Genomic DNA, 288358 nt, shown 5'->3' with positions numbered 1-288358 from the left:
ATTTTCAGGCGATGCTAACGCTGCTGGAAAAGCACTGGTCTAAGTACATGCTAGTGACCCCATGGCCCTCCTGAAGGAGGCCTGAATGAAGCCAGCTAGCCCATGGCATTCCCACTGTCATTGTTGGCATCTGGAGGATAAGACCTGTGTTCCCTGGCTAGCAAAGGCTGTTTTTTCCTCTCCTGCTCTACATGAATGAGGAAGCCAGTAGACCTAATTGCCCCTCGCAGACGTGTCATGAGAAGGACATAAGCTATAAGAAGAACCCAATCCGTGGACAGCAGAGTAGAGATAAAAAACCTGGATCCTTGATGAAATCGTTGAACCATGAAATCAATCAACCTGGGAGCTTGACCCACCTCTGAACTTTAAGTTAAATAATTCATTTTCTTGTTGTTTAAGCTAGTTTGAGAGAGGTTTTCTGCTACTTGCAATCAAAAAAGACCCTAGCAGACGCACCTAGGAGAAATCAAACCCTGGTCTAACCCAACCGTTCCTTGACTCTGCACCTACACCCTAAACAGCTGAATGCTTTTTTTAATTGCACAAACCAAGTTGACTTGATTTACTTCAAAATTATGACCGCAGTTAGGATCTCACGTGGCACCTAGGAGTGCCTGGCAATCCTCCTACAATTGTCTTAAACATTCCCTTTCTTACTGTCTGTGAAGGTTATTTCACACTTTCTCCTCCCTCCTCAAATCACCCTCGCTCCCCCGCCCCCTCAGTCAGCGGTACTTGCCTAGTGCTTCATAGGAAGGTGGAGGCAGTTAGAAAAAGCTGCTTCATTTCTTCCTCCCAGTCTATCCCCTCACATGGGATTATACTTGCATATTCCACCTTCCCTCCTGTTAGAGAGGAGGGAGGGTCCCCCCTCTTACCAAGGCCAGCCCTTCCACTGTGCTTTGGGTTTCAATACCTTTCTGCTCCCGAGAACTCTGGTCCTGCAATTAACCCCTTCTCTTAACCACATTGGCTTGCTTCTCCACCAGATCCTTCCCATCGGCAAATAAACATGGTGGGATAACATACGTCTTTCAAAAAATGTTCTCTCTTGATTCCAAGTCCCACTCCGGCTCCTCCCTCTCTTGCCTGCCCCCTTTCCCACCTTCTGTTAACTTTTGAACCTGCCCCATTGGGCTTGCTTGCTGTCTGCCATTCTAGGGAAATGGACCTTCTCAAGGTCATCATCATGCCACATGGTGACCTGTGTCAAAGGCAATGGTTCTCAATCTTCACCCAACTACATCTTTCAGCAGCAGTTTATGCAGTTGACGTCTCCTTCCTTCTCAAAACACTTTCAGGCTCTGTGCTTCTCCTCCCACTGCCCTGGCCTCTCCTTCTTTACTGATTCCTCCTCAGCTCCCCAACCTCTAAGTCTTGATGTTCTTAAGGACTTTTGTCTTTATCTCTACTTCTCTATATCCGTACTCTCTCTCTACATGGTCTCTTCTGGTCCCAGGGCTTTATATAGACAAATACATAACTTAAATGGATTGTTGTCCAACCCATAGCCTCCTGTCCCACAAGCACCAGACTCCCATCCAACTGTCTACCTGATATCGCCACTTGGATGTCTAACCGTCTTCCATACTTGAAGGTACACGTGAAGGAATTAAAAGACCCAAAACCACACTGAACAAGCCAGCAATCATTGCAAATAATATGTAGGAAGGACTTGCACTGTCTATAAAAACATAGAGTTATCACACTATTTACTTGGACAAGCTCTGTATACTGTGTGGTTGTTGAATAGAACTACTTACAATACTTGCCACTCTCTTATACACCCATTATGTCTAATTCTTTTATGCTGCAGGAAGCAGAAAGCCTTTCTCTGGCATTGGTGTGATGACATGTCCTCTGTGTCTCCTCTCACGGGAGACAGGGGGTACCCACTCTTCACCCTGGTGAGTGTCCAGCTCAGCTCCATGGTCCAGCTGGCAACCGCTACCATATTGATAAAACATACATAACATAAAATTTACCATTTCAACTGTTATTAAGTATACACTTCAGTGGAATGAAGTGTGTTCACATTTGTATTAGTCTGCTCTAGCAGGCATAACAAAACACCATAGACTGGGTGGCTTAAACAGCAGAAATCTATTTCTCTCACAGTTACGGAGGCTGCAAGTCCTAGAACAGGGTCTGGCAGGGTTCAGTTTCCAATGAGGGCTCTCCTCCTGGCTTACAGATGGCTGCTTTCTCCCTGTGTCCTCACATGGCCTCTTTTCTGTGTGTGTGTGTGTGTGTGTGTGTGTAGGTAGCCAGTAGCGGAGAGAGACACTTCATGATACTGGAATAGGATTCTGGGCCCCAGGCTCTTTCCTGTTCCTCCCTTAGTAATAGAAGGCTTTTTCTTCTATCTTTTCCCCAGAATCAATAGGTCCTTTTCTTGGTCTTGGAGTGGAGGTTTGTTGCTCCTTCCCCAGCAGGTAAAACTTTTGCTCTGTAAGCAACGAGTCCACACAGGGACGTGGAGATTTATGCTGTATGACAACAGTGGTCAGACCCCTCCCACAGGCCTACCCCACCGAGGGTGCCTCTCTCTGGTCTCCCACTGTGCCCCCAATGGTCTTGTGAGCACCCCATGGAAGCCTCTGGAAAAGAGCTGTAAATGAGTGCCAACTTCCCTTGTGTCTGGCTTTCTCCGGGGTGCTGTATTATCATACCCGTCCACACTCAGCCTTTAGCAAGTTGTTATAATTTTAGCTGATTTCTTCTTACCTGCTTACATGCTGGCTGGCGCCTCATCCTCCCACGGTCAGCCACTGGTGAAACAGTCCACGCATCCCACCTTAGGATGGGTCCTTTCCCTCCTAGGAATTCCAGCAACTTAGCTGCCTTGCAGCATCTGCAGTGTGAAATGTCCAAGAAAAGTTACGATGCTGTAGCTACCCAGCTTTCTCTTATTGTTAGGGTGGGATCAAAGCTCTTTTCAAGCCTTTAGCATCCTTGGCAGGAGAACCCTCAGACAGGTATTTTGAAGTCCAAATGACGAAATGTAAGTGCAGTCATTGGACAGATTCTATAGTCTTGATAAAAGTTAAAGTGATTTCATTTACACGAAGGCAGCAGGTAAGATCTGTAGGGATACACCATGATTTGTTGTTTTTGTTTTTGTTTTTTTGGCCCCTCTGTGCGGCTTGCAGGATCCTAGTTCCCCGACCAGGGATCAAACCTGGGCCCCGGCAATGAAAGCAGCCTAACCACTGGACCGGCAGGGAATTCCCTGGACTACACCATGACGTGTAATAGCAACCAAACAAACAAACAACGGAGAAAATCAAAATTTCTGTTGACGTCAGAGTAGGTAAATAGTGATATAGCCACACGATGGAATGAACACCCTACTACACTCCTCAAACACCTAATGAATCTTAGAAGTATGTCAAGCTAAAGAAGCCAGCCACAAAAGAGGACACACAGTGTGATTCCATCTATAGAAAGTTTGAAAACATGCAGAAAACTAAAATATATATTTGGGGGTATATCGTATATAGTAAAGCCATAATGAAAAGCAAGAGAATAATTAGCACAAAATTCAGAATAGTGGTTACTATTTTTTAAAGTAATAACTTAATAAAAGGCCAGTGCAATTTAGAATTTCCGTTTCCCCATGACAGTTGTTCTCATTCCTTTGTGGTACTTTGGGGAAGGTCAGATGTAATAACCGGCAGTGTGCTGATTAAATATGAATTTTCTAGCTCAGGGGCGGAGCTTGAATTAGATCCTTTCCTCCATGGATGCGAGGACTTGACTCAGTGACACTGACTCACATAATATGTGAGCTTCATCGCCACCCCTTGTCATCGTGGGACCCGGAGGCTCTCTGGTAAAACAGGGCATCAAAGATTCAAGTTTCTCACGAGTCTAACAGGGTTTGCTACAGACTAACTGCAGAAAAGGGTGGGTACAATCTAATACAACAGCCTAGGTGTCTTCAGAGAAAACTGGGTCTCATCTTCTTGTCTCACCAGAGGAAGACCAGCTGCTTGGTCAGGGGGTCTCAGTGGCTGGGAGAGCAGTGGATGGTCTAGTGACCCAATAAAGAAAGTCACATTTAGGGCTTCCCTGGTGGCGCAGTGGTTGAGAGTCCGCCTGCTGATGCAGGGGACACGGGTTCGTGCCCTGGTCCGGGAGGATCCCACATGCTGCGGAGCAGCTAGGCCCGTGAGCCATGGCCGCTGAGCCTGCGCATCCGGAGCCTGTGCTCCGCAACGGGAGAGGCCCTCGTACGGCAAAAAAAAAAAAAAAAAAAAGTCACATTTCAAAGCACCATTCTTTTCTGTTTGTTTGTTTTTTGGTTTTGGGGGAGGGGGGTTGGCCACCCCATGTGGCTTGCAGGATCTTAGTTTCCCAACCAGGGATTGAACTTGGGCCTTTGGCAGTGAAAGTGTGGAGTCCTAACCACTGGACCTCCAGGGAATTCCCTGCGGCATGTGTTTTGGCAGGGTCTAATCCTCCACCTGTCGAAAAGGCACCAGGGACCCATTATCAAGACAGGTGGAGGGAATTGCCTGGTGGTCCAGTGGTTAAGACTCCAGGCTTCCACTGCAGAGGGCATGGGTTCGATCCCTGGTCAGGGAACTAAGATCCCGCATGCCACGTGGCGCAGCCAAAAAAAAAAAAAAAAGGAAAGAATAGACAGGTGGAAAGTGCTTTGAAAATCGTTTAGTAAAGCACTGACCCAGCATTTACCTAGTACTTCCTAATGCCAGGCACTGTTCCAGGCTCATTATAAATATTAGCCCACTTAATCCTCATCACAACCCTAAGAGGTGGGTAATATTATCATCCCCAGTTTACAGGGAAGGAAACTTGCCCAAGGAAGATGACTAAAGTTTCTCTTATGATCATCAGAGACATTTACAAAAAATAATCTTCTTAAAGTGCGCAGAGAGTAAGTGGGGGCTGGAACATGGCCTCAGCCATCTGGCCCCAAAGCCCAGGCGCTGAAGCCACCACCCTGGGCTGCCTCTGTGTCTCCAGCAGCTCTCCCTGCCCTGTGGCGGATCCACGGCTCCTGAGTTCTAAGGTCACCTGTTTGAATAGGCAGAGGGAGGGGCCTTGCCCAACTTCCTCTGCCAGTGAGTAGTTGTGAGCTTGTTTTCTCAGAATTTACCTACTGGCCTGCAGCCAGCAGCCGGATTTGCATAGCCCAGAGCCCAGCTCCGTAGAATGCCACCCCGGGCCTACCCTTGGTGCAGACTCTCAACCACAACCCTGGGGCCCGAATCACAAGAAAGTACAAGAGACAGAGTTAAAACGTGCATTAAAATGATAAATTGGATGAATGATCTAGTGAGGGTAGAAGACCAAAAGTCAACAAGAAACCGCTCTCAGCCTTGACCATCTGTGGACAACTCTTCCCAGGTCTCCACCTGTGCAATAAGAAGCTGGGTCAGGAGTTCCCAAACACGGCCATGCCTCTAAACCCCCTGGAAAGCTATGGAAAAATTAGAGGCTTCTCCTCCTGACCCCCAAGTTCTGACTCAACACAGAAAGCTAGGCACAGTTCGGTAGCAACTCATTCTCCCATGAATCAAGACAGTCAAATTTTTAGCATATGCCAGGCTAATAAGAGAGAGTTCTGCTTTACTGTGAGATTTGCATTAATCACAGAATTAAAAGGAATTCCTAGCAAAATGTCAACAACTCTAATATTTTACAAGTGAAAAGTGGGATTAGGGGAAAATGAGTATTATTGCCAATGACCACAAAGCTCATAAGGGTCTGCCAGACACTGGATAAATACATTTCCATAGAAGCTTTCCATTTATTTCCATAGATTCATTCATGCTTATTTTATGTGCACATTCCCTATATTCATTCATTCATTCATTCAACAAATATTTACCGAACGATTTTCCTTCCTTATTACTGAGAATATAAAAATATACAAAGTAATCTCATGAACAAGGTGTGTTCCTCCTTGATTACTCATCCATTTCAAAACATCCCCAGTTTTTTCAAAATTAGGAAGTCCTGAAGAGAACAGAAAAGATCTAAACCCTTCCTAAATGAACTGGGATAAGTCCTTGACTCTCTACTAACAAAAATCTCATCTATCTTCATCCTACAATCAATACAAATTTTCTTGACAGTTTTTAAAGAATAGGAATAGGAATATTAATATTAAAAGAAATCTTGGAAAAGGAGCCCCAGAAAAAGCAAAATTCAGTTTTGAAAAATTTGAGAAAATTGTAAAAGACCTCCATGTTTCAGGAAGCTTTTTTCTCCATCCACATTGACTACATTGGGCTCCAATCATAGTTAATGATTAACAGAAATGTACACTGCTCCTTCTCTCCCCTCAAACACTGCACATCTGCGAAAGGACTCCTGGCTCAGTGTGGGCCATCTGAACTACTATCATTTTAATTTGTTTAAATATTTATCATTAAAATCACTTGTAGAACAAGTTGAGTAATTTAAATTATTTTCACCCTCACTTTTATTGGTCAACACCAAAACTTTCCATAGCTCCAGGTACCTTTATCCTCTTGAATGGTAATACACAATTTGACTGTCATCAGTGTGTGTGCAACTTTGTGGTGTTTTAAATTTACTATACTTTTGCAAGTACTTTTCTAAGGTGTGGCAAAATACGCAAGCATTTTGTTTTTGATAGCTGCACGATATTACCAGACACCATCATTAAAACAAAAAACTGAAAAAACCTGACCCGTGGAGTTTAGCTCCAGAAGGTTTCTTAGAGAGCATTTGGGCCAGACGTCCTCTTGTACGCTTGAGGAACCTGAAGACCAGAACTTGCTCACTCCTCGCCAGGGGCTCCCTTCTCTTATGCTGCCTTTGAAGCTCCCCGAGAGAACTGTGTTAGTCTGACTTCCATAACTGGGGACTGAAAGCAGGGAAGGGAGATGGGGATTGTATAGTGAATGAAAGGCAATGTTGAACGGTCTGGGATCATGCATGCTGGGCCTATGCACCATGGTGGGTATCTTGTAGACGGGGGTGGGGGTAGGGAAGAGAGACCACAGGCACACACATACATACACATGCATGCACATGGCTGCAAGATCCCAGTTTATTTAGACAAGAAAACAAGGATTTAGGCAAGGTGAGATGTTTACACAAAGGCAGGATCTATAGCAGAGGCAGCATATCTTTGTATAGTTTTCCTGGGTTCCCTTCCGGGCATGTAACATTTGCTAGATGAGAGGAAAAGTTGTGAACTTCATTCTTTCACACCCTCAGCTGTATCTGATAAACCCATCATGTCATGGAATTATAGTTGGAAGCCCTGTTGGAATCATGGCTGGAGGAGCATGTAGCTCCATGGTTCCCAAAGCCACATGCAGGATCTCAGCAGGTAGGTCTGGGGTAGAGTCCCAGAATCTAGAGTCTAACTTTTAAAAGCCCTTTAAATGGTTCTGGTAGGGCTTCCCTGGTGGCGCAGTGGTTAAGAATCTGACTGCTAATGCAGGGGACACGGGTTCAAGCCCTGGTCCAGGAAGATCCCACATGCCACAGAGCAACTAATCCCATGCACCACAACTACTGAGCCTGCGAGCCACAACTACTGAGACCACGTGCCACAACTACTGAAGCCCGCATACCTAGAGTCCATGCTCCGAAACAAAGAGAAGCTACTGCAATGAGAAGCCCACGCATCGCAACAAAGAGTAGCCCCCAGTCACCGCAGCTGGAGAAAGCCTGAAGACCCAACGCAGCCAAAAATAAAATAAATAAAATAAATAAATTTATCCAAAAAAAAAAAAATGGTTTTGGTAGACAAGCTGGTTTGGGAAACACTGATGTGGATCACCTTCTACCTCGGGTCAGAGCCACTTTTCATGCAGTCAGGAGCTGTCAAAGATGGGGAAAGGGCCTAAATATTTCCAATGACAGGGAGCTTGAGAGCATCTGAAAACGATTCCCCCATTGAAAAAATATTTCTCTTTCATTCTAGTTTAGCCTTGGCCAATGGTTGTTTGGAGTCCATCTACACCTTTTCAAATAAATCATTAACAGGGGACTTCCCTGGCAATCCAGTGGTTAAGACTCTGTCCTTCCACTGTAGGGGTGGAAGAACAGTTCCCTGGTCAGGGAACTCCCGCATGCCGCGTGGCCAAAAAAAAAAAAAAAAAAAAAAAATCAAATAAGTCACTAACAGCCACCTTATAAATATTGAAATTTAGTCCTTCTGAAACAGGAGGGAGGGGGCAGGGCACAACTTTTGAAAGAATGACATAGCCAGAGGACACAACATAAACTGATTAGAACCAAATGGGTCCAAGATGGCAGACAAGTCAACTTCCACTATACCTCAGTAGACGCTCATTGTAACACATCAGCAAGCTAAATGACACACCCACAGGCGCCATGACAGTTCCAACACCATAAGGATCAAAAAGTGGGCGGTGGCCCTATTCCTGGAAATTCCCGCCCCTTCCTGAAATAGCTGGAATACTCCTCCCACTCATTAGCCTATGAAATTACCCACCCCTATAAAAACTGACAACCCCATACGCTGGTGCCTTTCTCACCTTCTGAGGTGGCCCAAACTCTGTCTGTGGAGTGTGTTTCTCTCTAAATGAATCCACTTCTTACCTATCACTTTGCCTCTCACTAAATTCTTTCTGCGATGAGACATAGAGAAGCTGAGCTTCATTAAGTCCTGCAACCAGGCGTGTGATCTCAGTTGGAAGACCATGGGTTTTGGCCGGGTTCGAGTCCCGGCCTCGTGGGTTCAAGTCCCAATCTGAGGTGCACGGTTTCACTTCTACTCCTTCAATGAAGCAATCTGGCAAAATGCCTTAGAAACGTCTGTATACTTTGACCCGATAATTCCATTTCTGGGAACCTATCCTAAGGAAATAATCTGAAATATTTCAAACACAGCCCAGAGGCTTATCACATCCTGATTAGCCTTGCACATAAAACCCATCAACAGCTACATTCTTTTGTGCAGCATAGTGGTGGGAATAACAATGGCTACAATTTCCTTTTTCTAATTAAGGAGTCTTGGGCTGACATCAAGCCCCCACTGGCTCATCAGCATCTTTCTCAGAATTGCTTCCTACGCATCAGCTCTACTGGGCCTCTTAAAGGAAGTAGAACGTAACTATGTAGAAAATATGCAATCTTTTGAATGTCAGATATTGGTTAAAACATTGAGGGAACTCTATCCCCTTAACCCTCTTATACACATTCATTCATTCATTCATTCACTCAACTAATATTCATTAAACCTTCCCATGGTCCAGAATTCGTGTTAGAAATGGGAATATAATGGGCAGACAAGGCACCTGCCCTCTTTGGTTCTCAGAGTATATGGAAGTGGTAGACCATTGCCTAAAAGTGACAAGTTCTATGAAGCAGAGACTGGAAGTGGGGATAGATTTTTGGGTGCAGGGGAGAGTATAGAACCTCCAGGAGAGAAACTAAGTAGAAAATGATGATTATGTCAAAAAGAGTAAGCATTAGCCAGGAGAAAAGACTTCCAGGTAGGTATAAAAGGATGTGCAGGTAATTCCCTGGAGGTCCAATGGTTAGGACTCCATGCTTTCACTGCCTAGGGCACGGGTTCAATCCCTGGTCAGGGAACTAAGATTCCGAGAGCTGCACTGCGTGCCCCCACCCCACCAAAAAAAAGAATGTGCAGAGACCTGAGTATGGGAGATAAGTGACAGAGTTCAGTATAGTGGAGTGTAGAAGACAGAGTGAGGGGCAGACTGGAGCAGTCAGTAGAGGCCAGGTCTCAAAGAGCCTCATGGCCATGTTGAATTGGGACATTATTCTGAGGAATCAAAGAGCCTCCAATGGTTTTTTTTTTAATTAATTAATTTATTTATTTATGGCCGCGTTGGGTTTTCATTGCTGCGCGCCGGCATTCTCTAGTTGCGGTGGCTTCTCTTGTTGTGGAGCATGGGCTGTAGGGCGCGCAGGCTTCAGTAGTTGTGGCACATGGGTTTAGTTGCTCCGCCGCATGTGGGACCTTCCCGGACCAGGGCTTGAACCGTGTCCCCTGCATTGGCAGGCGGATTCTTAACCACTGCACCACCAGGGAAGTCCAAGATTGCCCAATCTTGTGTGGTCCTTAGCTTCCAGGGTCCTGCCTTCTAGTGTTTTCAAGGATTTTGGGATCAGGTTTTCCATAGTTAGGTGGATTGGCATACGGGTCGTATCCAAGTTTCGCAAGCATGGGTGCAATCACTGCCATGTCTTGTAAGACATGTGGAGGTATCTTCCCAACCCATTCTGATAGAGCTCCCACATTGACTGGCTTGATGACTTGGGCTGTAGCTGTCTCCACTCTGCTAGTTTTGGAGGGTCTCCTGCAGAGGCGGGGGGTAGCTGTGGCTCACCGTGGGGACAAGGACACTGGCAGCACAAGTTCTGGGAAGTACCCTCCAAGGGGTTTGGGGGTTTTTTTGTGGTTTTTTTTTTTGCGGTACACGGGCCCCTCACTGTTGTGGCCTCTCCTGTTGCGTAGCACAGGCTCCGGACGCGCAGGCTCAGCGGCCATGGCTCACGGGCCCACCCGCTCCGTGGCATGTGGGATCTTCCCAGACCGGGGCACGAACCCGTGTCCCCTGCATCGGTAGGCGGACTCTCAACCACTGCGCCACCAGGGAAGCCCAACCCAAGGGGTTTTAAGCAGAGGAAATCTGCTATAAAATGATTATCTTTGGTTGGTGAGAAGAGGGCAACTTTCTGATTTTCAGATTTGTTGGGGTTTTTTTTCAGAGCCTGTAAAATGAAAGAACAAGAGGAAAGGGAGTTGAAGATATTGAAAAGAAAGTGGTTGAAATGATGGTCTGTAGAGTCTAAACTGGGTAAGGTAAGAAATCAAGAGTAGGGGGAGTTGACACATTGGAGAAATCAGAGGGGAGATGTATTAGTCTGCTAGGGCTGCTATAACAAAATACTACACAGCCTGGGGAGCTTAAGCAACAGAAATGAATTTCCTCACAGTTCTGGAGGTTGGAAGTCCAAGATCAAGGTGCTGGCGGGGTAGGTGTCTCCTGAGGCCTCTCTCCTTGGCTTGCAGATGGCCACCTTCTTGCTATGTCTCCACATGATCTTTCCTCTGTGTGTGCCCCTCCCCGGTGTCTCTTCTTTTTCTTACAAGGACAACAATATTATTGGATTAGAGCCCCATCCATACAACCTCCTTTAACCTTAATTATGTCCTTAAAAGTCCTATTTCCAAATACAGTCACATTGGGGGTTAGGAATTCAACATATGAATTTGGGGGTGGAGGACACAATTCAATCCATAACAGGAGGAAAGACTGAAGTCTTCATGAGGAGAAAATAAAACCCAAAACAAGTATGTTGAAGGGAACTGAGTGCAAGAATAATGTTCCAGGCAGAGGGGACAGTAAGTGCAAAGTCTCCCAAGCAAATGGCTTGCCTGTTGGAGTGAAGATCGGGAAGAAGCCAGGGTGACAGGCTGGATGAAGGGGTAGGTGTTGGGCTGGTAGGGGGTGCGGTTTGAGTTTGGTGAGGGCCAGACCATGTAGAGCCTTATAACCCATAATAAAGGACTCTAGATTGTATTTTATATGTGATTTAAAAAAATGAATAGAAAGTTTTTTACAGAAAATCAACATGATCTGATTTATGATTTCAGAAGTTCACCATGGCTGCTGTCAGCGTAATAAAATATTGAGGGGAATGTAAGCAGGGAGATAAGTAAGGAGGCTCTTGCAGAAGTCCAGGAGAAAGGTGATGGTGGTTCAGACCAGTGGTAAAGGTAGTGATAAATGGATAGAAATAAATACTTAAATTCTTGAATGGATGGGATTTTAATCTTGAGGGATTGAAAGCAGATTATGAGCAAGACAGCAATATAGAATTATTCCTAAGTTTTTGGCCAGAGTAACTGAATAAATGTTGGTTCCATTTATTAAGCTGGGAAACACTGGGGGAGGAATGGATTTGGGGGAGCAGAGTCAAGACAAAGTTCTAAACCTGTTAGATTTGAGCTGCCATTAGATATCCAAGAGGAGATGAGATAGCCAGTATTTGTTGGATACATGAGGCCAGCGTTCAGGGGAAGTTCAAGGTCTGAGATTTAAAGGAAAGAACTGTCAGTTTAGAGAATGTATGCAAAGTCGTGGGGCTAGACGGAAGCACAAAGGGAGTGAGTGCGGATAGAGAAGAGAAGAGGTCCACAGACTGAACCCTGGAGTGTGCCAACATTTGAAGGTCTGGAAGAAGAAGAAGAACAGTAAATGAAGTTGGGTTCTGTGAATACTGTGACTAGGATAAGTTTAACACATTAACTGTTTCCATTTCAGATTTTGGGTCTCATTCCTATGATGTCCAAGGCAATGTTTGTGTCTGGCTCTGTTCCATATGGTCACTCAGGGACCCAGGCTGACAGAAGCTTTGTCACCTGCAACAAGTGGTTTCCAAGGTCACCTGGGCATCCACACACAGTGAGATGGGAAAGAGCAGGATAAAGAAGGCACTACAGGGGCTGCCCTGGTGGCGCAGTGGTTGAGAGTCCGCCTGCCGATGCAGGGGACACGGGTTCGTGCCCCGGTCCGGGAAGATCCCACATGCCGCGGAGAGGCTGGGCCCGTGAGCCATGGCCACTGAGCCTGCGCGTCCAGAGCCTGTGCTCTGCAACGGGAGAGGCCACGACGGTGAGAGTCCCGCGTACCGCAAAAAAAAAAAAAAAAGAAGAACTAGGTTTGTGCCCCTAGCCAGGTGGGAAAAGGACCCGGGAAATGCGGTGACCAGCTGAGCAGCTGCATCCCAGAAACAGCTCTTAATGGAAAAGAAGGATGTGTCATCGGTGGACATCAATCTGACTCTGCAACAGCCATCATGATTGCCAAGTTCAGGAAGAAGGCAGTGATCAACCGATAAAAACACACCTGATTTGTCACTCAGGTGGGATAAGCACTGCCTCATGGATTTGATGAGAGCAATTTGAGGGGGCGAGTGGTGGAGTCAAACACCAGATTAGAGTGAACGCAGGAGAGAACAGAGGACAGTCAAGACGGGAAGTATGACAAGTCTTTGGAGAAGTTTTGATGTAAAGGAGAACAGGAAAATGAGACATAGCTGGAGTAGGATGTGGGGAAAAGGGAAAATTTTTAACCTAAGATCAAAGAAATCCAGTAAAAAGAAGGAATTAATGATTCAGGGAGAGAAAGAGGGAGATTTCAGGACAAAGCCTGGGTTTCAGGTCCTTTGTCCAGAAGAGGACCTCACAATTGCTTCTAGCTCTGTAATGTTCCCATGACACTTTGATTTCCCCCTTCCAGTTATTCCTTTTTAAAGGATTCCTTTTGATAGCGGGTTTAATCAATTTGTGTCATTAAATTAGTTTTAGCTATTTACCATCATGAATCAGGCGCCACTTCAGAATTACCCGTGAGATCCAAGTGCAAAAAAGGTGATTTTTATGTATCTTCCCTGGAAGATTGGTAGATTTTGTTAAATTTAGCCAGGATTTTTGGTGGCAGTGGTGGATGTGATTCTGCTCTCAATATACCATTAAATCAAGCAACAAGTAATCAGAAAGCTCCTTTCCAGGCTAATGTAGAGAGAGCTAGACAATTTTCTGCTTCTAACTATTTTCACAGCTCCCATCTTGCCTCAGATCCAAGGATTTAATTTTCCCAGCTTCCAGCCCTCTCTGTGAAAGCCATTATCTTTTGTCACCTTCTCCGGTCCCTCAGTAGGAAAATCCTCACTTGTCCAATATTCTGGCCATTAGCAATTTGAAATTTTACCTCTGAGAGTGATGCTGAAGGAGAAAGCAGCAATTTGCAGTCCATTTATTGTACCCTTTGTTATTTAAAAAAGTTTAGCTCATTTGCCTTGATTCTTATTGCTGAAAGAGAATTGACCGTTAGCAGGAGAATATTTGCTGCTAAATGGAGTCTGTTGTAGATGATTCTAGAAGACCATTAGCTTTTCACTGGGGGGCAATTAGTGTTTACTGTTTATTGTATCGTGCAATTGCAGGCATTTTCCCTCCTAGAGGTTGTAAAACCTTTAGAAGCATTGAGAATAGGCTTTTAAAGCCACTTGAAAATGTACAAGCAAGATGGGGTAGAAAGAAGAGCTGATAGCAAGGGCTTTATTTTGCTTGTGATCAGGCTGATTCATCTGCCTTCTAACTCAGTATATTATTCCCCTTCCCTGAGCTTGGAGTTAATCATACATAATGTGCATCAATTCGTTTCACCCTAAATGCAAATATCAGTCCTGGAACAAATATTTAAATAGCGCCAATCAGGGCCTTTTATGTTCTTTTATCAAACCCCAAAGTAAACAACAGCTTCTCAAAAGCCTTTCATTTCTGTGAATGCTATTCTGAAATCTGGCCTACAGGTTACAGGATTTGAACCTACCCTTTGGCTTCACCAGGGAAGAGAATGAGGACAGGGACGTGGCTGGGACCTGCTCTAGGAGATTGGGCGCTAGCGTGGGAATGAAACCCAGGTCTCTCCACTGCCAGCCGCGGGGCTCCCCTACCCCTCCTCTCCACACACACCCATTTGTTTCAGGGGTGGGGGATTTGCCCCTCTCCCGGCTTGATGCTCTTGCAGGGGAAGGGGGTATTACAGGAAAAAAGGACTCTTCTCTCATTGCCGGAATGGGGCAGACAGGAGTCTGTCTGTCCCTGGTTCAGGAGGGAAACACAAAGTCTTGCTTCCCAGGAGTGGGGCGGAGTTGGGAGCCTCTTTTTCACTTGAATGCTATGGGGGAGGAGGAATCCCTTCTTAGACAAGAGTGGGATGGGGGAGATCATTCCCTACTAGGGACTGAATATCTCTCCTGTCCCTCCCCTTCTCTATAGCACATCCACCGTACCAGTCCCAACTACCGTCACTTCTCACCTGGCTTGCAGCAAGTCTTCCAACTGGACTCAGTTGCTCTCTGCTTGTCTCCTCCCATGCAGTACCCAAGCAGCCCCAGTGAACTTTCTAAAATGCACTGACCACTCCGTGCAGGGGATCTCCAGTTTGGCAGGATAAAACCCCAACTTCACAACATGACTTACTTACTTAATGTTTGTCTCCTCCAATACACTGAAAGTCCTGTGAGGGCAGAGTTATGTCTATCTCAGTCGTCGTTGTGTTCCTAGCTTTAGCATAACGCTTTGGGCTTAAAAGGTCCTAGATAAACACATGAAAGTGAAATGAACAAATAACTGAACTTCTGCTTGTCTTTCAAAGCTCATAATAGAAGTTACTTCTCCCACGGAGCTTTTCCATGATTCTCAAAGTTTAGAAGTGCTGACCTTATAAGTGCACACCTTATACCACCAGGGCACTCCTCACACTAAGGTGTGACTGCCCATCCTCTCCATCTCCCCCGAGGTCAGATGCTGAGACCCAGGAGCACAGAGAATGAGTCCTGTTGGCTTATTCCCAGTATCTAGCCCAGGGTCCAGCACATAGATCCTACTCAGCATTTGTCAAATGAATGATATATGCCTAACTTTTCTGATTCCCAAGTTTTAACCAAAATATTTGCTTTCAAGGAGAGTAGAAAACAATAGTATCAGTGTCAGACTCATCCATTTATTGTTTATTTTGTGTTGGGCATTTTGACGAGGGCTTTACACATGTCATCAGGTACATCCAGGTTTCACTAGCTTATGAATACAACTGAGGACCCTTGTCCCATTATTACCCAGTTATCATGGTCTTGAACACCCAAATACCAATGTCTATATAACTATTGTTTTCTTTCTCTGATTGCCTGAATTCTTGCTTTTCCTGGTTTGTGAATCTTTTTCTCTCTCTCTCTCCATTTTGTGAATCTTCTCAATCAATCAGTCAATCAACCATTCCCTCTCTGTCATATTTTTCTCTGCTTCTTCATGTAAAGCTAACATTCAAACTGGATGACTTTGGGTAAATTATTCAACTTCTCTGTCTTTCCCTTCTATAACTATAAATTGGAGATGATAATAATAATACTTCATAGGGTTATTGTGAAAATTAAAGAAAATTACACATATAAAACAATAAGAGGGACTTCCCTGGAAGTCCAGTGGTTAAGACTCCATGCTTCCACTGTAGGGGTTCCATCCCTGGTTGGGAAACTAATCCTGCATGCTGCCCAGCACGGCCAAAAAAACAACAACAATGACAACAACAACAGAAAACTTAGGACAATGCTTGCCACGTGTTAAGTTATGCCAAGGCTGCTGCTGTTGCTGTTGAGGTGTAAACTTCCAGTCATGCCTGCCGCAATCCAGGTTTACATCCCTCCCAGGGAAGCAATCAGCAAAGATAGACAGCATCTCTGCCCAATTACAAACTCCCAGGAGACCCAGCACAGGCCAGATGTTTAATCAGCTATAAAGGGGACCTTAAAGGTAGAGATAAAGTGCAGGACTATACTGCCTGTTGTGGGCTGAATTGTGTCCCCACCCAAATTCATATGTGGAAGCCCTAACCCCCAAATGTGACTGTATTTGGAAGTAGGGCCCTTAAGGAGGTAATTAAGGTTAAATGAGGTCACATGGGTGAAGTTCTAATCCAGTAGAACTGGTGTCCTTATAAGAAGAGGAAGAGAAACAAGAGTGGGCACACATGGAGGAAAGGCCATAAGAGGACACAGGGAGAAGGTGGCCACCTACAAACCCAAGAGAAAGGCCTCAGGAGAAACCAAACCTGTGGACACCTTGATGTCAGACATGTAGCCTCCAGAATGGTGAGAGAGAAATTTCTGTTGTTTAAGCCCCTGGTTGGTGGTAGCTTCTATGGCAGCCCTAGCAAAGTAACTCATTACCGAGACAGTTGGTGGTTCTCACTTTTGCTTTGGGTGAGTGATTCTCACGACTTAGGCAGGCGGAAAAAAGTTTTCTTTTAAACCCGGTGCCTGGAACAGGGTAAGTGAGCTGTGAGTGGTCCTAGTTGTTTCTCTTATGGTCATCACTGCTGCTGTTGTTTTTGTTGCTGGTAGTCACGTTTCTGTTACATTCATCGTTGAGAGGGGGGATCTCAGACCGCTCTACAGCCCCAGAAGGTACAGAGACCCTCAGAAAAAGGCAAACTTAACTTCTGTGTTTTCTACACACAAGATTTTTTTTTAAGGTATAATTGACAAACATTATTAGTTTCAGGTGTAAAACATAATGATTTGACATTTATGTATTTTGTGAAATGATGACCCCAGTAAGTCTGGTTAATACTTGTCACCATACAGAGTTATAATTTTTTTTCTTGTGATGAGAACTTTTAAGATCTACTCTCTTAACAACTTTCAAATATGCAGCACAATATTGCTAGCTATAGTCACCATGTTGTACCTTACATCCCCAGGACTTACTTACCTTATAACTGGAAATGTGTACCTTTTGACCCCCTTCACGCGTTTTGCCCATCCCCCATCGTTCCCAGTCTCTGGCAACCACCAATCTGTTCTCTGCATCTATGAACTCGCTTTTTGTTGCTGTTGTCTTTTTTTTTTTTAAGATTCCACATATAAGTGAGATCATACAGCATTTCTCTTTCTCTGTTTTATTTCACTTAGCATAATGCCCTCGAGGTCCATCCATGTTGCCACAAATGGCAAGAGTTCATTCTTTTATATGGCTGAATAATATTCCATTGTAAATATATACACATTTTCTTTATCCATCCATCTGTTGATGGACATTTAGGTTGCTTCCATATCTTGGCTGTTGTAAATAGTGCTGCATAACGTGAGGGTGCATATATCTTTTCATATTAGTGTTTTTGTTTTCTTTGAGAAAATACCCAGCCGTGGAATTGCTGGATCATATGGTAGTTCTAGTTTTAATTTTTTGAGGAACCTCCATACTGTTTTCTATAGTGACTACACCAATTTACATTCCCACCAACAGTGCACAAGGATTCTCTTCTCCACATCCTAGCCAACATTTGTTATTTCTTGGTTTTTTGATGAAATCCTTTGTAACAGGTGATATCTCATTATGGTTTTGATTTGCATTTCCCTGATGATTAGTGATGTTGAGCACCTTTTCATGTGTCTGTTGGCCATCTTTATATCTTCTTTGGAAAAATGTTTATTCCTCTGCCCATTCTTTTTTTTTCCAGTTTTATTGAGATATAATTGACATACTGCACTGTATAAATTTAAGGTGTACGGCATAATGATTCGACTTACATACATCATGAAATGATTACCACAATAAGTTTAGTGAACATCCATCACCTCATAGACACAACATTGAAGAAATAGAAGAAGATATCTTTTCCTTATGATGAGGACTCTTAGAATTTCCTCTCTTACAACTTTCATGAATAACATACAGCAGTGTTCATTATACTTATCATGTTGTACATTACATCCCTCATACTTATAACTGGAAGTTTGTACCTTTTTTGACTGTTCTCAACCTATTCCCCCTTCCTCCACCCCTGCATCTAGTTACCACTGATCTGATCTTTTTCTATGAGTTTGTTTGGTTTTGAAGTATAATTGACCTACAATACTATATTAGTTCCTGGTACACAATACAGTGATTTGATATTTCTAGACATTTCAAAACGATCACCATGGTAAGTCTAGTTGTCATCTGTCACCATACAAAGATATTACATAATTGTTGACTATATTCCCCACACTGTACCCTTCATACCTGTGACTCACTTATTTTGCAACTGGAAGTTTGTACCTCTTATCTCCCTCACTTATTTCTCTCCTCCCCCAACCCCTCTAGCAACCACCAGTTTGTTCTCTGTATCTATGACTGTTTCTGTTTTGTTCTGTTTGTTCATTTGTTTTGTTGTTTAGATTCCACATATAAGTGAAATCAAACAGTATTTGTCTTTTTATGACTGAGTTATTTCACTTGGCATGATGCCCTCTAGGTCCATTCGTGATGTTGCAAATGGCAAGATTTCATTCTTTTCATGGCTGAGTGGTATTCCACTATATATATATATATATTTCACATCTTTTTTATCCATCCATCTATTGATGGGCACTTAGCTTGCTTCCATATCTTAGCTAATGTAAATACTGCTGCAATGAACATAGGGGTGAATGTATCTTTTTGAACTAGTATTTTTGTGTTCTTTGATTAAATACCTGGAAGTGGAATTGCTGGATCATACAGTAGTTGTATTTTTAATTTTTTAGTAATCTCCACACTGTTTTCCTTAGTGGCTGCATCAATTTACATTCCCACCAACACTGCACAAGTGTTCCGTTTTCTCCGTATCCTGGCCAAAACTTATTATCTTTTCAATAATAGCCATTCTGACAGGTGTGAGGTGGTATGTCATTATGGTTTTGACTTGCATTTCCCTGATGATTAGTGATATTGATCATCTTTTCATGTGCGTGTTGGCCATCTGTATGTCTTCTTTGGAAAAATGTCTATTTAGGTCCTTTGCACGTTTCCTAATCAGGTTGTTTGTTTTCTTGATGTTGAGTTGTGTGAGTTCTTTGTCTATTTGGGGTATTAACTCCTTGTCAGATATATCTTTTGCAAATATCTTCTCCCATTCAGCAGGTTGCCTTTTCAGTTTGTTGATAGTTTCTTTTGCTGTGAAAAAGCTTTTCAATTTAATATAGTCCCATTTGTTTATTTTTGCTTTTGTCTTCCTTGCTTGAGGAGACATGTTTCCTTCTAGATCACTGTATCATTTAAACATTTTGAAAATGACTTGAAATGTTTTCCTAAATGTCTTCAGAAAATCAGTTTATTTTGTAGTTTTAGCCAAAAAGTGCCCTTTTGGTCACTGAATTCATCTAGCATTCATCATTTTTTTCCATACAATGAAATGCCTTAAAGAAAAAAAAAAAAAAGTAATGGACTGGCTTTCTGGTTTGGATAAAATGTGCTTAAAGCCAGAGCTCTTCCTCAGTATTTGATTTTCCAACTTTTTTTTTTTTTAATACATATAGGTGCTACATTTATATCTGCCTGTTTAAATTCTGCCATATTTCACTTCTAGGCTTCTAATGTGGCAAATCATGTTTTACTTTCAATTAAGCATTGGTAAAGGAATATCTGGTAATGCTAGGAAATAATTCTGTTGTAACTGAGCTTTGTACTCACCACATATGGATCATTCCTCATCTGTAATGTGCCCCAAATGCAGCTTCATTTTCCAGATACTGTGATGCAGAATAGAGTATTTCATTATGAGGTGCAAAACAAAAACAAAAACACTTCCTTTTAGAAGTTTTATGGTTTCAGGTCTTATATCTAAGTCTTTAATCCATTTTGAGTTTATTTTTGAATATAGGGTTGAGAAGGTAGTCCAGCTTGATTTTTTTTTTTTTTTTTTGCATGTAGCTGTCCAGTTTCCCAACATTTATTGAAGAGGCTGTCTTTTCCTCATTGTATATCATTGCTTCCTTTGTCATAGATTAATTGCCCATATAAGTACGGGTTCATTTCTGGGCTCCCTATTCTGTTCCATTGATCTATGTATCTGTTTTTGTGCCAGTATCATACTGTTTTAATGACTGTAGCTTTCTAGTATGGTTTGAAATCAGGGCACATTCTCTGCCCATTTTTTAATCAGATTGTTTGTCTGCTTTTGAGTTGTATGAGTTCTTTATATATTTTGGATATTAGCCCCTTATCAGATATATGATTTGCATGAATGGAATATAAGCTGATTTGATTTGAATTCAACATCAGGGTTGACAATAATGAAAGTGGTAAAGATGGCGGAAAGCATTAAAAATGGTGAAGGCAAGATAGAAATTATGAAAAAAGGTGAGGGGGAAAGCCTATGAAACCAACAGTAATGGAGCAGATAAGAAATAAAATCACATTAGGTAAATAATTGATAAAAGTTTATTCTGCTGTTTATTTATCATATCAGTGTGACAAAATACTTTCTGTATAAACTTTTTTTTTTTGAGGCAAAGAAAAGGTCTATCCATTTTCCTTTCAGTGTAATAAAGCACTGTTGCCCTTTGAGTTGCTGTGAATTATGTGGACTCCTGTGTTCTGCCTCAGAATCTTGCTGCCATTTTTATATTGTTCAATGGGGAAATTGTTTGGCAAATAAAATTCCAAATGAATTTTCAGTTATGACATGCTTATAAATTGGACCAGATGATTTCTAGTTTTAAAAGGAGGCTGTGGTTCCCACCAACACTCAGACTGGTATATCACATCTGGTGTGAAAAGATAAACTATCCTATCATACCCTATCCAATGAGTTGAAATTCATTCCCTGCCTTGTATATGTGTTCCTGATATAAAAGGCTAACTTCAGCTCTTTGAAACTCTGACTTAGGTATTAGTGAATTTAAAAAGATTTTTAAAATATTTAATGTTTTGTGAATTCCAAAGTTTCTACAACAACATGTTTCATTTTTTAGCTATCAGAAAAACAATATAACAAATATTTTTTTCAAAAGGAAATAGACTCTGGAGCTTCCTTTCATGTGATTTTGAAAAATCAGAGTTGAAAACATTCCATTTGGCACTGAGAAGATTTCATTTGATTCCGCCTCTCTTGAACAATGCCACAAACTTCATTTGCAATGTATTACATTTACCTTTGGATAGAAAATTGCCGAACAGTGGCGAGGGCAGGTGTACTTTATATGCAGGTAGCCTCATAAACTTCAAATTATTCTTTGCCACCTGTTACCAGCAACACCTGCCTAATGGACTGGATGTAACAAAAGAAGCATTCAGGGGCAGAAAACTACAGTTATACAGTTGAAAGTCAAGCTTGCATCTTTGGTGAGCCAACCAGATAGCTGTGGATTTTTTTTCTTTTTCTCAATGGTAAATACACATGGTTCATGAACTTAAAATGGAACGCTTTACAGCAAAAACTTTTTCAGAAAATATTAAGAAATAAAATTAAAACCATTTGGGAAAATAAACCAACTTTTTTTGTGTCCCACATCTGTGCAGTTTTCATCCCCAAGCCCTTACAGGTCACTAATTACTTTGATCAGTTTCAGGTATATTCTTCCAGAATTTCTTCAGGCAAATACACGTACATATGACCTCATGTATATTTTAAGCTGTGGATCACTCAAAGAACATAAGATCTAGTGGGAATGATCTTCTTTCAGAATTTTTTCCTTTTTGGTATAAGAAAAAAATATTGTAGTGAATGTTTATACGGTTTTAGTTTCCTAACAATAGTAGGGATAGCCCAGCCTAGTAACCAGTGCTGGGCTAGGCATCAACAGATGTGCCATTAGTTTAAACTATAACTCTGAACTATAGTTCTTTCTGCTTCAGCTTAGATGGAGAATATGCATCTGTGACTGTGCAGGGAAAATGGAAACATGGAGGTATCAGTGCTTTGAAATGTACAAGCTCCTGAGCAAAAGGAAGGTACTGGTGATTACCTTCAAAAGGACTATGACATCTTCTAACCTTAAATTATAAGCCTTAAATTATACCTCTAAGCCTTAAATTATACCTCAGAACTATTAACTAGGTTTGCAAAGCAAGACACTGCTACCAGACATAATCTTTATAATGAACTCATCAACCCAAACTTCTATTATTACTTGTAAGTGTCACTACCATTAGCCAAAGTTTATTGAACTTCAGTAATGTGCTTTCTACCACCCAGAGTTGGACGACTTACTGGGAGAGCTCTCTGAACATCTAGAATATCTGAAAAGGCAGTCAGTAAGCAGCCACAAGAGATACCTATGGGAAATTGCTAAGGAAGCAATGGAGATCTGCCTTCTTTCTCTCAATATATCTAAGGAAACTAGTTTAACTGAACAGGATTTCACAGCATGGTTTTATACCAATCAATATTAATTTATAGATTACATTTTAAGAAACTTGTCTCGTACCTTTGATCAATCTAGTCTACGGAAAACATTTGCCTCATTTGTTTTATATATCTATTATATATAATTTATAATATATATATTATATGTTATACATATATAATATTTTTCTGAACATTTAAAAAGAAGTTGCAGACATCAGGCCCTTTAATCCCAAAAGAGTTATTTCCTAAGAATGAGGGCATTCATTTATGTAATCATAGTACAATCACAAAAATCAAAACTTTATCATTGAACCAATACCATTTTCATGTTTGTGGATCTTATTCAAATTTCACCAATTTGTATCAGAAATGTCCTCTACAGCAATTTTAATTTTTCTAGTATGGAGTCCAATCCAGGGTCACTCAATGAATTTAGTTTCCTTTAGAATAGAGTAGTTCCTCTGCTTTTGTCTTTCACAATATTGGCATTTTCAAAGAACACAGTTGTTTTATATGGTGTCTCCCATTTCATGTGCATCTAATGCTTCTTCATTATTAAGTTCAGATGTGCAAAAATGAGGGGCGCACTCTGGAACTGATACTGTGTTCTTTTTAATCATTTTAATTTTAGTCTTCCTGGTACACTTAGCATCATTTCACATTGTACTTTTCATGGGCAGTACTCTTATGACTAATGAGATTTACACATTCTCATGTTTCTTAGCTCTTTGGATACCACCTTTTGTAAAGTACATGTTCCAATCTCTTGCCCATTTTTCCCTTTTACTCTCTTTTTCTTATTGAATTGTAGACATCCTGTGTATATTCCAAATAGAAGCCCTTCTTGTTATGTGTATTACAAATATTTTCTTCCATTTTGCGGTTTGCATTTCACTCTCTTAAGGAAATTTATTAATCTTTTCCTTTATGTGTAATGAGTTATGTGTGCTGCTTAAGTAATCTTTCCCTGTTAATCTATGTTACTCCCTGTTATGGTTTTACTTTGTACTTTTAATCTATGATCAGTCTGTTATTAACTTTAGCATATGGTTTGAAGCAAGGGCAAGTTATGTTTCCTTTATATGAGTGTCCAGTTATCCAGCACTGTTTACTGAAAGGACCATTCCCTACTGCTCTGAAGTACCATCCTTGTTATAAGTCAATGTCTGTCTATGCATGGGTTTATTTCTGGAGTCCCCAATCTCTTCCATTAATCTGATTATTTCTTGTTGCACCATCATTCTATTACCTAATTTCTGTAGTTTCATAATAAGTCTTGATAGTAAAGTATGTCTTCTCACCTTATTCTTCAATAATACCTTGGCTATTCTTGGTCCCTTGCATTTCTATATAAAATTTAGAATTAGTTGGTGAAGTTCCAAAAAATAAAAGTAAGAAAAAAAACTTGTTGGAGTTTTGACCAGAATTGCACTGAATCCATAGATCATTGGAGAAAAGAGACATTTTTACAATATTTATTTTATGAATCTATTAACATGGTTTATCTCTCTGTATATTTAGATGTGTGCACATTTCTCTCAATAATGTATTACAGTTCTCTGCATAAAGCGAACATCATTTGTTAATTTGCACATCATTTGTTAATTGTATTTCTACATACTTGATTTCTATGTTATTGGAATGTTATATCAGGCCCTTTAATCCTGAAAGATTTATTTCAGGATTAAATTTTTAAGTAGACATTGTATGCAACAAACTTACTTCATTTATTCTAAATGTTTATTCATTTGGCATTTTATATGTATGTATTCATATAATCTTCAAATAATGTCAGTATTTTTTCTTTTTTTTTTTTTTTCATATTTTCCTATTCTTTATGCCCCACCTAGGACCTCCGATACAGTGTTGAATTGAATTGGCCGTAATAGATATCCTTGTGGCAGTCATGGAGGTGTGCCTCTCAGATCCCCCTTCCAAGTTAGCTCACAGCTTCTAACTGCAGGTGCCTTCAGGATGTCCTTCTGGCCCATGCACTTCCAGAGCAGCCTCCAGCCCCTGAATGATCATGGCAGTGGCGGAAGGACTCACCTCATTTGCCCTGCCTGGGGCTCCTCTGGGGGAACTCTTTGAGCCACAGCTCCCCATTGGGCTGTCAAGATATTCTCACATTCTTGCCTCCACTCTCCTTTCACAGGTGTCAGATCTACATTGAGACCTGTGTCTTTCTCTGCCCAGTCCTGCTCCCTGTCTTGATCTTTCACAAGTATTGCCTCCAATAACAACAGGTACATTTGCCTGACACGCAACAAGCCAAATGTTGAGATATTGAGGTTTACAGCCAAGAAAGGGTTTATTCACAAGGCAGCCAGGTGAGGAGACAGGAGAACAACTCTCAAATCTGCTTCCCCAAAGGGGTTTGGGATATTTATGGGATAAGTAAGGTGGCCTTAGGCATGGGGAAAGGTGATTGGAGGTAGGGAGAAAGATGAGGCAATCAGTGTTTTGCTCAGGTGCATCTGGGTTACATGCTCTTGCATATTCAAAATGGAGGCACTTCCTGCTAAATTCAGGAATAACACAATGATGCCCACTCTTGACACTTCTATTTAACATAGTACTTGGAGTCTTAGCCACAGCAATCAGATAAGAAAAAGAAATAAAAGGTATATAAATTGGAAGGGAAGAGGTAAAAGAGTCACTATTTGCAGATGACATGGTACTCTATATAGAGAACCCTAAAGAATCCACCAAAAAAATATTAGAACAAGTAAATGAATTCAACAGAGTTGCAGGATGCAAGATTAATATACATAAACCTGTTATTTCTATACACTAATAATGAAATATCAGAAAAAGAAAGTAAAAGAAAAATCCTGTTTAAAATCACATCAAAAAAATAAAATAGCTACAGATGGACTTAACCAAGGAGGTGAAAGACCTATACATTGAAAACTATAAAACAATGATAAAGGAAATTGGACATCTCCAATTCTTCAAAGAAATAGAAAGATATTCCATGCTCTTGGATTGGAAGAATTAACATTATTAAAATAGCCATACTACCCAAAGCAGTCTACAGATTCAATGCAATCCTTATCAAAATACTCAGGAAATTTTTCACAGAACTAGAACAAATAATTCTAAAATTTATACGGTACCACAAAAGATCCCGAATTGCCAAAGCAATCTTGAGAAAAAAGAAAAAAGCTGGAGGTATAATCCTCCCAGACTTCAGACTATAATACAAAGTTACAGTAATCAAAATAGCATCGTATTGGCACAAAAAACAGACACATACCTTAGTGGAACAGAATAGAGAGCCTAGAAATAAACCCATGCACATAAGGTCAATTAATCTATGATAAAGGAGGCAAGAATATACAACAGAGAAAAGACAGTCTCTTCAATAAGTGATGCTGGGAAAACTGTGCAGCTACATGTAAAGCAATGAAATTAGAGCATTCCCTCACACTATATTCGAAAATAAACTCAAAATAGTTTAAAGACCTAAATGTAAGACATGAAACCATAAAACTCCTAGAAGAGAACATATGTGAAACACGCTTTGACATAAATTGTAGCAATGTTTTTTTGGATTAGTCTCCTATGGCAAAAGAAATAAAAGCAAAAATAAACAAATGGGACCTAATTAAACTTAGAAGCTTTTGCACAGCAAAGGAAACCATCAACAAAATGAAATGACAACCTGGGAGAAAATATTTGCAAATGATGCAACCAGCAAGGGGTTAATATCCAAAATATATGAACAGCTCATATAACTCAATATGAAAAAATAAAATCCAAGCAAGAAATGAGCAGAAGACTTGAGTAGACTTTTTTTTCCAAAGAAGAAATACTAACAGGCACATGAAAAGATGCTCAACGTCTCTAATTATTAGAGAAATGCAAATCCAAACCACTATGAGGTATCTATCTCCTCACACCTGTCAGAATGGCTATCATCAAAAAATCCACAAATAACAAATGTTGGAGAGGATGTGGAGAAGAAGGAACCCTAATACACTGTTGATGGGAATGTAAATTGGTACAGCCACTATGGAGAACAGTATAGAGGTTCCTTAAAAACTAAGAACTACCATATGATTCAGGAATTCCACTCCTGGGTATATATCCGAAGAAAATGAAAACACTAATTTGAAAAGATACATGCACCTCAATGTTCATGGCAGCCATATTTACAATAGCCAAGACACTGAAGCAACCCAAGTGCCCATCAACAGACAACTGGATTAAGAATATGTCATATACATATGTATATGTATATACACACATACACAAACACAATGGAATATTACTCAGCCATAAGAAGTATGAAATACTGTCATTCGCAGCAACATGGATGGAACTAGAGAATATTATGCTTAGTTAAATAAGTCAGACAAAGAAAGACAAGTACTATATACTATATGTCATTTATATGTGGGATCTAAAAAATAATACAAATGAACGTATATACAAAACAGAAACAGACTCACAGGTGTAGAAAACAAACTTATAGTTCCAAAGGGGAGAGGGAAGGGGGGAGGGACAGGTTAGGAGTATGGGATTAACCGATAAATACTGCTATACATAAAATAGATAAGTGACAAGGATACACTATATAGCACAGGGAATTATAGCTATTATCTTGTAATAACCTATAATGGAATATAATCTGCAAAAATACTGAATTACTATGCTATATACTTGAAACTAACACAATATTGTAAATCAACTGTACTTCAATTTAAAAAAAAAAAAAAGAGGGACTTCCCTGGCAGTCCAGTGGTTAAGACTCTGCACTTCCGCTGCAGGGGGCATGGGTTCCATCCCTGGTTGGGGAACTAAGATCCCGAAGGCCATGCAATGCGGCCAAAAAAAAAAAAAAAGAGGCACTTAGCATGATCTGAAGGTGGAGTTTTCCAGTCCTCTGCTGTCAACAGGCCATCCCTGGGACATCTATACAGGCCTAGTTTTAGGGTCAGTGGATCACACTGGGCAGGACCTGACTCAAAGTTCCTGTAAAACAACTGGGCTGTGTGAAGCTGGGAAGATACACAATTAAAGAGAGGAAAAAAGAAACAAGAAAACAACTAACTCCAGTTAATCAGTGAAGGTAGTTTACAAGCAGAGGGGCTTTAACAAGCAGTTCCCTTATCTGTTGTTCTGTAAGATAAGTTCAAGAATTTCTATTAGTTAACAGCTTCTGTTAACTCTGTGGGGCATGATTTCACTGCAAAGTCAAAAATATTTACTATCTGGTGGCCCAGAAGAGTACATTAAACATAAATGTATGGTTTCAACCAGAGGTTGTTTTAAACCATACATATAAATCTTATGCACTTTCCTGTATTGATGGTATATTTCACTTTATTTTTAAAAGAGCAGAAAAGAAAAATGAATGGGATTAACTCCTAATATGGTTCATATTCACTGATTTTTATAATTTTTGTTTTGAAAATCCACTCTGAGAATCTGATCCAAGGATTATTTGGTGTAATTAAATAAAACCCACTCATTTCAGTTCATGTAAAGGGAGACTTATTATAAAGAAATGGGACCCCAGGAACACTGAGCTTCAGGATTTGGGTATAATAACTCCAGGCAGTTTCTCTCTGTCTCTGCTTCTCTCACTGTCTCCCCCTCACCACTACCTCCCTGGCATCTCTTCTTTGCTGCTGTCCCAAAATGGTAGTTTAACCCCAAAACTTGATGGCTTTCTTGTTTGGTCCTTCACAGATGATTTGCTCAGTCTCTATGTCCAAATTCTGAAGAGAGAATCTTCTTGTCCCAGCTCCAAATTCCTGGAAGAGATTAAATGTCCCAATTTAGGTAACATTCACTTGGGTCTGAAACAGGAGGGAAGGGGGCAGGGCACGACCTTTAAAAGAATGACATAGCCATAGGACATGACAAAAACTGATTAGAACCAACTAGGTACAAGATGGGGGAAGATTCAACTTCCAGTCGACCTTGAGCCTCATTATACACTCATTGTAAAACGTTAGGATGCTAAATGACAGACTCACCAGCGCCATGCAAGTTCTGAGGCCAACCATAAAAGGTCAAAAAGTGGGCGGTGGCCCAATTCCTGGAAATCTCCTCCCTTCCCCCCCTCCCCGCCCCCACATCCCACTCATTAGCCTATGAAATTGCGCAGCCCATAAACACTAACCATGCCATATTTCGAGGCCTCTGACCTTCTGAGATGGCCCACACTGTCTGTGGAGTGTGTTTCTCTCTAAATAAATCCACTTCTTACCTATCACTTCGTTTCTGAATTCCTTCATGATGAGGCAAGAACATTAAATTCACCGGGAACAGGTCCAGTTTGTAGTAACATGGCAGGTAGAGGTAGCTCTGTCAGCCTGTAGGAGGGGAGGCATTTCTAAGAAAAGACTGTGGATGGGGAGCAAAGATTCCATATATCTAACAAAATAAGAAAGGAACTAGGATGGGCATTGCTTAGGGGGCAATAAACACGTAGGGGGTGAGTGACATAGGTGTTGAAAGGTATTGCAGGATCCCTTTAAAGTGCATAGGAGGATTCATTTGCACCCTGTCCTGAAAGTATTTACAAATACTTTCAAGCCCTTGAAATAGAGAGCTAAACTGGGGGACAGGCGGGAGGAGAACGGTGAAATCACTGGGGGCAAAGGGTGGTGGATGAGAAGGAAAGGCAAACAACAATGGCTTTGAAGAACAGCCTTTGAATGAATTGATTTGCAAATGAGCATATGAGAATATGCACATTTAATAATTGTTTACGTCAAAATAGTAGTCCTGGAAGTTCTGCATTTATGATTAACATGCTGGAGATCAGAATATATTCAACTCTTCGTGCAGGATGTGTGCTGGGCTCTTTACACATGCAAAACAGAATTTAGCTAAATACCTTGTACTTTGAGATGCAAATGAAATTAACGGGGAACTCTATCGCACTTGCAGAGGGGTAGCTGTGGTGCGGTTTTCCTAACCACCTCTACCTACTGTTGGCAGCATGGCTTAATTGCTTCCTCTGCTGACCCCACCATGACTCCCCAGCTGAGGAGAAAAGTAGCATCTACAGTAAATTGGGGGTTGGAATATATTCTGTAGGCAATGGACTGGGTTATTTCCCTCCATCTGACATTTGCTGCAGTGGACATCACTTTGGATAAACTTTTAAATATATCATACATGCCCAGAAGTGAAATGCCTCATTAAAAGGCGTGAACATTTTATTAAAAATTTTTATTGGAGTATAGTTGATTTACAATCTTGTGTTAGTTTCAGGTGTGCAGTGAAGCGAATCAGTTATACGTATACGTACATCCACTCTTTTTTTGTTTTTTAGATTCTTTTCCCATATAGGCCATAATAGAGTAGTGAGTAGAGTTCCCTGTGCTATACAGCACGTTCTTATTTGTTATCTATTTTATATACAGTAGTGTGTATATGTCAATCCTAATCTCCCAGTTTATCCCTCCCTCCTTATGCCCTGGTAACCATGTTTGTTTTCTACATCCATGACTCTATTTCTGTTTTGTAAATAAGTTCATTTGTACCCCCCTTTTTTTAGATTCCACATATAAGCAATACCGTATGATATTTGTCTTTCTGTGTTTGTCTTACTTCACTCGGTATGACAATCTCTAGGTCCATCCATGTTGCTGCAAATGGCATTATTTTGTTCTTTTTATGGCTAATATTCCATTATATATATGTACCACATCTTCTTTATCCATTTCTCTGTTGATGGGCATTTAGGTTGCTTTCATGTCCTGGCTATTGTAAATAGTGCTGTAATGAATATTAGGGTGCGTGTATCTTTTCTTTTTTTTTTTAATTGGAGTATAGTTGCTTTATACTGCTGTGTCAGTTTCTACGGTACAACAACGTGAATCAGCCATATATGTACATATACCCCCTCTTTTTGGATTTCCTTCCCATTTAGGTCACCACAGAGCACTGAGTAGAGTTCCCTGTGCTATACAGTAGGTTTTCATTAGTTATCTATTTTATACATAGTAGTGTATATATGTCAATCCCAGTCTCCCAATTTGTCCCAACTCCTCCTTCCCCCTTGGTATCCATACATTTGTTCTCTACATCTGTGTCTCTATTTCTGCTTTGCAAATAAGATCATCTATCCCACTTTTCTAGATTCCACATATATGTGTTAATATACTATATTTGTTTTTCTCTTTCTGACTGACTTCATTCTGTATGACACTCTAGGTCCATCCATGTCTCTACAAATGACACAATTTCGTTCCTTTTTATGGCTGAGTAATATTCCATTGTATATATGTGCCACATCTTCTTTATCCATTCTTCTGTTGATGGACATTTAGGTTGCTTCCATGTCCTGGCTATTGTAAATAGTGCTGCAGTGAACATTGGGGTACACGTATCTTTTTGAATTATGGTTTTCTCTGGATATATGCCCAGTAGTGGGATTGCTGGGTCACATGGTAGTTCTACTTTCAGTTTTTTAAGGGACATCCATAGTAGCTGTACCAATTTACATTCCCACCAACAGCATAGGAGGGTTCCCTTTTCTCCACACCCTCTCCAGCATTTATTGTTTGTAGATTTTTGATGATGGCCATTCTGACCGGTTTTTGGTGATACCTCATTGTAGTTTTGATTTGCATTTCTCTAATAATTAGTGATATTGAGCATCTTTTCATCTGCTTTTTGGCCATCTGTATGTCTTCTTTGGAGAAATGTCTATTTAGATCTTCCACTCATTTTTTGATTGGTTTATATATATTTTTTTGATATTGAGTTGCATGCACTGCTTGCATATGTTGGACATTAAGCCTTTGTCCATTGCTTCATTTGCATATATTTTCTCCCATTCTGAGGGTTTCTTTTCATCTTGTTTATGGTTTCCTTTGCTGTGCAAAAGCATTGAAGTTTCATTAGGTCCCATTTGTTTATTTTTCTTATTATTTCCATTTCTCTAGGAGGTGGGTCAAAAAGGATCTTGCTGCGATTTATGTCAAAGAGTGTTCTGCCTGTGTTTTGCTCTAAGAGTTTGATGGTGTTCGGCCTTACATTTAGGTCTTTAATCCATTTTGAGTTTATTTTTGTGTATGGTGTTGGGAGTGTTCTAATTTCATTCTTTTACGTGTAGCTGTCCAGTATTCCCAGCACCACTTATTGAAGAGGCTGTCTTTTCTCCACTGTATGTTCTTGCCTCCTTTGTCATAGATTAGGTGACTGTAGGCGCATGGGTTTATCTCTGGGCTTTCTATACTGTTCCATTGATCTATACTTCTGTTTTTGTGCCTGTAAAAAAGGCATGAACATTTTTGAAAGCTTTGGACCTATATATTGCCAAGTTGATTTCCAAGCAGTTGTAGCAAATTACACCGTCCCCAGCAAGGCAGAGGTTTCCTGTTCCTCAGCATCCTTGATGGTACTAGGGATGAATTTCTCTAACTTGGCAAGTGAAAAATACTGCCTTGTTGTTTTAATTTGTGCAGAATTACTTTTGATGAGCGACAGATATGAATGGATAGATAGGTAGATAGACAAATTCTAAACTTTTAAAAGGTGAAAAATCTCTACAACTGAGATCAGTCAAAAATGCCACAGAGTCAGAAAATAAATAAAGATAAAGCCCCCGAAGGAGAGTTTCCACAGTGCTGTGAGCAATAACGGCGTGACTAGAATAACAGTGTTCAGGAAAGAAGAAAACATATATTTTCTCTGGATTAGTATGATTTGTAAATAATACATGCAAAACAACTGGCATCTAATAGGAGATCAGCATGGTATTGTGTGCTGTTTAAAAAGTCACATTATTTTAAAGACACACCCCAAGGGTATCAGATGTATTAGCAAATCTGGAGAGAACAATAAAGGTTGAGTTCAGGAAGTGATAGTCATGAAAAATACTCAGAACCCTCTGACCCGCCCCCCCCACCCCAGGGCGGAGGAAGCTTACTCCCGCCATGTGGAATCACAGAATCTGTTTGTGCTTCAAGATTTCCCATGAGGTGTTTACAAAAGTAACCACAGTGTTCAAACCAGTTGATCCAGTTGCCCACATATCATACCTAGACCCATCTAGCAAAAATCTAGAAAAGCATACAACAGTCCGCAATTATCATACCAAAGATGCTGTTTAAGGCTATATTTGGCATAATGAGTCACGGGAAGTGGAACGGCAGGATAGATTTACGAGTAGATGCAATCACCAAAGCAAATTAGTATGTATGTAAAATGTTAGTTCTATAAATGTGTATATCCTGAGGTAATTTTGAATCTTAAAAATTGTTCTCTGCCCAACGGCAGTTTTAACTTTTTATGTTGAAATAATGATAGATTCACAGGCAGTTACAGGAGAAAAACAAAGTACAGGGAAAGTCTGGTGTACCCTTTGCCCAGCCTCTCCCAGTGGCAAAATCGATAGTACAGTATCAAAGCCAGGAAATTGATGTTGATTGGATCCAGAGAGCTTATTCAGATTTCACTAATTTTACAAGCACTCATGTGTATGGTGTGTATGTGTCTGTGTGTGGGGGGGGATGGGTCTCATGCAGTTTTATTACATGTGTACCTTCACGTAACCACCAACATAATTAAGATACAGAACTGTTCCATCACCACGAGGCTGCCTCACGTTGCCTTTTCATATCCCCTCCAGCTCCCGTCCCCACCCGCCGAAATCACTAATCTGTTCTCCCTACCTATAATTTTGTTACGTTAAGAATGTTATATAAATGAAATCGTACAGTATGTTACCTTTGAGATTGGCTTTTTTCCCTTGAGATCCATCCAAGTTGTGGTGTGTGTCAGGAGTTCATTCTTTGTTATTGCTGTGTAGTGCTGCATGACATGGATGTACTGCAGGTTGTTTAACGAGTCACCTATTGAAAGACATCTGGGTTGTTTCCAGTTTGAGGTTATGGTGAATAAAGCTGCTGTCAACATTGGTGTACTGGTTTTGCATGAACATAAGTTTTTATTTCTTGGAATAAATGCCAAAGAGTGCAACTGCTGAGTCACATGGTAAGTGCTTGTTTTTTAAGAAACTGAAAAACGATTTTATAGAGAGGCTGCACGATTTTATATTACCACCAGCAATGTGTGAGAGATCCAATGATTCCATATCCTTCCAGCATTTTGTGTTATCACTACTTTTTATTTTAGCCATTCTGATAGGTGTGTTGTGATATCTCATTATTTTTTTTATAAAGCATTTTTTAAAATTTATTAATTTTATTTAATTATTTTTGGCTGCGTTGGGTCTTCATTTCTGTGCACAGGCTTTCTCTAGTTGCAGCGAACAGGGGCTACTCTTCATTGCGGTGCGCGGGCTTCTCACTACGGTGGCTTCTTTTGTTGTGGAGCACAGGCTTCAGTAGTTGTGGCACGCGGGCTCAGTAGTTGTGGCCTGTGGGCGCTAGAGTGCAGGCTCAGTAGTTGTGGTGCACGAGTTTAGTTGCTCCGTGGCATGTGGGATCTTCCCAGACCAGGGCTCAAACCCATGTGCCCTGCATTGGCAGGTGGATTCTTTAACCACTGTGCCACCAGGGAAGTCCTCTCACTGTGGTTTTAATTTGCATTTCCATAATGGCTAATGATGTTGAACATTCCTGTGTGTGCTTTGTCATTTGTATATGCTTTTCAATGAAATGTCTGTTAATTTTCTTTCTTTTCTTTTTTTTAAAAATTGAAGTGTAGTTCATTTACAATATTATATTAGTTTCAGGTATGCAACATAGTGATTCAATATTCTTATAGCTTGTACTCTGTTTAAAGTTATTATAAAATATTGACTATATCCCCTGCTCTATACAGTATATCCTTGTACCTTATTTTATACATAGTAGTTTGTACTTCTCTTTTTTTTTAATCCTCAAACTAGCCAGTTGCTTGGTTTGATTTTTTTTTTAATTTATTTATTTTTGGCCACAGAGCATGTGGGAATCTTAGCTCCCTGACCAGAGAACAAGCCCATGCCCCCTGCAGTAGAAGCACAAACTCTTAACCAGTGGACAACCAGGGAAGTCCCAGAATGTACCTCGTAGTCTCCTACCCCTATCTTGCCCCTCTCCTTTTCACTCCCCCACCACTAGTAACCACTAGTTTCTTCTTTATATCTGTGAGTCTGTTTCTGTTTTGTTATATTCATTTGTTTGTTTTTTAGATTCCACGTGTAAGTGATAACATACAGTATTTATCTGACTTATTTCACTAAGCATAATACTCTCAAGGTCCATCTATGTTGTTGCAAATGGCAACATTTCATTCTTTTTTGTGGCTAAGTAATATTCCATTGGATATATGTACCACATCTTCTTTATCCATTCATCTGTTGATGTACACTTAGGTTGATCCTTATCTTGGCCATTATCAATAATGCTTTAAAAAATGCTGCTATAAACATTGGGGTGCATGTATCTTTTTGAATTAGTGTTTTTGTTTTCTTTGGCTAAATACCTAGGAGTAGAATTTCTGGATCATACAGTAATTCTATTTTTAGTTTTTTGAGGAAACTCCATACTATTTTCCACAGTGGCTGCACCAGTTTACATTCCCACCAACAATGTACAAGTGTTCCCTTCTCTCCACATCCTCGCCATGATTTGTTATTTCTAGACTTTTTGATGACGGCCATTCTGACAGGTATGAAGTGATATCCCATTGCGGTTTTGATTTGCATTTCTCTGATGACTAGCAATGTTGATCATCTTTCCATGTGCCTGTTAGCCATCTGTATATCTTCTTTGGAAAAATGTCTAATTCAGGTCTTCTGCCCTTTTTTAGTTGGGTTTGTTATTTTAATACTGAGTTGTATGAGCTGCTTATATATTTTGGATATTAACCTCTTATCGATCGTACCATTTGCAAATATTTTCTCCCATTCAGTAGGTTTTCCTCTTGTTTTGCCAGTGGTTTCCTTTGCTTTGAGAAAGCTTGGTCCCACTTGTTTATTGCCTGTTTATTTTCTGATTGGATTATTTGGGAGGTTTTTTTTTTTTTCTGTTGAGTTTTGAAAGTTTAAAAAATACATTCTAGATACAAGTCCTTTATTAGATATGTGCTTTGCAAATATTTTCTCCCTATCTATCCCTTGTCTTTTCATCCTCTTTCACAGAGCAAAAGTTCCGAATTTTGATGAGGTCCAATTAATCAGCTTTTCGAGGGATTGTGCTTTTTGATGTCAAGTCTAAAACCTCTTCACTCAGTCTTGGGTTTCATAGATTTCCTCTTATGTTTTATTTTTCCTAAAAGTTTTTAGTTTTGCATTGTACATTTAGGTTCAAACCCTTTAGCACCATATGCAAAGCCCACCACTTTCCATCCAGCCACGTCTCTAGCCACACACCCTTTATCCATGGTACTGAGCCACTGCCATCTGTGGAACAGAGGGGCAGGTGTGCAGAGTACTGCTGGCTCCTGAGGCGGAGGATGTCTGTTTGCTTAAGGAGTTAAAAGTAGCTTGAGATGAATAGTCATTATTTCGAAGTTCTAAACATGAGAGAATCTGCCCAGTGTTCACTGATAGAGTTTTTAGTTTTGAATTTGCTCCTCTTGCAAGGGCATTTGTAGTGGTAGACCTTGCAAAATAAAAGAATGATAGAGAATGAGGCAAACATCTCCCCTATTATCAACCCAAAAAAATGAAATTCCAATCCCCCCCCAAAAAAATATAAGCCTCTTTGCTAGGTAATTGATATTAATACCCCAGGCTGTATAGCCATAGGATAAACATGAAGCATCTCTTTCTAGAGTAGTAAGTATTTAAAGTATAAGTAATTTAAAATAAGCGCAGCAATATTATAGAGTATAATGCCATATCCACAAGCGCTTAAAAACTAACATTTTAGACCTCAAAGAAATGTTATACCTGTGGCGTGGGGAAGCGAGGACGGGATACTTGAGCGTCAGTATCCAGACTCTGGGAGGGATCCTTACTCCGTTTCCTCTGCCTTTACGCATGTTATTCCTTATTTTATTTTTAAAAGTTTTTTTTTGTGGTACGCGGACCTCTCACTGTTGTGGCCTCTCCCGTTGCGGAGCACAGGCTCCGGACGCGCAGGCTCAGCGGCCATGGCTCACGGGCCCAGCCGCTCCGCGGCATGTGGGATCTTCCCGGACCGGGGCACGAACCCGTGTCCCCTGCATCGGCAGGTGGACTCTCAACCACTGTGCCACCAGGGAAGCCCTAGAAGTTTTTTATATAAATCTCTCTATCATCTTTTACTTAATCAGATCCAAAGAATGGGAAGCCTCCACTTTTTAGTTATCATTTATTGAATTATTTCTACATTTTGGGCATCCTACTAAGCATTCTCTCTGTATGAACTCATTGAATCTTCAGAATTCTATGAGATAATAAAAATAGCTACCACTGTAGTACTTATATCATATTGACTATGTGCCACGTACTCTCTGAGTTTCACACGTATACATTTGTTATACGTCTATAAGTTGTATATATATATCCTGCACCACCACCCTGAGATAAGTATATCATTATCATCCTCATTTCACAGATGAGAAATCTGAAGCCCAGAAATGAATATCTTACCCAAGTTCATTCAGCTGGGAAATGGCAAAGCTGGGCTTAGAAATTAATCACCACTGGCCAATGATTTAATCAAACATGCCAACATGGCCAGCCTGCAGGGCCCATGTTGGAAACCACTGCACTCTACTACCTCTGTGGGTACCATCCCCATCCTATTTTACAGACGAGGAAACCAAGGTGGTGGGGGACGCCATGTGATTTCACCAGTGTCACCCAGCGAGTCAATGGAGGAGGTCACATTCAAATCCAGGTGTCTTTGACCCCAAAGCCCCCACTGTTGACTATCACATTATACTACCTTTCTCAATATCTTCTAGAACCTTCTCCTCTCATGCACAGTATTACCTCCGCCATCACAGATACTTATACCTTCAATCATTATTAACATTACAAAGGCCTTTCATATGCTCTGCTTTAGTGTATATAAAATACTTTTGACCATGCCTGGAAATGAAATATTTATATTTATATGTGTGTGTGTGTGTGTGTGTGTGTGTGTGTGTGTGTGTATGGTGGGGGGTGGAGAGAATCTCTCTAGAATTGTTACTATAACTCTATAAAGTGGGAATTATTATCACCTAGATTGTGGATGAATTCAACGTGTGCTCTTAGTACTTGCCAGGCATTGTTCTGGGCCCTGCGGATGCAACAGGGAACAACCAGACAAAAATTCTTGCCTTCATGGGGTTTACATTTGAGTTAGTAGGCACAGATGGTGGACAGATTTTTAAAATATAGAATGGCAGATGGCGATAAGAGCTAAGGATTACAAATAAAATAGGAACTGGGGTAGGGAGCATGGGAAGGGGAGGCAACTGTTGTAGTGTCAAGCACGACGGTCAGGGGACCTGCACAGGGATGTAACATTTGAACCTGAAGGGAGAGGATGGGGTTTGAGAGAGGTGAAGTGACTCGCCCGTGACCCTCCCCATCGGCCACTAACTCCTAACCCTGTGCCTGCTCCCTGATTCCAGTGGTTGTTTTAGTTTCATAAAATCAGGAGATGTCAGAGATGGAGGTGGTTGTTGAGGGGTAGCCATAAGTTTCTCTTCATGTCTACGACAAAGAAGATCCTAAGCTTATTACACAAAAAATGGAATCTTTGTGTCAACTCAGTGACTATTGGTGGCTTCCTAGATCAGTGTTGAGCAGGATTCAGAGGTTAGGTCTGGGCTCAGAGCAGAGTGATGTTTGCCCAAGTTCAGGAGGAGGAGTGGTGACATGAGTGAACCAACCCCCCGTCCCTCAGCTAGTGTGACCCTCTCATTACATGGATGAGGAACCAGATGCAGCTGGAGTGGAACACAGTAAGTGGCTGGGTTTTTTTTTTTTTTTTGGCCATGCTGGTGGCTTGTGGGATCTTAGTCCCCCGACCAGGGGTTGAATCTGGGACCGTAGCAGTGAAAGCACCGAGTCCTAACCACTGGATCACCAGGGAACTCCCTGAAATTTTTTTTTTGCAGTACGCGGGCCTCTCACTGTTGTGGCCTCTCCCGTTGCGGAGCACAGGCTCCGGACGTGCAGGCTCAGCAGCCATGGCTCACGGGCCCAGCCGCTCCGCGGCACGTGGGATCTTCCCGGACCGGGGCACGGACCGGGACACGAACCCGTGTCCTCTGCATCGGCAGGCGGACTCTCAACCACTGCGCCACCAGGGAAGCCCCCTGAATTTTTTAAATGGTCATCAACATGAAACATTTTATGCCTTAAGTACTTTCATGATTGAGTTCATTGAAGTAAAAGAAATGGAGTAAAACACTGTTGGTCACCTTGAGAAATGTCCCTGCCTTTGAACCTGTGATTTTTCTCAGGGAGACATTTTTTCCTGGGTTTTGGGCAAGCCTCCAAAAATGTGGCTCCTCTCTTCTTCCTTGTGGATTCAGGGAGGAGGGGAAGGTACATCTGCTTCCTTTCCTATCCCATACCCACAAAGATGCTCCTTGGACTTAGATAAAAGAACACAAAAGATGCTCCTTGGACTTAGATAAAAGAACACAAAAGGTGCTCCTTGGACTTAGATAAAAGAACACAAGTCAACATGTTTCTTTATCACTTACCCTGGTAAAAGAAGCTACCCACATCATTCACCCTGTCAAACAGGGAGAGAGGTCCCCCTTATCCCATGCAGCCAAATGTCCCTGAAGAAATCTGAAGCAGCATTTAAAGTAGTGCAATCATGTTTAAAATGCCCAAGGAGTGTGCACTTCTTAAATTATGCATAAACTGAGTTGTATATAATAAAACAAAATCCCTTGATTTATTTGTTTGGTAACTTTTGTTTTTTTTTTGTCTACTGGGTTTCTCTAAAGTATACAGCTATGTTTAGGCATAAGCTGTTTTCATGGTTATCTTAGTGTCTACATTACCCTCCATGTTTTCAAGTGCTTATACCTTCAATCACACCACCTGTGGCTCAGGAACCCCATCTATACGTAATACACTGGAATTACGAGAGGGCAGCAGAAAGAACTGATCTTCTTGCCAATAGCTGCTTCAAATAAAGAGTGTGACTTTAGGCTAGGCAAAAGGAGGTTGATTATTTTAGACTGAAAAGTTCTCAAGAACAAAAATCATGATGCCAGAGTCCAGAGGATGGTCCTGTGTTGGTTTACTGGTTGGAAGAAGATCTCCCCATTCCCCACCCACCTCAAAACACACACACACACACACACACACACGCGCGCACACACACACACTATTGGGCTCAGTGACACCATATAACAACAGTGACAGGCTTGAGCACAGACACAGCTGCACTAGGCTGCTATGGCTGGTGGGCCTTCCCCAGGGACAAGGGTCAACCTCCACTCACCTGGGTGAGGGGAGGGTCTTATGTCCACCTGTGGTCAGCCTAGGAGTCAACAGACAAAATCAGGTTCAAGTGTAATTCATAAAAAAATTTCATTCTGAGACGACTTCGTGCAGCCTTCTTGAGGGTGAAGGGTTGAACTAAGTGGAATTATAAAATAATCATCTTCAATTATTCCTGTGGTCATGGATTCATCCATTTCAGTAGGTATATCCCATGCAGCTCTTTGTACCGTTGCTATTCTGAGCACTGGGTTTACAAAGATTAATAGGACAGACTGGGTCCCAGGCCACCAAAAACTTGCAGTCTAGAGGAGAGCTGACCAGTAGAAATACAATGTGAGCCACATGCGAAACACATATGGAATTTTGAATCTTCTAGTAGCCACAGTTTAAATAGCAAAAAGAAACAGGAGAAATTGATTATAATAATATATTTTATTTAACCCAATAGATCCAAGAGATTAGTAAGGAGATATTTTCCTTTCCTTCTCCTACACTAAGTCTTCAGTATCTGGTGCGTATATTCCAGCTATTGCATGCCTCAGTCTGGACCTGGCAGGTTTCAAGTGTTCAGTAGCTACACACGGCTCACAGCTACTGTCTGAGACTGTGCAGCGCTAGAAAACACAGTTCTATGTGCCACAATTTACAGGGTGTACAGAGACTTATTTTATTTTTGAAAGACACTTTATATACATATTCACAGGAGAATGGCTAAACAAATTGTAGTATATATGTAGTGTATAATATATAATACTCATATATTATATAGCAGTGAAAATTAAGGAACCAGAGTTATACATACCAAGCCAATGGGTTACTCAATGTTGAATAGGAAGGGCAGTTGCAGTAGAATGCAGGTAGTATTATTCTATTTATAAAATGTTTCAAAATATGCAAAATTAAATAATACATCGTTTAGAAATACATGCATATGCGTTAAAATATAATATAAAGAAATGCCTGGGAATGATAAATTCCAAATTAAGTATAAGCCTTAAATCCAAAGAGAAAGAAAGGAATACAGAGGGGGCTCCTATAGTGGTAATATAGAAGTAATATTTTATTCCTTCCGCTGGGTGGTGAGTGCATGGAGATGCGTTATGGTGCCCTTTACCTTTAAAATTGTCTTAATTAATTCATGGCCAAAATGTCCAGGGAATTAAAAACAACTACACCTTATCTTGATATTACTATTATCATTCTTATTAGTGTTATTATTTTGGTAATAGCTTACAACTCTGAGTAAGCTGACTCTACTTGAGAAGAAAATCTTTAGGAGATAAAAGAAGGGTAGAGATCGGATACCGTACATGAAAATAGTCAAACCTGTAGGTCCCTCAAGTGTTTAAAAGCCAGACGTGAACTTGCAGCTCTTTCTACCTATCAGCTAAGAAAGGGCGGACACTTTCAAGAATCCTTCACTTATGAGAGGTGGAGTAGAGAGTGTAGGAAACTGATGTCATCTTCTCCACCCCTGACAGCAGACAGCGGAGAAAGGGAGGCTAGATGGTTCCCTGAGATAAAAGACAGGTCATCAAACCACCTTGTCAAAAACCAGGTCTGATTACCCAGCCTCCGTTGTTCCCTAGCCTGCCATGTGGAACACAAACTCCAACCTGATTAGGTCTTGGGCATGACATTCACCTTCAACTCAGTCCTGACGTGAATGTTGAGGGATCCCTTATGGAAAAGTGTACTGTAACCACAAGGCTTATCTGCTTCATAAGATGGCCAAACATCACAGACTTGGATCATTCATTCTAAGATGAGAAGTAACTGTGGCCCTTGAGCCTGTGGAATATACTGGCCACGAGTCTATCCTTAGATAGAGACCAAAGGATAAGATTGCCGCTGTCTACCCTGACAGTTGAGGTCACTGACAGGAGCTGGATATCAATATGTGGATTTAAATTTTATTCTATCAGTTCACAAGAGAGGAAATGAGGGCAAAAGCATTTGTCACGTGTGGAAATTTTTTATTTTTCTGGATGAATTACAGTTATTTATTGCATTCTTCCACATACTCAAAATTGCTTTCAAGGGAATTCCCTGGTGGTCCAGTGGTTAGGACTCCATGCTCTCACTGCCGAGGGCCAGGATTCAATCCCTGGTTGGGGAACTAAGATCCCACAAGCTGCATCATGGGCAAAAAAAAAAAAAAAAAATGCTTTCGAACCAAAATATGAAGTGAGTAAAATTTGACTTTTGTTCCTTCATTCGTGGTTCCCTCCCCTTGCCTTATTATTTTTCTTTAGATGGTGAAATCAGTTAGGATACCAGGCCATCTGCTAGAACAGAGAGGGCCCAGAATAACACTGCCTTAGTATACTCTTAGGTTACAGGTTTACTTCTCTGACACATGAAAGTCCAAGCTAGGATGACAATACCAGCCATACCAGAGATTCTTTTAGGCCTCAACGCTTGCCTAGTTACTTTGCAGTCTTCAGCTTGTGGTTTTTTAAACTTCTCGTGATCCAGCCGGGCTGCTCCTTGCCCTGCTAACTCGATCAGTCAAGGGCGTGACCTGAAAATTAAACACAGCACTTCTGCTCAAGCCCCATTGGCCAGAATCTAGTCCTATGTCCACACTAAGTGGCAAGGGGGTGGGAGGGTTGATTTAAAGCACTGAACAGGGGGCTTCCCTGGTGGCGCAGTGGTTGAGAACCTGCCTGCCTGCCAATGCAGGGAACACAGGTTCGAGCCCTGGTCTGGGAGGATCCCACATGCCGCAGAGCGGCTGGGCCCGTGAGCCACAGCTACTGAGCCTGCGCGTCTGGAGCCTGTGCTCCGCAACAAGAGAGGCCGCGACAGTGAGAGGCCCACGCACCGCGATGAAGAGTGGCCCCCGCTTGCCACAACTAGAGAAAGCCCTCGCACAGAAACGAAGACCCAACACAGCCAAAAATAAATAAATTAATTTAAAAAAAAAAAGCACTGAGCAGTGATTTGGATTCAAAATGAAGGGCTGAGTAATTTAGAAAAGGTTACATCTGTTCACTATGTGATACGTTGGTGACTAATTCAAGGCTGTGCTATGGAGGAAAGCCAGAAGACCTGAGTGCACCAAGAAGATGCTGACAGACTCAGTGGTGACAGGAAGTGACCCTCTGGCCAGGAGAGGAGAAATCATAAGTAAAGGAGAGAAATTAGGGGATTTTTCCAAGAGGGGGCTTGTGGTGTTCCCTTTCTTCTATCAACCCAGAACTTCCTGACCATTTGCAAGATTTACCATGTGCAGGAGGATCCTGGGAGGCCCTGAGAAATTTACATTGGGAGTAAATTAATTATATCGTTTTGTCAAAACATGCCACTCGCCAGCTCAAATTCCACACTCTAAGCAAAGTCAAAAATTCTTACCTTGGTCACAAAGCCCGTTGTCATCTGGCCCCCACTCGCATCCTCCAACTCCATCTCCCATCGTCTCATCCGTTCTTTACTGCGTGACAACCGCACGGCTCTCCTGGCGATTCCTAAAGGACACAGAGCATGTTTCTGCCTCAGGGACTTTGCACTCGCTGTTCCCTCAGTCTGGATTGTTCTTCCCCCAAATATGTACAAAGCTGGCTCTCCCCCACCCCTTTCAAGTCTGTGCTCAAATGTCACCTCTTTCAAGAGGCAATCCCTGACTGCTCTCTTTAAAACGGTGCTACTCAAAGTAGGGTAACATACTGGAGTTAGTCTGTGAATTGTTACCAGTTTGCTATAAGTACAGAAGTTTTGAGGGTGTTTCCCCAGAATGGGGGTTTTAGAGGAGTTCATGTGTGGCTGAATTCAGGTGCTGAGTCACTTATGGTGTGAACTAAGTGCTAGTAGGACTTCGTGATACCGTGTGATATTTTAAGGTTAGTGTGTCAACTGTAACCCAAAATATTAAAAAATTTATAGAAAATGTAAGCATGCATTAATTTTTTAATAACATATTACATGATCTTTTTTTTTGGTGGGGGGGTGGATACGTGGGCCTCTCACTGCTGTGGCCTCTCCCGCTGCGGAGCACAGGCTCCGGACGCACAGTCTCAGTGGCCATGGCTCATGGGCCCAGCCGCTCCGCGGCATGTGGGATCTTCCCGGACCGGGGCACGAACCCGTGTCCCCTGCATCAGCAGGCAGACTCTCAACCACTGCGCCACCAGGGAAGTCCATATTTATTATTTTTTTCATGCTTAGGCATTTAAATTTTGTTCTTAAATAATCTCTGTGAGTTGTTACTAACTGACAAATTAAAAGAGGCCTTCACAGGATACTCTCTGTAAATAGTTCTCTTCTAATATGACACTGGAAGTGTGAATAATTCTTGTTCTAAACAGATGAAAAATCAAGTTTGGTATATTTTTACATTTTTAACATTCTAAAAGATTATTGAAACATCTTGATGTACTATATAAATTTGATAAAATATAGGCAAATCTGGTAAAGATCACCTTGAGTTAGATTTGCAAACCTCCTTCCATCTTTTCCTGCCTCGGGAACATGTTACATATCAATATCGACACGAGATAAAGAGGCATTTGGAAGAAAAATCCTCAAATTGTTGGAGGTCTCTGGTTCCCTAAACTCAACAATTTCTAATTGTTTCAACTCTAGGTCAGAAGTGCAGGGAAATTTCGTTTATGTGTGTTGACTGTTGTGTATGGAAATGATCATGTAGAGGCTGGTTTGTATTCATAGTTACACTGTGGTGGATAGAATCATGGTCCCCCGAAGATGTCCATTGTTCTAACCCCAGAATCTATGAAATGAACTTTGAAAATGTGGTTACGTATGCTGGTGGGGGAGGTATTACAGTCTATTTTCATATTGGTAGAGCCAGCCTTGGCTGCAATTAGAACTACCTGGTGAGTAGTTGCAAATCTTGGTGCCTGGCCACAGCCAACAATTAAATCAGTATTTTAAAAATTCCCCAGGTGACCCTAACGTGCGTTCAAGCTTGTGTGACACTAGTCTGGAGCAATGCTTCTCGAACTTTAACATGCATGTCATCACCTGGGGGTCTTGTTAAATGCAAATTCCCATTCAGTAGGTCTGGGGCAAGCCTGAGATTCTCTAGTTCTAGCAAGCTCCCAGGGGATGCTGCTGCTGCTGGCCCAGGGACCACACTTTGAGTAACAAGCCTCAAGATAATAAGTGGCAATGCTACAGGAAGGTGCAATTAATGAACAATTACAAGGACAATAGGCAAGACTTTAGAGAAAAATCTTCAGACACATTATTTTCATATTGTGATAAAATATATCGAATTTAAAATGTATCGTCTTAACCATTTTTAATGTTCAGTTCAGCGGCATCAAGTAGATTGTTTTGCAACTATCACTACCATCCATCTCCAGAACTTTTTCATCTTCCCGACCTGAAACTCTATACCCATGAAACACTAACTTCTCATCCCTCCTCCTCCCCTCGGCCTCTGGCAACCACCCTGCTACATTCTGTCTCTATGAATTTGACTCTGGGAACCTCTATGAGTGGAATCATATATTTGTCTTCTTGTGGCTGGCTTATTTCACTTGATATAATGTCCTCAAGGTTCATCCATGTTGAGTGTATCAGAATTTCCTTCCTTTTTAGGGCTGAATACTATTCTATAGTGCTCATAGAGACATCATGTTTCAGTAAATTTATCTCTGTAGGAAATGGATAGGATCATCCGTTTTGACTGCAGAAGAACATGGCCAGAGAGCTTCCGTGCATAAGGAATCTGTTAGGTAGGGCAAAAGTCACTGCCCTGAATAGGCTGTCCTTTGTAATATGAAAATGACCTGGTTTCATAGGGCCAGGGGCCCTGACTGACCATTCTTTTCCCATTTAACGTTAGTTGGGAAATTCCTGGTGTGAGAAGGAATTATTAATGACCTAACTATGGTAGCAAGAAGTCAGCCACCCACACGGTGATGACAAATCTTCTGGATCAGGAACAGCTGCTGGACCAGGTCCAGGAGGATGAGGTCACCCATGCGCCTTGGCTCCCAGGCGCTGAGGCTGCCTCAAAATGACGGAGAAGCTTTAGGTGGAAACGCCTCAGTGACAACTACACAAAAGCAGCTGACGTCTAGGGCCAGCTCTGGCAACCATTTTTTCCCCAGTAGATGTACTGCCTTTCTAAAGAAGGATGAAAGAAAGAAAAGAAAAGAAAAGAGAAAAAAAACGAAAGGAAATGAACAGTGACTTCTTTGCTGGACTGAAATGAAAGGTTGACACCCAAGAATAAAACAATGTAAAAAAATTCCAAAGGAAATACTCTGTCTCGGTTTAGAAATGGGAGACCTTACTTCCAGCAAACCAATAAGAACCAAACTGACAAACGGGGGGAGGGGGGAGGTTCTTTTCATGAGTCTCAAGTATCAGGAAGCTTTCCCCGAAGGCCCAATCCTGATATAATCTCGCTGTGATCTCTGCAGCCCTTGGTTTATGCCTTCCTTGGAGTATAAACTTTTGACCTATCGCTCTTTTTCTGTGCTTAATTCTCATTTGTGAAAAGGGGCTTATCTAATAACTCTTGAATGGAAGGGATTTGTGTTCTCGATTCCAGAAACAGCTCGGTATTAGTGGTGTGATCTTGGTGGGCTTAGGTTCAAGAGGCCTACACTATAATCCTCCTCTGCCACTTACCAGCTTTGGGCAAGTTATTTATTTATACTGTCTCAGCGTCACTGATCTCATTGGTAAGAGGAAGCTAACAATACCCGCCACATCGGATTATTATGAGGGTTACGTGAGACGGTGTTTGTAAAAGTGTCTGATTATAGGGGGCACTCTATGAATACTGGTACCCGCGTCCTCTCTGTATTTATAATCCAGGCACAGTTAGGTAGAAGGATCCAGGGGTGACCAAAACTAGACAACAACCCTCAAAGGACTTACAGTCTAGAGGGGAGACAGATCTCAATCAGTCGCAAATGTCCAGTTGATCTTGGGTCAAGCTCTGTGACAAAGGAAAGGTGCAGAACGCTATGAGGGTCATGAGAGGCGTGGATACGAATCTCAGGAAGGATTTCTCTTGGAAGGGATGACTGGCCCGGGATCTGAAGCATGAACAGGCGTTAGTCAGATAGAGATGGAAGACTGTTCCAGGCAGAAGCTTCCAGATGGGGGAGAAGGGTGGACCATGGCAAGTGAGAGGACTTAGAGAACAGTAGGACATCTGGAGGCAAAGGGATACCCTGAGACAGTGGTGGGGGAGACACCAGACTAGGGGGAGTGCTGTTGGCCACACCCAGGAGTTTTGTCTTTATTCTGAGGCCAACGGAAGCCTTGGTGTGTGTGTGGGAGGGTCACTTCTGAAGGCTAATATTTCATTTTTAGAAAGCTCCCTGGTCCAGGAGACAGATGATGATAGAATGGGATGGTGGTGATGGAGATGGAAACATGGAGATGAACTGGAAAGTTTGGGGGAACATAAAACCCTAGGCATCACATTTTCTACATGTTTATAGAACAATGAATCAGTGGCCTTTTTAATGTATAGGACTGGTGGTCGGCCTAGATGCCAACCTGAAGCACACGCAAAATGATATGTGTGTATAATTTGGCCAGAAAAAAGAACAAAGTACACGCTCCAACACAGACGTACCTTGAAAACATTACGCTAAGTGAAGAAGCCAGTCGCTAAGACCACATATTGTATGATTCCATTTATATGAAGTGTTAAGAATAGGCAGAAGCTATAGGGACAAAGTAAATTAGTGGCTGCTGGGGACTGGGGAAAATGGGGGAATTAGGGGTGACAGCTAAAAGGTATGGGGCTTACTTTTGATGCGATGAAAATGTAAAATCAAATGTGGAGGTGGTTGAACATCTCTATGAATGTACTAAAAAGCATCAAGTTGTACACTTTAAATGAGTGAATTATATAAAATTACATATATATAATTTTCAAATTGTATCTCAGTAAATCTGTTACCAAAACATATTTATGTTTATGTATGTTTATATTTATACTTACAGGGGCGAGAAGCCCACAGTCATAAACACTGCCACCCATGGCCAGAAGATTCCAGTGGGCATGACCTCCAAGGTGCCCAGGTTGGCACTTCCTGACCCAGCATCCTCAGGGGAGGAAAGCATCCTTAGCCCCACTCTTGACTCTGGCTTCTGACTCCTTCGAGAGCAAATGAAATACTGTCTGCCGACTTCAAGGGACGGAAGAGAGAGGGCATTTAATTTTTTTTAACCACCTTGTTGCCACCTTCTTCACTCTGTGGATCTGGAGTGAAGAACTGTCACATGACGGCAGCTGTCACTGGACAGCGAGTGGCTCCGAGAGGACAGAAACTCCTACTCATCCTCCAGGTCTCTATTTAGATGTCACCTTCACCGAGAAGCCTTCTGTGACTTCTAAGTATGAGTCAGGGCCGCCCCCCCCCCCCCCCCGTCTTCCTACCTGCCTTCTGCCTTGACGGCACTGACCCTCCTGAGTCAGAATTGCTTGTTTCCTTACCTATGATCCCACTGAACTGTCACCTCCTTCAGGACAAGCATGGACGCTGGGTCACTAGTTGTGTTCCCCAGCTCTACGGGCTTGTGCATAGGATGCGTTCAGTGAGTCTTTAGTGAATAAATGAGACAAACACAGCCCCGAATCTGTTCACAAGGTAGATATCCCAGCTTTCCAAAGATGGCTCATGAAGTCTTAGACAAGAAAAGAGTTTGCAGTAGCAGTGGCCAAAACAGAGATTGGTCTGAGGGCAGTGCTGGGGAGCCAGACCTTTCATAGAGCAAACAGAACAGGAATCAGCACATGCAAATGACTTCATGCTTCCCTAAAGCAAGGATGGCTTTCCAATTGCTCATGCTTTGGGAATGTCCCTTCGCAAACAACTTCAGGTTGTAACAGCCATGACGCTTGACCTACCACCTTCTTATCTTCTACCCTCTGGGGGAGAAACAATAATCCACCAATGCTGATACCAAGGTATTTCCTTGTTTTTTTCTTTTCCCTTTCTATACACCTGAATTTCTGGGACTTAGGGTTTAAACGAATGTCTCCTTGGGGGGGTCCCAATAAAACATTTTCTAGGAAAATGGACACATACTACCCTATTTTGGTTTCTTTCAAGCTACAAATGTTCAAAACCCCCAACATCTGCAACACAGTGTCATTTGGCTTTTTTTTTTTGACCGTGTGGCTCGCGGGGATCTTAGTTCCCTGACCAGGGATTGAACCCAGGCTCTAGGCAGTGAAGGTGCAGAGTCCTAATCACTAGACCACCAGGGAATTCCCTCATTCGGCATTATTAATAGCTAAAAAGTACTTGCATTTAATTGAAACACCTTGCACTCACCTCTACTTTGGAAAGGCCAAGCGGGCTGTGCTGGGGCCATTGAAACTGTCTATTTCGCTTGGGTCTGCCATACCCTCTGCTCGGGGCCTCCCTTTTCCTCTGCGTAAAATGGGGGGTTGGTTGAGTGTTTTAAGGTTGCTTCTCTTTCTCCAAGATCACATTCTATTTTTTGCTTGCTGACTCCTTTCTTAAAAAGGTGGAAATGTTAGTCGTACCATTTAGTCTCCCCTTACTACAGTGAGAAACTGTATTTAGCTATGAGCCGCAGTGAACTGAGTAACAGTGACTTAAATACACAAAGTCTGGGAGGCAGTCTGGGTTTGCGGTGTGGCACCGTGATGCCATCAGGGACCCAGGCTTTTCTTATCTTTCTGGTCCATCCTTCTCAACACATGGCTTCCATCTTCAGCATCCCCTGAGATCCAAGAAGGTGACCAGCTCAGCAGTCATCACAGCCACCTTGCCGATGGGAAGACTAAGAAAGAGGACATGTTTACTTCTAGAGCCTTGTTGGAAGTTCCATCTGTGAATGGAAAATGCTGCTGCCATATTAGTAAACAAGGGATGTTGTAGCCATCAAGCCACTACGGCTGCCCGGGACAGTGCACCCTGAGGGGATTAGGATGGAGAAAAGCAGGATACTGGTCCTAGATAGGTAAGGTGCATATCAAAGGAATGATTTCAGTGAGCCCAGACACTTGCATCTTACCATACATAGAAAGGTGCTAAATTCATTAACTTGAGATATCTGGTTTTCTTTAATTAATAGTAATCTTTTGAGGTTCCTACTACCTTTGTTGCAAAAACTCCTATATAGCCTGGCCCCCCTTACCTCTTTGGAGCAGTCCCTCAGAGCTATCTTAGAGGCTGCCTCCTGGGCTTAAGTCCTCAGTTTTGTCCACCAAATAAAACAGAATTCTCAACTTCTAGGTTGTACATTTTTTTCAGTCGACACATCCAATATTCTGCCTATACCTCACGGTCCAGAACTTAGTCCAGTGGCCGCCTATAGCTGGAGGGAGACTGGGACGTGTGGTCCTTTCACTGGGCACACTGCTGCCCCAAGTATTGTCAGTACCTCCTCTGTAGGGAGGAAGTAGAGAGTAGACGTCGGGCTGGGCACCTAAAGTCTCCACCACACTAGTCTTTAACCTAAACAGCTGTGAGTGTGAATGACAGTCCAAGTGAGATAAAGTTCCTCTTGTGCCCAGGGTGACAGGACTCTTGTGTCCTTCAACCTCGGTTGGTCTCTTGCTTCCGGAACACTGGGCAGTGGCCCCTGGGGATTTCAGGGTCTCTGAGAGAACACCTGCTCCAAGAATTCAGGAAGGATCTCTTCTCAAACTTGATTTCACCTAAAATTTCACCACTGAAGAGTTATGCCATTGAGATAAAACATTAACTTCTATTTAAAATGAAGATACCCTTGAAAGGGTTAACACATGTGGCTACAACCTGTCATTTCTCTCTTTCAGCTGACACCTAGCGGGAGAGGATGCATTGAATTGTGGGGAGAAGACAGAGCTGTCCCATCACAATCACCAAAGTCCTCTCTTGAAGCCGGTGGGCCATCAGAGGGGGGCCTGAAGTTTTCCAGCACCAAGAGAGGAAGAATAAGCCTGGGAGTGGGAGCTCCTGGGAGATAATATAGGAAGTAGCCCCAGTGGACTTCAGATCAAAGACTTTGAGGTGTTTTGGGGTTTTTTTGAGTTAATTCTTATTGATCCTGACCTCTGTCATTTGCTGTCCTTCACATTTTATTTTATTTTATTTTATTTTATTTTGCTGCACCACTTGGCATGCAGGATCTTAGTTCCCCAACCAGGGGTCGAACCCATGCCCCCTGCAGTGGAAGCGTGGAGTCCTAACCATTGGACCTCCAGGGAATTCCCAAGACTTTGAGTTTTGAAAGGGACCTTGGTGATCATCTAGTCACATACCCATTTTACAGACGATGAAACCAAGCCTGAGAAGGATCACATGGCATGAAGGAAGCACGCAGATGGCTAGTAGCAGGCACATCTCAGACCCTATCTCCTGATTCCTAGTCCAGGAATGGTACCACCTTACCAGTCGTTTATTTTGTTCCACAGGGGATTAAGGTCCCCTGGAGAAGGGCTGAAGAAGAGAGGGGAAGGGGTGAGGCTCTGGGGAGCTTTACTGGGGTGGAACCAGGTTTCATGGGGCCTGAAGTTTATACAACTGGTGGAAGGGTGAGCTCAAAAAAAACCCACAACTACAGGGGCTTCCCTGGTGGCGCAGTGGTTGGGAGTCCGCCTGCTGATGCAGGGGACGTGGGTTCGTGCCCCGGTCTGGGAAGATCCCACATGCCGCGGAGCGTCTGGGCCCGTGAGCCACGGCCACTGAGCCTGTGCGTCCGGAGCCTGTGCTCCGCAACAGGAGAGGCCGCAACATTGAGAGGCCCGCGTACCGCAAAAAAACCCACACAACTACAAAATTATAAATACAAAATCAGGCAAAAGGCCTTGGAGGGTGCCTGAAGTTTTAGTACCATTAGCTTCTTGGTGAGCCTGCCACTGGGGTCCCCCCATAGATTCAAGCATGTCAGTTCCTCCAACCTCTGTTTTACACCATACACCTGCTTTAAGGTGTTACAGTTAAAATTTAAATTAAAAAAAAAAAGTTTGTAAAAAAGTTTGAAAATCACTGCTCTGCACTGGCTGTCATTCAGCATTGCTTAGGACCAGACACAGTAGCAAACATCGTCACCTGCCAGCATTTCATTGTCAACGTTTTTGAGAAATTAAATTATTTTAAGTGAGTCATAGGACATATGCTTGTACAGGACATACAGGCTGGGACTCAGGGAAGCACAGTAACCTTTGACTCACAGGATGGAATTTGAGTAACCCTTGATCAGGTGCCCCACAATAAGATGTCTAGATTGTTTAGATTTTAATACCTGTAGGTTTAAAAATTACTTCCAAATGAAATGTACCTTAAAAAGCCAAAATTTTTTTTGGTGTGTGTTTTAAATAATGGCATTTATTTCCATTAGTGGATGGGTGAAGGCACATCTGCTAGAATTCTCAGTGCATGAAAATGTGAGGCACGTCTTGGAACCATCCTCATACTAAGGAAAGAGGGAGATTAGAGCAATGAGCTTTATGCACCTTCAAATCCTTGATACTCTAGAGGAGAGAGTTGTCCTGAGTGGAGTGTGGATTTTTCTGGGTTAGCTCCAGGGTCTGTGGGTTGTTCTTGGGTTCTAAAAATGCTGTAAGATATTGGGGTCCACCCATCAGTGCTCTGGACCCTACTGAGAGGGTAACAAGAAAAAGTGGGGAGAGGCATTGCCTCTGTAATGACATTTCTCTCCTTTCTCCCACAGACCCAGGGACAGGTTTCTTTGCTTTGAAGCTCCAGGGGACTGAGGTCGACAGTGCCTGATAGAAGACAGCGGTTCTTGGCCGCAGGAAAGGAGGAGATTGCTCCCAGTACTTAACCAGATCTGTCTGTGAGTTCTCCTGAGCTAGCCTCTGGGGACTGCCTGACGTACCTGAGGAATTTGTGGAACTCTCTGCTAGCAGGTGAGGGTCAGACTGCGAACCATAAGAGAGGTGATTTTTCTCTCATCTCAGATTCAAATTCCACAGTACTATTCAAACCCTGTTCCAGAGAGAAACATGAAAGGAAACACTGCGCCCAAACCACCCCCCCAAAAAAAACCCCACAAACACACACACAAACCCCCCCAAAAAAAACAAAACCAAAAACCAACCAATCCCCAAAAACAAACTACACCCCGCGCTACCAGCATTTGTCTTGTTCTAATCAGGAGACAGAGCCCCGCCAAAGTGCCTTCCAATAAGCAGGTCCTGGTAACTCCAATAGATCAGGTATTCTAGAGCTACAGGATCGTTACTGAACCAAAACTTGGGTCTGCTAGCCTGGGTGCAGTAAAGCCAATCTCCTGACACCAGGTTGTGGTGAAGGAAAGTGCAGCATTTATTGCAGATGCCAAGCAAGGAGTCCAGGGCAGCTATCACTGCAAAAAAACGCCAGCTCCCTGATGGGTTTTAGGAAAGCATTGTTAAAGGCCAGGTGAAAGGAGTTGCAGGGTGTGTGATCAGCTCGTGCACAGTTCTCTGATTGGTTGATGGTGAGGTAACAGGGCGGAGTCACAGGGTTTAACATTATAACCCTTAGGCTCCAGTAGCCCTGAGGGCTATGTGTTCATGGTCATTAAGTATTTAACATCTTCCATTTGGTGGAGGTTTTAGCATCTGTAGAACAACTCAGGAAATGTACATCAGATAGTGTTATCTAGGTACTTCAGAGAGAAGCTAAAGCAGAGGATATGGGAGAGGGGTCTGTCCCGGGAGGGCTCCATAGTGTCTTGCTATGTTACAGGATGAATTGGAGGTATCACGGTACAAATACGTGTTAAATGTACAGCAAAGACATCCTGGCAACTCTTTGTACAGTAAGAAAAAGAAGATGTGTTTTGTATTACTCCCATCTGTAGTATCTTTGAATAAAGGTATGTAATACATTTCAATCTTTGATACCCAATTCTAATTTATAAGAAAAAGGGGAAGGATGTGTTAAGTAACTTTATTGTGATAAACATTTCACAATATATATGTGTATCAAATCATCACATTGTATACCCAAAACTTACACAGTTATATGTCAATTACATCTTAATAAGGTTGGGAAAAAAAAAGAAAAGCTATGAGAAGGGATCAGCTCCAATAGGTATTAAATAAAATTAGAAAGCCCTTCTAGTTAACACAGTGTGGTACTGGTACACACAGAGGCAAACAGTCCAGTGGAATAGACACAGATGCAATTGTCTGATGAGTACATGATAAAAACGTCATCTCAAATCACTGAAGCAAATGTGGGCTTTTACATAAATGAATCTGGGACATTTTGTTAGCCATTTTGAAGAAATAAAATTAGATTAATACTCTACACCATACACAAGACATAAAATCCAAATGGATAAGGGATCTAAATGTAAAAAAAGAAAGAGAGAGAGAGAAAGGGAGAAAAGAAAGAAAGAAAGAAAGAAAGAAGGAAAGAAAGAGAAGTTAGAAGCTGATTAGGAAATATGATTTTTTTAAATTGAAGTATAGTTGCTGTATAATATTAATATAAGTTATAGGTGTACAATATAGTGATTCACAATTTTAAAGGTTATATTCAATTTGAAAGTTATATTCACAATTCTTTATCAACTCATCCATCAATGGGCACGAGTTGTTTCCGTATCTTGGCTATTGAAAACAATGCTGCAATGAACATGGGGGTGCCTGTATCTTTTCAAATTAGTGTTTCTGTTTTCTTTGGATAAATACTCAGACGTAGAATTGCTGGATCATATGATAGTTCTATTTTTAACTTTTTTGAGGAACCTCCATAGTGTTTTCCATAGTGGTTGCACCAACGTATATTCCTACCAACAGTGCACAAGGGTTCCCTATTCTCCACACCCCCACCAAAGTTTGTTATTTCTTGTCTTTTTGATAATAGCCATTCTGACACGTGTGAAGTGATATCTCATTGTGGTTTGTTTTTTGATATTTTTTTTCCTTTTGGCCACACGGCTAGGGATGTGGGATCTTAGTTCCCTGATCAGGGGTCGAACCTGTGGCCCCTGCAGTGGAAGTGTGGGTTCTTAACCACTGGACCGCCAGGGAATTCCTCATTGTGGTTTTGACTTGCATTTCCCCAATGATTAATGATGTTGAACATCTTTTTATGTACCTGTTGGCCATCTGTATGTCTTCTGTAGAAAAATGTCTATTCAGATCTTCTGCCATTTAAAAAATCAGACTGTTTGTTTGTTTTGCTATTGAGTTGTATGAGTTCTTTATGTATTTTGGATATTAGCCCCTTATCAGATATACGACTTGCAATTATTTTTTCCCATTCAGTAAGTTGGCTTTTCATTTTGTTGATGGTTTCCTTTCCTGTGCAGAAGCTTTTTAGTTTGATGTAGTCCCACTTGTTTATTTTTGCTTTTGTTGCTTTTGCCTCTGTTGTCAGAATCAAAAAATCATCACCAAGGCCTATGTTAAGGATCTTACTGCCTATGTTTTCTTCTAGGAGTTTTATGGTTTCAGGTCTTACGTTCAAGTCTTTAATCCACTTTGAGTTAATTTTTGTTTATGGTGTAAGATAGTGATCTGGTTTCATTCTCTCGCATGTGGCTGTCCAATTTTCCCAATACCATTTATGGAAGAGACTGTCCTTTCCCCATTGTATATTCTTGGCTCCTTTGTGGTATACGGGTGGGTTTATTTCTGGGCTGTCTATTTTGTTCTGTTGGTCTATGTGTCTGTTTTTATGCCAATGCTACACTGTTTTAATTACTATAGCTTTGATAACATAGTTTGAAATTAAGGAGCACACATATTTTTTATTTACACACACATACCCTTTTTTGTACTTTGCATTTTCATGTCACAATGTATCTTGGAGATGTTCCTAACAACAGCCCAACCAGATCTCCCTAATTTTAAAAACTGGCTGATAATTATCTCACTGTATGGATGCAACCTCTGTTAATGGACACTGAGGTCACCTCCCATCTTTGCAACATGGGGCAATAAATATCTACGTACATTTACCTTTGTGTAAATGCTCAAATACATCTCTAGGATAAATTCCTAGACATGAATTCTTAGGGCACAAGGCATGTATGTTTAAAATTTTGATATGTGTTTCTGAAGTTCCTTCCAAAGAAGTTGTATAATTTGCACACCCACCAACTGTGTGTGAAAGCCCATGTCCTTGTGAACACTGCCAATGCAGTGCAATACCACACTGTTTTTTGTTTATTTTTGCATTTAATTTGCTTTTCTTTAATTTGGAGGAATAATAACCACTCATGCTGGCTGGCAGTTTAGGAAAATAAAAAAGGAAGTACTCATACAAAGCATAGGTTGCTATAACTTTATGGAAATCTTGAATACCATTCTTTCTATTGTTCCAATAACAGCATCAAAGACTTGCTCATGTCCTATTTCTAACAGAACAAAAACTTTTCTTGTATGGGAGGCACACCATTTCTAGACTGAAGTAAAGAAAGACAAGTCACACTCACTAAAAAATAGGAACCAGAGAGAAATAAGACATTTAGAAGCCATTAAAATAGTTGGTGGGTTGTGATTGATCAGATATTTCTGGAAGCTAATCTGATAAATGCATAAATATTCAATGACAGCAAATGATTAGATAAATCATCAGCAGGAGAAAATACTATACAAATATTGAGAATATGACTCTGCAGACCATTCATTCATTCTACAAGAACAAACAGGCACTTGGGGTACTAGAACAATGTTCTAGACCAAGAGAGACCAAGTAGAATAAGACCCAGTTTTGGGGTCTCAAAGGGCTCACAGTACAGTGGGGAATGAGACAGATCAACGATTAAAATACAATGGAATAAAGGCTTCTCTAGACCTTAGGTGCAAAATGCTTTGGGTACTACTCTCTGGGGGAGATTGGGGCAAGGCTTTCCCAGAGGAAGTCACTTTGGAACTGGAGATCTGGCAGATGAGGACATTTCAAGCAGAGGGAACAAGTGCTATTCAGAATTCAGTGAATTGCAAGCAGCTTGGGATGGGGGGAGCTTAGGTCCCCAAGGATGGGGGATGAAGTTGGAAAGGTAAACGTGTTTTCATGTCACAATGGTAAATGATGAAAAGAGAGCATAAGGTAATACATACAAACTTCTTACAATCACATAAAAACATGGCTACGTATCCTAACAATGACCCCAAGGTATTTTCAAAAATTGTTGATTACACAACATTGTTAATTAACTACACTCCAATAAAAATTAATTTAAAATTTTTTTAAAATGCTTAAGCCACAAAAAAGCATTGATTAAATGTCTAAATTAATTATATGAATTAAATTTAATGTGTCATATTATTAATATATTATACTAAATATTAATAAATCATATTATCATTACATTCCATGTAGATAACAGGTTATTAAAATCTCTGCCTTGTAGAAAAGAAAGAATTGTAGCCTAATCCTAACCCTATACATTTACAAACTCATGAATATGGAAGAAAGACAAGTGAATTTTAATAATAGGGCCAGGAATAACATCTCTTGCATGTGAAGCACAGGTGATAACAAATTAACTGAGACACAATTTTGTTACCTGATGCTTAACATTCCTTTTGCAAATCTAATTTAAAATGTTGGTCAGAAAAAAATGTCACTTAGTAGTAAAGGAGGTGGAACGCATATAAGTCAGAAGGAATTTGGAAAATTTGTGCAGGAACAACAATATATCATCTGTATCTGTTGTTTTAAACACCATTTAAAACAGACTATTTGAAGCTTCTAGTGTCACTTATTACAAAGACAGGATCACATAAGACGTACCTTCTTATCATGTTTAAAATTCTGGAGCTGGTCCTGGCTGTGAAGAATGTGCCTTCCAGCTGAGTTCATCTCGACTGCCAAGCGCGGGTTACAACAGCACCTAGCGTGGCATGAATACCTTTCCATTGGCATTAAATGCTTTAGCTTAAATGACCACAGAGCTTAGCAAAGAACTGAATACAGGCAGTATCTCCTCCCTTTAAACGTATCTTTTATCCCTTAGCTCTTAGAAAAAAAAATTCTAGGAAAAGAATTTTTAGTAAAATTGAGCTAGTTCTCTTGGCAACCTCCCCGGCCTTCCTACCTACATCATGGAAATGCACAGGAATGTTGCCAAGGGAAAAAAAAAATGAAAGAAAGAAACAGAGGAAACTATGAGCTACAAAAGCTGAAAAGCATTGTCACCCTCTTATAGAAATGAGTGTTTAATAATTTCCCCCAGCGGCTTGCAAGGTAAAGGTGTTGGTTATTGATTGGCAGTGGCTTCTAAACAAAACCGGACCGCTTATTCAGTCCCATCTTGGAACGCTGAGCAAGTATGCCTGAGGCTCGTGGGAGCAGGGCTGCCGCCTGGACAACGAAGCCATCACTCAAATGACTCAAGAAAGACACATTTCAAAATCAATCCCTGTTGCATGCATGAGACACTTTCAGTCATTGCCCTGATGAGGCAGCCTGAAATATGGCACAGTTCTTTCAGAGATGTCAAGGGTCAGGGCTTCCAGGTGAATGACTTCCTTTAACAGCAACATCAGCTGACATGCACTGAGAGTCTCATTCCCCCAAACCAGGAAGATGCAAAAGACTTACATGTGGGAAACGCAACAGGACAAGGTTTGACCATGCCCGTTTCTTGTGGGTTCCAGGTAAGATAAGTTTTCAAAGAATTTCTCTCACCTAGGATGAAACTCCTTTACCTTCCTGCAAGGTTTCTTCAAATATAAGAAACCTTTCTTCAAATCCTACCCTGACCATATTATTTAAAATTGCACCTCATTTTCCCACTTCTAGTCTCTTAACCCTGCTCTTTTTTCCCCTAGGTGATGCCCTTTTTTTTTTTTTTAAATTGAAGTATAGTTGATTTACAATATTATATTAGTTTCAGGTATACATAGTGATTCAAAATTTTTATAGAGTAAACTTCATTTAAAGTTATTATAAAATGTTTGCTATATCCCTTGTGCTGTACAATATATCCTTATAGCTTATTTTATATGTACTAGTTTGTACCTATTAATCACCTTCTCTTATCTTGCCTCTCCCCCCTTCCTTCTCCACTAGTTTGTTTTCTGTATCTGTGAGTCAGTTTCTGTTTGTTGTATTAATTTCTTTGTTTTATTTTTTGGATTCCACATATAAGTGATAACATACAATATTTGTCTTTGTCTGACTTATTTAATTTAGTATAATACCTTCTAGGTCCATCCATGTTGTTGCAAATGGTAGGATTTCACTCTTTTTTATGGCTGAGTAGTATTCCATTGTGTGTGTGTGTGTGTGTGTGTATGTGTGTGTATGTGCGTGTGTGTGTATATATATATATATATACCATTTCTCCTTTAGTCATCTGTTGATAGACACTCAGGTTGCTTCCAAACCTTGGCTATTATAAATAATGCTGCTATGAACATTGGGGTGCATGTACCTTTTTAAATTAGTTTGTTTTTTTTTCAGGTAAATACCCAGGACTAGAGTTGCTGGGTCGTATGGTAGTTCTATTTTTAGTTTTTGAGGAACCTCCATACTGTTCTCCACAGGAGCTGCACCCATTTATATTCCCACCAACAGTGCACAAGTGTTCCCTTTTCTTCACATCCTTGCCAGCATTTGTTATCTGTGGTCTTTTGATGATAGCCCATCTGACAGGTGTGAGGTGATATCTCATTGCAGTTTTAATTTGCATTTCCCTGATGATTAGTGATGTTGAGTATCTTTTCTTGTGTCTGTTGGCCATCTGTATGTCTTCTTTGGAAAAATGTTTATTCAGGTCTTCTGCCCATTTTTTAATCACGTTGTTTGTTTTTCTGATGTTGAGTTGTATGAGCTCTTTATATATTTTGGATATTAACCCCTTTTTGGTCATATCATTTGCAAACGTTTTCTCCCATTCAGTGGGTTGTCTTTTCGTTTTGTCCATGGTTTCCTTTTGCTGTGCAAAAGTTTTTACATTTAATTAGGTCCCATTTGTTTATTTTTCCTTTTGTTTCCTTTGTCTTAGTAGACAGATCAAAAAAATATTGCCACAATTTATGTCAAAGAGTGTTCTATGTTTTCGTCAAGTTTTATGGTGTCTGGTTTTGCTCTTTTTTATTATTTAATTTTTTAGTGTGCAAATCTTAAGTGCACAGGTTGATTAACTTTTATGTATGTACACACCAGTATAACCACCACCCAGTTCGAGATATAGAACTTTTACGGTGCCCTAGAAGGCTTCCTCAGTGGCGCCCTCCCAGCCAGTCCTGTTCTATTTTTTCAAAGCATTTGTCGCCTTTTAAGATACAATTTGCCTGATTGGTTCATTGATGTATCCAAGTCACTAGAACAGTGCCTAGCACATAGCAGGGACTCAATAAACATTCGTTAAATGAATAAATCTCTCAAACAACACCCATCATGTCTCACTGTCCACACCTCCCCCTCCCCATCTACCCCTCCCCCACCCCTCCCCCTCTCCCTCATAGTCTGTAAGAGAAGCAACCTAGCTTGTAATCTTCAGTGTCTACACAGGGATGTTAAATTCAGCCGCGGGGATGGTATTTATCAGAACCGGGCATGGGCGTGGATTGGATGTGTTTGAATATAGTTTCTCTTCTATACAATGTTTTCTTGGACAGATTGAGCTCTTGCTGGGATGTCTGTGAGGAGGAAGGGATCCCTCCTTTAGTCTGGAGTCATCTCTTGATTCCTAGGTTTACTGGCATTTGCCCTTCTCAGCAGCCCCTCTCCCCTCCACCTCTCTTGTTCCTCCTAATACCGTCACCCAGTCTGGAGAACTTGGCTCATCTTCCACGCTTCCACCTGCCAGTCGGGGGCAGGTTCTGGCCACTCTGCACCCTGGCCATTTCTCCTCCGTGGTGTCCCTGGAAGCTCCTCTTCCTTTTCATTTCCACCGGCAACTCCTTCAGGCCCACCTTATGCTACTGTACCAAGTGGTATCCCAATCTTAGCCTTATCCTTTTCCAAACTCTCCCCTTTACTTTCCCCAAAACACAACCTGATCATGTCCCTGCTGTGGTCATGAACTTTGAATCGTTTGCAGGTGCTGCCAAAAGCAAGCCCCCCAACGCTGTAGCCTGCCTTCAGTTGGGACCTGTTCCCAGGCCCCAATTCCCTCACTAGTCTTGTTTACCGATGCACTGCCAGCCATCTGGTCTACCCCATTGTCACTAAACAGGCCCTGTGTTTTCTGGCTTCTGGACATTTGCTCTGTTGTTGGGCTCAGAAAATAAGCGCTGGAAGGAACTATTTGAGATCATCTGGTCCAGACTCATTTTATGGATGAGGAAACTGAGGCTCAGAGAGATTAAACGACTGACCAGCACCACCTGTGTTTAACAATATCGGTTGAATCTTTCATATACTGAAGATCAAATTGGTGGACCACTCTGAATATCCTCCTCATGCAACCCGGATCCCGGAAAGTGTGGATCTTTGAGTTTCACCTCAAGCATGGCCTCTGAAATGAAGTCTTCCTTAAGCCCCCAGTTTGGAGTCTGAACTCTTGGCCTCTCTGATCTGCAGATAACTTGCTATTTGTCTGTGAGTCCTATCTCCCCTAGTACATTTTCAGCAAACTCTTTGATTCATCTTTGACTTTCCTCCATTCTTATCGCAGAGACTTTTCCATAGCAAGTGAGCAGTAAAATTCTGCGGAAGAGTTTCTGGTGTAAGGGACGGTGCTTCAAAGCGCCCAGACACCAGCTAGCAACCAGGCACGTGAGTCCAAAAGTTCCAATTACACCGCACCATTCGCACGCCGCGCCCTGGCTCCTTTTGACTCCAAACCCGTAAAGGTGAGGGCGTTTGGTTTCAGCCGAAAGCCTGCTTGCTGCAATTACAGGATAAGTTTCTCGAAGTCTTTTGGCGCTGTCTCTTCCCCCGCCCTCCGTGCGGCGAACCGCGACGCGCATTCGGTGACCGGTCCCCGAACGTGACTTGGCATCGAGAGGGTACAGCTCCCCTTACCGAGGGAGCTCAGGTCCCGGGCGAGCCGCGGCCTCGCCAGCTTTCCGGGCTGGCGCGGTCACCGACCTCAAGCGGCGGTCAGACTGGCCGAGGGTGGCGGCGAAGTGACGCGGGGCTGGCGGGGCGGGGTGGCAATCGCGTCCCCAGGGAGGCGGGAGCGTCCGGGGAGCCGAGAGCGGGCCAGGCGAGGCGGGAGACGCGCTCGGGGCACGGCCTGGGTGACCCCCTAACGCCGGGGCGCACGAGGGCACGGGGCTCGACCTGGGTTGCGTCTGCCCGTGCCGGGGCTCGCCGTCCAGCTCTTCTCCGCCCAGGGGAGGAACAGAAGGAGGGCCGACGGCCGGGCCCGCCCCCAGCCCCAGCTGCGGCTGCCAGTAGGAGACTAGAGGCAACACCCGGGAGCGGAGAAACCAGTTTGGCTGGTCTCGCGGAGCGGAGGGAAAAGGGCGGCCGCAGAGGAAGGGGGCGCGTACGCGGGGCGGGGGCAGGCGGGGAGCCACTGGAGAGCTGCGAGAGCCGGAGGAGCCTCCGCCAACTGGACACGCTTCCCGGGGCCCCGGGCCAGCCCCGTGCGCCATGAAGCGCTAGCGCTGCGGCCAGCGCTGGGGCCGGGCTGGCGGGCGGCGGCTGCGGGCAGGTGCGCAAGTGAGCGCGCGGATAGGCGCGCACCCGGCGGATGCCCCAGTCGGGGCCCAGCGAGCGCCAGGTAAGGAGGGGCGCGGCGCCGGGACCCCTGATCTGCCGCACCCCGCGGGCCCCGCAGGTCCCCTGGCCGCCCGGGGGCGGCGGACTCCGGAGAACAGGGATGTAGTGGCAGCAGCTGTCCGCGCCCTCGGGCTCCTGAGCCCGTAAGGGTGGGATTTGGGTGGCGGTGCCGGGAGCCTTCGCTGCCTTGGGGATGGGGAGACGCAGCTGGTGGGGCAGGCAGCACTGTGGAGAAGGCCATGGGCTTTTCACCTGCGGGAGGAGAGGGAACTTGCGGGAGGTGTTTGGGTTCTTCTTTCGTTTGCTACGCTCAGGTCCGGGCTTAAGTTCCGAGGGGCAAGCCTGGCAGGGCCTGTGGGTACTTGAGGAGCGCCGCTGGTTTCCCTGCAATATCTGTCGCCCCTCTGGAAGTCCCTCTTGACAGGGTTCTGCTGGTGGCCCCTTTGGGAGCCGATGCAAACGCGTCCGAAAAAAGACCTTTGGGCCGAATGCACCGGCAGCACCTTCAGGGAGGGATGGAGGGTGAGGTCGCCCCCACCAAGCCTACTGCGGGACCAGGAACCCTCCAGACATCTTCCGAGGGCCTGAGTGCAGGTTGGGAGGTGATGCGGAAGAGGGGTACATTTTTCCCCGGTGATTGTAGGGTCGTATCCGCCAGCTCCCATGGCACTGCCAACAGGCCATCTCCTTCCCTCCCCAGTTTGATGCCTGGCGCTGTCACCTCGCTCTGGGCGTGCGGAGTGGCAGCTTGTTGGGGGAGGGGTGTTGCAGGGAATGGGGAGTGTTTTAACCCCCCCACTTCCCCACTCCTCCCCAGGTGAGGGAAGAGCTTGTAATTGTCCGCCCAGCTTCTCCGGGGAGTGTAAGCGCCTGGTCCCCGACGGGGGTGGGGAGGGGAGGCTTGGAACACTGATCAGTAACAGCTGTAGGGGAGGACGAGGGTGCTGAGGGGATGCAGAACGGCGGAGGAGGTTCGATACGCGCGGGGAAAGGGAACCCGAGCTCCATTTCTGCTTAGTGACCCCCTCAGCCCCGCCCGAACCCTTCGTCCTGCCCGCGAAGCCCCTGGCGCGCTCGAAGTCCTTGGGTAGCTCCGGACGCCGCCAGTTTCCCCTCCCGGAAACGGCCCGCCCTGTTGGCTTAAGAAAAGTTTCTCTCCCATCTTCCTGGTTGCATTGCCTTCACATCTCTGCCTTCATTCCTCGAGAATGAAATGAGACAACACAGGCGGAGTACTGAAAGACCACCCAGCACGCGGTAGGCTCCAGAGGAAGGTTAACTGCTTTTAAAAACAAAAGCCAAAAATGATGTGTGATAAAATCTCCAGTGATGGTCAACACAAGGGCAGATTAAAAGAGAAAACAGCACAAAATGTGAAGTAGAAGTTCTAATTTTCATGTCTGGGGAGTACTTTTGTATTGGACCTAAAATGCCATTCATTAATTCCAGGCCTGTTGTTGAAGCCCTTATTAAAACCTATTATAAATGCATATACTGTGCAAAAGGTGATGAACGGTCATTAGCTGTCGCTTGTTACTTTCTGGGGGAGAAATCTGCCTGCCTGCAGTTATTCCTCGGAATCCTCTTAATGGTATTCATTAGGTAGTGGAGGCTTCCGTGTTCTAATGTTAGGTGAGAAATCTTAACCTCTGTTCCTTTGCCATTTTATGGTGACCGTACATTCATAATTTTTAGGATTTCTTTGGTCTGTTATTGGGGGCCAAACAAGACTCAGACAGCTTAATACTAGTGAACGGAAATGCCATCTGCGTGAAAGCGGCCTTGGCCACTTTCAGGTTTTCTGTTTTTTATTTTAAGGAAAATGCATATCGGTATGCACTTATTACTTGTTAGTGATAGAAATAGGAGGGGTTTTTCTGTTTACATGTTTTTGTAATTGAGCCTTTAAAATAATGTGGTGAAAACGTGCATGTGTAAGTTGTCTGCAGGTGTAAAGCGAGTTGAGGACTGGCTCTGTTTCACCTGTATTTTTCTGTGGTCTTGGCAGTAACAGCACTGACCACATGCAGCTGTGGAATGTTTCTTGCCCTATCTGTTGCCCTTTCCCTCCTCCTTTTTTCTTTTTCCTTCCTTCTTTCTCTGTTTTCTAAAGCAAGGAGTTGTGGAAAACATATGGATTTAGATCCCCACAGGTTTCAGTTCTTTTACTTTAAATTGTATTTAATGTTTGCAATTTATGCTTATTTATTTACTTTAAAAATTGTATAACCTTAGATGAATTCCTAAATTTTCTGAATTTACTCATTTGCTGGAAAAAATATTTTTCAGCCTCCTTGGGTTGTTGAGGATTGAATGAGAGAACAGGCGAACCTTCCTTACACATAATAGGTGTTCGAATGTTGCTTTCTTATTTTCTTTGTTAAATGGATATTTTAAAAAAAATTAGTATGATGCCCAGATATTTGGTGTATTTTAAATATTTTATTGCCTTACTAAAGTTTGAATTCAATTTTAGTGTTTCCTAAACATTCATGGAATCCAGGTGATCCTTATAACTCACCTGAGAGAGATTTTAATCTACTCGTTACCTTTGCTCTTCAGTTTCAATCATTGTAAAAGAAGCCTGCGCTCTTACGAATGCAGAGGAACTTGCTTTTTAGATACCAGAACAAGTTTTATGGGGTCTGTTCATGTCCCATGTCTGTAAAGAGAGGTGCCTTTACAGTTTCTTAGGCACTTAATTTTAGAATTTGCTTCTATATCTGCTTCTAGATTAGTCTCCTGGGATGTGTTTTTTTTGGTGTCTTTAGATATCTTGTGAGTTTTCAGGTCTGTTTGTTGGCATTGTTCAATTAGATTAATTGCATTCATGCCTGTAGGTGTTGTTTTGTTACTTATTAAGATAAGTAAAAATTCATTTGCTACCAGAAGAGTTTTAATAACACGAAAAGAAGACAGGTTTATTCTGTTAAGCAGTTTACTCCCAGATCCCCATCCCTGGGCCCAGCTATAAATAATATCCAGTCTAAGAGCTTTTGAGGTCCTGTGTCACCGAAGAGCTGGCGTTATGGAAGAAGAGTCTAGAAGGTATACACACACACATGCACATCAGTGTGTGTGTGTGTGTGTGTGTGTATAAAACAGTCTTGTTTCTCATTTTTATTAGAAAACAAAGGATTTTTTATCATCTGATTATTTAGGAACATATTAATACTTTTCCTAATTCTTCTAAGTGTGTTGCATGTTAAAATAAATTGTCACCAAAACCATGCACAATGGGAGCTATGTTTGATAACTGGTCCCATGGAGACTGAACCCAGAGGCAGCAGAGAGGGGTTAGTAGCAGGTGCTTTGGAGTCCTGTGACCTGGCTTGGAATCTAGGCCTCACTGCTCCCTAGCTGTATAACCCAGGGCAAGTTATTAGTACTTAACTGATCTAGCTTTAGTTTCCTCATCTGTGAGATGGAATAGTAATAGTACTATCTCAGAGCGTTGTGTGCTGAGTTCCAAACGAGAGAATTTATCTAAAAGGGCTTAGCACAGAGCTCAATTAAAAGTAGTCAGTATTATTACTGTTGTGTTGTTGATATCTCTCAGCAAATATTTATGGCTCATGCAGCCATTGCCTTTCTCCTAGATATGCGGGAAACGGGAATCACTCTGTATGTTAGTATTCATTTAGCAAACATAGGTGTCTGTTTGCACCAGGCATTGGTAAGAAAGAGTCCCCTGGAGCAGGGGCGAGGTTCTGAACTTTCAGATCCAGGGCTTGGGTTCTGGAACCCAAGTGTCTGGGGAGTGGCACGAAGGACCAGGGCGCTCAGTGACCTAGGGATGTGCTCACTCAGTCACAGCCACGAGGGGTGGCTGCTCCCACCGGGGCATTCTATCCTCCTGCAGAGTGGAGGGAGGCCCTTGGGACGTACTGAGCACTGCTGGGTCTCCTTTTCCCCCACTTCCCGTCTGTCTTTCATCTTCCTCACCTCTGTACTCTTGTATTAAAAAAAAAAAATTAGGGCTTCCCTAGTGGCGCAGTGGTTGAGAGTCTGCCTGCCGATGCAGGGGACGCGGGTTCGTGCCCTGGTCTGGGAAGATCCCACATGCCGCGGAGCGGCTGGACCCGTGAGCCATGGCCGCTGAGCCTGCGCGTGCGGAGACTGTGCTCCGTAACGGGAGAGGCCACAACAGTGAGAGGCCTGCATACCGCAAAAAAAAAAAAAAAAAAAAATTACTCTCCCTGTTCAAAACTTGGGAGTTTCTGAACCTTGAGTCTTTTTAAAGGATCGGTACTTTCTGCATGGTTTCTGAGTTGTGGCACCTGGTAAGCATCGCTAATGACAGAGACCTTTGCTACAGTCCCATCCATCCACCCATCCATCCATCCATTCATTCATTTAAAACAATGGCTTGAACATCTTCTCCAGGCACTGTGCTGGGGATTACCCACTTGCTTCACGGAAGCCTGCGGGATTCACAGAGGGCCTGAGTCGTGTTTTTTTCTCTTTTCCTCTTTGGTAAGAAAGTAGATCTGGTGTTGTCTTTCTTCCTGATCTGGACTTTGTCCCTCTCTGCCTGGAGAGGTGGTTGTCTTAGACCATGGAGGGTGGCCCTGGACGCTCCCAGTTCTGAAGCTCTGTGTTCATTATCAGTCTTCAAGTCCAGTGAATTTGCATTTAATAAAGGAGAGCTGGGCCTGGAGGCTATGACAGATCAGTGGTAGGAAGCTGGCTCTCAGTCTTGGGGAAAGGACTCCTGGGGTTGGGGGATGTCAGGTCACCCCGGTTCTGGGGCCATCCTTCTGTGGTGATGACACCTCCCCCTAGCGTGACCGAGAAGCCTGGCACTTGTCACTGAGTACGTGTGTAGCCTGACCTTTGGCTAGCAGCTCTGGTCTTTATTTACAGGGCTGTCATTTATGGCTTTGTCTCTTTGCTGTGTGGCTTTTGTTCACCAGAGTTGAGGTTTGCTTGATTTAGAGCAAGGCAGCATTTGAAACCAGTTTTCTAACCTTTACTCAAATTGAGTTGAGCTGGAATAGCCTCATCGGAACAACTCGGGCACCAAGCATTATCCGCTTACAGTCTCTGATCGCCCGTTCTTGCTGTTTGGGGAAGTTCCCGTGAGTTGGATGCATTACTTATTTTATAAAGTGTGATATGATTTGTGGACAAATCTTTACTGTGTCTTCTTGGGACGCAGTGAACTATTGAGACTGTTCTCTGAGATCAGAGATCTGTGCATCCAGGAGAAACATTTAACACTCTCTATAAGAAAACAGCCATTTGACTTCGGTGGTTGAAATAGTCACTCGTGTGGGGAGGCAGGTCGGGGTTTATATATTTCACACTGGGAAAGAGTGGCCCTACCACCATATTGGAAACACATGTGTGGGCCTCTAAGCCAGGCACGGGCAGATGCTCGGTAAGCTCAGAAGTTTTGTTAAAACAATGAAACTAAGAGTGTAGCCTTCTTCAGCTGCTGAGATGGTGAGAATTAGATGAAAACCTGTGCTCTGTTTTTGGTACCAGAACAACACTGGGAGGTGAGGAGGTTCCTCATGATCTCGTTCTAGTGCAGAAGTTTATTTCATGGGCCTTTGGTTTTAATCATGGTAAAATATTTATAAAATCTGTCATTTTAGCCATTTTTAAGGTGAATTCAGTGGCGTTAAGCGTATTCACAGTATCTTGCAGCTCAGCCACTATCCACGTCCAGAACTTTTTCGTCGTCCCATTCGGAAACTCTGTACCCATTCAACTGTAACTCCCCATTTCTCCCTCCCTGTGGCCGCTCATAGCGTCTGTTTGTCGCCATGGATTTTGCTGTTCTGAGGTACCTCATGTACGTGGAATCATACAATATGTGTCTTTTTGTGATGCTGATTTCACTCGGCATAATGTCCTCAAGGTTCTTCCTTGTCACAGCATGAGTCAGAATTTCCTTCCACTTCCTTTTCAAGGCTGAATAATATTCCACCGTGGGTCTGTATCCCACATTTTGTTGATCCATTCATTGGTTGAGGGGCGTTTGGGTTGTGTCCATCTTTGGCTATTGTGAATAATGCTGTTGCAGGCATGGGCCTATGAGTATCTGTTTCTTCACGGGAGCTGTTGAGATCTGATTCAGTTTTGTGAGATTCATTGTTCATAGAACATGGTTAAGATGGGCAGGGTCATGTAGTATTTACTATCACACTTTCCTCCAAAACATCTTGGAGATAAGAACAGGAGGAACTGCAGGGAGGCTGGTTACCTGGAAGACACGTGAAGGGCAGCCTCATTTCTCATTTTCACCTGCAGCTGCTCTGACGAAGCTGGTGGTCCTTTAGCGTATCATCACGTGCTGGCCTGCAGTGTGGGTGACACTGTGCTGTGTGCTGGGGTGGGCATAAAAGCTCAGGAGACCTGGCCGTACCGTCTGGAGACCCATGCTGACCACAGCTGCCTCCCAGGGAGGATATTCTCTAGTGGAGGCAAAAATCCTTAACTTTCCCCCAGAACTGACTTGAATGAAAGATTAAAAAAAATTGTTTTTGGAGGAGGCAGGGTTAGAATGAGAGAAAAATTGATATTTAATGTCTGAAAAATGCAATACTTAAAAATCAGATTGTTTTCTACCTTAGGGTACAATCCATGGTTTTCAAGATAAGCTTTGAAAAAAGGCAAGAGATCACTAATAGACTGTAGGATGACAGAATCATCAGATGTTGCATCTGTGTACTAATGTGCTTCTTTGTGGAGCAGGATAAAACCAGAACCCTTTCGATCATGATTAGATGTCAGTCTATTAGGCTAAAGACATCTTAATCTGTATTTTCTAGAGAACAGTAGACTCTTTTGTTTGTTTGTTTGTTTGCGGTATGCAGCCCTCTCACTGTTGTGGCCTCTCCCGTTGCGGAGCACAGGCTCCGGATGCGCAGGCTCAGTGGCCATGGCTCACGGGCCCAGCCGCTCCGCGGCATGTGGGATCTTCCCGGATCGGGGCACGAACCCGTGTCCCCTGCATTGGCAGGCGGACTCTCAACCACTGCGCCACCAGGGAAACCCGAGAACAGTAGACTCTTTATGTGAGTTTTTGCTCATACGGTGCCCTGAAAATTAGCCAAGATAAGGATATTTAAAAAGCAAGGCTTTTTTTTTTAAGTAAACACACACACACACACACACACACACACACACACAGACTTCAAACTAACCCCAAATATCACCATTCTTGGGTATCATTCCATCTTCCTATCCTGTGCCAGTCCCAGCCACAAAAAGGGTATTAATCTCTTGGCGGTTTGATACTTTGTCTAGCTCAATTTGAGATTGTTTAGAATGTTTTTTTAAATCACTCTTAGCCTTTCCCCCTTACATAGAGAAGCATGGTGAAAATTCTCAAAGGTCAGTTTGAGAACCTCAGACTCTTGAGTGGTGACATAGTAGCATCCAATGTGTCCTGGATCCTTGAGATCACTCGGACCAACACTCTTTTTTAAAGCTGAAGAAGGTTTGCTCAGACCCTGTACTCTTAGTAACTGCTGGTCTCATTTCCTGAGTTCTAGCGTCTTGAGTGGCTAGAGAAGTAAACTCATGGCTTCTCCCAGGGAATTTCCTGTCTCCTTAGTCAATTCACAGAGTGGACCCTCCTCCTTAGCCTTTAAAGTCCAAAACAAACAGCTAGCTGGCCAACAGATACTTACGAAGCACATCCTGTGCGCCTGGCACTTGGCATCTGTTAGTCAATCAAGGAGCTAAAGAGCCTGCCCTCAACGAGCTCACGTTCTAGGGAGGGAAGGGAGACTGTGGATAATAAATAGGTAAATTACATGGTATTTTTGAAGATTGGTGCTGCAGAGGATAAAGAGAGAAAGCTGGACAGGGTAAAGGAATTGGGAGGGTGTGCAAGGGGGCAAGATGCAGTTGGAGAGTGGAGAAGGTGGTATCTGGGTGAAGGCTCAGCAGGGAGAGGGTGAATCACAAAGATCTGGGGGTGGGGAGAGTGTCCCAGGCAGAGGGGACAGATGACTCGGTGCCTGGCTGGTGTGATGCAGGCAGTAGTTGGCTATTCCTCCAACCTGTGAGTGGGGAGGGCGGGGCATGGGGAAGACAGAGCAGAGAGGTGGGGAGCCCCATCGTGCAGGGCTTCCTAGCAGCAGAAGGATTTTGGCTATGACTGTGCAAGATGGATAGAGGGGTGGGGGGGAGTCGGTGCAGGCTGTCGCCCATTGGAGGGTTGTGATCTTTCATTTGACTTTTATTTTAAATAGTCCTTCTGGTTGCTGTGTGGAGACCAGGCCAGGGAGGGCTCTTGGGTTGGGAGACTAGTTAGGAGGCTAAACCAGGTGAGCTATGTTGGAGCCTGGGACCAGCGTGAGACGTCTGAGAGAGAGAAGGTTGTGGATGTTTTTTTAAAGGTAGTGCCAACAGGATTTCCGGACAGATTGGATATGGGGTGTAAGAGAAAGAGGAGGCAAAGATAACTTTCTTTGCAGAGCTTGGGCTGCAAATGGAAATCTGAATTTCAAAACGCTGTCAATTCAGTGTGCTCTGATCACTCATACTAGGTTATAAAGAGACTCTTCAGAGGTACACATTTATATAAGGTGTTGGTTCAGAGAACTTCAACAGAGAACTTTGTTTATCATTAGAGCATGTTCTGCCTTGCTGGAGGGAGAGAGGAGGTGGTAGAAAATGATGATTTCCAGGAAGCAGAGACCTTTGCTTGTATTGGAAGGAAGATGGTCTGTAACCAACGGGGTACGCGGGGCCAGGAGGCCTCCTCTGTAAGAGAAAAACAGGCTGCCCCTGCAGGCCAGCGGCCAAATTGCAGGCAAGGCTGTGATCCCTGCCCCACTCCTCCCAACCTTGCCATGCATTGTCTAATTGGGAAGGCAAGCTTTTTCCAGCCTGCAGACTCAGGCAGGCCACCCCCATCTCCACACACACAGGTTATCTTTTTTCAAACAGTTTTATCGAGATATAATTCATGTACCGTACAGTTCATCCTTTTACAGTGTACAATTCCATGGTTTTTAGTATATTGACGGAGTTGTACCGCCATCACCACAGTCTATTTTAGAAGCTTTTCATCACCCCGAAAAAGAAGACCCGTACCCTTTAGCTGTCACTCATATTCCTTCTCCCCTTAGCTCCTGACAACCTCTACTCTCCTTTCTGACTCTCTGTATTTGCCTACCTGGACATTTTATATAAAAGGAAGCATACAACATATGTTCTTTTGTGATTGACTTATTTCACTTAGCATAATGTTTCCTTGGTGCTTTGCTTAGTGTAATTGTTTATCAGTATTTAAGTTCTTAATTGCTGAGTATACAAGTTACTTTTGCACATGAGGCATTCTTGAAAAGAATACAGGAGATGGAAATGTATGTTAGTTACAAATAGATTGACTAATGTTAGAAAGGGAATTGTTTGTGCCCAGAGGGCTAAATGTGTCTCTGTGAAGGGGTGTGTGTGTGTGTGTGCGCATGTGTGCGCGCACACGCGCATGTGCATTAATTTGTTATCTTTCATAGCTGAATACAAAGTACGTGGAATTTGTGAGTGAATCTGAAGACTAGTGGCTTTCTAGTGACCTAATGATTTTCTTTCATTTAAAACGTCAACATTTGCTTATTAAATGCCCACTACACTCCAGGTCCCGTGCTAGGTCCTGGTGGTTAATTCTAGGACGAACAAAACAGACAGGGGCTGCCCCCTTGTGACACTTACGGGCTTGTTGCGGGAGAGGTGGCAGGAGTCGATATTGAACAAAATATTGAACAAAAGAGATATGAAACAGACTGATATTAGAATTAGAATCTGTAATAAGCACTTAAAGGGAAATAAGACATGACTGAGAATAACGAGGGCTGACTCTAAAATGGCCCCAGAGGAGCCCAAATGGTCGGGGAAGGATGGATGGATAAACACAAAGTGGTCTATCCATACAACGGAATACTATTCAGTCTTAAAACAGAAGGAAATTCTGACACACACCACAACATGAATGAACCTTGAAGACGTTATGCTGCATGACATAAGGCAGACACAAAAGGACAACTACTTGTACGATTCCACTCATATGAGGTACACAGAATAGTCAAATTCATAGAGGCAAAAAGTAGAACAGTGGTTACCAGGGGCGGAGGGCGGGGGAATGGGAATTATTGCTTAATGAGTACAGAGTTTCAGTTTGGAAGGATGAAAGAGTTCCCGAGGTGGATGGTGATGGTGGCTGCACAACCGTGTGAACGTACTTGATATCACTGAACCGTACTCTTAAAAATGGCTAAGATGGTGAATTTTATGTTGTATATATTTTGCCACAATAAAAGATTTAGCCCAGGAAGATGTCTTGGAGGAGAACATTAAGTTGAGACCAGTTGAGGCTTTTCCTGGTCCAGCCCACAGGAGCAGCATGTGCAAAGGCCCTGTGGTGAGAGCTCAGTGCTGTGTTCTGGGAACTGTGAGAAGGCCAGGAGAGCTGGGGAGAAGTGACAGTGGGGCTAAGAAGCATGGCGTGAGGTAGGCAGAGACCAAGCTGATAGGAAGGCATTGATGTATTTGTACGCAGTGGAGTGCCATGATTTGATTTCTGATTTCAGCTGAAAACTCAGGCTGTGATGTGGAGAATGGGTCGGGGGGGAGGGGGCCAAGACCAGAAGCAGGGAGGAGACCAGTTAGGAGGCTGCTGCAGTGGCCGAAAGAGAGAAGTCGTGGGGGCTTGGGCCAGGATGACAGAGCAGAGGTGAGACGCAGAGGGCGGGAGCTGCATTTTAGAAGTGGAGTCTTGGTCTTGGTGATGGATCAGATTCGAGGACCTCACGGAAGGGAAGGAGCAGGTGATTCTCAGGTTTCTAACATAAGGGATGGGAGATAATGATGTCAGAGACAGAGGAGCAGGCTGGACGATTAAGAATTCAGCTTTGGTCGTGTTAACTTCCAGTTGCTGGGACACCCAGGAGGGGCCAGAGGTCGAGCTCTGGTAGATTCAGAAATCTTGGCTGGAGACACGTAACCTTGGGAACCAGAAGCACGGGGTTGGGTATGACGATTTCCACAGGGACGTTGGAAACCTTATGAAACCAGTGCTTGCCATCCTCGGGGTCAGCCTTTTAATTTTGGCCTTTTTTTGTGAAATCATACATTCGACTATTTTTTAGCACCAATAAAGCAGTGAAATTTGAGGAAAGAAAGCAGCTGTGCAAATGCTCTAGCCCTGCTTTACAGACAAGGATGGCAGTGGAAGCCTGATACAGTATTGCCTAGTTGGCAGGACCAACACACACAGCTCAAAATGTTTGTAGCAGACGCGGGAAGGGGCCAGTTGTATATTTAATGGGAACTCGCTAAAGTCAGGGAACTTCTCATGGACAGTAGGGTATTTAACATGGCTTGTGTGGCCTCGTCTAAAAACCAAGTCATGGGGCTCCCCTGGTGGCGCAGTGGTTAAGAATCCGCCTGCCAGTGCAGGGGACCTGGGTTCGAGCCCTGGTCTGGGAAGACTCTACATGCCGCGGAGCAACTAAGCCTGTGCGCCGCCACTACTGAAGCCCGGGCGCCTGGAGCCCGTGCTCCGCAAAAAGAGAAGCCACCGTGATGAGAGGCCTGCGCACCGCAACGAAGAGGAGCCCCCGCTCGCCGCAAGTAGAGAAAGCCTGCCCGCAGCAACGAAGACCAAACACAGCCAAAAAAAAAAAAAAGCCACCCCAAATCATGCTTTTTAATATGTGTATAGGGTGTATGACAAAATACACCTAGATCCTTCCCTCCTCTACCTCGGCCTCAGTTGGTCTCCACTTAAATGTGATCCTGAGGTTTTTACTTTATGTCTTTGCTTGTTTTCTGGTCTGTTGCAGGCACCATCTTTAGACTAACTCTGAGCCTGCCATGTTTGCACACGTCCTTAGTGATATTCAAATAGCAGGGTTATTAGTATTTAATAACCCTGGTATTGTGGTAGACTCTTTTAAAGCAGGGGCTATTGTTTAAGGAGGAAAGCACTCAGCGCAAAAGGAAAAAGGATGACAGTGAAATATTTGATCATTAAAATGCTTTCCGTAGAAAAGGAACGTTTTCATTCCTGCGGTTAATAGTGCAGTTGCTGCTGCTAACTTTACCCGATAACAAATGTCATTTCCCTTTTTACCCAGAATTCTACTGGGACAGAGCACGTTCCCGCTGTCTCAGGGTCTCTGCATATGCTGTGTTCTTCACCTGCGACCCTCTTTCCCCTCCCCCCCTCCACCTGCTGACCAGGTGCTACTTCCTCCTGGAAGACTTCCTGCTGCTTCACACTCCCAGGTCAAAGTGAGGGGCCCCTCTTTTGCTCCAGTCCCTCTCCGCACGTTCCTCTCCCAGCTTGGATCACGCCATCTCAGAGACGGTGGCTAGCTTTTATTTCACGTGCCAACGTGACTTGATGCGTAGTAGTTGCCTAGATACTGGTTTTCAAAGTATGGTCCCAGAAGCAGCAGCAGCATGAACACAGCTGAGGGTCCCACCCAGACTTACTGAATCAGAAACTCAGGAAGTGGGACCCAGCATTCTGTGGCTCAACAGAACTTCCAGATGGTTCTGATGGCGCTCCAGGTTGAGACTCACTGGCCTAGAGGTATTGGATGAGTAGGATTCCAAGGCAATGTCCAGCCATGGCAGGGAGGAGTGTGTTAGGATTCCTTGGTGACGACACCTCAAGCAGGCGAGAAGCAGGAAGGATGCGGCCCAGGGGTGTGTCATCCCCCGAACACCATGGTGATTGCTGGTCTGTTTGTCTCTTGCATGAGGTTGTCACCTCGGTGAGCAGAGCCCCTTTTTAAGGTTCACTCATGTTGTAGCCCGGCCCCCAGCACAGTGCTTAAATTGTAGGAGCTGTTCTAAATACAATTACATCTTAAGTATATTAAGTTGGTTGTTTTTGCAGTGACCCTGGGATAAAAAGAACCCACTATAGCCTGATCACATGAATTTTATGGCTTTCGTTCTTTTAGAAAGATGCCAGATGAGACTAACCGAGTTCTTGGACCTTATTACTTAGCAAAATAGTCACACACAAAAATAGATATTTTAAGATTTTGGTCCCGCCTCTTGTAACTTACTGCCATTATTTTGCAAATGCCACACAATACCGGGGCTGATTGTTAGTTGGCTCCTATTTGGGAAAAATGGACTCTTGTGACATCTTGGTCCGGGTGAGAGATCTTTTTACTAATGATACTTGGAAACTTCTAGATCATTTTATAACTCTGAACTAGAAAATATTTGCATCCGAGGGAAAACAGCGAATGCCTACATCCACTCACTGTTCTGGTTTGGGTTTACGTTATTGTCAAAAGATAATGAGTTTTCAGGACCTGGAAAGTATTTTGGGGTTAGTATAACAATTGTTTTCCATGAGATGGAGCAAAGTGAAGCTTAATACTCGGGCTGCTTGTATTCAATCAATTTTATGTGCTTGTCCACAAAGCCAGGACATGAGAAAGTTGACATGATTTGTGGGACACTTATCCTGGGTTGGCTGTGAACACGTTGAAACAGAAACAGGCACCAGGTTTATTAAAAACTTTGCAAAAATATCCCTGACCTACTCAACCAGAGGTGATTTGGGCCTCCAGGGGGCATTTTTGGTTATCACAACGTAGGGGATGCTACTAGCATCTAGGGGTTGAGGCTGGGAATGTTGCTAAACAGATGATGCACAGGACAGCCTCCACCGTGAAGAAGTCTCCCACCCAGAGTGTCAGTAGTGCCAGGGCTGAGAAATCCTGCTGTAAATGATGGACAGGCATGATCATAAAATGCTGGGGTTCTGCAGGACTCAGTCCCAGGCTTGCTTCCCCCTCTACGAGGTAATCACCTCTATTTCTTTTGTTTTTAATTTCTTTTTTTTAATAAATTTATTTTTATGTATTTATTTTTGGCTGCGTTGGGTCTTTGTTGCGGTGCGCGGGCTTCTCACTGCGGTGGCTTCTCTTGTTGCGGAGCACGGGCTCTAGTCGCGCGGGATTCAGTAGTTGTGGCACGTGGCTCAGTAGTTGTGACGCACGGGCTTAGTTACTCTGCGGCGTGAGGGATCTTCCCAGACCAGGGCTCGAACCCATGTCCCCTGCATTGGCAGGTGGATTCTTTTTTTTTTTTTTTTTGAGTGTATACAATACTTTTTAATATATTTGAAAGTTGTAAGACCATCACAACAATCAATTTGAGAGCATTTTCATTACTCCCAAAGGCAGGCGGATTCTTAACCACTGCGCCACCAGGGAAGCCCAATCGCCTCTATTTTCTATGGCTTTAAATACTATTAATGTGCCGATTTCTGCTGACTTTCCATTACAGCCAGCTTTTTCTCCCTGCCAGCCTGTTCCCTCCACTTGAGTATCTCTTGAGAGCACCCACCCCAGACACAACACATCCAGTACTGAACCCCAACCAGTTTAGAAGACGACTCCTCTCTAGCTGGACTTGAGCTGTGACCCCTTTCTCTCCCACACGACACCACCTTGACCTTCATTTCCATTCCATCTCCAAGATCTGTTGCTTCTACCTCCAGAAGATCTTGAGTCCACCTGGTTCTCTCCACCTGCCACCCGCTCCCTCTCCTGGACCATCCCACGAGTCTCCTGACTGATGCCTCTCTCCATTTTCCACCTTCCAGCCCAGAGCAGCCATTCACCCCGAAGCACGTCCACACCCGCCTGCAAAACCCTTTTGTAGCTCAGCATTGCAGTTACAAGAGCACTTACCTCCTTTCCATGGCTCGCGGGCCCGGCCCTGCTTCCTCCCCGCTAGGTCTGTTCTCGTCCTACTTCAGTTTCTGTGAGGAGCCCTTTCCTGTCTCAGCACCTACACATTTGTGGCTTTCTCACCTGAAAAACTCTTCCCCTGAATGAATCCTCATCTCTTGCTTTTCGGCTCAAGTGTCGTTTCCTCAGAGTGTTCTCTGACCACCCTAATGAAATAGGTCTCTCCCTGTGTATGCCCTCTGCTCTTTTTCTCTTGTACTCACGCGCGTAACCCTTTATTTATCTGTGGGATGACTGGTGTGCTGCCCTATGAGCCTGGAAGCTTCTGTCCTGCTCACTGTAGCTCAGTGGCTGACAGAGTGGCCGAAGCTTGTGGTTTGATGACTATCAGTGGAATGTTAGTGGGTGGGGAGTGAATGGAGACCAGCCTGGAGGGGTGAGGGAGGGGTGCGTGAAACTTGAGGCTATGGGGGCACAGAGGAGGGAGTTACTAGCTCAGTTTAGGGGTGTTCAGGAAGGTTCCCAACAAGGGGTTACATTGGAGGGCCACCTGGAGGAATGATTTGGGTTCCTCAGAAGAATGACTTGGGAAATAATAAAAAGTTCCGATTGGGGTGGGGGTAATAGTGGAAATTAAGTGGATCTTAAAGAAAATCCGGTGCCTGATTGTGCCCACCCATGGCTGGGATGGACCTTCCAGAAAGTGGCTACTTCTACAGTGTAGACCAGCGGTATTGTGTAGACCAATGGCTTCTCAAACATGAATGCACAAGTGAATCTCCTGGGGGTTCTTGTTAAAAAGTGGATTCTGGGGCTTCCCTGGTGGCGCAGTGGTTAAGAATCCGCCTGCCAATGCAAGGGACACAGGTTCGAGCCCTGGCCTGGGAAGATCCCACATGCCGCGGAGCAGCTAAGCCCGTGCACCACAACTACTGAGCCTGAGCTCTAGAGCCCGCAAGCCACAACTACTGAACCCGTGTGCCACAAACTACTGAAGCCTGCATGCCTAGAGCCCGTGCTCCACAACAAGAGAAGCCGCGACAATGAGAAGCCTGCGCACTGCAACGAAGAGTAGCGCCCGCTCGCTGCAACTAGAGAAAGCCCGCGCGCAGCAACAAAGACCCAACACAACCAAAAATAAATAAATAAATTAATTAATTTTTTTAAAAAAGGGCTTCCTTGGTGGCGCAGTGGTTGAGAGTCCACCTGCCGATGCAGGGGACGTGGGTTCGTGCCCCAGTCCGGGAAGATCCCACATACCGCGGAGCGGCTGGGCCCGTGAGCCATGGCCGCTGAGCCTGCGCGTCCGGAACCTGTGCTCCGCAACGGGAGAGGCCACGGCAGTGAGAGGTCCACGTACCGCAAAAAAACAAAAAAGTGGATTCTGGGTTGGTGAAATTCTGTAATCCTCATGAGCTCTTGGTCATGGAGATGCGGCTGGTTGCAGACCTCACGTTGAGTAGCAAGGACACCAAGGATGGGGAGGACCAGGTACGTTGATGAAAGAACAACAACCAGGGACCTTTGATAAATGGTAGAAAAGATGACTTCTGTGTTTTCTCCAATACTTAATTTTCTTTTAGATTTTCCTGTGAATCGTGTCAAGAAGTATTTTATGGCTTCATTTTCAGCATCTACCAGCTGTATTTGATACCTTTAAAGTTCTTATTTTACATGGGCCTGCCTGTATGATTAAAAGAAATAGAAACATAAAAAAGTTGTTGTTTTGAGACAGATGCATCCATCCTGTTTTATGACTGTCATCCTTTTCAAAGAACCACAATAAATACAGGAGTACTTCTCTAAGACAGGAATTCACTTAGATATTATTGTCTCCATGCCTTCATTCCTCCAGGTGCACTCTTCCCACTGTAATCTGACCATTATTTATTTTATTCCTTCTCTGTAGGGCATTTTTAGCCCAGACAGTCTGTTCTCCACCACCTGTCATGCTTCTGGGCATCACCCTCCTGCCCTGTCAACCTGTGTACCTTCAGAAAAGACAAACTAGTATTAATCTAGGCCAGTCATCATTCAGAGGCTAAATCTGTTTTCCTTATAGAACCACGTTACAGTCCAGACTGAAACAAGTGGATTTCATGTTCTCTGGAGCCTTCCTTGAGATGCATAAACCAGAGGTGACTGAGGAATTGTCTGTGGTTGGGAGCCTGCAGCCCATTCTTGGCTGTGCTAATACATGAGGTGGTCAAACTTGGCTACAAATTAGAATCACTTGTGGAGCATCAACTCTATTGATGCCGGAGATACTGATCACCCAACCGGGGTGCACCTGGCGTCATTCTAACCCGAAGTCGAGGCAGAGAACTGCTTGGATGCTGTAAGAGTCTGCTGTCTATGGGGTATCTTTTAGTGTATCAAAAACTCACTCAAGTTTATGGAAATGTCTAGATATAAACATTGGGGGAAGTGATTGAAATAACTGAGTGGAATAACTCCAAGACATCGGACTGGATTCTGAAAAGCATCAGCTTGTGAGTGACCTTGATTCAGTCACTTAACCTCGTAGCTAAGGTCTGTGTAGTGATTTGCTGATTACCAAGTACCTTCACATGCTGGACATTAGTTTCACAGGAATTCTAAAGGGAGGGCAGGGCACTTTTTTCCCCTTTGCACTTTCTTGAAGGAACACAATTCTTTATTGCTTAAGGTTCAGCTTCAGTGTTCTTCTGGCCTGGAGCCCCTCCCGGGTACTTCCCAGGCTCGGTCAGGTACCAGGCTGGGTCAGGTATGACTTCTTCAAGCTCCCACTGCATCTGAGGCTTGCAACCCTCTCCTCCCCTTACCATATTGAACCATAATGATCTCTGTGATGGTTTCTCTCCTCTTGAGGAGACTGTCATCATATCTTATTCATCCCAGTGTCCGTAGCCTACTAGGCATTCAATAACTGTTTGAAGATTTAGGTAATCCATTAATCACCACTGTACAGATGGAGACACTGGGGCAGGGGGGAGACTCAATACAGGTCCAGCACTGTCACCTCCCCTAACCTTTCTGAGCTCCAAATTCCTCTTGTAAAAATGAAGAGTTTGGACATTCTCTCTAATAACCCTTATGGCTCTAAAATAGGTGGTTCTGTTTTAAGATCTTAACTACTTGATAGTGTTATAAAAACTCAACCGAGCTCTTCAGATGGGTATGAAAGCCTTGAGAATAAAAGAGTAAAGAATATGATCAAAATAACTCATCTGTTGGCAAGAACGGAAATTCATTATTCACATTTTAGCCTAGACCAGGAACCTGGTCCTAACTCTGTACATCAATACAATCTACTTTCCCAGGAGTTGGAGAAAGTAGACACTCGTGGGTCCTCGCCCTTTTCTTTTTCTGACGTTCCCCAAGTGATTTGGAAACAGATCAATCTGAACTGAAGGCCTGCCTTTTGCTGTTCAGGAGGTCGCTCACATCTGACCAGCAGTGGTTATGTGAATGGTCTGTAAGTCTGTTTAATGAATTTTAACCACCTGGCTGACTGTTTGCACAGCCAGCCTTGGCCAGGCCACATAAATCATGATTGCATTGCTGAGACAAGGAAGTTGTCTTCTGTCCAAATCATGATGGAATCAGGGACGTGGCTGCTGAAACTGGACTCTTGACCACTTAGAAATCATCTCCTAATCAGGGGGAGGGGGAGGGGCAGGTGAGCTGGAAAAGGAAATGTGAAGCCACATCTTTCTCTTAGGATAAAACCGTTCACAGGAAAAATAAGTTTCTCACATCTTGTGTGCAGTATTATTGCCATCAGGCAACCCCTTTGGCTAAAGCCAATGAACAGACTTTCAGGGCTGTAAAATGTGAGGAGTAGGCAAGTGTATCTGAGAGTTTAAACGAAGTAATTTCTCTGGCCTGGGGTATCGCTGGCAAACTCTTGTAAAGCCCTGTTGCCAGTGTAATTGTGACTCTTCCGCCCACCCACACATCTTCCGAGTTTTCTTGGTCTTCCCCCCAACCCCGCCCTGAATTGGAAGCCAGCCTACCATAGTTGAGCAGGATATAAGATCTGACTCTTTTAATTGTTATATTCCCGAAGCTGTTCGTATGTGTAAACACACAACAGGATGTTCCTTACAGCTGCACATAGTAACTTGGGAGTCAGGCATTTACAGAGTGAATCCTGTTAAAACCTTCAGCTATGTTTAGAGCCAAGGCGAACTTACGCATTTTCATTTTAAAAGGACTTGTTAAAGAAATCGACAAGTTGAATATTTGTTAACCCTTTCAAGGATTTACTTAAGTGAGGAAAAGAAAAAATCTTGTTTGCTTTTTTTTTTTAACCTATTTTACATATACTGATAAGCTCGTGAATTTGAGAGTCATCATACTCGAAGACGAGGATCAGATATGTGAACTTCAAGGTCAGTTGATTTCTTCAGCTTTTGAACTCTAGCATTTAAATGCCACAGTGCTTTACAATGGGCTTCACAGAAAGCTAATGTTTGACATTACACCTGAGTATTTTATTTCTCTTTCATTGCACAAGTTAAGAATTGATAATTAATCATTCCAAAAAGAATAGGATATCGACACCACGTACGGTGTTGTGAACATAAAAAAAAATGAACATCAGACCATAGCTGATACCAACTTTGATGTTGAAAGTTAATTGTGAATTTTATTTTTGCCTCTTCTGGGAGCCCCCCAGCTCCATCCGTGAGTGCTTATAATGCCTCTTATCTTCTGAAGCTGGTCTGAGTGAAGTTGTGTCTCTCTGGTTTCATTTTACTGAGAGACACGCTTGTTCCGTAAGAGCTGTCTCAAATGACTTTTGACCAAAGTTGGGACCCTGCTACAATGTCTCAGGGTTCTCATTAAGTGTAGTTTGTGGCTTCTGTTTCTGGGTATTCACTCTCCTCATGTTTGGGCTTGACCTGGTGATGCGCATAGAATGTGGCAAAAGGGGTGGCATGTCACGTCCAAGGCTAGGGTGCAAAAAGACTCCTTGGACTTGCACTTAAGGTCTTCTGCCCATTTTTCCATTGGGTTGTTTGTTTTTTTGTTGTTGAGTTGTATGAGCTGTTTGTATATTTTGGAGATTAAGCCCTTGTCTGTCGCGTCCTTGGACTTGCTCTGAGCAAAGCCGGCTGCCATATTGTGAGCTGCCCTGTGGAGAGACGCACATGGCAAAGAACTTAAGGTAGCCAATAGCCCATGAGGAACCAAATCCCGCCAACAGCCCTGTGAGTGAGCTGGGAGCCTTCCCAGGTGAACTTTTAGAGGACTGCACCCTGGGTGACACCTTGACTGTAGCCTTTGAGAGGCCCTGAGCCGTGCCCGAGTTCCTGGGCCACTGAAACTGAGCTAATACTTGTGTTTTAACTGCTAAATTTGGGGGTGAGGGGTTGTTATGTAGCAATCAGTAACTAATACAAGGAAAAAGATTTAAGGTACAATTAAAGTGTCCCCTGCCTTCAGGGAGCTCACCATCTAACTAGTAAGCTCTTCGGTTGCCAAGCACTGTAGGTAAGCCAAGATGCCAAGTCATCATCGTTATTTTTCTGATGAAGGGCTCCAGCGGAAATAGTTTCCAAGCTTCAGTTTTTGTTGCACGTATTGTTTTTCCGTTTAATTACCCTTCAAAAGGTATGAGAGATGTAAAGTGTAAAATAAATCTTCCTGCCCCCTTTTACCCTAGTCCCCCTCCCCCAAGGCAACAGCCATTGTGAGTTTATGGTTAACCTTCTAGAGACAGTGTTTGCATTTACAGATGCGAACATGCTATTTCTTTCCTTCCCCTAACAAATGGCAGTGGGATTTGACTCAACTTCCGCTTGGAATCGGGAGCATGGTTGATACGCAACAGATTGAAACCTTCAATAGTTTCTGCCAACGGATCCTGCTCTTAATAGATAAGACATTAACTTGAGGAAGCAGTTGAAGAACCTTTGAAAGGAAGATAACATATTGCATAATGATAGGGCAGAATGATAGGACCCAGAGGGGCCAACTGGTCTGTCTTCTTGCCTGTGGGCAGGAGGGTAGTTAACACATCCAGGGGAGCTGCGCTTGAGAGGCGCCCACAATGAAGCATCATGTTGATCTTTGGGGAAAAGGGTGGTGAAAATAACTGTCCATATCAGAAAATAAATATCAATAAAAATAAATATAAATAAAAGATAAAATAAACAATGAAAATAAAGATCAGAAAAAAAAGATCGGTTGTTCCAGACTTTTCTCCTCTCATCTTCCAGCCAACTTCTCCCTAAGAACCCTTTTTGTTGTGAAAAATTAGATGTGTGTGTGTGTGTGTGTGTGTGTGTGTGTGTGTGTGAGACTTGCTTCTGGTCGCCTTAGGGAACTAAGATGACCCTGGGTTAGGTGTGGAATGAGTCCTGAGAACAGATATGAAAGAAAAAGTGACGGGCTTGCTTTATGCCTGTTTCTTTTTATCACCCCCGTGGTGGAGACCCCGGTGGTAGCTGTTGTTAATCGCGTGGATGGTGTCCCAGGAGAAGAGTTTGCTCCTTCCCAGCTGGCCCTGAGACCTTTGCCACACATCTTAACCTGTTCATGTCTCCATTAACCTTCTGCAAGGTGAAGGTGATTCAATCATAACTTTCAAGAATGGCAGAAGCCTAATTAACATGGTATTTGAAGACTAATAAATGCCTTAGAAGAAGGGGGCCTTATGAATTGAGGTGGTACTATCATTACAGTCATTACCTTTAAAATTCTAGATGGCCTGCCGAGCAAGTTGCAATGGAGGCGAAAGAACAGTTGGGCAGAGTTCAGCTGAACACAGATGGTCCGTTTTGTTTCCTTAATGTGTAGTATTGGCTTTGAATGGAATTAAATCATGAAGTAGAGGCTGGTTTGTTATGCCGACTCACAAGACTGGCCAGTCCTTTGCAATAATTGTTCAAAGAACCATAGAAGAAGGTGGCTTACAAATGATGATGATTGTCGTTTGGTGCCTCGCGATCCCTTTCATTGGGATCCAATGTATTGTGTAGTTTTTGTCCTGGCATTTTTACTAGGTACTCATTAAAAAAAAATTTTTTTAACGTCTTTATTGGAGTATAATTACGTTACAATAGTGTGTTAGTTTCTGCTGTATAACAAAGTGAATCAGCTATACATATACATTTATCCCCATTTCTCCTCCCTCTTGCGTCTCCCTCCCACCCTCCCTATCCCACCCCTCCAGGTGGTCACAAAGCACCGAGCTGATCTCCCTGTGCCATGTGGCTGCTTTCTACTAGCTATCTATTTCACATTTGGTAGTGTAGTTACTCATTTTAAATGAATGCTTAATTATTTCACTGCTCGCTGATAGAATCTCTTTCTGTAGGTAGAAGAACCAGTTAATGTTTGTTTTAGGCCCTTCATCTGTGACCCTGATGATATGGAGTGAGAATCCCTCCCTCCCTCCATCTCTGCCTCTGTTTTCTTCCTTCCTTTCTGTCTTCCTTTCCTTCCTTCCTTTTCTTTCCCTTTCTTTTTCTTTCTTTCTTTCTTTCTTTCTTTCTTTCTTTCTTTCTTTCTTTCTTTCTTTCTTTCTTTCTCTTTCTTTCTTTCTCTCTTTCTCTCTCTCTCTCTCTCTTTCTCTCTTTCTCTTTCTCTCTTTCTTTCTCTCTCTCTCTCTTTCTCTCTTTCTCTCTCTCTCCCTCCCTCCCTCCCTCCCTCCCTCCCCTTCCTTCCTTCCTTCTCTCTTTCTCTCTCTCGCTCTTTCTCTCTGTTCTTTCATTCTGTCTCTTTCTCTGTCTTTCACCAAATATTTGAATACCTACTATGTGCAAGCTGCTGGCTAGAAGTTCTGGATACCACAGGGAGAAAATGAGACACAGTCCCCTGGCCTCATGGAGCTTACATTCTCGTGTAGAGAGACCTTGGTCATTAAGGACATTAAGAAGTGGAATGTCATTTATCTGATACATGCAAAGCAAAAAATAAATTGGCACAAGGAGGGTGAAGAGTGAGGATGAAAGAGGTGAGGGCTATGGCTTTACATAGATGACTGCAGAGGCCTCATTAACAAGGTGACCTTTCATCCAGTCAGCAAATGTCCAAATGCCTCTGATCTGCAAGGCCTTCACAGTCTCACCTGAGTCCCCCTCTCCAGCCATCCCCTCCAACCATCGTCTTCCTACACCTGCCTTCACTTCAGTAACTAAACCAACCCTGTGTCCTTCCACGCTCTGGAACCTTCGCACCCATGGTTTCCTCTCCTGAAATGTCTTGCTTCTCTTCTCATCTCCCAGCCTGATCACAGACCCACCTGCCCTTCAAGACCCAATTCAATCAACTTCCTTCCTCTCTGTCCTTCCCTGAAGTTCCAGCTCTTCAGGTGTAATTGACTGCTCTTCCTATAGATTCCCCTCCTAGCACCTGTCACAGGAAATTATATTACGGTGAGGTGTGTTTTTGTCGCTGTTGCTGCATGGGCTGCAAGCCTATGAGGACGAGGACCGTATTTTATATCTCTCTATACTTCATATACTTAGATATGCTTCATATGCTACGTGTACTTTACATCTTCACATATCTCTCTGTATCTTTATATACTTTATATATAACTAATAATTTCTTGCATTAATTTGGGGGTTAACAGAGGAAATGGTGAAATTTTACATTGTATGAGTTTTGTTCCTTATGATTAATCTTTACTCTTTTTGTAAAGCACTGATGTAGGTCACGAAATTACAGGTGTGACATTGGAGCTGGCAGGAAGGTCCTTTCTGAACTTGGAGGTCTAGGATCTGGCCCATTTGTCTCAAAGCTAAAGGCCTCTTTCCTCGCGGGTAATCACGCATTTCTGGGCCTCAGGCTGTGCTCCCTTCTGAATGTGGTTTTTCTGGTTGTTCCAAGCAAAATACAGAGTGTGCCTCTTGACGTTACTGGAAAACTAATTTATCTTGTTTGATACCACTCAAATCTTCGGAAACTGGATGTATTCGGATCAGCTCATTGGTTTCCATTGTCAGGGATTACAGTAAAATTCAGTCTTGAGGCCAGTACCCCAGGGCACACCACTCTGTGTGTGGCCTGAGAGACTCTTTTCTTTTTTTTTTTTTTTTGCGGTACGCGGGCCTCTCACTGTTGTGGCCTCTCCCGTTGCGGAGCACAGGCTCCGGACGCGCAGGCTCAGCGGCCATGGCTCACGGGCCCAGCCGCTCCGCGGCATGTGGGATCTTCCCGGACCGGGGCACGAACCCATGTCCCCTGCATCGGCAGGCGGACTCTCAACCACTGCGCCACCAGGGAAGCCCCTGAGAGACTCTTGAGGCATTGACAGCTCATCACTTGTTAAAAGGGCAATTCAACATTGGACTTTTAAAGTGCAAATGCCTGAAAAGGACTCCTCAGCCTGATTCTTGGAAGCTTAAGTAAGGAGAACCTGTAATCTCAGATCACTTAGGAATTATGAAGAAGGCAAATTGAAGGGTCAGAGTAAGGCGCAGAAGGGAATTATCTCAAAATATGAGATGTACAGAGGCCACTGCTGGGGGTGGGCTGTATCATGCTCAGTGAAGCCATCTGAGCGTGTGAAGGGTGACTAACATATCCTCTAAAGGAGGGAGTTTTTCGCCAACAAAAAGAGCTCTGTTTAGATTTGATGAGGTAGTTGTGAAAAATGTTTTACTATCTTAATTCTCCCATCAGTTGTATCAGCACTAAGTCCACATTTCCTTCTGATAAAAATGAAAGTCCATTTCTTAGTAGAGAGGAGATGCTAAATAATCCACGTCTGCTGTCCCCTGTCCCTTTTCTGTCTCTCTTTAACATGTCCAGATGTTGTCACATGTGGGTATATTGCCGTGCACTTGAGGTCTGCTGCAGGAGACAGGCTCCACACACCGGTCCTTCACACGTGGTTTGCCCCTCTGGCTGGTTAATCTCAAGTCCCCGTCCCAGCCTCTCCTTCTCCTCTAGCCCCTTCCCACCCCTGAAGCTCTTGTCTCAGTGGTTTGACTCCGAGGGCCCCTTGTTCTCACAGTGGGCTGGCTGGACATAGTGGAAGCGGTATTGTGTCGCACGCACGTCATGGACCAAGGAAGACGGGGAGTGGAGAGAGGGCCTCTGGCCTTCCAAACTGAACAGAAACATGAATGCACAAGGTGACCAAGTTCCTTGGTATCGTTTTATGTAGAACACAGGCCTCTGGAGGCAAATGTGCATTTTGAGGACTGCTCTGGGAAGATCCCACCTTATTTCCAGACAATAAAATAAATCTTAGAATGTAGGCAGCATGGGTGGGTAGGGTACTTGGGGAGGACTGCTGGGCTAAGGCAATTCTGCCTGAGAACAAGAAAAAGGAGTTCTCAGCATGATGGTTTTATGAGCAGGATGCTGGAACCACACTGACTAGATTTGCATCTAGGTTCTCCTGTGTATTGGTTGTGATATCCTGGGTGAGTGTCTTGACCTCAGTGTGTTCATCTGTAAAATGGGGATAACAGGACCAACCTCATTGGGTCTTTGTGAGCTTTATATGCATGTATGCGTGTGAGTGGTTGGAACGGTACCTGGCACAAAGGTTCAATAAATGCTGGCTAGTGTTATCATTAATACATTATTCAATCAGAATTACAAATAAACGATTCTTGGAGAATATATGCCATTTGCTATGCATCTGGAATGCTGTAAGCACAGGGCTCCTTATGAGTTAGTTTTCTCCTCCAACTCCCATCCTGACGGTCTATTCCGGGATCCTCTCTGGCTTTTTCTTGCCACTTGAGATAATCCACATACTAACTGCCTTTTGCTTTACCCCAGCACCCTCAAGGAGCCTTACACCGTTTCTTGCTGGTTGCTCCTGATTTTAACTAAGCCAGGAATTGGTAAATAAATGGCCTTCCATTCATGGTGGCTTGTTGGAGAAAGTCTCATGGGCATTCCTGGAAGGGCTCTAGAGAAACTGGTTTTAACCTGAGGAAGGATCCTAATCACGGAGTATGGAGGAAGGAGCTGATTAGATCTTCTCCATCTCCCCACAGGGCAGATCCAGGCAGAGACAGAGCACTGAGGGGGAGGGAGTTGCATGTAGGCTGGTGGAAAAGAGGGCTGGGGGTGGGGTTAGGGGTTGGCTGGGCTCTCCTGGGCTATTGAGTGGTTTTGAGCAACGCAGACACCAGCTCCTGTTTCTTTGTGACATGCCTGGTCCCGGAGTATGGGGAACAAAGGGGCTACATGTGGGCTGCCTGGGTACACTCCTCAAAGCCCCCGTCCCTTGGCATCAGGACCAGAACACTCAGGCAACCTGGAAGGACCCAGTTCTTCACTGGGAACTCGCCCACCAGATTCTTCCGGGGGGTTTGGAGAGTGGGATCTTGGCCATTGCCTCTCTACTCAGGCTGGTCAGTTACATCCTGGTCAGTTTTCCAGCTGAGAAAATAAAAACATCTCCGTATTTTTTTTTTTTAATTTATGTATTTATTTATTTATTTTGGCTGTGCCGGGTCTTAGTTGCAGCATGCGGACTTCTTAGTTGCAGCGTGCAGACTCTTAGTTGTGGTGCATGTGGGATCTAGTTCCCCAACCAGGGATCAAACCCAGGCCCCCTGCATTGGCAGCGTGGAGTCTTACCCACTGGACCACCAGGGAAGTCCCATCTCTGTATTATTATTTGCAGAAATTATCACCCACCTCTGGCTTCTTGCGCTTTTTAAGTGGCTAAAACTGATGGCTGTTGTGGTCAGTTCAAGGGTTAAACCTTTCTCCGGGCGTGTGTTTCATTTTACAGCATAACTCATTCCCTCCATGCATCAATTTCCAGTTCTGTCCTTGGCTTGGGGTTTGTTACCAACTTGGCAGACGATACCGTTTGCCTTTTATTTTTAGAACTTAGAGTGAGGATTAGCAATGTAATATTAAGAATCCTGTGAATCGAATTAGGTAGGTAAAATACACAATAGAGAAGAAGCTGTAAACGCTTGACTGTTTTGGCACCTAAGCAGTAAAAACGGCCTTTTAGAACTTTAATCTAGGGTGTCTTATCCTCCCGCAATTCCCTTGGCCAGTTATTTTGAGGATTTCAAAATGGCTTTGGAGAATAAGTGTGATTTTAGGGTTCTTCTTATCGGCTTGGAAAAAGTATTCCTTGTATCTCCTTATGTAAATGCTATCTAGGGTATTTGTAGCTTGAATACTTATTGTGAAGGGTGACCAGTGGTCTAATTTTTTACTCTGTAATTTAAAAAGTCAATTTAGAACTGTATGTGTGTGTGTCTTCATGAGTGAAGTCTCAAAACAGTTGTGGGCTGGTTTCCTATAATAAAATCAAGATGCCTGGCAAGTTTTAGGTCCAGTCCTGCCTAAATCTTCCAGAGCGGTGTGTCCAGTAGAGCTTTCTATGAGGATGAAAGTGTCCTGTATCTACTCACTAGACACATGCAGCTATCGAGCACTTGAAATGTGGCTATAGTGCAACTGACTGAGGAACTGGCTTTCAATTCAATTTGAGTTAATTATATGTAAATAGCCTCACACGGCTGGTGGCTTACTAGTAGGTAGTCACAGTGGACTTGGACTATTCCCACCTGAAATAGCCTGTAACTCAGGCAGCAGGTGGCCGTCTGAGGAGCTAGAGCTTCAGTGGGGTTGGATGAACTAAGAATCAGAGGGACAGGTGCCACTGCCCCGTCTGCAACCCCTCAGGCAGTGTCTCTGCTGGAAGTAAGCCCTCCCTGGGATGTGATGATCTAACCTTAGTCCTTAGAACTTTAATGCTGAAAGCCCTTTCTAAGGCTCCACATCGCCCTGAGGATAAACTCTAGGCTCCTAATGGCTTTTACTATCTGTCACTTCTCAATTTCTTGCTCATCACTTTCCCTCTCTTCACTTTCCCATCATCCTCTGACTTCTCATCGTGTGGACAGACTTGCATTCCAAGATCAGGCTGTGTGCATTCTCACCTCTAGACCTTTGCAAACACTGTGCCCTCTGCCTGGAATGCCCTTTCCCTTCCCGTCACCTGGCTCACTCCTACATGTCCTATGGGTCTCAGACTAGATGTCAATTCCTGTAGCATCTCCTCTGGGGAAAGCTTTGTGCCCCTGCTGCTGTGTATCCTAGGTGTATCCCCATCATAGCACCTACCACACTTGTTTGAAATTGCTTATTTACCTATAAATCTCTCCCCTTACACTAGAGCTTCACAAAGTGTGGTCCCTGGCCCAGTCGTATCTGCATCACCTGGGAGTTGGCTAGAAATGCAAATTCTCAGGTCCCAGCCTAGACCTCCTGAATCAAAAATTCCGAAGGTTGGGCCTAGCAAGCCCTCCACGGGAGTCTGATGCCAGCTAAAGCTTGGGAACCACTGAGCTAAGCCATAAGCTCCGTGAAGGTAGGAACCTGCGACTTCCCATTTGACACTGTGTCCCCAGCCTTTAGCGTACCTCATGGCTTAGAGGAGTAGATTCTCAAGAAACACCTCCAAAGATGATACTTTGGTTATGCTTTAGGCAGCTTGTCCTGTCGGAAAATTTTTAGCTGAAACCAATTTAAATCTCTTCTCCTTTCTCCAGAGGAGATAAAGAACAACTGAGTACCTTTTTTTAAAATTAAGGTAAAGTATACATAAAATTTGCCATTTTAATAACCATACAGCTCAGCGGCAGTAAGTACCTTCACATGGTTGTACAACTGTCATCACCACCCATCTCCAGAACTTCTCCATCTTCCCAAACTGAAACTCTGTACCCTTTGAACACTAACTCCCCAGTTTCCCCTTCCCCCAGCCCCTGAAACCACCATTCTCCTTTCTATTCTACTGTCTTTCTTTATGAATTTGACTACTCTAGGTACTTCGTATAAGTGGAATCATAAAGTATTTGTCCTTTGTGGCTGGCTTATTGCACTTAACATAATGTCCTTGAGGTTCATCCATGTCGTAGCGTGTATCAGTATTTCCTTTTAAGGTAGAATAATATTCCATTATATGATATGCCAGAATGTATCCATTCATCCATTGATGGACACTTAGGTTATTTCCACCTTTTGGCTATTATGAATAATGCTGCTATGACATGGGTGTATGTATATCTGCTTGAATCCCTGCTTCAACTCTTGGGTATATACCCAAAAATGGAATTGCTGGATTGTCTGGTAATTCTATGTTTAATTTTTGTTTTGTTTTGTTTTTCTTTTTGCGGTACGCGGGCCTCTCACCGTTGGGGCCTCTCCCGTTGCGGAGCACAGGCTCTGGACGCGCAGGCTCAGCGGCCATGGCTCACGGGCCCAGCCGCTCCGCAGCATGTGGGATCTTCCCGGACCGGGGCACGAACCCGTGTCCCCTGCATCGGCAGGCGGACTCTCAACCACTGCGCCACCAGGGAAGCCCTATGTTTAATTTTTTGAGGAACCACCAACCATACTTTTTTCCACAGTGGCTGCCTCACTTTGTATTTCCATCAGCAATGCACAAGAGTTCCAACTTGTCCTCACCAACACTTATTTTTAAATTGACTGAAGTATAGTTGATCTGCAATGTTGTGTTAATTTCTACTGTACAGCAATGTGATTCAGTTATATATATATGTCTATATACATATATATTTTTTTCATACTCTTTTCCATTATGGTTGTTCACAGGATATTGAATGTAATTCCATATGCTATACAGTAGGATCTTGTTGTTTATCCATTCCTTATATAAAATAGTTTGCATCTGCTAATGCCAAACTCCCAATCCATCCCTCCCCCATACCAATACTTGTTATTTTTTGACACCTGAGTACTTGAAAAAGAAAAGTTAACTTAAGGATAATGTCAGAGAAAGGGCCCTTCCTTAACTTTCTTAAATGTACTTCTTTGATCAATTAAAACCTATACACTGAGTACCTATTGTATGATAAATTGTATTAAAAGAAATAAAATCAGTAGAATTTATTCCAGTTGGTCCTTGAAAATGTTTGTTAGAATTTGAGGGAAAGAAAAAGGCATATGAAACCTTAAATGCCAGCATGTTACTGCTATACATGTAGTAGTGTTCATGTTCTACATGTAGTACTCCAACATGTTCCTCATACAACCTGTAGAAACAGACTCCATCTTTAGAGAAGATTTTTTTTTTTAACAACTCTTCTGTCCTTAGAATCTATCCTAAGGAAATCACTGGATAACGGTTCTATGACTCTATAGAGAACGTAAGAGAATATGGAGGGATGCTCTGCATTTAAGGCCTGGAAATTATTAGCGTAATGGTATCGATCCCTTCTGCCCACTCTTCAAACAGTTAAAAGTTAGAAACTCCCTCTGGGAGCTTGCCTGTGTAAACAGGGGAGGCCATGCAGCTGACCAGGGAGGGAGCCCGGCCGGGGATCCATAGACAGTGAAGAAATCAATCATTAAACACTCAAAGAATCAAGGATTAACTTGATGAAGCAGTTGATGTGAAATTGCCTAAACCATAGGAAATGTTATCAAGGCTTTTTTATTTTGGTAGGAAAAAAATGAGAAGAATCGGTCTGTGTTCTCATTTTTCCCTTCCCAAAAGTTGACATGGTTATATAATGCATGAGTTTTACCATTGAGATAGGATGCTGTCATAGGAACCGTTCAATACACCAATTCCAGTGGGAGTGTAATATGTGAATATAAGAATACATTCAGCTTGGGGTTCTCCAATGTACAATTACACATTGTTGATAAACAACCTGGGACTATTTTGGGCTGGCTGGTATAGTGTGTCTCTTGCTGGCAAGAGACACACTGTGCATGGTGGCAGAGGTGTCAGATGTAAAGACAGTTTCTGTGTCTGAAAACAACACTTTCTCATTCTGAAAAATCCTACTTTTATTCATTGTGCAAAGATACGGACCAAAAGAAGTGTGGTCTAGATTATATTTTGAATTCCAGAGTTTGGGTTTTGTGACATGTTTTTCCTTTACTCAGGAGAGTTGAAAAAGCTGGTAATGGATACACCCCAGTCTGCTTTGTTGTGAGCAGCTGGGAGAGTAAAATATTTAATGTCTCCCTCACTACTAGGGTGACATTTTCCTGCGGCCCGAGCACGGCAGGTTACGAGCTAGGTATTCCCCTCCCTATGAATAATTCAACAAATGAAGGTAAATTTGAGCCCTGCATGGGCTGTAGTAATTTCTTAGCTGTTCCTGAAGCGTTTCTTTGGTCACACGTTTCTTCTAGTGTTTACTCCTCTCACGGTAAGAATTAGGACGGCTAGTATTTACTGCACCCTCCCTTTGGGCCTGGCTGTATTCCAGGAACTTTCTATATATGCGCTCATTTCATCCTCACAGCAACCCTAAGAGGCAGGCACTGTTATCGTACCCATTTGACAGATAAGAAAACTGAGGAACAGCAGTGTGACTTAATGAGCTTTCCTGAGGTCTCACAGCTGGCGGGAAGTGTGGCTCTGGAGCCCATGCTCTTCACCACTGCTGCACTAGGAAGAGCTGTGGGCATGTTAAGCATGCTGCTGGGTCACGACACAGGGACATAACCTTGGCAACTGGAGAATTTGGACTTGGTTCCGGTTTCAGCCCTGTGGCAGCCAGCTGTGGGCCTTGAGCACTCCCTGTAACTTTTCTCAGCCTTGGTTTGTGCATCCTTGAAATGCAGATGATGATATTTTACTCACATGTAGAGGAGAAGAAAACTAAGGATGGGACAGTATTTGTGTTAAAAGTGATTCTTAAAAAAAAGTTATAATGTTGGGGGTGGGGAGGGAGGGAGGGATAAATTGGGAGACTGGGATTGACAAATACACACTACTCTATATAAAATAGATACCGAATAAGGACCTACTGTAGAGCACAGGGGACTCTTCTCAAAACTCTGTAATGACCTATGTGGGAAAAGAATCTAAAAAAGAGTGGATATATGTAAATGTATAACTGATACACTTTGCTGTACAGCAGAAACTAACACAACATTGTAAATCAACTATACTCCAATAAAACTTTTCTTTTTGAAAGTTGTAATGCACAAAAGCAAGATAAATGCTAAATGTTCTTAGTGATCCAAAGCACATATGCCTCCTCAGGTATCATACAAATGGGGCAGCCCCAAACCTAGAAAATGCTGCAGTTTTCTGTGACATTTCACTTTATGAAATATTCAGTGAAATCCACTTTTCACTTTAGAAAATATGAAATATTCAGTTTCACTTAACAGTACTCTCCTTTTGACCATGAGAAGACTTATTTCATGTGAGTTATTTAATATGAGTTCACAAGATGGGCTAATGACCGCACAAAGCATGTGGTCCCTTCGGAGCCTGTGTTATGAATTAGGACATATACGCTGCATATGATGCTGACCCAATGGTAATACATGAATTTTAAGGCTCGTTTTTTGTTTCTTTACTTCTAATTGAGGAAGATTTCAGACACATATAAAAATAGAAATAATCATATAATCAACCCCCCTTGTTCATGGCCATGGCCAACAGTCTTTCATCTATACCTCTATTTCTTCCCTCCCCCGTATTATTTCAAAGCAGACTCAGCCAGTGATCTTTCCGTCAAACCCGGTTTTGAAAGTTGTTTGTTTCACTTTTTTCATACCATGATTGTTTGCTATGCAGACTTGAGGACAGCAGAAATATGCATTTAAGTAGTTAGATTACTAACTATAACTGTTTCCTAGCGGTACAAGAGTGATAGTTTTGTTTGTTTAATTTGGGTTCACTTTTAGGGGGTCTTGGAGTTATCCTCTAGAAAGTATACAGTGCCTTAAATGATCAAAGTTCTCTGGAACCTTACCCCAGTGGCCAGAGACAAGGTGATGAGGGGAAAGGATGCAGGATTTGTATTCAGATGATAAGATCTGGTTCTGGTCCCCTGCTTGTTATGAGCTCTGAGAATGTGGATACAACAGTGACCTCTGAGCTTGATTCTTTATCTATAAAGTTCATTCATTTGGTAGTTCTTTATTCAAAGGTCAGCTGTGTGTCAGCCACTGTTCTGAGCCATGGAGATATCCCAGAGAAAAAAACAAAAATAATTTACTTTTCAATGACATTGTATAGCTCAAGTGCATTAATGGCATGTGAAAACTGTTTGCAAACTCTCAAGTAAAATACGAAGGTTCCTATTACCTTTATTTTCTTACTCTGCTTTTCACTTGAAAACTTCAGCTCACAAGTATTCTAGGCTTATAATAGTTTATAAGAAACTATTTAAGTTTTATTGAGAAATATATTATTCGTTTTCTCAGAGCTGTGCTGTCTTGCTGAATTTCTGATGAAGTGGTTCACTCCGTGGATACTTGGGTCCCAGGTGCTGTGCACCCTGCTAGGGGTTTTACCTGAGACCAAGATTGGGCTTCACAAGGATCTGTAAGATAGGCATTACCTTCATTTTACAAATGAGGAGACTTAGTGAGGCTATCTTCCCCAAGGTCCCATGAGTGGTAAAAGGTAGAGCTGGGATTTTAGCCCTGTCTCTTTGTCTTCAGACTGAAGCCCTTAACCATCCCTTCATCCTGCCTCAGTTGGGAAATAAGAGGAATAGGGCTTGGTCCTGAGCTTTGGAATTTACTTCTTTTTAAGAAACAAAAGCAACCATAGTAAAAGGCAGAATACCAAGAACGGGTCAGGCAGACAGTAAGTTGTTCGCAAATGAAAAAGCCAGTGCATCAGGATTTGAGGATCTGGAAAAGGGATGAAAGTGACTTGCTGCCTTTGTGAGTGTGTCCCTGTGTGTGGGCAGGAGGTGGCTGGAGTGGGGCGGTGAGCGGGGCCAGAGCTGAGAGCCATAGCCTTTCTAATGCTAACGCAGATGTAAAACTAATCATTTCCCTAATGGAACAGACAGAAACCATCTGTCTGTAGCTTTTGAAGACAACCTGAATAATCTCCCAGATTTCCGCATCTGACCTAGGACAGCCTAGGTCATTGATTCAGTTTTCAGAATGTGTTGAATGTTAGTTGTATTTTGTATTTGGTCTTAATGGCAAAATTTAAATCTCTTTTGAATGATTCCTCTCTTACTGATAGCGTGTCTAAACCGTGACAAGCGTGACAAGCGTTCGTAAAGATAAATCCTCATGTGATATGCACAAACACGCACGGAATTAGCAGCATCAGGGTTGGGCAACGTTGTTTTCTCTGCATGGCATTTAGACTTTGGAAAGCTAAGACGCGAAGTCACCATCGCCAGATTTCTGAGGTGAAAAAGCAAAGGAGAGGGTGTGGCCTCTGAGTCTGGGTTGAGTGTAGGCAGCCCTGAGCCCAGGGGCTGACCTGCTAGGCAGGTCTGGCTGAGGAGTGTTCGGAGGTGGCCCGTTTTGTGGCCAAAACACCAACTTTGGGTCTTGAGTGTAGCTTGGCTTTTCACTGACTATAGGGTGACAGAGTATGTGTGTCACAACTCAGATATTGAGGAATGGCCCATCGTAAATCCAGAGCATGGTCTTTTCAGAGTGCTTTCAAAATGGGCTTTAAAAAGATTTTAATTTGTTCCAGATATCTACTGTTCAAATCCATGTAGTAGTTAAAGGCTTTTAAGTAGTTTTTTCTTGGATTGTGTACTATGTGCACATATTCATCCTGGCGTGGCTATGAAGATTGAATGATTATTTAAGCCCCTCATTTATTGATCGACTTATTGATGCTCTTCTCTTTATCCTTACACTACCTTTTTTTCCTTTTTTTTTTGGAAAGAGCTCTGGGCAGTCAGGAGGATTATTGTGTTGAAATATTAAGTTCAGGACAGTGAGATTTGCTACTTGTTGGGAGTTTATCCCTGGCATTGATTGATGATGGACAGTTGAGGGTTCGCTCTGGAGAGTAGAGGTGGGGTGGAAGGTGTTGGGGAGAGTCCTCTGAACACCTCCCCCAGGGCCTGCTTCCTCCCCAGCCCATCTTCCCAACTCAACTCAGAGTTCCACAGCATGCCTGCACCTAAACCAGGTGAGGTCACACGTTAACTATTACAAAAGTTTATTAGCCTTAGTAACGGTATGATAAAAGTTATGAATAGTATGATGATAACAATTGGGCTGAGGAAGTAATTTTCCTGTGTCCATAGAGCAAGTGCTTGCAGGAGGTGAGGGCTGAAGTCTGGGTCTTTGGAGAAGGTTGGCATGTGAAAGAGCAAAAAATACTCAAATGTATTTTGGTTGGTGGTTTTACGTTTTATTTCACTTCAGCCTTTAAACAAAATGTTCTCTCGGTATTACATGCCTTTGTGTTCAGGGTGGAATAGATGGGGGAGAGGGGTAAGTATTGCTAAATCCAACGCAGGCCTCCCCACCATGTGCTAGTGCTCCCAGAAAGGTACACGGAGATTGTAAAGGGAAGCAAATATTGACCAAGGGGAGAAGAAAGTTTAGAATGAATTGGCATTTTTTCCTGGGGCCATGTTTTGTTTTGTTTTGTTTTTTTTGCGGTACGCGGGCCTCTCACTGTTGTGGCCTCTCCCGTTGCGGAGCACAGGCTCCGGACGCGCAGGCGCAGGGCCATGGCTCACGGGCGCAGCCGCTCCGCGGCATGTGGGATCTTCCCGGACCGGGGCACGAACCCGTGTCCCCTGCATCGGCAGGCGGACTCTCAACCACTGCGCCACCAGGGAAGCCCTGGGGCCATGTTTTTTAAGAGATGGAATAAAAAGCTTTTTTAATTGGCATTTTTTAAAACCTCAGAACATTTTGCAGCTGTTTTAATAAATGTTGGACACCTCTATAGGTTTTATGTTTTCTCTTAAAATGCACATCAGAACAGATGTTTGTAGGAGGCCTTCATCAGTCGTTCCTGTTTGAGCAGCCTACCCTTATTTGCATTAAATACCAGTTGTTTCTTCCCGTTGTTCACTTCAAATAACTTGTAACCTAGTTAAGTGGCAAAAAAGTAGCATGTCTTATCTTTGGGTAATTAGGAGAGAGAAAACAGAACATGGTCATTTACATCTTAAGTGTATCATTTGTTATGAAAGCTAGCCACCTCTTTCCCTTTTAGGTTCACAGTCATGTGGGAGGTGAATTCTGAATTTGTAGACACACAATAAGCAGTATCTAACTGTAACATCTTCTGTTCCTAGGAATTAAAGAACTTAAAAATTTAAAGCCACACATTGAAGCAATGTATGTATTTACTATGGCTACTGTAACAAAGTGCCATAAACTGAGAGGCTTAAACAATGGAAATCTGTCGTCTCCCAGTTCTAGAGGCCATAGAAGTCCAAGATCAAGGCCATGCTCCCTCTGAAGGTACTAGGGAAGGATCTGTTTCTGGTTTCTTTCCCAGCTTCTGCTAGTTCCTTGTGGCAGCATAACTCCGATCTTCACATGGCAGTCTCTGTGTGTGTGTGTCTGTCTCTGTGTCCAAATGTCCAGATTTTATAATGACACCATTCATACTGGATTGGGGCTCATCCTCATGACCTCACCTTAACTAATTACATCTGCAACGACCTTATTTCGAAATAAGGTCACATTCTGAGGTACTGGAGGGTTAGGACTTCAACATATGAATTTGGGGTGACATTCGTAGCCGGCAGCATGATATGGGGAACAGAGCTAAAGCCCAGGAGTTGGAGACCAGCCAGCCGTGGTGTACCCCAAGTATTTGACATGCAATGCAGATGATTTTTTGAAACCTCCTTCTCTATAGGACAAAATTATTTTCAGTTAGCAATCAGGAAATGAAATGAATAAGAATAATTTTCATTTCTGGAGAAGAAACCCAGGCAGTGATGTTTTCTTTTATTAATCTAGAATTCATTTTGAATTTTTGGAGATAAGTCAGAACTCACTGTATGTTTCACTGTTTTAAATTTTGAATGCAAATATAAACTCCAAGTGGCTACAGAGGGTGTTGGAATTGAAGGAAGCATTCTGTTTTGTGATTGGTTGTTTTAAATTTCATGTCACTCTTCTGTCTCTTGTCTTTATAATTGCTCATTTCACGTCTGCTGCAGAAGCTCAGGCATATGTAATACCAGAGGCTGGAAGACACTTACTGCTGGAAGCCAGCCTCAAAGCTCCTGTTGCAACAACACATGCACCTGAACTTCGGTGTGACAGGGGGGCTGTGTAACCAGGAGTTCTCAGAATTAGCTTCCATAGACTCCCACATTTATTGTAGCTAAGTAGTATTTTTTTTTAAGTTTACCTATATATTATTGAAATTGAGCAGGAACTACAACAAAAAGATTTTTGAGAGGAGGAGTGTTTTATCACTGACATCCATTCATGGCAATAATAATGTAAGAAAAACTATGACTTTTTAGTTGGTTTTGCTACTGTTTTTGAATCTTCTACAGGGAATGCACTTCCTCGTTACCTGCAAGCTGGGCTAACCAAACTCCCTACTCCTTGTAGGTCCCTGCAGTGGCAGCCTGACCCTGACTAGCTGTGGGAACTTGGATGAGTCACATTAAACGATTCTGCACCCAGTTCTAATGTGTGTGTGCTTTTCCCACACCCCTAAGGAATTCTCTAACACCAGCTGGCTGTCCTACAATTCGACATAATTCTGACACTATCCATCGTACCTGAAGATAACCTCAGACCCCACAGGTTAAGGGCTCAGTCCTACAAGACTGCTCTCCCCCCAACTTCAGACACCAGTGGCATGTCCAGGTTGTCACCTGTGCTTCTGACCTACCAGCTATAGATGGGAGGTTCCAGTGACCCCCTTTTGGGGTTCAATTAATTTGCTAAAGCAGCTCACAGAACTGAAATATTTTACTTGTTCTAGATCACTGGTTTATCATAAAAGACTATAACTCAGGAATAGGCAGATGGAAGAGGTGCATTGTACAAGGTATGGGGAAAGGTTCACCCTCTTCCCAAATCTCTGCCTGTTCGCCAACCCAGAAGCTCTTCAGACCTCTCCTTTAGGGCTTTAATGGGACTTCATTGCATCGATGTGATGGGTTAGATCATTGCTATTGGTGACTGATTCAACCTGTAGCCCATTTCCCAATCCCTAGGTGCTTTCCTAAAGTCACCTCATTAAATAGCAGAAGACACTTTTGTAACTCTCACCACTTAGGAGAATCCAAGTTTTTAGATCTGTCCCAGGAACAGGACAAACACCAAATACGTATTTCTTACTGTAAATCATGATATCACACACATCTCTCATTCTTAGTTCCTGGGAGAATGGGCCAAGGCAGTGGTCATTTTATCTTTTTTTTGAAAGCCATAGTTCTTCAAATAAAAATTGTACAGTACACCATAGATTTAAAAGAGATGGCTGGCTTCCCTGGTGGTGCAGTGGTTGAGAATCCACCTGCCAGTGCAGAGGACATGGGTTCGAGCCCTGGTCCAGGAAGACCCCCACATGCCGCGGAGCAGCTAAGCCCTTGCACCACAACTACTGAGCCTGTGCACCACAACTACTGAAGCTCGCACCCCTAGAACCTGTGCTCCACAACAAGAGAAGCCACTGCAGTGAGAAGCCCGTGCACCGCAACGAAGAGTAGCCCTGCTTGCTGCAACGAGAGAAAGCCCGCGTGCAGCAACAAAGACTCAGTGCATACAAAAATAAAATAAATAAATTTATTTTTTTAAAAAAAGAGACGGCGGCTGAACTACTGAGCCCCTCTGCCCCAGGGGCTCTTCTAAGGACACTGCCAAGGGGCACCTTTGGGACACCACATGACCTGTCAGCGTAGGGGGCTGGATGGGGTAGAGGGCAGGAGCCAGGCAGCTCCAAGGACCTTCTTCCTCCCAGGTAAACAGAGGGCAAAAGGCATTTCATATAAAGTCAGAGACCCGGATTCTAGGTGACAGCGAGGAATTCTCTTGTAAGGGTGAACCCACGCTTACCAGTAGTGACCTCCATTTTATGCCCCTCCCCCTTGCTCAGTTTCCTCAGAGGTCACCTTGAGTGGAGACATCCGAGGACGTCGAGGGCATCCTGGCTGGGCACACACCCATACTAGCTCCAACACAAAGTTAACTGTGTGTCTCTTAGTTATACGTCTCCTCAGCTATAAATTGGATTAATTATCTCTTCTCCAACTTACCCCATGGTGATGCTCTTAGGTACAATTAAGGCACTGAGTGTTGCGACTAAGCATAGACTTTCAATAAGGAATTTTATCCCATGTACCTCCTATATGCCCTTGGGCAGAGAACTTAACCTCTCAATGTCAGTTTCCTCATCTGTAAAATGGGGATAACAGTTTGACCCTCAGCAAATGAAATAAAATAGTACATGCCAAGCTCTCAGCTCAGTGACTGATACACAGAATGTGAAGTCAGCTACCTTTAAACACTTACCACCATCATCCCAGGAAAACACTGGAAGCTTTGGAAGCTCTATAAGTATTCTCATAAATCCTTAAACCTATCAGATCTGTAGAAACTTAGACACTTCTGTTAATTGACCTGTCCAAAAATCTGAAAGCCAGAACAGATAGTTAGAATCGCTGGCCATCTGTAGGAAACCCTGGAGATCGTTCAAACCAAACGTGTTTCCAAGGGACATATAAAATATTAACCATGTGTTTGCAGTATGATCTTGGTGCAAAACTTTGGGTGTGAAGTCAGCTGTCTGGGAAGAGTTTGTAATCTAAGTTGTGTCCTCTAAGCTGACTTTAAATACAGCAGGGGAGACAGTAATGAAATATCAGCTGTGCCCTTCATCCCTTCAATTTCTGGGACCCAGAATTTGTGAAGATGTTAATGTTCAAATGGACCGAGAAGTAAGACTGTGACCAGGCATAGACATTCATGAAACCATGACAGTGTCTTTTTTTTTTTTTTTGGCTGCTTTGGGTATTTGTTGCTGCACTTGGGCTTTCTCTAGTTGTGGCGAGCAGGGGCTACGCTTCGTTGCGATGTGCGGGCTTCTCATTGCGGTGGCTTCTCTTGTTGCAGAGCACGGGCTCTAGGCACGCGGGCTTCAGTACTTGTGGCTCGTGGGGTCTAGAGCGCAGCCTCAATAGTTGCGGTGCACGGGCTTAGCTGCTCCGCAGCATGTGGGATCTTCCTGGACCAGGGGTCGAACCCATGTCCTCTGCATTGGCAGGCAGATTCTTAACCAAGTCCCCATGACAGTGTCTTGAAAAGATACCAAGTAGGTGCCCTGATCATCCTTGATGTATCAATCATACATACTGTCTATTTAAACCTTGAAACGTATTTACAGATGAATATTTGGAAAATATAAAACATCTTTACATATAAAAAGGTACCACAAGGGAGTTTGTATTTTCAGTTGAGGCCACAGACCTTTCGGATGTCTATTATGATGGGATGAGGAACAACTAACATTTTAAATCATTTTGTCACTGGACCTCTGTCCAGGGCTCTTGAGGTCTGTTGTTTTTATTGCGTGAAGCCCGGAAGTTTAGTGAAGGTCGATAGTTTGGGGTCTCCATTGGCACAGAGGGCTGTAAGGGAAAAAATGGGCCCAGACTACATTTCATGGCATTTCATGATCCTTAGGAGAAAATTGGGATCTTATATTGACTAATGCACCGGGAGGGTGTGTTGATACGAAGGATAAAAAGGTAGGTTTCATCTCTCCTGCCTTGACATGCAAACCATCCCTTTTCAGGGCTCAGACCACCTCGGGATGAAAGCAACCTGCTTTCGCTTTTGCTTTTGGTTTTGGTTTTGTAATCATTTGCACAGAGATAGGATTGATAGTAAGAAAGCATGGGTGGGCATGGTCCTGATACCCTGACACATCTTTTCTCTCCCTTTAAACAGCTCTGTGACAAATCTTAAGAGATTTGGGGGCAAACACACCTGGTTGAAATCTCATTCTGTGACCCTGGAGGAGTCACCTAACCTCTATAAAGCCTGCAAAATGAGGATAATACCTGCTTTTTAGGTATGTTGTGAGGATTTCATGAAATGAGCCCAGCACATAAGTGACTGCTGAACAGTCTTCAGATACAAGGGGTGGGTAGGTATTATCAATTGTTGATTACTTTAGAAGAAAAACACACAGTGGGTTTCTTCTTCCAGAGCAAGAATGCTTTTCCAAAATACACATGTATGTGTTATTTACAAAGCTGCAGTAATAGGACACAATTATGATTTCTGTGTTTCCCCCAATTTAATGTTGTATTTAAAGCATTTCCTATGTTTCTAGGACTGTCATTTTTAATGGATACTCTAAGATAATAATTTATAAAACCATTATCCTGATGGACTTTCAGATGGTTTCTATTCCTGCTTTATATAGCTGACGACAACAATCCAGAATTTTTCTGTGAATAGAGTTATTTTACTTGTTGAATTGTTTCTGTTGGAAATGTTTCTATAAATGAGATGATTGGGTCACATGTTATAAATATCTTTAGTGTTATTGGGACATAAAGTGTTGCTGTATTGTTTTCCATTGGAATGTACCAATTTCAATGTCAGCAGCAGGAGGCCTGTGTGTGTGTGTGTATGAGTGTGTGTGTGTGTGTGTGTGTGTGTATGTGAGAGAGAGAGAGAGAGAGAGGGAATTCACTCAGCTTTACAACTGCCCAGCACTAGATGTAGTCATTGAATATTGTTAATAGGCATAAAATGGTGTCTTACGTTTTCATCAGTTTGCCCCTCTTTGATTGCTAGCAAGAGTAATCTTTTCCTGTGTGTTTGTTCCCATTTACTTGTTACATCAGACCTTTTTCTATCCTTTTATTCAAACAAGCAGTTCCTATTGAATCTGAATGGGGAATACACATTGTCTCTTTGTAGAATGAAAAGTTTAAGATTTATATTCAGTTCTGCAAGATTCTGCTGATTCCTATATCCTGTCGTGTAACCTTTCTGTTAATTGCATCCATCCATCAATAGGCCGGTGACTCTTCAAACATTGAAATGAATTCAACTCGACAGACTAACTTTTTATTTCCCTTGGAGGTTTGGCTTCCAGGCAACTGTCAGATATAAAGCCCCAATGATTTTATATTATTTAAGCACGAATAGAAGTGAAAAACCTAATCACAGAGGCAATAGTAATGAAGTAAAATGGGACCATTGTCCCTAACAAGTAAGGATGACGCCTGAATGTAAAAATAACAATGTTTTTCTCCTGGTAACTTGCAGTATTTATGATCAAAACACACTGTGGATTGAAGCTGTGCTCCAAAGTCAACCTGTGGGGAATTCTGGCATTATTATCCTACAGGAATCCATTCTAGTCTTCTGTTTATTTTTCTTAGTTTTCCAGACAAAAGAATGGCAGCCCCACCCAATCTTAATTTGAAACACATTTTTCTAGCTGCCACCACCCTGTTTCGGGCCTGTGTTCCTTCTGGCAGCGGCTACGTTCACACGCTGAGCGCTATTGCTGAATGTGGCCACAGAGGTAATAGGGCCGAACTGCTTGGCTTTACCGGTGACAGGCGTGCCTGGGAGATTCTCAGTGTCCACTGTGACCCCTGGATGGTCTCCCTGCCTGGCTCTCACCTTCCTGGCCACCCACACTCCCTCCGCTATCAGATTCATCCTGCTGCAGCACCGGGCAGATCGGATGTCTCTCCTTGCAGATACGTTCAGTGCTTCTGTCCACTGCCTGGAATAAAGCCTTGTCAGGTCCTCGTAGGCGGGGGAAGATGACTCCACCCAGCCTCTCATGAGCTCTGCCCCAATCCCCCCTAAATCTTTCAGCCGGGCAGGTGCCTTATATTTACTTTCCTGCCGCTGTTTTCACTCTGTTCCTCATTCCTGAAAATGTCTCTCGCATCCATGCAGAGTTCTTGCTCCCCTCTGTGATTCCCACACACATTGCCTAGCTCATAACAGCTAGGAAATGATTATTGATTTCCATACACTCTAATGTGACATAAAGGGAGAAGCTTTTTTTTTTTTTTTTTGTGGTACGCGGGCCTCTCACTGTTGTGGCCTCTTCCGTTGCGGAGCACAGGCTCCGGACGCGCAGGCTCAGCGGCCATGGTCACAGGCCCAGCCGCTCTGCGGCATGTGGGATCTTCCCGGACCAGGGCACGAACCCATGTCCCCTGCATCGGCAGGCGGACTCTCAACCAGTGCGCCACCAGGGAAGCCCAAGGGAGAAGCTTTTAAAATGTTACAACTCATCCGTGAAGGAAAGACCTGTCTGTAGACACCAGAGTTGGCTTTAGTTTGTCACGTTCTCCATTTCCTTTGCTTACGTTTTTCTTGTGACCTAGGAGGCTCTAAGTTGGTCTGTAGACAAGGACAGCACTTGCCACTTGCAGTCGGGGAGTGGGCTCTGATGCTTCCTGGGTGTGCTTGAATTCCACTCTGAAGCCCCTGTGTGTGTACTGCACCACACCTAGCACAGAGCCGGGGATGCGGTAAGGGGGCCTGCATCCAATCTATGTTACCGCTTAGGAGCTAAATAACCTTGGGAGGGTTCCTTAACCACCTTAGTTTTCTCATTGGTAAAATGGCAATGATAGCACCTGGCCACCTGTCTCAGAATAATTCCACGACAATTGTGAGAGAGGATGTATGTGAAAATACTTAGGAGTGAACGGTAAGGGGCAACCTCGTGGTAACAGGAAGCAGTCATCATTACTAGGATATGCTGGGGAGCCCATGACAGAGTTGGGATGACAGTATCACGAAGAAATCCTTTAAGTTTTATCAGGAGAATGAAAAAAACCGCCCTTCTCGAGAGGTCAAAGTTTTGAGGTTTCCCCTGCACCTTTTTAAATGGTAGCCGTCAGAGGTGTGTGATGTGAACTGGAGGTCGGTCTTCCTTTGTGGCAAAGGGCTCTGGGTGGACTTTCAGAGGAACAGAGGATAAAGCTGTGGACCCAGAGAAGGCTTTTCTATCATGAGTAAAGGCCCTGGCTGAATTGTCCCTACAACGGTGATATTAATGGTCCCTCAGTTTTGTGTTAGTTATCCCAGGCTTCTAGGTTTTCTAGGCTTCAGTTTGGGAGGAAATAAAAATTATTAACCCCATTTGTCCTAGGAACAGTAATTGTATTGTTTCTAGAACAGTATAAAGTTTGAATTTAATCTAGATCTTAGGTAGGTTTTTTTTTTTACATCTTTATTGGAGTATAATTGCTTTACAATGGTGTGTTAGTTTCTGCTTTATAACAAAGTGAATCAGTTATACTCCCTTCCCATATCTCTTCCCCCTTGCGTCTCCCTCCCTCCCACCCTCCCTATCCCACCCCTCTAGGTGGTCACAAAGCACCGAGCTGATCTCCCTGTGCTATGCGGCTGCTTTAGGTAGGTTTTATTACTGTTGGTTCATGAGTTTTTTTGGTCTAATTACAACGGTCGTCCAGCTTATCAGATTTTACTCTCAAGAGTATTGAGCAACTAACACAACATTGTAAATCAACTATACTCCAATAAAAAAATTAATTAAAAAAAAAAAAGAGTGTTGAGCAGATTCCAAACAGTGTGTGGCATGTGTCTGGACTGACTAGGAGAATAGAGATTTCTGCTGCCTCTTGGATGGGACTCTTCTTTGGAATTACTTGGAAATAATACCAGCCATATTAGGTGCCTTACCATAGAATTCTTATTATTTGTGGTTAATGATATGTGTATTAGTTATTTATTGCTGCACAACAAATTACTCCAAAACGTAGAACAACACGTATGTTGTCTTACAGTTTCTGTGGATCAGGACTCTGACCACTGCCTAACTGATTCCTCTGCTTCAGGGTCTCTCACAAGCCTGCAGTTAAGGTGTCAGCACAGGCTGGGGTCTCATCTGAAGGCTGGACTGAGAAAGGATCCACTTCCCGGTTCCTGTGGTTGTTGCCAAAATTCCTTTCCTTTTTTTTTTAAATTCAAAAAATGTGCTTATTTGTTCTGGTTTTTTGAGATATAATTGACCTATAACATTGCATTAGTTTAAGGTATACAACGGAATTATTTGATGTATGTATATATTGTGAACTGATTACTACAGTAAGTTTAGTTAATATCCATCATCTCACATGGTTACAGTTTTTTTTTCGTGTGATAAGAGCTTCTAAGATCTACTCTCTTAGCAACTTTCAACTATACAATACAGTATTGTTAGCTATAGTCACGATGCTGTACGTGTACAAAATTCATTTCCTTAAGGGTTGTTGGACTGAGGACCCCAGTTGCTTGCTGGCTGTTGGCCAGATGCCCACTCAATTTCTTTCCATATGAGCCTCTCCGTAGGATAGCTGCTTCATCAAAGCCAGGAAGGGGTGAGGGGACGAGAGCTGGCTGGCAACAAGGAAGTCACAGCCTCTTATAATCTAATCACGCACAAGACACCCCATTCTGTTGGTTAAAAGTAAGGCATTATATATGTATAGCTGATTCACTTTGTTATAAAGCAGAAAGTAGCACACCATTGTAAAGCAATTATACTCCAATAACGATGTTTAAAAAAAGAAAAAAAAAGCAAGGCATTATGTCCAGTCCATTCTCACGGGGAGGGGATTACACAAGAGCATGAACACCAGGTGGTGGGATCATTGGAGGCATCTTAGATTCTGCCTGCCAGAGTTGTAATTTATTTATTTATCTATTTTTATTTTTTGGCTGTGCTGGGTCTTTGTCACGGCACGCAGGCTTCTCTGTAGTTGTGGCACGTGGGCTTCTCTAGTTGTGGTGTGTGGGCTCCAGAGTGCATGGGCTCAGTAGTTGCAGCATGGGGGCTCTCTAGTTGTGGCACGTGGGCTTCGTTGCCCTGCGGCACGTGGGATCTTAGTTCCCCAACCAGGGATTGAACCTGCATCCCCTGTATTGGAAGGCAGGTTCTTACCCACTGGACCACTAGGGAAGTCCCTCAGAGTTGTAATTTATTATATTTAGTATGAAACATATAACTAAAACATGCATAGATAGCATAGAGCATATAGAAATATAATACACAAATTTATTATATCGTGAGATATGTTAAATACTTTGTATTATCTATAATAATAATAAAAATAGGCAAATGAAATGAGGAAAATTCCATTTCAGAAATACCCTTTCTTGCTGAGGACTTTAAAGAGCCATAAAAAAGATGATGAAGAATGAACACAAATGAATATTGTGAATCTTACTTCCTGCTTAGGCTGGAGCCATCCCGGACATGAATCAGTTTATACCCCAGGGATATCATTGATCGGGGACTCTTGGCCTTCCCCAGCCTCTGAGTTGTGTTATGTGTACAGATCAGACCCTAGCAGTGGCAGAACTCAACTGTTTTCGTTCCTCCTTTCCCTTCATTTGAATCTAGCAACCTTGTGATAGCAACAAAAGTTTGTGCTTTCATTACTTCTGACTTCAGAGTTTCCTTGCAAAGGCAGAAAGGTATTTCTTTGTGCCTGGGTTTCCCTCTCTCTCCTTCAGACCCCCTACTCCACAAAGGGAACAGAGAATTTCATGAATTCATTCACTTCACAAGCATTTCAGAGCCAATTATCTAAAGATGGCAAGTGATAGACGTTAGCGGTTCAGATTTGGAAATCCTGCCGTTTACCCCTCCTGTCTTCTGTGGTTTATGACCAAGAGGGCTGAATACTGCAGAAGGCAGGATGGGAAATAAGGCATCTTCCTCCTCCGCCCTTTTTTTTAACAGATGAGAAAAATGAGCTTCCAAAATGGTAATAAAGTGGTGAACGGTAGAGCCATGGTTTGAATCCAGACCTATGTTCTTTCCAATTAATCACGCTGCTTTTCAGCCTGACCAGGAGCTGAGGGCGTTTTCCTAAGATCATGTGACCAGAAGAATCCTTGAATGCTAAATCACATGGATGACTTTTTAAAAATCCTGATAAATCTTTTGCTTCCTTGCTCTAATATTTATTCACATTTATATCCAATGTCGAGATTATAAGCACATGGATTAATGATGAAATACTGCATTGAACTGGATATTGGCAGGTGCGTGACCACAGCTTCCTCACAGGAAACGGGTGTGTTGTTACCTCAGGCGTTTGGAATTGCGTGTCTTTTCTAGTTAAACAGCTATGCAGCAGTTGAAATAGTACCATTCCCAATCAATAGGGCAACTGTACGATTTAGGGCCATTTCCCCACCACTACACCTGGTGGTTTATTTCACATTCCCAAAGCATGCATGATTTATCCGGGTCAATGATGATTTTATGTGACCATGGGCATTTGATATTGACCACTTCTTTTGTTGCTGTCTCTTATTATCTTTTCTTTTAGTTCAGGGGTCAACAGACTTTTTTTCTGTGAAGGGCCAGATGGTAAATATTTTAGCCTCTGAAGCCATCCGGTGTCTATCACAGCTATTCAACTCTTCTGTTGTGCAAAATTAGCCATAAACAGGACATAAAGGAAAGAGCAAGGATGTGTTCTAATACAACTTTAGTTACAAAAACAGACGATTGGCCAAATCTGGCCCTCAGGCTGTAATTTGCTGACTCTTGTCTAGACTGTAAGTCTCCAAAGGACAGAGTCCAAACTGCCTCCTGTGTGGTTTCTGGAGAGGCCTCTCTCCTTGGCCGCCATCTTGCAGCATCCCCATATGGCCTTTCCTCTGTGCACGTGCAGAAAGAGAGAGCTCCTGGGTGGTTTATCCTCTTCTTATAAGGACGTGAGACCCGTCGGATTGGGGCCCCACCCGTATAACATTATTTAACCTCAGTCACCTCTTGAAAGGCCCTATCTTCAAACACAGTCACGTTGAGGGTTAGGGCTTCAATCTTTGAATTTTAGGGGGAGGCAGTTCAGTCCATAACCCATAGGAAGGGTCTAAGCAGGAGAGTGGCATGACTCTGGTGGCCGGGTGGAAGTGGATGGTGGGAAGTCCTGTTAGACTCCACCTGCAGCATTTCAGGAGAGAGATGGTGGTGCCTGCACTAGGGTGGTGGCCGTGGAGACGGTGAGGAAGACATGGGTTGGAGGAATGTGTCTGGGGAGAAATGACAGGCCTTGCTGTGTCCTGGGGCTGTCACACATAATTTACTTACCCGTATCCCTCAATAACTTGGACGATGGTTTGGTTCCCAGTGCCTCCGGTAGCAGTCTGCACCGAGCAGGTGCTCAGTGGAGGTTGAATAAATGCACAGGTGTGTGTGACGTGCTGGAGTGATGGGAAGAGACATTACAAAGTTTCCAAATCCATGTGTGTAGTGCCTGCTTTACAGAGATCATGGTTTAGACCTGGAAAGCTGCTTTATGTCACCTAGGGCTTCCAAGAAATGATTTCTAGCTAACTTTTCTTTGGTAGCCTAAGATGGCAGAGCTAAACTATTCCATGAGTGTCTGCATTACACTCACGTACATACAGCAAAGAACTTCCTGCTCAGCTTAGAGGTCCCCACCCAGCCTTCCAAGTCAGCCGCCCAGATCTGGCCTGTGGCAGGTGTTCGGCTGGTGAGTTGCTTGGTTGTGCAGTGGTTTGCTTTCTTTGAATCCCATGCTTGTGGTTGTAAATCTCTTCCTTTTTGTTTGTCTCCTCCTTCAACCTCGAAGGACTGGATTCGGACTGGATTCCATCTTCAATCTTTTTTTTGTTTGTTTGTTTTGGCCGCACCACGTGGCTTGTGGGATTTTAGTTCCCTGACCAGAGATTGAACCCAGGCCCTTCGCAGTGAGAGCATGGAGTCCTAACCACTGGACCGCCAGGGAATTCCCTGGATCCAATTTTTTTTTAATTTATTTATTTATTTTTGGCCGCGTTGGGTCTTCGTTGCTGCATGTGGGCTTTCTCTAGTTGCAGCGAGCAGGGGCTACTCTTCGTTGTGGTGTGCGGGCTTCTCATTGCGGTGACTTCTCTTGTTGCGGAGCATGGGCTCTAGGTGTGTGGGCTCAGTAGTTGTGGCTCACGGGCTCTAGAGCGCAGGCTCAGTAGTTGTGGCGCATGGGCTTAGTTGCTCCACGGTATGTGGGATCTTCCCGGACCAGGGCTCGAACCCATGTCCCCTGCATTGGCAGGTGGATTCTTAACCACTGCCACCAGAGAAGTCCCCCTGGGTCCAACTTTAACATGGGAAATAAGCACGGAGACGCTTGGCAATAATGATAACAAAATGATCATAATGCCACTGACCTGGATACTTAAAAATGGTTAAAATGGTAAATTTAGTTGTGTATATGTACTACAATAAAGAAACTTTCTCTATGATGCTTTCAGACTTTTCAATATTTTCTATGCCCCTGTAATGGAGAGATTAGATACTAACTCTGCCACTTACTAGCTGAGCCTCAGTCTCCTTATCTGAAAGATGGGTAGATAACATCTCCCTCACAGGGTTTTCCTGCTTGACAGATAGTAGGTGCTCAATAAATGGTCACCACTTTTATTATGTTTGTTCTGAAAAATTTCTGGTGAAAGTCTGCCTTTGAGAGTTTGGGAATTTTTTAAGGATTATATTAAAATATTAGCTAAAGCATAAAACCACAAGTAGGGCCAATTAAACACATGTAAAATCCCAAGAAATAGTCATTTACTAACCCGCAGAAAATTGGGAGAGAGGAAAAATGTTTTACTTGGCAACTAAAGGTTTTAACTGTGAATACGCCTGTGCTTAAGTATAACCATGTTTTGTAATAGTCTAATATTTTACTTCCCAGTGAGGGGCAGATGCATTTTAGAAGTGATTTTTGGAGATGGAAAAGGCAACAGGGATGGATTCCCCACACTGTTCCATTTGTTATTATAAAACACAGTTTTTCTAATTACGGAAATAATTGTTAACAATGACAGCGACTGACGTTTGAGTACTTTCTAGGCTAAATACCAAATCGAGCCCTTTCCATGCATCATCTCACTGAGAATCACGCATGGCAGTTGTTGAAATTTGGGGAAATGAATAAACGTCTGCGAATAACTGGGACTGTTCTGTACATGTGGATTGTTAACTCGCCTTTCAACTAAATGTGTTTGGGTTTTTGCAATGTCATTAAAAACTTGTCCCACCGTGATCTAAATTGTTTTGCGCTGTCCCATTGTGTGAAGATGCCACAATTTATTTACACAGTTGCTAATCATTGGATATCCACGTTGCTTCTGGGTTTTGTTTTAAATAATATTGGACAAATTCCTCACATAAGTATTTGAACATTTCCTAGATATACACCTATGGTTATAAAAATTTAGATGTTCAAGATGCTAGATTGGGTATAAAGCATGCAGCCAGCGAAATGGTTCCACTCAAGGCAACTAACACTTGATGAAAATATCTAACGAACTGTAACATAAACGTAGAATATAAAAGATGTCTCCTTGGAAAGCAATTGCTCTTGCTTCAAAATTTCACTAATTATTGTACAAGTTATCCAGCGTTGCAAAGGTTTGGTTTTCTTCTCTATAGAGGACAAATAACAATACCACCTTCACTAGGGTGGTATAGGGCATTTCAAGGAGCCAATGTTTATAAAGCATTTCATGCGGAGCCCCGCACGCAGTTAACACTAAATAAATGTGAGCTGCCTTTATTAATGATAATGAGTACATGTCGGTATGAAGCTTATGTAAATAATGCCAGGCTGTATGTCTGTCCTCACAAAGCCTGGGGTATTAGTGTAAATATTTTCCTAATATAAGTATAACTGAGGTTGTACTTGGCACTTATAAAGTGTCACTTTATAGAGTGGTGTATACACAAACAACAAATTTTAAATATAGGGAGTGGGTGGTGGCAGTTAGGCAGTAGGCTAGGATGTGCTTTCAAGAAGTCATTAGTAAAGTTTGAGGACCTAAGCTTGTATTTAAATGCATCACAGAGGAAAAGCTCAGAATATTAGCGTTAGCAGAAACCAGATATCTTAGGACAAACTTTGCCAGCAATCCACAATTTCCAAAAGAAATTCATTTCCATTAAGACCCACAGTGCAAACTTTGCCAGCAATCCACAATTTCCAAAAGAAATTCATTTCCATTAAGACCCACAGTGCAAACTTTGCCAGCAATCCACAATTTCCAAAAGAAATTCATTTCCATTAAGACCCACAGTGCAAATAAATCTATATATGTGTCTGTTTTGTAAAACTGTTCCCCAAACAGTACTAACTCTTTTTATGCGTGCTGTACTCTGATATTTTAAAATCTGTTTCACTTTATTTTAATGTTGGTTGTGAACCAATTAAATTAATTTTGCTGAGTAGAGACCCACGATTTGAAACACAACCTTAAAGCCTGTATACCCTTAAAAAAAGAAAGTTTGCAGCTACATTACAGTTGTAAATTCTCACCCAAGCATTTAATCAATAATGAATGGTTTTGTTGTTATTTGCATGATAATTTGAACTTTGGGATCATTATTCAGGCATATTTCCATGTTAGTAAGTCAGGTTCTGTTAAAAGCGTTGTAACCGGGGCTTCCCTGGTGGCGCAGTGGTTGAGAGTCCGCCTGCCGATGCAAGGGACACAGGTTCGTGCCCCGGTCTGGGAGGATCCCACATGCCGCGGAGCGGCTGGGCCCGTGAGCCATGGGCGCTGAGCCTGCGTGTCCGGAGCCTGTGCTCCGCAACGGGAGAGGCCACGACACTGAGAGGCCCGCGTACCGCAAAAAAAAAAAAAAAAAAAAAGCGTTGTAACCGAATGCAGGCAGAATTCAACCAAAAACTGGGTATGAGCCATGTTTCACTCTGGTTTCCCTTTCTTTTAAACCAGGTAGTTCCAATTTGCCAGCAGAATGAATACAGAAAGAGACTCAGAAACGACATTTGAGGAGGATTCTCAGCCTAATGACGAAGTGGTCCCTTACAGTGATGATGAAACAGAAGATGAACTTGAAGACCAGGGGCCTGCGGTGGAACCAGAGCAGAATCGAGTTAACAGAGAAGCAGAGGAAAACCGGGAGCCATTCAAAAAAGGTAACACGCCGGGACCTGGCAATGAGGTACTTGTCCGTCCTCACAAGGGCAGTGGCAACAGGTGCAAAGGACAGATGGTCCAGGAGGCATCTTCCTTCTCTTAGCTTCAGATGAAACTTGAAGCGCTTGGAAAAGTACACATTGTCCTCGGTGTGGTAGGGCTGGTGGACCGTAGCTGACAAGTTCTGCAGAGAAAATAGAAGGTCTTGCTTCGTGCCTATACATTTAGAAGGAAGCTGAGTGTGGAAGAATTTGCTTGTTACCACACCCAAGAACCTTGGAGTCACCATACCTTTGGTTCAGTCATTTGTGAATATAAAAGGGTTTTGACTCTCCAGGTTAAAAAAAAAAAATTATGGGTCTCCGCTCGCCACGAGTAGCCTGTGATGCAGCAGACTGTGCTCCCTGCCTAGAATCAGGGCAGCTTCAAGGCAGGGTCTAGACCACGGATTGGCAAACGTTTTCTGTCAGGCGCCAGGTAGTAAATATTTCAGGCTTCGTGAGTCATACAGTCTCTGTCAAAACTACTCAGCGTTACTGATGTTTCTTGAAAATGGCCATAGACAGTCTGTCATTTAGGGTAACAACGTAGCTGACTTGCATGATTTTGCCTTTTCCCTTGTGGCTTTTCTGTTTCATTCCCTGCTGGTTCTCCCACCCTGGCAAACACGGGTGTTCTTTTTTTCCTTTGCTCCATGAGGAAGCTGATCCTTTTCTCTTTAGACCCCAGATCTGCTTCAGATTTCAGGTTGAAAATGTTTTCCTCCACGGTCCCTTGCATTCCAGCTAAATAACTTCAGTTTCCCATTCACAGAAATCTCCAGGAAATTGTTCTATTTCTGACTCTCTACATACACCTCTCCCCAGCCTCAGTCAGAATAACCTCTGGTTTTATCTGGTTTCCCCAGAGCCTCTGTCATTGCTGATCTGCCCTTCCAGGCCTGCCAGAAGCCTGCTTTCCTCATGTCACTCCCTGCCCGTCTCTCCCTCCAGGATTCTGCTGCCTGTTAAGCTGGTTTTTTTTTCCCCCAACAGGTTTCACCTGTAGAAAAAGTGACAAAGCACGAAATCCTACTTATGTAATGATTCTTCCTGCTCTCTGGTCAGATGGTGCCTGTCTTCTGCTCTTCTGTGTGGGGATGTGCATGTACCACAAGGGCCCCCTGCCACCGCAGGCTTCAAAACCTGGGAAGGCCACTGTCTCAAGTCTATTGTTTTCCCATCCTCAGCTTTCCATATCAAACATTTAGAATTATCAGATCTTACTGTGGATTTCTGGCTGTAATTTTCAGCTATTGAGTATAAGTGCTTTCTGCCTTGACGCAGAAGGCGCTACAGTCACGATAGTGGAGCTACCGTGCAATGGAATCACTGCCAATCTGAACAGGAATGTGGCGTCTGTCATAACATGTCCAGACTGGATATCGTTCAGGCTGAAGTAGCCTGACGAGTTAGCACGGGGAGTTCTAGCTGATCGCCGAAATAGTAATAATGTGTTTCTTCCTCATTCTTTCTCCCACCGTGGTTCTGAGTTTCATATCTGTACCACGTGTGGGTACCTGATGAGCTGACACTGCAGTTCTCTAGGGGTGAACTTTGCTGTTGGTGCTTGCAGCCATGTTATCAGATGTGTGGTCCGGGACAAGGCCAAGGGATGGGGTTGGGTGCCTTCGGAAATGTCAGAGGGGCACGTAGTGGGCGGGAACTCTCACCTCTGTTTTTTTCCACCTCTGCCTTCACATGCTGCTGCCCTGGGCACTTTCTGATCGTTCAGTTCACAGGTCATGTTTCTTGTAGATTTCTACCCCCAGAGCACAGGCATTGAGGGAGCTCGGACTTCTTCAGAGTCTTTTCCAGTGGTGGTTTATATTTCTAGGGGAATTTGGTGGTTTTCAAAAACCCTTGTCAAGTGACTTTGCCTGTGACTTTAAAAAACATTACTATCGGTTTCCCTGGTGGCGCAGCGGTTGGGAGTCCGCCTGCCGATGCAGGGGACACGGGTTCGTGCCCCGGTCTGGGAAGATCCCACGTGCCGCGGAGCGGCTGGGCCCGTGAGCCATGGCCGCTGAGCCTGCGCGTCCGGAGCCTGTGCTCCGCAACGGGAGAGGCCACGACAGTGAAAGGCCCGCGTACCAGAAAAAAAAAAAATTATTATAATTATTATTAACTTCTTTTTGGCCTTGCTGCGCGGTTTGCGGAATCTTAGTTCCCCGGCCAGGAATTGAACCCAGGTCCCAGCAGTGAAAGTGCCGAGTCCTAACCCCTGGATTGCCCGGGAATTCCAAAAACATATTATTGTTCTAACACCTCTGTGTGCCCTTTCCAAACACAGAGGGGGCATTTATTAAGTGCTAGACCTCTTTACTTCCGTTCCCTTGTCTGCCCTGTGTCCCTTATGGCCGCTCTGCTTCCTCTCCCCCCCTACCCCTTCCTCCCTTCTTTCTCTGCATCCGTCTTCCCCTCTTTTAATTTTTCTCCCATATTTTAACTTGGGCATTTTCCCAGTGAAGGTAAGTGTCACTCTGACTTTCCTTTTTAACTATAATCTGTCCGTCTTGACATTTTACGTGAAGGACAGTTTTCTTCAAAGAATTCACTTCTTTAGAGCACTGGAGCGTGAGTCACTCTGCGAAGTACCATCCAGTTGAGTGACACTGGGGACCCAGGCCTATTACAGCAGAGCAATGTCTAAAAATGTGTGAACCATGTTCATTTTTTTAGCCGTATCTTTTTTTTTTTTGGTGGGGGTGGTGGGCTGCATTGAGTCTTCGTTACAGTGCACGGGCTTCTCATTGCGGTGGCTTCTTTTGTTGCGGAGCATGGGCTGTAGGCGCCTGGGCTTCAGTAGTTGCGGCGCACGGGCTTAGTTGCTCCACGGCATGTGGTATCTTCCCAGACCAGGGCTCGAACCCGCGTCTTCTACATTGGCAAGCCGATTCTTAACCACTGCACCACCAGGGAAGTCCTTTAACCATACCTTAGTGCAGAAAATTGGTTTTCTTTCTTTTTTTTTAAAGATGCTTTAACCCCACTGAGCTTTAATAAGCCAGTGTTTTGAGAGACCATTGCAAGTGCTTTTCAGTGGAAGGACGTTTCTTGTGTGCTGTGAGAATCGAGAACGGGTGTAAGCCTGCTGTTAGAATGTGCTGTGAAGGAAGAAAGAAGCCCACAGATTTTACTAACGTCCCTTTACCCTTGGTTTCCTTTGAGCAACTGGTGACAAAAACGAGTGGGGATGTTTCCATCTGATGGAATGAACATTCTCATTTCCTGAACACACAAGAACGGTATATCCCAGAATGTGTTCTGAGAAACAGTAGTTCTGCCAGACATTCCCAGACACAAAGGTTCTGTGGTCCCTGAGACCAGAAACTCAGAATTCTTTATCCTTTAATTGGAGTTTAAGGTTGTCCATTAGCAGAAAATGATGCAGGAAAGTTTAGACTTTAAAGAAGCCAGTTTAATTTTATTTAGCCACAGGTTCCTAAAACTCCTTGACTCTAGAATTCCTTGACTCTAGGTGCTTTTCTGGTTTGTTTGCGTAGCTTACCCCTCCACCATCCTGGTGTCCCCAGGTCAACTCCCTGGGTAATTCTGTGCCAGTCGGCAACCAGCTTAGAGACGAAGTCCTTGGGAATCAATAAGTGATCTGCGTTAGTGCACCCTGGCTCGCTCTTGTGAGCCTGCGGATGGAATGAGAAAGCTGTGTCCTACCTTGTTGGCAGCGTTGCTCTGTCAGTTAACTCTCCCCTCTTTCCGCGCTGGCTGGCTTACAAATACACTCACCGCTTGTCCTACAGCAAACTCTTACCCGGATCCTGCTTTCTGCCTCTGGCTGCTGTCCTGTCTCCTGTTCTCATGCCTAAGCTTCTGAAAACCCATTTCTCTACCATCACATCCACCCGTTACCCCGGTCCTTCCCCTCTGTGGGTTGCCCCACCTCCCTGTGGGACACATTGTCTTAAAGATCACCAAGAACCCCAGTGCCAAGTCCAGTGAGCTTTTTGTCAACCATTCTCTTCCTACCTCTGTTTGCTCTGAAGCGCTTGACCTTTTTGAAAGTCTCTCCTTCAGTATACGCTGGCCTCCCTGGCAGGTGATGACACATTCTCGTCTCAGTACTCCTCCTGTTTCTCCTTCCTCTGGCTACTCTTCCTTCCACCCTTAAAATGTTCCCATTCCAGGTCATCCTTTGTTCTCTGTCTACAGGCCTGCCTTTGGCAAGCGAATCCCCTTTACTCCACTTCATGTACCGCATCTCCGTACATGACCCCGAGAGGCAGTGTGCGCGGTGGTGAAGAGGGAGGATGCTGGGCACGGGCTGTGTGGATTTCAGCCTTGGCGTCACCACTTTCTGGCTGTGTAACCTTGAGGAAAGGACTTCCTCTCTCTCTACCTCAGTGTCCCCATCTGTAAAATGGACATGATATGAGTACCTACTTCATTGGGTGGTTGTGAGGATTAAGTCAGAAAACAAATGTAAAGGAATGAGAACAGTTTCAGGCATGCAGTAAATACTCTATAAATATTAGCTGTTATCACCCCCACCCGTCATCTCCTCTCTCATCTTTCCATCGTCAGATCTTCTTGACCCTTCCACTTCCTTCTGGGATATTCAGATTCCCCTGGACCACCCCCCAGGCTGAAGCTGCTGAGTCACTCATTTTAATGGATCCTTCCGTCCCCACATCTACGCAGAGTGAATGGGTGGATGGATGGAGAGGAGAGATGGATGGGCTGAAGAACAGTTAATTTCCCAGCAGTGAGTTTGCCCACGTATTTAAGGAGAGTTCTGGTGATTCAGTGTCATCCCTGCCTCTGCCATCTTATAAACCTTTCCTGTTAGTACAAGCTTCTCCAGCCTTCTCTTTTTTTTGCAAATCTGTGGGCAGTTATGCTGACCCCACCCTCAGGCTTTTCTAGGCTCCAGTGGGTTCTCAGATAAAACCTTAGACTGGGTCTCCGATAGTTCAGCACACCTGCGGGGGGGCGGGGGCAAGGCATAAGAGTCTTCATACAGAGAAGACAGCTGTAGTTATGGAAAAGTCCACCCACGCACACACAGAGCGACAGGAACAAAGCTAAAGTTTGCAAAAAATGTCTCGCTCATGCAGTGACTTGGTCTTTTAATGGATTGACCTATGGTTCAGTTCCAAGAGCTGTGACAAAAGAATCTGCCCTGGATGGGGGTCAGGGAAAGCTTCCTTGTGGAAAGGCATGCCCATGCTGTCAAGTGACAGATGAAGAAGAGTTAATTAGGGGCGGGGAGAGGAAGGACCCTCCCGAATAGGGGACCACATCCAGAGGCTCTGTGGCAGGAGGGAGGGTGGCGTGCCTGTGGCACGGGGAGGAGCTGGACTGCAGCCTGGGGGAACGAAGATGTTCTGAGCAGAGGATTAGTAATCTCACTCCCGTCCATTTCAGCACCCATCACACTGTAACTTAGAAACGACTGGTTTCTATTTTATGCTGATTGTACATTACCCATCTTCCAGCTAAAGCTGTAAGTGCTCCAAGGACCCAAGGTCCAATCTGTCTTATTCTGAGCTGGTGTCAGGGCAGCAGGCGTGGGGGGCATTTGTCATAGAGGCTTGGTGGGTGTTGGTGACTGACAGCATCGGAGGCTTCAACAGAGATATGAATAGGGAACCAGGTGAGCGCTTCAGAGGCCTTCCCTGGTCAAGGAAGGCTTCCTGGAGGTGAGGACCCCTGCGCTGAGTCCTGAATAAGTGTGAGAGGCAAATTGGTCCCCGTGGTCTCAGGGGCAGGGCCTACCAGGCCGACGCAGCATGAAGGAAAGCCCCAAGGGGCTGAGAGTTCAGGGAACTTCGAGTGATTCTTGGAGCTCAGTGATGGAGTGGGGCAGTGGCCGTGCTGAAGAGTTTGGCCCCTTTCCTGAGGGCCTCAGGGAGCCATGCCAGCAGTTTAGGCTGAAAGGAACACAGCTGAGAGTGCAGCAGCGGTCTCCTCCCATCACAGCTGCTCCGTAGCTATGTTTCCTCCTCTCAGTCCGATCTCCATGGTGGCAAAAGACGGCACTGCACTGGGATCTGATTCCATCTCCTTTCCTTGGCGGCTCAGGCCCGTGTGATTGGGCCCCATCTTCCTCTCCCGGCCGAGCTGGCTGGCTGGCTGCCTGCAACTTGCAGGCTTATTCACACATCCCATTCACCCTGTTCTACGCTCAGTCCCTGGTTCAAGCAAGTCTTTGCCTCCTCCACGACTTTCCATCCACTCTTCCCCACGACCAGAGCAGCCCCCTTCTCTGTGGCCATCTCCTTCTCACCCTTCAGGGCTTGATATAGGCATCACTTCCTTAAAGAAGCCTTCTCTGACCCCCAGCCTGGAGCAGACCCCTGTTGTCTGGTCTCAGAGCCCCTTGCACTTTCCTTCATACCCTGCGGGCATTAATGATTATGTCCTTGGATGACTGTGTGAAGTAGGGATGAAGCTTCCCCAGTAGACGGTTGGCTTCATGAGAATTGAGGCCGTATCTGTTCCATCAGAGCACGTAATAGACACTCAATAAATATACACTGGGTACATACATTTGTTTAGAAATCCTACATTGGCAGCAGTGGGGAGAAGGGAGTAGATAATAATCTAAGTGAGGATCAAAACCAAGATGGCCAGGATGCAGAGAAGGGAACAGATCATGACATATGTTAGGGATTTGACATTCACAAATCCCATTAGATGGGAGGGTCAAGGGCAAAGGATGCCTGAGGAATAATTTCTGGCTTAGCTGCCCACCACCCCGCCCTACACCCAGTGGATATTCCAGTTATCTATTGCTACATAAAACACAATCTCAACTTACTGGCATAAAATGACCATTTCACAATGTTCACAGATTCTCTGAGTCAGGAATTCAGATAGGACACAGCAGAGATGACTTGTTTCTGCTCTAAGATATCTGGGCCCTCAGCTATGGAGATAAACAGCTGAGGTGACTGGGGCCTGGAATCATCTGGAAGCTTCTTTACTTCTATGTCTGGCATCTGAGCTGGTAACTCAAAGGCTCAACTGGGTCTTTCAGTGGGAGCACCTCCACGTGGCTGGGCTTCTCCCAGCATAACGCTGGGCTGCCATGGGAGCATTCTAGAGGGACCATCTGGAGAACCAGTGTCCCAAGACATCAGAGTAGAAGCTGGTCACAGAATTCATGCAGCATCCCTTGTGCTACCTGCTCTTGGTTACAGAAGAGTCACTAAGGCCAGCCTTGATTCAAGGGAAAGGAAATTAGACACCTCTTCTTGATGGAGGGGTAACAAGGTCACGTTGCAGGATTGGAGATACTGTTGCAGCTGCCTTTAGAAGGTGCCTTCTGCCTCAGTGAATAACAGAGCTGTTTGTGGGGATAAGTAGTGGTGGGGGGAGCCCCTTGTAGGTCAAGGAGAGGGTGGTGGTTTTGAACTTGACCAGTTTGGGATATTTGTAGGAATTCCACTTGTGTTGCTGGGTAGCTGGCAGCTTAGAAATATAGGATGAAGTAAGAAATGACCAAGAATGGTGCAGCATCGTCCCTGGGAACCGTTAGAATTTTAAATTCCTAAGCGTGCGGTAATAGCGCTGAACTTTAGTTCCCAGACTGGGTATTCTCAGGGAGAGGTGAGTTCAGTTTTAGGAGAGGAGCCCCTCCATAAGCACACAGGCACCCCCCGCCCCCGACCCTGGGCTCCTGGAGTACACATTTGCCCAGTTTGCATACCGTCTGTGCTTGTGAAGTTAGCAAAGACATGCGACTGATGTCCAGGAGAACTGAATAATTCTGATTCTACAGCTTTGGAATTGGAGATGATTCAGACAGAGGCTTTAGTGTCATTTATCTTTTTGTTTTTTGTTGAAAGCCAAATAATACTGTGAGGAAGATTGTACAGGCGATGCTAAACCACTTGCAGGACCACTTCTAGGCACCTCTGAAGCACATGCCTGCAAGCAGCTGGCAGGCTAGGCACGCACCTCTCTCTCTCCTTGAGAGCCCACCCGCAAAGACCTGTCTTCTTGACGGGGTTGGGTGGCTCTCTGTGCTTGAAAATATAAAACTGCATTTGTTTAAAAAATCTTCTCCAACTCAGAATTTCATTGATCAAAATCCTGTTCAGGGGCGAAATGATCATTGGTCAACAGTATTTAAGGTGGAATGTTTAATCGTTAAGGCTTAAAGATATCACCACAAGAGCATCAGAACACAGAGAGGAAGTTCTCTCTTAGAGCATACATTCGGACCAGATGTGGCATCAACAAAACAAGGGCAGCTAGATCGCTGGTGCAAGTGATATCTTCAGATAAAAGTACAGAATTAAGGGCGTTCATCTTTAGAGCGTCCATGAATTTTTATCTGGAATCAAAAAACAGATTAAGCTAGTCCATTAAAATACGGAAATCCTAGGGAATCCAGGAAACATGCTGAGGAGCTCTGTTTTCCACTTAATTTGATGCATTTGGAATTTTTGACCCACACCCCATGTGGAGATTCTACCTTGGCTGCTTATTTTCTTTCTCTAATCAGCCATAAACTTCCTTCCACTACAGCAGCCTTAAGAACACCGCAGGAATTGGTGGCTTGTAAACGAAAGGCTGTGTGGGGTGTTCCTGGCTGAGTGATTTGTAATGACTGAGCGGGTGTTGAGACTGCGTTGTCTCACTTCATAGAACTTGCTTTGAGCAATGTCATTGATGACTGAACCTCAAGTGAGAAGCTCTTTTGCTCATGGACACCCAACTCAGCTGTTGCTTTCCTGGTGCCACTTTGGAACCTGAGTCTCTAAAGCAGGTGTTTAATGATAGAAGTCACCTTAGGAGGACACTAACTAGGGTTTTTTAAAACATATATATAAATTTATTTATTATTTTTGGCTGCGTTGGGTCTTCGTTGCTACGCATGGGCTTTCTCTAGTTGTGGCGAGTGGGGGCTCCTCTTTGTTGCGGTGCGCGGGCTTCTCATTGCAGTGGCTTCTCTTGTTGCGGAGCACGGGCTCTAGGCACGCGGGCTTCAGTAGTTGTGGCACGTGGGCTCAGTAGTTGTGGCTCGCGGGCTCTAGAGCACAGGCTCAGTAACTGTGGCACACGGGCTTAGTTGCTCCGCGTCATGTGGGATCTTCCCGGACCAGGGATTGAACCCGCGTCCCCTGCATTGGCAGGCGGATTCTTAACCACTGTGCTACCAGGGAAGTCCCTAACTCTAGGGGGTTTTAATCCTGCTGATGCATTAGAATCACATGGGGAGCTTTTAAAACTCCATAGGTGCCTGGACTCAGCTCCTGGAGGCGCTGATACAGTAGGTCTGGAGTGAGGCAAGGGGAGAATTCCACCAGGTTCAACCTCACATTACAGAATAGTCCATCTAATCCACTAGTGCACCTGCTCTTCAAGCAAGGTCTACCAGTTGGCCTCACGAGGGTTCTGATTAAATGTAGAACCTTGGGCTCTTCCCAGATCAGCCAATCAGAATCTATTAACAAAGACCCCAGGTGATTAGTAGGCACATTCAAGTTTGGAAAGCACCATGAGAATAAAGATTTCAATGAGGAGAGGGGCATTTATTTTAAAATCTAAAGTCCTACCTTGCTCATACCCTGCAGTGTATTGCTTCAGTGACAAGGTGTGCTGTAAGGAGGGTTTGTCACCCTCAGATGGATGTGATGGAGGCAGGAGAAAGGCTGGGAAATGCTGCTCTTGAACAGTGGATAGCAGCCTTGCCTGCAGATTAGGGTCACCTGAGACCTTTGCTGGGTTCACCCCAGTCTAATGCAAAAATCCCTGGGGGTGGAGCCCTGAGCATCTGGATAAAAGCCCGGATTCCAGTAGAATCAAGAGCAGCTCATCCCATTTCAAGGTGCATAGGAATTCATTGGGGATCTTGTGAAAATGCCCTTCTGGTGCCAGGTCTGGAGCATGACCTGAAATTGTGCATTTCTAACTGGATGTCAGGTGATACACCTGGTCCACACCTTGAGTAGCAAGTGTGAACAAGAGTGAAGTTGTGTGTTTTTTCTTTTCTTTCCACAAGCAAACAGCAGCATTTGGCCTTTTGCTTTGCCTTCAGTCTATCAGTTTTTGAGTTTCTTTTTTTCTTTTACTTGGTGGTGGGAATGGGGAGCAACAGAGCTGAATGCTACAAACACCACACAGTCAAGCAGATAAACTCGATAAAATCTCGACTCTAGCCTCTTACCTGCCCATACTTCGTGCCTTTCCCATTTTCTCAAAAGCTTTTCAAACTGTCACCGCTCTCCGGAGGGTGCTTCGGAAGTCAAGAAACTCAAAGCTGTTCAAACCCTCGCTTATCCTTCTCTGCCCCTCACCTTGAAGCCATCCCGCCTGCTCTATGCTCCCCTACCATCAGCCATCCCCTCTCTTCCTGTTTCCTAACGCCCTCTCTCCTGGCCCCTTCAGTCTCCCCCTCCTAAAAAACACCTCCTGATGAGCCCAACTCCCCTTTAGTCTCTCATCCAGAAGAAATGTATTTCAGTCAGGTCACCAGTGTGGTTTTGTGATCACCAAATCATTGGGCATCTATGCCCTTTCTTACCGGGCAGCTCGCCACTTGCCCCTCCTGTTCTGCCTCCATACTCCCTTCCTGTGTAATCCATTCACTCTCATGATTTCAACTAACGTCTGAGTGTTGAGGACCTTCAAATCTGTGTCTTTGACCTGAACCTCAGCCTGGAGTTCCAGCTTGGTTTCTACAGCTCCTGGATGGACGTTTCCACCCTTGTGTCCTATGGGGGTCTTCAGTTCACCAGATCTGAAAATGCATTGTCCCCCCAACTAGATGGATACCTCTTAAGTTCTCTAGCTCATCTGTGGCACCTCTCTTCATCCAGTCACCCAAAGTAGGATCCTGGGGTCACTTTTTTCTTATTTTTTTTTTTTAATTTATATATATTTTTATTGAAGTATATAGTTGATCTACAGTGTTTCAGCCATACAGCAAAGTGATTCCGATATATATGTATACATATTATTTTTCAGATTCTTTTCCATTATAAGTTATTATAATACAAGTTATTGAATATGGTTCCCTGTGCTATACAGTTGGTCCTTGTTGGTTATCTATTTTATATATAGTAGTGTGTATCTGCTAATCCCAAATTCCCAATTTATCCCTCCCTCACATTTCCCCTTTGATAACCACAGGTTTGTCTCTATGTCTATGAGTCTACTTCTGTCTAGTAAATAAGTTCATTTGTATCATTTTTTTAGATTCCACATTGAAGTGATATCATATGCTGTTTGTCTTTCTCCTGATTTCATTTTTATTCCCCATTCTTTCTTGCCCCCATTCAGTCAGCTGTCCTATAGCTCTTGAATCTGTCTTCTCCCCATTTCTGTCCCCTTAGCCCTGGGTCAGGCTCTCATCAACTCTCCCTTCCATGACTGAAGTTGTCTTCTGCCTTTAGACTTCTTCCCTTCAAAGGTATCCTGTGCACTGCTCCTACTGTGACCCGGGCAAACCACGGTCTGGCCGTGCCACTCCCATCCTGAAGCCCCCGGTGGATGTCCCCTGCCCTCTTCTTGCCATACCAGGCCCACTCAATCCACTGGCTCTCAGCTCATCTCCTGTCCTTCCTGTGGTCCCCTGACACCCAGCTCTTCACATATGAACCCAGGCCCGGCTGTTTTCTGCCTTTGTGCTTTGGCCACTGCGGTTGTATTTATGCCTGGAATGCCCTTCGCCCCTCTCCTCTCGCTGTACAGGCATGATTTGGGGGTAGCTTTTAAGAGTCCACTCAAGAGGTACCTCTTCCAAAAAGGTACCTCTTGACGCCACCATAGCCTGGCCGGATTCACTGCTGCTGCTTAGAATTCCTGTCCTGCCAAGGGCTTCCTCTTTCCTTACATTTTCTTCCACATTATACATTGTCTTCACTCCTGTATGTGTTTAGGTATCTCTCCCGCCTACCATGGAGAGACAGTGGGCTCCTCAAGGTAGGGATTGTGTCTGATGGAGAGATGGTTTCCATTGAAATGAGCTCTAGTTCTACCTTATTTTGCTTTTTGTTTTTTTTTTAAATTGAAGTATAGTTGATTTACAGTGTTGTGTTAATTTCTGCTGTACAGCAGTGACTCAGTTACACATACATACGTGTGTGTATGTGTGTGTGTGTATGTATATATATACTTTTTTGTATTCTTTTCCATTATGGTTTATCTCAGGATACTGAATATAGTTCCCTGTGCTATACAGTAGGACCCTGTTGTTTATCCCTTCTATATGTAATAGTTTGCATCTGCTAACCCCTAGTTCTACCTTATTTTAAATTAGTGGTTCTCAAACTTGAGTGTGTGTGCGGATCACCGGGGGAGGCTTGTGAAAACACTTTGTTGGGCCCATGCCTGACAGTTCTGCGGTAGTGCCTGAGAACTGGCATTTTTAACAAGTTCTCAGGTGATGCTGCTGCCACTGGTCTGGAACCCTCACTCTGTGAACCACTGCTACAAGACATGTCATGGTTACAGCTGACCTGTGTTTTCTCCATCTATATGTTCTAGAGACTATGAGTGTACATAGCGGTAGAGCCTAATCTAGGAAGACCAGAATCCCAAGAGACCAGGGGGAGGAACTTTACTTTCCCAGGCAGGGTTGATCTCATGATTTGTTAAATCTCACCTTCTGTTCTACCCCTTGTGGCCTGTTGATGGTTCTGGACCCAGGTTAGAATGGAAGGACCCAGCGCATATATAGCTCAGTGACCGATATGCATTCGTGACCTGAGAGAGGTAGAGCCCCTCCTGGCAGCAGGGCTGGGTGTGGACAGGACACACTTTTCTCAATACCATCTGCTTCCACCTCCAACTTGACTCGCTCCAGGTCATGTCCAACCAGAGCCCCCAGGAGAACTTGGCCTGGCTCGCTGTTGGGTCATTGTTCCTCTCATTCACCTGTTCTCAGTTCTGGCCGTTGTCAGCATCCTGGGCTAGTTCCCTTCTGTCACTACTTTTTTTTTTTTTTTTTTGCGGTACGCGGGCCTCTCACTGTTGTGGCCTCTCCCGTTGCGGAGCACAGGCTCCGGACGCGCAGGCTCAGCAGCCGTGGCTCATGGGCCCAGCCGCTCCACGGCATGGGGGATCTTCCCAGACCAGGGCACGAACCCGAGTCCCCTGCATCGGCAGGCGAACTCCCAACCACTGCGCCACCAGGGAAGCCCTGTCACTACTTTTATTCTTGCCTCTTTTTTGATCTACTTTTCCTGTATTTTGAAATACTGAAAAGTGCATAGAAAACAAATACATAGTTTAACAGATCATTATTAAGTGAGCACATGTGTAAGTACCACCCAGGTCCAGCACAGGAAATTGCTGGGGCCCCTGAAGCCCCACCCGAGTCTGTCCTGCCCACCCCTTCCTGCTCCCTCCTCAGAGGTAACCTCCGTCCTCATTTTTATTGTAATAACTCCCTTGATTTCCTTTATGGTTTTACCACCTACATATATATCCCTAAACACTGCAGTTTAGTTTTACATGTTTCAAACTTTGTGTATAAATGGAATCAGACACTTGGAATGATTTGGAATGGAATACAGTATGTATTTGTGTGTGTGGGGGGGGCTTTATTCTGAGATATTTTTAATATTTGCTCATTGTTGAATGTAGATGTGGTTTTTACCTGTGACTGCATAGGTTTCCATCTTTTCCTGTCTTCACTTGATTTATTCCCACCCACCATCCCACTGCCTTTAGAATAATATTTTTTAAAAATATTAAACATAATGGCATAATGACCATAAGAAAGTCAAGCAACTTACGTATTTGATTTATATGTAAACCTATAAAGGGAAGGAATTGAACTGCAAACCTATTTTTTTCCAAAGGTGATACATGCACATAGAGCTGATGATAAAAGGGTACAGGATGAAAATGAAGGCTCCCTCCCTGCCTCTTCTGTGTCCCAGCCCTGCAGTTTCCTTTCCCAGAGAGAAGCTGCTGTTACCAATTCCTCGTATGTCCTTCCGGAGATAAACACACACTCCTTGCGCAAAGAACACTTACAAACATGAACCCTTATATACCCACAGATACACATACACGTGATCACATGTGTGCAAGTGTGTGTGCATGCATGCGTTCCTAGTGTGCATTCATCCTGCATGTCACATCACTTAAAGCATGGTAGATACTCCCTGCTTTTATCACTTAGTGTAATTTGAAGATATCAGTACACATCAAGGTACCTCATTCTTTTTTGCAGACCACATAGGCTGTCACTGTGTAGGTGTTTAGCCAGCTGCTCTTGGTGGTATTTAGGCTGTTTCTAATCTTTCTGATAAACAGGGATGCATTGAATAGCCCTGAGATATGTTGTTTCTTTATCCAAGAGTATATATACACTCACTCAGCGCGTGTGTCTGTGTTAAAGTTTGATAGATATGGCCAAATTGCTCTCCGCAGAGACCACCTAAGAGGACCTGTTTATTTTGCCATTATAGGATAAAAATGGGCACGTAACTGAAGAATTGTACTTCTTTTTTGATGAACTTGAGTATCTTTTCATGTATTTAAGAGCCCTTGAATTTCCCTGTGTATGAATGGTCTATTTGTCCTTTACCCATTTCTCTCTTGGGTTGTTTGTCTTTTTCTTTTCTGACACTAAACTTTTGATTGTTTAACTCTGCTAGTTTGCTGCAGCTTGTACCAACCAATGCAACTTTTTGGTTGCAGAGTTGTCTATAAATCAAGAGTTCAGAATCAGCTGTGAGAGGATGAGAGGCCAGGCGAAGCTGACTTTCTTTGCTGGATGGTGATGGTCAAAGGACTTGGTGACCCGGGGAGCACCCAACATCATGTAGCCATATTTGCATACATTAAATACATGTTTACCAGATGATTTTTGAGCCACAGCTGGCTGATGGTAAATGCAACATGCATTGATGATTTTATCAGGCACAACCTTTGTTAGCTGATTTCTCTCTATCTTTTAACCAAAGGGTTATATGGTGAAGGTGAATTTTTTGCTGGTTAGTGTATTACTTCTTCTCTTTTCTTGGTCAATATTTCCATTCTAGAAAATGGGTCAAGGTTCCTACTTTTTCTATGAATTAGCCTTGTGGTCCAAGTGTCCGGTAAGGTTCTCTGTTTTAATTGGGTACCTAGTAAATGTTTGATCAAAACCACAGATCTCCAAGTGTCATTTTGCTACCTTTCCTAAAGGCATGTGCTTTAGCACGGCATTTCTCACTCCATATTAATAGGTGTTCTGTGATTGTTAAAAATGTGCCTGTGGTCACATTAATTTTGAAAAGATTAAATTAAATAAAATTAAATGTTTCTTTACTACAGGACTTCTCAGAGCCTTTAACACACCAGTGGGTCTATTGCATATCCAAGGGAGGGATGTAGGCTGCTGTGTTTTGCTGTGTAGGCTGCTGTGTATTTGACCACAGAACACGTTTCACTTACTTTATGGTCTCTGATTGAAATATTCCTCAAGCAATTAGCGTCAAACTCAGGAAATTATCAGGAAAAGGAACCAATTTCTTTGCCTGCTGATTTGTCTGAATTAGGCCAAACAAGGAACCTTGTTAGAAATAGGGTTATTGATTACTTGACTGCAATCAGGTTTCTGAAATTAACTACAAATGCTTCTGTGGTTAAGCTCAGTATATTGTAGACGAAGACACTAGTTACTTTCTCCAAGCTCCCCAACGTGTTATTCAAACTGTAAAATTAAGAGACCAAGGTCATTTCTAGCAGACCCTTCACTGCCCCTACTTGAGGTCAGATACTACCCTCTATCTGAGGCATCCAATTCAAACTGGGCTGGGGAATGAGGGGGTTGTGCTGAGACAGAGGAACCACTGGCTGGAGGACTTAATTATGAAGCAAATTTAAAGGGCCGCAAGGGGGACGAAGAATCCAGCTCATTAACAGGGCAGCTTATTCTTTCCTCTTGAGTATTTCTGAGATTGATTTTTATCCCTTCTCATTGGTCTTTTCTCCCTTCTCGAGGAATCTTGTCTGTTTTTCTTCTCAACCTTCCTGAATTTTTGAACGGCAGTTCTCAGAGGTATTCTAGAACACTCGTGACCAGGGATGTGTTACAAGTCATCTGGGAGCCAAATTAAACCTTTAAAAATTTGCAAGTTGGGCTTCCCTGGTGGCGCAGTGGTTGAGAGTCCGCCTGCCGATGCAGGGGACATAGGTTCGTGCCCCGGTCTGGGAAGATCCCACATGCTGTGGAGCAACTGGACCCCTGAGCCATGGCCGCTGAGCCTGCGCGTCTAGAGCCTGTGCTCCGCAACAGGAGAGGCCAAAACAGTGAGAGGCCTGCATATGCAAAAAAAAAAAAAAAAAAAAAAAAAAATTGCAAGTTACCATAAAATAGAATGGATTCAAGATTACCCTGTAAAATATCTTTTTTTAACCTACTCTCATTTCGATCTCCTTTTTCAGTCAAAAAGAAATGTTCTGATTGCACACATTCTAACAGCCCTCAGGAGCTGTCGTGTAGTTCCATTTAAATTTTCCCTTTTGATAATATCGCATGTAAGCTAAAAAGATGCTTAGAACATTTCCATTTGTCATGACATAACAGTTACGATTACCCAATGAATGGCAGTCCAAATGATGCAAGAGAAATTTTCAATAATGGTATAGTGGTTTTTAAAAAGTCGTAAGGTTAATTATTTGCTTTCTTCAGTAGTCCGCAATTGTTCCTTTTGCAGTATTATACGTACTTTCTTGGAAGTAAAAGTCTGGAAAGTGAATCATTAAAAAATGAAATATGGGGCTTCCCTGGTGGCGCAGTGGTTGAGAGTCTGCCTGCCGATGCAGGGGACGCAGGTTCGTGCCCCGGTCCGGGAGGATCCCACGTGCCGCGGAACGACTGGGCCCGTGAGCCATGGCCACTGAGCCTGCGCGTCCGGAGCCTGTGCTCTGCAGCGGGAGAGGCCACAACAGTGAGAGGCCCATGTACCGCAAAAAAACAAACAAACAAAAAAAGAAATATGTTTTTTTCTAGAGCATATTTAAGTTTTTATAATTGTAGTCATAAGATTGATAATCTTATAATCCTTTACTTGTAAATGTTCTTTAATATAATCCCATCTCCAAAAAGAGTGTCTCACGAGTTGTTGATCCCCCTTCTGTGTCAGTTTGCAGAAGAAGGAGCTCATCAAGACCTGGTTCATGGAGGCCCTGGTGGCCTAGTGGTTAGGATTTGGAGCTTTCACTGCGGAGGCCTGGGTTCGACCCCTGGTCCGGCAATCATCCCACGTGCCACACAGTGTGGCCAAAATACAAAAAAAAATTTTTTTTAATTAAAAAAAGAGTAATGTGGGGAAAAAAAAACCCACCTGGTTCACCCACTCTCGTGTGTGTCACACAAGGGAAGTTCATCTCACGTGCATGTTCAAACACACAGTCAGTGGGGGACCTTATGCCAAAAAGGTGCTTCCTGAACTTTTCTTCCTAAGTTATAATATCCTTGTCTTGAGCTTTCATAGCGGTGACAACTCATGCCTTCCTGTTAGGAGAAGAAGCACAGCCTGATATTGGGTAACAGTGGAAAGGTTGACCCTATACTGATAAGTGACCGCCCCCACCCCCAAGTCTGCTCACTAACAAGGCAGTTCTCATGGTGGTTTGTAGCATAAATCACAAAAGAAAGTCCAGTCAGTAGAGCAAGGTGGATGGAGAGGTTGGCTTGGGGGTCAGACTGCCAGACTTTGAATTCTGATTCTCCCCCTGAATCCTGTCTCTGCCTCCGTTTCCTCAGCTGTAAAACTGACATATTAACTAACTACTTGGCATGATGCCTGGCACCTACTAAGCACTGAACAAATGTTCCCTTTAGAGCCATATATCATGCGACAGTAGAAGTCAAGAGCGGATGGGCAAAGACAGAACAGGTGGGTGGAAATTTCTTCCCTACAACTGTAGCCTGACTGCCAGGCTACTCATCTCTAGGTTGAAGGTCCCTTTGGCTGAAATTTCCATTAGGAGCTGGACTCCACCATTGAGATGGAAAGGAATCAGGCTAGAGATAAACTGTATCTCACTGTTTGTGAACTTTACCTTTCCTGTCCATTCAGAAGGTCGGCAAGCATGTCCTCGGAGGGTCCTCCCAGCCTGTCAGAGGTTTTATGGGAACCTATCGCCTGAGAGTTGTTCCCTTTGGCAACAGAGAAGCCGAGGGCTTTCTAAAGTTCCCTGGAATTAGAACTGGCGTTTGAGTGGTAGATGTGACATTAAGTGCATGGAATGAACTTAGAAAGACAGCAGCAGATGCTGGCCATCAGGATAAAGCCATGCACAGCCCCGATCTATGATCACGACTCAAAAGTGTTGAATTCGTCGGCGATACCCTTTTTCTTTGATTTATTCATTCGCTAAGTATGTAATGGGTTATACATCTTACAGACCAAGTAAATGAGTTTGAAGTAATCATTTAGCTGTCACTTTGTAGAGCTCTGGGATTTTTGTTCGGGCCATGTTTAAATGAGGATTTCTCTTTTAGAATTGAATGTTCTATGGACAGTGGGTCAAGTTACAACATGGTCGTTGGTTTGCTCAGGCTGCCCTAACAAAGTACCATAAACTGGGCGGCTTGAACAGCAGATATTTTTTGTCTCACAGTTCTGGAGGCTAGAAGTCTGTGATCAAAGTGTTGTGGTGTTGATTCCTTTTGAGGGCTGTGAGGGAAATATCTGTTCCAGGCCTCTTTCTCCTTGGCTTGTAAGTGGCTGTCTTCTCCCTGTGGCTTCACACTGTCTTCCCTCTATGGGTATCTCTGTCCCAATTTTCTTTTGTCCTAAAGTCATATTGGATTAGGGTCCACTCTAATGACCCCACTTTAACTTAATTGTATCTGCAGTGACTATTTCCAAATAAGGTCATATTCTGAGGTACAGGATGGGGGTTAGGGCTTCAATGCGTGAATCTAGGAAGGACATAATTCAACCCATAGCAACCTACGAATTTTCAACTTGATGGACTTTTTCCTCTTTCTTTTTTAAAGATTGTACATGGCAAGTCAAAGCAAATGATCGAAGCTTCCACGAACAACCTCATTTTATGAACACAAAGTTCTTTTGTATTAAGGAGAGCAAATATGCGGTAAGTTGATTTTAACTTCCTAAATTAATTTTAGTAAAAGCCAGTTTTTCCCAGTAGCCATCATGCTTACTGGCTTCGTGTGGTACCTGCCTTCCAGGTAACCCCTGGCCTGGGGCTACTGATAATCATCATTAGTTCTCTAGAATGTCATTTTTGAAATTGAAGTCTAGTTGATTTACAATGTTGTGTTAATTTCTGCTGAACAACGAAGTGATTCAGTTTTTTATATATATATATATATATACACACACACACACATTCTTTTAAAAGTTCTTTTCCATTGTGGTTTATCACAGGATATTGACTATAGTTCCCTGTGCTACACAGTAGGACCTTGTTGTTTATCCATCCTATATATAATAGTTTGAATCTGCTAACCCCAAACTCTCACTCCATTCCCCTTGGCAACCACAAGTGTGTTCTCTAGGTCTGTGAGTCTGTTTCTGTTTCATAGACAGGTTCATTTGTGTCATACTGTAGATTCCTAGAATGTCATTTTTATTCATCCCACTAAGATTAACTACCTTAAGGGTGTGTGGGGGTGGCTTAAAACAAAACAAAATTGTGTAGATTGAAATTTCCCCTCTGTGTGTACAAAGCTCTTTTAAAAATATTTTATAAAAGAATCTACAGTAGTATCACAGAAGCCTTGTTTTTGACAGTAATAAGAATTTGAAAGGAATCTTAGTAACTTATTTCCCTCTCCTCTGCCTGTGATGGATTTAGAGACTTTGAAGATATTTTCACCTCAAAAATGCTTATTGTCATTGAAATATAAAGAACCCCCACTACGTCTGGGCTGAAATGTTTGTCTGTTAGATCCCTAGGACTGCTCTAATGAAGTGCTACCACTCGGGTGGTTTAAGTCAACAGAAATTTATTCTCTTACGATTCAAGGGGCCAGGAGTCTAACATCAAGGTGTCAGCAAGGTTGGTTCCTTCTGGAGCATCTGAGGGAGAATCTGTTCCAAACGTCTCCTGTGGCTTCTGGCTGACACTCCGTGGTGTTCCTTGGCCTGTAGACGCAGCACTCCAATCTCTCTGCCTCTGTCTCCACATGGCCTCCCTGTGTGTTTCTGTGTCTTTGCCCAATTTTTCTCTACTAAGGCCAGCAGTCATTGGATTAGGGCCACCTTAATCCAGCATGACTTCACTGTAACCTGATTACATCTGCAAATACTATATTTCCAAATAAGATGACCATCGCAGGTATCGGGGTGAGGACTTGAGCATATCTTTTGGGGCACACAGCTCAGCCACACCCGTCTCTTTTTCTCACACAGCCTCCATCCCTCTTACTCACACAGCCTCCATCCCTCTTAAGTAAAAGAACGTTCCTTTTCCCCCCATGTTGATGTCTCCTATTTTCTTCCCATCTTTGCCCCATTTTCAAGGAGGCTTCTAAGGGGTCAGGGGACCCAACAGCAGGATCCATTTGGTCACAGCCAGATTTGCCACAGAGACCTTTGAGGTGAAATGTCTGCATCTTGTTACTGTCTCTGACATAAGCCTCCAAGGGGTCATTTTGAGACCCAGTTAGAAGTAAAAGCTTAAAGGAAATCTCAGTATCTTTCTGACGACTTATGTCCTTGGTCCCTGTAGGCCACAGGGCTTAGTGATTTTTGCAGGTGTATATACATCGTGACGCTGTGATAAGTGTGTGGCATTGTTTAGAATGACTTTCTCATTTTTTCCAACAGACTAATGCAATTAAAACATACAAGTATAATGCGTTTACCTTTCTACCAATGAATTTGTTTGAGCAGTTTAAGAGAGCAGCCAATTTCTATTTCCTGGTCCTTCTTATCTTACAGGTAATGCCCTTTGATATCTTAAATCTGTTTTGAATTATGGTGACTTAATAACATTCAGGTTGTTATTGTTTAAGTTGCATATAAAATGTGAATAATCTTGAAAGTTTTCTATACGGACATCTGCGTTCTGCACGTAAGGGAAAGTGCCTTATAGACAACGAGCTCAACAGTGTTAAATGAACAGGGAATGGGAGCAAATGGAAATGTTATTTTAATTCTGTATTTTAAAAAATTCAATTTCCTACTGATGTCAGTGGTAAAACTGGTTTCCCTGAAGTGAGTCAAGTTAAAATCTTCACTTTGTAAAATAATCGTACCTTAAAATTAAATCCATTTTTTCATGGTTGGCCTTTATGTTTTTATTTAGATGCCAAAATATTGATTTTTATTAGTATTTTGGTCATAATTCTCAAATTATTTTTGTGAACTAGTTTTACACTACTGGAAAGGCCTAATTTTTTCCTGAGGTTTTTTGTTGATGTTGTTTTTTATCCTAATCGTGGCAAGGAATTCACGTATCTGGATAGCAAAGTGCTACCTTCCCTTTACTTCCTTCTAGATGGAAAAGGGGAGTTCCGCCTATTGACAATAATGTGGGAAATGAGCTTTCTCTCTTCTAACCATCCCCTAATTATCTTTTCTGAAGGTACAGTGATGCAGATTAGGGAACTAGTAATAGCCCTAGGCAGCCCTTTCCTTGCACTGTTACTTCACTTAATTCTTGTGCTCGTTAAGTACTATCATAACCTTCAATTTGCAGAGAAGAACTGAAGGCTGGTGAGGTAGAGGAACTTGCTTCAAGTCCTATCACCCTACGTGGCGAGGCTGGGTAGGACTTGGATCCAGGAGTTTGACTCCAAAGCTTGTCATTTTAACCACTACATGATGTGGCCTGACGATCAATAGGATGGTTGCAAGAGGTCTTTGCTTGCCTCCCAATCTTTTATTCCAACTTGATGGCCATCCTGATGGATGCGAGGCTTCCTGCAAGGCCACCCTCTTTCTTGGCTAGACCGATAGCAAGGACCATGAAGGAAGCACTTTCTTCTAATGGTCCCATAGATGCCCCACCCAATCCAGAGCCAGCCACTATCTACTGCCGTTTTTGCCTCCATCACGGGACCCTCAGAGACCACTGCTGAGCAACCAGCAGCGTAGAGCCTGCTGTATGCAGTCCCTAAAAGTTAAGGGACTGCTTCTCCCTGGGACCCTACAGTGCCTGCCCGTAGTTAATTATGACTTTCACAAAAGGTTTGGAGCATTTCTCTCTTAGATACCATGTTACAGAGCTTCCTTGGTGTCCAGTGAAAGCCATAATGAGACCGGGAGCCACTGTCCTCTGGGCTGTGTCCCAGGAGACCAGAAGTGAGAGAGAGACAGAGAGAGAGAGAGAGAGAGAGGGAGAGAGGCACGAGAAAGGTTAGCTGGATGCTTCAGCACCTTTTCATGCCTGCTTGGCAGGATGCAGACCTGCATGATAATGGAGATTAGCCTTAGAATCAACAAGCTGAGAGTCAGCAGGTGCCTCTAGGTTAGCTGTGCCTTCCTGGGCACACACGTACGCCTTCTTTTTTATCTCTTTCAGGCAATCCCTCAAATCACGACCCTGGCGTGGTATACCACCCTGGTGCCCTTGCTGGTGGTGCTGGGCATCACGGCCATCAAAGACCTCGTGGACGATGTGGTAAGGATTTTTTCCGCAGCTTCCTCCTCACTGCTGCAAGCATATTTTCAAGTGGCATTAATACTTGGCATTTTGAGATTATTAAAATAACCTTTCCCATCCCTCCTCTCAAGGCTCGCCATAAAATGGACAACGAAATCAACAATAGGACGTGTGAAGTCATTAAGGATGGCAGGTACCATGCTTTTCTCAATGTGTGACTTTCTTCCAAGGATGTGTTGTACAAATACATCTGGAAACATCCTTAGAGATAACTGTTTGAACTTGAAAGTCTATCAGTGCATGAACGTTTTCCTTATAAAGGCCTCTCTTCACTTCCTAAGACAAAGCTATACCCAAGTTGGGGTCCAGGCGGTTGCCCGATGGGGCTCTGTGTCCTCGGCACTCCTGTGTTTACACTCATCCTGGAGTGTGCCGCTTCATCTCTGCTCTTCCCAAACTTATGCTGCCCAGGGCTTTGCCCAGATGACCTGACACCCTTCCTGACTCCCCAGCTACAGTGATTTCTTCCTTCACTGTTTTTTTTTTTTAATAAATTTATTTATTTAGATATTTATTTATTTCGTTGCTGCGCATGGGCTTTCTCTAGTTGAGATGAGCGGGGGCTACTCTTCGTTGCGGTGCACAGGCTTCTCATTGCGTTGGCTTGTCTTTGTTGCGGAGCACGGGCTCTAGGTGCGCGGGCTTCAGTAGTTGTGGCTCGTGGGCTCAGTAGTTGTGGCACACGGGCTCAATAGTTGTGGCACGCGGGCTCAGTAGTTGTTACTCACGGGCTCTACAGCGCAGGCTCAGTAGTTGTGGCACACGGGCTTAGTTGCTCCGCAGCATGTGGGATCTTCCCGGACCAGGGCTCGAACCCGTGTCCCCTGCATTGGCAGGCGGATTCTTAACCACTGCGCCACCGGGGAAGTCCCTCACTGTGTTTTCAGAGCGTTTTGTTTTCATCTTTCTTATTAGGATCTGAATTTCATTAGAATTATTTGTGTGGAAGTCTCATCTCTCTGGGACTCTGAGTTTCTTGGGGAGACTGCACCTGGTGGTATTTGTTTTTGTGTCCGCCTGAGCACCCAGCGCACAGAACGTGCTCCTCAATGTTTGCTAAAGTAATGTAGTCAGTGGTGACCCACGTGCCAACTCAGGGACCAGTGGTGAGTCGTTTTTTGAGCAAGAGCTTCCAGGCAGAACTACAAATTCAAGTGCTAAAAATAGCGACTAAGGCCCAATTCAAAGACGTTTCGTGTGTCAACACTGAGGAAAACAACCCGAGTTATAGCCACACTTCAGGGGTGTCTACTTTGAATATAGACTATTTTAATCTATAAATATGTTTAGATGCTTTTTTTCCCTTCCAAATAAATAGATTCTGTTCCAAAGGTTAACTTTCAAGTCACTTAGAATCACTGTCGTGGATGGTGGTGAGATTCACAGCCAGAGCCCCGTGTAGCCCACAGCCCGGCCGACTACACTGGTAAAGAGTAGCTCTGAGTAGCCTTGAACTGGGGTTAGGACTGCATATAGGCATGACTGTGGCCCCGACAGCCCAGGTATGGGGACTTGGGCATCCGTGGGGCAAAGTGACAGGAGTCTCCCAAGGGGAAACTGGACATCACAGTGGAAGAGTCAAACGGAATTGCTTCTGATACCCCTGAAGAGCCGTGGCAAGAAGGTGCTTAACTTATTCATTTATAATTGAGACCCACACGCAAATTGTTAATTGACCATTTCAGAAATATTAAAATGTAAACTAACTACCATTCCTCTTAGTGAAAGATAAGCCAGGTTAAGAAAAATCTTGAGATTAAAAATTGTGTATTAAATTCTTGTAAAATTGGGGAAACTGAGGTATAAGCGTATATTTTAAATGTACCTTAAATCTCCAGGTCTCTTTTATCCATAAATTAATGGGAGGACCAATATAGTAATGGATGTCTGTCTCCAAAACAAATAAGGATATTAGTTGTGGTAGGTTCATAATATCTGTTAGGGATATCTTTTCTATAATGAAAACCTTTAAAACAGACAACAGGCAGACCTTACTTTATTGCATTTTGCATTATTGCGCTTCACAAATACTGCATTTTTTTAACAAATTGAAGGTTTGTGGCAACCCTGCGTCAAGCAAGCTGCTGTATTTCCAACAGCATTTGCTCATTTCGTGTCTCTGTCACATTTTGGTAATTCTTGAAATATTTCAAACTTAATCATTATTATTTTTTTGTTATGGTGATCTGTGATCTTTGATGTTGCTTTTGCAAAAAGATTGCAACTCACTGAAGGCTCAGATGACAGAGTTTTTTAGCAATAGAGTATTTTTAAAGAATGTATGTACATTACTTTTAGATATAATGCTATTGCACACCTAATAGACTACAGTATAGTGTAAACATAACACTTATATGCACTGGAAACCAAAAATTTCATATGACTCCCTTTATTGCAATATTTGCTTTGTTGTGGTAGTCTGGAGCTGAACCTGCAGTATCTCCAAGGTCTGCCTATACTATATTTTAAAACTTTTAAAAAATGTTGACTTGTTAAGCATTTAAATGGGTGTTTCCAGTAGAATTTAATACTGAAGGAAGCAATCTTTTTATTTTATCAACATCCTTAGGAGATTCATTAGGAAAGTGGTACACGCTCATCAAAAAGATAACTTTAAACAGTAGAGAGGAGGCCAGCACTAGAGCTCCATGATGATTCCAGGTGGCCCATGTGGGAGCCAGAGTGCATCCCTGTCCTGGGACTAGCGGGTGATGGATAACTGAGAGGAAAGGAAGGAGGAGGGCTGGGAGTACAGGACATGAGCAAAAACAGAGGGGTGGCATGTGTCTCCTTCCCACACATTTAAGGAGCCCCCATTGACCCTCAGTTATACAACATAGAATGGAAAGGACACATCAAAGTCAGCACCGCCATTGTTCCTTCCTTCAGAGGAGATGACGGTCCTGTGACCCCTTAATCATCAGATGGCTGAACTTCTGGCACCTTTTCCCTGTGATGTATATGTTTTCCCAGAATCTTTGGCTTCCAGACAGAATAATTCCAAATCCCTTGCCAGTAACTTTAAAAAGCCACTAAACTATCATTTTTTTTTTTAATATTTAGGTTCAAAATTGCCAAGTGGAAAGAGATTCAAGTCGGAGATGTCATTCGTCTGAAAAAAAATGATTTCATCCCAGTAAGTGGACAAGCTCTGCTGTCTCATTCCTTGCCCTCACATCTGACCTGGTGCTCAGTTTTGCCTGGGGGGTCGGGGTCTCTCTGTGTTATCGGTGTGTTTTGTTTCAAACAGGCTGACATCCTGCTGCTGTCCAGCTCTGAACCTAACAGCCTCTGCTACGTGGAAACGGCTGAACTGGATGGGTGAGTGGGTCTTAGCTGGGCCTGTTGGAAAGCTAACCTTTGGAAGGCTAACCTTTGTTACATTGAAAGCTGTGCACTTGGATGAGAAGCCCTGAGGTCTGGCCTTACCTCTACCCCCTGCTGGCTGCCCAGCAACCTCTGTAGGAGACCAGCCTCTCTTTGTCTTTGCCTCGTTAGTACCTAGAAGGACCAACAGTAAGACAACAGTGGTCTGACTCCCTAGTATACCAGCTTCTCTTTGCCTATTCCATCGCCATATTTGAAAGTCCATTTTCAGGGAAAGTAGAAGGTTTGATGACACAATGTATGCCTGAGCCCTTTGTAAGCTGCTGATCAGTGCTCAGACACAGATGAATGACTATTAGTATCTGTTTTGGATAAAAAGAATAGATTTCTAAAGTCTTTGCCAGTGGACTATTTTCCCCCTTTGTAGGTTTTGGTTATTATGCTACCACTTGAAAAGATAAACTGCCATTTTTGACCATTTTGACCAGTTTTCAGTATATTTATGGAGTGCCGACTAGATTGCATTAGTTTTGTGTAGTAGCTCATTTAATCTTTTCAACAACCCTATGAGGCAATATTATTATTACCTCGAAGTTACCCATGAGGAAACTGAGGCACTGGAGGGAGGCCGCCTGCCCAAGGTCACACAGTGGGTGGCAGAGTTGGAGTGCTACTCCCCTGTGCTCGCTCCCAAGGCCAGTGCCTGTGCTTTCCATTCTGGCATGAACCCCTTTCCCCACACCCTAGATGTGTGTAAGCTTCGTGATGGAGAGCTGAGATCATCTGAGTAAAAACGAGGGCTTTCTTTGCTCTATACATCAGTCTGTTGATTGTTCAACCTTAACTGTACAACAGCTCTTATTCCCGTGAGTGAGAGATTCTAAAGTTTTACAAAGATATAAAATGCTAGCATGCTCTGTCAGAGCAAACAGAATGGAAGGTTGAGAACCACTGGTCCACTTCTTTGTGCATGGAAATCCCCAGTCAGTATTTGTGGAACTTGAAAAAAGTCATTCATCGTAGTAAGAAAGGCTTGCTTTCCAGAGCATGTGTGCGCAGCCTGGCCCCGCGTGTCCTCTTGCATGTGCCTAGCCTTCCACTGTGGTGGGAACATGCCAAGTATTGGGGGTAAGGTGACCATGTCCTTTTTTAGATAGAATTAATCTTTCAAAGACATAGGATCCAGTTATCACTCTAGAAGATATTAAATTGATAGAGTCTTGACCCTTTCGAACACAAATGTGTTTTGTAGAATTATCTTAGTGTGATTAAGTATTAGAAGCTAAGTTTTTAAACAGCAGTTTGATAGTTCAGGTTGGTGGTAAGTATTAAGTTAGTAAGAAGTGGGAAAGGAAGCTTCTGGGTACCTCTGTCCTACCCAGATTGCCTCACTGTAACAAACAGCAAAGGGGGCCAACATTTCCCGGGTCAGGGATTTTAATCTAGTTCAGGGGATAACTTCATCCAAACCTGAAGTTCCAAAGTGAACAGAGAGTTTGAAAATAGAAAAAAACTAATTATTTACCTTTCACTTCCAGGTATGCCTGATGTTACTTTGTACAATTTTCTTTAACTTCCTGTTCGAACTCTGACATTTGTTCATTTAATTTTTTTTTCTCTTCCTTTAGAGAAACCAATTTAAAGTTCAAAATGGCACTTGAAATCACACACCAGCATCTCCAGAAAGAAAATTCATTGGCAACATTTGATGGTTTGTGCAAACATGTCTTCCTTTGTTTCAAATTTTCATTGCTTGATTCAGTCCGTATTCATTAAAACCAGAAAATCTTTCATATGTGAGTACTTATGTAGATCATATCTCCTTTAAAAGGTTTTATTGAATGTGAGGAACCGAATAACCGACTAGATAAGTTTACAGGAACACTGTTTTGGAGAAATACAAGTTTTCCTTTGGATGCTGATAAAATTTTGTTACGCGGCTGTGTAATCAGGAACACTGATTTCTGCCATGGATTGGTCATTTTTGCAGGTACTTTCTGAGTCTCTTGGGAAATTGATCTGTAGGCTCATTAAAAATTTAAAGGAGGAAATTGATTTTATGTCCTTTCTCCGTTGAAACCAAAGAAAGAGTCATTTTATTGACATGCCAGTGAATTGATTTTCCCCATTGTTGATCATATTGAATTTTCCATTTTTAGGTGCTGACACTAAAATAATGAAGAATAGTGGGAAAACCAGATTTAAAAGAACTAAAATTGATTACTTGATGAACTACATGGTGTATACGGTATTTATTTTCTGTTTTGGTAGATTGCTGTCTTTTGGTCTAGATTTGTTGACGCAGAGAAGTCTTATCTCTGTAGGCCAAGTAGGAAAGTTCACAAGGTGCACCAGAGTTGGGGGGTGGGGTGGGAGAGGAGGTTCCCTCACCTTTTCTCAGAAATGCTACATTTCTAATTGGAGAATCTCCCTGGGAATGTAAATTTCAGTTGTTGGGTATCCTGAGTTGATGAGTGAAGTGATCAGTTGGGAAACCAGGGAGCCTTAGATAAGTTAGTGGGACTGGACTCCTAAAGTCAATGTAGGGTTGATTTTACTGCTGTTAGTTTCCCATAGGGATAGTTCTCTTAAAAGCCAACCTTTTTTTTTTTGCCCCCGACATGTACTGTATGAGTCCAAATATAAGGCAAATTTAGGTATAAGTTCTCTCAAGGGTCCCCAAGACCACCCCCAGTTTTGATGATTCACTAGGAGGACTTATAGAATTCAGTGTATAGTTGTCCTTATAGTTAGAATTTATTATGATAATTCTTGCTTATTACAAAGCAAGATCAGCAAAGGGAGAAGGCTCTTGGGGCAAAGTTCAGCGGAAACCAGGCGCAAGCTTCCAAGAGTCCTCTCCCAGTGGGGTCATACACACCCAGTGGGGTCATACACACCAGACACACTTAATCCTCCCCAGTGACAACTTGTGTCAGCCCATGTGAAATGTTGGTTATACCAGAGAAGCTCATTAGAGACTCAGTGCCTGGGTTTTATTGGGGTCTGGTCGTGTAGGCACTTATCTGCCTGGCATGTACCAAAATTTCAGACTCCCTAAAGGAATGTGGGTATTCAGCATAAAACATATTGTTTTACACAAATAGTGAGGCACAGTGAGCCATTCTTGTCAGAGAATAAGAAATAAGGAATCAGGAAACCCTTCCAAAATCTAAGTTCCCAAAAGCCAGCCAACAGTCAACCTTGCAAACAGGCCTTCTAAGGATAGCAGTCTCAGGACTGCTATGTTAACTGTTCTGCATGTAGGGTGGCCCTAAATATCAGGCAGTCCTCCAGTTTGCCAATGAGAAGTTTTTTCAGGTATTTAGTTTAGTTTGGTATGTTCACAGGGGAGGTGAATTCCAGGTCCTTCTAGTCCACCATTTTGATCAATCTGATCTAGTTTAATTTGAATACGTAAACTTTTAGAGACTTATAGTACTTACAGTACTTCAATTGCATATACATATTCAAAATTACATAAAAGTAATATATTAATTTAAGGACAATTTGTTTTTCCCTGCTCTCACATTTCATGAAAGCTTCATTTGAACTTTTCTGATGCATCTTCCATGTCATTGTCTTGGTTATGGTGTGAGCCTTCACAGGTGCTCATCATCTCTCCTCTGTGCCAAGTTCTTTTGAAATAGAGCACTTTCGGAATCTGTGTCCAGAAAATTAAATTTTCCCCTGGAAATTTTATTCTTACCCACAAATAACCAACTAGCACTAGGGCTGTTGACTTTTTTATTCATCCCTTCAGTATATGCTCAATTTCCACAACAGAATACTTAACTATATGACTTCTTAAAGGATCGTAAACGTTAAGTGATCATTAAACCTTCAGGAATAATTACCCAAATCTGGGTAAAATTTTCTTGCCTTCTTCTTTAAAAAAAAATCATTTCCTTCCAACATTTTCTATACGTATCCCAATTTAGCATTCTTTGAAATTGTTTCACGCTAAGGTAAGGTGTCTTTCCCAAACAGCGTGCTATTGTTCAAAGGAAAAGTAATTGAGAGGATGTCCAATAATATGAGAATATTTAAAGATTTGAATGTAAGATACCACCTTCTCTTCTGAAAGATAATTTTGGGAACAAAACCTCACCTTATATGTGGTATGTAGGATAAATCAATCAACCATGGAAATAAATAGACTTTCAAAGCATTCTTATGACACTGTTTCTATTTTAAGTGTGTTGTTTTTACAGACTACTAAATTATCATACATAAGGAAAGTATTGATAAGATAAACTAGCATCTATAAAATGCGTGGGGTCGATAATGCATCTTTCGAATAAACTTAACTGTTGAATGTCTTTTAGATCTTTGTTGTCCTTATCTTGCTTTCTGCGGGTCTTGCCATCGGCCATGCTTACTGGGAAGCTCAAGTTGGCAATTATTCTTGGTACCTCTATGATGGAGAAGACACCACACCCTCCTACCGTGGATTCCTAAATTTCTGGGGCTACATCATTGTTCTGAATACCCTGGTGCCCATCTCTCTCTACGTCAGGTAAGGCTGTCTTCTCTTTGGCCTTTTGCTTTAATGGAAGAACACAGTACATCTTCCCAACTTAACACCTTCAGCTCTAGCAATTCTTGTTTCAAAGGTCATAAGGAACAAGGAAGAAAATAGCTTTCATTTCAGATTTGAGGGTGATACGGGGAGAGGAAATTAACGTGGGTGTGTCTGCTCTGTGCCAGACACAGCATCTTTTATCTCGACCTCTTGATAGGTACGGCTACCAGATTCAGAGATCAAACTCTACTCCTTAGTCACTTGCTTGGCAAGATTCCTTCTTGGTGGGCTCCAAAGCCCAAGCATCAGAAAGAGCTGTGTGAAGATGTACAACGTCGTGGAATAACTTGGTTGTTTTCCTTTTCAGGAGCCTTCCTAACCTCTTTTCTGTGTCTTCCTTATTACCACCTGCTGTACCTATTGCTTGGAAAACTCACTGGGCTTCCTGAATGCTGCCTTCTAATGGGAATACCACTCTCCCTGCCCACCGTCAACCTCTCAAAATGTTCTGTGTTTCTCATCTCAACCTCAACCGCGATAAGAGTCAGGATCGTATCTCTGACAAATGGTCATCACCTTGTTTTGTGATATTTCGGACTTGTTTTACTTTTTCGTTTTTTAATATCAAAGTTCACTATCCCTGGTCAATTGAACTTCAGACCGTTGGGAGAGAAATGGTGCCTTGAGATATTCCCAGCATTCAGAGCTTCTCTTAGTTCCGAGAAGTAATAGCCCAGAGGCATATAGGGCCACATGCACACCTGTAATTAGAAGCATTTATTTTATTTTAATTTTATTACATGTGCATTTGTTTTATTTTTAATTTTATTACAGGTAGTTACTATTGTTCTTTTTACATGAAGTAAAGCCCTGGGGAGCCATGTGTTTGCAGTTATTTAAAAAAAAAAAAAACTGAGATGAGTTTTACCTTTGTTAGGGGAACTATTATACAGATGACTTTGTCTCTATCTATAAATGTATGTTATAAAATAAACCGTATATGTAGTTTTAGGTTTAAAAAGCCACATCATGTGACTAATATGATTTTCTTTGTTTCTCTTGGAAGTAAAGGTCCTTTCAAACTATAAATCGATCAGGTCATTTCAGATGGTATCTCTGCTTTGTTTTTAACCCTACAGTCTATTCATTCAGAAAAGACTCACTGAAGCCACACTATACCCACAAGGCCCATGTGATCTGCTGCTCTGCCCTCCACACCCAACCATAACCTCCAGCATCTCTACCCACTCCCTGGACTCCCTCATCGCTAGCCTCCTTGAATTCCTCAGCCGTACCAGTGCCTGCCACAGGGCCTTTGCGCCTGCTCTGACCTCCACCTGTAACATGCTTTTCCCCTCCGTATCTACATGGTTGCTCTTTCATTTCCTTCAGATCTCTGCTCAAAAGTCACCTTATCCCCCTGGCTTTTCCTGACCCTCTCTTTCTTAAACATCACTTCCTCTGCCTGTCGGTCTCCAGCTCCCCTCACCCTGCTTTGATTTTCTGCAGAGAATTTTCATCACCTGATATACTGTGTGTTTACCAGTTTATTTATTTGTCCATCTCCATTAGAAGGTAACATCCTTGAGAGCAGGGTTTTTGTCTCTTTTGTTTACTGATGTGTCCCCTGTACCTAGGATGGTGTCTGGTACACAGTAGGCACTCAGGAAATACAGAAGGGAGGAGAGAAGGAGGGAGTTATTTTTCCATTTGTTTAGCTTATTATAGACACATCCTTTGCCCTCTGAACAGTTGCTGGATGTGTAAGCACCTTTCTTACATAGTTGAGATAGATTTAATCAGTTATAGTTTTTAAATGGAAATTATCCTTTTAGAATGTCGTATTTTGGACATTCTGTAACCTTGTAAGAATTTAGGACTGTATACAAAATGGATAAATGACAAGGACCTACTGTTTAGCACAGGGAACTATATTCAGTATCTTGTAATAACCTATAATGGAAAAGAATCTGAAAAAGAATATGTAAATATAGGTACACATTCCTCAAAAAATATATATATATCACTGAATCACTTTGCTGTATACCTGAAACTAACACAATATACTTCAATTAAAAAATGGTTAAAAAAACAATTTAGGAAAAAAACATGCTTTAGGGGTTATTTGCCAAAAGCCCTTTGTCCCACTTGAGAGTACACACGGGTGTATAACCTAGTGGACCCTCACTCCCTTTGTCCTCCAGTTGAGGGCAAAGGTGAACATGCCTTTCCAGTTGTCTCTGAGTGCGATGGGGAATGAGAGAAAAGAGTAGAAGCTGTCACATCCTAGGGTGCCCCCTGCAGTGTTACCATGTCACCCGTGTGGGTGGCGTGTTCTGAATGTGGGGTGCCGTGGCCAGATGTGCTCAGGAGTGAGTAGGAAATCACACCGAGAGGACACTTTGACCCTGAAGCTGGAGAAAGATGTGTTTGGTCAGGAGAACCCAGAGACTGGGCACATGGGTCACCGCAGGGCTTGTCTCTTTGTATCAATAGATAAGCAGCTCGCTCCTGGCGCAAAGCTAGGACAAGATCCACTGCCTGCCACTCATATCTGAGAGCTCGGTCAAAAGTAATCTTTTGTCTTCCTAGCGTGGAAGTGATTCGTCTTGGACAGAGTTACTTCATCAACTGGGACCTGCAGATGTACTATCCTGAGAAAGACACGCCCGCGAAGGCAAGAACCACCACGCTGAATGAGCAGCTCGGGCAGATCCATTACATCTTCTCTGACAAGACAGGGACGCTCACACAGAACATCATGACCTTTAAAAAATGCTGCATCAACGGGCAAATTTACGGTGAGTGGAAGCTGTGACTCAGTCCCTGGGCATGTGTGACCAGAGGCTGCCTTCCCAGAGTGGCTCGGGGAGGTCAGGAGTCAGAAATAGGTACACATTCCGCAAAAATGTAACTTGTCATGTGACCCAGCAGTTCTGCTCCTGGGTGCACACCCCAAATGAACCGAAAGCAGGGACTCGAGCAACATGTGCACACCCATGTTCGTAGCAGCATTATTCACAGTGGTGAAGGTTTAGAAGGAGCCTGAGTGTCCATCAGTGGACGAATGGATAAGGAAAATGTGGTATATACACACAGGGATTTTATTCAGCCTTAAAAATGAAGGCGATTCTGAAACTTGCTACGACATGGATGAACCTTGAGGTCATTCTGCTAAGTGAAATAAGCCAGGCACAGAAGGACACATATTGTATGATTCCACTTATTTGAGGTACGTGGAGGAGTCAAATTCAGAGACAGAGAGTAGAATGGTGGTTGCCAGGGGCTGAGGAGAGGTAGTGTTTAATGAGCACAGTTTCAAGTTTACCGGACGAAAGAGCCGTGGACATGGATGGTGTTGATGGCTGCACAGCTGTGTGATTGGACTTTAGTGCGGCTGAACTGTTCACTCAAAAATAGTTGAGATGGGGCTTCCCTGGTGGCGCAGTGGTTGAGAGTCCGCCTGCCGATGCAGGGGACGCGGGTCCGGGAGGATCCCACATGCCGCGGAGCGGCTGGGCCCGTGAGCCATGGCCGCTGAGCCTGCGCGTCCGGAGCCTATGCTCCGCAACGGGAGAGGCCACAGCAGTGAGAGGCCCGCGTACCGCAAAAAAAAAAAAAAATAGTTGAGATGGTAAATTGTATGTTAACATGTATTTCACTACAATTATATTTTAAAAATTGATTTCCATTTGATATTCTGAAATCTGCTATAGATTCAAGGCTAATGCTGTATTCAAATAGGGTGCTCTAACTTTTAAAGAAAAACGATATAATTCTTTTAAAAGCTGTAAGCATAACATCATATGCTTTCCACTTGGAGGAAACTTTGTGCTGTGTATGGTACTTTCCCAGAACATCAGTGAGGAAGGTGGGATGCTGAGGGCTTGAGGAAGGGGTTCTCCTCTGCGTGGGTGGTGGTTCCTTCTGAGCTGGGGGAGGGCGGCGGTAAAGCACTTCATAGGACGTGATTCTGGCTCACACAGAGGAGATGGCAGTGTAGACGGACACAATTTGCCAGTATTTGAACCTCTAGACCAGAAACCAGCACACTTTTTCTGTAAAGAGCCAGATAGGAAATATTTTAGCCTTTGCCGGCCACATATGGTCGGTATCAAAGATCTTCTTTGTTATGCTTTGTTTGTTTTTTAAAACTCTTGAAAAACCATTCTTAACTCGAGGGCTGTCCAGAAACAGGCTTTGAGACCCGTTGACTCAATTTGTTTTGTCCTGTTTGTTCACAGGAGACCATCGGGATGCTTCTCAGAACAGTCATAGCAAAATAGAGGTGAGTCCTTTCACTTAGGAAAGCTCTTGGGTTGTGTATGAGTTTCCTGGGCTGTAACAAACCACCATAAAATGGGTGGCTTAGAGCAACAATAATGTATTCCCTCACAGCTCTGGAGGCTAAAAGTTTGAAATTAAGGTGTCAGCAGGGCCACGCTCCCTCTGGAGGCTCTAGGGCAGAATCCTTGCTTGCCTTTTCCTAGGTTCTGGTGGTTGCCTGCAATCCTTGACATTCCTTGGCTTGTGGACTCAGCACTCAGAAGTCTGCCTGTGTCGTCACATGGCCTTCTGCCTGTGTGTCTGTGTCCAGATTTCCCTCCTTTTATAAAGATACCAGTCATTGGATTAGGGCCCCCCCAATCCAGTATACCCTAATTTTGATCACCTCGACCAAGACCTTATATCCAAAGAAGGTCCTATTCCCAGGTACCAGGGGTTAGGACAACATATCTTTTTGAGTGGACACAATTCAACTCACAACAGGCTGTGTTAAGACAGATGTGAGCCTCTTGACACTTCAGAACGTGTTAAAATCCTAAGGTGATGCTTGCATGAAGACACGGCTTCAGAGAAAAGTTCCTGTCATTTGTGAAGCCCAAGTTGTTTCTTTTAAATCACACTGACTTTTCCTCCTCTGCTCCTTTCAGCCAGTGGATTTTAGCTGGAATACGTATTCCGATGGGAAGCTTGTATTTTATGACCATTATCTCGTCGAGCAAATCCAGTCGGGGAAGGAGCCGGAAGTGCGACAGTTCTTCTTCCTGCTGGCGGTGTGCCACACGGTCATGGTGGACAGGCTCGACGGTGAGTGTGGCTCTCGCATCTCGGACACTGGGGACCAGATTTTTAGTTTACGGGGAACTCGTGCTTGGGACTCGAATGCACATATAAAGAGTTGTATGAACTAGAGGTGTTTCAGTTAGGTTTCAATTATGATATTTTATACCCCAGAGAAGTGCATGGCTTACATGGCATACTCCAGGGAGCCTTGCCTTCTAGATCCTGGGTTCTATTTCCCATAGGTAATTCTTTGCCAGAGATATCCTGCAAAAGGCGTTTCTGATATAAGCTTTCTTCTTCCTAAAAAATATGATTGGTCTGTTTACCCAGAGGGCCAGCTGACAAAACAGTTAGACCAGGTCGCCTGAGTCCTTTTTTTTTTTTTAATCCCCTCTGGGGAAAAGAAGTGAATGGATAGCAGTGCAACTGTCTTAAAGTCCTTCTCCCAGGGATCCTGTCACATATTTCAGAGAACCCAAATACCCTCAAAGTAAATGACTTCTGAAAATTCCCATCTCAACCTGGTGAGATTTAAACTTTAGAATCACAGGATCGTATGCATTATGATGGTATATCACGTCAAGTTTCAAATGATTGCAGCCTGAATCCACATAGCATATTGCAAATCATCACTAAATTAATTCAAAGTACAAATATAACAAGGTGTATGCATATTTCCTATAATAACAAATATTACTGTCCAAAGGAAAAATAAAAAGAGAGTTGTGTGCGTGACAAGTTTGTCGAATCTCCACCCAAACGACGACTGTCTGTGGGCCCCTTCCACTAGATGGTATACGAGCCAGCAACCCATGAAACAGGCTCCTGGCCTCCGGAAATATACATCTCCTTCACAGTTCTAGCGCCAGATGTGTTTATCACTTTGGAATTGAAATCTTATCAGTAAGAAAAATGATTGACTCTTGCATTATAACAGAAGAATCAAAATCTTCTCGCTATCTGAATACTTAATATTTATGAAGAGTCACACCTTATCTGGATGATAAGGGGACTTTAAACTTGGACAGTCTTTACTACAAAATAATTTCAGAGAGAACTTATTTTTTACATTCAGATATGTTTGGGGTTTGAAGTAGTAGCAGCCAAAAGCCTAGGCCTCCTGAAGGTGCCTTTTTCTTTTGAAGGAACATAATTCGTGTGTATTTGCATGGGAACAAGCAAGTTGACTTGTAGATTCCTCTGAAGAATTCTATTTTTTTTAATTAACCTTTTTTAAAAAAATTGAAGTATAGTTGATTCACAGTGTTGTGTTAATTTCTGCTGTACAGCAAAGTGATTCAGTTATACATGTAGGTACATTCTTTTTTGTATTATTTTCCATTATGGTTTATCATAGGATATTAAATACAGTTTCCTATGCTATACAGTAGGACCTTGTTGTTTATCCATTCTATACGGTAGTTTGCATCTGCTAATCCCAAACTCCCACTGCATTCCTCCCCTTCCCTCCCTCTCCCTCGGCAACCACAAATCTGTTCTCTCTGTGAGTCAGTTTCTGTTTAAGTTCATTTGTGTCATATTTTAGCTTCCACAGATAAGTGATATCATATGATATTTGTCTTTCTCTTTCTGACTTCACTCAGTATGACGATCTCTGGGTCCATCCATGTTGCTGCAAATGGCATTATTTCATTGTTTTCTTATGGCTGAGGAATATTCCATTGTGTATCTATACCACATCTTCTATTCATCTGTCGATGGACATTAGGTTGTTTCCAAGTCTGCAGCATTCTTAAATGCAGCTTGTGCTAGCTTTGTTAGAGCAAATTTGTCGAGTATTAATGAAAGCTAGGTATCTTGTCACCTATGGACACAATGATACATTATATAGATACACATGTGCATTCTGGAGAGAGCAAAAGGTGCCCTTTTGTCATATGCATTCTCCACTTTAATCAGCCCAGCGTACAAACGAATGTCCTTTTCTGTTTCCTGATGCTGAGGCTTCACATGTAGTGGATGAAATCTCCAGAGGAGAAATAGACGTGAAAACGAAATGTGTAGAAGCTATTGGAGGTAAAAGAAACAATGATTTTGGCTTTGATACATAAAAGCACCTTGAAAGGGTCCATTGGAAGGGACCTTGGGAGTAACTCCTCCAAATGTTATAGATGAGGAAATTCAGACCAGAAGCCCCAAGACCTACCTGATCTCAGACAGCATGTTAGGACTCATTTTAGCTGAGTCCTTCCACTCCACCATGCTGGTGTGCCTCTGCTCTTGCACTCTCACTTTCCCTCTTTTACAAGAAGAGTAGAGATTGGCTCATCTTTTATTATGCATAACATCAACAGTGAGAGGTGAGAATCTTGTCACGTATGCTCAGCAGAAGGTTTGTGTGGCCCAAGTGTTGAGTACATGTAGGGCACGTGGAGGCTGAGTGTGGAGAAGCTGCATTGGTTTTCTGTTGCTCTGTAGTGGATCACCACAAGTCAGTGGCTTAAATCACCCATTCATCAGCTCACAGTTCGTTAGGTCAGAAGTCTGGGCACACGGCGTGACTGGGTTCTCTGCTAAGAATCTCCCTAGAATCAAGGTCAGGCCACGTTGTCAACTGGAGATCAGCATCCTCTTGCAAGCTGAGAGCAGGATTCAGTTCTCTGTGGGTGTAGGACTGAGGTCTCCATTTCCTTGCTGGCTGTCAGCTGGGGCTGCTTTCTGCTCCCAGGGCCTCCCTCCTTCCTTGCCACATGGTTCCCCCTGTCTTCAAACCAGCAGTGGAGACTCTCCCTTCCATCAAACCCCTTTCATGCTTCAAATCTCTCTCTCCAGGAAGAGCCCCGTCCCTTTTGAGGACTGACCCAGTTAGGTTGGGAACACCCAGATAATCTCCTTATCTTAAGGTCAACCCCGATCTGGACCTGAATTATATCAATAAAATCCCTTCCCAGCAGTACCTTGGTTAGAGTTTGCTTGAGTCACTGGGAGAAAGTGTATGTGTACACAGGGTGGGGAGACACACCTTGGGGCCATGTAGCCTCCTGCCTCCTGCAGAGGCCATGGGAGAGAAGAGTTCGAAAGGCTTGGAGGCAATTTCTTTGCCTGAAGCCCTTTAAGTTGGGATGAACCATGAGATTATGATTAGAGAGCTGAGTTTTAGGAGTTTGGAGCCAGGACACACGAGATGGGTGAGGAAACTGAGGACCTGGGTTAGCGTGGAGTCTTTGGGAAGGATGAGAAAGTAACAAATGGCGGGGGTGGGGGGATAGTCAATCTGAGACGTAACTTGTTTCAAGACTGGTGACTAGAAGATTATCAGCCAGAGGAAGCTATGAAATCAGGATAATGAGAGGTGGAGTTTGTTGTTTCAGCATCTATTTTATTTGCATCAGTTCTGTGATCCACAAATTAGTCTGTAAAAGAAAAGAAAGTCTCTTTGGTTGTGTCTGAGCGTGTGGTAAATAAAGAGTTTTCTTCAGAAGAGGTTTCAGGAGGTTAATTTTTAGTCCAGGTTTCCTCCTGCAAACATAAAGTTGGAGTTTGGACCAGGTCTCTGAAGTTCCTCCTGTCTCTATTAGTCTGCAATTCTGTGATTCCATTACTAGAACAAAATGGAAGGATTTTCTTTTAATGATAAAAATATCAGTGTTCTCTCCAGATATGATTGTCTTACTCATGGGAACTTTACCACCTTTTATCATTTTGTTCCTTTTCTTTCTGTTGGAAATAAGTTTGCCTTCAGTATGATACAATATATCCCTGCCAGCGAAACTTGCCGAAGGGAGGGGACTGTGTTCTCACTGCTGCTTGTTTAGCTGTGGTTAAATATTTTACCCTCTGGCATGTGTGTGTGTTTGTAGAATGGCTGGATTTAGCAAGTACATTCATAACTTCTGGTGTATGACTTTCTGGGTGAACAGAATGAGAGAGACCAACCTAACTGTCATCTTTAATTACTATTTGGGAGTGATTAATATTGACTTAGAGTGAACCACCTGCGCATGTATGTGAAGGGAGTAGGGTAGGGACGGGGCGTTTAGCTCTACCTACAGCTGTGCACCCTGGGGCATCCGCCCCCTCCCCATAGACGGATGGGGTAAAGAACTGCCCATCCATCTATGGGTGCATCCTGATCATACCATGGTGGAAAACGAAATGCCTTTTCCTGTGGAAATTCATCTGACTATAGAAATACTTTTCATTCTACTTTGAGATGGAAGAACTAAGAGTAGAAAAATAGAAACTCTTGGATAGGCGGAGCTTTTTTTTTCTTTTAATTTTTTACTGAGGTACAACATGTAAACAGAGACAAGCATATAGCTCGTTTTCACAGGTTGAATACTCCCTTGTCGTGAGTACACAGATTTTTACAAACAGAACATTTTCCATCCCCTAGACATCCCTTTTATGTTCCCTTTCAGTCATTGCCCCTCCAGGGGTGACTACTGTCCTGACTTCGAACAGTGTGGGTAGGCTTTTGTCTGTTTTGCGGTTTGTGTAAATGGAATTATGTGGTATGTACTTGGTGTCTGGCTTCTCCACTCAACATTGTGAGATTTACTCCTATTGTTGCAATTTAGTTGTGAAATAAAGGCAGTTTCCCATTATATAACTTTCAAATATCAAGATATTGAACAGATTGATACATTTTGAGACTTTTTTAAATTATGAGAATATAGCTAAGTTGAAGAAAGCACACTCTTCTAGAGGGAAGATAACCTGGTACAACACTTTTAGAAAAGAAGTGAGTAAAATATATGCCAACAGGTTTAAAATTTACCAATATTCTTTACCCCAGTATTTTCACGACTAGGAAGCTATCCTTAGAAAATAGAGTCAGAAAAACCTTTATACACATACAAAATGCTTATTACAGCGTTTTTAAATTATTTATTTATTTTTTAAACTTTTTTTTAGTGGTTTGAAAGAAGGCAGTTTTGTTTGTTTGTTTATTTATTTATGGCTGTTTTGGGTCTTGGTTGCTGCAGGCGGGCTTTCTCTAGTTGTGGTGAGCGGCGGTCACTCCTCGCAGCAGTGCACGGGCTTCTCATTGCGGTGGCTTCTCTTGTTGTGGAGCACGGGCTGTAGGTGCGCGGGCTTCAGCAGTTGTGGCACGCAGACTCAGTAGTTGTGGCACACGGGCTTAGTTGCTCCGTGGCATGTGGGATCTTCCCGGACCAGAGATCGAACCCATGTCCCCTGCATTGGCAGGCAGATTCCCAACCACTGCACCACCAGGGAAGTTCACAATGTTATTTTTTAGAGTAAAAAAATTGGGGGAAGGAACTAAGTGCCTGTAATAGGAAAATGGTCACATGTTACATTCACAGGTTACATTCCTTTAAAATAACACATAGAAAGACTTTTTTAAAGCTATGATAACATGCTCAAAATACAATGTTAAAATCATCAGGATGTAAATGTATATTTAGCATGATGGAAACTATTACAGAAATAGGCATTTCCAAAAGGACTGGAAGAAATGATAACAATGTCAATAGTGTTGTTTTTCCTCTAGATGGTGGGATTATGAGATTTTTTTCCCCCTATTCTTGGCCAGATTTTTCTTTTTTTTTTTTTTTTACTTCTAGTTTATATCACTGTTTATGATTAGAAATAAAAGTTTACCTTTTAAAAACTTTAAAATTAACGTTGGCATACTCCTTAAAAATCAGTGACTTGTTTTCTTGAGGCTGATTTGGGCTTTGCAATACAGTTGGTCCTCTGTGCCTGCAGATGCGGAACACCAGCTGTATCTGCTGTAGTCTGCCATTTTATAAGGGACTAGAGCATCCATAGAATTTGCCTGGGGGTGCTCCTGGAATCAGTCCCCTGCGGGTACCGAGGGGTAACCGTACATCCTCACCCAGCACGTGAACTGCACTGGTGAACCCTTGGTGGTGAGCTCAGCTTTTCTCGTTTTCTCTCCTGCCTCGCTTGCTAGGTCAGCTCAACTACCAGGCGGCCTCTCCTGACGAAGGTGCTCTGGTAAGCGCCGCCAGGAACTTCGGTTTTGTCTTCCTCACCAGGACCCAGAACACGATCACCATCAGTGAGTTGGGCACTGAGAGGACCTACAGTGTTCTCGCCATTTTAGACTTCAACAGTGACCGGAAGCGAATGTCTATAATTGGTAGGTCTCCCCTCAGGGTATGTCTATGAATGGCTCATTGAGATGCTGCCTTTCACACTTTTTATTTAGCGACACCAGGATAAAATAGGCAGTGAATGAACCCCTTGGCTCCCGGAGGATTTCCGCAGGCTTGTCCAAACTAGTGTTTTCTTTCTTCATTCTACACCATGTCCATCACTCGAAGGGACAAATGCAGTAGATCTGAATCTTGCAGATGTTGGTGTATCTTCAAAGATGTGGGCTGCCAGCTGTGGAATCTGGGTGGCAGCACCGTGGGTGGTAGACCCACATGAGCTTTTATATCGTGAGTCACTCTGAGGACTTCTGCTGGAGGCTTGAGGGACACCAGGGAAGGGAGAGTGTAGCAGGAGAGGAGCTCTGAGAAAAGCGAGGCTGTGCTTAGGAATCAAAATCATACCTCCAGCCCAGGCAGCCAAGTGGAGACAGTGGTCACTTCATAATACTGAAATAATTTCAAACTTACCGAAAAATTGCAAGAACACTTGAAAGAACTCCTGTATTTTCTTCCATATCCACCATTGTTAGCACTGGTCACAAATTCTTTGTCATTATCATTTACAAGTTCTTGTTTTCTCAGCCATTTGAGAGTCAGTTGCAGATCTCATGCCCCTTTCCCCCAAATACTTAAGTAGGTATTCCCTAAGATCGGGAACCTTCACCTATTTTTATATACAGTACACTGATCAGACTCAGAAAATTTAACATTACAGTATTATTATCTGTACAGAACGTTTTCGAATTTTACCAGGAATTCTCTTTCTGATTCAGGACCCCACCTAATATTCCATATTGCGTTCGGTGATTGTTACTCTAGTCTCCTTTATTCTAGAAGAGTTCCACAGCCTGTTTTTGATCTTTCATATGCTGACATTTTTGAAAAGCCCAGGCCTGTTATTTTGTCGAGGGTCCCTCAGTTTGGGTTTGTCTGATGTTCCCTCATAATTAGATTCAGATGACGCACTGTTGGCAGGAAGGGTACGTAGATCGGTGCCGTGTCTTTCCCAGCATATCACATCAGAAGGCGTGTGACTGCTGGTCACATCAGCTTGGATCACTGGGTTAAGTGATATCTATAAGCTTTTCCACCATGAGATTGACTTTTTAACCAAAAAGATATATAGGTTTAACTGCCTCCTGAACTCGGATTAGGCTCATTTTACTGAGTGCTTTCTGCGTACCCAGCACTGATCTGGGCCGATATCATGCCTGGCATCTACCTTAGAGAACTTAAAATCTAGTTACTGATGAAACACGTAATACAATTAAATTACTGCAGAGATCAAAAAAGCCAAGAAAATGGTCACAAGGAGCGTGTTTTGGTCCCAGTATTAAAGGCAGTTAAGTGTTGTGGGTTTATAGGTAAGAAAGATTCCCACTGGCTGGCATGGACAAAAAAGGGTCTATGGAAGAAGCTAGCACATAGTAGGGAGTCAGTGAATATTTGCTGAAAGAATAAGCAAGGCTATGGAAAACTGAGCTGACTGAAGGAATCTTTTCATATTTATTTCACTATTACATTCTATGTAGACAGTGGCTTACCATCGTTGAGAGCAACATTTTTCTCAGTACATTGCTGATTTTAAACTAATTATGAATGTTTAGCACTGTAACACTTCAAATTAACTTTATGAATGTACTTTTCTTTTAAGAAATCAAACATTAACTTTTTTATTTGCTTTTCCTTCCCTTGCTACTAGTAAGAACCCTAGAAGGCAATATCAGGCTTTATTGTAAAGGTGCTGACACTGTTATTTATGAACGGTTACATCGAATGAATCCTACGAAACAAGAGACACAGGATGCCCTGGATGTAAGTCTCACTTCCACTCTTTATGCCACAGATTCCAAACTTATTTTCTGGTACTATCCCTTAAGCTGGAATGAAGGCTCTCTGTTACCTGTTGACCTTTCTATTGTCTTGGTGTAGTTGAGTGGAAAGAGCACCAAAGTAGGAATATGTTCTGTCCCTGATGCTGACTTCCTAGGAAATGACCTTGCTACCTCTTCCCAGCATCCAGGTCAGCAGTATCTACAGGACTGATCCAGGAGAAAGACTGGTCTTTCTTCTGGTGAACTCCAGCAAGCTACATAACCATCCTGTGCCTTAGTCTCCAAGAATTCCAACGTCCTAGTGTACAGTGAAGGAAAGAAAGCATTCATGTATGATAGGGCATGACAAAGCAGTGCACTGGATAACCAAGTTCTGATATCTTTGTTAGAGAATCACTTTGGTCTTCATTACTTCAAACTTGCTATTTTAGGGGACTATGTACTTGGTCCAGTGATACTGCAATTATTCAGAATGCTTCTGGAAATTTCTCTTTTAGAATCGCCTACCAACCCTTATATTGTTTTGCTTATATATAATGATGGCAATGAAGTATGGAGCGTATCTGTCAGATCTGGTGTCCCAGTTCTGCCTCTTTACTTGTTTTGTGCCCTCTGGGGGGAAATGGTTGATGTCTCCGATGAATCATTAATTGCCTGTGTGGAAGAGGAAGGGGATAATTCCTACCATGGATGGTTGGTGCAAAGCCTCTTGGATGAAAACCATCTTGCACAGCCCCTAGCACTTAGTAGGTGCTTAATAAAGGGTTTTTTTCTTCCCTTCACTTGATGGGTCAGAGTTTGGGGGCCAAAGGTCCTTCAGAAAGAAGCCTGATGAATATGATGTTTAGTAAGTGGGGTCACATTTTAAGGTTATATATGTTACTGAAGCAGTTACACTGGATAATTTCTCATGAGGAGATGAACAAGGGCAGTCTAATCAAATACATGCAGAACCTTGCAAAGAGTCTTTGACAACAGACCCTCAGTTGGGTGAAGCAGTTCTGCCATTTTGGGCTAGACAAGATGTGATTGTGAAGTAATGGAACATTTTTACTGGTTCATATTTAAGCTATTTAAATTGGCTTAAATCTGTTCACCATGATTAAATCTTCCAGACTCTTTCATTAAAATGTTTTATCTCAGCTTTAACAGTGACTCATGTATTTCAGAATTGGTTTGAGGGAATAATGCTTGGTTGAGAGTTCATAGTTGATTGGACTTGTAACAGTTTGTAGAAACAAATTATAAAGGTGTCAGGTCTGGTTTACAAAATCATTATACCCCAAGGCAGCTTCCTTGGTCTGTTATTTTCTTTGTTAAGAGAAAAAGGGTTTTTTTAATTCTCATGACAAATGAGATATTCTCATTTCTCAAGAAAGATATGCTTTTCCCTTGAACTAATTTCGGAACGACGAATATATTCCTAAGATATTGAGAATACTTAGAAAAATAAAGTATTTGTTTAATCTCCTCTATGGAATGTATGTGTACAGAATTCATCTTTCACAGTCTTTTAAAATTCTCTTATTGTATTATTTCAAAGTAAGATTTCAAACTTGATCTTGAATTACATAAAATTAACTATTCTTTGGGTGAATGGATTGTCTTTTAAATTAAACAGATCTTTGCAGGTGAGACTCTTAGAACCCTGTGCCTTTGCTATAAGGAAATTGAAGAAAAAGAATTTGAGGAATGGAATAAAAAGTTTATGGCTGCAAGTATAGCCTCAACCAACCGGGATGAAGCTCTGGATAAAGTATATGAGGAGATTGAAAAAGACTTAATTGTGAGTTTTAACCTTTGTAACTTTCTCCTTGATATTCCAAACAGAATTGGAAATTTTATTAAGTTTTATTACAGTTTTGATCTCATGCTTGAAAGAGAATTCCCACTTCAGTATTTGAAATTGGTGCAGTGGATCTAGGTCACCTGAATTTCTTTTGTTCAGCAAGCAAAATAGGAGTTGCCATTAGGAGAAACCAAATGACAGAAAACACGATGAGATTCTGATTCTGTTATTTTTATATCACTTAATAAATTCACTGTGATTTGTATGCAGTAACAAGCCCACATATACTTATTACATTGTGAGAATTACTGAGATGATTTATATTTTGCAAAATCTTGAAATGAGAAAATATACCATTTGTTAAAGAGACTTTTTAAAGTTTAAGACCTACTGCTTTTAGTGTTTATATTAAAAGGAAATGTTCAGTGAATAGTTAGTATTGACTTTTAGCAAGAGAAATTGGCTTGTGTCCGTGTAAAGTAGTATACACACAATGAAAGTATCTTTTTATTGTCTTTGATTTGTACTTACATTTTGTCTTGGTGAATTACTTTAAGAAAAAATTTTTGGCTGTTTAGTTTTTGATGAGTATGACACACGACAGCCTTCCCAGTTAATGCTGGCCACTGGCCCCAATAGAGCACCAACTGGGGTGTATTTAGTCCTTTTTACAGTTTGGCAAACTGCAATTAAGAACATTTTTGGCTTATTTGCTAATTCCTTTCTTTTAATGTACATTTCAGCTATTGGGAGCAACAGCTATTGAAGACAAGCTACAAGATGGAGTCCCAGAAACCATTTCAAAACTTGCAAAAGCTGACATTAAGATCTGGGTGCTTACTGGAGACAAAAAGGGTAATTTAGTTTGCACGGAAGCATATCTGTCAATTCACAAATATTCATAACTCCTGTTTCCCTTGCTCAAGGTGACCTCACACTTTCCATCCTCTACAAACACTGTCTGTTTCTTTGGGACAGAGACTCTTTCCCTAAGAAATCCTTCTGTTATTCCAGCCCATCCTGACCGCATCCTTCCCGAAGCTCCCTCAGTAGCAGAGTTTACTCCTTAAAATTGAGCTCTTTGTCGTGTCTTCCTGATTGTGTTTAGTCTTCTCTCCCCCACCAGATGTGGGCTGCTATACTGGGCTGCTATACTCTGGTCCCTTCTGTCCTCCCCAGCACTTTGCCACCTGTTGGGCACAGGGTAGAACAGTACAAAATACTGAACAACAACTTTTGTTTTCTTGCCCCTTTTACTGCTTGAAAATTATAATGAAAATTTTATACCCAAGGGAAGATTTTCATTTTTAAATTTAGAGCTCAACAAGTTGTTTTTATTGATTCTTTACTTCAGAAGCCTCCCATGGAAAACTAGATCACTTCTCTTACTCTGATTGACATAGTTGATGGGTTACACACTTTGATAAGCTAAGGGATTAAGTCCTGACCTAAACAAATAATGGTGGTGGAAGAGGGGGAAAAAACCTCCAGTAGGAACCCCATGTGAGGGCTTATGGAAATGGTTATCCTTCTCCCCCATAACAGAACGATTAAACCACATGAACTAAATGTGTTCAGTATTTCAATCAACATTGATTTATTAAATAACCGGTTTATGTATTTGATATATAGCACATTTTATTATTGAAAACATCTCAACCAGACTTTGACTTATTACATTTACTTTATTACAGAGAAAGGGATTTTTTTTATGTGATTTCTAGACATTGCTACAGAAAAACAACATATCTGATTGAATCTGGTTCATTAATTGAAAAAATATCATTACTAAAGTCCATTATTAAATTCATCAGTAGGAATGACATTTGACTTAACTTTTTTCTGTTGCAGAAACTGCTGAAAATATAGGATTTGCCTGTGAACTTCTTACTGAAGATACCACTATCTGCTATGGGGAAGATATCAGGTGGGTAAAGGGCCTGCAGTATGAGAATGTCACGTCTCATTTTTATAAAAGCAAGACTAGACCCAGCAGACACAGCAGATACAGAGAAATGGGAGCTAGAATGTGTCAGTTGGCACAGTTTCCTCAAGTTTAAATGAAGCAAGGAAACAACAGGCAGCTCCAATTCACCATGTTTCGACCTTATGTTGTAGGAAAACCTGGGGCCTTGTTTGCCTTTTCAGGGGCCGTTTTTCTGTATTCCTTGGAAGCGCTCAGTGCTTGTCTGCTGAAAAAGGAAGTGGGCTTGAGACACCACTATTTAGTATGAATTATATACGTATTTTTTCTCTTCCAGCCTTTAGTGACTTGTCTTGATCACTCCTTATTTTCAACTTGAAAATGAGAATTAATGTGGAAAGTGAATAATAAATACCTAATCTTCTAGTGCAGTGGTTTTCAACTGGGGTAGGGGAGGTGGGGACTTTGCCTTCTGGGGAACATTTGGCAATGTCTGGAGACATCTTTGACTGTCACGGTGGGGAAGGAGGGGGGTGCTCCTGGCTTCCAGGGGGTAGAGGCCAGGGATGCTGCTGAACACCCTACAGTACAATAGACAGCCACACGCAACACGGAATTAAGTGGCCCAAGACGTCAGTAGTGCCAAGGTTGAGAAACCTGTTCTTAAAGGTGAAGAATAAAGGCTCTATGTGTGTAACGAGGAAAACTCTGGCTGAGATTTCGGAGTCCTGAGTCCTCATTGCAGTTTTCCCATCAACTCGCTGCAGGCAAATCACGTTCTCTCTCTCGGGCTTGATTTCCTTATTTGTAACGTGAAGAAATTGGATATTTACAGTCCCTTTTACTCCAAAATTCCACGACTCATTTTTCTATCCCATGAGTGAGTCGTATGTGGTCTTCTCAATAACTTGTTGATATAAAGCACTGAGAACATCTCAAAAGCAGACATAACTTTGTGTGGAAATAAGGTTTTTTCTGCCCAACAGTGGTCACTGTTAGTAATACACTACGGTTCACCCCTGTGTATTATAATTCAGATCAAGATTGCCCTCCTTCTGTTGCTTGTGAACACATTTTCAACTGTATCTTCCTTTAGCTGCCTTTGGCAAATAATGAAGTACCGTGAACACGGTGCCTCCGTGGTGGAGGAATCAAGACTTAGTAAGATTATATGCCACTTAATTAAAAAATGGCCAGAGGACTTGAATAGACATTTCTCCAAAGAGGACATACAAATGGTCAATAAACATATGAAATAATGCTCAACATCACTTAGCATTAGAGAAATACAAATTAAAACCACAATTTCACCTCACACGGATGGCTACTATTTAAAAAACACAGAAAGTAACAAGCCTGGGCAAGTATGTGGAAAAATCTGAACCCTGTGCACTGTTGGTGGGAATATAAAATGGTGCAGCCACTATGGAAAACAGTATGGTGGTACCTCAAAAAAATTAAAAATAGAATTACCATATGATCCAGCAATCCCACTTCTGGATATATATCCAAAAGAATTAAAAGCAGGGACTTGAATAGATATTTGTCCACCCATGTCCATAGCGGCATTATTCACAATAGCCAAGAAGTGGAAGCAACCTAAGTGTCCACTGACAGATGAATGGATAAACAAAAATGTGGTATATCCATACAATGGAATATTATTCACCCTTAAAAAGGAATAAAATTCTGACATATGCTACATGAATAAACCTTGAGAACAGTGAAATAAGATAGTATTAAGTGAAATAAGCCAATCACAAAAAGACACAATTCCATTATATGAAGCAGAGTGGTGATTACCAGGAGCTGGGGGGAGGGGAGAAGTGGGGAGTTGTTATTTAATAGGTATAGAGTTTCATTTTAAAAGATGAAAAAGTTCTGGAGATTGGTGATATGAATATACTTAATACTACTGAACTGTATACTCAGAAACAGCTAAGATGATAAATTTTATGTTGTGTTTTTTACCACAATTTTTAAAAGATTATATGTCAAAATTGTCTCACAGTCAAGGGCCTGTTCATGGTCTTGTACTTTAAACACTTAAATTTTCCCCCAGTGCTCTTCTTCATACAAGGATGGGAAACCAGAGGAACAGAAGTGGAGTCTATGCAAAATTTGTACCCCAAGTACACGAACCTTTTTTTCCATCTGGTGGAAACCGTGCCTTAATAATCACTGGCTCTTGGTTGGTAAGTATTAGTGTCTCTCCCTTTGGCTCAAACTGAAGCAGGTCATTCTGGACCAATTTTAGATGGTGTGTCATATTAATTACCAACCTAAAAATCTCTTAGCCCATAAAGAAAGTGCAATTTCCCAAGTCTGAGAGTTTATATGATACATGTAATATTATATGATACAAACTGGTGGCAGTGGTTATTACTAGTTTATCAACTAACTAGTTGATCATTAATTTAAATTTTCTTCTTTGTATATTTTAAATTTTTCTATATTTTTATAGTAAATATTTTATAATTGGAACAATATCATCAACGATATAACCCAAGAATTATCCTTCAGATGATTAAAGTCTTGGGAATGGTACTTTTTTAAAAAATAAATTTATTTATCTTGGGCTGCATTGGGTCTTTGTCGCTGCGTGTGGGCTCTCTCTAGCTGCGGCAAGCAGGGGCTACTCTTCGTTGCCGTGTGTAGGCTTCTTATTGCCGTGGCTTCTCTTGTCGCAGAGCATGGGCTCTAGGTGCGCAGTCTTCAGTAGTCATGGCCCGCAGGCTCAGTAGTTGTGGCTCACGGGCTCTAGAGCGCAGGCTCAGTAGTTGTGGCGCACAGGCTTAGTTGCTCCGTGGGCATGTGGGACCTTCCCGGACCAGGGCTCGAACCTGTGTCCTCTGCATTGGCAGGTGGGTTCTTAACCACTGCGCCACCAGGGAAGCCCGGAATGGTACTCTTGTTATTAAACCCAAAATGGTTAGAATCCTTTCCCTTTCTGATTTTCACAGAATGAAATTCTTCTCGAGAAAAAGACCAAGAGAAGTAAGATTTTGAAACTGAAGTTCCCCAGGACAGAAGAAGAAAGACGAATGAGGACACAAAGTAAGAGGAGGCTGGAAGCTAAAAAAGAGCAGCAGCAGCAGAACTTTGTCGACCTGGCCTGTGAGTGCAGTGCGGTCATCTGCTGCCGGGTCACCCCCAAGCAGAAGGCCATGGTGGTGGACCTGGTGAAGAGGTACAAGAAAGCCATCACGCTCGCCATTGGAGATGGGGCCAATGATGTCAACATGATCAAAAGTGAGTCTCGCACATGGCCAGTGCCACCTGAATTGGTAGAGAGGAAATGGCAGGAACATTTTTGGGGGTAGTTTTTTTCTGATTTCATTGCTTGGGCTTTCATGAAGCAGACCTTTAATAAAGGCACTTAACTGTGGTAACTACACCTGTGACCCTGCCCTCAGGAAGCTTACAGTCCACTCAGTAGGAGAGCGCAGGCATGATTATTCTATACAAAGAGTGCCAATTCGAAGATGAGCTCTGTGTGGGTGAACTTATCCTTATTTGTTTCCTTCTTTTACATATGTTTGGATGTGGTTTTGTGTTTTCTCCTGCTGCTTCTCCTCCCATATTTCTTCAGGGCTTATTAAGAACCCTGCTATTTAATGTTTTGCAAAAATTCCTGCTGAGCTTGGCATAAATTATTGAACTCTGTTATTTGTTTTGGGAATATTATTCTCCCACACCTAAGCATTGTTTTCTGGGGCTTTCTTCTTGCCTTTGGTAAATCTGTTGAACTTCACCCTTAGGTGACCTAGTGTGAGCTCAGTGTAACATTGAAGCACAGCTCTGACATCGCCTCAAAATTCTCCTGACCTCCCAAGGTCATTCTGCTGGTTGGAGGACCCTAGGTACCCACAAATTGACAGATTGAGTTCTGTCACTGCAGAAATACAATTTTGCTGGTATTAAAAGCATACGGAACCAAACCCTCATCAATATATGTCTGAATCCTGGTCCTTTTTCTCCCTGTATTACGTATACAGGAGTATCTTGTAATGAAAATGCCCAAACTAATGAGACCTGAATACTTGTCCTCATCCTGATGCCAGCATGCCGTGTCACCCTGGGCTCATGCTCAGGCCTCAGTTTTCTCATTTGAGAACAAGAAAATTATCTCTGATGTCACCTCTAGCTTTGTAGTATTTCTCTTAAGATGAACTATCCATGGCATGTATACACACGTCCTGTGGTGCCGGGTAGCTTAAATGCATCATATGTATAACTAGACTTTTACTTCAGCCTGTTTCGTAACTCTTCTCTTTCTTTCCTTAGAGTCTCTTCCTTCTCCTCCTTGATATATACTAAGAATGTTCCAACTTTATCTTCCTCAAAAGGAGTCAGCTATATAATGTACGTTTTCTCGCTTCTTCGTGTATGTCTGTGGCCACGGCCAGTTTAATTTCTTTCCACCGTGTTTTGCACATATTCATCCTGCCATGCGAATGGCATTTCTTGCTCCGAGTTAGATCTATTTCTTTCCTCTGTAGCCAGCTCTAGTTTATTTTCCATTATGTACCTTTTAACATAAATGACTGTGCCAAAAGGGCAAGTGACTCAAACATTATTTTTCTTCAGTTGTAATGAAGACTTCTAGATGCTGGAGGGGGACTCCGTTTCAGATTTCCCGATTACGTGACTGAGACTTGAAATCTCTTGTTCCTCTCAGTTCACCAACTGATAGCAAAAGGGATCACACGAAGTTGGCATAGATAACCTCCTAGAGACTGTTTTTTCGTTTTCAGAATTTTATTAAGCTCTGTTATGTGATACACACTTTTATATATAATGTAGGAGACATACACTTGGGATGAAAATCAAAGAAACTCAGGTCTCCTTGGAAGTCAGTAGCTTAACCCAAGTATTAAGTGCCTTTTTGAACTCTGTGAAAACTGTCATCTCTTTTACCTACATCAAGAACAATGAACCAAAAGAAACTGTTTGTTGTTTATAAAGAAGTACAGTGAAATTTAAGTGTCCAAAAAAATCTGACCATTTGCTAACATGTTTCATGGTTAGTGGTGTAGTCTAGGAGAAGTGGAGGGAACTGCAGTCCACCATGGTTTGCCCCTAGCAAGGATCCAAGGACCCTCGGATACTGCCCTCTCTCCCGCTTGGGCCTGAAGATGGCTGGTGGGTGTTATTTTCCTTGGCCTAAATCCTGAGAATGAACAGGCAGCATTAGAGAGGCAAAAGGAAGCAACCAGCTTGTCAGGGAATTATGAAGTGGCCTACCGGGCAGGCATTTGAAACCACATCGGCAACTTCAGGGAAGTCTAGGTGCCTATGTTTAGGTTTTAGGAAAATACAAACAAAAAGCAGTGTGGCCTGATAAAGTACATCTGTTCAGTTGCCGCTTTAACTGTGGCAGTGTACACTTCACATACGGTCCCTTGGTCTGCTCGGCAGTGGCTGGACTGGATGTCAGGGCCTGGGGCGGTGGCTCCTCTTCCTTGTCTCTGACAGAATCTCAACATTTCCCTGTTATTTGTTCAGAAAAGAAGGCCATGGTTTGGTAGGAAAGAACAGTTTGGCAACCACAACTGGTCATTAAGAACTATTTATGTGTATAAAGAGGTTGTAAGTATTGATTGAGATGCAGTTAATTCTATTTTATAGAATTGCAAAGTGTTATTAAAAACTTAGGTTTTGGACAAGTCACTGTGTTAATGCCAGACCTCGTATTCTGCAAGTGGGGCAGGAGTTGTGGAGCTTCTTTTAGTTGGAGACTCTGCTGAGCTGGCAGGCACTTCTCAGGGTCTGAGTAGTAATAGGTTGTATTCTGCAACACATGTTCTAAAAATGATCTCACTTCCATGACTCTTAAGACCTAGATAAAACTCATAATTCTCTAAGTGGAACATGTGGTTTAATGACTATTGGGAGGATGGATAAAATTGGGACTTTCATTTTTATCCATTCTGGAAACCTCCCCTCCTCAAAACAACTGTGTGTCTTGGGGTCTCAGTGGGCCATGCATAAGCCTTTGAAAGTTTAACAGTATCTAAGTTTAAACACTTTTGGTTGCAAGTATTGGAGAACAATTCAAGTTAGCTTAAAACAAAAAGAAACCTATTTTAAAAGTTACAAATATGTCTCATGCTGCTCAAGAAGCCAGGCCTCAGGAATATGCTAGAACCAGGACCTGAAGCTGCACCAGGAACTCAGTGTCTGCCCTTCTCTCTCATCCTTTCTCTAGACTACTTTATTTCTCTGCCCCTCAGAAGTATATCCATCCCACAACTCAAAAATTTACGTTAAAATTCCAAACACAAACCCACCCAAATCCTAACTCCAAAATACCAAGAGACTGAGGGAAACAGATTCCTTTGGGTACTTTAAGCAGGAAGTGATTAATAGAGGGGACCAGGTGCTCATGAAAATTCTGGATGAACTGAAGAAGTAGGTTCTAGGCTGTGTCTGCACGTCTGGGTCACTCACCAGAGGAGCTTCTAGCTTTGAGGCTCCTCTGAAGAGCTTTCCAATTGAGAAGCCCTTGCAGTTGTTTATCAACATCTGGGCAGCTGGAGAATGGATATGAATTCTGCTGCAGAAATGCCAAAAAGGGAAGGGATGCTGGGCTCCAATTTGCTTCTGCTTCCAAGTCACAAGCAGGTCCAAACAAGTGGAACGTAATTCACAAAGAGAACCTAACTGCAAGGTAGTGGAAGCAATGTAGGGTTTTTATTTGCTTTCCCACCTCTCCAATTACAACAAAAGTTCTAGAATGAAGGAGAGCCAATTCGTAGTATCTACCATAGATTATGTATCTGCCCATGGCTGACTCAGCTGTGGCCAGGGAGGCAGGGACACACGGTACACATGGATGCCTGGGGCTCACCCTTTGGGTGAGAAGGATGGCTTATGAGCTGGGCAGATAATCCAAATGGAATTCATTACCCACTTGAGATCCTTTCACAAATATTTATGGAAGCCCAACCACGTGCTATGTTTAGCAACTCGTACTTCTGAGTTCAGAAGCTGGGGGTGGGGGATGGTGAGCAACAGTTTTCACATTTATTGTTTCATAAATTTGAGGGGTTTTTTTGTATTGCTACGGAAACATTTTTATCATCTCAATGTTTTGCCTTAAAATAAGCTTATGATTCAGTTATCTTCTCCCCGCCCCCACAGCTGCCCACATTGGTGTTGGAATAAGTGGACAAGAAGGCATGCAAGCTGTCATGTCAAGTGACTATTCCTTTGCACAGTTCAGATACTTGCAGAGACTGCTGTTGGTGCACGGCAGGTGGTCTTACATAAGGATGTGCAAGTTCCTACGATACTTCTTTTATAAAAACTTTTCATTTACTTTGGTTCATTTCTGGTACTCCTTCTTCAACGGGTACTCTGCACAGGTAATATACCATCATCATTATTATTAAATGAGTAGAGCTCTTCTCTTACATGAATAAAACTACGTCTGAAATTTTCTTCCCCCTCCATATTTGCAGTTTTGGTGCTCTCTCTTAACAGCTGAGGTACAGATTAAGTTTATGAATCTTCTAAAATGTTTCTGGTGCTTTAAACCTATTTTATTTTGCCTTTAAAAAGGTAGGATTTGTTCCTGGTCTGTTGACTTTTGTTTATGTGTCTTTGCCTTCACCATAGATTTTTTTTTTTCCCAAGTCACCTTGCCATTAAGAATAGTGATAACAAATTGTTCAACTTTGAAAAAATTGTTCAAATTTTGAAAAAATTGTTCAAATTTAAGTATAAAATTACATTGGGGCTGAAGGGATTATATAAATTGGGGATGATCATAGATCTAACATCACGTCTCCACTGTTGGTTTTTAAATTTTAACATTTTGCTGAAATGGGAGTGGGGGCATATCTACAATGTTAAATTGTTGATATGGCAGAAACACACCATTAGCAAAAAACCTAAGTCAGTGCCTGTGGTTGTCCAGACTTCTTTGATGCTATGCTACAGACAACTGGCATGAGAGGAGGCCAGGTGTAGAAACTGGAGGCCAGGATGTCTTGGGGTTTTGAGCAAGGTTGGGGCCTTCTTCCTGTTTCTGTGCAGGATGGTGTATCACTGTTGGTGCTGAGTAAGCCCATTTCCTCTATCCCCCACTGAGGACTGGGGTGTGCACAGCCTTGCTTATCCTTTTCAGAAGCATCTTTCTTATATTCAAATTCTGGTTTATAAAATGTTTAAATGGAAATGCTGGACTGGCAAGAGAAAAGCATATTTGAACGGTACTTACGTGCTTTTGAACCAGTTGTATGTAATCTAATTCATTAATAAAAGGGATATTGAAAGACGATGAACACTGATTTGTCTTCCAGCATTCTTCAAATAGACCAGACTCCTTTTCCAAAAACTTTTCAGAGTCTATTTCCCCACTTATTTTACGGGGAAGATAATTGCCTGTGGAAAGCCCTTTGATTCTGTCCATTCCATCAAAACAAACTCGTGCCTGCTACTGGCATAGCTGGCGGGGGGAGGGGTGTTTACTTTCCCTGGGGACACCCCTGCTTTGAGGGCAGATGCGCACGTATTAACTAGGTGGGCGACATTTCTTCGTCGGTGACACAGACTCTGTCATCTCCTCACAGACCGCGTACGAAGACTGGTTCATCACCCTCTACAATGTGATCTACACCAGCCTGCCCGTCCTCCTCATGGGGCTGCTCGACCAGGTAGGAGCCTGGCGCTGACAGGGTCGCTTCTGGACAGACTGAGTGACTGTTTCAAAGCAAATATTTCAATGCATTCTTTTGGTTTTCACTTCTTTCTGAGTAAACCCTATTATATTTCTGCTGTCAGGCAATCAGAGCAACCGCTATGCTTGTTTTATAGTAAGAAAAGAGGATTTCTGTGCTTGGGTTGAATTCATTGACAAAAGAGTTTATTACCCTCATTTCGGACACTAAGATTTTCTTGTTAGATACCTAACAGTATGTCTCTACAATAACAACTTACACATCTTTAAAGTAAATTATTTTAATACCTCCCCAAACTTACAGGTTTAATTTCCAAATTAGTCCGCATTCTATCTAGTAGCAACTTTTACAGAAACTGCTTTCAAAAATAAAAAGAATAATTTGGAATTAACTCATCGATGTGTATGTGAAAATGCTTTCCCAAAGTATTAGAAAAAATGTATTCTCAGAAAGTAAAAATCGGCTTCCTACACTTCTTTAAACATTACTGATCTGCTTTCTTAAGTAGCAAAATAGTAATACTTTACCTAGTCTCAGAATTAAATATCAAATGATGGTGGACTACAGTAACGAGGTTGCTCTCTGCACAATGAAATTATTCAGGATTTATCATCTTGTTTAGTTTTTGCCTTCCTAGAACTTAACAAGTTGCAACTCCTTTCGAGATGGAGGTTGTGACGTATCTCTTGAGTTCTTTGATCCTGATGGACAGCACTCAACTGTAATTGTGTTTTCCCCTTAAGGATGTGAGCGACAAACTGAGCCTCCGCTTCCCCGGGTTATACGTGGTGGGACAAAGAGACTTACTATTCAACTACAGGAGATTCTTCGTAAGCTTGTTGCACGGGGTTTTAACATCTTTGGTCCTCTTCTTCATACCTCTTGGAGCTTATCTGCAAACTGTGGGACAGGATGGAGAGGCGCCCTCAGACTACCAATCTTTTGCTGTCACAATTGCCTCTGCTCTTGTAATAACAGTCAATTTCCAGGTATGTGGCTTTAGTCAACTGTTTTCAGTACCTGTTGGTACTGTATGCATTTCTGTATGTAGACCAGCGTGCACATCCGCCTGGCTCCCATTCTTCCTCCAACTGAGGCTCTGCTGCTTTGCAAATATGAATGGATGCTATTCTCATCCCTTATACCAAACATATTTCCTATTTCTTGCCTGAGTCAAAGATAGCTTCTGATTGTTCAGTATTCGAGCCATACCATGCTTAAATTGCTGAATTCTATTTTCAGAATCCTTAGATCCTTTATTTCTTGCTAACTCCCCAAAATGAGTGCTCTGTTTTTCTCTGGTTTCCCAACAGATTGGCTTGGATACTTCTTATTGGACTTTTGTGAATGCTTTTTCAATTTTTGGAAGCATTGCAATTTATTTTGGCATCATGTTTGACCTTCATAGTGCCGGAATACATGTTCTCTTTCCATCTGCATTTCAATTTACAGGTTGGTATTTTCTAAATTCCAAAAATAAATAAATAGAAAAATGTCATTAATTTAGATTCTGACATAACTTCAGGGTAAGTAAAAACATAAACTGTAAATTACTGCTAGTGAAAATTAATGTCCTGACTAGAATTGGGGGTGGTGGGTTGGAAGGGTGGTAACGTGATGGGAGGAAAGCAAATTAAAATAACTAAGCTATAATTGTGCTTTTTTTCTTCCATAAAACCTAGTATTAGTAGGTTATTGGGAAACTGGGAATACATGTATTGCTGGTAGCACTATAATTTAATCTTTCTAAAGCACTACCTAGAAATATGTAATGAATTTTTGTGTACATTTTGATCCAGTATTTCCACATGGGGAAAATACCCTAAGATGAAACACACCAAATTTTGGAAAGATAATCTGTACAAAGACTGTATCACTACAACATTTCTAATTGTCTTTTAAAAATTGGAAATAACCCTCCCTAAGACCTAAGAATATCAAATTAGCTAAACAAACTATGAATCCCAGATGATGGAATTCTAGAACTTAAAAGTGGACTGCATCATTAGAAATACATATACAGAGCAATAAGTAAACTTATGGAAAACAAAACAGTTTACAGCTATATAAAATATATGACAACTTGACAAATGCTAGAATGAAATGATAAATATCAAAATATTATAAATAGCGTGAATTAGAATTTATGAACATCTTATTATGGATAGAGTAGTTTGGATTCACAGTGGAAAAAAATTCCCCATAAACTCATTTCCCTGTAAAAGATTAGGTTTTTCTTTGTTTTAATGATCAGTTGTTGGGTTATAAAAGACAATTGCTGTGGTAACCCTTTTCTTATTGGGATTGAGCTCATTTTTTTTATGACTGTGTTCTTGCTTACTGACTCTGTGTTTTAAAATTTTAGTACCCACTTACTTAGAATATTCCCATAGGGAATGTGTTTTAAACCCATACACATTTATGCTATTATTTTTATAAACTCACAGTGTAAGTACAGAAAATACTGTGAGAAATTTGGTTCTAGTTTTAAAATTGAGTAGTATATGGTCACCTGGTTGTATTACAGAATTGAATTGTTACTTCCTCTGACATAAAAACTAGTAGCCTAATTCACTGGTAAAAGCCTAGCTCTAGTCAGATGGACATGGGTTTTAATTCAGGAGTTGCCATAGCTAGTTCTGTTACCTTGGGCAAATTTTTTTACTCTCCACAAACTCAGTTTCTTCATGTGATAGAGGGCAATACTCCTCTCTCAGAAACGATTAAGTGGCATGACCTAAAACACCCAGCATGAGGCTTATCCCACAAATGGCAGTGCCCATTGTTAATACATGGCGTTTCAAACCAAAACTATAAATTGGAAGTGCTTTTTTAAGTTCCTGAAAAAATCCAAAAGTATAAATTGCCTACTTTTCCATTTTTAATTAATGCAATGTCAACAAATGTACTTTCCTTTTTCGCTATTTATATGTTCACTTATATACATTTGCCTTGTTCCAAAGAATATACGTGCCGAATTCTGCTTTGCTTAGTCTGGTTTTAAAATGTTCATTCCTTGAGCAGTGGTGGGATGTTCTCGGGAGGGCAATCTGGTTGTAAAAGCTCATCACAGAGAATCCACTTGTGGACTGTGGAATATCAGCTATGCCCCCCTTGGGATGAAAACCATTGTGATTCATTCTCTGCTTCTTCCAGGCACAGCTTCAAATGCTCTGAGACAGCCATATATTTGGTTGACCATCATCCTGACTGTTGCTGTGTGCTTGCTGCCTGTTGTTGCCACACGATTCTTGTCAATGACCATTTGGCCATCAGAAAGTGATAAGGTATAGAAAAAGAAAGTCTTCTCCTAACTCTGAGTGCCTCTCACAGAAATCAAAGCATTTCTCCAAAGCAGCTTTCCTGCAAAATTCTAAGCTCTTGGGAAGTTTGGTCTGAAAATTTTTTAGGACTACTCTTTTTTTTATTACAAAAATTACCAAATATCAAAAGGAAAATAGTATAATGAACCCCCATATATCTATCCTCTCAATTTAGCAATTATACTATTAATATTTTGCCCTGCATACAGGTTGGGGTTTTTCTTCATTTAAAGGAAAATGGAAAGTCTTGTAGCAGGATCCTCTGAGCTACAAGTAACAGGGAGATATGGCTCAAAATGGTTCAATGATGATGTATCACCTCCACTCACATCATAATTAGGTTTCAGGCTCAGCTGATGGGCAACTTAATGTTATCAAAAAAGAACTGGGGTTTTTTCCATCTCCCCCCTCTGCTGAAAGATGGCTACAGGAGTTCCCGGCATTGCGTCCTGACATGTCAGTATCCAGGGGAAGATTAAAGACTGATTATGCTGTTGCTTTCCCTTAGGAGCCTGGCAACTTTTTTTTGTTTTGCCTGGGAACTTTTTATGGAAGGGCCCAGCACACTTTTCTCAGGCCTCATTAGCCAGAATTAGATCACATGCCCATTCCTGGACTAGTAGAGGGCAAGTCAAGTCGATCAGTCCTACCCCTGGGGGTGGCGTCCACATGGAGGAATGTGGCTGTAAGCAGGAGGATGGTACCTGAGTAAACTCCATTTCCATCAGAAAGGAGGAGAGAACAGCTGCTAGGTAGGTAGCCTTCACTATCCTCCAGCTTTCCCTCCTCCACTGACAAGGGTGTGCAGTAGCAACCCAGAAGGAGGCTAACAGTCTTTTCTAAACCTGTACCTTTATGAAATGGAAAGAGCACTAGTTTAGGAGTGGGAATCCTGGCACCCCATTTTCTAGCTCTGAGAGCTTAGAAACGTCATGTAACCTGCCTCCCTCCATTTCCTCCACTTTAAAGCGAGTATGGTTATGCCCGCCCCCAAATGAGGCAGGTGTGCAGCCAGTTCTTTTTTAACCTTACCCCATCTCTCCTGCTTTCGTAGATTCAGAAGCACCGAAAGCGGTTAAAAGCCGAAGAGCAGTGGAAGCGGCGGCAGAATGTGTTCCGCCGGGGCGTGTCCGCACGGCGCTCGGCCTACGCTTTCTCCCACCAGCGTGGCTATGCCGACCTCATCTCCTCCGGGCGCAGCATCCGCAAGAAGCGCTATCCCCTGGATGCGGTCATCGCCGATGGAACGGCAGAATACAGGCGAACCGTGGAGAGCTGAGGCGTTTGCTTCAGGTGACCTGTAGCAAAACAATCACACAAAGTAAAATGTCTTCTTTTTTTATGAGAGACTCGACTTTTTGGGGAAAAAAAAAAAATTTGTCACGAGGATGTTGAAGGCAATAACCTTTTTAACAAGCTACAATACTTGGGTTGGACTACTGCAATAGCAAAGCCAAGGAGACCTTCTGAAAAGTCGTATTCTTCAACTGTTGATGTTTTGTTTTGATTCAAAGTGAACGTTTTTAACCCCATCTCAATCTAGGACAAGAGAATTAGAAAACGTCTTATTTCAGTTCAAATGGTATTGTACTGTAAAATTACAATTAGATTTTCCTGTCTGGGATCTTCAGCACAAATTTCTCAGACGCTCCTTTTTTCCGGGAGTCCACCCTACTAACAAAGATCTTTTATTTACAATGGTAGTAACGAAAGATTCATGAATGTTCATCCCCTAGAAGCTAAGTGGTCTGATGACTTTTTCAGAGTCGATAATGGGGCTGCCTGGTTTCATGTTCTCATATTGGTTTACTAATTCAGCTCAATCAACAAAAATTACTTCACGTTTCATAAGTACAAGGTTTTGATCTGTTTCAGTTTACTACCAGGTTAAAAGAGCACATTACATACGTTTACTCTTACTATTATATATTATTTCAGACACTTCCTGTAGTACCAAGTGCATTTATTTTCTACTGTCATTAAAAAAAGATACTTAAATATTTATGGGCTTTTTAAAAAAAAGCTTTTAAAAACTGAGGGTATCAGTGATAAATTGCAGAATATTTTGCAAAGCTTTCTTTTGAAAAGCAAACTTTTGTGCCTGCCTATATGTAAAGTATTTTATAAGGGATTTGAACAGAGACCTCACTCTTTTCTACTTGTCTTATGTCTTGAGAGAAAAGGCTGTTGGTAGCCATATTTCTAAGACTAACAGTGTATCATTTTAAAACTGAACATAACTTTAGGCAATTATGGAAACTATCCTCAAAGAGGTAAAAGTTATTTATCCAGGGGCTTTTCTCACTCTGTGTGTTTCACACACTAGTTTCCATGTTTCAGTGAAGACAGAGAAGTGTCTTCAATAATTCTGTTCTTTACCATTAGGTTGTGAATGTTCACAATATCTGTTCCTTTGAATTCCTTATGAGGAAATCACAGCATGTATATAGTTCATTGTCTAGATATGAAAAGAATATAGCTCTTTAGTCTACGGAAGTAAATTTCCGGAAGTTTACAACTTTTCTTTATCTTGTAAATTTAAAAATTGTAAGTTTTTTTGTGTAATTCTGTCAGTTTCAGATTTCTCTCCCGTTTTGCAAATTGTGGGAAAGGTCGACAATGCAAATGTGTCAAAGACTTACATGGTTGGGTGCAATATTAACAATTTTAAAATGCAAATTGCTTTGGATAAATTATTTCTATATTCTGTAAATCTGAGATTAATGTATATTTTTGTTTAAAAAATAAATGCTTTAGTAAAATCTTTGGAAGTACAATCTTTTAAAATATTTTTTAAGCTGGGTTTTTTATTTTAGACTGGGGCAGATGATGGAAGAATCTAGGCCTGCCTGGTTTTTAAAGGAACATAGGTGGTAAGAAGTAAGTTACTGGCAGGGTACTAAGTGTTAGGGTCAAAGTGGCTGAGAAAAGGATCAGACTACAGAGGTAGAGGGTATGGATTTATGGTTGGCAAGACCAACTGTATCCCGGGAGGGTGCATCTTAGGATATTAGGGAACAGTTTTTCCAAGTGACCTCAACTCTTTGGAGCCAGAATAAAAGCAAAGGTAAGCCTTGACCAAAAGTAGGGGCTGGGAAGTGAGTGCTGCCTTCATGTGATGTGAATGAAGCTTAGGAAAATTTTAAGACAGCTTCTAAAAGTCTTGTCAGAATCTGCTTCTAAGTTATAGCTGTAATAAAACTTCTGGTGCACGGGACTTCCCTGGTGGTACAGTGGCTAAGAATCTGCCTGCCAATGCAGGGGACACGGGTTCGAGCCCTGGTCCGGGAAGATCCCACATGCCGCAGAGCAACTAAGCCCGTGTGCCACAACTACTGAGCCTGCGCTCTAGAGCCTGCGAGCCACAACTACTGCAGCCCGCACGCCTAGAGCCTGTGCTCCACAACAAAGAGAAGCCACCGCAATGAGAAGCCCACACACCGCAACAAAGAGTAGCCTCCGCTCGCCGCAACTAGACAGAGCCCGCACATGGCAACAAAGACCCAACTCAGCCAAAAAATAAATAAATAAATTTATATATAAAAAAAAAGGCTCATACTCTCAGACCCACCTGCACCAGGGCCCAGCACAGAAGGAGCCAACTGAAATGCACCCAGACTTTATGTAAGAGGCTTTATTGCTTACCTTAGAGTGTTGGTCCGAGGGGCAGGGGTCAGATTTAACACACATGCCTGCTGGGGTACCCTCCAAGGACAAAGGCTGGTGGATGTCATCTTTGTCTCACTCCTGCCGGCAGGGTGCCATCTTTTTAGTATTTTAATCTACATTCTTTTTTCCCCCCAGTCAGCACCATCTTTACGCCCTCCCTATGCTGCAATGTAGAGCACCAGTATCTCCAGAGGGGAGCTTTTACATGCATCTGGTACCCTTTTTTTTATGTCTGGTACCCTGGTTTTTGTGACTACAACTCAGGGGACACCCCTGATTGCCTGGCTCTGGCGGCCAGTGGGGCTTATGCTCATGGGTCCAGCAGGACTGTAACCAACAGCAAAAGAGTTCTTAACCGGCTACCATCTCCAGGGCACAGCAAGAGGCAACAGTCCGAGGAGTCTTACTATGAGAGGCCCACTAACTTATCTTCATAACTGTGGCCTGAGATTTCCAAGGAAGCACACATCTAAGTGTCTACTGTAATGCTCTCCAGCAGCCTCAGAGCGTGAGCACTCTCTTTGCGCTTTCACCCTACAGCCATCAGAGCACTACTGTCTCCCAGGGAGGAGCTCATACATGTGTCTGGTCCCAGGTATTACATCTGGTGCCTCAGTTTTTGTGGCTGCCACCTAGGGGATGCCCCTTAATCACCTGCCTCTGGGAGCCAGCAGGGCTTGTGTTCCTGGATCCCATGGTGTTGTTATAAATGGGGAGACAGTTCTTGGCCTGCTACCATCCCCAGGGCACAGTGAGACAGCAGACTGAAACAAACCCCAGTCATTCTGTGATAAAGGAATATTTGCTTGTCCTGGAGCTTTGGCCTGAGGGGCAGGCTTCTGGTTGGATGTAGGGACCTACTGAGATGCTCTCCTTGGACAAAAGCCAGAGGACACCATTTTTGTGCTCTCCATCTGCCCACCAGTATCTCTCAGAAAGGAGTTTGTACAGTTGTCTGGAGCCCCAATTTTTGTGACTGATACCCAGGGGGACACGTTTAGGGTATCCAGCTTTTGCAGCCAGCAGGGCTTATGCTTGCAGTCCTTCAGTACTGTATATATTTGTATATGCTGCTACCTGAGAGTCTAGCTTCCAATAAGCCTGCTAACTGAGACCCTCCTCTATGGGATACTGACAGGTCTTGCACACGCTCAACAACTGAGAGCCTCTAAAATTAAAATGGGCAGCCTGGACAATCACAAAGGTATGAGAGACAAGCAAGAGCTAGGGCAGGGCTGGATGACAAGGTTCTCCTACATGAGGCCACCCCCTCAAGATTAAGGAGAGGTGGCTGTTTTACCTCCGCATAGACACCAAGACAGAGAGTCAAGGAAAATGAAGAAATAGAGGAATATGTTCCAAATGAAATAAGATAAAATCTCGGAGAAAGAATTAATGTAATGCAGATAAGTAATTTACCTCATAAAGGGCTCAAAACAAAGATCATAAAGATGCTTACCAAGCTCAGGAGGGGAATGGATGAACACAGTGAAATCTTTGACAAAGAGATAGAAGGTATAAGAAAGTATCAAATAGAAGTCACAGAGCTGGTGGTTGGGGGGTGGGATGAACTGGGAGACTGGGATTGACATACAGACACTACTATATAGAAAACAGATAACTAATGAGAACCTACTGTATAGCACAGGGAACTTTACTCAATGCTCTGTGGTGACCTAAATGGGAAGGAAATCTAAAAAAGAGTGGATATGTGTATGTGTATAACTGATTCACTTTGCTGTACAGAAGGAACTAACACAACATAGTAAATCAACTATACTCCAATTAAAAAAAAAGTCACAGAGCTGAAGAAACAATGATTAAACTGAAAAGTACACTACTGGGGTTCAACAGTAAACTAGACGAAGCAGAAGAAAGGACAAGTGGGCAGTGGACTTCACCTAATCAGAGAAACAAAAAGAAAAATGAAAAAAAGTGAAGATAGCTTAAAGGACTTACGGGACAACATCAAATGGACCAACATTTGCATTAAAGGGGTCACAGAAATAGGAGAGAGGAGAAGACTCATTTGAAGAAACAACAGTTGAAAACTTCCCTAACCTGGGGAAGGAAACAGACACCTAGGTGCAAGAGGAACAGATAGTTTCAAATAAGAACTCAAAGAGACCCACACCAAGACATATTATAATTAAAATGTCAAAAGTTAAAGACAAGGAGAGAATCTTAAAAGCATGAAGAGGAAAACAACTTTTTATGTACAAAGAATCCCCCCTAAGACTATCATGAGATTTTTGAGCAGAAGTTCTGCAGGCAATATAGGGAGTGGCATGATATATTCAAAGTGATTAAAGAAAAAAAACTTTGAACAAAAGAACACTGTATCTGGCAAAGTTGTCATTCAGAACTGAAGAGATAAAGAGTTTTCCAGACAAGCTAAAACTAAAGGAGTTCATCAACACTAGACCAGCCTTACAAGAAATGTTAAAAGGACTTCTATAAGCTGAAAGGAAACTGTGCTAATCAGTAACAGGAAAACATGAAAGTCTCACTGGTAAAAGTAAATATATAGTAAAATTCAGAATAATCTAATGTTATAAAGGTGGTACATTAATCACTTACAAAGCTAGTATGAAAGTTATGTAAAGGCCAACTAGCCCGAGGCAGGGGAACGCAATCAGACTCACAGGTTGCATCAGACCAAAACTTTCCGGACCACCCAGTTCCAGAAACTGACCTGGAGACATTCCGGACCACCCAGTTCCAGGAACTGACCTGGGGACTTTCCACCCGGCCCAGCCTTCCTGCCTTTTGAGGGGCGGGACTAACGGTCCCAAGACTGATGCAACCGGCACCGGATATTGCCACGATACCCGAAGAGACCACCAAATAAGGAATACCCTGCGCCCTCCCGGATTCACCACACCCCTTTCCCTTCTTCCCCTATAAATTCTGCCCAAACCCTCGCCCAGACGCGACTTCTCTGGCCCCTTTCTCTCGGACCAGTGAACCTCGCCCAGGAGCGTTCCCAAATAAAGCTTGTTTAAGCTCTCCTCCGTTTCTTGGTGCTGTTCCTTACAAGTTAAAGGACAAAAGTAGTAAAAAATGTAACTATAATAATTTCCTAAGGCATACACAAAATAAAAAGATGTAAATTGTGACGTCAAAAACATAAAACGAGGAAGCAGAAAATAAAAATATAGAGCTGTAGGATGCATTCAAACTTTTAAGTTGTTAGCACCTTAAAATAAACTGCTATAAATATAAGTTGTTATACGTAAGTCACAGAAAAAAACCCATAGTAGATACACAAAAGACAGAGATAAAGGAATCTAAGCATACCACTACAGGAAAGCATCAAATCAGAAAGGAAGCAAGAGAAGAAAAGAACAGAAGAACAATAAAACAGCCAGGAAACAAGTAACAAGATGGCAATAAGTACATACCTATATATAATTACTTTAAATGTAAAAGAACTAAATTCTCCAATCAAAAGACATAGAGTGGCTGAATGGATTAAAAAGAAAAAAGATCCATCTATGCTGCCTACAAGAGACTCACTTCAGATGTAAAGGCACACAGACTGAAAGTGAAAGGATAGGAAAAATATATTCCATGCAAATGAAAACCAAAACAAGCTGGGGTGGCTATACTTATATCAGATAATATAGTTTAAAATAGTCTGTAATAAGAGATAAAGAAGATCATTACATAGGTACAATGGGGTCAATCTAACAAGAGGATATAACATTTGTAAATATTTATGAACACAACATAAGAGCACCTAAGTGTATACAGCAAATATCAACAGACCTGATGAGAGAAATAAAAAGCAATACAATAACATTAGGTGACTGTAATACCACAGTTTCACGAATGGATAGATCATCCAGACAGGAAATCAATAAGGAAACACTGGTTTTAAACATGTTAAAGCAAATGGACATAACAGATATATACAGAACATTCCATCCAAAAGTAACAGAATACACACTCTTCTCAAGTGCACATGAAACATTCTCCAGGGTTGATCATTTGTTAGGCCACAAAACAAGTCTTAATAAATTTAAGACTGAAGTCATACCAAGCATCTTTTCTGACCACAATGGTATAAAACTAGAAATCAATCAGAAGAATAAAACTGGAAAAATCACAAATATATGAATATTAAATAACATACTACTGAACAACCAATGAATCAAAGAAGTAATCAAAAGAGAAATTTTAAAATACCTTGAAACAAACGAAAATGGAATACAACACACCCATAAGATGTGCCAAAAGCAGTTTGAAGAGGGAAGTTCATAGCAATAAATGCCTACTTCAAGAAACAAGAAAAATCCCAAGGATTTTACACCACCTCAAGGAACTAGAAAAAGAAGAATAAAGCCCAAAGTCAGTAGAAGGAAGAAAATAACAATGAGCAGAATGGAAATAACTGCTCTAAAGACCAAAAAAAAAAAAAAAAAAAAAAGATTTTAGAAAAGATCAATGAAACTAAAAACTGGTTTTTCAAAAAGATAACAAAATTGACAAACTGTTAGTGAAACTCACCAGAGAGAGAGAGCTCAAATAAAATCTGAAATGAAAGAGGAGAAATTACAACTGATACCATAGAAATACAAAGGATCCTAAGAGGTTACTATGAACAATTATATATCAACAAATTGGACAACCCAGAAGAAATGGAAAATGTCCTAGAAACATATAACCTAACAGGATGAATCATGAAGAAACAGAAAATCTGAACAGACCAAATACTAGTAAGGAGATTGAATTAGTAATTAAAAACCTCCCAAGAAAAAAAGTCTAGGGCCAGATGGCTTCATGGGTGAATTCTACAAAACATTAAAAGAATTAATACCAATCCTTCTCAAACTCTTCCAAAAACCAGAAGAGGAAGGAACACTTCCAAACTCATTTTATGAGGCCTGTATTACCCTGATACCAAACCAGAAAAGGATGCCACAAGAAAAGGAAATTACAGGCCAATATCCCTGATGAACATATATGAAAAAAACCTCAATAAAATATAGGCAAACAGAATTCAACAATACATTAAAAGGATCATGCACCATGATCAAGTGGGATTTATTCTAGGGATGCAAGGATGGTTCAACATCCACAAATCAATCACTGTGATACAGTACAGTAACAAAATGAAGGATGAAAATCACATGATCATCTCAATAGATGCAGAAAAAGCACCTGACAAAATTCAACATCCATTTATGATAAAAACTGGGTATAGTGGGTATAGAGATATTATGTTGAGGTATACATACCTCAACATAATAAGGGCCTTATATGATAAGCCCACAGCTAACATACTCAATGGTGAAACGCTGAAAGCTTTTTTTCTTCTAGTATCAGGAACAAGCTAAGGATGCTACTCTTACCACTTTTATTAAACATGGATTTAGAAGTCCTAGCCAGAGTAATCAGGTAAGAAAAAGAAAAGGCATCCAAATCAGAAAGAAAGAAGTGAAACTCAATATTTGCCAATGACATGATATTATAGAAAACTTTAGACTCCACCAAAAAACTGTTAAAACTAATAAAACAGTACAGTTGCAGCATACAATATCAATACAGTTGACATTTGAACAACAGAAGTTTGAACTGCATGGATCCACTTACACATTACTTTTTCTCAATAAATACACACTACAGTACCACACAATCTTGGTGGTTGAATCTGTGGATGCGGAGTGCCAGCTATAAAGTTATATGCAGATTTTTGACTGTGTGTGTGTGTGGGGGGGGGGGGGGGAGTCAGTGCCCCAAACCCCACGATGTTCAAGGGTCAATTATATATAAAAACCTACTGGGTTTCTATACACTAATAACACAAGAGCAAAAAAAAAAAAAGGAGGTGAAAGGCCTGTACAATGAAAACCGTAAGACACTGATGAAAGAAACTGAAGATGACACAAATAAATGCATAGATATTCCATGCTCATGTACTGCAAAAATTAATGTTTTAAAAATGTCAATACTACCAAAAGCAATCTACAGATTCAATGCAATCCCTATCAAAATTCCAATAGCATTTTTCACAGAAATACAATAAATAATCCTAAAATTTGTAAAGACCCACAAAAGACTCTGAGTAGCCAAAGCCATCTTGAGAAGGAAGAACAAATCTGGACTCATCACACTCCCTTATTTCAAACAATATTACAAGTTATAGTAATCAAAACAGCACAGTATTGGCATTAAAGAGACACATCAATCAATGGAACAGAATAGAGAGCCCAGAAATAAACCCATGCATATATAGTCAATTAATTTACAACAAATGAGCCAAGAATATACAATGCAGAAAGGACAGTCTCTTCAATAAATGGTGCTGCATGCAAAAGAATGAAACTGGACCATTCTCTTACACCATACACAAAAATTAACTCAAAATGGACCAAATGTTTGAACATAAGACCTGAAATAAGTGGTAAGTTCCTTGATATCAGTCTTGGCGATAATTTTTTGCATTTGACATGAAAAGCAAAGGCAATAAAAGCAGAAATAAACAAGTGGGACTATGTCAAATTAAAAAGCTGCACAGCAAAGGACATCACTGAATGGGAGAAAGTATTTGCAAATCATTTTTCTTATATGGGGTTAATATACAAAATATATAAAGAATGCATACAACTTAATAGCAAAAAAACAAACAGTACAACTAAAAAATAAACATTTTTCCAAAGAAGGCATATAGATGGCCAACAGACACATGAAAAGGTACTCACATCACTAATTATCAGGAAAATGTAAATCAAAGCCACAATGAGATATCACCTCACACCTGTCAGAATGGCTATTATCAAAAAGACAACCGGGCTTCCCTGGTGGCGCAGTGGTTGAGAGTCCGCCTGCTGATGCAGGGGACACGGGTTCGTGCCCCGGTCCGGGAAGATCCCACATGCCGCAGAGAGGCTGGGCCCGTGAGCCACGGCCGCTAAGCCTGCGCGTCCGGAGCCTGTGCTCCGCAGCGGGAGAGACCACAGCAGTGAGAGGCCTGCGTACCGCAAAAACGAAAACAAAAACAAAAAAAACAAACCAAAAAAGACAACAAATAACAAGTGTTGGTGAGGATGTAGAGAAAATGATCACCTGTGCACTGCTGGTGGGAATATAAATTGGTGCAGCCACGATGGAAAACTATGGAGGTTCCTCAAAAATAAAAATAGAACTACCACACAATCCAGCAATTCTACTTCTGTGTATTCATCCAAAGTAAATGAAAATACTGTGTCAAAATGATATCTGCACCCCCATGTTCACAGCAGCATTATTTACAATAGCCAAGATATGGAAACAAACAAAGCATCCATCAATGGATGAAAGGATGAAGAGAATGTGGAATATATATACAACTGTTGTATATTAATTCAGCCATGAAAAAAATAAATAAAATTTCATCATTTGCAACAACATGGATGGACCTTGAGGGCATACTAAGTGAAATAAGCCAAAGAAAGACAAATACTATATGGTCTCACTTTATATGTGGAATCTAAAAAACAAAACAATAAAAAACAAACAAACAAAAACAAAAAACTCCTTTGCTCATGGATACAAAAAAACTGGTGGCAGATTGGGAGGTGGGAAAAATAGGTCAAAGGGGTAAAAAAACACAAACTTCCAGTTATAAAATAAGTCATGAGAATGTAATGTACAGCATGGTGACTCTAGCTAATAACACTGTATTGTACATTTGAAAGTTGCTAAGAGAGTCTTTTTTTTTTAATTTAATTTTCTTTTCTCTCTCTCTCAATCTCGCCCGTGAGGCATGCAGGATCTTAGTTCCCTGACCAGGGATCGAACCCATGCCCCCTGCATTGGGATAATGGACTCTTAACCACTGGACCACCAGGAAGTCCTGAGACTAAGTTTTAAAAGTTCTCAACCCAAGAAAATAAAATTGTAACTGTATGCTGAAGGATGTTAACTAGACTTACTGTGGTGATCATTTCACAATATATACAAATGTCAACTCATTATGTTTGAATATTACATGTCAATTATATCAATTAAATTTTTAAAAAATTTAGAAAGGGATGAAATGATAATACATGCTACATAGTGCGTGAACCCTGAAAACATGCTAAGTAAAAGAAGCCAGATTCACAAGGTTACATATTTATGATTCCTTTTATGTGAAATACCCAGAATAGGTAAATCCATAGAGACAGCTGATTGGTGACTGCCAGAGGCTGGGAACAGGAGGGTATAGGGAACAAATGCTAAATGGGTGTATTAGTCAGCGTTCTCCAGAGAAACAGTACTAACTGGTGTTTAAGGAATTGGCTGACACCATTGTGAGGGTTGGCAAGTTTAAAATGTGCGAAGTAAGAGGCTGGCAGGCTGAAATTCCAATAAGGGTTGATGTTGTGGTTTTGAGTCCAAAGGCTGGAAACTGAGCTGAGTTTTTATGCTGCAGACTGGAGGCCAAATTCCTTCTTCCTTGGGGAACCTCAGACTTTTATCTTAAGGCCTTCAACTAATTAGATGAGACCCACCCACATTACAAAGAGTATTCTGCTTTATTCACAGTCTACTGATTTAAATGTTAATAACACCTTCATAGTAACATCTAGATTTGTGTGTGACCAAACAGTTGGGCACCACAGCCTACCCAAGTTGACACATAAAATTAACCATCACAATGGGAATGGGCAGTGAATTAGCCCATCAGCAGCATCTATCAGAGGCATCATTACTTCTTCATATTTATATGGCGAGAAGACCTTTAAACTGATCCTAAGTAAGCACTACAACCTTGAAGGCTAAGGTGGTTTTAGCTTTGTTATTGTTTTGTATAAAAAGAAAATCAGTTTTTCTAGTATTCTTTCAGTTGATGTGAAATTCATGTACATAAAAGTAACCATTTTAAAGTGTACACTCATAATATTGTGTAAGGGGATATATGTATATGTATAGCTGATTCACTTTGATGTACAGCAGAAACTAACACAACAATGTAAAGCAACTACACTCCAATAAAAATTTTAAAAAATTAAATTAAAAAACAATGTTGGGCTTCCCTGGTGGCGCAGTGGTTGAGAGTCCGCCTGCCGATGCAGGGGACACGGGTTCGTGCCCCGGTCTGGGAAGAACCCACATGCCGTGGAGCGGCTGGGCCCATTGAGCCATGGCCACTGAGCCTGCGCGTCCGGAGCCTGTGCTCCGCAACGGGAGAGGCCACAACAGTGAGAGGCCCGCGTACAGCAAAAAATAAATAAATAAAAAACAATGTTGTGTAACCACCACATCTATCAAGTTCAAAAACATTTTCATTACCACAAAAGAAAAGCCCATACCCATTGTGATGGTTAATTTTAATGTGTCAACTTGGGTTGACAGATGGCAGAGAGAAAATTAGGTTACTGACATAGTTGAACTGCTACTAGTACCTCCAGACTACTTCCATATGAGAAAAATAAATCCTTACTTGCTTAAGCTGTGTTAGGTTTTCTGCTACTTATGGCTGAAAGCAATTCTAAATGATACAACGGAAGAAATAACAGCAAATCCAAAAAAGGAAGAAGTTTAAAGGGGGAGAATAATTTGAATACAACTAGACAAAAAAATAATAATAAATTAGATACATAAAAATTGTGAGAAAGGAAAAATGTATTGCTTTTGAAGGTAATATGGTGGTATTCTTGGAAAACACAGTAGAGTCAACTAAAAAACTTTCATTTATACCCAAAACAAACAGAAGATATAATGGGGAGAAGATGGTACAGTTGACCCTCGAACAAGGTCGGGGTTAGGGGGGCTGATCCCTGCACAGTTGAAAATCTGCATATAACTTTACAGTTGGGCATCCATATCTGCAGTTCTACATCCATGGATTCAACTAACCATGGATTGTGTAGCACTGTAGTACTTATTGGAAAAAAAAAATCCACATATAAAGTGGCCCTGTGTAGTTCAAATCTGTGTTGTTCAAGGGTCAACTATGTTTACAATTGCAACAAAAATGATAAAATACTGAGGAATAAACTTTACAACTAAGACCTCTACGAACAAAGCTTTAAAACAGTAGTGAATTCAAAAGAATAGTTAAGCAAATAAAAGGCATGTCATGTTCCCGGATAAGACATAATACCATAAAGAGTTGAGTCTCACTAATATATAAATGGCATATGATCCCTATAAAAATGCCAACAGTTTTCTTTAATACACAGACTGATTCTAAAGTTCATATGAAAAGATTAATAAGAGCCAGAAAACTAACAGAGAAAGCAATGAGGGGAGACTACCGCTACCAGACATTAAATATAATTTTAAAATTGATTTAAACAGTGTGATTCTGATGCTTGATTACACATTCCATGGAACAGATCAGAAGATCCAGAAATAGCCCCAAACATATGTAGAGATTTACTACACATAAAGGTGGTATCAAAGATCAGTGGGGGGTGGTGCTTCACTGGTAGCACAGTGGTTAAGAATCCGCCCGCTAATGCAGGGGACACGGGTTCAAGCCCTGGTCCGGGAAGATCCCACATGCTGCAGAGCAACTAAGCCCGTGTGCCACAACTACTGAGCCTGTGTTCTAGAGCCCATGAGCCACAACTACTGAAGCCCATGCACCTAGAGCCCATGCTCCTCAACAAGAGAGGCCACCACAATGAGAAGTCCACACACTGCAATGAAGAGTTGCCCTTGCTCGCCACAATTAGAGAAAGCCTGTGCGCAGCTACGCAGACCCAATACAGCCGGAAAAAAAAAAAAATCAGTGGGGGAAAGACAGGCTTTTTAATTAATGGTGTTGGAACAACAGGAAAACAAACTGAATACCTTACACTGTAGTAGAATAAACTGCTAATAAATAAAAGATTTGAAAGTAAAAATACTCATAAACGTACTAGAAGAAAAACATCAGAAAATTCAAATACAGACTTGGAGTAAAGAAAGCATTTCTAATTAAGACTAGGGAATTACCTGGCGGTTCAGTGGTTAGGACTCAGTGCTTTCACTGCCAAGGGCCCGGTTCAATCCCTGCTGAGGGAACTAAAATCCCACATGCCGCACAGCACAGCCAGGAAAAAAAAGGGCACTGGGGCTAAAAACACAAAGCTTCAAAGGAAAGGCTAATAAGTTCAAATACATAAATGTAAAAGCCTTCCTTATTACAAAAAACAAAAAAAGATAAATGGTAGGGACTTCCCTGGTGGCACAGTGGTTAAGAATCCACCTGCCAATGCAGGGGACACGCGTTCAAGCCCTGGTCCAGGAAGATCTCACACGCCGCAGAGCAACTAAGCCTGCATGTCGCAACTACTGGGCCTGCGCTCTAGAGCCTGAGAGCCACAACTACTGAGCCCGCATGCCTAGAGCCCGTGCTCTGCAACAAGAGCAGGCCCTGCAACAAGAAGCCCGCACACCACAATGAAGAGTAGCCCTCGCTCACCACAACTAGAGAAAGCCCGCAGGCAGCAACAAAGACCCAACACCGCCAAAAAACAAATAAATAAATAACTTAAAATAATAATAATAAATGGTGAAGTGGATAAAAATACATTTGCAACTTGTGAGACAAAGAGCTAATTTCCCTAATAAATAAAGGCTTCCTTGGATCTGAAAGACTCCAACAATCCAGCAGAAAAAAAATGGGCAAAGCACACAAAGAAATCACGAAAAAAAAATACAAAAGACTCCTACACACAAAGATGTTTAACCTTATCTGTAATAAAGGCAAATCAAAATGATTCAGTGGACCACGTTCACCTATCAACTTGGCAAAAAAGAAAAAGGTTGGCAATGCAACACTGAGACTATGGCAAACAAACCCTCTATTTTATAATATTACTGGTAGGAATATAAATTGATGAAAACTCTTAGCAACTTAGCAACGTCTGTTAAAATTTTAAATGTGTATATCTTTTGACCTAGCAATCACATTTCTCAAATTTATCCTGCAGCTATATTTGCCCACAAGGGAAATGACATGTACTATTGTACTGCAGTACTGTTCATAATAGCAAAACACTGGCAATGAACTAGAAATCCATCACAAGGGACTGGTTAAATGAAGTAAAGTACATCCCCGTGACAGAACACAATGACACTGTAATGGAGACTATCAGAGAATAAGATCTCCATGATTCATTATGACATGACAAAAGCCAGGTACAGAACTGTGTTTGTGGTGGCTACCTTTTATGTATAAAACAAAAGAGGGTAAGGAGATTAAATTGATCTATAGATTCAACACAATCCCAATCAAAATTTCATAGGATTTTTTGGGTAAAAATTGACAAACTGATTCTAAAATTTAAATGGAAATGCAAAGAACCTAAAATAGCCAAAATGAGAAAGAAAAATAAAGTCGGAGAAGCTAACATTACTTGATCTGGAGAATTATTATACAGCTATATAGTAATCAAAACAGCATGATAGGGCTTCCCTGGTGGCGCAGTGGTTGAGAGTCCGCCTGCTGATGCAGGGGACACGGGTTCGTGCCCCGGTCCGGGAAGATCCCACATGCCGCGGAGCAGCTGGGCCCGTGAGCCATGGCCGCTGAGCCTGTGCGTCCGGAGCCTGTGCTCCGCAGCGGGAGAGGCCACAACGGTGAGAGGACCGCGTACCGAAAAAAAAAAAAAGCATGATATTGGCCTAAAGACAGAAAATAGGTCAGTGAACAGAGTAAAAAGTCCAGAAATGAATCCACGTATATATGAACAACCAATTTTTGACAAAGGTACAAAGGAAATGAAATAGAGAAAGGATAACCTTGTCAAAAAATGGTGCGGGAACATTTGGATATTCACACGTAAAAAAACCAAAACGATGAGCTTGGATCCATACCTCAAGAGTAGCAAAAGATTTGAATAGATGCTTCAACAAAGAAGATATTCAGGAGTGATGTTACCAAGATGGCAACATCGGTTGTTCCTGACTTCACTCCCCCTCATAAGGAGATCAACTAACAACCATTCATTGACAAGACTCCACTGAGAGGATCCTAGGAGGCTGGAGAGAGGCTAAAGCACCCCCCTGCAACAGAGACCAAGACAGACCTCCTTAGAAGGGTAAGAGGAGTGGTTACACACTGATCACACTGCCCCTCCCCAAGGCAGCATGGCCCCACTCTGAGGGGTCTCCCTGAGCCTAAAGTTCCTGCCGTGGAAAAAGAGCCCAGGGTGCACACCCAGCTCCTCCAGCATTCTGGGTTGTTTCTTGGGAGCTTACACTCTGGTCTTGCCCCACAGGGACTGTGGATAGATCTGCAGTGCTTGACCACTGGAAATCTGACTGTGATAGAGAGGGGAGAGGGGCTTGCAACAGCCAGTGCTCAGATCTTGGCAGAATGAGTTCCTACCTGTAGCACACAAGTGACAGCCCCAAGCGGCGGCTGTGCTCATCTGCAGAGCCAAGAAAGTAGCACACCTTGACCAGGGAATTCAGTGGGGTACAGATCTGTCTGACTTCAGTCTTCAAACAAAGAGCTTTGCAGCCCTGCAACCTGGCTTTCCCCACAGGGGCAGGGGAGCTGTGTCACAGCCAGCATGCTGATTGTAGCTCCCAGTCCCTACCAGAAAGTCTGACCTGGTTCCACTGTGAGGCTGCTTGGAACTAGCCTGGGCAGGGGAACTAAGTTATAGCCCCACCCACTGCTGAATAGAGCCTTCGGTCCACTCGACCAGGGAATCTAACCACAGCACTCAGGAACCTGTGTAACCCGCCCAATAGCCCTGCTTACAGTGGTACCTGAACAGAGAGCACAGCCTCTGGCTTTCCCCATCTACAGAGCAAAAGCAGTAGCCCCATCTTGCCAGGAATTCAGTGCACAGTCTTGCCTGATTCAGGTTCCCAAACAAAAGGCTGTGCACCCCCTGGAGCCTGTCCTGCTGCCCCATCAGGGCAAGAAAGCTATTTCATAGTGCCATCTACTGCTGAGTACAGTACCTAGTTCCAACCATCTAGTAAGCCTGGCCAGAGTACCCATCTCACAGCCTTGCTTGGGCAGGGAACCAAGCCAGCAGTCCTATCTAACTGTTCTCAGCCAGGGGCGTTCCCCCATGTCCCAACCCCAAAGCTCAGGCAGTGTCCTCACAGAAAAATAAACCCTGATGGTAAACCCCACCTGTTTATTACCAGCAGACACATCCAGAAGCCCAAACTGAGCGGACTGGTGAAGAAATGTCTCAACCAAAGTGAATAAAGTCTGGAAGAGGAACCTGCTAACTCAAGTGAGGAGATAACAACATAAAGAATCATGGGCCATGAAAAATCAGGTAAACATGACATCACCACAGGAAACTAATAAAGCTCTGATAACTGATCCTGAAGAAATGGAGATTTACCAGCTGTAAGATAAAGAATTCAGAATAGTCCTCTTAAAGTAGCTTAGTAAACTACAAGAACACACAGGCAACTAAATGATATTAGGAGAACATTGCATGAGCAAAACAAGAAGTTCAACAAAGTAACAGAAACCCTCAACAAACAGATACCAAGAAATCCTAGAGCTGAAAAATACAATGACTGAACTGAAGAATTCAATAAAGAGCTTCAAAAGTAGACTTAACCATGCAGAAGAAAGAATCAATGTTCTAGAAAACAGGACATTTGAAATCCCGTCACAGGACCAAAAGAAAAAAGAATTTTAAAAAGTGAAGAAGGTATGTGGGACTTAAGGGACACAATCAAAACAATAACTGCATCGTGGGAATTCCAGAAGGAAAAGAGAAATGGAAAGGGTAAGAAAGTATATTTAACGCAATAATGGCTGAAAACTTCCCAAACCTGGGGAAAGAAATGGATATCCAGATCCATGAGGCCCAAAGGAACCAAATATGTTGAACGCAAATAGGGCTACACCAAGGCACACTATAATTAAACCATCAAAAGTCAAAGACGGGGCTTCCCTGCTGGCGCAGTGGTTGAGAGTCCACCTGCCGATGCAGGGGACATGGGTTTGTGCCCCGGTCCGGGAAGATCCCACATGCCGCGAAGCGGCTGGGCCTGTGAGCCATGGCTGCTGGGCCTGCGCATCTGGAGCCTGTGTTCTGCAAAGGGAGAGGCCACAACAGTGAGAGGCCCGTGTATTGCGAAAGAAAAAAAAAAAAAGTCAAAGACAAAGAAAGAATTCTAAAAGCAGCAAGAGAAAAAAGAGAAGTTATATAAAAGGGAAGCTCCGTAAGACTATAGGTGGATCTCTCAACAGAAATTTTTCAGGCCAGGAGAGAATGAAATGATATATTCAAAATATTGAAAGAAAAAAACCTGTTAACCAAAAATTCTATATACCTGGCAAAGCTGTCCTTCAGAAATGAAGGAGAATAATTCAATAACAAAACAAACAAACAAAAAAACAACCCAATCAAAAAATAGGCAGAAGACCTAAATAGACATTTCTCCAAAGAAGATTTACAGATGACAAATAAGCACATGAAAAGATGCTCAACACTGGTAATTATTAGAGAAATACAAATCAAAACTACAATGAGGTATCACCTCACACCAGAGTGAATGGCCATCATTAAAAAGTCTACAAATAGGGCTTCTCTGGTGGCACAGTCGTTGAGAATCTGCCTGGCAATGCAGGGGACACAGGTTCGAGCCCTGGTCTGGGAGGATCCCACGTGCCGTGGAGCAACTAGGCCCGTGAGCCACAAATACTGAGCCTGCGCGTCTGGAGCTTGTGCTCTGCAACAAGAGAGGCCGCGATAGTGAGAGGCCCGCGCACCGCAATGAAGTGTGGCCCCCACTTGCCGCAACTAGAGAAAGCCCTCGCACAGAAACGAAGACCCAACACAGCAAAAATAAATAAATTCATTAATTAAAATTTTAAAAAAGTCTACAAATAATAAATGCTGGAGAGAGTGTGGAAAATAGGGAACCCTCCTACATTGTTGGTGGGAATGTAAATTGGTGCTGTCACTATGGAAAACTGTATGAGGTTCCTTAAAAACTAAAAATTGAGTTACCATATGATTTGGCGATCCCACTCCTGGATCTATACCTGGAGAACACTAATTTGAAAAGACACATGTACCCCAATGTTCATGGCAGCACTATTTACAATAACCAAGACATGGAAGCAACCTAAACATCCATCAACAGATGAATGGATAAAGAAGACATGGTGTATATGTGTATAACATATGCACATTTATACATGTACACACACATACACACACACACACTGGAATACTACTAAGCCATAAAAAAGAATGAAATAATGCCATCTGCAGCAACATGGATGGACCTAGAGATTATCATACTATGTGAAGTAAGTCAAAGAAAGACTTATGTGTGGAATCTAAAATAGATACAAATGAACTTATTTACAAAACAGAAGCACAGACATAGAAAACAAACTTTTGGTTACCAAAGGGGAGGAGGGAGGGGGGGAGAGGGATAAATTAGGAGGTTGAGATTAACAGATACACAATACTACATATAAAGTAGATAAAACAAGGTCCTACTGTATAGCACAGGGAACTATATTCAATATCTTGGAATAGACTATAAAGGAAAAGTACATGAAAAAGACTATATATATAGTTTTACATACATAAAAATATATATTCATATATATATACAAAAAACTGAATCACTTTTCTGTACACCAGAAACTAACACAACATTGTAAATTAACTATCCTTCCATTTAAAACAAAGATTTAGAAAAAAGAAATAAAGGAGATGAAAGACTTTTCCAAACAAAAGGTGAAGGCATTCACCACTAGACCTGTCTTACAAGAAATGCTAAAGTAAAAGGACACAAATTAACATCACAAAAACATAATAAGGCAGCATAAAACTCACCGGTAATGGTGTGTATATATATATATACACACACATATATATATATATATACACACACACACATATATATACACATATATATATATACACATATACACACACACATATATATATCTATACACACACATACATACAAAAAGAGTCTGTAATATGGTAACGGTGGTGCAAAATTCACTTACAACTCTAGTTTAAAAGTTAAAAAACAAATATAGTGGGCTTCCCTGGTGGTGCAGTGGTTGAGAATCTGCCTGCCAATGCAGGGGACATGGGTTCGAGCCCTGGTCTGGGAAGATCCTACATGCTGCGGAGCAACTGGGCCCGTGAGCCACAATTACTGAGCCTGCGCATCTAGAGCCTGTGCTCCGCAACAACAGAGGCCGCGATAGGCACACCGTGATGAAGAGTGGCCCCCACTCGCCTCACCTAGAGAAAGCCCATGCACAGAAATGAAGACCCAACACAGCCATAAATAAATAAATACATTAAACAAATAGTAAAAATAACCATAGCTACAATAACATGCTGTTGGTCACACAATATAAAAAATATGTAAAATGTAACATCAATAACCTAAATTGTGAGGGGGCGAGAAGTAAAAATTGTAAAGTTTAGGAATGCTACTGAAGCTAAGTTGTTATCAACTTTAAAATGGGTGTTATAACTTTAAGATATTTTATGGGACTTCGCTGGTGGCACAGTGATTAAGAATCTGCCTACCAATGCAGGGGACATGGGATCGAGGCCTGGTGTGGGAAGATTCCACATGCTGTGGAGCAACTAGGCCCGTGCGCCACAACTACTGAGCCTGCGCTCTAAAGCCCAAGAGCCACAGCTATCAAGTCTGCGTGACCAGAGCCCGTGCTCCGCAACAAGATAAGTCACCAATGATAAACCTACACACTGCAACTAGAGAAAGCCCATGCGCAGCAATGAAGACCCAATGCAACAAAAAAGAAAAAAAATGATATTTTATGTAAGCTTCATAGTACTCACAAGCAAAAATCCTGTAGTATTAAACAAAAGAACATGATAAAGAAGTCAAAGCAGGTGATGAGCGGAAGATGGCGGAAGAGTAAGACGCGGAGGTCACCTTCCGACCCACAGATACACCAGAAATACATCTACACGAGGAACAACTCCTACAGAACACCTACTGAACGCTGGCAGAAGACCTCAGACCTCCCAAAAGGCAAGAAAGTCCCCATGTACCTGGGTAGGGCAAAAGAAAAATGAATAAACAGAGACAACAGGATAAGGACAGGACCTGCACCAGTGGGAGGGAGCCGTGAAGGAGGAAAGGTTTCCACACACTAGGAAGCCCCTTTGCGGGCAGAGACTGCGGGTGGCGGAAGGGGGAAGCCTCGGAGCTGCGGAGGAGAGCGCAGCCACAGGGGTGCAGCGGCAAAAGTGGAGAGATTCCTGCACAGAGGGTCGGTGCCGACCAGCACTCACCAGCCCGAGAGGCTTGTCGGCTCACCCACCAGGGCTTGCGGGGCTGGGAGCCGAGGCTCGGGCTTCGGACGGAGCGCAGGGAGAGGTTGGCGGCGTGAACACAGCCTGCAGGGGGTTAGTGCACCACGGCTAGCCGGAAGGGAGTCCGGAAAAAAGCCTGGACCTGCCGAAGAGGCAAGAGACTTTTTCTTCCCTCTTTGTTTCCTGGTGCTCGAGGAGAGGGGATTAAGAGCGCCACTTAAAGGAGCTCCAGAGACGGGCGCGAGCCGCGGCTAAAAGCGCGGACCCCGGAGACAGGCATGACACGCCAAGGCTGCTGCTGCTGCCACCAAGAAGCCTGTGTGCGAGCACAGGTCACTATCCACACCCCCTTCCAGAGAGCCTGTGCAGCCCGCCACTGCCGGGTGCCCGGAATCTAGGGACAACTCCCCCAGAAGAACGCACGGCGCGCCTCAGGCTGGTGCAACGTCACTCTGGCCTCTGCCACCGCAGGCCCGCCCCGCACTCCGTGCCCCTCCCTCCCCTGCAGCCTGAGTGAGCCAGAGCCCCCGAATCAGCAGCTCCTAAATTTAACCCCGTCCTGTCTGAGCGAAGAACAGACGCCCTCCGGCGACCACGCAGAGGCAGGGCCAAATCCAAAGCTGAGCCCCGGGAGCTGCGAGAACAAAGAAGAGAAAGGGAAATCTCTCCCAGCAGCCTCAGGAGCAGTGGATTACATCTCCACAATCAACTTGATGTACCCTGCATCTGTGGAACGAAGAGACAACGAATCATCCCAAATTGAGGACGTGGACTTTGAGAGCAAGATTTATTATTTATTCCCCTTTTCCTCTTTTTGTGAGTGTGTATGTGTATGCTTCTGTGTGAAATTTTGTCTGTGTAGCTTTGCTTCCACCATTTGTCCTAGGGTTCTATCCGTCCGTTTTTTCTTTAAAAAAATTTTTTTTCTTAATAATTATTTTTTATTTTAATAACTTTATTTTATCTTACTTTATTTTATCTTATGTTCTTTCTTTCTCCCTCCCCCTCCCTCTACTCCCTTTTATTCTGAGCCATGTGGATGAAAGGCTCTTGGTGCTGCAGCCAGGAGTCAGTGCTGTGCCTCTGAGGTGGGAGAGCCAACTTCAGGACACTGGTCCACAAGAGACCTCCCAGCTCCACATAATATCAAATGGCGAAAATCTCCCAGAGATCTCCACCTCAATGCCAGCACCCAACCTCACTCAACGACCAGCGAGCTACAGTGCTGGACACCCTATGCCAAACCAACTAGCAAAACAGGAACACAACCCCACCCATTAGCAGAGAGGCTGCCTAAAATCATAATAAGTCTACAGACACCCCAAAACATACAACCAGACGTGGACCTGCCCACCAGAGAGACAAGATCCAGCCTCATCCACCAGAACACAAGCACTAGTCCCCTCCACCAGGAAGCCTACACAACCCACTGAACCAACCTTAGCCACTGGGGACAGACACCAAAATCAACGGGAACTACGAACCTGCAGCCTGCAAAAAGGAGACCCCAAACACAGTAAGATAAGCAAAATGAGAAGACAGAAATACACACCAAAGATGACGGAGCAAGATAAAAACCCACCAGACCTAACAAACGAAGAGGAAATAGGCAGTCTACCTGAAAAAGAATTCAGAATAATGATAGTAAAGATGATCCAAAATCTTGGAAATAGAATAGACAAAATCCAAGAAACATTTAACACGGACCTAGAAGAACTAAAGATGAAACAAACAACGATGAACAACACAATAAATGAAATTAAAAATACTCTAGATGGGATCAATAGCAGAATAACTGAGACAGAAAAACGCATCAGTGACCTGGAAGATAAAATAGTGGAAATAACTACTACAGAGCAGAATAAAGAAAGAAGAATGAAAAGAACTGAGGACAGTCTCAGAGACCTCTGGGACAACATTAAACGCACCAACATTCAAATTATAGGGGTTCCAGAAGAAGAAGAGAAAAAGAAAGGGACTGAGAAAATATTTGAAGAGATTATAGTTGAAAACTTCCCTAGTATGGGAAAGGAAATAGTTAATCAAGTCCAGGAAGCACAGAGAGTCCCATACAGGATAAATTCAAGGAGAAATACTGCAAGACACATATTAATCAAACTGTCAAAAATTAAATACAAGGGCTTCCCTGGTGGCGCAGTGGTTGGGAGTCCACCTGCTGATGCACGGGACACGGGCTCGTGCCCCGGTCCGGGAAGATCCCACATGCCGCGGAGCGGCTGGGCCCGTGAGCCATGGCCGCTGAGCCTGCGCGTCCGGAGCCTGTGCTCCACAATGGGAGAGGCCACAACAGTGAGAGGCCCGCATACCACACAAAAAAAAAACCCCTAAAAAAAAATTAAATACAAAGAAAGCATATTAAAAGCAGCAAGGGAAAAACAACAAATAACATACAAGGGAATCCCCATAAGGTTAACAGCTGATCTTTCAGCAGAAACTCTGCAAGCCAGAAGGGAGTGGCAGGACATATTTAAAGTGATGAAGGGGAAAAACCTGCAACCAAGATTACTCTACCCAGCAAGGATCTCATTCAGATTTGATGGAGAAATTAAAACCTTTACAGACAAGCAAAAGTTGAGAGAGTTCAGCACCACCAAACCAGCTTTACAACAAATGCTAAAGGAACTTCTCTAGGCAAGAAACACAAGAGAAGGAAAAGACCTACAATAACGAACCCAAAACAATTTAGAAAATGGGAAGAGGAACATACATATCGATAATTACCTTAAATGTAAATGGACTAAATGCTCCCACGAAAAGACACAGATTGGCTGAATGGATACAAAAACAAGACCCATATATGTGCTGTCTACAAGAGACCCACTTCAGACCTATAGACACATACAGACTGACAGTAAGGGGATGGAAAAAGATATTCCATGCAAATGGAAACCAAAAGAAAGCTGGAGTAGCAATTCTCGTATCAGACAAAATAGACTTTAAAATAAAGACTATTACAAGAGAAAAAGAAGGACACTACATAATGATAAAGGGATCGATCCAAGAAGAAGATATAACAATTGTAAATATTTATGCACCCAACATAGGAGCACCTCAATACATAAGGCAAATACTAACAGCCATAAAAGGGGAAATCGACAGTAACACATTCATATTAGGGGAGTTTAACACCTCACTTTCACCAATGGACAGATCATCCAAAATGAAAATAAATAAGGAAACACAAGCTTTAAATGATACATTAAGCACGATGGACTTAATTGATATTTATAGGACACTCCATCCAAAAACAACAGAATACACTTTCTTCCCAAGTGCTCATGGAACATTCTCCAGGATAGATCATATCTTAGGTCACATATCAAGTCTTGGTAAATTTAAGAAAATTGAAATTGTATCAAGTATCTTTTCTGACCACAATGCTATGAAACTAGATATCAATTACAGGAACAGATCTGTAAAAAATACAAACACATGGAGGCTAAACAATACACTACTTAATAATGAAGTGATCACTTTAGAAATCAAAGAGGAAATCAAAAAATACCTAGAAACAAATGACAATGGAGACACGACAACCCAAAACCTATGGGATGCAGCAAAAGCAGTTCTAAGAGAGAAGTTTATAGCAATACAAGCCCACCTTAAGAAACAGGAAACATCTCGAATAAACAACCTAACCTTGCACCTCAAGCAATTAGAGAAAGAAGAACAAAAAAACCCCGAAGTTAGCAGAAGGAAAGAAATCATAAAAATCAGATCAGCAATAAATGAAAAAGAAATGAAGGAAACGATAGCATAGATGAATAAAACTAAAAGCTGGTTCTTTCAGAAGATAAACAAAATTGATAAACCATTAGCCACACTCATCAAAAAAAAAGGGAGAAGACTCAAATCAATAGAATTAGAAATGAAAAAGGAGAAGTAACAACTGACACTGCAGAAATACAAAAGATCATGAGAGATTCCTACAAGCAACTCTATGCCAATAAAATGGACAACCTGGAAGAAACGGACAAATTCTTAGAAATGCACAACCTGCCAAGACTGAATCAGGAAGAAATAGAAAATATGAACAGACCAATCACAAGCACTGAAATTGAAACTGTGATTAAAAATCTTCCAACAAAAGCCCAGGACCAGATGGCTTCACAGGTGAATTCTATCAAACATTTAGAGAAGAGCTAACACCTATCCTTCTCAAACTCTTCCAAAATATAGCAGAGGGAGGAACACTCCCAAATTCGTTCTACGAGGCCACCATCACCTTGATACCAAAACCAGACAAGGATGTCACAAAGAAAGAAAACTACAGGCCAATATCACTGATAAACATAGATGCAAAAATGCTCAACAAAATACTAGCAAACAGAATCCAACAGCACATTAAAAGGATCATACACCATGATCAAGTGGGGTTTATTCCAGGAACGCAAGGATTCTTCAGTATACGCAAATCAATCAATGTGATAAACCATATTAACAAACCGAAAGAGAAAAACCATTATGATCATCTCAACAGATGCAGAGAAAGCTTTTGACAAAATTCAACACCCATTTATGATAAAAACCCTGCAGAAAGTAGGGATAGAGGGAACTTTCCTCAACATAATAAAGGCCATATATGACAAACCCACAGCCAACATCATCCTCAATGGTGAAAAACTGAAAGCATTTCCACTAAGATCAGGAACAAGACAAGGTTGCCCACTCTCACCGCTCTTATTCAACATAGTTTTGGAAATTTTAGCCACAGCAATCAGAGAAGAAAAGGAAATAAAAGGAATCCAAATCAGAAAAGAAAAAGTAAAGCTGTCACTGTTTGCAGATGACATGATACTCTACATAGAGAATCCTAAAGATGCTACCAGAAAACTACTAGAGCTAATCAATGAATCTGGTAAAGCTGCAAGATACAAAATTAATGCACAGAAATCTCTGGCATTCCTATACACTAATGATGAAAAATCTGAAAGTGAAATCAAGAAAACACTCCCATTTACCATTTCAACAAAAAGATTAAAATATCTAGGAATAAACCTACCTAATGAGACAAAAGACCTGTATGCAGAAAATTATAAGACACTGATGAGAGAAATTAAAGATGACACAAATAGATGGAGAGATATACCATGTTCTTGGATTGAAAGAATCAATATTGTGAAATGACTCTACTACCCAAAGCAATCTACAGATTCAATGCAATCCCTATCAAACTACCACTGGCATTTTTCACAGAACTAGAACAAAAAATTTCACAATTTGTATGGAAACATAAAAGACCCCGAATAGCCAAAGCAATCTTGAGAACGAAAAATGGAGCTGGAGGAATCAGGCTCCCTGACCTCAGACTATACTACAAAGCTACAGTAATCAAGACAGTATGGTACTGGCACAAAAACAGAAAGATAGATCAATGGGACAGGATAGAAAGCCCAGAGATAATCCCACGCACATATGGTCACCTTATCTTTGATAAAGGAGGCAGCAAAGTACAGTGGAGAAAGGACAGCCTCTTCAATAAATGGTGCTGGGAAAACTGGACAGGTACATGTAGAAGTATGAGATTAGATCACTCTCTAACACCATACACAAAAATAAGCTCAAAATGGATTAAAGACCTAAATGTAAGGCCAGAAACTATCAAACGCTTAGAGGAAAACATAGGCAGAACACTCTGTGACATAAATCACAGCAAGATCCTTTTTGACCCACCTCCTAGAGAAATGGAAATAAAAACAAAAATAAACAAATGGGACCTAATGAAACTTCAAAGCTTTTGCACAGCAAAGGAAACCATAAACAAGACAAAAAGACAACCTCAGAGTGGGAGAAAATATTTGCAAATGAAGCAACTGACAAAGGATTAATTTCCAAAATTTATAAGCAGCTCATGCAGCTCAATAACAAAAAAACAAACAACCCAATCCAAAAATGGGCAGAAGACCTAAATAGACATTTCTCCAAAGAAGATATACAGACTGCCAACAAATACATGAAAGAATGCTCAACATCACTAATCATTAGAGAAATGCAAATCTAAACTACAATGAGATATCATCTCACACCAGTCAGAATGGCCATCATCAAAAAATCTAGAAACAATAAATGCTGGAGAGGGTGTGGAGAAAAGGGAACACTCTTGCACTGCTGGTGGGAATGTGAATTGGTACAGCCACTATGGAGAACAGTATAGAGGTTCCTTAAAAAACTACAACTAGAACTACCATACGACCAGCAATCCCACTACTGGGCATATATCCTGAGAAAACCATAATTCAAAAAGAGTCATGTACCAAAATGTTCATTGCAGCTCTATTTACAATATCCAGGAGATAGAAACAACCTAAGTGTCCATCATCAGATGAATGGATAAAGAAGATGTGGCACATATATACAATGGACTTACTCAGCCATAAAAAGAAACGAAATTGAGCTATTTGTAATGAGGTGGATGGACCTAGAGTCTGTCATACAGAGTGAAGTCAGTCAGAAAGAGAAAGACAAATACCGTATGATAACACATATATATGGAATTTAAGGAAAAAAATGTCATGAAGAACCTAGGGGTAAGACAGGAATAAAGACACAGACCTACTAGAGAATGGACTTGAGGATATGGGGAGGGGGAAGGGTAAGCTGTGACAAAGCAATAGAGTGGCATGGACATATATACACTACCAAACGTAAAATAGATAGCTAGTGGGAAGCAGCCGCATAGCGCAGGGAGATCAGCTCGGTGCTTTGTGACCGCCTGGAGGGGTGGGGTAGGGAGGGTGGGAGGGAGGGAGATGCAAGAGGGAAGAGATATAGGAACATATGTATATGTATAAATGACTCACTTTGTTATAAAGTAGAAACTAACACACCATTGTAAAGCAATCATACTCCAATATAGATGTAAAAAAAAAAAATTAAAGCATATTGATACTAAAACTTACCAAAACACACACAAAAAAGGCAGAATTAGAAATGATGGATATACAAAACAGCCAGAAAATAATCAACAAAATGGTAATAGTAAGTCTTTACCTATAAATAATTGCCTTACATATAAATTGATTAAATTCTCCAATCCAAAGACACAGAATGAATGAATGGCTTTAAAAACAAATAAACCAAAAAACCCAAGACCCAGTTATATGCTGCCTACAATACAAATACTTTAGCCTTAGAGACATGCATAGACTGAGTGTGATGGAATAGAAAAAGGTATTTCAAGAGAATGGTAACAAACAAAAACAAAACAAAAAAACCCCCAAAATTTATTTTTAAAAAAGCAGGGATAGCGATAGTTATATCAGACAAAGTAAATTTTAAACTAAAAATGGTAAAAAGAAACAAAGAAGGTCATTGTATAATGATAAATGTGTCACTCCATCAAGAAGATATAGCAAGTGTAAATATTTATATAACCCAACATCAGGGCACCTAAATATATAAAGCAAAAACTAACAGAAAAAGGACAAATAAACGGCAATCCAATATAGTTGGAGATTTTAATACTCTCAACAATAGGTAGATCATCCAGAGAATCAATTTTAAAAAAGCAGATCCAGGGCTTCCCTGATGGTACAGCGGTTAAGAATCTGCCTGCCATTGCAGGGGACACGGGCTTCAGCCCTGGTCTGGGAGAAGACAAGCCACAGAATAACTAAGCCCGTGTGCCACAACTAGTGAGACCACGCTGTTGAGCCCCCGCACCACAAATACTGAAGCCCACGCACCTAGAGCCCATGCTCCACAATAAGAAGCTACTGCAATGAGAAGCCCATACACCACAACAAAGAGTAGCCCCTGCTCACCACAACTAGAGAAAGCCTGTGCACAGCAACAAAGACCCAACACAGCCAAAAATAAAGAAATAAAATAAATAAATTTATGTTAAAAAAAAAAAGATCTGAACAACACTATCGATCAAATGAACCCCATGGACATAAACATTCTATCCAACAAAAGAACACACATTCTTTTCAAACTCATATGGAACATTTTCTAGGATAGACCATATGTTAGGTCACAAAGCAATCCTTGGCAAATTCCAAAAGTTACAACCGCACCAACTTCTCTGGCCACAATGGTATGAGACGAGAAATTAACAATAGGAGGAAAACTGAAAAATTCACAAATACAATGGAAATTAAACAACACTCTCCTCAACAACCAATGGATCAAAGAAGAAATTAAAGGGAAAATTTAAAAAGTATCTTTAGACAAATGAAAATGGAAACAACACACCAAAACTCACAGGATGCAGCATAAGCAGTTCTAAGAGGAAAATTCATAGTAATAAAATGTCTTTATTGATCATCAATAAAGATTTTAAATAATCAACTGTATGACTTAAGGATCTATAAAAAGAACAAACTGAGATCACACTTAGCAGAAGAAATAATGATTAGATCAGAAATAAATAAAACAGCAGAAAAAAATGTTTAAAGATTAAAAGAACAAATAGCTGGTTCTTTGAAACAATAAACTTGACAAACCTTTAGCCATTCTAATGAAAAAAAGAGGGCCCAAATAAACAAAATTATAAAGGAAAAGGAAATATTACAACTGATACCCCAGAGATACAAAGGATCATAAGAGCCTACTATGAACAACTGTATGTAGAAAAACTGGGCAACCTAAAAGAAATGGAAAAATTCTTAGATGCATACAACCTACCAAGCCTGGATCAAAAAGAAATAGCAAATCTGAACATACCAATTACTAGCAAGAAGACTGAATCAGTAATCAAAAATCTCCCAATGAAAAAAGCTCAAGACCAGACAGATGGCTTCAGTGGTGAATTTTACCAAACATTTAAATTAGAATTAATGCCAATCCTTCTCAGACTTTTCCAAAAGCTCGAGGAGGACGAAATACCACAAACACATTTTATGAGGGCAGCAGTACCGATACCAAACCCAGAAAAGGACTACAAGAAGAGAAAACTACAGGCCAATATCCCTGACATACACAGATGCAAAATTTTTCAATAATACCAAACCAAATTCAGCCGCACATTAAAAGATCATTCACCCTGATCAAGGAGGATTTATCCCTGTGATCAAGGACAGTTCAACATATGCAAATCAATCAATGCCATACAACACATTAATAGAATGAAAGAAAAAACACGTGATCATCTTCATAGATGCAGAGAAAAGACTTGACAAAATTCAACATCTGTTCATGATAAAAACTCGACAAAGTAGGTGCAGAAGGAACACCCCTCCACATAATAAACGCCATTTATATCAGGCCCACATTTAATACCATACTCAATAGTGAAAGGTTAAAAGATTTTCCTCTAAGATAAGGAACAAGGATGCCCCTCTCAGCACTCCTATTCAACATATTACTGGAAGTTTCAGCCAGAGCAATCAGCAATAAAAAGAAATGAGAGGCATCAGAACTGGAAATGACGAAGTAAAATTTTCTATTTGCAGATGAAATGCTTTCATATATAGAAAATCCTGGAGACTGGTTCAAGATGGCGGAGTAGGAGGACATGCGCTCACTCCCTCTTGCTAGAGCACCGGAATCATAACTGCTGAACAATCATCAACAGGAAGACACTGGAACTCACCAAAAAAGATACCCCACAACCAAAGACAAAGGAGGAGCCACATGAGACGGTAGGAGCAATGCAATCACAATAAAAGCAAACCCCATAACTGCTGGGCGGGTGACTCACAAACTGGAGAACACTTATACCACAGAAGTCCACCCACTGCAGTGAAAGTTCTGAGCCCCATGTCAGGCTTCCCAACCTAGGGGTCCAGCAACGGGAAGAGGAATTCCTAGAGAACCAGACTTTGAAGGCTAGCGGGATTTGACTGCATGACTTCGACAGGACTGCGGGAAACAGGGACTCCATTCTTGGAGGGCACACAAAAGGAGTGTGCACATTGAGACCAAGAGGAAGGAGCAGTCTCCCGATAGGAGACTGAACCAGACCTACCGGCTAGTGTTGGAGGGTCTCCTGCAGAGGTGGGGGGGGGGGTGGCTGTGGCTCACCATGGGGACAAGGACACTGGCAGCAGAAGTGCTGGGAAGTACTCCCTGGCGTAAGCCCTCCCAGGGTCCCTCATTACCCCACCAAAGTGCCCAGGTAAGCTCCAGTGTTAGGTTGCCTCAGGCCAAACAACCAACAGGGAGGAAACCCAGCACCACCCATCAACAGTCAAGTGGATTAAAGTTTTACTGAGCTCTGCCCACCAGAGCAACAGTCAGCTCTACCCACCACCAGTCCCTCCCATCAAGCCTCTTAGATAGCCTCATCCACGAGAGAACAGACAGCAAAAGCAATAAAAACTAAAATCCTGCAGCCTGTGGAACAAAAACCATATTCACAGAAAGATAGACAAGATGAAAAGACAGTGGACTATGTACCAGGTGAAAGAAGAAGATAAAGCCCCAGAAAAACAACTAAATGAAGTGGAGATGGGCAACCTTCCAGAAAAAGGATTCAGAATAATGATAGTGAAGATGATCCAGGACCTCGGAAAAAGGATGGAGGCAAAGATCAAGATGAAGAAATGTTTAACAAAGACCGAGAAGAATTAAACAACAAACAGATATGAACAATACAATAACTAAAATGAAAACTACACTAGAAGGAATCAATAGTGTAGGAATTCCTTCCTACACGAGAAGGAATCAATAACTGAGGCAAAAGAACAGATAAGTGACCTGGAAGACAGAATGGTGGAATTCATTGCTGTGGAACAGACTATAAAGAAAAAAGAATGAAAAGAAATGAAAACAGCCTAAGAGACCTCTGGGACAACATTAAACGCAACAACATTCGCATTATAGGGGTTCCAGAAGGAGAAGAGAGAGAGAAAGGACCAGAGAAAATATTTGAAGACATTATAGTCAAAAACTTCCCTAACATGGGAAAGGAAATAGCCAGCCAAGTCCAGGAAACACATAGAGTTCCATACAGGATAAACCCAAGAAGAAACACGCTGAGACACAGAGTAATCAAATTGGCAAAAATTAACAACAAAGAAAACTTATTGAAAGCAGCAATGGAAAAATGACAAATAACATAGAAAGGAACTCCCATAAGGTTAACAGCTGATTTCTCAGCAGAAACTCTACAAGCCAGAAGGGAGTGGCATAATATATTTAAAGTGATGAAAGGGAAGAAACTACAACCAAGATTACTGTACCTGCCAAGGATCTCATTCAGATTCGATGGAGAAATCAAATCCTTTACAGACAAGCGAAAGCTAAGAGAATTCAGCACCACCCAACCAGCTCCACAACAAATGCTAAAGGAACTTCTCTAAGTGGGAAACACAAGAGAAGAAAAGGACCTATAAAAACAAACCCAAAACAATTAAGAAAATGGTCATAGGAACATACATATCAATAATTACTTTTGGGCTTCCCTGGTGGCGCAGTGGTTGAGAGTCCACCTGGCGATGCAGGGGACTCAGGTTCGTGCCCCGGTCTGGGAGGATCCCACATGACGCAGAGCGGCTGGGCCCGGGAGCCATGGCCGCTGAGCCTGTGCGTCCGGAGCCTGTGCTCCACAACAGGAGAGGCCACAACAGTGAGAGGCCTGCGTAGCCCCCCCAAAAAAAAAAGTGAATAAATGCTCCAACCAAAAGACACAGGCTCACTGAATGGATACAAAAACAAGACCTGTATATATGCTGTCTACAAGAGACCCACATCAGACCTAGAGACACCTACAGACCGAAAGTAAAGGGATGGAAAAAAATATTCGATGCAAATGGAAATCAAAAGAAAGCTGGAGTAGCAATACTCACATCCGATAAAACAGACTTCAAAATAAAGAATGTTACAAGAAACAAGGAAAGACACTACATAATGATCAAGGGATCAATCCAAGAAGAATATATAACAATTATAAATATATATGCACCCAACACAGGAGCACCTCAATACATAAGGCAACTGCTAACAGCTATAGAAGAGGAAATCAACAGTAACACAATAATAGTGGGGGACTTTAACACCTCACTTACACCAATGGACAGATCATCCAAAATGAAAATATAAATACGGAAACAGAAGCTTTACATGACACAATAGGCCAGATATTTAATTGATATTTATAGGACATTCCATCCAAAACCAGCAGATTACACTTTCTTCTCAAGTGTGCACGGAACATCCTCTAGGATAGATCACATCTTGGGTCACAATCAAGCCTCAGTAAATTTAAGAAAATTTAAATCATATCAAGCATCCTTTCTGACCACAACGCTATGAGATTAGAAATGAATTACAGGGAAAAAAAGGTAAAAAACACAAACACATGGAAACTAAACAATATGTTACTAAATAACCAAGAGATCATTAAAGAGATCAAGGAGGAAATCAAAAAATACCTAGACACAAATGACAATGAAAACACAACGTCCGAAAACATATGGGATGCAGCAAAAGCAGTTCCTAGAAAAAAATTTATAGCTATACAAGCCTACCTCAAGAAACAAGAAAAATATCAAGTAAACAATCTAACCTTATACCTAAAGGAACTAGAGAAAGAAGAACAAACAAAACCCAAAGTTAGCAGAAGGAAAGAAATCATAAAGATCAGAGCAGAAATAAATGAAATAGAAACAAAGAAAACAATAGCAAAGATCAATAAAACTAAAACCTGATTCTTTGAGAAGATAAACAGAATTAATAAACCATTAGCCAGACTCATCAGGAAAAAGAGGAAGAGGACTCAATAAAATTAGACATCAAGGGCTTCCCTGGTGGCGCAGTGGTTGAGAGTCCACCTGCCGATGCAGGGGACATGGATTCATGCCCCAGTCTGGGAGGATCCCATGTGCCGCGGAGCGGCTGGGCCCGGGAGCCATGGCCGCTGAGCCTGCGCTCCGCAATGGGAGAGGCCGCAACAGTGAGAGGCCCGTGTACCGCAAAAAAAAAAAAAAATTAGACATGAAAAAGGAGAAGTTACAACAGACACCGCAGAAATACAAAGCATCCTCAGAGACTACTACAAGCAACTCTGTGCCAATAAAACGGACAATGTGGAAGAAATGGACAAATTATTAGAAAGGTATAACCTTCCAAGACTGAACCAGGAAGAAACAAAATATGAACAGACCAATCACAAGTAATGAAATTGAAACTGTGATTAAAAATCTCCCAACAAACAAAAGTGCAGGACCAGATGGCTTCACAGGTGAATTCTATCAAACATTTAGAGAAGAGCTAACGCCCAGCCCTCTCAAACTCTTCCACAAAATTGCAGAGGAAGGAACACTCCCAAACTCATTCTATGAGGCCAGCATCAGCCTGATACCAAAACCAGACAAAGATACTACAAAAAAAGAAAATTACAGACCAATATCAATGATGAATATAGATGCAAAAATCCTCAACAAAATACTAGCAAACAGGGCTTCCCTGGTGGCGCAGTGGTTGAGAGTCCACCTGACGATGCAAGGGACGTGGGTTCATGCCCCAGTCCGGGAGGATCCCACATGCCGCGGAGCGGCTGGGCCCGTGAGCCATGGCCACTGAGCCTGCGCGTCCAGAGCCTGTGCTCCGCGGCGGGAGAGGGCCGTGTACCGAAAAAAAATACTAGGAAACAGAATCCAACAACACATTAAAAGGATCATACACCACGATCAAGTGGGATTTATCCCAGGGATGCAAGGATTCTTCAGTATACACAAATCAATCAATGTGATACACCATATTAACAAACTGAAAAATAAAAACCACATGATCATCTCAATAGATGCAGGAAAAACTTTTGACAATATTCAACACCCATTTATGATAAAAAAACTCTCCAGAAAGTAGGCACAGAGGGAACCTACCTCAACATAATAAAGGCAATACACGACAAACCCACAGCAAACATCATTCTCAATCAAGAAAAACTGAAAGCATTTCCTCTAAGATCAGGAACAAGACAAGGATGTCCACTCGCACCGCTATTATTCAACATAGCTTTGGAAGTCCTAGCCACAGCAATCAGAGAAGAAAAAGAAATAGAAGGAACACAAATTGGGAAAGAAGAAGTAAAACTGTCACTGTGTGCAGATGACATGATACTATATAGAGAGAATCCTAAAAATGCCACCAGAAAATTACTAGAGCTAATCAATGAATTTGGTAAAGTTGCAAGATACAAAATTAATGCACAGAAATCTCTTGCATTCCTATACACTAATGATGAAAAATCTGAAACAGAAATTATGGAAACATTCCCATTTACCATTGCAACAAAAAGAATAAAATACCTAGGAATAAACCTACCTAGGGAGATAAAAAACCTGTATGCCGAAAACCATAAGACACTGGTGAAAGAAATTAAAGATGATACCAACAGATGGAGAGATATACCATGTTCTTGGATTGGAAGAATTAATACTGTGAAAATGACTATACTACCCAAAGCAATCTACAGATTCAAAGCAATCCCTATCAAATTACCAATAGCATTTTTTACAGAACTAGAACAAATCATCTTAAAATTTGTATGGAGACACAAAAAACCCCGAACAGCCAAAGCAGTCTTGAGGGAAAAAACGGAGCTGGAGGAATCAGACTCCCTGACTTCAGACTATACTACAAAGCTACAGTAATCGAGGCAATACGGTACTGGCACAAAAACAGAAACAAAGATCAATGGAACAAGATAGAAAGCCCAGAGATAAACCCACACACCTATGGTCAACTAATCTATGACAAAGGAGGCAAAGATATACAATGGAGAAAAGACAGCCTCTTCAATAAGTGGTGCTGGGAAAACTGGACAGCTACATGTAAAAGAATGAAATTGGAACACTCCCTAACACCATACACAAAAATAAATTCAAAATGGATTTGAGACCTAAATGTAAGAGTGGACACTATAAAACTCTTAGAGGAAAACACAGGAAGAACACTCTGACATAAACCACAGCAAGATCTTTTTTGATCCACCTCCTGGAGTAATGGAAATAAAAATAAACAAATGGGACCTAATGAAACTTCAAAGCTTTTGCACAGCAAAGGAAACCATAAACAAGATCAAAAGACAACCCTCAGAATAGGAGAAAATATTTGCAAATGAATCAACAGACAAAAGATTAATCTCCAAAATATATAAACAGCTCATGCAGCTCAATATTAAAGAAACAAACAACCCAATCAAAAATGGGCAGAAGACCTAAATAGTTATCTCTCCAAAGAAGACATACAGATGGCCAAGAAGCACATGAAAAGCTGTTCAACATCACTAATTATTAGAGAAATGCAACTCAAAACTACAATGAGGTATCACCCCACACCAGTTAGAACGGGCAACATCAGAAAATCTGCAAACAACAAATGCTGGAGAGGGTGTGGAGAAAAGGGAACCCTCTTGCACTGTTGGTGGGAATGTAAATTGATATAGCCACTATGGAGAACAGTATGGAAGTTCCTTAAAAAACTAAAAATAGAATTACCATGTGATCCAGCAATCCCACTACTGGGCATATACCCAGAGAAAACCATAATTCCAAAAGACACATGCACCCCAATGTTCATTGCAGCACTATTTACAATAGCCAGGTCATGGAAGTAACCTAAATGCCCATCGACAGACAAATGGATAAAGAAGTTGTGGTACATATATAGAATGGAATATTACTCAGCCATAAAAAGGAACAAAATTGAGTCATTTGTTGAGACGTGGATGGATCTAGAGACTGCCATACAGAGTGAAGTCAGAAAGAGAAAAACAAATATCGTATGTTAAGGCATGTATGTGGAACCTAGAAAAATGGTACAGATGAACTGGTTTGCAGGGCAGAAATTGAGCCACAGATGTAGAGAACAAACATATGCACACCAAAGGGGGAAAACCGTGGTGGAGTGGGGGTGGTGGTGTGCTGAATTGGGCGATTGGGATTGACATGTATACACTGATGTGTATAAAACTGATGACTAATAAGAACCTGTTGTATAAAAAAATATATAAAATAAAATTCAGAAATTCAAAAAAAGAAGAAAATCCTAAAGACTCTATCAAAAATAACCTGTTAAATCTAATTAATGAATCCAGTAAAGTTGTAGAATACAACATTAACATTGAAAAATCAGTAGCATCTCTATTATAATAAATTATCTGAAAAAGAAAGAAAATTATTCCATTTAGAGGAGCATCAAAAACAATAGCATATTTAGCAGTGAATTTAACCAAGGAGGTGAAAGATCTCTACTCTGAAAACTACAAGACACTGATGAAAGAAAGAAATCAAAGACAACACAAATAAATGGAAAGGTATCCTGTGTTCATGGATGTGAAGAATATTGCTGCAGTGTCAACACTACCAAAAGCCATCTAGAGATTTGATGCAATTCCTATCAAGATTCCAATGGCATTTTTTACAGAAGTAGAAAAACCAATGCTAAAATTTATATGGAAGCACAAAAGACTCTGAATAGCCAAAGCAATCCTGAGAAAAAAGGACAAAACGGCTGGTATCACTTTCCTGATTTCAAGCTATACTTACAAAACTACAGGAATCAACAGTATGGTACTGGCATAAAAACAGATAAATAGACTAATGGAACAGAACCAAGAGCCCAGAAATAAACCCAAGTATATATGGTCAGATAATATTTGACAAGGAAGCCAATAATACTCAATGGAGAAAATAGTGTCTCTGCAATAAATGGTAAAAATTGGATATCCACATGGAGAAGAATGAAATTCCACCCTATCTTACACCACTCACAAAAATTAATTCCAAATGGATCAGAGACCTAAATGTAAGACCTGAAACCATAAACCTCCTAGCAGAACACAGAAAAAAAGCTCCTCGACATGGATCTTGGCAATGATTTTTTAAAATATGACACCTAAAGCACAAGCAACAAAATAAAAGATAAACAAATGGAACTACATCAAATCAGAAAGCTGCATAGCAAAAGAAAAAAGTCAACAAAATTAAAAGATAACCTTTGGAATGGGAAGAAGCATTTGCAAACCATTTATCTGAAAAGGGGCTAATATCCAAAATACACAGGGAACTCATATGCACAAAAAATAAGAATCCAATTTAAAAATGGGCAAAGAACTTGAATACATACTTGTCCAAAGAAGATACACGAATGGCCAACAGGTACATGACGACGCTCAATATCACTAATCACTAGAGAAATCCAAATCAAAACCACAATGAGATATCACCTCACTCCTGTCAGGATGGCTAGCATCAAAAAGACAAAAGATGGGCTTCCCTGGTGGCGCAGTGGTTGAGAGTCCGCCTGCCGATGCAGGGGACACGGGTTCGTGCCCTGGTCCGGGAAGATCCCACATGCTGCGGAGCGGCTGGGCCTGTGAGCCATGGCCGCTGAGCCTGCGTGTCCGGAGCCTGTGCTCCGCAACAGGAGAGGCCACAACAGTTAGAGGCCCACGTACCACAAAAAAAAAAAAAAAAAAAAGACAAAAGATAACAAATGTTGCCAGGATACAAAGAAAAGGGAACCCTTGTGCACATTGGTGGGATTATAAATTGTTTCAGCCACTATGTTAAACAATATGGAGTTCCTCAAACCATTAAAAACAGAACTACCATATGATCCAGACATCCCACTTCTGGGAATATACCTGAAGAAAACAAAAACATGTGAAAGTGATATCTGCATCTCCATGTTCACAACAGCATTATTTACAATAGCCAAGACATGGAAACAACCTAAGTATCCATCAATGGATGAATGGATAAAGAAGCTGTGCTATATACACACAATGGAATATTAGTGTAAGAAACGAGGAAATCCTGCTATTTGTGACAACACAGATGGCCCTTGAGGGCATTATGCTAAGTGAAATAAATCAGGGAGAGGAAGACAAATATGAGATGATCTCACTTATACGTGGAATCTAAAAAAATAGCCAAAATCATGGAAAAAGTGATCAGATCTGTGGTTATCAGAGGTGGAGAAGGGTGGGAGAAACTGGATGAAGGTGGTCAAAAGGCACAAACTTCCACTTATAAGATAAATAAGTACTAGGGATGCATGATGACTATATGCATGATAAATATATATGTAAGTTGTATGATAAATATATATACATAAGTTGTTAAGAGCATAAATCCTAAGGGTTCTCATCACAAGGAAAAAAATTTTTCCTTTATTTTATATTGATATGAGATGATGGATGTTAACTAAACTTAATGTGGTAATCATTTCACTATATATGTAAGTCAAATCATCATGCTGTACACCTTAAACTTACACAGTTCTGTATGTCAATTACACCTCAATAATACCAGGGGCGGGGGGAGATAATACATATGGCAAAACAGCACAAGAACAGATGCTCAACATCGTTAGTCCTTAGGGAAATGCATGAGGAAGGATTAAAAGAGGCACGAGAAAACTTTTGGGGGTGACGAATCTGTTTATTATCTTGATTGTGGTGATGGTTTAATAGGTATATGACATGTTAAAAAATATAAAATTGCACACTTTAAATACAGTAAGTCCCCTACATACGAACCTTCAAGTTGTGACCTTTCAAAAATGTGAACGTGCGGCCCATCAGTCAGGCGTGAGTGAAACTGCAGCTTTCTCCTACTGCTGATGATACTTCAGCTCTACCACCTCCCACCTCCTCTCCCTCCTCCAGTCAGTAACTCTTCTTGCCTGCTCACTCGATGTCAGCCCCTGTATGCCAGCTGTTGTACTGTACTACTATACTTTTCAAGGTACTGTACTGTAAGACTCAAAATGTTTTTATTTTTTGTGTTTGTTTTTTATGTATTATTTCTGTGAAAAGTATTATAAACCTATTACAGTAAACTAGTATTAATATATAGCCGATTGTGTTGTGTACCTAGGCTAACTTTGTTGGACTTACGAACAAACTGGACTTATGAACATGCTCTCAGAACGGAAGTCGTTGGTATGTAGGGGGCTTACTGTATGTGTACCTCAAAAGAAGCTGTTTTAAAGAAAGAAAAAAAAAGCAAAGTGGGGAGACTTTTAAAAGTGAATTATTTTTTCATGTTTTTAACATTTTTTAAAAGTTTTGAACCATATGAATATATATTATCTACTCCAAAAATTAAATAACAATAGAAATGACATTTAAGCCAAAAAAGGGTAGTTTGAGTTGATATTTTTCCTGCTTAAGTTACAAATCCTCTCAAAGGATTTCCCTAGCCCACAAATTCCTCACTAGACCAGCAACCCTCAGCTGTTTACTCTGCTCCCTTGGGTGACTGGGAATCCAAAGACATGGTGGCTTCCTGTTCATGGTTATAGACTGAGAGCAGTGTTCTGTTAGGCCATGTATATGTACATATGTTTTCTTTGACCTCAGAAGAATCTGACTAACATCTTAAGGTCATGTCAAATATGGGGTAGCACCAATAAAATCTGAGAGAATGTTCCAGATTCAAAGACCAGTATAGATTTGCTTCTGTGCCACCCAGTATCAGCTAAGATGAGCTCAGCAGTAAGATGCATAGGAAGAAATAACTCTCATAGTTTTTAAATTATCAGAAATGTGGCCTCGGGAATTCCCTGGCAGTCCAGTGGTTAGGACTGCACACTCTCACTGCCAAGGGCCCGGGTTTCAATCCCTGGTTGGGGAACTAAGATCCCACAAGCCGAGCAGCACGGCAAAAAAAAAAACAGAAAGGAAATTTGGCCTCAAAACTCCCGTTTTTTTTTCTTTTTTTGGCTGCGCGGCTTGCAGGATCTTAGTTCCCTGACCTGGGATGGAACCTGTGTCCCCTGCAGTGGACGCGCAAAGTCCTAACCACTGGACCACCAGGGAATTCCCTGGCCTCAAAACTTGAATCGGGCTTCCCTGGTGGCCCAGGGGTTGAGAGTCCGCCTGCCGATGCAGGGGACACGGGTTCGTGCCCCGGTCCGGGAGGATCCCACATGCCGCGGAGCGGCTGGGCCCGTGAGCCATGGCCGCTGAGCCTGCGCGTCCGGAGCCTGTGCTCCATCCGCAACGGGAGAGGCCACAACAGTGAGAGGCCCGCGTACCGCAAAAACAACAACAACAACAAAAAACAAACTTGAATCAAATTATAATGCAGCTGTTTACAATAAACATAAGAGGAAGGGAAATTCTAACATGGAGAGAAATCCAAACCTCCCAACCAACTATGGTGGTTAAAAACCCAGGGTGCTCCTGCCAAATTCAGGATATGTTACTCACTCCAGATAACCTGCCTATGATCTCCAGTTGGAGAGACGATCAATGTTCCTTTGGCCCCTGATGCTGTTCAACAACAGCAATCATTCCCGAGGTGCTGTCACAAGCCAGGGAATGTTTCTGTTTTTTTCCACCAAGGGATTAAAGATATTGGATCTGGACTGTGAGGCCAACGAGGGACGGTTCCATTGTCTAGCATTTCTCATCAGGAATCAATTCTCCCAAGTGATAAGAATCAACCTTTAGATTAGAGGTCAATTTGCCAAATGGGAGTCATCTTGCAGGTTCGTTACAAAATGGATGCTGAGCCCTGCTGCATAATGAGTAAGCCAGTCTATGGAAATCCTACACGAGGCTTCCTGTTACCAGTCACTTTGGAATGCTCACCTACCTTCAGCTTCCTCATTTAAATTTTGTGTGACTGACATAAAAGTGCATGCTTATTGAAGAGTTTAACAGAGATAACACTAAGGACTATTTATAAAAGTAGAGTTACGGTTCAAGTTTTTGGAAAATTTGCATCAGAATTTCACCATTGTAAACACCTTGAGTAAATGTGGACCAGGAGAGCTCTTTTCAGTTTACTGGGTTTATCCAAGACTGGGATATTTCTTAGGATTTTGTGGCTTTGGGTGAAAATACCTTCACTTTGATCTGCTCCAACAGCAAACAACAACAAAACACCCCATAAACCAAGATATCATTAGCTGGGCCTCTAGAAGCCTCAACTCCTGCTAAACTGATACCATGATTGCTCTTCAAAATCACCTGGAGAAGGTCTCCCTCATTGCTTTCAGCGAACACAATTCACTCTGCTTTGAAAGCTTCCCCAGCTCCTTTCATTTAACTCTGCCTTCACCTTTCTTTAAGGCTACCCCAAATCCCACACTGTACCCAGGACAATTCAAAGAAACTACCCCTGGCTACTGTGAATTGTGCTTTCAGAAAGCAACAAGCAGCCAGAGCACACGCAGCCCGGTGAACCTGCAGGGGGAGCTGGAGAATGAAATGATGGGATTTATGTTTCTAAGTGTTGGCCCTGGTTGAAGTGTAGAAATTAGAATGCAGAACTAAGGAGGATCCAGAACACAGGAGGAATGATATCACAGCTGAGCCCTGAACACATTGGTTGGGGAGGGGGAGGTGTGTCAGGAGCACCCACTCGGCAGAAAATCCAAATACAACCTTATAATCAACCATCTGCAGATTCAACTAATCTCAGGTGTGTAGTACTGCAGTATCTATTAATTGAAAAAAATCCACCTATCAGTTCAAACTCGTGTTGTTCAAGGGTCAACTGTACTTACATGGTACTAGAAGGTAAGGATGGGTGCTGAGGCTGAAAAGTTTGAGTTTTGAGGAAAGACCTTCAGAAGGCTCCTATTTAATGGCTTGAAGCAAGAGATGGGTCATTTCCTGAGAAGTGGGGCAGTGGAAAGGATTTCCAGGGTCTGAGATACTTTGAATTCACTGGGGGCGAAGGAGGGCGGGGCAGGGGATGGGGCGGGCCCAGAAGCCCTCAGCAGCTTGAAGGCTTGAAAGTGTGATTATGCAGGATCGTGGAACAAAAGAACCATGATTAACTATCGATATCATTTGTGCCCTAATTCAGAAGGCTCCCTAGATACCAAGCACACACTAAGCATTTCTGTATAACTTAACCTCATACCAACCTCACAAAGGCAACCTTTCCAGAGGATGATTAGCATTTTACAGTCGAAAATCCCGTGGCTCAGAGAGGTTAAGGAACCCGACCAGGGTCGCCGAGGCAGAACGTAAGAGCCCTGTGTCCTAGGGTATCTGGCTTCAGAGCCCCATTATTTACCCTCCTTAAAGGACAGCAGGACTTTAAAACAATTTCACTCACTTTTTAAGGGAGAAATTATAGATAAAGCTAGCAGTTGACGAACGTGAAGGAGCCTGAGAATCACTGAAATAAATTAACAAGCAAACCTAAGTGTTTACATTTCACTCTACAAGTTACGTTTTCAGTTCCGTAAATTAATAGTTTCACCGTAATGATAACCCACTTTTTGTCTGCAATTTCAAACCGGTTTTAACTATTACTGAGATTTTCTTTTTTTGATTGCTTGACCAATTTGCTAATGAAGCAAACACTAGGCCTCTCCTCCCAGCACCCACTCCCCCACCCCCGTTCCCGGCCCCGGGATGGGGAAAGGTGCCTGAGAGGCGCTTACAGTGATTTCTGCCTCTTCTCTCTCCGAAACTGTTTTGAGGAGCAAATAACTGAGTGCCTGAGAAAGCTCTAAAGACGCCTGTGAGTTTGCTCGGAGATGAAACGCTGAAAGCATCGCTCGAGGTCCGGCCTGCCCACAACTGAGAGATGCGCGCGCAGCCGGAAAAGCAGGACCAGGTGCGCACACGCGGAACTGCCCGGAGACAAAATGGCGCCGCCGCCAGCGCGGGCTTTAAGCGCAAGTCGGCGGCCAGCTACGGTGGCCCTCGGGGGCCATTACAGTGTTAGGACCGCGACTTCGCTTGAGCGAAGGGGACGTCCGCCGAGAGACTAGAACAACCCTGACTGGGCGTGGGGCCGAAACATCGAGGACCGCTAGACGAGGGTGCTCCCAGCAGGCCACAGTCAGATGAGGAGAAAAGAGCAATGCCATTCACTGAATTCATTCATTTATTCATGCACTCATGAGCACCGTCAAACTTCAGTTTGTTCTTGGAAGTGACCCCTTCCGCGATGCTGTAAGGGAAGTTCTGCTTCCGGAGGGAGGCTGGACTAAATGAGATTGTCCCCCCAACAGAATGATACCAATCATTTACTGAGAGCAAGGCTCTGTGCTAAGTGCTCTGGAAGGATGCCAGGATGGCCTCTTACCTACAATCCGGTGGTGACATGTATGGGCCACCTACCAGGCACAGAGCAGAGGCAAGTTCAATGCCGGCTGTGGGTAAATGAGAGAACCGCCCTGGGAAAGAGGAGGTGCGACCCGACCACTTTGTTTTTATTACTGGGGGTAGAAGCTGAGGGTAGTGGGCAGAGGGGCTGGCCTGCAGTAGCCTTGGAGCTGTGTTCCCTTCTCCCACTTCCATTTCCTGTGGTCCTCACTGGTGTTAGGAGAGGTTGTCCTTCCCTTGCGCAAAGAACAGTAAAGATTTCTGCCTACTGGCCTCAGTGTGGGTCACAGACATTTCAACTCCTTCACAGAAACGAAAATACCTGGAGAATTGTTTGAAACCAACAAACATACAAAAAAATAATAATATGCATTCGACTATGGGGGAGATTGCACCCAACACTGTCTATCACACCTCGCAGGGTGTCATAACTGCCTCCCAGTAGGCTATACAGCTCTCTTTTAAGCCAGATGCTTCTGGGTAATGGGGCATGTATCAGTCTACTATTGCCACAATAAAGCTGTGTAACTGCTCCAAAACTCAGAGGCAAAACACAATCATTTATTCTCACTCATGCATCTAGGAGTCAAGCTGGTGTGGGCTGGGTTCCGATGGGCTTGGCTCCAAGCTGCAGACTGGGTCCAGGTCACATTTCTATCACCTTCCTTGGACCAGTGGGCCACTTGGGGTTCACTCTTCTCATGATGGTAGGAGCAAGAAAACAAACTCAACTGTACAAGTACAGTTTAAACCTTTGCTTGCATCACATCTGCCCACCTCCCATGGTCAGAGAAAATCCACATGGCCAAGCCCAACATGAATGAAGCAGCAAAGTACATTTCTCTCACATAGAAAAGGGAAGCATGTGTGAATATTTTAAGCAATAATCTAATTTGACACAAAGCACATGATTACACAGTGAACTCCACAGTTATGCGCCCACTGTCACACTTCCTTCATTGAAAATGTGTTCCCTGGTTAGAGAAGATGCTGTGTACCGCGGAGATGGACATAGCATTCTCTAAGTCCGCAGATGCCAGGGCGGCAGGCAGGGAGGGTACAGCCGCGTGTGGACAACCACTCTACCGTTGACAGGCATATTGCTTGCTGCCTCCTCCAGGAGTTGAATGTAACCCACCAGCCACCAGCTGCACACCTGGTCCCCCCAAAGATTAGTGTCCTATCAGGTCCTCAAAGCTGGCTTCTGCTGTTGTCAGGCTGGGTCCTCCGCAGTGGTAGTCAGGCAGCCAGATCAGCCTTGATGAAGGGCAGCCCATGCCGTTGAACCCATGCATAGCCTCCATCCTGTTACTACGGCGACTTTGTATATGGTTTCTTTGAACAAGCACTGGGGGTCTTGGGCTGGGGGTGGGGGTGTGAGTGGGAAAGGCCAACATCCACAGTTTACAAAGACCTCCTCTATACTGAATGCCTTCTCCTGGGTATTTACACAGGGCAAGATATCTTCACATTCCGGGCCCATGCAGAAAAATTCATCCACATACTTCCCCACCAGACTGCCATCCCTAATCTCTAATCTTGTTCTTTCCAAGTCTCTGATCAACTGGTCAACCCTTTAGCCAGTGTCCATCAGTCCCTCAGGCCATCTCCACTCATGTAAGAAGTGGAAAACCAGTCATCCACTCAACGTTCTAGCATCTGAGATGATTTCCCTTCGCCACTGTCTTTTCAGAGCTGCACCCAAGTAAGGCTGTAATACAATAGCTGCTCACGTCTGGCTCATGCCAGCATATTATGCAGGTGTCACGGACCGGACACGGGGAAATCCCCTGAGTCTGTACGTGTGGGTTGAGGAGTGGTCGAAGCAGGTGTTACAGGAATCTGTCATTTTCCGGCCCAGTCCTGTAGACCCACTTTCCTCTTTACAGTGGAATGTTTCTGTGTACATCCAATTTGATGGATCAGGTGAAACTAAATTCATGAAGGGTAGTTCAGATGACTGTTAGGGCCACCTGACAGGTCCTGTGGCCTTCAGTTGAAGGTGCAGCCAGCCTGCAATGAGGGAGCTAGGGGAATATGTACCCCTACTTCACTCCATCCTTGCCGGTGCTCCCCATTGGCTGCATCTGACCAGAAGCCAGAGAGCCCACTGATGTGTCCACATAAGCCAGCCTCTGGGGGCTCAAAGTAGGATGAAGGGGAGAAATTCATTGGTTGGGCTGTGGTGTCAGCCTCTAGTATGGCCCCCAGTGACCTCCACCCCCTGGAAATCACCCCCCATGTAGTCTTCTCCCATATTATACTAGGGATGGTCTGTGTGACCAGTAACATATAGCGGAAATGATGAAATGTCATTCATTGGTTAGGTTATGAAAAGGCACTGCAGCTCGGGGTTTCGTTGTTGTGGCAGAGAGCTTCCTAAGATGGCCCCATGATCCCTGCCGCCTGGTATTCGTGCCCTGGTATAAAACCCTTTCTTTGAGTGTAGGCTGGACCAAGTGACTCGAATCTAATGAACAGAATATGGCAAAAGTGATGGGATACAAAGGACCGTGGCTTCCATCTTGCCTGCATGCTCTCCTTCCTGCTCGCTTGCTCTGATGAAGCAAGCGGCCCACCGGAAAGGCCCACGTGGCAAGGAGCTGAGGGAGACCTCTGGCCAAGAGCCAGCGAAGAACTGAGGCCCTCAGTCCAACAGCCTGTGAGGAACTGAATCCTGCCGACACCCACAGGAGTGTGTGGGAAAGCATCACCCAGGTGAGATTTACAAATCTTAGCCTGTGCTCACTTCAGCAGCTCATATCCTAAAAGTGGAAGGATACAGAGATTAGCATGGCCCCCATGCAAAGATGGCACAGAAATGTGTGAAGCATTCCGTATTTTTGAGTAATCTTACATACAACTTTCAAAACGAACTGCTAAAAAAAAAAACTTAAATTAGCCCCAGCTGACACCTCGATTTTTGAGAGACGCAGAACCTGAGGTCCCACCTAGGCCTTGCCCAGATTCCTGGTGAGAAAACGACTGTCCCTTGGAGTTTGGGGGTAATCTATTATACAACATAGGCAACCAATACAGTCTCTCTCTCTCTCTCTGTGTCTCTCTCTGTGTCTCTCTCTCTCTCATCACTTGCTTCTGTGGGAACTCAGCTGCCCCTTCACTGGCAGCCCTCTGGAGAGCCCACCTGACGTGAAACCACAGCCTTCTGCCAAGAGCCATGTGTGCGCCTGGCAGCAGATCCTCACCTAGTCAAGACATCAGGTGACTGCAGCCCCTGCCCACAGCTTGATTCCGGAGAGACCCTGTGTCAGAACCCCTGGCTCCGCTACTCCCGAATGCCTGACCCTCAGAAACTATGTGAGGTAATGAATTTGCCTTGCAGCAATAGATAACTAACACATGAGCAAAGAGAAACCATTCAGCAAAGAGGAAAAGGGGAAAGTCCGTGAAACTGGGGGAAATATTCTTCAAGAAAAGTATCTGGTTCATATTTTTGATAGACTCGGAACCTATGCACAGTTATTTTTAGAGTTTCTTTCATAACAAGAGTTTGTTTTCCTTTGATTCAGGGACAAACTCTGGTCTTCCACTAAGCTGAGAATGATGATGTTACCTACCCTTTACTTAGTACCTATGACTGCTGGGCAGTGAACTAAATCAACCTTCACAAATAGGGAAATTGAAGCTCAGACGGGTTAGCTCATTTATCCCACGGCACACAGCAAAAGGCAGAACCAGAATTCCAACCAGGTTTGAAGCCCTAGTTCTTTTCACAACGTTATCACGGCCTCCGTAATAGTGACCCTTGTAACTTAAAATAAAAACACACCCTATAGTCCGAGTGACAAATACAGAAATACATTCATTCGTTCATTGAAGTTAGAAAGTTAAAACATCTTCATATTTCAAAGCAATTAGTGAATGGGAGACAGGACTACCCTTAGCTCTGTCCCTGACCCTTACCTCCACCCCCAGCTTGTGGCTGGAGCTCAATGTATTTGATGACGACGTTAATACCACAAGCATTCCACTATCTGGGGATGTGGAACGCAATCCAGGATCCGGTTTCCGGAAGGGCCCTACTGTGCCCACAACGGGAGGTGGGGGGGTGGCGCGGAACTGGAAGATTCAGCGGGAAAGTTGGGGAGACGCAGGCCGGAGGGATCGGGACTGCAGCGCCACCCGGACGTCAGGGAGCCAAGGAGTCCCAGGTGGTGCCCCCGGGAGCCCCCAGCTCTCCGAGAGGGAGCGAGGGGAGCGGGGCGGAGCCACACCCGGAAGTTGCTTAGGCCCGGACCAAAGATGGTGGCTGCGGCGCCGCTTGCCCACGCTCCGTAACCTCCTGTAACCAATGGAGCCGCGACGCTCGGGTGACTTACTGCGACGACTTCTGCACGACATTATCTGATGCAACCAACCTCCGAGTTGAGGAAGCCGCAGGTGCACTTTGCGGGTGATAAGGCGGCGGCGTGTTGGAGGTGATGTCCTTGGAGGTGACCAGGGCGACCGCGGGGATGGTGCTAGGTGAGTGAGGCTCGGGGACCCCGGGGTGTGTAAGTGGCGCGGCGCGGCGCTCCTGCTTGGGGCAGCAGCCTTGTTCCGGCCGAATACAGCTCTTACCCTGGTGCCTGGCGCAGACTGGGCGCCCCGCCGCTGTTTACGTGAATGGTGGGAGGGAGGAGGGGCTAGGACCCACCCTGGGTCCGCGCTCGCCGAGCAGGCCCGGCTTCCCTAGAGCCTTGGGTGCCCCGGCTGGGGTGGCGGCCGCTCCCGGCCCGGCCCCACTGCGAGAAATCCCGTGATTCAGCTGAGACGTAGGCAGAGCGAGGCATGGCCAGACCTCAGGGCAGACCCCAAATATGTGACTCTTCCAAGTGACTGGCAGGAAAGGACTTAAGAATGCGAATTCTTTTTCACATATCCTCACTTACATTGAGATTTCCTGGGAGACCATCTGGTGCAGTAGGAAAAGGAAGAGATTTAGGAGACCTGGATTGATGTCTCTGCTCGCTTACTCCTTGTGAGGCCTTCAGTTTGTTTAACCTCAGAGCTTTGGTTTCCTTTAAAGACCAGAGAAAACGGGTATTTATTTGATTTCTGTGCTCTAGCACCAGCATATCTGATTTATATATTTCATCCTCAGTACTTCAAGATGGGTATTGTTTTCCTCATTTTATAGGGTCAGAAACAAGCCCAGAAAGGTTAAGTGAATTCTCCAGGGTCACTCTGGTTTTTAAGGTACAACATCCAAGCTTCCAGTTTGGTCTGGCCAACTGAAAAGCCATTGCTTTGTTGTTGGGGATTCGAGTAGATAGAAGCAGTACCACAAATGAAAATGATCAAAGTTCCTTTTGAAAGCTAAATTTAACTAATCCCTTTTTATGGGATGGATGTCCTTGGATAGGGGAGTGGGAAAATAATTATGATATAATTTCTTTTGGACCTTGATAATTTTTACCAATCAGATGCTTGTTCTGTTTACAAAGATAAAGAATGGATAAAGTAGCTGCAGTATGAGGTGACTGATAATTATTGGCCAAGTGAGTAACTTATTCTCTTTTTGTGAAACAGCAGAGCTGTATGTCTCAGACCGAGAGGGAAGTGATGCTACTGGTGATGGAACCAAGGAGAAACCTTTTAAAACAGGCCTTAAGGTAGTGCCTCTTTCTCATTAGGAAAACGACTTTGCATTTATTAATGACTCATGTCAGTTATTCTGTGACTTGTCAGGAGTTTTACTTAAAGCATTAGGTTTGAAGAGAACTTTCTGAGAAGGGCAAGTAAGGGGTATATACAGATATGTAGCTTTAAGGGTATTAGATGATCTACGTCTAAACTTTTTTTTTTTTTTTTTTTGGCCGCGCCTCAAGCCTTGTGGGATCTTTAGTTCTCCGACCAGGGATTGAACCTGGGCCCTTGTCAGCAAAAGCGCCGAGTCCTAACCACTGGAGCATCAGGGAATTCCTCTTGAACATTTTTTTTTTTTTTTTTTTTGCGGTACGCGGGCCTCTCTCTGTTGTGGCCTCTCCCGTTGCGGAGCACAGGCTCCTGACATGCAGGCTCAGTGGCCATGGCTCACGGGCCCAGCCGCTCCGCGGCATGTGGGATCCTCCTGGACCGGGGCACGAACCCGTGTCCCCTGCATCGGCAGGCGGACTCTCAACCACTGTGCCACCAGGGAAGCCCTCCCCTTGAACATTTTTAATAGGTATCTTCTTTTCTTACCATACGGCATCGCATCTCGGAATTTTTCTCTCCAGTGAGTCAGTTGGCCAGTTTTTTAATTCTTGTAGAACTAAAAATCATCTTCCCTTAGTCATCTGAGTTTATGCTCACATTTCTTCCAAACTGACTCGTAAGAGTTCTCTCGGTGAGTTTACCACTCGAATCCAAATGTGATCTTGAGCCTTGAGACTCAAAGACCTGATTTATATCAGTACCAAGAACAGAGCAGACACTCATGAACTCATGAGTCTGGAGCCTAAAGCCAGGATACTAATTTAACAATATATTATTGTTTCTCAGGGTGTAGAATCCTCCTATGAGTTTAGCGTATTCTCTTTAAGCAGACTTACATGGAAAGCCAAATACAGTTCAGATGGGTTCTTCAAGAGCTTCGACTCAGGATTGAGTAGGTACCCGATGGCATTGGGTTACGGTGTGGGCCAAGAAGACATCCCTCTGGAAGTAGCCGTGGGCTTGCCTGTAGACTGGAATGGCTACAGCCGCTACATAAGGAAGTTGATTAAAGCCCTCTCCCAGGACAGCACCAGGAAGCGCACTGCCCTGACACTTCTTTCTGTGTATCTGTGTCTGGCCAATCCCTGTTCTTGTGAGCTTTGTTACAGTATTCATTTAGGTTATTATCAAGTGTTTCTGTCCTGGGACCATTCTCTCCTCTTTTAGCTCATACTCTGGTTATGTTTTGGTGTGTCAACCATGGGTCTTAATTTTTTAACTCTTAGAGGGAAATCTTTCTCATTTTGGATTGCTGGGGTGATTCCTGTGGCTGCCCAGAACTGACAGTAGTGTTTAGATGAATGTTTGCAAAATGTCGCTGTTAGCAGAAGTGTGCCATTCTGATTTGGAGAATCACAGTTTGACTCTTTCAATATCACTGATTAACAAAGGAGGGATCAGTACAGACTGTCAGGTAGTAAATGAATTCTTAGTGATTTACAAACATTCTTACAAAGTCTAATTGTTAAAAGGAGGAACTGAACTCTCCTGGATGTTTCCAAAAGATCCAGGTTCCCTCCTCCTCTGTAGCAATAATTGAGTTGAGACTAGTGTTAAATCAAGATGAAAAGTATTTTTCAGGTTTGGAAACTAGATCTTAAGAAAAGGTCAGTTTTCATAAGCTTCAGATCTTACACGAGAGACAGTCATTAATTGCATTTCTTGGTTGATGATAACTTAGGAGAAAATTTGAAGGAATATTTGAAGCAGTTAATAAAACACTTATCTTTTACATATTTTCAACTATCTTTTTAAAAACGAATACAAACTATAAAATATTAAATGATAATATTGATGTCTGATATGTCCCAGTATTGGTGAAAAGAGGTACATACATTCTACACACAGGAATTTTTCCAATTAAATGAAACTTAGCCTTCTGTGTACCTAACCACTATGCTCTTGAGAGAGTTTCAGAAATGACTTCCCTGGTTTCTTCGCGAGGATTAATCGTCTGGATGTACCCTGCAGTTGGCCTTTGCCATCAGCTGTCTCTTCTGTTGTTGTCAGCGTACCTCCTGTCGGTCCCCAGGGCCACTTAAAATCTGTTGTTTCTAGTCCACATGGGAAACTATATGTAACCGGACTTGCTAGAATTGTTTGGGAAAGGACGTTCTACCTTAAGCAGAATGTTCTTTGAATGTTCCGCCATTCCTTCTGTCGACATTGACCTTTGGCTGGTGGGGTCTTACGCTTTCTTCTGGGCTCTCGATTATTTTCTAGGTGATCAAAGTTACCTCATAATTCAGGTCTTATTTTGATTTTAAACATTGTACAATGTTAAAGAAATGTCCGTTTTCCTTGTCCCTCCCTCCCCAAGGCTTTGATGACAGTTGGAAAAGAACCCTTTCCTACCATCTACGTAGATTCACAAAAAGAAAACGAGGTAGGGTGAACCCAAAGCTTTACAGAATTAGATTTTGTGAAGAAACCTTCATTAGAATACAGTGTCTTGAAAACATTAAATATCTGTTTATCCCTCCAGAGGTGGGATGTTATTTCTAAATCACAGATGAAGAACATTAGAAAACTGTGGCACAGAGAACAGATGAAGAGTGAATCCCGGGAAAAGAAAGAGGTGAGCAGTAGATTTGCTCTGTGAACATTTTTCAAGTTGGGACACCGGAAGCCATGTTAACAAATTGCCTGGTTATTAAAACTAGGCAGAAGACACTTTACGAAGAGAGAAGAACCTGGAAGAAGCAAAGAAGATTACCATTAAAAACGACCCAAGTCTTCCCGAGCCAAGTTGCGTAAGTGTGATGTGTATCGTTTCAAATATCATGGACTCACGGGGTCAACCTATTATTTCTGTGTCTGAGGGGCATGCCACGTGCTTTGTTCCTTTGCACTGTTTGTCCCTTCTTTTCTTTCAAAAGGGAGAGAGCGCAATAATGTTTGAGAGTTACGAGGCTGGTCCTTGCGGGGCTCCTTTTTTGATAGAATTTAGTAATTGCGTGTTGAACGAATTCTGTCCCGACTAAAAGCTGGCAGCCCTGGCATCCAGGCGGGGCGGGCTGTGTGGGCTCAGACAGTGATTTTACCCTCCCCTGGGTGTCAGTTTCCTCACAGTAAAAAGAAGAGGTTGAAATCCAAGATTTTCATGATTTCTTAAATAAAGAAAAAGTTTTTGAAATTTGATTATGTCTATATTCTTTCTAGACCAGAATGCTGGACTGTGAATGGACATGGTTAGAATTCGAACGGTTCTTACTGCTGCTGGATTGCCATTGTTTTCTTGCTTCCTCAGTGAGGAAGCTGTCTTCTTGGCCACACCCTGCAACCCCTTCCTCCCCTCCCCTCTCTCGTCCATCCCTCAGGGGAAAAGCCAGCCTCAGTAGCTTCCACCACCCAGGGTGGTGGGAGGGATGGTGAGGTCAGAGAGAGGGCTCTGCGTGGACTAGGCTTGTTGCTATCGTGAATTCATTGATTTTATATAACAGTATCTGAAGTTCTGATTGTTTCGCTGACAGTTTTGCACTAAGAGAAAGAAGACCTGGATTTTTTTTTTTTTAACCCCTCCAGTGTGGTGAAATTTTTTGGCTCTGACCTGTAGTAGAGTGACTGTCAGAAGTTTTACACCACTTGTGAATTTTTAACACTTTTCTGCCATCTATCTAATATTCTTGACAAAGTCGGTATGTGATAAATGACATGCTGGGTCAAATGTTTTTTATTTTAACTTGACAGGTGAAGATTCGTGAATTAGAAGGATATAGAGGCCAAAGAGTAAAGGTATTTGGCTGGGTCCACAGGCTGCGTAGGCAAGGTAACTGGCATAGCTGTCCTTTTCTCTCTTTAATTTTCAATATCCCTGCTCTTAGATGATGAAGAACATTAAAAAAAAAAATTTACTTGGGGGTATTTTTGTTTGAGAGTGCTAGCTTTTTAAAGGAAGTACTAATTTGTATCCTAACTTGGTTCTTATTTAATATGACAATTGAAAGTTTAAAAATTATTTAAATGGTACTTAACTGTAAGCAGTCACAGTGATCAGGAGGTATCCAGGAAATATTTGTCTAATTGAATTGAATTCTTTAAGGAAAGCAGGGGGTATATTACCGGAAGTGCAGAACCAAATCTGAAACTTACTGATGGCAGTGATGTTGATTTTTATAATTAGTATATTTGTACTTGGTCGTGATGTTTTGCTTTCTCTTTCTGCTTTTATTATTTTACTACATGTCTTTTATTGTAAGTGGTTGTCAAGTCCTTCACAAAAAGAAAGGGGGCATAAAAAACCAAGAGTGCTTCTGTGCGGCAGTATATATCACCCCCCGCTGAATACGCTTTGCTAGGTATTGCAGGGGACTCAACGGTGAATAAGACTTAATCCCTCGACTCACATGCTTACTGTCTTGCTTTCCCGTGACCGTGTGGGTCAGGAGGCTCACATAGGGTTTAAAAGTATGAAGGGTTTGAAACATGAAGAAGGCAAAATACTTTCCAGATACTGAGTAGTGATATTACTGGTGAACCCTTCAGAGGAATGGGGCCGTGTGGGAGGTTTGAACTTTCAACATTTAACCTTGGAGGTTCCTTTACAGAAGAATAAATTATGAGAAAGTGCTTCCAAGTGCCTCTCGAACAATCTAGCTAAACTTTTCTTTCCCGTTTTTAGGAAAGAATTTAATGTTTCTGGTGTTGCGTGATGGTACGGGTTATCTCCAGTGTGTCTTGTCAGATGATTTGGTAAATATTTTCATATTTACGATGAAAAGTCAGTTTTTTTCAATAGGTTACTTTATTGTTAGTTTTGGGAATCTTAGGGTCTATACTTATTTCAACTGTTATTGTGGGAAATTTCCAACATCTCAAAAATGGAACAGTAGGAAGAAACCTCACATGCTCATCACTCAGCTTCAGTAACATCTTAGTTGAGCTGCTGTAACTAAGTACCATAAACTGGGTGGCTTGTGAACAACAGAAGTTTATTCCTCATGGTTCTAGTGGCTGGAAGTCCATATCAGGGTGCCGGCATGGTCAAGTTCTGGTGAGGGCCCTTTTCTGGGCTGCAGACTACCCACTTCCCGTTGTGTGCTCATCCTCACGTAGCAGAGAGCAGAGAAGGGTTTCGACATATGAATTTGCAGCAGATACACGTTAAGTCCGTAACGAGTAATGATTAATATTTGGCCAGTTCTGGTTTACTGCTCCCCCCTTTGACCTCCCAGACATCATATTTCATATAAACATACTTGCATATGCATCACCAAGAAGAAATATTTTTAATATAACCACACTACCATTATTACACACCCCCAAAATTAGCACAACTCCTAAATATCCAGCCAGATTCTCCCAATTGATTCATGATGTCTTTTTTACAGTTGGTTGGTTTGAATGAGGATCCAGACAAGATCTACATGTTGCATTTAGTTGATATGTCTCTGAAATCACTCTTAATCTATAACAGATCTCCCTTTTCATTCTCTTTTCTCCACCCCACTCCCCCTTGCCATTTATTGGAAAAAGTCTGGTCATTGGTCCTGTGGGACTTCTCACATTCTGGATTTGGTTGATTGCATCATAAGGTGTATTTTAACATGTTCCTCTATCCTTTGTATTTCTTACAAGCTGGAGGTTAGCTCTGGTCAGATTCAGGTTCTGCTGCTGCTGCTTCTTGATATAACTACTTCATGGACAAAGCTGTATTCTTCCAATGACATCACATCATGAAGCACATAATTCTGATTGTCTTTATGATTAGTGCGTTCAGATGTTGATGGCCTGATCCCTCCTTTATAAAGTTTTCCATCACTTTTCTCCTAATGATTTTAGCCAGTATTGATTATCATAGTCTAAGTGAACTCCCTGTATTATTTTAATAGTCTAAATTTTAAAGAAAAAGAGAAACAAACTTTCCAGATACTTTTGAGAGATATGGACTAGTGTTATTTATGCATGTGCATGTATGTATTTACATATATATGTGTGTATCTGTATATAGATGAGTGTTTGATGGCTGTCTTATTTTACTAGTTTTGGACGAGAGAACTTGTTTGTAAGTAATTCCCTTTGCTTTCTATATTGTAGACTATTTTAAATGTAAATGTGAGTAACTGAATTTGAACTTGATCTTCTTACAGTGTCAGTGTTACAATGGAGTAGTCTTGTCCACTGAGAGTAGTGTCGCAGTGTATGGAATGCTAAATCTTACCCCAAAGGGCAAGCAGGTGAGTGCGTTGAGTTCCTCACTAAGAGAAGAGTTGTGTACTTGTTTGTTTTCCAGTGTCTTTATTTGTATTGATACTTTTGGTATTTGGCATATAACTAGACAAATGTGACGCCCTTGCTAAATTTAGGATGCCTTTTCCTTTCCTGGTGAGATATGTATACTGTACAGCTTGTGTGCTCTTGTAACGATCTCAGGGATTTTCAACCTAAGGAATTCCTGAATAAACTTCATGGGTGAGAACAATTTGCTGTGTGTGTGTGAATAATTTTTCAGCTAAGTGGAAATGAAAATTTAGTCTACCAAAAGTTTTTCAGGAAAGAACAGTGATCTAAAGCTGAAACTTTGGGGATTTCCCTGGTGGTCCAGTGGTCAGGACTCCTCGCTCCCAATGCAGGAGGCCCAGGTTCGATCCCTGGTTAGGGAACTAGATCCCGCATGCTGCAATGAAGACCCGGCGCAGCCGAATAAATATTTAATAAATAAAATAAATCTGAAACTTTTAAAATAGAACTTGAAAGCCTCTTTTTAAAAAACTTAAAGCTAGGCTTGATAGAGAGTTGTTTGTTCCCCAGCCAACAGGCATGTAACCTATACCAGTTAGAGTTACTTGTTGGTAATTATTGACCAAGTAGCAGTTGTGGTTATATTTGTTTGTTGGGAAAGAAAACAAACAAACGTGACATATCAACCACCAGAGGGAGCCCATAGTGTCCTCCTGATAGACTAGAAATACTGTCTCCCAGAGTCTGTGTGAGGAACCTATGTTAAGAGTGAATATCTCGTTCAAGTTTACTGAATTTTCCTTGAAAGTAATGTGATTGCAAAATGGAATGGTTTTTGTGATATTACTTGCTGTCCAGTGTTTGGTACCAAGATAGCTATATATTTCATACTGTGTGGTTTCTAAAATGTAATGCTTTCAATGGAATTATTAGGGAGAATTTGAATTTTTACTATATATATATATATTCCAAAGAGAAACACCTTTTAGTAAAACCTTTGTATTTAAGGAGTTTTTCAATGTGTGTATTATGTTACTTTTAAATTATTGGGCAAAGGCTAGAAAGATATACCAAAATGTTGACAATAGTTAGTGGTTACTCCAAGTCGTGGGATTATAGTTTATCTTATTTTCTGGTTTGTGCTTTTCTATTTTTTAAAAATTGTATACGTGTGTTTAGTCTGAAAGAAATATTAAATAAATATAAAATTCAATTATCGGGTCTTCGTTTTTAGAAGGGTAGGCTAATAATGATAAGGTTCTTAGAAATATGAGCTTACTAAAAACTTTTATATAAATTAGAATCTTTCCTACTGTGAATTTTCTGTTTCCTTCTCCCTCCCGACCCCTCTTTAAAAAATGCAGGCTCCAGGGGGCCACGAGCTGAATTGCGACTTCTGGGAATTGATCGGGTTGGCCCCCGCTGGAGGCGCTGATAACTTAATCAACGAGGAGTCTGACGTTGACGTCCAGCTCAACAACAGACACATGATGATCCGGGGAGAAAACATGTCCAAAATCCTAAAAGCGCGTTCTGTGGTCACCAGGTGCTTTAGAGATCACTTCTTCGACAGGGGGTACTGCGAAGTAAGTACACGTTCATCATCCTTTGCAAACAGTGCCTCTTGGCAGTTTTGAACTTAAACAGTGGTGCTCACAGAAGGCCTTTATTTACTCCTTTCCGCCTGAATAGATCAGTCCTCCAACGTTAGTGCAAACACAAGTGGAAGGCGGTGCCACACTCTTCAAGCTGGACTATTTTGGGGAAGAGGCGTATCTGACTCAGTCCTCTCAGCTGTACCTGGAGACGTGCATTCCAGCTCTGGGAGATGTTTTTTGTATTGCACAGTCATACAGGGCAGAACAATCCAGAACACGAAGGCACCTGGCTGAGTACATAATTGTCATTTTGTTTTTATTTAAAAAAAAATTTTTTTTTTAAGAAAATATGTTTAGAGAAGCAATCTTGATGTAGGTAAATGATGTCTGTGTAAAAACCTCTGCGGTATTAAGAGGCTATATGAAGGGCAGTTGAATAAATTCATGGAAACTGTCTAAGAAGTTTTGCGTCTTAGGCCATAACTCACTAAGGTCTGTTCATTCACTTTGTCTTGATCCTTTATATGTGTTGAGGAATAAACAAGAAATGACTATTAAGGTGGAAAGGAAGGCAGGTGGGCTAAAACTACTCTGGAGAGTTGGGAGTTGATTAGCAGGGCGGGAGTTTTCCCTTTCTGGACAGTTTCCCAGCATTAAAACCCTTGCTTAAGAGAAACTTAGTGAAAAGAAGAGAGGCTCTGAGCTACTGTCTTGTTCCTCAGATACACTCACGTGGAAGCAGAGTGCCCTTTCCTGACCTTTGAGGAGCTCCTGAACCGGTTGGAGGACTTGGTCTGTGACGTGGTCGATAGAGTCTTGAAATCACCCGTAGCAAGCGTGGTGCGTGACCTCAACCCGGTAGGTCTGCCATTGTGTGGAAACACAAAATTAGGATCCTGCTTCGGAAGGCAGTGAAGTCTTTTTTTTAGATTTTTAGGTTTTTTTCAATAGATTCTTTTTAGGTTTTTATAGATTTAATAGCTTTGAAATAAATGATTAATATATATATATAGGTATAATTGATATATAACGTTATATTAGTTTTAGGTGTACAGCATAATAATTTTATATATCTAAAACAATACAGAGTTATTAACTCTAGTTACCATGCTATACATTACATCTTGTTAATGGAACTTACCTATTTTATAACTGGAAGTTTATACTTTTGGACTCCCTTCACTCATTTCCAGACTAATTTTTTTTTTTTTTTTTTGGCCGTGCCACGTGGCTTGCGTGTCTTAGTTCCCCAACCAGGGATGGAACCCAGGCCCTCAGCAGTGAAAGTGTGGAGTCTTAACCACTAGACCGCCAGGGAATTCACCACATTGTTTTTAAGTCTGAAATAACATTTTATAATAATGATAAATAGTGTTACTTAAAATGGAAACGTTAGTGTGAATGGTTTCTTTATGTACACTGTATTTCTCCTTTCTGCTGTAGAACTTCAAGCCCCCCAAACGGCCTTTCAAACGGATGAACTATTCAGATGCTATTGTGTGGCTAAAAGAACACAATATAAAGAAAGAAGATGGAACTTTCTATGAATTTGGAGAGGTATGTATTCCTTTCTAGTCGTTGTTTCAAAGGTAGCCTTGTGCTTAAGTGGATTGCTACTTGCGGTTAATTAACGAGTAATGCAGACGGCATGTGCTGTCGTCAAATAAATGATAACCACGGACCCTCCTTCTTGGGGTTGTCTGAGGATCCATGGCTTAGTAGAGGTAGAGTAGACCTTAGAGCAGTGCCTTTTCTGTAGTGTTCAGTAAATATTAGCAAGTTTGTAGCCTTCCTTCACATCCCATCCTTTATCTCTTTCCTCTTCCATGATCACTCTGTGGTCTTGACTTACCAGCTCTAGCTATAATTCTCTAGACTGGCAGGATGCTTAAGAAAGTTATAAACTTTGAAATCACATGCAGAGTGTTGGTATGTGTATACATTTGTTTTGGTTTTCTAGAGAAACCATCTGGCTCTTTCAAAAAGGATTCCTCCCCCCAAAACAGTGAATTATAACTCCTTCACCTGGAGGCGATTCAAAGAAGAAAATCACCACTGATTAAAATGCAAAACCAAGAGAGGAGGCTTTGTTGGGGAAGGCAGCCCGGTGCCCCAGATACACTGAGCATGTCTGTCTTGCCCAGGACCACCTCCCAGCATGTTTTGGGGGTATAGATTGTTAACATTATTCTAAGCCCTCTTGCCTGTGCATTTAACCACTCTTTACATAGTATTTGCAAATCTGTTTTACAGATGAAATGTGAGTAATAGCTGCTAACTAGAGTTTTCTTTCGTTTTTAGAAAGAATTTACAGAGGACAGACAGTGTACTGGGTCTATGTAAATTACTTTTATTGTATCATGAATTCAGTTGATGATGTATAATAACCAGATTCTGTGCTGAAAACCTGAGAACTGTTATCGCCCAGCACTCAGCAGAGTAGTGTGATTGAGCGGAAAGAGCACAAGCTTTGGAGTAAGAAGCCCCCCAGGTGGGCTTTGCTCCCACCTCTGTCCTTATTGCTGGTTAACTTAAGGCCAGCGACCCCGCTCTCTGGTTTCCTGTCTCTGCCTTGGAGGTAACGTCCACCTTGCAAAGTTATGAGAACTTAATGAGCTAAATGCTTAGCAGGGCCGAGGTGCAGGAAGTCCTCCATGTGTGTCAGCGTTTCCTCTTTGTGTCAGTATCATCCCATACACATGAGGGCGCTAGAGTAGAGAAGAGGTCTTCAAACTTTTCGGAATGTGCAGTACGACCCCTTTCCCCCAGTTCAATTGTATGCAGGACTCTAGTATGTAAAGCGGTTACAGGCGGAGAGACCAGAGCTCTCCCACTCACCTCCCGTTTCCTCTCTAGACTTTAGACGACGCAGGGCTCCAGGGATGAGAGCTTGAAAACAGCTGTGCCAGGTGACAGCTAAGCTCCCTCTCAGTTTCTTACATTAAACAAATCAATGAGTCTTGTCCAATTCTCTCAATCTGTTTTTACTGGGACAAGAGTTTTCAGTTTTAACTTGAATTTATGTGTGGTTTACTGAAGGATGTTTGAGAGGGAAGCAGATTAACTTGATTCATCATCATCTAACCTGTCTTGGCTAACTGCTCCAGGTGTGGTTACACTTATAAACTTGACACTGGTTATTTGTCTTATGACTGTGCCTTACTGCCACTGAAGGCATGCAGATTTATTGTAACAGGAAAGAAGCAGAGAGAACAGGAGAGTTTAAAGATTGGTGTTATTAATAACGTACTCTGTGTAGATCATTGATGTTGTGGAGCATTCACTGATGATCTTATGCCTTGTGGGACTGAGTGGACTGCGTTTGCTTCAGACCTAGATAAAACTGGCCACTGGGAAAAAAAAAAAACTGAGCAGTATCTGGGAGGTTGTTTGTTTTGTGTGTGTGTTTTCGTTCCTCAAGCAATATGGCACAGATATACTGCAGGAGGAGACAGATCTATTTACAGTTCATTTTGCAGAAATTGTCCCTAACACCCACGTGGTTATGGGTTATGGGTGGGTGTGTATTCTGGACTCCGTTGCATGAATAAGATGAAGGGCTGCTACTGGGTCAAAGAGCTGCTTCTGTCTCCTTTCGAGTTGTAAATGTTAATGAAGTCTTGTTTAACCTCAGGATATCCCAGAAGCTCCTGAGAGACTGATGACAGACACCATTAATGAGCCCATCTTGCTGTGTCGATTTCCTGTGGAGATCAAGTCCTTCTATATGCAGCGATGTCCCGAGGATTCCCGCCTTACCGAATCTGTCAGTTTGGGATTCAAATAGTATTAGAGATTTTGCTTTTTAAAGGGGCGGGCACTGCCACTGGAATAAGATACAGCTCACAGCAAATATTTCATTATAAATCTACAGTACTTAAAGAAGTGCTTTTTGTCCTCTGATTGGGTTTAACCTATCTTGTTAAATTATAGAATTTGAATAATATCTGAATTATGCGTGATCATTGTGCTCCTTTAGTTATAGGAGCTTAATTATGATTTTCATTTAAACTGTAGAGCAAAGGCGTGACTGAGAGCCTAGTAGTAACCGCATTTTATTTACTCATTTTTGAAAGGTCGACGTGTTGATGCCCAATGTCGGTGAGATTGTGGGAGGCTCGATGCGTATCTGGGATAATGAAGAGATACTGGCAGGTTATAAAAGAGAAGGAATTGACCCCACTCCCTATTACTGGTACACAGATCAGGTAAAAAGAAATTTTGTTAATCACTTTAAATTTTCTTCACTGTAATAGTTCTGTATAAATTGAAACTTTTAAAAGGGAAGTATTCAGGGTGATACTTTGAAATTTGAATGAGCTATATTCAGTTTCATGGTTATAATAATGTGGCATGGGAATACTGCTAGTTTTGTCTTTGGCCAATAATATGTTAACTTAATTTGAAAACCTATTAACTCCTGGCCTTGCTTGTAGCTACTGAATTTTTTAAAATGTCATTAGATGCTACCAGTATCTAGTCTTTCATTTTCTTCTGATAAACAGAGACATTAACTTAATTTAAAAGTTTGAAATATCTTCTTTCCAGGGTGGCAAATCCTTGGTTTGTTTTTCATACCAAATTATTTTTTCACATGTGGTCCATGAAGGAGTATAGATTAAGGGTTGAATTCTTTTTGTTGTTTTGTTTGTTGTTGTTTTCAATTAATTTTTATTGGCGTATAGTCGCTTTACAATGTTGTGTTAGTTTCTGCTGTACAGCAAAGTGAATCAGCTGTAAGGGGTTGAATTCTTAACCACAATAAGCTGACTCATTTTACAGTAGAAAATTTTAACTATTTCAGACAAAATTTATTTTTTTAATTTTCTTTTTTGGCCATGCTGTGCAGCTTGCGGGATCTTAGTTCCCTGACCAGGGACTGAACCTGGGGCCATGGCAGTGAATGCGCAGAGTCCTAACCACTGGACCGCCAGGGAGACTCTGGACAAAATTTTAAACTGAGCATTTATTCCTCTCTATCGCTCTCCCTCTCTCTCTCTCTCCCTTTTTAAACAGAGAAAATATGGCACATGTCCACATGGAGGCTATGGCCTGGGCTTGGAACGATTCTTAACCTGGATTCTGGATAGATACCACATCCGAGATGTATGCTTATACCCTCGATTTGTCCAGCGCTGCAAGCCATAACCGATTCCTCCTGGAGATTTAAGCAAAGAACACGGTTCATGGAAGGAACAGGCTGCCTCTTTAAAAGAAAATAAAACAGCCAAAATCTTCCCTTTTTTATTCCACTGGGGTATATCCATTTCTGTTTTCTCTTTTTGTTTTTTATTCCTGCTACCGTGAAAAGCAATCCAAATCATTTGAATATCAAGTGACATTGATGGTGTCATTTTAAGAAAAAAACCCATTACAAAGTTTGGGGGAAAATATGTGGCATGTAACCGCCGGCATGAGTATATTTCAGCATTTTATCCAATTTTAGGTTATAACCTTTGTGTCATATATACCACATATATGATTAGTTTTAACTTATAGTCTGAGACATTCCAGTAACTTAATCTTTCTGTCCTTTTAATTGTAACTGGAATTCTTTAATTTATATCATTTTATTGTATCAGTGAGTGAAAACACACACCGTGGGGAAAAATTGACAATATGCTGTAAAAATCTGCTAGTATTAGAACAGAGTATAAATCAGCAGTAGATACAGGAATGAAATGAATAGTCTTTTGCCTCAGTTGTTAATCTTTTCTAAATCTGCTAGCTGCTTATATAATTCTAAAGCATACGAATTTATTTGGAAGAATTTGTAAAAGTGGAGTGGCCTTAAACAGTTTGAAGTAAGAGCAAGTTTTTTGTTTTTGTTTTTTGGCACCTCAGTGAACAGCATTCTTCCTAGCATTAGTTCAAACTAAAGAGGCAGGGTGATCTTCACTCTTCCCTGGTAGCTCCTAAGTAATTAAGAATAAATAAGTTCCAGGGCTTCCCTGGTGGCACAGTGGTTGAGTGTCTGCCTGCCAATGCAGGGGACACGGGTTCGACCCCTGGTCCAGGAAGATCCCACGTGCCGTAGAGCAACTAAGCCCATGTGCCACAACTACTGAGCCTGCACTCTGGAGCCCGTGAGCCACAACTACTGAAGCCCTCGTGCCTAGAGCCCGTGCTCTGCAGCAAGAGAAGCCACTGCAATGAGAAGCCCGTGCCCCGCAACCAGAGAAAGCCCACGCGCAACAACGAAGACCCAACGCAGTCAAAAATAAATAAATTTATTTTTTAAAAGTAAATAAGTTCCAAAAGTATTTGCAGCTGGAATCTTCATGACAGCCCTGCATGGCTGTTGGAGTCACCCCACACTGTGTCTTTAGGTCTAATCTGTGCTAACTTATTAACTTGCAGGCTTATTGAATGGCTTCATTTCAGATTTGGTTAATTTTCCCCCAAAATGCATGTCATGTATCCTCAATGAGCTGTATTCCCAGCAATAAATGGATACACGTAAAAACTCTTTGCTGACTTAATTTTTTTTAAGCTGATTGTCGCTGTTTCACATTAATTAGTTCATGCCTTTTGCATTTTATAAATCTTTATTTTTCATGATTTGTATATGTGAAACTAGATATTCCTGAATTTGGTAGGTATTAGGAAAAGTACATGGTAATGAAAAGGAATGGTTTTTAAAAATTAGATGTGGGTCCTAGTTACATCATTTTTATCATCCTTTTTGTATTAATTTTGGACACATTAGATTATATCTTATTTTGCAGTTAAGTAAAATGACAGATGGAAATGGGGCATTTGTAGTATATTTGGCCTCTATCTTTAAATGAAAAATACATGTAAGAATGGGAATGAGCTCTAACTGGATGCAACTAGGCAGTTCATTTGATCAGAATTTAGGTGACGAGGTTAGGCTCAATTAGATTAGATTTTAATTGTGTAAATGGGCTAAAAGTTTTAAATACTGAGGGAGAGCTGTGGGATTAGGTGGGGATAACGGAGTCAAGATTGTGGTGACGTCAAACCAAGAACCCGAGCAGCGCACCTCACGCACGTGGACTCACATTCCCTTTTCTCTGGTTGTCCCTGTAATCTAAGCGTCGCAAGCCCATCCCATATCCCTGCCAAGTGTCCACCTCACAGACACCCGGTTCTGAGTTCCTGCTCTCGTGGGACTCATCTCACAGCCCTTTTCTGCCTGAAACTTCTTCCTAATACGTGATCCTCACGCCAGCAGCCCCCTTCGCCTTTGGTACTTGTGTAGCTGACCTGCTTTGGGGACAGATGGGAGGCTAATACTGTAGCAATTCAAATGACTTCAATACTGACTTTGTCAATGTCCTACAGCCGTTTCCACCCACCCAGCTCCCCACACATGGCTGCCTCTAGCATTTCCTAAAAATTTCTTGTTTAGTGTATAGAGCAGTGAGATTCTGTCATAAGCAACCTTCCTACGCATTGGAGTCACCTGGGCCTCATCCCAGACCAACAGAATCAGGATTTCAGGGCTGGGCCCAGGATGCCTTTTTGTGTGTGTGTGGTTCACGGCCCTCTCACTGTTGTGGCCTCTCCCGTTGCGGAGCACAGGCTCCGGACACACAGGCTCAGCGGCCATGGCTCACGGGCCCAGCCGCTCCGCGGCACGTGGGATCTTCCCGGACCGGGGCACGAACCCGCGTCCCCTGCATCGGCAGGCGGACTCTCAACCACTGCGCCACCAGGGGAGCCCCCAGGATGCTTTTTAAAAGCCCGCCCAGCTGAGGCTGTGGCAGACTTAGTGTGACTGTCACTGAGTAGCTACCTCCCTCTTCTAAAGCCAGCCTTAAGCCTCTCATCATCATGACTGTAGGTCCTCATTCATCTCACATTAATCTCTTGAAATTGTTCCCAATCTCTATGTTAAAATGGGAACATTGGGGCAAGGTTGAGACTGTCCAATATTGCCAGTGGCCACAAAAACGCTACACCTGTGCACTCGTTAGCTTTCAAGTCATACTGGGAAATTCTCAAAATGATGGTAGCTGCCAATAATGGAGTACTGGTTTGTGTCAGCCATGTACTGTCACGTGCTTTAATCCCCACAATAACCTCTTGTGATAATTATATAAATTATAATTTATACAATATATGTTATAATTATAGCCCTATAATCCCTATATATGGATAATAGCCCTATTACCCCTGAGGTAATGGTTGAGAAAAAGTTAAAAAACATGCCTGAAGATGCACTGTTAAAAGTGACAGAATGAAGTTTGAAACACCAAAGCTTGAATTCCTTTAAACTTAGAATCCTATTATCTCATTCAGTCCTTCTAAGGAAAAAAGATATTATGATGTACAAATGCTGTCATTCATAGTATTTGCTAATTGCTGGTCAATTAAATGATTCCGTTTCTTATGCTGAAAAGTTTCCTTCTACCTCATAGATTACTACTAACTTGATAAGATGAAGAATATTATCTTTGAAAAAACATTGGTGTACTCTGCAGTTCAAAGATGCTGGTTTGTGGCGTCAAAATTTAATACAGTGTAGCACCCTGGCTCACAGAAATGGTGGTGCTCAAAATTTTAACTTATTCTTTAGGCATTTACTTCCATGTCATGAAGAAAAACATGCTTCTATTACTTTATCGATTTTTCGGTTTTAGACACTCTCTACTGCTCTTCTGCAGAAGATTGCGCTTCTTCCTCTCCCTGTCCCACCATTCATGTGCATGCTTCTCTTCTCCCCCTCTTTCCAGCTTAGTTAAATCATTACTTTGGTTGACCATGTCGTATACTATGACTGCTTTTCCTTTTCTGGCCAACTTTTCATTTTGCCCATAATTAACAGTCATCTTATTTTTTTCTTTATCATTAATTCACTTTCCAAAGATGCTCAGACACATCAGGTGCTCATCAGTTATATCTTCCCATAGAAGCTTCTCTGAGAGCTTGTCTGCTGTAGTGTGAACCAGCCACACTCCAATCTTGAAATATAGTTGTCGTCCTGGGATCTTCTTTCGCTGTCATTCCAGGTATCCCCTTCACCGTTCTCCTCTATGGACAGCCTGTTTCCTGTATCCCATGTTTCCCTGTTTCTTGGTTTACTTCCTCTTTTTGGTGGAGCACATCCTCCAGTAATTTCCTGAGAAAGGGTGCATGGAATGTCAATTCACTGAGAACTTGCCTATCTAAAAAATGTTTTTAATCTATCTTCACATTTAAACCATAGTCTCTATATAAAATTGTGGGTTAAAAAGCATTTTTCCCTCAGAATTTTGAAACCCTGGCTTCCAGTGTTACCATCCTAGCTTCCAATGTTGCTTTGGAGAATTCCCAAACATTCTCATACATGGTCCTTTACATATGACCTGTCTATTCTAGAAGCTTGTCCCCATGTTCTGAAATATGATATTCCTTGGGACTGTTCATTCTGTTGGGCAGTTGGTAGGCTCTTTAAATTCAGAAAGTCAGGGACTTCAGTTGTGAAAACTTTCTTAAACTGTTATTTTTGTGTGTCCCCTCTTTTGTTTTTCTTTCTTTCTACAACTGCTATTATTCAGATAGTAGACCTCCTTTTATCTTTTTTTTTTTTTTTTGCTTGCTATTTTCTGAGAGCTTTCCTCAACTTTTCCCCAGTCCTTCTATTGGATTTTTCATCTCTGTTGGCATAGTAAAATTTTAAAAATTTTTTATTCTGACCTCAGAAAGTTCCATCTTTATGGTCTTTTACTCAAGCTCTCTTCTTCCTGTACGTTTTCTTCTGTTTGCTTGGGTCTCTGTCTTTCTTCTTAGAGGCTTTTTTCAGATGTGAGGTGATACTTGGTTTTCTGCTGAGAATTCCAAATAGCAGATAAAATGCTTTTGAAGTGTGTGGGAGGAGATGTGAGCCCTCCTGTAGGGTGAGCTGCCTGAACTGTTGAGTATGTTGAGTATGGGAGTCCCTGATGTCATCATCCTTAGATCTTTCCTCTTGGGCCGGTTGGATTCCAGATGTCAACATCCTTAGATCTTTCCTCTTGGGCCGGTTGGATTCCAGACTCTTCCCACCTCCTGTGGGGGGAAAGGGGTGAAGAGGGCTATGTGTCCACAACTTCGGTAAGTCTAGTTCCCCAAATCTATCTCAATGTAGCATCTCTCCCTTTCATCCCCACTTCCAGGGCTACCCGCTGCTGCCAGTCTGGAACCTCCTAGGGATTCTGCCATGTAAATCCGGATGGTTCTTGTCTTAGGATGGCCATTTTAAGATTCAGGGTTTTTTGAGTTTGCTAAATCATGAACCATTTATCCATCTGCCTTCCAGCTCCCCAAATTTGTTGCTGTCATTCCTTTTTCTTTTTTCCCCATCATTTTAGGTTTGTGCTTGAAAACAAACAAAACACACCATCACTGTCAACAACAACCAAACCTCTCTTGACATTTTAGTGGGGTTTGGGGGTCGGAGTGAAATTACATCCATGTGTTCAAGCCCCCATTTTTACCCAGAGATCTTCCCTCTGTATTTGAAGATAAATCAAAAGGGAGTGGACATAGGTGAAAGAGAATAAATATTCAATTACTGTTAGCTATTAGGAAGGACAAATTAGCAAGGAGAGTGATGAATTCTCTGTAAATTGTTTTGTAAAACGAATTAATGATTAGGGCTTCCCTCGTGGTGCAGTGGTTAAGAATCGGCCTGCCAATGCAGGGGACACGGGTTTGAGCCCTGGTCCTGGAAGATCCCACATGCTGTGGAGCAACTGAGCCTGTGCACCACAACTACTGAGCCTGCACTCTAGAGCCCACAAGCCACAACTACTGAGCCCGCGAGCCACAACTACTGAAGCCCATGTGCCTAGAGCCCATGCTCTGCAACAAGAGAAGCCACCGCAATGAGAAGCCTGCATACCACAACGAAGTGTAGCCCCCACTCGCTGCAACTAGAGAAAGCCTGTGCGCAGCATCGAAGACCCAACGCAGCCAAAAATAAATAAATAAATAAACAAATAAATAAATTTATTTTTAAAAAATGAATGGTTGAATGGTCGGTTTCAATCCTTATTTCTAGGTAGATGACCACTACAACTTTCTGTTGGATGGCTGTACCTGTTTGTCCTTCTTGCAATGTAAAACATACTCGGGCAAAAACAAAGACAATATGAAAACAACAAATATAAAAAAGTGCATTCATCTTTGCCTCAAACCAGCTGTCCTGCTGACTAATGTATTTCTCTTTTTTGGTCTCACTACTGCTGAAGAACTTGAATTACCCGATTCTGCCCTCCCTCTAATCTCCAGTGTGCCATTACTTGCCTATTTCTGTCTTCACTTTCCTTGGCCACGCCCCTCAACACCTCTTTTGTGAACGGTGGCCACTGTCTTCTATTTGTTCTCCCTGTCTCTCCTCTCTTATAGCCTGGACCCTGCTTGCTCAATCCTTTTCCTCAGAGCACAGGCTACTCTTCTCCATGACTGTCATGACCATGCATGACTCCCGTTCACCTACCAACAAAGGTCCAATTTCTCAGCACATTCAGGCTCGGTCCTCAGCCTTCTCTCACCACGCTTAGCTCTGAATCCTTTCCAGATGCTGTGCGGTGGCCAAGTGAACGTCTTGCTCTTGGTAATCGTGTGCTCTTCTGCCTTCAGAGTGTCCCCTCACATTCAGTATACAACAAGCCTACTTTTCTTGTAAATTCTATACCACCCCGATGAAAAAGCATCCCTGCATCCTCTCAGCCTGAAATCACCACTCATTTTTATCAGGGAAACTTCTGCTCACCTCTTCCTCTCCCACTATAAACAGGTGACTCTACCGGATAAATATAATAATTCCACACAGACCCTCCTCTTAGCTGAGTGAAAGGAACACCTCTAGGCATCAGAATTGGAGAGGAGGGAGTAGAGAGGGTCTCTAAACCAGGGCTGTTAGGTTGGGTATGGGAGTTAGAGGGAGAATTGAACCCGGATAAAGGCACTCGGGGGTATTTTTAAAAGTTATACTAGGGATTCCCTGGTGGCACAGTGGTTGAGAGTCCACCTGCCGATGCAGGGGACATGGGTTCGTGCCCCGGTCCGGGAAGATCCCACATGCTGCGGAGCAGCTGGGCCCGTGAGCCATGGCCGCTGAGCCTGTGCGTCCGGAGCCTGTGCTCTGCAACGGGAGAGGCCACAGCAGTGAGAGGCCCGTGTACCGCAAAAAAAAAAAAAAAAAGTTATACTAAAGTATACTATTCGTACAAAAAGGCACACATCATAAGTGTGCAACACTACGAATTTTCACAGAGTGAGCACATCATGTACGCAGCTCCTACAGTGCCCACCCTACACCCAGACAGGAAAGTGGACCAAGGGCTAGACCCCTCTCTGCAGGAAACAGGGACTTGGGGGGCTGGCCCTTCTGTGAAATCTAGAAAACTGGCCCTGTAGCCAGAGAAGGATATGGAAGACTGCCACCTGCCCAGGGCTCTGGACAGGGAATGAAAGCTTGCTGGAAAAAGTCAACTTTCCTGGTTTGAATGTATCTGCAAGGGGCAGCACTACGAAGCCAAGAAATGTCCATAAACCCCATCTAAGCCTGGTGGGACCCTGCAGTCCTGGCAGAGGCAGACCAGAAATGCTCTGGAGGGACCCTCCCACAACCCCGGGGGCAGAGACCTCGCTGGAGAAAAACACTCTTGCCCAATATGATCTCAAAAAGAATTAGAACCCTTAGGAGAAAATGAAATTATTTAGTCATGTGGTACGTGTCTTAATACTGGCGCAAGAGCTCCAGTTTTCTCTCTACACCGCAGGCAAAGTGAACCTTTTGAACCGTAAGCATGGATCGTTCTGTTAGAGGGAGATCACTTGATAAGATGAAGTCTTTCATCACCTAATAGGCCGAAACTCCTTCCCCTCCACCCCACACACTCTGCTCAAGACACGCAGTCTCTTTACTGTCCCTCAAGGCCTTGTTATGGGGTGAACTGTGTCCCTCTCCCTCAAAAAAAAACCCTGATATGTTGAAATCCTCCCCTCTGGTACTTGGAAACGTTATCTTATTTACCAGTAGGGTCTTTGCAGATGTAACCAAGTTCTGATGAGGTCAATAGGGTGAGCTCTTAATCCAATACGACTGGTGTCCTTCTAGAAGGGAAGACAGTTATGGGAAAAGAGACACACAGGGAGAAGGCTACATGACCACAGAGGCAGAGATCAGAGAGATGCTACAAGGCGAGGAGAGCCAAGGGCTGCTGGCCACTGCCAGAAGCTAGGAAGAGGCAGGAAAGGATTCTCCCCGACAGACTGCTGAGGGAGCGTGGCCCTGTTGACTCTGACTTGGACTTCCAGCCTCAGAACTGGAAGACAATACATTTCTTTTTTTTTTCAGTACGCGGGCCTCTCACTGTTGTGGCCTCTCCCATTGCAGAGCACAGGCTCTGGACACACAGACTCAGCGGCCATGGCTCACGGGCCCAGCCGCTCTGTGGCATGTGGGATCTTCCCGGACCGGGGCACGAACCCGTGTCCCCTGCATCGGCAGGCGGACTCTCAACCACTGCGCCACCAGGAAAGCCCCCATTTCTGTTGTTTTAAGCAGCCTGGTTTGTGGTATTTTGTTCCAGCAGCCCCAGGGAACTAATACAAGCCTCAAATGTGTTCCAGCACTTTCTGATCCCTCTGCTTGCAAAGCCCTTCCACAGAGAACCTCCCTCACTCCCCACAGGTCCGTTCAACTGGCACCTTTGCGGAGAGGCCCTGTCCCACTGCACCCCCGAAACTAACATTTCCTGCCTCTCTCCATGGCTTTGCCTCATTTATTATTTTTCTTCATGGTTCCTAGTCACAGCTAACCTTACGGTATGGATCTTTTGTTGATCGTCTGCCTGGCCTTCTAGAATGTAAGTTGCATGAAAGTAGAGATAGTCCAATTCATTGGTGTAATGCTCAGTGCCCACCACGTGCCTGACCTAGGCATGCCCTCCAGACGTATTTGTTTCATAAATGAATGAGCTACTTGAGAGTACAGTTTATTTTTTTATCCTTCCCAGTATCCGATATAACGCTTTGCTCATAGTAGACTCTCAGAAAATATGTGCACATGAACTGATAAACCCATCATCACTAGTGGGCTTAAGGCTCTGCGTGGTTAAGAGTGGCAGTCAAAATACACATCGCATTGGCCTGCATTTGGTGGGCTCTTTGCTTAAAACAGTTGTGGGGACAATCGGTCAGGTTTCTCTGAGTAATCATCAGAGCTCACCATTTGTCTGCTTCACCCAGCCACTGTGTCTCTTGCACTGAAAGCCCCCATCCTCGCCCTGTTGTTCTGATTAAGGAGACAGAATTGAGTAATCTAAATTTAGTTTGTGTAGCTCAGAGGTGCCAATCACGGCAAATAATGAATTAGGGGATCTCCCCCACCCCTTTCCTGAAGCATTGAGCTGAAACCAACAAATTCATTTTATTTAGGATCACAGGCTGGATTCTGAGTACTGTCTGTGAGAAGAGAATGCTTTCTTCACTAATTAAGTCACCAGAGCTCAGGCAAACCCTCTCCCGCGTGGTGGGAGTGCTGCTTATCTGAGTTGGCCCAGAGAATGTGCTTTCTGTTTGTTAAGGGAAGTGGTTATAATTTTGGTACAGATATTTAGGCCAGAAAAAAATGCATTTATATACACGTACATATGTGTATATGTACATATATATATAAATCTCATATAGTTTTATAAATTTCTTTAGCCTTTCAAGGGCTTTCTGGATTTCTTAGTAAAACCCGTATTTAGAATTCACATCTTCTGATTTAAGGGCTGTGTTTTCCTATCAGTTTTGAAAAGGACCCATATAAAGCATGTTTTATCTGTTTTCACTTCAAAAGAACATAAAAATTTACTCACTGAAAAGCTGTTGTATTTGATGCTTTTTGTAAGAAATAAGCCATAGATTAGAAATAACAAATGTCCTGAAGAGCTCTTTGGGGAAAAATAATGAAGTTCTGTTTCCATTTGTAACCTATGAGTCTTAATATGTGTGTCGGGAGGTTTTATACATGAGTATAATTTTGAATGAGTTTTTTAAGAGTCAGTAAAAGGAAAATGAATGAAATGGTGCTGATTCATGTTTTAAAATGTTATTATGTTGATATAGTTAATAAAACATGGTTTGTTAGTTCCTTTTTTTTTCTGGCCAGATACAAATTTAACTTGCCCCAGTGTTGATTACATGAGATTTGGCACCTTTATGCCTTGTCACTAATCATCAGCATTTCCCTGGGAGGGACCAGAAGACCCCTGCTATCTCCACTTAGCAGGAGCGGTGCAGCACCCGGGATGGAAGGGTGACTTACCCTGAGCCTCCTGAGCCAAGAAGAGCTCACACAGCTCAGTCATTAAAAACCCTGGGCTTTTTCTACTTCTCTGGCCTTGTCGACACTTTTTCCAGCACAGCATTTCAAATTGTAAAGACGTTTTGTGTAGTTGATTTAAAAGCAGTGGGTTTAGGCTTTAGGTAGAGGAGTATATTATCTATAAAGATCACCTCTTCAAAGGGCAAATTCAAATAATGTAATTTTCATTCTGAGAATGGAGAGCTAGCAAAATGTATAGGAAAGCAGTTGATACGAGGAGCAAGTTTTACTGTCTGTTTCTCGGGAGACATCTCTTGCCTGATTTGAAGATCATGTAGATAATATGAAAGGCAATCCACTTAAGTTGACATTTTACACCAAGCTGAAAACCAGAAAGAGGACCCACTTCAATAATTAATAAACGAATTAAATCAAGAGCATACATTTTAGCTACAGAAAACTGGTTTTGCACTCAATCTAGACTCCATTTTCCTGGAATGTTCCACGTGGCTTGCCCCCTTACTTCCTCAGGTCTTTGCCCAAATGTCAGTGAGGTCTTCTCTGACCCATCTATTTCAACTTGCACTAGCCTCCCCTCCCTCATCTCCCTTACATAGCTTCATTCTTTCTAACGCTCATCATCACCCTAAATACTACATATTGTGATTATTTTCTGTCTCTCCCCTAATCCCTATGTAAGCCCCTTGTCTGCTCTGTTCACTGCTGTTTCCCCAGTGCACACAGTAGGTGCTCAATACTTGTTCAGTGAATGAAAGAATGGTGCCTGACACCTTTCTATTCCAAAGGTTGGTCTTGTACTTCGAGATGCACTGAGCATTAGGGCCAGATGGGCGGGCAGAGGTGTGGGAATGTAGCAAGGGCTAGAAATGCGGGGGGCACCTGTTCTGTGCGCGGGATTGGGGCCAGGCAGTCACCCTGCGAAGGTGCACAGACATGATACTGACAGACCTCACCGTACCAGCCCACCAAAAAATGTGTTTGCCGGACTGGCCTTCACTTTTCCTAATGCTGTCACGTTAGCAGCCTAATGTTTGCTTTCTGGTCCCAGCTGTGAAACTCTGCTGCATAGAGATACTACAGAGGAACTTAACAAGTATGTCATGAGTGTCTGATATAAAATAATTCCTTTTCTCATTCTGAAAACAAAGCAAAATAAAACAGGGTCGGTACAGTTGTGCTGTAACTAGGCCACAAAACTGGAGAATTGAGGCAAAAGCATTGTCATATGTAAGTGATAGTAGTGGAAATGTGAAGAAAGTTCTTTGCGTTGTCATGGCTGCAGTTCCTGCCTTGATCAGGTGGGCGCATACAACCAGGGCGTTCGTTCAGGGCGACCCGCACGGATTTTTGGTGGTTTGGGTGGAAGGTGCCAATTGCACAGCCTGGGACCCTTTCTTACCCTGGGGACCTCGCTGCTGCAGGGCGGGCTCCCGGGGAGGGGCGTGTCTCTACCTGGCCCCGCCCCTGAAGCCCCGCCCCTGCCCGGCACCAATGAGCGGGCGCACAGCGTGGGCGCAGGGAGTGGCCGCGCCTGATAAGGAGGCGTGGGTGGTGGGTGCTGAGGTCTGCTGCTAGCCGTTGGTGGGGCCCGCGCCTGGGTGTGCTGCAGCGGGAGGAACCCAGGTCCCGGGCCGAGGCTGCCCCGGGAATGGTTTTAGTCAGCACAAACATGGCTGCGGCCCTGCGATCTGCGGGCGTCCTGCTCCGCGATCGGCGTAAGTGGGGCTGTCGCGGCCGCCGCCGAGGCGGGGACAGCGGGCAGCTGGCGCCTGGGTCCCCGGGCCTGGGAACTTCCAAGGAGCGGCGGCGGGCTGCGCAGGAAGCTGCCCGCGGCGGGGCGAGGGGCGGAGAAAGGATCCGGAAAGGGGCGCTCCACTGGGAGGGGCGAGAGTGGGTTACGTGGGTCCCCCGAGGACCCTGAGAGGCCGCGGGGAGGGGTCCCGGAGTCACATCGGTCAGCTGGGTGGCCGTGAGCAGTGGCTGAATTTCTAAGAGCCTTAGTTCTTATCTGTAAAATAAGAATAATGATAGTCGCAGGATTGTTGTGATTTCGGGAGGCAGAGTGTGTTAAGGGCCTGCCACAGAGACAGTACCGTTGGCATCATTATCCTCATTATCACCATGGACATCTGCCCTGGGGTTCCCTCTCTGGTGGTGGAGGTCACACTGTGCCCACTGCTGCCCTGGCCCCTGGCGTCACCCTGTGCTCACTTGTCCTTGGCAGCAGGACCCACCGCGGGGCAGCTCAGGCTAGTATTTTCTAGAGATATTTGGAGAAGAAATAAGACCCATGGACAACCTCACACTTTTCTGATACAGACGTGAATGTAGGTTGTGTCCACAGGATGAGCGGACGGGACTCTGGTTCAGACACACCTGGCTGGGTCACTAGCTCTGCAGCATTCCTGTGACCCCCCTGAGTGAGGCTACCTCATAGGCTTGCCGTGAAGATTAGCAGGATACAGGTAAAGCCTGTAGCACAGTCCCTGGCACACAGTAGATACATAGATACCTCAAAATGTTCAGTTATTATTATGTAAAAGGCTGCCACCTACTAAGATGCTTAATTTGTATATTTGAATGATGACTGGACACAGACCTGACTTATTTTTCTAAGAAGTTCCCTAATTCATCAATCTGTCACCTACTGAAAAGGAGTGGAGAGTCCACTCTGAACCTCCATATCTTATTACAGGTGCCTTTGTTGGAAAAGTAATAAGGACCCAGTGTCCAATGACAATCAGGGCAGTGGGAGACGAAAGACATTATCTTTTAAGAAAAGGAAGCACAGTGCCAGTAATGGGGCTGAAAGAAGTATCAAATTAGTCTTTTCTTTCACTGACCCTTCCTGTGGCAAAGAAAGTCTGACAGGCTCTAGAGTTGAGGTCATAGAACAATATGAGAAACGTTAAATGCTTTGTTGTCCAGGTTATAAGTAACCAAGTGGAAGGATTCAGAAACCACAGCAGAAGTAGATTTGAAGTTCAATTGAATTACAGACTCTGATTTTAAATGTAGTTATAATACTTTATCTTGTTTTATATGAAGGGATTAACATCTGGGTTAGAAAAAATTGAGTAGTATTTCTCAAAATGAATTCTCAAAGTAGAAAAGCAAAGTTTTACACTCTATGTTTTTAGCATAGTACAGAATTAATAAGAAACTCCCTAGTATATATGTATATAGTATATACGTATATTTTAGAAAGTTAATAGAATAAAGAATTATTGTTTCTTTGTGACGTTTTCTTTCCAGATTTTTTACGTTAGGCATATATGTCTTTTGTAATTGGAAAAATCAAATCTAGAATAATAAAAAAGAATATCAATGTTTAAATTAATACATGAAAACATTCTGGCTCCATACTAGAAAAATAACAATTTTTTTCTTAAAGCCTCCCCTCGCCAAGTGTTTATTAATAGTTACAATACAGAACCTTATTTCTGTCAATTTTTAAAATGATACTCATGTTTATAAGGACCTTTTGAAATAATCTTCATCTGCTGTGTGATAGAAAAGGGCTGCATTAGGTACTTGTGTATCTTGTTTTCTACCCTCCCACGTACCACCCCCAAGCATCCAAAATATTAAATAATAGTTTTGGAGAATCACTTGATACCCATGAACTTCTTAAGTCACAGGTATACTTTTGAATGATTCACCTATTGGGTGTGTCCAGGAATTAATGAAGTTTTGTTTTCTTACATCATCTTTTCTGCATATCCCTTGGTTTTATAGCTTTTATTGTTTGTAGGCCTTCCAAAGGTAGACCAGTTGTCCATGCCAAGAGTAGGGTTAGAGTTACCTGGTCTTAGTTCATAAGTGGGCAGATCCTTAGTATTGAGTGTTCTTACTTCATGCATTGTGCCAGACACTGTTCTTGGGGCTGGACATAGATTTTTAAAAATTTTCCTAATCTTTACAACAGCCCTGCAAGTTTGGCCTTATCACTGTTTTACAGATGAGAAAAGTGAGGCTTGGAGTAGCTCAGTGAGTTGCCCAATTACTGTCACACAGCTTGTTTGGTCCTATCTGGAATTTCTGCTCAGATCTCTCTAGCTCCAGAACACACACTCTACACCACACGATGCTGCCTGTGCCTTTGAATTTCTCTTAAGCTGTGAGCTGAGTGCATTCAGGAGTCTCATTTGGTTCTTTGAATAATTACTTTAAACTTATTTAGCTAGATTAGCACTAATCATTTGGTAGGAGATACTCTGTTTTTCTGGAGTCTTCAGATCATCAAGGGAGAGGAGTGTTTTAGAGAAGTCCTTGAGAGGTGGGTGTGTTAACCCTATGTCCTGAGCAGAAAGGATCCATCATTAGCATCACCTTCTTTGAGAATTTATTTAACCTCAGAGAAGAGAATTTTGTAAGTAGGGGGCATGGCAATAGTTTTCGGCAGCTTGAAAACCTACCAGCTCCCAAACTGTACTAAGCAATGCTAATGTACTGGTTGGAGACTCTAGTCTCATCCTCATTCCCCACCCCTACCCCACCCCCTTTTAAAGTTTGCAGGAGGAAATCTTATTATATTACCAGCAGTCAAATTATGTAATGCCAAAGTTCTATTCTGATACCCCATGGAATCTGATATAACCTCATTTATATAAGGAATTGCAGACATCGCAGCTTGATTGAGAACCTGGTTAAATCTCATCGTGCAGTTCAGAATTGAACTTGTCTGAAATAAGGAGATGTGAGTTGGTTTGAGACTTCATGTGAGCGGAATTGAAGTTCTTTATGTCAATCTTTGCACTTCTGCTTTGAGTTAATAAGGATTTTTCAGCTCAAGCTCACGTAATTGGCTCTGTTGGGAATGTGCACAATCTGGATAGTTGGAAATCTAAGTGGCCTGGAAATATCATTCTCCTATATTTTATAGACCTGCTAGGTGATAAAAAAAAAAAAAAGAAAAAAAATCAGAGAAGGTGTAGTCCCTACGCTCTAGACACTTACCAAGGAAAAGAATACTGGTACCAACATATGAGGCAGGCCCTGTGAAGAGTGCTGCACTGCCTTATCTGCTGTAATCTTTACACGGATGCAGATAACAGGGTTTCACCATTTTACAGCTGGGGAAACTAAGGCTCAGAAAGATTATAACCCAGCCCCAGTGACATTACTAGTAAGTGGCAGAACTGGATTCAGAGTCGGGTCCGTTGGTCCACAGCCCGGGTTCCTCACCAGAACACCTTTGACTCGTAAGTAGGAGGAGGGTAGAAGGAGACTGATCTCAGGCTGGTTTCAGACCCGCTGGTTTGAGACTGGGGAAGGGAGGTTGTGTGTATACTGCGGGGCACGGTAGTAACTACTGTCCTGCATTTTGCGATCTTGAGTACCTACTGTGTGGTTTCAGTTTAATTTCACTCTGTGTTATTTAAGGATGAGTACCCTTCATGCTATAACTGGGTATGGCCCATGGACTCCTCGATCCAGATAGGCTCTCCAGGCCCACAACTAACTTTGTGGTGCCCAGGACAAGACCCGTATACAGCAAGCTAACAGACTGTGAATTATGTTCTGTTCTGCTGTGCTGACAAGTAGACCTTGCTAACGGCCTGGAAGGGTGAACTCTTGAACTCTTCACAGTTCCTGCAGAAATGCCTCGGCCTTGAGAAAGTTGCCTCGGGCGGGCAGACTTCCCTGCTTCTCTTCCCACTCCTGGCCTGCCCGGCATGGTGAAGAGTCTTGTGCATACTCCAGTGTGTGTGTATGTTCAAGCTCCATTCTTGACCCTATGAACAGCCACCAGTCGGCTACCCTTCAGATCAAGAATTGCTTATACTGATGGTGCGATCTGCCGTCAGGAGGATGGATGCAGGAAAGAGGCCTGTGCCAGACCCTGGAAGTGGAGCTTTTGGGGCATGGAATTCTGAGGTCCTGGGTCCTGGGAGCCTGGTCAGGAATGGGGGGCATGGACTCTGGGGGTCCATGAATCCTTGGCCATGCAGATGGCATACCCCATGGGGCAGGGTGCAGAAGGAGGCGGACCAGAATCGGCCCTTGAAAGCAGAGCACCTCCGTCCCCCGGCCCTTGTCAGAGTCCAAGGGCAATTCTGGGGTTCTTAGTTCTGGTACTATATTGGAGAAGGCTAGGAGGCAGACATGAGATCTGTGCAAGTGGTGGAAAACTGGCCCAGTTTCCACTCCTTAAATCAGTGTTTCTTAACCTTTTCTGCAGGCTCCTCACCTTTCATATGAGCAGTATGCTGCCGTCATAACATGCATGATCTCATGAGGGATCACGTCAAAAGCGGCGGCCAAGGCAGTGAGAGGAGGTGTGTGTGGCTTCTAAAAAGCCTCCATGCAAGTCCTGCAAGCCATCCTAGGGGACGCCATCCCACCCCCTCAGAGAGGTCTTAAGAGCCTTCACCCGCCTGCAGTGAAATGCTGGGGAAATCACCTCTGCTGTAGCATCTCTATTAAATTTTAGATCCAGGAATTATGCTCTGAGGACCTCTTCAAAAGCAATTACTTTCCAGCTAGATTTCATGCTGCCACTTTACTTTTGTCACAGTGGTATATGGTGGCTCAAGGGCCTGTCAGCCACGGAGGTGCCAGTCGAGTGCAGCCACAGCAGCAGCTGCCACAGAAACAGTCCAACGTGCCAGAAGCCCCAGACCTCAAGTCCAGCCGGGGAACAGGTACGAGTCTAATTTTAGGTACTAATAAGGATTTCTCTTTCTTGACGCAAACACCGGTGGATACCAGCTACCTAGGAGCAGAGGTGTTGGGAAAACCCAGCATGTAAGGAGTGGTATGTTATTTTCCTGGCTTGCTTTCAATAGCTGTGAAACTTATAGATTGCACCCCCAATTAAGGCTTTAAAAGTGTTTTTGAATTTTGATAGATTTTTTACATTTTCTGTTAAAATTTTTTTCCCCAGCTTTATTGAGGTCTGGTTGACAAATAAAAATCCCACAGGGCTTTTGTTAAAGGACACAGAGTTGAGTACAAACAATCTGCAAATCGTGTGGGAATTTAGTTTTGGAATATGTCCCATAACAGAAATTATGTGTATGCTGGAAATATGTTTATGAACCTAACATGATTATACTTATGAAATACATCTCCTGTGCAGGAAAAGGAATAACGAATCCACCAAGAATTTCTGTAGTAAACTGTTAAGGCAGTGAATATTATTGTAAATGCCATAATGTGATTTACAGTTTATTAAAGAAACAAAGTACGTTCCCTACCTCACCTCTGCTGTTTGCGGGTGGACGTCAGCAGGCATGGCGTTGCTACTGGGTGTCCTCTTCAATATCAGAGGCCACAGCTGTTTTCAAGTCTTCCTCTGGTACAGAGGCAACAGAAGACTGCAAAGGTCGCTTTTTAGATGAGTACACAGATAGGAGTAATGCACTTTAACACTGGGCAGAGAGAAAGTAGCTGTGAACTATTAACGCCTTGACCTTTCTGGTAGACCAGATGTTCCACGAGAGCTTTACAGCTTTGAAAATAGTCATATTTTGTGTTTGTTACTTTTAATTGTGTGATCCTGGGTATGATGATGGAGCACTTAGTGAACTGAGGTTTGTTGGGGATACGGCAGTAGTGTGGGGTCCCAAATCATCTCCTTTTGACTCTCCGGCCTCCTGAAAAACCACACGTGGGAAGGGAGACAGGAAGCACAGACACTGTCTCCATCCTGGGGGCATGCCCAGCAGGACGCCACTCCTCCTTGCCCCCCACGGCCCCTCTTTTCTCACCTCAGCCATAGTACAAAGTGCTTTAAGTATTTAGGGTTTGGGGTAAGTATTCGGTGTAAACTGAAGAACTGATTGGACGTGGAACCCTGGGAGAAAAATTATTTCATTACTATGTTATCCTGGTGGCAAAAGTCAACAACATAAATTGCCTTAAGGGCTTCCCTGGTGGTGCAGTGGTTGAGAGTCCGCCTGCCGATGCAGGGGACACGGGTTCATGCCCTGGTCTGGGAAGATCCCACATGCCGTGGAGTGGCTGGGCCCGTGAGCCATGGCCGCTGAGCCTGCGCGTCCGGAGCCTGTGCTCCGCAACGGGAGAGGCCACAACAGTGAGAAGCCCGCGTACCGCAAAAATAAATAAATAAATAAATAAATCGTCTTAAGATTAAATTATTAAAATTGAATAAAAATCTAAAAAGACTCCCAAATTCTAGTAAGTAACTTTATATCATATTTATACAAAAGAAATCGGTTCATTTTAGAAAATACAGACAGGAAAAAAAAATCACTGATAATCTCACCACCCAGTATTTTGTCTCTATACCTGTATCTATTAATATTTACTCAGTATATATTTATCATAATGTGATAATACTACATATATTATTTTTATAACTTCCTCTTTTTATTTAATGTCTACCACATAACTGTAAAAAGTCTACATAATTTTTATAGCCTGAGAGTATTTTATTAAATCTTAATTTATTTATCCTATCTCATGTTATAGGGCACATAGGTTATTTCTGGGTTTTAAATATTAGAGATGATGGGGCTTCCCTGGTGGCGCAGTGGTTGGGATTCTGCCTGCTGGTGCAGGGGACACGGGTTCGTGTCCTGGTCCAGGACGATCCCACATGCCGCGGAGCAGCTGGGCCCGTGAGCCATGGCCGCTGAGCCTGCGCGTCTGGAACCTGTGCTCCGCAACGGGAGAGGCCACAGCAGTGAGAGGCCCGCATACCGCAAAAACAAAAACAAACAAACAAACAAAAATTAGAGATGCTGAAGTGGTGAGTGTCTTTGTGAGTCATTCTGATGCCAGATATGATGAAGGCCTCGTGCTGCTTAGTGCTCAGACTACTCTAGACAGTGCTACACTACAAATTTGTCCTCAGAGGGCTGAGTGGTACATGTTTTCAGGCTTCGTGGGCCATTTGGTCTTGTTTGCTGCTATTCACCTCCCCCATCATAATGTGAGAGCAGCCACAGGTGATACGTAAACAAATGACTGGAACTCTGTTCCAATAAAACGTTTTTTAAAAAAATTAATTTATTTTATTTATTTATTTTTGGCTGTGTTTGTGTTGGGTTTTTGTTGCTGCGTGTGGGCTTTCTCTCGTTGCAGCGAGCGGACGCTACTCTTCGTTGCGATGTGTGTGCTTCTCATTGCAGTGGCTCCTCTTGCTGCAGAGCACGGGCTCTAGGTGCACGGGCTTCAGCAGTTGTGGCTCATGGGCTCTAGAGCGCAGGCTCAGTAGTTGTGGAGCACGGGCTTAGTTGCCCCGTGGCATGTGGGATCTTCCCGGACCAGGGCTCGAGCCCGTGTCCCCTGCTTTGGCAGGCAGATTCTTAACCACTGAGCCACCAGGGAAGCCCTGTTCCAATAAAACTTTATTTACAAAAGTAGGCAGGGGGTGTGTGGGCAAATGTGACCCATGGACTGGAGTTTGCCAAACCCTGTTCTAGAGGCAGCATAGATCCTCTGGCCAGTTACATCTTGGAGATTTAATGAAGAGCTGGGATTTGTTTTTTATCTTGATGATGACTTTATATAGTAGAATAGAATTAATCTGTTCCTTTGTTAATGATGAGCTTAAGTTTTGGTTTGTCCAGTTAATAGTTCAAAGGAAAAACCTCATATTTTGAGAGTGCAAGAATATAAATGGCAAAATGTGGCAACCTTTTCAAATGAGAAGCTTTCAATGTGTTTGCCGTACACGCTTTTACATTCAAACAAGGGGAACTTGACCATTCAGACTTTGGTGTCAGATGTTCTGTGTCTGGAGGGGAGAAGAGACAGCAACCCTTGACTAAAGCTTTGCAGTTCACATTCGGGAATAGACTAGGACTAGGGCTTCCTAATGCGCCATTCGTCATGCACAACGCAGTTTTGAATTAAGGGCAAGCGTATTTAGGTATTTTCATGTATAAGATCAACATGGTTTGCAAAACATGGGTTTGCAGGGTAGAGTAACATCCCATTTAAAGCCACTCTTGTTCTGAGCTCAGGTGTTATAGATGAAAAACTGTTCTAAATCCTGTTTGCACATTGATGCCCTCTGTGGCTTAGGTAAGTCTCTTAGCGTGGGGTTTCTTAACCAGTAATCTGTTAACTGGCAGCAATCCATGGAAAAATGCACTTAATTTATTGTGAGTCACAGCTTTTGAGGGTGAGAGACAGAATCCCAGAACACCAGTGGCCTAAGTAGAAAGATTAAGGGAATACTACAATTTCACAATATAATGAATCTGGAATTTTCAGGTATCAAGAAAACAAAACACCAGTTTGTTAATTCATTGATAGGACTTCTGGCCCGAGGGGGTAGAAAAGTTATGGAACAACAACTTCAATGTGGTTGCTTGGTTTAGTAAAAAGAGATTAAACCCCTTTCCTCTAACACAGTGGTTCTGAGCAGAGGGTGGGATGGGGGATCATTTTTGTCCCTGGGACATATTTGGCAATGTCTGGAGACATTTTTGGTTGTCACAGCTGGGGTAGGGTGTGTGCTATTGCCATCTAGTAAGTAGAGGCAAGGTTGCCACTAAACCTCCTACAAAGCACAAGACAGTCCCACAACAAAGGATTGTCCAGCCCCCAATGTCAGCAGTGCTGAGGTCAAGAAACCCTGGCCTAAGACAATGATGCGAAAAAAGTGAATTTGCTTAATCTATATAATGGGGTCTAAATCAGAAAGTCCCTGAGTTCATTGTAATGCAGCACTTCCCTTTCCCCAGAAATTGGTTCTTATTTTGAAAACTTAGGCTGAGAATTCAGATTTCTACTTCATCCACCTATACTATGTTTGATCAAGAAAATGGTTTCTACTGGTATAAATTTGACACACTCTGTTGCCTAAAATTATTGCCAAACATTATTAACATTTTTTTAAAAATTACAATTAAAATGTCATCATGATGTCATTAGCTCTAGAACACTTAAAGAGCAATTTTCCAAACGAGACCCATCTCAGCAGGATTGCTGTGGTCACTGCATTAGCTAGAGGTGGTCTTGGCGTAGGAGATTCGGAAAGTAGCCCCCTCGGCATTTGTAACAATGGTGTTTTAAATCGACATCAGGCTGCTTGTTCCTCGGCTGCTTTATCAAGAGTGAATGGAGAGGATACCCATACGTTGGAATATCATTCAGCCACGAAAGGGAAGGAAGTACTGATTCATGCTACAATACGGATGAACCTTGCAAATTTTATGCTAAGTGAAAGAAACCAGACACAGAAGGCCACATATTATGACTCTATTTCTGTTAATAGGCAAATCCATAGGCCCAGAAAGTAGATTAGTGGTTGCCAGGGGTGAGGGAGAGGGAGAATGGGGAATGGCTGTAACGGATAAGTGGGGTTTTGGGGGCTGAGGAAAATGTTTAGGAATTAGATAGCTGTAATGGTTGCCTAACCTTGAGCATATATTAAAAAACACCAAATTGTACAGTTTAAAATGGCAGGTGTTATGGTATGTGAATTGTATCTAAATGTTTACAGTGCACAAAAAGAAAAAAAAGGATGAGTGGAAGAAACACTCCTCGTCCTTTCTTTTCCCCACCGGCAGCCTCTTTCACTCCTGTCACAGGAGGAAAGACAGGCCCGCAGTTCTCCACGCTCCCATCTCAGGCTTTGACCTTGTGGCTCCGACCAGAGTCATGGTCTTCTGGTGGCTTCTGGGTCCTGCTCTGGCTCCATCTTGCCCCCTGGCTGGTTTAGGAAGAGAGAACTCATCCTGGCCTGGCTCACTTCGGCGGTGCAGGCCTCAGAGCAGCTGTGGATTTTATAAGTTTACATTTTTGCATAGTCCTTTTTACAAAAAATTTCCCAGAAGCTGCATGACTTTCTTTTTGTTTCCTTTTGCTCATCCAGTGGTTGATTCTTTAGCCTGGGACTAATTTGAACAATTCAGAACAGTGTTTTACAGGAATTACCTAAGTAGTGGGTTTTAGATGAGGGATGGCGAGGTGAGTGTAAAGTGAGAAACGTAGTTTATCACAGCAGGGGACACTGAGCAGGAGTAAAGGCAGGCTCTGGAGAAGGAAGCAGAGTAGCAAGAAATAATTTAAGCCATTAATAATTTAATAATTAACTAACGAGAAGGGAGTAAATAAGGGCTGATAGTTTACTGGGGAGGTTTAAAATTGTAGGGAAACCCACGGCCCCTCTGTGTAGAATAGAACCTACCGTTTGTGCCAGCTTATGCTGAATAAGTACATTATGCACTTAATTCTCAAAATAACTTTTTGAGGTAATTGGTGGACTCTCTATTTTACAGATGAGGAAACTTAAGCTTGGAGAGATCAGGTAACCTGTGTAGGCACAAGGCAGTCATATGAACAAGTGTTTCAGCCTCAGGACAATTTTAGGTTTACACCTAGACCCTCAGCCCCCAAAGAATGGGGTCTTTGTTCAGGGCTGACAGTTTAATAGAGGAATATTTGGAGCCCAGGGCAAGTCCAGGGACAGGGATGGAGCTAGACGGTGAAGGTCAGAGTCTGAGCTGGGACCTTGGACTGTGCAGAGCTGGAGGCCTCATGTGTTCACTGTGATGGCAGTGAAGAGATCTGTAGCTTTTCACCTTTGCATTGAACAGATTAGATGAGAGTTTGCTAGCAGAAACAAAATTCTACCCTAGAAGTGTTACAAATCAATTGTTGCCTTTTGATTTATGTAGGAAGCCGAAAACTGGAATATTAATGCTGAACATGGGGGGCCCTGAAACCGTCGGAGAAGTTCACGACTTCCTTCTGAGGCTCTTCTCGGATCGAGACCTCATGACACTTCCTGTTCAAAAGTAAGATACATGTAAATGCCTATACTTATCCATAACCTGTGCAGTGCATTTTGCCTTCCACGTATCTCAGTTCTGTAGTTAAAAAATAAATAAATAAACGGTTTTAGTGCACATCTGGTAGTGCTAGAGCAGCATTCTTATTTTCTATTAGTTATGAGAAGGCTATGATGTAAGAAGAATTGTAGGGGATAGAGAAAGCAAGTTAGCGAGGATTCCCCTTGGGCCGTTTCCTTCCCAGAGCTCTGGAAATTGCAGCGGTCTGGACACAGCTGAAGGAGCTATAAAGATGTATTTGTACTTTGTACTTAACTAACACTCAGGGAATCAATGAGTATTATTCATTGGTGCTGTGGAATTGAGTTCTTGCCATCCTTCTTCCCTTCCTTTCATTCTTTCCTCCCTCTTTTCTTTCTTTATTTTTTTTTTGAGGTATGATTGATATTTGCTGTATATTTTGATGTGTATGATTGAGTTTCACAATATCTTTTTTTAAAAATTGGAGTATAATTGCTTTACAATGTTGTGTTAGTTTCTGGTGCACAGTGAAGTGAGTCAGCTATATGCATACACATATCCCCTCCCTCTTGGACCTCCCTCCCTCCCACCCCTCTCCCCTATCCCACCCCTCTCCCCTATCCCACCCATCTAGGTCATCACAGAGCACCCAGCATAGGGTTTTGTTTTTTTTTTTTTTGCTGTCCGCGGGCCTCTCACTGCTGTGGCCTCTCCCGTTGCGGAGCACAGGCTCCGGACGCGCAGGCTCAGCGGCCATGGCTCACGGGCCTAGCCGCTCCGCGCATGTGGGATCTTCCCGGACCGGGGCACGAATCCGCGTCCCCTGCATCGGCAGGCGGACTCTCAACCACTGCGCCACCAGGGAAGCCCAAGCATAGGGTTTTTTAATAAAAAAATTTATATATGCATACGATAAAAAATTGCAAATAGTTAATAAGTGTTTATAGTAAAAAGCAGGTGTTTCTTTCCCCTTGGACTCCAGCCTCCCACCTACCCACCCCGGAGGTAAGCACTGTTAGGTCCAGAAATAGTCCAGGCACATCCAGGTGTATATATACATGCGCACACACACACACACACACACACACACACCTTTTTTACACAAACGTGAATGTACTTATGTACATCATTTGGCACTTTGCTATTTTTTGTTTTTGAAACTTAATTTTTCTTGGAGATTATTCCATAACAGATTATATAGATCTGGCTCATTCTGTTTTCATGACTGTATGGAATTGCACTGTATGGTCATACCTTAATTTATCTAACCAGTGCCTCACTGACGGACACTTAGATTGTTTTCAGTGTTACAATGAACATTTGTGTGCATACGTCTTTGCTCACGTGGGCAAGTATATCATAGGATTAACATGCATTTTCTTAAATAAGAGGGCTGCACGCTGCCTAATGTCTTGTACGTCCTAGTTCCTATTATGTACAGGATCCAGAGGTGGTAAGTTAGTAGCTAGCACACAGCCAGGTGCTCTGCACAGGTGTCTGAGCTCCTGAATCTTCAGGGCCTGCTGCTAGAACAGCTTGTAGGGCAGGGTGGCTACTCCTCAGAGACTGTCTGGTTCTCTCTCTCTGATCTGGGCCGAAAGAGCAGGCTGTTGTCAGTGATCTCGAGCTTCTGTTTTTAAAGGCGTGATCTTAATAGGCTCTTCTTAAAATTTTGCTTATCTTTTTTTTTTTTTAATTGAGTAGAAAATGTTTCTGAGGTTACTTAGCTGGAATAAAATGATTTCAATGTTCAATGATTTAGTAAGCTGGGACCATTCATTGCCAAACGCCGAACCCCCAAAATTCAGGAGCAGTACCGCAGGATTGGAGGCGGATCCCCCATCAAGATGTGGACTACTAAACAAGGGGAAGGCATGGTGAAGCTGCTGGATGAGTTGTCCCCGCACACAGGTATGGTGTTTCTCAACTCACATCTCACTAGGTTTGTTCTTTCAAAGTATAGTTATGAAACTCACAACACTGTTGGAAGCCAAATGCAATTCTGGGTACCAGCAGCTCTCAATTTGCAGGGGGTCCTACATGATGCCCGGCCACTGAACTCAGTTCTTGTGGCATTTTCCTTTGTTCCCAGATGTATGCCTTTTCTATTACTTCCTTATGTTACAAATAAAAAAGCTAAAGTTTCAGAACATTAGTCTCAAAAGGAAGTTGGAGGTGTGTGTTAAGTTGAGCTGGATTATAAGGAAGAGGCTACCTACCATGAAAAAACAGATGCATACATCATCGTCCTGGAAAGAAATCTTTGGGAAATAGGTTGAGGCTGCTGCTATTGTTGTTTCTTTCTGTGTGGATGACTAATTAGATCAGTATCTAGAGCAGAATTAGCTAGCTGCTACTGCAGCCATGAGGCTCTAAGCAACTTTCAGCAACCGCTTTCAGCTCTTGGCAATACCATGATCATGAGTCATTTAAGTGCCTCGTTGGGCATGGCACTGAAAAGAGGATTGCACACATCTGGTGACTGTTCTCTGAGAGCCTCTAACGCAAATTATAATGTGCAGAATGAAACATTAACTACACGAAGGAACTCTAAGTGCCGTATTTAATTGCATTCAAGACACCATCGATTGCTGGACACACCATTGTTTTTATATAATATGAAGACACAAGACCTCTGTCAGTTAATTTTAAGATGGTGTCTGTTGTAGACCAATATAAGGTGTTAAAACAAATACTGTGCATCTTAGGACACATGAAATGTGTTCATTGCAGACAGTTTAGGGCTCGGGATCAGGACAGTGTGACACAGTGTGGACCCTCACGGAGAGCAGCCCCGCTAGGCAGGACCGAAAGCGTTTCATTGAGCAGCAGCTCGAGTTGCTCTCAGAATCCACTGTTTGTGTCACACATGGGACAAAGGGCTCCAGCCCTCAGCAGAGCATCTCACTTGGAAAATTGTTCACTTGTGCTTTTGAATATTAGGTTTTCTCCCTGCCTTCACTTGTGGCTTCAGGGCGTTTCTTATACAGCTCAGCCACCTGTGACACAGTGTATCTTTTAAAATGTGGGGTGAGGGAAACTTGGCTGACCTCACCTCACACCTACCCGATGGAGAACAAACTCTCTAGTCATGAACTGCGTATCACGATAAAATGTTTAGCGTGAACCAGATCTGCAATTGCTATGCTGTCTTCGGTGGACGAAGGCAGCGGAAAGATGCCATTTTTCCTGGTGACGTCTTAGTCTAGCACCCATCACCATAACAACCCTAGTAGAGCTGTCAGCCTTGAAAAAGGAGTATACATGCGTCCTTCCCACTTCCTTCTTTCTCTGTGGTGAGACTGCTGGCTTGTCCAGACCAGACAGGCCAGCAGTGGCCTCTGCCTCCCTGGTTGGTCTGGAAAGAGTCCCATGGAATGACCTGGATGTATAGCAGTGTCCCACTCGCTATCAGATACCTGGTGTTGATGACCCTAGGGCATATCACCAGCCTCTGTGGCCCACGCTGGGACCCCCGAGGCAGGCAAGTTCAATTCTGCCTTTCTGCTGCGTGGTAGATGACCACCTCATCATTTAAGCAAGCCTGCTTTGGGGGTGTTTAATGCAGCCCAAGACCACCCACGCGTTCATTCATCAGTGGCCTACTGAGTGCCCTGCGCTGGTCAGGACTGCTACTCACGGTTGAAAAACATGGTTTCTACTTACAAGAAGCTTCTAGTCTAGTGGGGCCTTGCTGCTGCAGGCCAGGCTGCTCCAGGGGCAGAGAGAAAAATCCTTTGAAGACTTGCTGGAGGGATACCCTACAAAACGAGTATAGCAGCTGATGATCACACAGAGTGTGGATATAGGAAACAGGAAACAGTCTCAGAGTTTAGCAGGTTCTTTGGGGGAACTTTGCATTGAAGAGCAAGAAGATTACCAGATGTGGCCCTGTGGCCCCCTCGGGGCTCGCCCAGGTTACCCAGAAAGAAGCTTCTTGTCCTGCTGTTCATGCTTTGCTGAGTGGACCTGAAGCTTCGCAGTGAAGCCCCAGCTGCCACTGGGTGGGGCTAGCACTGGGTTCCCTCCCTCCCTTACCCCTTCCTGCTGCTTCTCCTTCCTGCTTTCAGGTTTCCTTTCTTTCTTTCTTTCTTTCTTTTTTTTAACATCTTTATTGGAGTATAATTGCTTTACAATTGTGTGTTAGTTTCTACTGTATAAAAAAGTGAATCAGCTATACAGAACACTCTATGACATAAATCACAGCAAGATCCTTTCTGACCCACCTCCTAGAGAAATAAAAGCAAAGATAAACAAATGGGACCTAATGAAACTTAAAAGCTTTTGCACAGCAAAGGAAAACATAAACAAGACGAAAAGACAACCCTCAGAATGGGAGCAAATATTTGCAAATGAAGAAACTGATGAAGAATTAATCTCCAAAATTTACAAACAGCTCAATATGAAAAAGCAAACAACCCAATCCAAAAATCGACAGAAGACCTAAATAGACATTTCTCCAAAGAAGATATACAGATTGCCAACAAACACATGAAAGGATGCTCAACATCACTAATCATTAGAGAAATGCAAATCAAAACTACACCGAGGGGGCTTCCCTGGTGGCGCAGTGGTTGAGAATCTGCCTGGTAATGCAGGGGACACGGGTTCGAGCCCTGGTCTGGGAGAATCCCACATGCCACGGAGCAACTAGGCCCGTGAGCCACAACTACTGAGCCTGCGCGTCTGGAGCCTGTGCTCCGCAACAAGAGAGGCCGCGATAGCGAGAGACCCGTGCACTGTGATGAAGAGTGGCCCCCGCTTGCCACAACTAGAAAAAGCCCTCGCACAGAAACAAAGGCCCAACACAGCAAAAATAAATTAATTAATTAATTTAAAAAAAAAAAAGGAGGTGAAGGACATGTCACCTTCTCCATTTAAAAAAAAAAAAAAAAAACTACACCGAGGTATCCCCTCACACCAGTCAGAATGGCCATCATCGGGTTTCCTTTCTATTCATCTCTTTCTCATTCCTCCTCCATTCTTATACTTTTTTTCCTACAAAATTATAAAATTTACTTTTGAACTGTGTCTATTTGTTTACATGTATTTGGAAAAGTTCTCTTTAGTCAAAAAAAAAAAAAAAAGTGATGATTACAACCAGATAAAAATGTTTCAGACTCTCATTTTTGGGGCAAGTAGTTGTTGCTTGGTAGCCGGTATAGATAGTTTGAGACTTGCACAGGCTCTGCATAGAATTACTATTGACTAATTACAGTGCGTTACATGAGGGAATGTGACTTGGAATTGGTTTCGTGTAGTAATACTGCATTGCAGTCATTTAGTGGACACAGAAGGAAATAGATGAGAAGTGCAATCATTTCACTTCATGAAAAGTCTAAATCTAAAATACATTTTAAAAATTATAGTTTAGTTATACATGGCTGCTTTTAATGAAGCTCTAAGTAAGTGCTACTCAGTAAAATAATTTCGTTCTTTATTGGATGCACAATGGGTTCATTTCAGATGGAGCTGGCTTCCCCATCCCTGGTTGTATGACGTCAGGCAGATAACTTACCCGACTAAACCTCATCTTGAAAATGGGGATGATAACAGAACCCAACTCGTAGGACCACTGTGAAAATGAAATAAGATAATCCTGAAAGGCATTAGCATGGTGCAGCGTACATGATAAAAATTCAGGAAATGTGAGCTTTTATTATTCACCATTGGCACAGGGTTCATGATCTGATACAGGTAACAAAGCATTATAATAACTTCACACCATTCTCTCAAAGAATCATGTACAAATCAGACATTTGAACTATTGCACGTGCTAAATGAATGGACTGGAGATTAATGAAGTTTTACTGTTTAAAAAATGGCTTTTCTATTTGTTCCTTGTTTGACTTCTTTGTAGTTCTCACCCAGGCGTGTTCACTGAGCAGCTGCTCTGAGGGTGGACGAGGCTGGGCCAGCGAGTCCTGTGTCTGGCGCTCACTCTGGCCAGATGTGCTGCCCACCAGATGTGGTGCTAGATGACATCCAGGAGACTCCTTCCTCTCCCCGCGCTCCTGCGGGGGCAGCCAGGAGCCTCCGTGCGTGCTTGTTAGCTCCTCAGGATAGACCCAGTCGGAGACAGTGCGTTGTCACTTTTTCTAAAATATGTCTTTGCAGGCCGTCTTGAATTGGACCGTTTAGAAAGCATTATCTGTTCTTTCCAGAGTATTTTACTCTGTCTCACTTCCAGATATGGTCACCGCCCTGCTTTTATCTGTGAGGGAGGCCTCTCCACCTCTCTTAATCTGTAACATTTGAGGAACTCCCAGACCCCAGGCATTTAGGCTACAACTTTCAACTACCGGGCAGCTGGAAAGAAAACAGGAGAAGCTGGTTGACCCCCGGCATTCAGGGGATCTTACTGTGTCAATCTGATCATTGGATTGTCTCAAGATAGATTAGAAAGCAAATTCCACTTCAGCCTCAGCTCAGAGCACCAAGAGCTCCTGAAAAGTGGACTTGATGATGCTGTGATAGTTGGCAGTTTTAGCACGAACCACGTAATCTTTGAACAATCTGTCATTTGGAGTTTGCTTACAGGGCCATGCCCTCTGGGGTGTTTTAACTGCAGGTCACCATATTTTATGCAAGAGACCAAAAAATTGGTAGCCTAGAAGGGACAGGCAGCTGAGAATGATTTCATTTGTATCCCTTCCTTCCTCTTTTTGTAGTTCCCAACCGGAGAATATTGAATCAGACTGTCCTTCCCCTGCACAGACATGCTTCTGTTCCCCTATCGATATTCTGCTTCTGTTCTTGGCAACATGCTCCATTGATTCAGTCCCCTGGGTCAAGTTTCTGAGGAATGTTTTCTATATCTATATGTAGCACACACATATATACATATGTATAAAATATACACACATATGTATATACACACTCATAGAGAGAGAGACACACACACACACACGCAATCAATGTATCATCTTTTTCTTCACTTCAACCTAAATGTTTCTTGTGGCAATTTAGTGTCATGTTCTTAGTTGAAGCCCTGGCTTATGCCTGGACAGTAACGTCATCTCAGGTTTACTATTACTTAATGTTTATGTAGTGTATTTTCAACTCCATCCCTGAGTATAAGTTGAGTGTAATCCTATGAAAAGACAAGGAAATAAAACTGGGTAACTTTAGGAAACTTTCAGTTTTATGATTTTATAAATGCCTAAGAAATTGGTTGAAGATGCTTTAAAAATACAGGAGGAGATAGGAGAGGGAATTGGTAAAGTGATAGGAGAAGGACCGCAAAGATGTGCCCTGACTTGGGCCGTTTAGGTGCCAGAATGATGATTTTTAAATCCCACTTAGCGCCTCCAACTTAAGCATTGTTGTTGGTTTGTTCGTTGATTTGTTTTTCATATAAGTGAGGAGAATCATTTGAATCATTTGTTATTAGTGCACTTTTATCGAGCATCCCAGAGCTTTTATATAAACTAGGTGGCCTGGGGTCTGAGGGAACAGAAGGAGGGGACCCGGGTGTTGGAAGAGGCTGGGGGTGAGCCATGGAAGGAGCACAGGCTTTGGGGTGGGGAGACCCACGTTGCAATCTCATCTCAACCATCGGCTAGTTGTGACTTTGGGCAGGTTCATTAACCTTTGAGAGTCTGTTTCCTTATCTGAAAAATGGGGTTTAGATGAGAAAAAAAAAAAAAAGCACATTGTCTCCCATGGTATCTGGTACATGAGAGGAGGTTATACTTTAAGGATAAATGCTCTCTGCTCTTGAGTCTCTCTTATCTCAGCCAAGAGCAGAGAATAAGGCCCAGAAGCTTGAGTTTTAAAAACCATATGCTAAATGGTTGAACACAGAAAACAGTGGTTAAAAATCCATATACCAGCAGAAGACTGGCTACAATCCAAGGACTATTCTAAACCTGCTCACTTTATCAGCACCATAGGAAATTAGGGTAACTGTCTTTGTTCTGGACACTGCATTCTGTTTGGAATCTATATCAAGATGAATGCTTTCTCCTTTCCACACATGCTTCCTAATAGCCCCTCACAAATACTATATTGGATTCCGGTACGTCCACCCGTTAACAGAAGAAGCAGTTGAGGAGATGGAGAGAGATGGGCTGGAAAGGGCGATTGCTTTCACACAGTATCCACAGTACAGCTGCTCTACCACAGGTAAGGCTTCTCTCTGACAGTGGGAGGGTAGATCTGGCCCTGGCAAAAGTAACCAGGGAAGCTGAGCGCGGAAGGAAACGATAAATCATTTTCGATTTGAATGGCAAATCCAGTCTGTCTGCTTTAAACATGAGAGTTCAGGTCAGTCCGTTGGAAATCTCATGGTTCATCTGCCCCTTGAGTTATTAGCCAGTTGACTGAGAATTACAAATGGTGGGTGAAAGGCAGTGGCTTCCAGTGCTCAAATGCAACTGTATAATGGATCAGTAATGAACCTTAAGCCACTTTCTATGTTTGTGTAATAACCCTTATTTTTATGGCTACCCTAATATTCTTATTAATGTAGCAAAGTTGATAGCTGTTTCCATTTTGCCAGCAGAGATGTCCATATAACATTGGAAATATAGGTGTTTATTTTGGTTATGCTTTGGTTATGGGTTGGTTCCTGGTTAAACCAAAACCCAGTTTAGGGTTTCCTTTGCAAACTTCTCTCAGTGTTCTAGATTTTGGGAAATGTTACTAGGTGTTGTTTCCTATATATTTAATTGGAGCTGGAGAATAATCTGTTTTGCCAATCTCTGTATCATGAGGTATAGGTAAATCTTCTGCTGTCACCCACAAATACATTTGTTTACATCCTTTCTCAAGGCTTGCGGTCAGCACATTTTTACTCCCAAATTGCTTTTGGACATTAGTGCATATGATTTCTATAACTATAAGGAGAAAACAAAAGGCTACTGGAAGAAATCTTGGAAGCCTGGTGTGTTCCTTAAATATTTATTCAGAGCACCTGTGAAAACGTCTGAGTCCTCAGACACCCTCAAGAGTTTGAATTGTGATTTCTTTTGGACATGTACCTCAATAACTTTAAAATGTCTGGTAACGTTATTGGAGAATAAATCAGATTTTATAAATTTCTAAACTCTACTTTGGCCAGGCTTTCAAAAATATAACTCAACATGTAAATGTCCGCTCTCAAAATTAAACAAGTTCAGAAGACGGTTATTTATATGACAAAGGATTGACTAGGGTTTCATTTCACAGCTGGCTCTAGCAGTGTGTTTAAAACAGTAGTGTCTGTAGCTTTTCCCTACTACCTCTGGTGTAAGGGCAGGTACATCCCTACTTCAGAGATGTGAAAGCCTTTGGGAAGCATGTTCATTCTTTGAGGCCACTAGAGTGTCATTTATCTGTTGTTTTATTGAGACACATATTGTGGCAGCACCAGTATATTCTATGTATCAATCACTTTTTTTAATCATGCAATTTTTTTAGTTACGCTTTTCCCTTAATTACTACCTTTGATAGTTCATTGCATGTTTCTGAGTGATTCAGAAGACCTGCTGTGGCTTCTCGAAGTCCTTCTGTACATCTGAAGATGCTGTTCACCTGTGAAATGTGGTTTGCAATGTGAAGATGGTGGTGACTACGTTGTGATTTCTGGAGGGATGGTTTTTGAGCCTGGAATGGACTCAATTTGGATTTATCTGACCCATTGTATTCTCAGAAAAATGGAACTCCATTTATTTTTTTGAAAATTGAGTCTTAGCCTGAGGATACATGTGATTTAAATATGGCTTTGTCCTGGCTAGCATTTTAATTTGGAGACCTAACTGATTAATAGTTCTCATGGAGAGACCGGTTGTGTTGGGAAGTGTGGCAATGTTTTGGAGCATTTGCCCCATGTGAAGATTGAAGAGGAGGCCCCATGTTAGGGTTAGTTTCCTAGGATTAAGGCTTGGCTCCAGTGCCAGCTCCTCTAGGCCAGGAAAAAAATCGCACTGGGTTGTCACCATCTGCTTTCCCTTAGTCTTCGAACTTTCATGGTTTCCTTCTCTTGTTTAGAAATACAAGTTTTGTTAGATTACCTGTAAGGATTTGGTATTCATTTAACTTATTCTAGGGAGTGATGATAATTTTATAAAGCAGATAAAAACAGAGAATGCGCTTAGAAACCTTAATAAGCTGCTCTTCTTATCAAACAAGCCATTAAAAAGGATGGTTATAAAGCTTTTATTGTAATGTGGAAAATATTCATCTCATAATACTAAGTAAAAATGCCCTAAATACTCAGGATACAAAACTGCACATGTCCTAAAAAGTATAACTTTGTAAAACAAAACAGCTGTAAAGAAAAATAATTGGAAAGAACTACCTTAGAAGAAAACAATGACTGTATTAGCATTCTGGGGTCATGGCCAGCTTCTTTTTTGCTTTCTTTCCCACCCCTACATTTTCTGTAAATGGGGTTGATTACCTTCACAATGGGAAAAAAATTTAACATGCTTTCAATTGTAAGACTTGGTCCTTGCAGATAATGACTGCTTGTATTTCATAAATCCGCTGCCATTGTGCTTCTCTAGAGAAGTGGTCTCAATGCTCTTTGAAAGGCCATTGAAATTGATTGCTTTTTAGTGATCTTCATTTGCAGGGTAGTTAAATCTATATGCATTTTAGAGCATTGAAGTGATTGTAATTAGACTGATTCAGTGCGGAAGACTTACCTGCTTTGAACTTATTACTGCCTTTACTAGTCTGTTTTTTATTTTCACCATAGCCCACATGCGTGTACTAAGTGGCCCCTGTATATTTCAGGCAGCAGCTTAAATGCCATTTACAGATACTATAACGAAGTGGGCAAGAAGCCCACGATGAAGTGGAGCACGATTGACAGGTGGCCCACACACCCCCTCCTCATTCAGGTAAGCCAGCCACTGCCAGCTGCGTCTGTCACCCCAGCTTCTGGTGTGAGTCAGGTTCTTGTCCCTGCCTGGTCTGTGGGTGTCCCGAGTCTTACTGTTCTCTTACTTAAATTGTGTGCTGGGGATTAACAGAAGGTATTAGAGTCTTGATTTATTATGACAGGAGGAAATAAATTTAAAGATTAAAGGGTAAACTCTTTTCTTTCTTCAGATTAATAGTATTAGTTACAGACCATGGCAGAATTATGTTTTGAGTTTTGTGTTTCACAGTGACCAAAAGAACGTTAAAGATTATGCGAGGAAAAAAAAAAAGATTATGCAAGTTGTTTCATTTAATCTCCATTCATAGACTGAACGGCTGACAAACAGATCCTCTATTTTCTAAATCCTTTAAAATATCAAAAGATTAAAAAATTTTAAAGGTAATATATCTACATGTTCTGAGACAGAATAAATTTAACATTTCAATTGAGAAAGTTTCATATATTAAAAGAAATTTCAAATTTCTCCTACATAGTTTATATTTGTAATATTTATAGTAATAGATGTTTGATTTTAGGAGAATCGGTTAAAGCTACAATTCTAAAGCTTTGAATTGGTGTTATTATGTACCTTTTCGCCCTTTGAATACGGGAGTACTACTGGCTATTGTCCTTGATCAAACAAATATTATTTTGTTCTGTTGGTGGAAGTTTCTACCTTCGAGTTAGTTTAGGTAGAAGAAATACTAAGTGATGTGGATTTCATCCGTTTATTTTTCATTCCTCGGACCGTCTCTGGCAAAATACCAGCTTAACACTTTTTTGAAGCCTGGAGTAACTTAAAATCGATAACCACTAGATGGTGGTAGACATCGTTGAAAGCAGGCCGGCTCGCCCCTGAGCAGACGGTGTTTTCCTTAGGCCCGTAGGTGCTGTCAAGGGTTAACGCTTAGGTTGAAATCCAGTTTTAAGTAAAAAGTGCGAAGTGAAAAGGAGGCACCTTCCCTCAGGGATGGGTGTAGTTTTGGTCTCAGTGTGGTGTCCTCCCCCACAACCTCCCTCCCAGTTTGCTCTTTGCTGGGTCCAGTCCGGACCGCCTGAGCCCCAGCCTGGCCTGCCTGTTCTGCTCTTGGAGGCCTGTGACTGGAAACAAGGGGGGTTTCAGGTTAGCACTGACATGTGGTCGCAGAGAACCGAGGGATCTGCACAGCATCTGCCTGCCCTAATTGAGGGAGTAATTAGATTTGCATTAATATTCAGTCCTTTGAAAAGGGGGGAAGCAGAAAGATGGAAAGGTCTCTTCACTGAGGAAGTCTCCCTTCATAAAATGAAAGGGAATTTTAGAGGCATTTATCTGCCATCCTATATGGTGTGATTGAAGGCTCTGAGAGCCGCCTGCTTCTTTCATTCTGCAGAGGGATTGCGCATAGAAAATACCGCAGATGGATTTTAGATGATTTCAGGAACACTTCTGCTCGCCCACAGCTCCTCTATTTAGATAAAGGCTGAGTCTGTTGTAAGCTGTAACAAATTGTGTTTCTACTTGCAGTTATGCAAGATGATAAAAGGAAAAAATGCTACTAAAACTTTGAGGAAACAAAAATTTATGGTTCGATTTTATTAGTATCATGACGATTACGTGAGGAGATCTGATATCTAGTGGAAATAGAAAAAAACCCCAACTAAACAAAAACTAAAAGTAAAAACTGAAACTAAAAATTGTGTGTTTAGTCTACATTTCTATCAATACGTATTATAGGTAGTAATTACTCAAAATAGTCATTTTACTACTGTATCTAGCTGTTGGGATATTTGGTGTAAATGTAGGTTCCAGGCTCCTACTTAAACTTTGCATTGGGCCTCCTTATCTAGGCTTTTGTACAGTCTTTTCTGAGCATCCTTAGTCTCCAAACACTGCAGAGACCACCAGAAAATATTGCTTTTATCTGTATCTAATCCTATCACATTGACTCTATAGGTAAATTATAAATTTTGAAAAGGGAACTAACTCTCTAGGTACCGCTTTGTGCCTTAGAGCATTAATTTGTCAAATTTTGTGGGTTCTGGAAAGATTAATAATATCCCAATATTTATTAGGTAATAATTTGCTCATCCTATGGTATTAACCACTGATATATCAAAATGCCAACAAGTACAAATTTACATGGTTCTGGTAAATTGTCCTTTATAATTTTTTTTCATAATGCTTTAAAAACATTTTTATTTGGAAATAATTTCAAGCATTGGAAAAGTTACAAGACTAAGAATAGTATATAAGGAACTCTCATCTCTTTGTTTAGATTCACATATTAATAACATTTATCCCACTTGCTTTATCAGTTGCATGCTCTGTGTGTGTATGCATACGTATGTGTGTCTATGTATACATAATTTTTTTCCTGAACCTTTTGAGAATAAGTTTTTTATACACACACACACACACAGACTTATAAAACCACCCTTTACACCTAAACAGCAGGCATATTCTTTTCCATAACAATGATACAATAATCAACTTCAGCAAATTTAACACTGATACTTAAATCTATCTAATCTACATTCATATTCCAATTTTGTCCGTTGACTCATTAATGTCCTTTGTAGCATTTGCTTTATAAGTTAAATGACAGAGTGATTAAAGAGTGAGATCAAAGAAAGCCTCTTCAGATCTGGTATTTCAGCACCTATTGTTGTGACTGGGGGACGTGCCAACTAAGGAAGGGAATTAACTGGTCTGGTGGAGAGAGATGTGACGAGGAAGGGGGGCTGCGTTCTAGCCCAGCTTCCGCAGATGCCATGGGGCTGAGCGGGCTGAACGGGCCCCCCATTCAGCCTCAGCTCCCCACTCTGTGGATTTAACGAGAGTTGTACAACCTCTCATCTGTTGTTATGAAGGCTGTCATGAAGATTGACTCAGTGAGGAAAAGGTCGTAAAAATAGAATCATTTTCTTATTCCTCTGTTATTTCTGTCTAATGTATTTTAATGTGATAGGCCTGAAAGCCAAGCTAAGGGAGATTTAGTAAGACCCTGTAAGCTGTTTTCCTGCTAGCCGAGCAAATGAGAGGTCTTAAAACAACTTCTCCTTCCCATCTGTGTTTCCTTTCCATCTGGAAGTGTGCCCTGTGCCTCCCAAGGGGAAGCGTCCAGAGCGTTCGTTTTCAGTGAGCCATTAGCGAGCTTTAGAAGTTTCCCATCAAATTCCCCAGGCCCCTGAAACCGTTATGAGCCATTTTGATGATGAACCAAAGCAAGAGAGACTGTACAGTTTGCAGTTTTTTTTACAAAGACAGTTCTGATGTTTGAGGGCTTCTCTGAGAGTTTTGGTGTCGCTCTCATTTAAAAAATATTTTCTTTTCCTTCCATGTCTTTCTTCCCACTCCCTCCTTATCCCCCTTTCTTGGTGTTCCCACAGTGCTTTGCCGACCACATTCTGAAAGAACTGGACCATTTTCCACTTGAGAAGAGACGCGAGGTGGTCATTCTTTTTTCTGCTCACTCGCTGCCGATGTCTGTAAGTAAGAACATTCTGTTGGATGACCCAGTGGTAGAGGATTTCGAAATGTGTGACATGGACTCAGCTTCCGTTTGGCCTAAGCCCAGTGCAAGGAGGAACTCTAAAATCTCAAACTGAACTTGGTGCTAATTTTAGACTCGTTTCTTGAAGCCTAATAACAATTCATTCAGACTATACTATTGTGAATAGACATTGTCTTAATAAGTCCCTTTAAAATGGTAACTTGAAGATATATTCCTACCTAAGAATTTTTAATAAGTGGGACAGTTAAAAGGAGACTGCTTTTTGCCTGCCCTGTTGAAGGAACTCAGCCTGACGTTTCAGGGTGTTGGATTGTAGACTGCGCCACCAGGGAAGCCCTCAACCCCATTCTTTTGTCCTCGAGACTTGGGCTGTTTGAATTCCCGGAAGTGATTAGTTTTTAATTTGCCAAGGCTAGAGAGCACATTTTGGCCAGTGAATATAGAGTGTGTCAAGTTATGATCTGGTTGCTCCTGAGTTTCTCATATTACACTGGGTGTTCATTAAGATACCGCATCTGTGCCATCACTGTTGCATTTGTGGAGACAAGAATTGATGGAGCTGGTGTATGTATGATATACAGAAGTGCTTGGGATAAGCAGCCAGTTTCATCAGCTTAGAACCAGCATTGTACCCTAAAAACATTGCTTGCAAAGCTGGAGAGGTAGAGAATTACATTTTCTCAGGTGTTATTAAGGTTTTAACTCCAGGGGTAATGGAGTTAATACAAGTGTCGTGTCTGGGGCCACTATTCTAATTGGTCTGTGCTGCCACCTGGTGGTCACCAGGGGCAAGCCCGTTGCAGCTTCTCTGTCCTGCATGTCACCTAAGCGGTGCCAGGTTCAGCAGTAGGCAGCTCTGGAGAGAAATTTCTCTCTTCTGGAAGCCTGCCTGTTCTCTTTTCTGGTCCCATGCAAATTCTCTTCACATGTCCATCCTCTTGCTCTGTCCTTCTCCTTTTTATAACCGTCCTGTGTGTGATGAGGCCGTGTCTGAAGTGCCGGAAGGGAAGCTCTCTAGCCAGGAAAGGAGGAAGCACGTTTTTATACGTGCACGATTCCTGGTGCTGCCTTCTCTCCTCTCGTCTCTCACTTCACTTCCCGTTCTTCCCCTCAAGGACTGAAGATGCTGCTTCCAGGTTTGCTTATTTGGGGTTTTTTTTGCTGCCCAGGGTCTTGGGTGAGAAATACCATGAAGTCAGGAGGATAAGGATGGGGTAGGGAAGGCAGAGGGATTGTCGAGCAAGAAAACTGTTCTCACAATCTCTTCTTTTTCCCCTGCATTCGCTTCTAATGACTTTTTCCCCGTAATGACTTTTTAAAAACGTATTATGTTGAAGTCATTTTAGACTTACAGAAAAGTTGCAAAAATAATACAGTGTTCCCTTAGCTTCTCCTAATGTTGACATCTCACATAACCAGAGTCTGGTGATCAAAACTAAGGACCGAACGGCGATACAGTGCTGTTACCTGAAGGCCTTACTCAGATGTCTCCACTTCTTCCTCAGTTGTCTCTTTTCTGTTCCAGGATCCAATCCAGGATCTTACATGGCATTTACTTGTCACGTCTCCTCAGGATCCTCCAGTCTGTGACAGTTCCTCATACTTTCCTTGTCTTTCATGACCTTGATATTTTTGAAGAGTGATTTTAGTAGAATGTTAGTTATTTTGTAGCATGCTCCTCCATTTGGATTTGTCTGGTATTTTCTCATGATTAGACTGAGGTCATGTATTATCAGGAAAAAAAACCCCTGGGGTGGTCTGTCCTCAGTGTAGCATATCAGGGGAACATGCTGGCAGTATGTTTTACTACTCGTGACGTGATCCCTGGTCATTTGTCTAAGGTGGTATCTTCTGGATTTGTCCATTATAAAGTCACTATCTTTCTCTCTGTAATTACAAATATCTTAGGCAAGCTACTTTGAGACGGTGCAAATATCTTGTTGTTCCTCAGACTTTTGCCCACTAATTTTAGCCTCCATCAGTGGATATTTCTGTGCTGTTCTAATGGTGACTTTATAGTTCCCTCATTCCTTCTACATTTATGTTTCTAATGGCAAACTAACTTTTAGTAATATCATGAAAAGGTTCATCATTTTATTTCGACAGTGTTTGTTGAACACCTACTATATTCCAGGCAGTCATCTATCCTCTATCGTAAGATATGGGAATGAACAAAATAGACAATAATCTTTGCCTCCAGAGAATGGGGGAAGGGGGATGGATGATAAACATAATACATAAGAAAATAATCTGGAACATTAGGAGGTCATAAGGGCTATGGGAAGAAATAAAGCAGGGTAAGGGGGTTAGGGAGTTAGTACACAACTAAATATTAAAGAAGTAAAAGTAACACTTCTACTGAACATTTTCAGAGGTATTAGCAAGCTGTTCTGGCTGTGAGTAGCATTTACAGACGCTGTGCACAAAGCATTGCCACGGTCCGCTGTTGTGGGAAGAGTGGGGAAGAGGGATTAGAAGACACAGGCCATGCTCTTGAGGAGCCTGGAGTCTGAGCCCGCGTGCTGCTTCTTTCTCTTATTCCACTAGTGTTTACTCTGTGTCTACCTGGTCCCCATAGACTCAGTAGTTCCGTACACTGTCCGTACAGCACTCTTTCTTTTCTTTTTTGTTTTTCTTTTTTGCAGTACGCGGGCCTCTCACTGTTGTGGCCTCTCCTGCTGCAGAGCACAGGCTCCGGACGCGCAGGCCCAGCGGCCATGGCTCACGGGCCCAGCCGCTCCGCGGCATGTGGGATCCTCCCGGACCGGGGCACGAACCAGCATCCCCTGCATCGGCAGGCGGACTCTCAACCACTGCGCCACCAGGGAATCCCCGTACAGCACTCTTTCAATTTCATTTCTAAAATCAGGGAGTTCCCTGGTGGCCTAGTGGTTAGGATTCCAGGCTTTCACTGTCGTGGCCCAGGTTCAATCCCTGGTTGCGGAACTGAGATCCCACAAGGTGTGCAGCGCAGCCAAAAATAAAAATAAAATAAAATGAAATAAAATCAGCCCCTCAGGTGACTATCAAGAGTGAAGGCCCATCCCTTGTTGCCTCTTCCTTCCCAGCTTTTCTGTCTCATTTTCCCTATTTCAGATGGGGGATTGAAGAAACCCATCCTCCATCGTCATACGTTGTCAGTCTCCCACGAATAACATGGACACAGAATTTGACATGTTCCTAAGGACCTTAGAGATGATTGAGTACAGTGTTCTCCTTTGGCTGATGAAATCGATCCGAGGAAGTTGGGCGTTGAGCTCAGATGGCATGGTCTTTAGCGCAGAAGACAAGGGGCGGCCTCAGGTCCAGGGCTCACGCCAACTCACCACATAGTCCAGGGCTCTCAGAACCCTTCTCGGTGTTGGTGACTGAACACCCGTGTCTCTGTTGCAGGTGGTCAACAGAGGGGACCCCTATCCTCAGGAGGTGGGCGCCACTGTCCAGAGAGTCATGGATAAGCTGGGTTACTCCAATCCCTACAGACTGGTTTGGCAGTCCAAGGTAGGTGGCTTCCACACATCGGCAGGCAGTCAGCTCTCTTGAGGATGTGTATTTTAGGACATAGTTATAAAATGATTAGATTTGGCCCTTTCACGTAGGCAGAATGTTCTGTAACCTGACTGCTCCCATGAGCAGAAAGAACTCTGCAAGCAAATAAGGAGGGAAAATCAAGTGACCACTGGAATTCCTCGATTCCATTGAAACAATAGATTATTTTTAATTGTAATCATAGGAATTGTTATATTTTGCCAGTTTCGAGAAGGATTCAAGCTTAATATAGAAATACCAGAACCCATTAGAGAAGGTGTAAAACGTGGCCCTCACTCTTACAGGGAGGTGTGTGTATGTCCAGGGCAGTGGGCTGTGGTGAGACGTGGGTCCCGGTGTGCATTCATCCTCCTTTCTCACAGGTTGGCCCGATGCCCTGGCTGGGTCCTCTGACAAACGAGGCCATTAGAGGGCTTTGTGAGAGGGGGAGGAAGAACATCCTTTTGGTTCCGATAGCTTTTACCAGCGATCACATTGAAACGCTGTATGAACTGGACATCGAATACTCTCAAGTTCTAGCCAGTGAGGTAAGTGTGGTTATCAATCCCGTTGTGATTTGTTTTAAAAGGAAACTCTCTGCAGTGATCTAACTGTGTCATTCAAAACTATCGTTCAGTATATATGTTTGCAGGTACTGTGGCCTCATTGTTCTGAATAATACTTCATCTGAGTACTGATCCGAACACATCAACTTAATTGCATGTTTGCAGCGGGAAAGCACTCTTGTGCCTTTGTAAAACTAGGCAGCCCAGGGATCACTGCAGGCGATATCATTTTGTTTAGTTTGAGTTACTATACCCCTTGAAAGTAATAAAAACTACATTTCCTTAAGAAAAAAATAATTGTACTTCTCACCAGTTTGGAGGAAAAGAACTTTCTTGTTCTATAATTCCTCTTCTTCACCTAAAAGTGCCCTTTACTTGGGCTGTTACACTGCTTCTGGTTGGGTTTCGAGGCACATAGGAGTCATCGCCATTTAAGAGAAGGGCGTGGAATGAACACTGGCACAGTGTGTGTAACTTCCTTGACCTCTGTATGCACTCACTTAATTAGCTCTTTGCTACTATGTTGTGATCAGTCTGATTATTGAAATAACAAATACCATTCTGAGTTGTCTTGTAATGTAAGATGGATGTGATTGTCATTCACATGGAGAAAAGCTATTGTTGACCCATCTCGGGGCTTCTGAGGGCCGGCCAGAAACCCGAGTCCACTTCTTAGCATCGTTTCTATGGGAATCGTGGAACCCTTGGGACCCAAGGAGCCCTTCCCTCTCATCTTCCACCAGACCTCTTGGCCCTGGTCACCCCACGTGTGATGGCTGGGGCCCCGGCCTCGAAGGATACTTCACCCTCTCTGGGACCAGGGGGCAGGTGCAAGGAAGGGTGGAGAGTGGACTGGGGGAGAGCTTCAGCAGCACCCGACCCCACAGGTCTTTGTACGGATGTACTGGTCATCAATCACACATTGATGAAGGTAGAGGGTGCCTAAGTTACTTGTCAGTAGTTCTGATAAGGAATTTATGGGGAAGTTGTAGTTGGCTAACATGAGGTTGTAGGGTTGTCTATGGACTTCATTTGCCGATGCCTTCTAGGGACTTCCCCAGCAGTCCAGTGGTTAAGACCCTGCACTTCCACTACAGATACAGGCGATCTCTGGTTGGGGAACTAAGATCCCACATGCCATGTGGCACAGCCAAAACAAAACAAAAAAATGATGCCTTCTATATCCCAGCAATGACCTTGGCTAATGGTGACCTTGCTAGAAAACTGAAGTGCGATGGTAGTTCATACCAGTGTATTTGGAAAACAAATTTTTGTTTGTATTGCATGAGAATTCACTCATTCATATAACCAAACTGAGGTCATCCCTTCGTAATCAAATGGATTATTAGTGACTAACATATTAGCCTATACAGAGAATAAAGAAAACCATCTACTACAGCTAATTGCCTTATTTTGCAGGGAGAATACACTACATTTAAAACTGTTAACTTTCTCTAAAAAGTAGTTTGAAATTTTTGCCCAAAATAGAAATTATTGCTTTTTGATAATAAAAATAATAAAGAACTCATTTCAGAGAAGTGTGACATAGAGAGTAGAACTCACTCAGACGCTTACCCCTGAGAGATATGTTAATATTTTGTTAAAAATAAGCCCCTTTCCCTCTAATGTGCGTGTGTCTAATGGAAGCGGTATCCTTCTACACATTTAGTAAAAAGGGTATTTTATTCACACTGTTTTTGTAACTTTTTTTTCCTCTTAAAAATGTATTATGTATACATTAAAAATGTATTAGTATACTTTTTCTTTTTTTTTTTTTTTTCCATCTTTATTGGAGTATAATCGCTTTACAATGGTGTGTTAGTTTCTGCTTTGTAACAAAGTGAATCAGTTATACATATACATATGTTCCCATATCTCTTCCCTCTTGCATCTCCCTCCCTCCCACCCTCCCTATCCCACCCCTCTAGGTGGTCACAAAGCACCGAGCTGATCTCCCTGCGCTATGCGGCTGCTTCCCACTAGCTATCTACCTTACGTTTGGTAGTGTATATATGTCCATGCCTCTCTCTCGCTTTGTCACAGCTTACCCTTCCCCCTCCCCATATCCTCAAGTCCGTTCTCTAGTAGGTCTGTGTCTTTATTCCTGTCTTACCCCTAGGTTCTTCATGACATTTTTTTTTTCTTAAATTCCATATATGTATGTTAGCATACGGTATTTGTCTTTCTCTTTCTGACTGACTTCACTCTGTATGACAGACTCTAGGTCCATCCACCTCATTACAAATAGCTCAATTTCGTTTCTTTTTATGGCTGAGTAATATTCCATTGTATATATGTGCCACATCTTCTTTATCCATTCATCCGATGATGGACACTTAGGTTGTTTCCATCTCCTGGCTATTGTAAACAGAGCTGCAATGAACATTTTGGTACATGACTCTTTTTGAATTTCAGTTTTCTCAGGGTATATGCCCAGTAGTGGGATTGCTGGGTCATATGGTAGTTCTATTTGTAGCTTTTTAAGGAACCTCCATACTGTTCTCCATAGTGGCTGTACCAATTCACATTCCCACCAGCAGTGCAAGAGTGTTCCCTTTTCTCCACACCCTCTCCAGCGTTTATTGTTTCTAGATTTTTTGATGATGGCCATTCTGACCGGTGTGAGATGATATCTCATTGTAGTTTTGATTTGCATTTCTCTAATGATTAATGATGTTGAGCATTCTTTCATGTATTTGTTGGCAGTCTGTATATCTTCTTTGGAGAAATGTCTATTTAGGTCTTCTGCCCATTTTTGGATTGGGTTGTTTGTTTTTTTGTTATTGAGCTGCATGAGCTGCTTGTAAATTTTGGAGATTAATCCTTTGTCAGTTGCTTCATTTGCAAATATTTTCTCCCATTCTGAGGGTTGTCTTTTGGTCTTGTTTATGGTTTCCTTTGCTATGCAAAAGCTTTGAAGTTTCATTAGGTCCCATTTGTTTATTTTTGTTTTTATTTCCATTTCTCTAGGAGGTATACATTTAAGATGTTTCTAATTTTTTGCTTTCATAAACTGCTCTGTAATAAACATAATTTTTCCAATTATTTGCTTAGAAATGATTCCTAGCAATGGAATGTAAATGTTGATACATATTTCATTGGATTGTCCTACAGAAATACATCCTTTAAGTCTCCCATGAACAGTGTTTGAGAACACTTGGGACTCCCCTGGTGGTCTAGTGGTTAAGACTCCTCACTTCCACTGCAGGGGGCGCGGGTTCGATCCCTGCTCGGGGAACTAAGATCTTGCATGCCGTGCAGTGTGGCCAGAAAGAGAAAAACAGTGTTTGAGAACACTGACCAACTGGCTATCCTGCTGTTACTTCTACATGAAGTTTTGGAATATGATCAATGTCTTTTTAAATTGAGAACTATGTGTTTGCTGAATCTTACCATTTTCCCCTTCCCAGTCTTCTAACTTAAAAGATAAAGCAACAAAAAGGCCATCAGCATTTCAGAAAGGGAAAGAGAAGATCCTAGCTACCTGAGTAAATAAGAATTAGATACTTCTCAGTTATTTGGGGGATAATTAGCTGGAATCAACGGGATATTTTTGGAGAGGGGAGCAGGGATGGTTGTAAACAATCCTTAGGTTTTTAATTTATATTTTTCTATGTAAGAATATATTTAAAAACCCAACTCTGCGTATTGGATCCAATCTAGTTTCAATATACATTAAACTAATTTACCTCTTTTGGCACTTGGAATCAAAACGTGTAAAAATTTAAGTCATTAAAGCAACATTCTGCTTAGGTAGAGTCTGTAAAAGTATGCGTTAGAAAGGTAGACTAAAAAAAAAAAGAATGGTAAGCAGATTTAAATTACTTGAGTATTCTATCAGATACAAACCTCAAAAATGGTTTGGAAACAAAGCACCCATGGGAAGGTAATGGGATGAGGGAAGGAATAGAAATTGAAGAGCAATTTTATGATAAAGGGGTGAAAATCAGCATCTATGTCTGGTCCCGGGACTGTTTTTCATTTCTGGGTAGTCTGGGAACACTTTGGTACTAAGACTTCGAGTTGTGTTTGTGTATGTGTGTTTATTTATTTATTTTATTTTTTTGTAGCAGTTTCTTTAAAAAAAAATAAAGGGAAAATAAAACGTGTATGTGTTTTTCCTCCCTTTTCTCATTTGATTTCAGTGTGGGGTTGAAAACATCAGAAGAGCAGAGTCTCTTAATGGAAATCCACTGTTCTCGAAGGTATCTCTAGTGTTACAACCATTTTAGTAGAACATGTCGGAGAGCAGTCCTCTGAGAAACTCTTACAGAATATTGGTTTTCTCACATATTAGAACATTTTGAGTTCCAATTAATTACAAAAATAAAATCGAATCCCTTATGCTCTCGCTCTTTTCTCCTTTAGAGAGCCCCCGTTTTCTTATTTCTACCCACCTATCACTATGTCTAATTAAAAATCTGCCTTTCAGAGACAAGGTTCAGCAGGTGGGGTGAGAGGATTTCCTTCTCTAAAACCTGTATTTGAAACTTTTCTCTAAGCTGAGAATTCTTAAGAAAGGAAGACATCATAGAATTGGGTTAAAAGGGTTCATAGGTTTTGAATGGGGAGATGGGCGAGGGGAGGTGTGGGAAGCTGCGTCCGCTCTGCTGCTGATGGGTCTCTCCTGCTTGTTGTCTGTCTCCAGGCCCTGGCCGACTTGGTGCACTCACACATCCAGTCCAACGAGCGCTGCTCCACGCAGCTGACCCTGAGCTGCCCGCTCTGCGTGAATCCCGTCTGCAGGGAGACCAAGTCCTTCTTCAGCAGCCAGCAGCTGTGACCCCGCCAGAGCGCCGCGGGGATTTGGCCGGTGCCCAGCCTCCAGACACCTCCGAGGTGGAGGAGGATGTATTTAGCATTAGGGAGGGAGTCACATTGATGTGGGCGTAGCCTTTGGCCACAAATTGTGTACCTTCTTGAGGAATGGACTCTGAAATCCTTATTGAGGGGTATTTTTATAGACCAATACAGTAAGCATTTATAGTTCCCCTCTCTGGGTTAAGTTACTAGTTTGGAATGTCCACTAGGCTATTTTAAAAATGAGTTTTAAAAATTTATCTTATGAGATGCACACGTATTTTCAATACTGATTTTGGTTTTATTGCGCCCCAAAACCCCTGCAGGGGTACGGAGAGCGCCCTCTGTGGGGCTGTCAGAGTGAGTGAGGTCTGTTTACAATCTCATACTTGTGTTTTAAAGTGAACATAGTTGAGTAAATGAAATATAATTTGAAAAAAGAAAGGGTACCTGATCTTTCCGTCAGCCCCTGGGTTACAGGATGCTGGGCCGGTGATGTGGTTCCTACAGGGGCTGCTCTTGCCAGTGACGTCACTAGTAATCGGTCATTTTGGTCCTTGTATGTGAACCTCACTTTCCTCACCATGAAACTGAATCAAGTGTAGGTTCCAAAAGTGCTTTGAGATTCCCCAGGCACACAGGGCTGATAAACATGTAGCAATCCCACATTTGTCATCCCCACCTTGGTGGGAATCGTTGGTGCCACAGGAGAGGGGGGCTGGAAATGCTAATGAAGGGCTTCATGTCCAGAGCTCCTCTCAGGACCTCGTGGACATTTCCATTGAGCATCTTCTTCATCTTGGTGGAATGTCCCGTTTCCGCATATTTGTTTGAAGATTTATTTTATAAAGTCAAGGACGTTTGGTAACCTCAAATTCTTAATTTACAATTTTTATTATAAAAATTATGTAACCGTGCTATAGGAAATTTAAAAAATAGAGAAAAGGAAAATAACCACTCTAATGCAACAAATATGATTCATATTGTTGTAGTTCATGTTAGTCTTTTCCTGTGGATATCTTAGATGCCATTGTAATCTTGAATTTGTGAGTGAAAAGTTGTCCTAAAATGTAGAAATAATGTAGGATCAGAGTCAGATCTTCTATACCTGGATTTATATGGATTTTAAAAATCTCTGATGGATCCATAGTGAATTTGTAAGAATTACTTTCTCTTTCCTTTAAGCCTTACAACTTTGTTCTTTGAAAGTGCCTTTCTTTTTTTTCTATTTAAGCCAGTGAAAGTATTAGTGGAGTCATAGACCTTCTATATTCAGTATTTACTATATTAATAAATATGACATCATTAAGGTTTTAACCAGTCTGATTCATTCTCTCTGTTAAATCAAAAGTAATCCAAATTCATTACTAATCAAAATTATTAAATAAGAGGAATTTACTTTGTGGTACAAGAAAAGTAACATGCCATCCACGTTAGTTAACAGTTTTCCCACACTGATAACCGCTCTGAAATTTGAGTAGCATCTACACTTTTTTTTTTCCAAATTGGCTTCCCTTTTAGCAGATTGTGTTTCCAGAAGAGGGTACAAGGCATAGACAGTTGTTTAGAATTTTCCTCTTCTGTTTCCACGTACTTTGGGGGGACTAGGTTCAAGGTAGGCTTTGAGTGACCTTGGCGGGATGGCGTAAGGAGCAACTCGTGTGTTAGCCAGAGGGCAGAGTTTAAAGCTGGCGGCCATAAGAAAGAACTAACATTTGTGTGTGTACACGTGCGCTGGTGTGTAAGCCTAGAGCCCTTGACTGCACCCTTGGTACTGCATCTCTAAGCTCTCAACCCAGCCTATAAAACCCCTTCTGTCGGATCCTGAAGATGGCCCAGGAACGTGCTTCCCAACATTGGGTGGAAATGGGAAATTCATTGAGATGTTGCAAGCTGGAAAAAGAAAATTCTGAGTTGACCCCAAAACTAGTGTCCTGAATTAAGGTCGTTCAGTTTCTCCGTTTTAATATGGAAATCCTCAGAGAAAGACAAAAGCTAATCTTTTCTTTCCTTATTTCTAAAAATTATAAAATTAAAAACATTTCATCAAGGTTGTACCCCAGACTTTGTAAATATCATTCCTAGGAGTGTTGTTCTAATTGCCTAATAATTGAGATTCCATTGTAAAAAAACCCCCTTCAGTAACTTCTCCCAGTCCAGATGGCCTTCTGTGACATTCAGCTTTCTTTTTATAGAAGCTAGCATCATAAGGTTTCAGGGAATGTACATCAAATGAATTAAGCCTGAATATCGGATGGCTCAGGAAACCTGAATTCTGCTTAAATCATTGCCAGTTGAACTATCTAATCATGTCATAATTATATTGAAGTTTTATGTGCTTGCTTTCTAACATTCCTGGTTAATTCAAACAGTGGCACCTGAAAACTTGATCTTTTTTTTTTTTTGCTAGATTTCTTCCAGCTGGACAGTTGTGTGGTATGACTATTATCTAACCTTTGCCTTAAAAGGCATGCTTCTTTTCTTAATACACTTATTTTGGAAAGTATAAAGTGTGCCAAGCCATAAGGCACCGAGGTGAGTGGTGGGTACCGGTGGGCAGTCCAGAGAAAGAAGCTGATGCTGCCAGTATTCGCTGAATAGCACCAACATGACAAGCAACAGCAGTGGGCGCCCTTTAGTGGAACCACGGCTCCCAGCGTGAGATGAGTCTTAGGAGGGCTCTGGGGAGTGGGTGACGTCCAGAGAACACATTCACAATCTAGGCTCCCAGGATAGGAAGAAGTGCTTCTGCTTTTGCTGTGGGAATCTTATTAAGCCTTTCAACAGGGAAGAGGAAGTGGAAAACAAATGCACCCGTGATAATCAGTTTCTTACAATACACTCTGATAGTGTCCGCTTAATCGTTTTTAGCAGAAATCATTAGCTTCCATTTTTAGCATTAACAGCTCCTGGCTAAATTAGTCTACGGTAAGCCATTAGGAGGGATGTTGGAATTAAAAACATCTTTGGAAAAAAGCCTGGTTTGAACCTGTGTTATAAGCCCTTGGGCAGGAGTCGCCGGGTCCTGTTTCTGGTTGTTTGACAGCTGTCACTCTGATGTTCCAGGTGCTCTCTCAGCAGCCTGCTCCTGAAATGAAATCGCGCAGGCCGGCTTTTTTCCTTCCACTCTCCCCAAGGGGTTGAAGCTTTACTTTCCTGACATATTAAGAAGTAATAGATTTTACCCTGAGAATTCATGAGGTATTTTTACCTTTTCCTTATTTAAAAAAAAATTATATACATGAGATGGGATTAACTGCACAGGCATACAAGCAGGGGCTTGCTGGCCAATTGTTAAAATTTCAGGTTGTTACACATAACAATTATTAAAAGTGTTATATCTTACAGTTTAATTATATTTTAAAAAGTAACAAATACTCAAAAATCATTTCCCTATTATTTTACTATATTTTATCATCTTTATTCTAGAGGTTATTTATGTTTATGATACCTATATGATGAAAATACTATATAATGATGGTGAGCTACTGTACGTCTCCAGCTGTGTTCAGTGACCGTGTTGGCAGCTTGAAATTGGCTACAGTAGGGCTATTTACGTTTGGAAATCAGCAAATACTACAACTTAGGGCTTCCTCGATTGTTTTGTTGATTACCTAGACTTAAAGTGGTGGAAAAAATGTTCATATGTATTAAAAGTTGTCATGTCTCTAGCCATTACATCGTGAATAGCACAAAAATTTGAGGAAATATCCTCCCATTATGTGAAAACTAATAGCCGATTTATCCAAGTGAAGTTTTGATATACAAAGTTGTTTTACATTTGCATTACTCATTAATGTAAATGAAAACACCAGCATTCATGTCAGAACTATATAGGGCGGCTACAGATGCGAGAGCTTGATAAAAGTCAACACAAGCATTCTTTGAGAATTAATTGATTATATGGAATTTACAGTAAAGAGAATTATGTATTTTATTATTACTTGTAAATTGTGCATCCTATATCTTTTATACTGGTGAAAGTTATAATAAACATACACACATGTATGTATAGATTGTTTTTTCAGAGAGCTGGTTGGTGACCATTTACCAAAACACTACTGCCTCAAACGGAACTTTTCTGGGATGATGGACGTGGTCTATGTGGATCACATGCTTGCGTTGTTCCCAGATTCATTATATATAGAGAGGTAGCTCGCTCTGTAGATCGCTGTCTCTTTATAGTGGAAGCTACCCCATGGTTACTAGACATTTTAATCTTTTTAGTAAGATGCCAGTTGTGTCCAACAAAATCCCACGGGCCTGTTGTACTAACAGGGGCCCTGAGAGGCGAAGGTTTGCTTATATCTGATAAACATCCTTATAGACAGAATCTTTGGACATATTCTCAGTCAGTTCCACAGGAAATATCCCTTAGAAGTGGGTTTTCTGGATCAAAGGATATTTATGCAGATTTTAAAAAGAGGATTAAATGAGATCACATGCCTAATGTATTTAGTAAGGTGCAGTGTTTGGGTGGTGTGTGTGTGTGTGTGTGTGTGTGTGTGTGTGTGTGTGTGTGTGTGTGTGTGTGTGTGTGTGTGTGTGTGTGTGTGTGTGTGTGTGTGTGTGTGTGTGTTAAAGGCCCAATAAATGGTAGCTATTATTGACTTGTGTTACTCACTCGGTTAGCAAACGATGGCTGTCTTGTTCTCAGTGTGACTTTATTCTAGGAGGTGGAATTTTACTGTGTTGTTTTTTCATGAAGATGTGATGGCAGAACGAATGTTATCCTCAAAGTTCAGAGCACTCACAGAGCCTCTAGGAATCAGGGATCAATTCTCTAGTCCTGCCTTTTATGTTCCTTGTTGCATTTACTTTGGGTCACTTGCCCTGAGAAGGTCACAGGCAGAGAGAGAAGAGACAGACCCTAAAGCTGTCGATCCTTCTTCATCAGTAACTTTGCAAAGAGTTTGAATGTCGGGAGAAAGTTGAGTTTCAGGTTTAAACCACTTGGGGGATGATGTGTGGATTTCACTTACCCTTTACGGGTCTGCAGGTACCTGAGAGTTGCCTATGTGTGTCCTGCCTGCCAGCCTGTCGCCGTGTGGCTCTCAGGGGGCAGAGCCGTCCATCAAAGCCGGGCCGGCCTCCAACTCAGGTAACCACTGCACTTACACAATTCTCCCTTTAAGAAACGTCCGCGGGGAATGTGTTCCTTCCTGTTTCTGCGCTTCTGAAGGTTTTCACGTCCATGCTAACCCACCGCGGGTCTGGGCCAAGGCCAAGTTGCCCATCAATATTGTAAAGTAGCAGCGTTATAAAATTTATGGAAGACGCACAAAGGGCAATTCCCTGAAGTGACCAGCCTGCTGAGAGGGGATGTTGGATAAAGGGGGATTTCCCACTTGGAAACAGTGTGACATCAAGTGCCCAGCTGGGGAGACCCTTTATGCTCGTGGGCTCAGAGCTTGGGGAAGAAGGAAATCTGACCTGGTTTCAAATCCCACCTACAACTGTTAATTTATTTGGTTATCTATTAGCAGTCTCCTGACAGCTTACTTTTATGTTTAAAATTAAGTGCTTGATTGATTATTTTATGTAACAGCGATGGGCTGTTGTTCTATACATAAACCAACCCATTAGTGGGCTCTCTCATTACTGGTCTCTTTCCTTCTTTCTTGGTTCATTTTGTGTGTGTGTGTGTGTGTGCGCGCGTGCGTGCACCTGAAGGTTGGGAGAGCTGGAGGAAAGGACTCTTTGTTCTGGGCTTGTATACATTCCCCAAACAACACATCCACAA

General features: G+C 42.6%; 3 protein-coding genes, 1 long non-coding RNA gene and 1 other non-coding gene across 8 annotated transcripts; 4 read left to right on the top strand and 1 right to left on the bottom strand.

Moving 5' to 3' along the window:
* The first annotated feature begins 113633 nt into the window (after nt 1-113633).
* On the top strand, nt 113634-175756 carry ATP8B1 (ATPase phospholipid transporting 8B1). Of its 2 annotated transcripts, XM_030868028.3 has the most exons (27): nt 113634-113814; nt 132776-132873; nt 134574-134687; nt 136273-136371; nt 136485-136546; nt 139477-139549; nt 139664-139734; nt 141369-141451; nt 141572-141730; nt 141900-141988; nt 144069-144259; nt 146858-147066; nt 148510-148553; nt 149200-149356; nt 155238-155426; nt 157145-157257; nt 158899-159063; nt 159810-159921; nt 160918-160993; nt 163053-163185; nt 163954-164242; nt 168137-168360; nt 169570-169653; nt 170421-170666; nt 170991-171129; nt 172834-172964; nt 174055-175756. In XM_030868028.3, exons 1-27 carry the CDS (start codon nt 113634-113636, stop codon nt 174277-174279), a joined length of 3756 nt encoding a protein of 1251 aa, XP_030723888.2. In that variant the 3' UTR covers nt 174280-175756. The 2 variants fall into 2 exon arrangements, with proteins under 2 accessions (XP_030723888.2, XP_069903089.1); XM_070046988.1 differs by lacking the exon at nt 132776-132873 and having other exon boundaries at nt 113639-113814.
* Nucleotides 154855-217389, bottom strand: LOC115859282 (uncharacterized). Its single transcript, XR_004041990.3, has 3 exons — nt 217217-217389; nt 174033-174298; nt 154855-171140 (listed from the first exon to the last, which is right to left on the bottom strand). It is a non-coding gene; the product is annotated as an uncharacterized lncRNA (long non-coding RNA).
* A 3238-nt stretch (nt 217390-220627) lies between these two features.
* On the top strand, nt 220628-220731 carry LOC115859392 (U6 spliceosomal RNA). Its single transcript, XR_004042045.1, has one exon. It is a non-coding gene; the product is annotated as a U6 spliceosomal RNA (small nuclear RNA).
* Nucleotides 220732-222146: 1415 nt separating this feature from the next.
* Nucleotides 222147-237833, top strand: NARS1 (asparaginyl-tRNA synthetase 1). 2 transcript variants are annotated; one of them, XM_030868032.3, is made up of 15 exons: nt 222147-222371; nt 223422-223501; nt 225907-225972; nt 226072-226164; nt 226250-226339; nt 227277-227355; nt 228208-228278; nt 229676-229762; nt 231131-231352; nt 231459-231658; nt 232087-232222; nt 232808-232921; nt 234999-235130; nt 235441-235572; nt 236381-237833. In XM_030868032.3, exons 1-15 carry the CDS (start codon nt 222329-222331, stop codon nt 236510-236512), a joined length of 1677 nt encoding a protein of 558 aa, XP_030723892.1. In that variant the 5' UTR covers nt 222147-222328; the 3' UTR covers nt 236513-237833. The 2 variants fall into 2 exon arrangements, with proteins under 2 accessions (XP_030723892.1, XP_030723891.1); XM_030868031.3 differs by having other exon boundaries at nt 222148-222371; nt 223419-223501.
* A 10334-nt stretch (nt 237834-248167) lies between these two features.
* On the top strand, nt 248168-283932 carry FECH (ferrochelatase). Of its 2 annotated transcripts, XM_030868025.2 has the most exons (11): nt 248168-248350; nt 253156-253282; nt 259238-259357; nt 261135-261283; nt 267365-267499; nt 270095-270201; nt 273597-273695; nt 277115-277222; nt 277633-277797; nt 281961-282020; nt 282464-283932. In XM_030868025.2, the coding sequence occupies exons 1-11, from the start codon at nt 248284-248286 to the stop codon at nt 282596-282598; spliced, it is 1272 nt and encodes a 423-aa protein (XP_030723885.1). In that variant the 5' UTR covers nt 248168-248283; the 3' UTR covers nt 282599-283932. The 2 variants fall into 2 exon arrangements, with proteins under 2 accessions (XP_030723885.1, XP_069903120.1); XM_070047019.1 differs by lacking the exon at nt 253156-253282 and having other exon boundaries at nt 248212-248350.
* Nucleotides 283933-288358: the final 4426 nt, after the last annotated feature.

The sequence above is a fragment of the Globicephala melas genome, chromosome 13, assembly GCF_963455315.2.
Source record: "Globicephala melas chromosome 13, mGloMel1.2, whole genome shotgun sequence".
Classification (NCBI taxonomy): domain Eukaryota; kingdom Metazoa; phylum Chordata; class Mammalia; order Artiodactyla; family Delphinidae; genus Globicephala; species Globicephala melas.
The sequence above is the reverse complement of the archived record's forward strand: the minus strand, read 5'-3'. Positions and strand labels throughout refer to the sequence as shown.

What these genes read in the sequence shown, in the direction of transcription:
- ATP8B1 (XM_030868028.3), top strand. Translation starts at nt 113,634, where the DNA reads ATGAATACAGAAAGAGACTCAGAAACGACATTTGAGGAGGATTCTCAG. An exon ending in AAGACCTCGTGGACGATGTG is followed by an intron (nt 136,372 to 136,484) that starts GTAAGGATTTTT and finishes CCTCCTCTCAAG; the next exon opens with GCTCGCCATAAAATGGACAA. An exon ending in TTCATTGGCAACATTTGATG is followed by an intron (nt 141,452 to 141,571) that starts GTTTGTGCAAAC and finishes CTCCTTTAAAAG; the next exon opens with GTTTTATTGAATGTGAGGAA.
- FECH (XM_030868025.2), top strand. Translation starts at nt 248,284, where the DNA reads ATGGTTTTAGTCAGCACAAACATGGCTGCGGCCCTGCGATCTGCGGGC. An exon ending in CAAGTCCAGCCGGGGAACAG is followed by an intron (nt 253,283 to 259,237) that starts GTACGAGTCTAA and finishes TGATTTATGTAG; the next exon opens with GAAGCCGAAAACTGGAATAT. An exon ending in CTCAAGTTCTAGCCAGTGAG is followed by an intron (nt 277,798 to 281,960) that starts GTAAGTGTGGTT and finishes ATTTGATTTCAG; the next exon opens with TGTGGGGTTGAAAACATCAG.
- NARS1 (XM_030868031.3), top strand. Translation starts at nt 222,329, where the DNA reads ATGTCCTTGGAGGTGACCAGGGCGACCGCGGGGATGGTGCTAG. An exon ending in CTTTTAAAACAGGCCTTAAG is followed by an intron (nt 223,502 to 225,906) that starts GTAGTGCCTCTT and finishes TCCCTCCCCAAG; the next exon opens with GCTTTGATGACAGTTGGAAA. An exon ending in TCGACAGGGGGTACTGCGAA is followed by an intron (nt 231,353 to 231,458) that starts GTAAGTACACGT and finishes CCGCCTGAATAG; the next exon opens with ATCAGTCCTCCAACGTTAGT.